This window comes from Eumetopias jubatus, unplaced genomic scaffold, assembly GCF_037043125.1.
Source record: "Eumetopias jubatus isolate StellerSeaLion01/CBP00866 unplaced genomic scaffold, mEumJub1_p1.0 scaffold_13, whole genome shotgun sequence".
Classification (NCBI taxonomy): domain Eukaryota; kingdom Metazoa; phylum Chordata; class Mammalia; order Carnivora; family Otariidae; genus Eumetopias; species Eumetopias jubatus.
Window position 1 is genome coordinate 373,914 of NW_028274819.1, and position 271,207 is coordinate 645,120.

Below are 271,207 nucleotides of genomic sequence, written 5' to 3' on the forward strand. Positions count from 1 at the left end.
CACAAATCCACCCCAAGGTGGAGTTGCGTGCTTACCGACTGAGCCAGCCAGGCACCCCGACCCCCTAGCCTTAGAACATTCTCGTCACCCTGAAAGGCGTCCTGTTCATTTGCACCCCCTGCCCCCTGACTACTCTCACTGGACTTTCTGGCTATTTCGTGTAAATGGACTCACACACACACACCCTTGAGGTCTGGCTTCTTTGCAGGATGTGGTCAAGGTTCAGTCTGTGCAATGTTACCAGGACTTTATTCTTTTCCCTGGCCAAGTCACCTTCTACCACGCGGATATTAGCATTGTCTGGTAAACACTCAGGGAAACTACGACTTGCTTAAAGTGTTTGTTACCGTGGATGATGCCGCGACACTCGGGGGTCACTCCTGCAGGGCTGTTGGTTATTTCTGGTGGGCGGACGGCACGTGGGGACATCCCAGAGCGGCAGCCAGCCTGCAGTGTCCGCACCCTCTCTAAGCCTGAAGGCTGCCCCAGCCCTGTGCCCCGCGCCTGGCAAAGCCAGGAGCGAGCCGCCACGGCCACCCAGGGCGCCCGCCCTGCCCCCTGATGTGGAACCCCGGAGTAGTCCGGCCGATCTTGGCAAGTGTTATTAGGTCTTCGCAGATCACACAGATGGAGCCCAGAAGGCGTGATCTGTAAAAAAGCTTTTGTCCAGAGACATCGATCACCCTGTGGCGGTACCTGAGGCAGGGAGTAGGGCCCAGGCCTCGGTGGAGCCGGCCAGCCTGGCCATGGCGTCAGGAGTTCCTGATACGGTCCCCCCCCGAAAACATCCAACCGAGAGGGTGGGAGCATCTCTGCGCGCTCTATGGTGCTGGCAGCAGCCAGGGACTCGGGGGGCGCCTCGCCGCCTCCCTCCTCTGTTCTGAGGGGCTGGACACAGCAGAGCCAGACAGGCCAAGTCGGGGTGGGGAACAGGCAAAAGCGGGGCCCATAAGAGGAGCTGCCCAGCTTCCGGAGGCCCCATCCAAGGCCCAGGCTGGTCCCCGGGACCAGAGGGTGATCCAGCCATGCCAGGAAGGAGCAGCCCCAGCACAGGCCTGTGGAGGCCTGGGTGGGGGGGACCGACCGGCACCCCACATGTAGACCCAGGGTGGCTGCTCCCCAGGCCTCTTGCCCAGTAGGGCCCGTGCTTTGGTCACGTCTACCTCGAAAGCCCTGGAGCAGCTACAAACCCACAGGCCACGCGGGCAGGGCTATGGGTGAGCAGCGCGGCTTCCTGAAGACCCGGTTAAACGTGTTTCTCTCGACGTCAGAACCGATGACCTCACGTGGTGTCACCATGAAACCATACACCAGACAAGGATTAAAACTAGGGCAGCTCCTTCAGCACTGGGAGATCTGGGGCTGGTCTGGGGGCCGGGAGCTTGCGTCCAACACAAGCCCCCCCGCCCCCCAGCCTTGGGAAGTGGAAAGTGCTGAGCCAGCTCCAGCGGCCAGACCGCAGCTCCCCCGACACCCAGAGGAATGGGGGGCAGCACAGAGGCCTGGGCAGTCCTCACCGCACAAAACGGGATCCTGGTGCCACCAGAGAGGCTCAGCCTGGGTGGCCAGGGACAGGCAGAGGGGAGGGGCCGGCCGGCAGTGCGCAGGAAGACCACAGGGGCCAAGACCCACACCAGGACCCCCACGGCCGACTCACTTGGACCAGCTCTCCGTGCTAAGCTCACATGAAATTCTCAGTGAGTACCTGATGGCCCTGAGCTCCCCCGCTCCGTCCCAAGGAAAGCAAATGGCCTGGGGGCTGGGAGGTCGACCCCTCCCCCAGAGCTGACACTCTGCAGGGCTGATTCTCGGGGGCCTCCAACAATCCCACTGGGTCAGGTTGGGGTGTCTGAAAGTCACTCTCCAGGGCTGTCACAGAGGCGGGGTCCCTGGAGGCCTGAGGAATCCAGCCATCTCCAAGGACACCTGGGCGGTCTAGAGGCGGCGGCGTCCACTGGCGGGCGGGAAGCCATCTCACTTCCTGTAGGACAGGTCAGGTCAAGGCTCAGGTTCCAGCAAAGGGCTGGTCAGCAGCCAGTATCCCGCCCGCCACCCTGTCCACGGCTCCTCACCGGCTGCCACAGAGAAAGAGCAGGTTGTGCATGGCTGGGACAGTGGAGCCGGCATTCTGGCCCGTGACGAGGTGGCGGTCCAGCACCACGTGCACGGCATCAGGCTCACTGGCTGCAGGAAGTCCCAAGGGCGCGGGCCTCAGACAGGGTCACAGGCCAGGCACGCCCTGACAACCAGCCCCCATTCCCTCCCAGGGGCCCCCAGAGCTCCAGGCAGCCTGCCCAGGTCTGAGCCGCAGCCCCTGGCCAGTGTCCCCCACCCCCGGCTCACCACTGAAGCTGGCGCCCGCGTCCTTCACAAAGTCCTCCACGATGAGGGGCAGGCGGGCAAAGCCAGGCGCCCTGACGAGCTCATACACGGAGGGCTGTGGGGGATAGGGGTTCCCGCCCCCACGTAAGGGCACCATGGCCTCCACGGTCGCCCCTCCCCTAGCATCAGGGCTAGTAAGCGAGCCTGGCAGGTGGCCTCAGGGCCGAGGCCCCCAGTGGGCAATGGGCAGAACAGCAGGGCACAGAGCCCCAGGAGGGGGGTGGTGTGGCTACAGCTGCCCCATGGTGCCCCTGCAGCTCTCCTCCCCCCGCCGGCCTGCCCCCTGCACCACCCGCCAGGCTGGCCCCATGCAGCCCACGTCCTCGCAGTTTAGACCCTCCCTCTGGCCCCCTGTCCAGCTAGGTCTTTCTCCCTAACTCCAGGCCCTGCACCCAAACTTCCTGGCCCCGAAGGGTGTCGTGCACATGACATGCACAAAAGTCACGTCTCAACCCGACCCCAGCTCCTTCCCAGTTACCCCAAAGTTGCCTCCTACCCTATCAAGAGCCCCAGCTGTGCTTCCCTCCCCACATCCAGAGCACGGGCCGTGCCTTGGGGCCATCCTGGATATCAGCAGGGGAGGGGAGGGGAGAGCACAACTGTCAGCCTGGTGCCAGCATTCTCCGTGATCCCGGTCTGGGCAAGTGACCGTCACCCTGCCAGAGGGGACAGTCCCTGAGCTTTCAAGCACGTATGCAGGTCTCTGACGCCTGTCTACAGCCTGGGACCCTCCCTTGCACGGCACTCACCCCTGTGACGCTGTAGCCTTGGAAGACCCAGGATCGGTCCTCGTTGGTAGCACAGCACAGGGCTGCGACGCCGTGGCCAACCGCACAGATGGGCTCTGAAAGCACGGGCAGGGCTGAGGCCCTGGACACCACCGGGGCCGCTGCCCCTCTCCCGACACCTCCCGCCTCAGAGCTCCCTCCCCATACAGTCGGCTCCAGGACTAGGCTTGCTTCACAGCCGTTGCAAATCTTTGGTGGCCGAAACACAGACACAAGCAGTCGTGAGGGTGTGGCAGGCCCAGCGGCCAAGCCCTGGAGCGCACCACACCCACAGACCCTGGCGTGACCTGCAGTGTTGCCAACGTCCCAGCACACAGCCTGCACCGCACGCGGGCAGCCCGTCCGTGAACACCCTCCCGTCGCTCCTCCTGTCCTTCCACTGCCCCTGCGGTGCCCCGGCCCTACCATTCCCACGGTGGCGGCGGCGGCCGGGAACAATGACTCTCTGTCCAGACCGTGCTGGGAACGGAGGCCCTGTTCCCACTAACAAAGGACACTGTGTGGAGCCCCTGGGTTTCTGTCCATTGGTCCCTAATGAGCATCTTGTCCCCGTCCCGCCAACATGCCCGGCACAGCCCTAAGTCAGGCCCAGGCAGCACGCCACATCTCCACAGCCCCTGCTGGCCTCAAACCCTGAAGCCCACGAAGAACAAGCCAGCATGTTGCCCACCCACCTCAGAGGGAGTTGGGGGGTGGGCAGCCACCAGCCCCCACGGGAGGCAGGCAGAGCGCACCCGGGGGCAGCGACCTGAGGGGCGCCCCACCTCGAATGTGTGCACCCGTGCCCTCCAGGTCCCAAATCAGAGGCTCTTCATATCTGCCCTGTCTGGGCCCTGAAACATCCCCTCTGGCCTCTCCTGGCTGCTGGTTGAGCCCCATTTCTCATGAACCTACAAAGCCCCTATCCACACCCCAGTCCCACAGGTCACTTACTGCTCTCTGAGCGGAAATGCTGGAGAATGCGGGCCAGGGAGCCACTGCTGGCCAGGTCGGCCAGCGCCCCGGGACAGCTGGGAATCAGGAGGGCGTGGTACCTGGCACCTGCAGGGAGATCACAGGCAGGTCAGTTAGAGAGAGCAAGGTTGCTGGCTGGGACCAGCCCCCCACGAAGACCAGCCAGTTGCCATCATTTGTCATTTCTCCCCACACGGGCTAAGGCTCCCGAGACCCACAAGCCAACCCTGCCTTTTCTGTGTCTCCCTGTGCAGCCACCTCTCTCCCCTAGACAGAGAACTCTGGGCCCAGGATTTGGGACTGGACGCTGCCCTGGACGGTCACAGCACTTCGTGGCAAGCCCTGAGTGCATCAGAAGCAGAAGGGAACGCTCTGGAGACCACAAACCCACCTGGAACCCCCACAACCCAAAGCCCCAAGGTCTCAGCACCCTGGGCCCCTCACCATCAATGGACTCCAGCTTGGCAGGGCTGGCATATGCCTTGAGGCGGAAATCCTGCACCCAGCGAGCATTGCTCTCATTCACGTCCACGAAGTCCATGGTCTTCCCCTGTAAGAGCACCAGAGGCTGCAGGCCAGGGGCGGACACCCCACTGTTGGCTCACGGGGGCCTGAAATGCTGACAAGAGCTTGGGCACAGCCCAGCCCCCTCACCTAGCCGTGCCACAACCCACCCCCAGCTGCCCCCTGCGGGCCTCTGTCTCCCACCTATAAAGTGGAGCTACTGTCCCCTTGGGGAATGACAACACAAGCAAAGTGACCAACATGTAACCCATCGCTGCCATGACCTCCAGGTGCCACGCCAGAGAACTCCTGGTGGAAGGTCTGTGCCACCCTTGCTCCTATATGCAGGTGCTGACCCATGATGAAAGGTCTCCCTTGCCACAAGTGGGGCCAGAGCCCAGGAAACAGGGACCTGAGCTTGATGATGCCACCAGGGACCTAACCCTCAGCCCTGCCACCTCTCTTGGGGTCACACCAGCCTCAGGCTCCCTGCTCCTCCCAGGGAGTGACAGCACTCTTCCAAGCCTCGCCCCCAAAAACATACAGACCCCATGAGTCTGGCTGACTCACCCCAGGGGTGGCCACCTGCAGGTTGAAGGTGGCGCTGGCCAGCGAGAAACAGTGGAGGAAGGACTGGGCAGACACACCTGCAACATGAACACAGCTCTAAAAAGGCCACTGCTGGGCTCTGTGGGCAGGAAGGGGGGCTGCAGGGCACAACTGTCCTCGTTCCAGCCTGGAGTCTGCCCTCACCCAAGGCCCACCTCACCGTCCCGGGGCAGCAGCCCCAGCCCACAGGCCCCACCCCCCGCAGGACGGGCTCTCTCCCCAGGCTGGCCACTACAAGCCTCTCCAGAAGGCAAACCCAAGTGCAAGGTCCCCCCACTCACTCACTGAACCACCAGTGACCAAGCCCACTCCCACCCCCAGCATTCAGCCAGGGAGAGGCCACAGTGAGCAAGGTCTGTGTCCTCAGATGTGGGGCTACGGAAAGTGTCAGCAAGAACATGGGTGCATCCCGCCCCGCCCCCCATCCCCACCAGCGGGCCCCACCCTCATCCCCGCTTTAGGACACTTGGCCTCTGCTCACAAGGCTCCTGGACCCTGCCCCCATCCCCAGTGCTGCTCACAGCCCTCTTCTGCCCATTTCCAGTCCAAAAGATTCCTAGTTGTTGGGGGCTGTGGCCCCACCAAGGATATCTGCTTCTAAACAGGCTCGGTGTGCATCCCTCCACTTTTATGTTAATCCTGGACCCAATTCCTAAACCTCATCTTCATCTTTATTCACCCTCACGTGTTAATGGGTATTGCACAGACTGCATGCATTGAGCAAAGACAGCACACCCACAAATCATCCCCCAGACTTTGCCTGATTCTGCCCTCAGTTCCTTCAACACGGCTTCACCCCTCCTCAAAGGTCTCTGGAGGGCCCCCTCTTGCCTACAGTGCCCTAGTGGCCTTTTCAGAGCTGTGTCCCCTCCCCAGGGCACAGCCACGTCAGTCGACCCCTCTTCATCCTTACCCCACTCCAACCAGCCACCTCTGGTAACCCCAGCCCGCCTCTCCAGGACTGAGCCCCACTCCTGATGGCTCCTTCCACCCACACTGGGCACAGCGCTTAGGGCCCCCGGGGCTCAGCACACAGTGACTCCTCGACCTGCAATCCTCCCTCCCTTGTCCACTTGGGAGGCTAGAGTTCAAGGAGACCAGGCTCCAGAACCAGACCCCAGGTCCCAGCCCTGGGTTCTCCACTATGTGACCCTGGGCTCATCACTTCCCTCAGACAAAAGAAAGCACAGGAGAGGACCTGGAAAGTGCTCAGGGCAGTCAGGTGCCTTCCAGCTCGTCGTTCATCCCCTCCCCGCTGGCCCTGAGCGAGAATCTGCGCCAGTAAGGCAGACCCCACCACCAGCCGTGCTGCCCTGCCGCAGCCCCACGCCAAGCTCTCCCGGGACACACCTCACACGGCAGGACTGAGGGGTTCTCTGCCACTGCACATCTCCGCCCCCAGAACAGTCCCTTCTCCAACCCCTCAGCCCCCTGGCCACAGGCTCACGGCCCACCTGCTCGGCAAGGCCCATGGTCCCACCCGCTGGCCGCCTAACCCCCAGGCGCGCCGGAACCCAGGCCGTCCCCCGCAGCTCCTCGGACAGCCCGCCGCCCCTCACCACACCCTAGCCTGCCCGCCCTGAACAGCAAGCCCCGGCACGTGACGCACGGAGGCCCCCAAACTCCAGCACCTCATGCCCCCGAGGCGGCACCCGGGGGCGCCAGCCCGGGACCCGCTCTCCTCCCACAGAAACGCCGGGCTCCGGGTCCCCCCTGCAGTAGGCCAGGGCCCCCGCGCTCCGGTGTGGCCTGGGGACCCGGGCCAGGCCAGGGGCACCGGCAGCGCTCCCTTCCCAAGGAGGGGCTTCCACCTGCTTCCCTGAAGCGGCGCAAGAGCGAACCGCTCGGGGTCGGCGGGCCTGCCCGCCGGCGCCGCTGGACGCCAGCCGGTCCTCGCGAGCCTCACCCTCTGCGGCGCCGCTGGCCACGAGGAGGCAGGCAGGCCGGCTCGAGAGTCGCTCGGACGCCATGGGCTCCACCAAACCGGCGCGTCCTGCGCGTGCGCGAAGTATGGTGCGTGTGTGCGCGCGGGGGGCGGGGCCAGGAAACGCTGGTCACGTGCCGCGACGTCTGGAGGCGGGGCCGCGAGCGGGGCCGCCCGTAAGCGCGGTCTCTTCCCCTGCCCTGCCCCCGGCCCGGCCAGCTCGGTGGGCGGTGCCGGGGGACGGCGCCGGGGGGCGGGGGGTCGTGCAGGCGGGGCTCGGAGCTTGGCCCCGGGGCCGCGGGAGGGAGCGCGGGCCGGCTTCCTCAGCCTGACGCCTCAGCATCCCTGAGCAGACCCCCGGCCCGGCCCCTGGTCGCAGTCAGGAACACGGTGCCTTCCCCTTTCCCTCGTCCCTTGGGACAGGAGCGTGAACCAGGAGAGAGGACTCCTGCCCGTGGACGTGGGTCCCTCCCTGTGGATGGAGGTCCCTCCCTGTAGTTAAGGGCCTCCTCCCAGCGGGCAAGGGTCCCTTCCCGTGGATGATGGTCCCTGCCTCGTGGACTTGGACATTTAACCCTCGATCACTGAGTCCCCCCTGCCCAGTGGGACTCATGTCCTGGGGGTGGGGGCTCCGAACATGGATGCATAGAAGGTGCCAGCAGTTTGTTAGTGAGTGAGAAGAATGGGCCACCTAACAGGGAGAGGAGGTGGGGGGGTGAGAGCTCAGAGGGGAAATGGGGGAACACATCTAAGGAGGAAAAGACTTTAAGGAGGACACTCCCCTGGGGCAGAAAGGGCGGGCCTGCAGCGGTTGGTCCTTGTGCCTGCAGGGGTGGGAGTCCAGAGACCAGGGAGGGGTCTGCAGGTGTCTGCACCATGCGGGGGCAGGAGGGATGGGTTCTGCCTCACCAGGATGATTGCGGGGAGACAGAGGCATCCAGGGTCACGGGGGCTCAGCTGAGTCCCTGGAAGAATATGGGTGTCACTTCCTGAGGTGATTCTGGGTGCTGTTGGGCCGAGCTGCATTTGGAGCAGTTTCCATTGATTGTGTGGGAGGCAGTCAGGTGGATAGACATGTGGGTCACAGACTGTCAGGTGCCCTCTAAGGCCTGGGCAAGAGAGAAGGGAGGCTGGGAGAGGGCCTTGGGCACAAGCTGGTGGTGAAGAGGGATAGCCCCTGCCCTTGGCCCCCACAGGCCACCTTCCAGGACCCCCTGCTTCCAGGGAGGAAGGGCAAGCAGTAGGGTTCCCTCAAAGTCCTGCCAGCCTCTGGTCTGACTAGGGAAACCTGTGTCATGGATAAGAAACGCCAAAGTGGGGCGCCTGGGTGGCTCAGTCGGTTGAGCGGCTGCCTTCGGCTCAGGTCGTGGTCCCAGGGTCCTGGGATCGAGCCCCGCATTGGGCTCCCTGCTCGGCGGGGAGCTTGCTTCTCCCTCTCCCTCTGCCTGCCTCTCTGCCTACTTGTTCTCTCTCTGTATCTCTCTGCCAAATAAATAAATAAAATCTTTCAAAAAAAAAAAAAAAAAGAAATGCCAAAGTGGTCGGAGTGAGGCCAAGGTGCCTCTCCTGGGCATGCCTGCCTCCACAACCACTGTCTCTGTCCTCTGCCAACGAGGCCCCATGCTCCCACCGCTCCTGACTACCTGCATGCGACCCTCAACCTCGGCAGGGCCCTCCCGTCATGAGTGAAGCAGGAGCTAGGGGCTCCTGGCATGGGCAGGGCCTCAGGACAGGGGACAGGAGCTGTGTGGATGGGTGGGGGACTTTGGATGGAGGCCCACAGGCCCAAGGTCAGACCATAGGCTAGGCCTCGCCACAGGAAGAGCTTTCTGGGTGTAGGGCGGGCCCCCCACATGCATATTTGTGGGACCAGGGGCTGGAGATGCCAGACCACAGCGAGGGCCATGAGATCCTCCTGCTGGACCAGTGCCCCCTACACCACCCCAGGGCAGCCCTAACACTTACCTCCTCCTGCATCACAGATGTCATTAAGCCACGCTGGTCTTCTCTGTCACTAAGAGGATAGACGAGGTAGCCTGGCTGTGGCACTGTGCATCGAGGCTGATGCGTTTGTGCACGTGCATGTGGGAGCGTGTGTGCACAAGTGTGCCCCTGTGCCCACAGGTGGTGTGCACCCCACTGTACACTTGGGTCCTTGCAGGACGCCTGCCGGATGAAACCACCTGCCTGAGCAGAAGCAGACCCTCTAGCCCAGGTCCCCTGTGTGCACATAATCCTGCACGTGTCCAGGCCAGTATGTGTGGGCGTGTCAGTGGCTCCCAGCACAGGCAAGCCTGTAAGGATCCCTCATGGCATTTGGAGTTGGGGGGGCAGCCTGCATGGGGGCAGGTGTGGTGATATGAGGCCTTAGTCTGGGTCTGGCAGTGGCCTGCGTCTCTGTGTGTGCCCCTGTGGACAGTGAAGACTTGGACAAGATGATGCTGGAGGCCCTGCCATGGTGACTGGGGTTAGCCCTCAGTGGGGGTACCCCCAGGTGAGATTGTGGTCCTTTGCCCTCTACACCCACACAGTCATGCTGGATCATCGACCCCCTTCCTGAATGGGTTCCCATTCCCGTGGGTCAGCCCCTTGCCCCTTATACTCCCTCACGCCCAACAGGTGAGAAGGGGGATGCTACTCAGGCCCTGCCTTGGGCATGACCGGGGCTGCTGCAGGGGATCAACTGGCAGCTAGCTCTTCCTCCCAGGGCAGAGCACAGGAGAGTCTCAGGGGACAGAGGGTCTGCAGCCAGTGGCCCATGTCTGATGACTGTCTCCTGGGAAGGATCCAGGCCTGGGGGAGAAGGGTCTCCCACTTTGAGCCCTGTGGTGGGAGCAACGCCCCCTCCATCCCCAGGCCCTCCCTAGGCCCTTGCCAGAGTCACAGGTGAGGTCCTGAGATGTGGGGCTCATGGGCGTGGAGTTCTAGGGCATCATCTACAAGCTGTTCAGGTGCGCATCATCCAATAGTGACTGCTTGGGTGGGGGAGGGAGGATTGGGGGAGGGGGCTTGGGGACCGGGCACAGGGGCTCTGCTGCCATGGAGTGATGGCCTTGAACCTGGGGTTTTGCCTTTGTTCAGGGACCCTGAAACACAAGGTGCAGGGGGTCCCATGACATGTTGTCATGCACCAATCAGAAGGTTTCACTGTTTCATTCCTGTGTCTGAAAATTGCTCCAGATGGAGCAAGGATGGATGGCGGGGGGGGGGTGTTCCTGGGGGCCTTTGCAGCAGGCGGGCCCACCAAAGCCTCAGGACCCCCAGGCTCCCATGCTTCCTTCCTTTCCAGAGTGTGCCTGAGCTGTTCCCTGGCTTGCTACTCCTCCACCTGCTACTCTTCCCTCTGAAATGCTGGAGCTCTTCTTTGTCTGGCAAACTCCTAACTGTCCTTCAAAGCCATGGGCACCAGAGGTACCAGAGGCACAATTTGCCCTCAGAAAGGCACTCCCTTTCTGAGAACCCCCTAAACTCACAGAGCTGCCGTGAGTGTCCCCCCCCCCCGATTAGGGCAGCCTGATCACTGCGTGGACCTCAGACAGGAGACTTGGGACTGGGCTCTCTCTCAGGACCGCCGGCCAGGTGACCCATGTCCTGGGCCCCAGATGCATCCCTCCTCCCAGCAGGGCTCAGGGTTCAGGCTCTTCTTTGTCTGAGGCCGGGCTGGGTGGGATCTGGAGACTTAGACACCAAGCACTTGTGAGTCATGCAGACCCTGAACCGGACGGCAGAGAGTGGCCGCCCCTAAGGGCATGGGCTGCTGAGGCCAGGGCAGTGGGCTGGGAGCACAGGGTCCCTTCGCCTTCATCACGTGGGACACTGGCAGTAGTTGAGAGGGTGGGAGCTGCTGCTTCCATGTCCCTCCCAGGCTGGCAGGGTGTGAGCCGAAGATGTCAGCCAAGCGGGCAGGCAGTTTGGTGGCCTGGAGTGGGGTTTTGCGACTGGGGGCGGGCTGCACCCTGCCCAGGATGTGAGGACCGGGTTGCATGGGTAGATGGGAGGATCCAGAGGAGTGTCTGAAGGGGGTTCCCCTCAAACACACCTCCGGGTACCACTGTGCTGGGTGGGGGGCGACAGCCTTTCTTCCCTATGGCAGGGATGGGTCCCAGCGATGCCAGCATGACACCCTCTGCAACAGCACAGGGGGTGAGCTGCTCTCCTGCCAGGACAGTTGTCCCCTGTGCTGAGGCTGGCAGGTGGTGGACATTCTGTCCACCAACCCTCTGACAGCCCTCAGCAGCCCTCCCTGCACCGGAGACACTGGACAGAGAGGTCCGGGCACGCCAGGACAGCCACCGGGACACAGGGAGCCTCTGTCTGTCCGGCCCGGGGACCAGGTGTGAGGTCAGGGAGCCACAGGGCCGGGGCTGTGGGGGGCTGAAGACCAGCAGTCAGAGAGGACTGACCCACAGCAGCTGGGTTAAGGCTCGGGAGCAGAGTTGCCTGTCACGCATGCCTTCTGTGGGGTATTGATCACTCTGCCCCAGTGGAGGAAGAAAGGTTCCAGAGGACCCCACTTAGCCCCATGCCCATCTCTGGGGAGAAGGACAGGGTCTGGAGACAGTGGCCAGCTCCACTCCCTGGTCACACCAAGAATGCATTCCAGGACGGGAGTCCCCAAAGAAGAGTTTCCCACTCTTGGGGGAGGGAAGGAGTGCTAGAGAGAAAAACAAAGTGGGCCCCCCCACGCACACATCTTCCGCATCCTTATAACCTGGCCACCCGGGCCCTACGAAGCCCACCTGTGGCACAATGTGGTGTGGGCTGGTGATAGGAAGACCTCAGGTGCTGGCACAAAGGCTGAGAGCCCAGGTCTCTGGGGAGTCCCTGTGGTGCCCTGGGGCGGCAGGGTCTCCCTCTGACAGTGCCCCGCCGGTGGACACAACTGTCCCAAGAGATGATGCTCCCACCTGCGTTTTCCTGTTTTCCTGGTGGCCTGGGAAGTTGGATTTAGATTTATAGTATGTACTTTTTTCATTTTTTTAATTTATTTTTTTTTAAAGATTTTATTTATTTATTAGAGAGAGAGAATGAGAGATAGAGAGCACAAGAGGGAAGAGGGTCAGAGGGAGAAGCAGACTCCCCGCCGAGCAGGGAGCCCGATGTGGGACTCGATCCCGGGACTCCAGGATCATGACCTGAGCCGAAGGCAGTCGCCTAACCAACTGAGCCACCCAGGCGCCCTATAGTATGTACTTTTTTTAAAAAAGATTTTTTAAGTAATCTCTACACCCAACACGGGGCTTGAACTTACAACCCCAAGATCAAGTCATGTGCTCTACCAGCTGAGCCAACCAGGCACCCCTGTTGTATGTACATTTATACACTGAATACTTTATATAGCTGGTATTTTTTAAGACCTTAAAAGTAGTTCTGTAATAACAATAATTTAAACCAGCCCCGGGGGACGTTTGGGTGGCTCAGTCCGTGAAGCGTCTGCCTTCGGCTCGGGTCATGATCCCGGGGTCCTGGGATTGAGGCCCGTGTTGGGCTCCCTGCTCAACGGGAGGCCTGCTTCTCCCTCTGCCTCTACCCCTGCTCCTCCCTGCTCGTGCTCGCTCATCTCCCTCGTGCTCCCTGTCACTATCTTTGACTCTCTGTCTCAAAACAAAACAAAACAAAAAAACAGCCCTGGACATCCCTAAGAGTTTGCTTCATTTTGGAAAGGTCCCTGCATTACTCAAGTTTAGGGACACAATGAGACAGAAGCTGAGCGTCAGAACCCCACATGGGGCCCAGGGACCTCAGCTACCCTAGTCCTACAGTCTAGGGAGGGGATTCCAGGAACTGAGTATCTGTGCGAAATTAGAAATAAAGAAACAGGAGCTCATCACCAAGGGCTACCGCAAAGCTACACGGACAGGCAGTGGTGTTAGCCGACCCAGGCTCAGAACAGGCCTGGCTGGGCTGAGAAGTGAGAGGCAAGGCAGCAGCCTCAGGCTGGCAGGAACCATCCTCCTGTGCTCCATCGGATCTTCTGGTGGAAAAGAAGTCACATTGGATCTCCAGCTCACTCCACGCTCAAAACCTAAGGTCCACAGATAGATTGAAACATGCCCTTTACTAAACATGAGCAAATGCCAAGAGTATTAGCCTGGAGTAAGGAAGAGTACCCTTCCTCCTAACCGAGATCCCAAGGCGTATATGGTAAGGGGAACAGGAGTTACGTGTGATAAACTCGGACTTTAGAACTTCTGTGCTCAGGAGACAGAGAAAAAGGGAAGCCAGCCACTGAGCAAAGATGTTTGCAGTTCGGCAAAGGCTCGGTAGGCAAAACATGTAGAGAAGTCCTCCAAATAAATGAGAAGAAGGCATTCTGTCCAACAGAAAAACAGACAAATAGCACCAACAGGAAAAATCACAGAAGGCAAGACCCAAATGGCCAAGAACTTTGTGAAAAGAAGTACATTAGATCCGTGCAAAGAGAAACAACCAGAAGAGGCCAGTTTGCCTCAGTTGGACGAGCAAAATCTAGTGTTTCACCCTGCCCTGTGTCACCATGGTGAGGGGAGCAGGGCCCTCACGGCCAACCCCCAGGCTCCAGCCGGAGCAGCTGGGTTTAAGATGCACCCACCGCGCGGCCTAGCAATCCAGCTGCCGGAGTGTACCCAAGAGAAGGGGCTGCAGGGGCTTGAGGAGACACGAGCGCATCCCCGCTCACAGCAGTGTTAACTCACAGCAGCGGAAAGGTGGAAGCAGCCCAAGCGTCATCGACGGGCGAGCGGATAAACGTGGTCCGTCCACACACCGGACCGTCACTCAGCCTGAACACGGGGGGACACGCTGACACCTGCCACAGTGTGGGTGGACCTGGGGGACGTGATGCTGAGTGAGACAGGCCAGACGCAGAGGGACAAATACTGCAGGATTGCCCCCACATGAGGTCCTTAGAGTCTCCAGATTCACAGGGAACAGAGAGTGGACGGTGGGCGCCGGGGGAGGGATGGGGGTCAGTGACTCGGGGGGACAGAGAGTGGACGGTGGGCGTGGGGGGAGGGAAGGGGGTCGGTGACTCGGGGACAGAGAGTGGACGGTGGGCGCCGGGGGAGGGATGGGGGTCGGTGACTCGGGGACAGAGAGTGGACGGTGGGCACCGGGGCCGGGGGAGGGATGGGGGTCGGTGTCTCACAGGGACGGTTTCCATTTGGGAAGTTGTAAAGTCCTGGAGACCGTTGGTAAGGGCGGCTGCACAAATGAATGTGCTTAGTGGTCCTGAACTGTGCATTCGATATAGCTAAGGTGGTAAATTTTATGTTACGTGTATTTTACCACAATAAAACAAAAGAAAGATATGCATGCCGTATACACACATCCCACCCCAGAGACACCAGGCACCAGGCGCGTTACAAGGATTTTCATCACTGCTCTATTTGGAAACAAGATCAGCATCCTATGAATTGATGAACATGAGGGGCAATTTCGGGTGGGGTATCCACGTCGAGGGGCCAAGCCCTGGACTTCTGGTTGAAGATGACAGAGCTCGTGCTCACGGTGCAAGCCACAGAATGGGGAAAGGGGAGAGGGACCCCGCACAGCCAGAGGGCAGCAGCCCTGGCCCCTGTGCGGCAGGGGGCTGGAGGCTGGACCTCTGGGCCGTGTCTGCCCTGCTCCACAGCCCCCCACCCTGTGTGGCCGGCTCTGGCCAGGTGGCTCAAGGACTCTGAGGAGCCGGGTGTGTGTTTGGGGGCGGGGGAGTCAGGAGGCAGTTCCAGGACTCTGAGGACGGGCGTGCCTGGGCGAGGATGTCAGGTCTGTTTTGGATGTTTTCACTCCAAGGAAGTTCTCCGGACTTGCCTAGGCCTGATATGCGGGTACAGGGACCGGGTGTGCCACTCTGGGAGGGTGGGTACCAGGAAAAGAAGGGAAGGGCATGCCCCCCAACAGGTCAGCTCCAAGAGGCTGGGGGCAGGAGGGGCCCAGGGTGACAAAGCCCCCAGGAGTGTTTCTGGGTCCAGCAGGGCCTTGCTCCTCCAGACCCTGCCCCTACAGCCTTGCCCACAGCTGGGGGCGCAGGCAGGCCCGACCATTTGGGTCATCTGGCCAGAGTGGGCTCAGGGAGCTGTGGGCAGTGGGGTGGCAAGAGGAGGAGAGCCCATCTTCCCAGTCTCCTCTGTGCCCTGCACAGATGGGGAGCTCGTTGCAGACAGTGGTGGAGAAAGACACCCCCTGGTCTCAGACGTCAGAGCGAGGTCCCCCATCCCCCTCCCATGCCCTTACCACTCCAGTCCCAGCCCTGCCCTGAGCACTGTGGCTGGCAGCCCAGGCCTAGGGGTGGGAGTCCATTGAGGGCCAGGGCCGGCAGCAAGGCCTGAGTGTGGCTGTCTGGGATGGGGCAGGGCCCAGGATCAAAGGCATGGGGGTGACAGGAGGTGGGGGACCAGTGGCATCTGAAGCTCCCTATTCCTCCCTGGAAAGCCTGGTGGTGTGGCTACATGACCATCCCCCACAACCCGGTGGGAAGCCCTTGCCTTTCCCACTCCAGGTAGGTGAGGACACCAGCCCAGCCATTAGACAAGAGTTTATTTCAGACTCAACCTCAGCTCAGGCCCAGGGTTCCAGGCAAGGTTGGGTCAGTGCCCACAGTGTCCACGGCCACCCTCCAGAGCCTGCGCACCGCCACCGTGCCATGGGCCAAGCTGGGATCTGATGTGCCGATGGGGGGCTGCACACACAGGCTCCCTGCAAGTACAACGGGGCAGTGGATGTAGGTGATGGTTACCCACCAAGCAGCTCTACTCTGTTATTGCATTTATAGGCTTGTTAGAATCAAAGGACGCTGGGTGAGGTGGGAGGGGCTGTCTCCGGGGGCGGGGCAAGCACAGCCACTGGGCAGATCCTCAAGGTCACCCCCAACCCGGGCCTCCCTGCCAGGCTCTCACATGCCCCAAGGACAGTTGCTGCAAGACGAGGAGGAGTCAGGGCAGGAAGTGAGGTGGCCCCAGCCTCAGAGGCTCCCCTGGGGCAAAGTTAGAGGGTGAATGGTGGGAGCCCCGCCCCAGACCGGCCTTTGGGCTGTCTGTCCACCCAGCCAGGGTGCAGGTGGTGGGCAAAGGTGGCACGGAAGCTGAGGTGCCACCGTGAGGGCTTGGTTCGGGTCAGCCCACCGCCCAGCCCTACCCAGATGGGCCCCCCAACCCTGCCCAGCTACAAACAAAGAGCAGAAATGGGGAGAGTGAAACAGCCATACCCTTTAATGTCCCTACAAGGGCTGGGCCCTTGTGGGAGCCCATCCCGGACCCCTACCCAGCCCTGGGGACTCGTCCAGACTCTGCTGCCAGGAAGTGCTTGGGGCCACTGGGGCCTCTCGGGACCGGCTGGCACACGTCCACCTGCTTGTAGGCAGGTGGGCCACACTCAAGGTCCACTCCTCCCACTGCCCCATGCTGGAGCCTGGGAGGGGTAAGTGCTGGGGGCCAGCGAGCGGGCTTGGTTTCCATGGCTGGGGGGCCTGTCCGCGTCTGTCCTTCTGCGTGTACGGGGGTATACGTGTCTATGTGGTACGCACACAGGGGTATACGTGTCTATGTGGTACGCACGTATGGATGTATAGACGGCTGTATGTGAGCTCGGCATGCACTAGGCTCCTGAGACCTGTACAGGAAGTGGCTGTGCCCCCACCTGGGCACAAGCCATCATTTTTTCCGGGCCAGGAAGGCCACACCAAGAATTAGGGCTACGGCTGCCATGGCCACACCCCCAGCCACCAGCAGGGGGGTCAAGTTCTCAAAGGGGCAAGGGCCTCGGCCCCCTGGACCCCCGCTGGGGGCTTCATCCTCCTCAGCCCCATCCCCAGGGCCCTTGGGCTCAGGGGTGGCCTCGGGGCTGCTGGGGGCTGCGGGGGCCGGCTTCAGGTTGCTGTGGTTATTGAGAAGGGTAGGGTCTGCTTTGGCCGCGGTCTTCTTGGCAGCTGGGGTGGGGGTCGCTGAGGACTCTTGCTTCTCTGCTTGGGCCTCCTTCTTCCCAGGCTTAGCTGAGGGGGCTTTCCCATCCGCAGTCGGCGGGGCTCTGGCCTCAGCAGCCGCCTGCGGAGCCTTCGAGTCGGGCTTGGGGCTGCTGGTCGCCTTCCCCCTGGACTCCATGGTGGGTGGTGCTGGCAGGCTACCTGGGGTGTGCGTGGACAGACAGGCAGTTGGAACTCAGCAGCTCAGGACAGCTCACCCCTGGGCATTATCTAGGCCTGGAGAGAGACACAGTGAGGCTGTGGCAAGAGACTCAGCCCTCCTGTTCAGCCCCTACCATCTTGTCCCCATAGAGATCCTGCCTAGTTCTCTGGACCATCCCCCCGGCCCCGAGACTCCACTCAGGATGTTTTCTTCCAGGGCTTGCTCTCCAGCTGCTCCCCCCCCCACTCCCTGAGAAGCCCCTCCAACCACACAGGCAGAGCGTGTTGGCCCTGAACAAACTGGGGGTGCAGGATGAGACAAGCCATCTGCACAATGGTCCTGCCCATACATGTGCTATCTCCATCGGGCCAGGGTAGGGAGGCCCTGATGGGGAAGTGAGAGCCCACCCAGTCCCGAGGAGGATATATGGTCAATGGAGAGTGTGCCAGCTATGGTGTGCCTGGGCAGAACCAACTATGTACCTTCTTGGGAGGACTGGGTCCAAGTGGGAGAGGGGGGCAGGGCAGGAACCCAGAGTCTGGGCTCTCTGGTGTCAGTGGGGTGGGAATGGGCCCAAGGCTGCCAGAACTGGGGTACAGCACACCTGAGGCGTTTCCCCGTGGGGCTGGAGAAGCCAGTCGGGCAGGCAGTGACAGGCCCTGTGCCTCCTGGCAAGCCATCTGCCCCTCCCCAGCTCCTGGTACCCACCCCCAAGACCAGCTTCCCCTGCTCCAGTTCAAGGACAGGGAGTCCTTCCTGAGTCTGGAGCTGTGTCTGCCTCTGGGGCAAGGGCAGTGTGTGTATGTGTGTTTGTGTGTGGGGGGGGTCCCTGGTGTGAGCCTGGGGTGGACACACGCCATGTCCTCAACCTCAGCATCCTCAAACCTGGACCAGGGCAGAAGATGGGGGCTCCAGACTAGAGGAAAAGCTTGGCCCAGATCCTCAATGTTTGAGTTGTTGGGTACTGGGGTTACTGGGCTGGGCATGAGCCATCTCTCCCCGAAGACCTAGATACCCCGTCTGCCTCTTCTCCAAGAGGATTAGAAACACCCCCCTCAGTGGGAGGGAGTCCATGTGGGAAGCAGCGGCCCAGGTTTTCCACCTAGGCCAGGCACACGAGCCACACCTGAAGGTCACCTGTAGGTCACAGAATAATGGGGGTGTCCCAGTGAGCAGCCCAGCTGCTGCCCCCCTTCCCGGGGAGTCCCAGCAGCCCCTCAACCCCTGGTGTTCTGGATGGGCACCCAGCCCCTGGGCGTCAAGTTTGCAAAGGGCAGGTGGTCTCCTCCCCCCCAATACCCCGTTATTTTTGGTTCATACTGACGTCAGCCAGCGCCCCCTCCCCCTCCCAGGAGCCGCAGGGCTGGAGAGAGCCAGGGGCCCGGCCTGCGCCCCCAGTGACCTTCAAGGCGAGAGCCGCCCACTCGCCCCGCGGGGCCGCCCCGTCACCCCCCGGGCCCCAGGCCCCGGAGCCCCCGCTGTCTTACGCTGCTGCTCCCGGCGCTCCCACCTCGGCGCTGCGCGCTGTCCGCGGGACCAGGGCGGGCGGCGACGGCGGCGGCGGCGGCGGCAGCGGCGGCGGCGGCGGCGGCGGGGACTGGGAGTTTCCCACAATGCACTGTTCTCGGCGCCGCAAGCCGAGGAGGCGGGGCCACATCACCGCCGGCTCCGCCCCCTGTCGGCCACCCCGGCTCCCCTGGCTGGCGGGGCGCTCTGGGGACCCCAAGGGCGGCTTGCCGTCAGGGAAGAAAGGGGGCTGCCCTTCCCGCACCTCCAGTCCAGCCAGCGCGGGGTCGGGAGGCCCGCAGCCCAGGCCCTCCTCCCAGTTCCTGTGCCGACCGGCGGGTGGGTGGACGGAGGTAGGTCTGCGCCGGTTCCAAAAAGAGAGGCTCCCTTCCCCCTCCCGCAACTCTAACAGATTTCAGAGAGAAGGTATCTACTTAGAATATTTATTCATCTTCTCACAAGACAAGACACAGAAAGTTACAACTTCTTAAAACTCTTGAAAAGAAAAAATATAATTCTGTAAGCAGCAGCAGCTTCCAAGGTACAGATGTGGTGGGAGAGGGCAGCTCCCGGGGACAGCCGTGACCTGGGGGTCCCCCCGGCCTGAGCCCCAGGTAGTGTCACCGGGAGGGGCCTCGGAGGAGGGAGCTCAGGTGGGGGTACACAGCACCAGCACATCAGGATCAATCACCAACACAATCACGTGGCCTGGGGCAGGGCAGGGCAGGGCAGGGCAGGGCAGGGCAGGGCAGGGCAGGGCAGGGCGGTTCTGGCCTGCCTCAATTCACAACATCAATATAGGAGGGCGGTCCCGGGAGGGCAGAGCTTATGGACTGTGGTCAGAGGCCTAATGCAGACGCCCAGAGAGTAGGGTGGGCCCTGGGAGGGCTGAGGGAGCAGGTCCTGCCCCTGGAAATAGAGCAAGTACCCCCAGGCTCCATACTGGTCCTCATGCCTGCCCTCCCCACTGGCCAATACTGGACCCGAGGTGGGGGGGGGTCTCAGAAGAGGGGTCTGTTGAGGTGCAGCAAGAACCACACTGGGAAAATAAATTCCTGAATGGGGTCAGAGGGGAGCCTAGGGCGTACACAGACACACATACATTACCTGGCCATGTGGGTGAGGCCAGCAACCCCCCACCCCAACCGCCCCCAGCCCCGTCTCTGAGGGGCAGGCCAGTGGAGGGCTGGTGGACACAACCTGCTCCCCAGAACATCTGCACATGCACACAGACCTCACACGCTGCAGGCCCCAGCCTGGAGTGGGGGTAGAGGCCTACCAGGAGGGATGCTGGGTCCCACAGTGGAGTGGGGGGAGGGGCTTGCCCTGGGAGTCAGAACTCAGTGTGACCCCCTGCCTGGGACTCCTGGCTCAACATGGGGCGCAGGAGACCCCAATCCTCCTGCAAGGCTGGCTGGGGGGCAAAGTGGAGTCCTGACCAAGGCAAGAAGGGCAGTGGCAGGACAGGCTGAACGGATGGACACAGGGATGGACAGAGCACTTGTGCTCGGCAAGTTAATAAATAGGTTTGTGCAGGGTCCCCTTTGTAGACTAGGGGCCAAGCCTTGGGGACAAGAGCTGGTAGACTGGAGGGTAGGGTCCCGCTTGCCCAGCCCAGGCCTGGGGGCCCCAGCCCAGAGACCAGCTCTGCCCTGGGGGTATTCAGGCCGGGGCGGAGCTGTGGCGGGGGGCTGGCTCCAGGAATGTAAAGATTTCTGCGTTTTCTACATAAATAAGACATTGATCCCAGTGGTCGTGCAGGCAGGACCCCGAAGGGGCCCCTGTGTGCACCACCCATGTGGACCCTTCATCCCTTCCTCTGCTTCCTCCCACCCCTGTGGGAAGGGTGGGGAGAGACTTTCTCTTGCTCAGTCCTGGGCGGGCCACCTGGCTCCGGCCCCACTCTGGTCCCACTCGGTTGGAGGGCGCAGGTGGCCGCCGGGCTCAGTGCTGGGGTCGCTGCAGCAGCTCCAGCAGGGTCTCAGCGATGCCCAGGAAGTAGACCACTTGAGCGATGCCGAACAGCGGGGCGATGACCAGGGCACGGCAGTAGGCACCCTTCAGGAAGGCCGCGGGGCCCTCGTGCTTCAGGATCTTCCTGTGGGGAGAGGGTGGTCAGGGCCGCTGCTGGCCTGCCCCCCCACCCCCATGGGCCTTCCCACCTGGCAGAGTCCAGGAACCCCGTGTAGGGTGGTCAGGGCCGCTGCTGGCCCGCCCCCCACCCCACCCCCGTGGGGCCATCCCACCTGGCACAGTCCAGGAACCCCGTGTAGGTGTCCTCGTTGACGCCACGCTGCAGCGACTGAAGTCTTGTCTTCACCACTGCAGAGGGCGTGCAGGTCAGCACGGGGCCCAGCCCACCTACACCTGCACCCACACCCCACCCACGCCGACTCAGTCCCAGGCACTGACCATCACAAGGGTTGACGGCCACGGCGGCCGCACTTCCAGCCACACAGCCAGCCAGAAACGACACATAGAAAGGAGACTTCTCCCCGGATGAGGGACAGCCCAGCTGGTTCAGGTTGGCAAAGAGGGGAAAGTACACAACGGAGAAGGGGACATCCCTGTGGGGGGAGGGAGGGACGCTGGTGACCCAGAGGTGTGTGCTGCGCAGGCCTCCCTCCTCCCCTCCCACCCTCACCATCGCTCCCACCTGAGCAGTGTGGCCCCCAGTCCCTTGTAGAGGCCGGCGATGCCCCGGCTCCGAAGCAGGTCCCGGGTCAGCTGGGTAGCTGTGGGCCGGGGGGCAGCCGGAGCCTCCATGGAGGGCTGGGCGCCCCCCTGGGCCGACAGCTGGGCCTGGGCATCCAGTAACTTCTTCTGGGCAGCTGGTGAGAGAAGGGATGGGCCTGTTGGCTCTCTCTCCTAGTGCCTCCCACCTGGGCAGGGGCTAGGGCTCACCCTCCGTGCCCCCCACGCCCTCACCAATTCGGCCTGCGTCCTGAAGCTGGATCTTCAGCATCTCCATGGGAGTGGTCACAATCACCTGGCAGGTGCCGGCCCCGCAGCCGGCCTGCATCTCCTGAAGCAGGGTCAGCTTCTGCCTGGAGAGAAGAGGTAAGGGCCGTGGTGTGACGCAGAAGCCTCCGCGGCCCTAGGGGCTGCCATGGCCCTGGGCGTGTGGGGGCTGGGGGGGGGGGCAGTGGCTGAGGCAGATGCAGCCCTGGAGGAGTACAGCACCCGCCAGCCTCAGATACCCCTTCAGGCCCTCCAGCAACGGGCACCGAGCCCAACAGCCATATGGCCTCACGAGCAGGGCCGGGAAGGTGGAAGGGCCATTCTCAAGCAAAGAGCAGTAGAGACGCTGAGGTCAAGCTTCTCAGCCCCACCCTCAGGTGACAAGGGGAAGCTAGTCAGTGCCCCCGCAGATCCCACCCTACAGGGGGTGGTGCACACAGGCTGGGGGGGCCAAAGCACAGCTGACTCAGCATCTGCGTCCCTCCCTGTGCAGGAGGCAGGGAGGAGCAGAGGGAGGAGGTGAGGGGCAGGGCTTCTGTCCTTTGTCGGGAGGCACAGACCCCTCCCCCTCACAGCCTTGGCCCGCAGCCCCTCACCACCTCACCCGTCCTTGGAGAGCTGATATCGGAAGAAGTCATTAGCAGCCAGCTTGATGGCCTTCTCTGGGGTGACAAGGGTCAGGTTCACAGCGGCTCCTTTGGGGCACAGGGGGGAGCACAGGCAGGTCAGGGGCCTGGGCTGGGGAGGCTCTCAGCCAGCACTGGCCTCCCAGCTGGCAGAGCCCCACCCCAGCCACTCCTTGGCTCCTCCTCCTGCCCTCTCACCCACATTGGTGCCAGGTGGGGCAGGACCAGGCAGGGACAGGGCAGGGCCTCCTCCAGGCACCCTGCTCACCCTCCCTGCATGATCTACCCATTCTGGCCTCCCTGAGGAACACCTCCCCTGGAGGACAGAAGATGCTCCCACTGAGGCGGGGGGGGGGGGGGGGGGGCGGGGAACTGGGTGGAGGACACAGGCCCAGGGTGAGCGAGAGTGGGGGGGGCGGGTCCCGCTGCACAGTGTCTGGGCAAAGCCAGGCTTGGGGATTGTCCCCTAAGCGGCTTTGCGGTAGTGCCCCACGCCCTCCCGCCTCCCAGCACAGATGGAGTCCCACCTGCGCTGGAAGGCAGGGGAGAAGGCTGCAACCTGCACCGTAAAGACGCAGCCTGCCGGCCGGCACTGGCAACAACCGGGGGATGGGGCTGATGCCCTGGGAGGGCCGCTGAGAACGGCCCCTCCCCGGAGAGAGCCCACCTGTGCCATTCACCCAACCCCCGGGCCCCACAGGCCACGTCCACACATACACACCAGGCCCCGGCAGACCGCCCTGCTTGGCTTTGCCACCTGCCTCCCAGCCGTGACAGCAGGACCCCTCTGAGACTGCAGGAGGGTGCCACCCACACCGGCCCCATCCCCAGCCTCACCGCGGTACATGCCAAAGTAGCCCTCTGAGCGGATGGTCTTGATGAGGCAGTCAGACCTGCAGCCAAGAGGTGGGGAAGGGTGAGCCCAGGGCCAGCAATGGCTCCGGCCCTAACCCAGACGGGAGCTTCCCCAGACCAGCCCTGACCTCAGTTTCCCCTCTTGTCAGTCAGGGTGGGGGATGCAGGAGCAGGGCTTGAGTCTGAGCCTTAACCTGCCCCCCCCGCCACGGGGCTCCAGGCCCACGGCCCCCACCGGGCATGCTCACATGCTGGTGTACATGCGCTGGCCATTCTGCTGGTTCTGCAGCCTCGTCTTGGCCAGGTCTATGGGGAACACGCAGGTGACCCCAATCAGCCCAGCGATGCCGCCATTGATGAGCTTGGCTGGCAGACTGTGGGAGCAGAGGGAGTGTCAGGAGTGGCCTCCTCGGCCACAGGTCAGGACCACACACGGGGTGGGGTGGGGCCAAGAGCAAAGGCAGGGTTGCATTCTGACCTGATCTGCTTATCAGCCATTTAACTGAGTGCACCCAGGTGGGAGCCGGAGAGGTGGATGCCAGCCCAGCCAGTGGAGGACAGAGAGGCAGCGCAGCGTGGGTGGGACAGAGGGGGAAGGGGCGGTCCTCCACCTTCCGGGGAATGGGGAATTTCAAACCACGGGCTTCTGTTCTAGAAGAGGGTACAGGAATCAGGGGAGGGAGGGACAGACCACTCAGAGGCACAGCAGAGAAATAAGCTTCCCCCAAAACACCCCCTCCCCAGGTCTCACGCAAGAGCACCAAGCCCCTCACCCATCCCTAGGGCCACCCGGTCTCCCCTCAAGGCGCCTCCGCCCCCGCACCAGTGCGTCCTCCCAGCTGGCCTCGCTCACGCTCACACACACTCACGTGCACACTGAACGCGCCCAGGAGTGCACTCTGCTTTTAAAGGGCCAGGCGCCTCTGGGGCAGTGAGTTTGCCAGCCAGGCATCTCAACCCCGGACTGCGGTGACCCCCTCATCCTCGGGCAGCCACAGCTGGCGCCTGCCCCCCTTCAGGATGGAGGCTGGAGGGGCTGAGGAGCACCCCCCAACCTGGGCTCAGCTCACAGCTACCCAGGTAAATACTGCCACGCCAGGTGCAGCCCCCCCATGGACCCCAGACAGCCCGTCCCCCTGGAGAAGCTCCATGCTCACCCACACCCAGCCCTGCACTCACCCTCCCATCCACCCTTTCCAGGAATCACACCACACACACACACACACACACACACACACACACACACACACACCAGGTCCTCTGGAAGCTTCGGAGGAGTTCGGGGCATGGGGTGGGGGGCAGCTGGGAAGGGGACAGCTGACTGAGGCTCCCTGGGATGGTTCACCTATCCACTCTGGAGGTTGGGGGAGACGGGGCCCCTCTCACTAGAGACAGGGCAAAGCCGGCCTCCGGAGCCTCCTGTCGGGGGCCCCCCAGAGCCCTGGAGCCTTCCCCCGCCTCTTGCCTGGGCCCCCTCGAGGCCAGCTGTCGCGGGCTCTCACCCACAGCACTGCCACCCAGGGTCACAAGGCTGGCTCACACCCCTGGTCCCTCTGAGGACTGGTGACCTTCACCTCAGCTTGCCCGGGCCATCTGCCCCTGTGTCCCCTGCCCCTCCAGCCCCACCACCTGCGCAGCCCACAGTCCCGCTCACCCTGAGGTGCACCTCCAGGACTACAACCCGCAAGGCTCACCGAGGAGATCCAGGGGCTGAGGGAGGTGCCCACTGCGGGGATTGGCCGCCAGGCGGGGCGGGGCCAGCTTGGGGGGGGGCGACTTTCTCTTTCACTTTGGGCAAGTTGGCTCTTAGCGCTGTGGGATGGGAGGGGGCGTGACAGCTTCTGAGAGGCAGGGCCCAGTCTCGGACACTTGATCAGCACACAGGGCAGTGGGCCTGACTCAGGCTGACCCAGCCAAGCCCGACCAGCCATCCACAGGAACCCCAGCCCGTGGCTACCACGACCCCGGCTGCCCCGTGGGTTCCTGCCTGCAGCCTGCAGGCTGGATCTGTCTAGGGCTCTGGGACCCAGAGGATGGGGCGCTCTCTGTGCCCAGGCCCCCTGTGGGCCTCTGTGTGGACAATCTGGTCCCGTGGGAGTGGAGATGGGTCTGTGCCTACTCCTATTCGTGAGACCTGTGTGTCTATTGGATGAAGACACATTTCATGGGAACCTCACCCTAGGCCAGGACTGGGGCGCCTGGGGGGCTCAGTGGTTAAGCGTCTGCCTTCGACTCAGGTCATGATCCCAGGGGTCCTGGGATCGAGCGCATCCGGCTCCCTGCTCAGCGCATCCGGCTCCCTGCTCAGCGGGGAGTCTGCTTCTCCCTCTGCCCCTCCCCCTGCTCGTGCTCTCTCTCTCTCTCTCTCTCTCTCAAATAAATAAAATCTTTTAAAAGGGGGGGGCAGGGAAGCGTTGGCTAGGTCTCAAGAGGCCTCTGGCTGCCACCCACAGGACTGCTCACCTGGTAGGTCCAAAGGGCAAGGGAACGGGCACTCCCAGAGCCCTCTGCCCGGCCAAGGGGGTCCCCGACACACACGCCCTGGGCCTCTGTCCCCAGCACCTGCTTCCCCATGCCCTAGCCTGCAGATAAAAGTCTGATCTCTGAACTTCAACCTGAGTTTTCCCTCCCCACCCCCACCCCACCCACCTCCAGGTGTAGACCGGCTACAGCCAGCTCTCTGCTGCCCCAGGGGCAGGGTCTATAGTCTCACTGCAGTCTCCCTGTGGCCTACTCCTGCCCTCTGGGGGACTGAGTAAACTCAGCCTCCTTGAGCATCACCAGACCCCACCTCCCGTCCAGGATTAAGGGACACTGGGTGATGGGGGTCCCGGGAGTCAGAGTGTCTAAGGTGAGGAGGGGAGCAGTTGTGCCAGGAAGAGAGGCAGGTTCAGGGATGCCACGCCTGAGGGAGACAGTGAGTCTAGGGTCTCACAGTACATGCTTCAGGCTGCAGGTTGGAGCAGGGAAGAGGGTCCCGGCCTGACAGCAATGAGAATGAAGGGGCTCTGCCTGGGAGACTGGCAAGGGGTCCACTGGACCCAGAACCCCCCTTTGTTGGTCCTGACTCTGTGGTTCTCACCCCTGCTTAGGAGACATCTGTGGAAGGACCTCCCCGGGCACCTTGTGTTGCCACAGAAACCCAGCAACCCTGGCCAGGCCTGAGGCCTGGGGCTGTCAGCCCTCACCGTCCCCGTCTCCACGTCTGCAGCCAGGTAAACTAAGGAGGAACGCAGGCAGTGGACAGCGCTGCCCACAGACGTCAGCCACAGGCTGCTGCTGCTACTTCCAGACCCTCCCAGGAGTAAAATCTCCCACAAATGAAGCCGCTGAGCTCCCCCTCCCCCACCCCCCACGGAAGGCGATGTGGGTGAAGATCGGAGTCTGGCACTGGCCGCTGGCTGCCCATTCAATCTCCCCGCGTCCCTTCCCCATGGGGCGGGGGACGCTTTCTATCCTGTCGGAGGGGCCCCAACCCGCGAACAAAGGAGGCCTGGGGTGGGGGCTGCGGGCTCCAGCTCGGAGGCCGGCTCAGGCCCCTTGTCCCTCTGGAGGAGGTCCGGACGGGACCCAGACGGTCACGCCGCCCCCGCCAGGCGATGGCGACTCCAGCCACGCATGTGTCCACACAAGTCCGGCAGGGTCCCACGTGTGCGCCCCCCGCAGCCCGGCCTCCGCTTCTGGGGCTCTGGCCCCAGCTTCCCACCCCGTGGGGACACGTGTGCGCGGGGAGCGCGCCCGGCACCGCCCGGGGTCGAGCACGGCCTCCCACACCCGGGCGGCAGCCGGTCGGAGCATCCGCCGGCCCGGGCCCCCCCCCCCCAGCCCCCGGAGCCGTCTCGTCGGGGTAGCCGTCACCTCCCCCGGCCGCCTCGGCGCCCCTGGGCCCCGCAGTCGGGCCGCAGTCGGGTGGGCGCAGCGGAAGGGAGAGGCCGGGCAGGCACTCACCGCGCGCTGCGCTGCCGCCGCCGCCGCCGCCGCCGCCGCGCTCGCCTCCCCGCCGTGCCGCGCGCCCGGCTGCTCTTAGGCGCGGAGGCGCGTCCGCTCGGCGCGGCGCGCGCTCCGCCCCCTGCCCCCGGCCCTCGGCAAGCGGGCTCCGGCTCCCCCTCCCGGCCGCCGCGGCCACTGCGCCCGCGTGGCCACAGCCGCGGGTCCCCAAATGGCCCTTCTTTGGTCTCTGGGCCTCCCGGCCCTACATGGGCCATGGACCCAGGGATTAGCCCCGGCGGGCCGACGGGTGGCAGGGAATGCTGGGAAGAGGGTGTCCCAGGGCAGGAGCGGTCCGTGGCCGCGCAGTGGGCTCTGGGAGGGGACTGATCTGGCCAAGCACCTGCCCACCAACTTGGGGGATGCACAATCCAGCACACAGGTGACTTTGTATCCATTGGTGCTGCACAGTTACTTTGTAGCTGGAGCTCCTCTCCCTCCTGGGCACATGGGAGGAAGCAGGAGCGAGGGGGGTGTCGACGGGGGGGGGGGGGGGGGAAGATAGTGAAGTCTTTACACAAGGTCCCCTCCCAGCAGCGCCGGGGCCTCTGATCTCAGGCCAACCCTTGCCTTCCACCCCCTCCTCCACGCAACAAATAAACTGAGCTCTGAGAAGCAGCCAGCACAATAACAGTACATATTTGTTACACGTGGGAGGTCACTGTCCCCATACATAGGAAAAGCTTGAAAATGGGGGCCTCTGACCATTGGTCAGGGTACATCAGGGACCAGCCCAAAGTCAGTGGGGTCTAGGCCTGGGCAGACTCTGGGGACTGTGATGCTGAAGGCTCAGGTGGGGCAAGGTCCCTGGGGGCCAGGCTTGCGCGCTGGATGCTGTCCTTGTACTTTTGGCGGCCGAGCTCCAAGACAGCCCTCACCTCTTCAGCAACATCCAGTCGGTCGCTCTGCTCCAAGGCCTGTACTAGGAGCCCCACAGCCCCTGGCTGCCCGGCCTGGCGCTCAGCCCAGGCGAAGAGCATATGACGGATCTGGCCATCCAGGTCGTCCCTGGGTGGGGGTGGAAGGGGAAGGAGAATGGTGACTGAGAGGCCCAGCCATCACACCCAAGGTTCTGCTCACCCTCCTCGGGTGGATTCCCTGCTCCCTGGGTGAGGTGTGGCCAGACCCTCCCTTTCCTGCCTGTTTGCCCTCTCCCCACTCACCCTGGACGGAACTTCACCCAGCTTCATGAAAAGCTCTCCTGGCAGCCAGGACCCAGGCCTGAGGCTGATCTAGAGCCAGCCTCAGGATGCCTAAAGGAACTCACCGGAACTCATGTCGGATGCGCTGCAGCTCATGGTAAGGCATGCCCAGGTGCAGGGCCACGGCTGGCCAGTCAGGGCCCAGGCGACCAGCCACATTCTGCAGGTTGCTCTGGGTCAGGAAGCCAGTCTCGGCATTACCCAGGGTCAGAGGAGCCAGGGAGAGGCTGGTCCCCCGTCCCTGCTCCGGCCCCTGGGATCCCCGCAGTCTCTGTGAGGAGGAAGGAGTGCAGTGAACCCTGCCCTCTGCCCCCCCCCGACCAGCCCTGGGCTTCCGTGCCGCCCCTGCCCCCTTCACACATGCTGTCCCCCACCCCAGCCACACCGGCAGCTTGATGGGCAGAGTGGCCATCCAGAGGGAGTCTGTGCCCTTCCTCCGCCGGGCAGCCTCTGCCTCCTCAGGCACCTCCGCGGGCACTGCTCCCCGGTAGAAGGACACCTAGTGTTGGGATGAGATAGGGCTCAGTGTTCTGGCCTCTGCCCGGGCAGCCTGGGGCACCCGACCCCGCTGACCCACCTGGCCCCTCACAGCCTGAGCCTGCCGGTCCAGGGCGGTGGTCACATACACCTCCTTCATGTTCTTCAAGTGTGAGTAAAACACAAAGCAGATCCTGCCCTCCACGCAGTCTGGGCGGTCTGGGGGCGGGATGGGCTCAGAAGGGAGCCTGGGGAATGGACCCCAGCGTCCTGTCTCTAGGGGCGGGGGGAGCGTACCAGCATCCACGTCAATACCCCTCTCAAAGGCAGCAAAAAATTTTTCGCCCTCGAACATCTCCACCGTGTCAGAAGGCTCAGGGCCTCGGTACCGGTCCAGCAGCCGCCGCAGGGTGGCATCCACCTGGGCGGGGGGGGGGGGACGGGACACCCACTGGCTCCAAGCTCAACGCCCTGCACCCCCATGCAGGCCCTCTGCCCTCCCGACGCGGCCCTTCCAGAACTCTGGAGTGTGCACCCACCTTTTTGCCAGGCAGGCACTGGAGCAGAACCTGCTCGGGGTCCCGGCGCCTCTGCAGGGCAATGAGGTTCACCCTGTGCAGTCGCAGGCGCTCCCAGGCCTTCCGAGCCAGGCCCTCCACGCAGGTCTTGGTGGTGTACCAGAGCCAGTACCTGGGAGGGCCTGGGGGTGAGGGGGGGCTGCACAGACAGGCTCGCTGAGGGGAGGGGACTGAGGAAGCTGGGGCTGGGGGCACTGACCAAGAGAAGTGTGTGACCTGGAAGCGAGCATACAGGTGGGTGATCTCCAGTGCCACCTGAGCTGTGATGTCATCCCAGGCTGCTTCAGGAGGGGTCCAGTACAGCAGGTGAAGACAAGTGCGATCCAGACTCAGGCCTGGGGACGTGAGCAGGCCGCAGGCTGAGGCATCCCTGGCAGGGGCTCCCCTGCTGAGAGCACGGCACCCTCCACCCAGTAGCCATGAATTCAGCTAGGCCACCTGGCCACCTCTCACCTGTGACACCAGGGGGCAGAGGCAGCTGCACAGTAACAGGCCGGAGGAAGCTGGGGGGGCCGCTCTGGGAGAGGCACAGCAGGGGGCTGGCCGCCGCCTCGGGCTCCTCCAGCAGGGCTCGAAGCTCTCTGCTGCCCATGTGCACCACCTGGGGCAAACGGGTGCCTGGAACACTCACCTTTCCACCGAGGCACCACCCACCACTCACGGCTGCCCTGCCCGCACCTGCATGCAGACATGACGAGGCTCGTCGGTGGCCCCAGGGGGGAATGTGACCTTGACCCCAGGATCTCCCGAGGAGTACAGCAACGTCCCCTGCGGTGGCACCAGGCAGGTGTTTGACACAGGACGTGAAACCACGAGGAACCACGAGAAGTGGGGCACCTGGCAGTGAGCCCAGAGCCGCTGGGCATGGGGGGTGGGGTCAGAGGGGAGTCAGTGTCAGGTCAGAGCCACCAGGCAGGGCTGACCGGGGGCTGGGGGGAGCCCCTCCCTAGTGCTCCTTCCCAGGAAGGCCTACGGGGCTCTCACCTTGGGTGCCTCTTCTTCCAGGTGAGTCTCCAGGTCACTCCAGCTGTCATCACTCAGGGTCCTGACCACCACCTCACGGCAACGCCGGGTCCGGGGGGGCACAAAGAGTAGCCACAGGCCCACCTCCTGCCAGGCAAGGGTGCTGTGAGCACTGGGGCCCATGCCTGGGCCCTCCTCCCCTGCCCCCCACCCTGACTCGCCCTGGCCGTGCCTGCCGGAAGGCCACCCCGTGGGGCTGCAGCTCCAGGACCCCACTGAGCAGGGAGTCATGGGGACCCAAGGGGACGAGGCGTGGCTCCGGCAGCCAGAGTCGATACTGGATGTTGACAGGGCTAGAGGTGGCCCCAGCAGGGAACTGCAGGCGGACCCCACAGGCCAGGGTCACTGAGCAGCCTTGGGGAGTCACAGGGAAGCTGCAGGAGAGGGTGGGCATCAGGTCAGACAATAGAAGGGGTGTGGCTGGATCAGGGACCCCCAGGAAACTCCAGAACACCCCTGGGGCATGAACACGGTGTTCATCATGGACAGAGCCACAGGGTAGTGACATGCATCTTCAGCCCCATCTCCCTCCCCACACACACCTGTCCAAATCTGAGTTCAGGAACAGTCTGGGCATTTCGGGGGTCACAGGTGTCTCTGCGGCAGGACAGGCAAGCTGTTAGGACACCTATGGAACCTGCATCCTGGCCTGTCTGTGGCCTGACTCTTCCTAGCAACAAGCCTACCTCGGGGACTGTGGGAGGCAGGCAGAGCCTCGCCCAGGGGGTTCCCCCGAAGGCGCACAAAGGGGGCGTCCAGTAGCTCAGGCGGCACGTCCCGGAGCTGGTTGTCCCTCAGATCCAGTCGGGCAAGCAGCGGGAGGTGGGCTAGGCCGGCGGGCACTGAGGTCAGGAGGTTGCTGTGCAAAACAAGGAACCGCAAGGACCGTAGCCCCACTGCGGACAGGTGCCAGCTTAGGGCCAGCAGAGGACCACTCAGGGCCACACCCAGCCCTGGCCAGCACAGGATACCCATGCTAGGGCCAAGCAGATGGCCAGACTCGGGGAGCTTGAAAAATCTGTGCAGGGAGCCTTGAAAGCCAGGGAAGGAAAGGCAAACAAGGGCCACCCAGGAGGAGTGAAGGCTCCAAGATGGGCCAAGCCTGTGTGTGCAGGGCCCCCCGTGGAGGACAAGACAGCAGAAACCAGGCAGCGGCTGAAGGGCACTCCCCGTCAGGCCCAGGGAGCCATGAGGGGCACGACTCCTACTCACCAAGGGAGGTCGGGAGGCCCTGCAGCCGGTTGGAAGCCAGATTCAGCTCGGTGAGCCTGCTCAGGCCTCCAATCTCAGGGGGCAGGGTGTCCAGAAGGTTCTCTGAGAGATCAAGTCGCTGCAGGGTGGACAGGGATCCCAGCGCTGTGGGCAGCGTCTGCAAGCCGTTGTGGGTCACAGAGAGGAAGGTGAGGGAGGGAAGGGCTCCGAGGGCCTCAGGCAGCTCTGAGAGGCTGTTGTAAGACAGCAGGAGGGTGCTCAGGCCACGCATCTGTGGGATGCAGGCCGGCAGTGTCTCCAGGCTGTTGAAGCTCAGATCTAGGTGGGCCAAGCAGGCCAGGCCACTCAGGCCAGCCGGCAGTGTGGTCAGAGAGCCCCGGGAGCAGGCACCCAGCACGTCCCGGTGTTGTCCACCTAGAAAGGGGGAAAGCAGATGTAGCCCTCAGAGCCAGAATCCCAGGGCCCAGCTCAGTGTGGAGGCACAGACCGCTACCCCAACCCCACCCAGAGAGGGACAGATGGAGACACCAGCAGATGCATGGGGGACAGGGACAGACACTGCAGGCTCATCTCAGCTGATAGCCATCACCCATGACCTGCCCCAGGAAGAATACCTACACTAGGGTCTGCTGGGAGACCCCAGTGGGCAGCTGCAGCATCCAGGAGCCAGGGCTCAGCCAGCTTCACCTTGTGGGGGGCGGGGTTGGGACAGGGCTGGAACCAGGTGGGGCTCACCTTTGATGACCAGGGAGCGAAGGTGCTGCAGGCTGCCCGGCACCTGGGCCAGGGTGGCCTCCAGCAGCCGAGGGTCCTCGTGGCCACTCAGCCGCAAGAACTCCACTTGCAGCAGCTGAGGGGGCCGCTGGGCACACAGATTCAGCAGCCGGTGGCAGCCCCGAGGGTACAGGTCCAGGTTCAACCGGTTCCCAACCAGGAGAGGGGGGTCCCCAGGCTCCGCATCCACAGCATCCGTAGCATCTCCTGCAGCATCTTCTGTAGCAGCTGCCTCGGGCTCCAGCCCCTCCACCTCTGCAGCCACCGCCCACCGGCTGTCCTCGGGGGCCAGACATGTCCCAGCCTGCCAAACAGGCCTGCTCAGGCAGGGCCCGGGGAGGCTGCAGAGTCAGGGGGAGGAGTGGGAGGGAGTGGGGATGGGCCCTCCTACTCAGGGCAATGGGGATTCTGGCTTGGGGGCAGTTCTTGAGCCAGGCCAGCTGATCCACAGAGCCCAGAGCCGCAGCTGAACAGATCAGAGTTGAAATAGGGCTGGGGAACGAGAACCCTGGGACTGGAAAGGCAGCAAGCAGGGAGACCTGTGTGCAGAGGAGCCTGGGGAACTTGATGGGGGGCGGGGGGAGGAGGGAGAAATGAGGCTTCCCATCCCACTTGTGGAAATTTGAACAAGAGACTCCTAGAGCTGTCAGGTCATCCTGGCTGCCCACTCCCCCTCCCTGCCCCCTCTGGGTATAAGACTTTCAGGTCCAGCCCCATCACCAACCTTCACACCCACCAGCTTTGACCAGAGGCCGAGGACTCTTATCTACCACGTGGGGGCAGTGGCCCAGGCAAGGAAAGGGGTGATTGTGCCCGTATGTGTCAGATAAGTGACTGGTTGGGGGGGCAGGGAGAGCTGGAGTGTGAGCCACTGGGCGGCCTGGGGTCCTGGAGATGGGACCCCACTTCCTGACCACTGGAGGAGGGTTCGCTCCGCTTCCTATTCGCACCTGGGTCGGCTGATGAGGGCAGTGGTCTGCACATTCCGGGCTCCGACGGCTTAGGGGCTGGTCCTGGCCGGGAGAGCGCCCCCTCCCCGCCCCCGACCTCGCCGTCCCCACCGCCCGCCCGCGCCCTGCGCGTACCTGCGCTCGAGGGTGGGCGCCGTCCGCCGGCGCGTTCCCGAGCGGGCCGGGCCTCGGGTCCCGCCCAGTCAGGACGCCCCCTGCTCGGGGCTGGGACCGCAGGCGAAGGCCTCCGGGTCCCTCCCCTCTCCGCAGCCCTGGCGATGCGGCCGCGGACCCCAACCGGCAGCCGCCAGCCGCCAGCCCAGCTGCACTCGGCTTCCTGTGAGTCGGCCTCAGTCCGGCCTCTCCCGCTGGGAAGGCCCGCGTCGCGCGCTGCAAAACCCGCCCTTTCAGAGATTCCTGGCCCTCGGGCCCGCCCTGCTCTGGAGCTGTGCGTTCTGGCCCCCTTAAAGTGAGCTGGTGCAATCTCGGGACGGAGGAGGGCTTTGGGGGCTGATCGCAACTGCTGCCTCACGTCCACCTCTTGCCAGAAGCCAGAGCACGAAATGTGCCATTCCCCGGCCAGCCTCAAGGGCCTCCTTCTCCCGGAAGCCTTCCTGGGCCTCCTCTGGAAACCTGGTCCCAGCTCCTGTGATCTTGCTTTACCGGCAATCACTTTGGCCCAAGAGCCCCAGCAGTGGGCTTCCCCACACGTTGCCTCCTTCAATCTTTGTCTGCATCTCACAGGGAAGGAAAAGGAGGCTCTGTCAGATCAGTTTGCCCGAGGTCACATAACTACTGGTAAGTGCCAAAGCCAAGAACCTCAAACTAGGTCTGACTCTTAAGAGAGCCTACCCCATCTGTGCTCATTCACCTGGTCTGCCCCAAATCAATTCATGTACACGCTCTTCTTCCAGCTCCCCTGCCACCACCAGCCCTCCCACCAGGATGGGCAGTTTGGCCAGGCTCCATTTTCCCCAACTCCTGTCCCACCTCCCGTTTCTAAGTAGCTGCCAGGACTTAAAAAAAATCACAAGAATATTACTCAGCTTTATTGACTTTTATTTAAAAGATTTTATTTATTTATTTGACAGAGAGAGACACAGTGAAAGAGGGAACACAAGCAGGGGGAGTGGGAGAGGGAGAAGCAGGCTTCCCGCCAAGCAGGGAGCCTGAGGTGGGGCTCGATCCCAGGACCCTGGGATCATGACCTGAGCCGAAGGCGGACGCTTAAGGACTGAGCCACCCAGGCACCCCGAATATTACTCAGCTTTTAAAAGGGAACGAAATTCTGACACACGCCCCAATGTGAATGAAACTTGAGAACATTATGTTAAATAAGTCAGATGCTAAAGGATAAATACTGTATGCTTCCACAGTGAGGCCCCTAGAGTAGTCAAACTCCATTGAGACAAAAATTAAAAAATGGTCGGTGCCAGGGTTTGGAGGAGGGAATAGGGAGTTATTTAACGGGCATGGAATCCAACTTCGGAAGATGGAAAGCAGTCGAGATAGAGGCTGGTGGTGGCTGTGTCATGAGAGGGCACCCAATGCCACTGAATTGTACGGGTTGAACGGTAAATCTCATGTATTATATTAACTCTAAAACAATCATCACAACATGCCACTTCCCTGTGTATTGTAATTACATCCCACCCTTGCCAGGAGGGTTTCCACTTTACCCCAAGTGTGAGACCTTGAACAAGAAAACCTCTGCGCCCCACCTCCTCTATAAAGTGGGGGTATTGACAGCGACGACACCCCCAGGAACGGTGTGGTTTGCACGAACACACTAGTGCTTGATGAACTATACTTGGTAGTGACAGCCCAGTCGGCTTCTGGACCGATCTCCAGCCACCGCGGGGCCTCTGCGTCCGACCCTTCTGCCTGGTGCTCGCCCCAGATCTTAGGGCCGGCTCATCCCTTCGGGTGTGCGTCGGCCCGGGACTGCCTCGTTTATTTACTTCCGTGTGTCCTCGTTCTAAAACCTATGTTGCGGAGAAGCAGGGCCGGGCCGGCTCCTTCTCTGCGCGCCGACCTGCGGCAGGCTCCCGGGCACCGAGCATGAAGGCGTGGCACGTGCTGACGTCTGCGTGGGCGCGGAGGTCAGTTCGGAGCCCACGCGGCCCCGCAGGGGAGGAGCCACCAAGCCCGAGCCGCTCGGCCCTGCACCTCAGCGCGGCCCACGGTCCCTGAGGCCGGAAACCCCCCCCGCCCCGAGCAGCCAGCGAGGAGGGCCGGCCACGTGCACCCGCGCGGGCGGCGCGCCCGCACTTCCGGCAGCAGTGCCTCCTGGGACTTGGAGTTCGCCGCAGGCCTGCGGCCGCAGGACACCACGCCGCGAAGGCTCTCGTCTCCGCGGCCCGGGCGCCGCATGACGTCACTCGGAGGCGCCCGCACGGCCCGGCGCGCGGGTCCCGGGGACTTCTGGGTAGCGGATTACCCCCGCCCCCCCACGCCGCCGCCTTCCTTTCCGTCCCTGACGCCGCCGAGGTCGCACGCGTGAGGCTTCTCCGCCGCCGAGTGAGTGGGCGGCGGGACCGGGGTGCGGGCCGGCCTGCGGTGCCGTGGGGGGCTGTGGGGGGCCGCGGGAGGCGCGCGGGCGCCTGCCGGGGCTTGGCGGGAGGCGCCGGGCCGGAGCACGCTTGGCCGGGGCGGGAGGCCTCTGGGTAAGGCCGCCTGTGCTCTCGTCCCGCCTCAGGATGCGCTACGTCGCCTCCTACCTGCTGGCCGCCCTCGGGGGCAATGCCTCCCCCAGCGCCAAGGACATCAAGAAGATCCTGGACAGCGTGGGCATCGAGGCGGATGACGACCGGCTCAACAAGGTGGCGCCCCGCTGGGCTCCGGCGCCGTCGGCGCGGGCCTCCGGGGAGAGTGTAGCTGGCTGTGCCCGCGCGGGTGCTGGGGTCCCGGTGCAGCCCCAAGGCGGGTGGGCGTGAGGCGGAGTCCCAGCCTGCCTCGGGGCAAGGGACGGGAAAGTCAGGGCGCCGCCACCGCAGACTTCCCAGGGACCGTTTCCAGAGAAGCGCACCTCCTTTAGTGACATTTTTCCGCGCGGTGGGACTTACACCGAAATACTTGGCTGTCTTGTCTCGGGGAGTCTTAGGAGTGCCCTGGTTCCCCCTTGGAGCGAGTCTTCGGGGAAGCCACGTGTAGGTGGTAACTGCTGGGCTGGACAGCTGGGCCTGGAGGCTTTGGGGGTCTTCTCCCGGCTCGCTCCTGCGGCCCGCCCTGCCCCGGTTGGAGAAGTTAAGGCCAGGGGAGCGTTAGTGAATCTTTGGTAATTGCTGCTTCTGGTTATTCTAGGTCATCAGTGAGCTGAACGGAAAAAACATCGAAGACGTCATTGCCCAGGGTGAGATTGTGTGCAGGGATTTTCATTCTCGGGGTCCATCCTAATGCCTGCTGGTCAGCCTGTGGCCTGCCAGGTTTCGCTTGTGGACCAGAGCACTCTAGAAGCCTCACCCAGAGAAGCGGGCAGGCTTCAGTGGGCTTGTGCCAGGGATGCTTCTAGACAGGCCGGGGTGGGGGGGTGGGGGGGGTGGAGCTCTCAGAGGGGAACCCGGGCTTTGTAAACACTGCTCACCATGTGCTCTCGGTGAGGCGCTTGGGAGCACAGACTGGACTGCCCAGGATGACCGCAGGTCCCTGCCTCCTTTACTGGTGGTTTTCTGATGACGAGGCTGGAGCTGATGGGAAGTGTCTGGAAATTGTACCATTGGGACGCCTATTCTGTGCCTGTGGGGCTCAGTGAGGCAAAGCCAGCTCAGCAAACAGCCCTGTCTGAGCTCTCACTGATGAGGACCTGGACTCAGCAAGCAGACTCAGCGCTTGCCGGGTTGGAAACATGATGGGGTGCTGTGGCTCAGTTTCTTGGGGAGGGACTCCTAGAAGCCAAGTTTCCAGATAGGGAACTTGAAGAAGACTGGGTGTGTGTATGTGGCACAGGCAGAGCTGCCTATCAGAGAACGGAGGAGCTGGTGACTCTGGCCCTTGGCTGTGGGCCTCCATACGTTGGGCAGACTGTCTCTGAGGTAGCCTTCAGGCTGAGCACCTTCTCTGGTCTCATTTTCCCTGATTTCCGTAGGTATTGGCAAGCTGGCCAGCGTGCCTGCTGGTGGGGCTGTCGCCGTGTCTGCTGCCCCAGGGTCTGCAGCTCCTGCTGCTGGCGCTGCCCCAGCCGCTGGTAAGTGGAGGCTGGGGCGGGGTCTCCGCTGGGAGTCTGGCTTGCACTGCGGGTCTTGCTCACTGCTCCCTTTCTCTCTACAGCAGAGGAAAAGAAAGACGAGAAGAAGGAGGAGTCGGAGGAGTCAGACGACGACATGGGATTCGGCTTGTTCGATTAGGTTCCTGCTCACCCCCCCCGGCCCCCCGCTGGCAAATAAAACCCTTTTTATGTATCTATGAAGTGGCTTGTGAGCGTTTTGTAAGAGTGTGGCCTTGGCACAGGGCAGGTGTGGGTCCCCACCCCACGGTGGGTGGGTAGGCCTTCATTCCAGGAGAAACCAGAGCCCTTCCTGGTGAGGTGGAGTTCCCAGGCAGGAGAAAATCCCTGAAAAGCTGGGGATCTGGTGCGGAAATAGGTACCTGGGAGGGGGGACATTTGTGGATCTTGGGTGTGGTCAAGCCTTGAGTAGGCTCAGGAGGGGACGTTAGGCTTCTTGGGTACAGTCCTGGCTTCTGACAACTGCTGGGGCCTTCCCAGAGTGAAGCTTTCAGGGGGACACACAAGAAAACTTAAAAAGCAGCAGCGGGTGGTCTCTGTCGCCCTGAGACTGGTAGTATTCTTAAGTTACACAAAAGGAGAGAGGGGTGGGGGTGCCTGGTGCATGTGGGATCCCGAGTTTCCCTGCAGAGTTGGGTTCAGTTCACCTTCAGGCTCTGCCATAATCTTCGAGCTACTCCGTCCCAATAGGTCCTTTGAAGATTTTTTATTTATTTGACAGAGAGAGAGAGGGAACACAAGCAGGGGGAGTGGCGGAGGGAGAAGTAGACTCTCCGCGGAGCAGGGAGCCTGATGCAGGGCTCCATCCCAGGACCCTGGGACCACGACCTGAGCTGAAGGCAGACGCTTAAGGACTGAGCCACCCAGGTACCCCCCCCCCCGTAGGTCCTTTGAGTTAGTGCAGCTACTCATGGCCTGGGCAGGTGTGGGAGTGGCTTGTAGGTAGTGATGTTGGGTCATGTGACCACGACGTCCCTTTGGGGCGGGCCTGCCTGTGCCTCTCCTGCCAAGCTCTGGCTGGGGTGGGGGGCAAGAGGCAGAGTTCCTCCCACTGCCATCCTGGGCCTTGGGTCCTCTGCCCACCAATGCCAGCCCACTTACCAGATGCTCTGCTTGCCCTGAGGAAGGCTCTGGGTCAGCAACAGGCTGTGGTGTGTGCAGCTATTGTGTGCCAGGCTACAGCTCTAAAGGATCTGCCATCCATGGGCTGTAGTTCTGCAGGGAAAGAGCACAGAATGAATGTAATAAGGGACAGCTGGGGGGGAGGGCCTTCCTCAGGTAGGGAGTCAAGACCTGGAGAAGGGGGTCTGCAGGGTAGGAGTGTGCATGGGAAAGAAGGCCTAAGACCTGTCCGGTTACCCTCTGGCAGGTGGAACATGGGCCCGGAGGAAGAAGTGAGCATCATTGCAAGGTTCCCAGCAGCATGTGCTGCAAGGGGCAAGTGTGAGTGGGGGTTGGGAGAGGCGGATTGTGGACGCCCAAGGACACAGGTGGTAAGGAGACACGTGGCTCCAGGTTCAGCTAGAGGGCTCCCCAGAGGAGAGGACCCAGATCCCATGGGCAGACCTTGGACCCTGAAGTGAAGGACTCCGTGTAGTCAGAGGACACCATGGGAGCATGACACCCGCCAGAATGATTACACAGCAAACACCAGGGCTTCTCGTCCACGCTGGCTGGGTGGAGGGGGAGGCCCACCTTCCACCCCGAGCCAGGGTTCCTGGAAGTGCTGTTGTGTTCCTGGCTCCAGAGCAGACATTCCCAGGGGCATGGAGGGAGTGATATGTACCCAAAACAGCTCACCCCTGGTGTGGAAATGGGGGCAGAGGTCTCCCTGCACTGGGGCAGTGCCACCCTTCAAGGCCCCCGTCCCTCAGAACCAGGAAGGGCCTGGACCTTGGCTTCTCGGAGCAGGTCAGGGGAGGACCTTCTTAAGTCCCTGGCTCAGCCTGCACCGCCCAGCTCCCCTCTTGCTGGTCACCCTGGTGAACCCCTGGACTTTGCAGGCCAGCCTTGAGAGTGCTTCATTCCCACGGTACCACACCTGCCCCCTGCTGCTTCTGGCAGCATCCCCAGGGGCTCAGTCAGTAGGGGCCCTGATCATCCTGATGGGGCCGTACTCTCTGCTCTATACATCCATCCAAAGCACTTGGGGGATAAGATCCCCATGTACAACAGAAGGTCAAGTTTGTCTAGGTCAAATTTATTTATCTTTCTAGTTGTTTATGAAATTTCAGGGGTTTGGGTGCCTGGGTGGCTCAGTTGCTAGGCGTCTGCCTTCGGCTCAGGTCATGATCCCAGGTCCTGGCATCGAGCCCCACATCGGGCTCCCTCCCTGGAGGGAAGCCTGCTTCTCCCTCTCCCACTCCCGCTGCTTGTGTGCCTGCTCTTGCTGTCTCTGTCTCTGTCAAATAAATAAATAAATAAATCTTAAAAAAAAAAAGAAATTTTAGGGTTTTTTTTAGACTTAATTATTTTTATTTTGTTTCTGTTTTTTAAATTTTATTTAAATTCAATCCAATTAATTAAGGGCGACTGGGTGGCTCAGTCGGTGAAGCATCTGCCTTCGGCTCAGGTCATGATCCCAGGGTCCTGGGATCGAGCCCTGCCCTCCGGCTCCCTGCTCCGCGGGAAGCCTGCTTCTCCCTCTGCCTCTGCCCCTCCCCACCACTCACGCTCTCTCTCCTTCACACTCTCTCTCTGTCTCAAATAAAATCTTTTTAAAAAAATAAATTTCAATTAATTAACATAGCACGTTGTTAGTCTCAGAGGTAGAGTTCAGTGATTCATCAGCTGCATATAACACCCAGTGCTCATTACGTCACTTGCCCTCCTTAATTTCACAGTTATTCCATCGCCCCATCTTTCCCTACAACAACCCTCCGTTTGTTTCCTAGAGTTAAGAGTCTCTTATGGGGGGGGCCTGGGTGCCTCCGTCGCTAAGCGTCTGCCTCTGGCTCGGGTCATGGTCCCGGGGTCCCGGGATCGAGCCCCACATCGGGCTCCTGCTCGGCGGGAAGCCTGCTGCTCCCTCTCCCACTCCCCCTGCTTGTGTTCCCTCTCGCTGTGTCTCTCTGCCAAATAAATAAATAAAATCTTCAAAAAAAAGTCTCACGGTTGTCTCCCTCTGATTTCACCTTGTTCTGTTTTTCCCTTCCTTCCCTTATGCTCCTTTGTTTCGTTTCTTAAATTCCACAGATGAGTGAGATAATATGATCACTGTATTTCCCTGATTGAATTCTTTGGCTTAGCATAATACACTCTACTTCCATCCATGTTGTTGCAAATGGGAAGATTTCTTTTTTTCTTTTTTCTTTTTTTTTGCTGGCTGAGTAGTATTCGATCGTGTATATATGAAACACGTCTTTTTTTTTTTAAAGATTTATTTATTTATTTGAGAGAGCGAGAATGAGAGAGAGAGCACGAGAGGGAAGAGGGTCAGAGGGAGAAGCAGACTTCCCGCCGAGCAGGGAGCCCGATGCGGGACTCGATCCCGGGACTCCAGGATCATGACCTGAGCCGAAGGCAGTCACTTAACCAACTGAGCCACCCAGGCGCCCTGAACCACGTCTTCTTTACCCATTCATCTGTCCGTGGACATCTGGGCTCTTTCCATAGTTTGGCTCTTGTGGACATTGCTGCTGTAGGCATCAGCTGCATTTCTATACACCAACAATGAGACAGAAGAGAGATTGAGGAATCAATCCCATTTACAATTGTACCAAAACCCATGAGATACCTAGGAATAAACCTAACCAAAGAGGCAACAGATTTGTACTCTCAAACTACAGAACACTTATGTGTACATTAAATTTAGTTAGATACCCCCCGCTTTCCTCTTTCCCAGTACCCAGGCCTGGGCTCCCCTCCCCGCCAGCGCCTTTGTGCATGGCACAGCCTGGGCAGCCCTCTGTCCTTCCTGGGTTAACTGCCCACACACTCCATCCTCTCTCAGTCCTCATTTTGAGCTTATATAAACAATGTCTCCCCACCTCTACCTCCCAATTAGGGCTCGGTCTGGGTTGACCTTGCTCAACTGCTCTATCTTGTGCTGGCCCCTCTGCCAGGCACACCCTCAGTGCCAAGTATGGGTGGCTGACGGCACAGAGGCTGAGGGATGGACATCATGACCCAGATGGCCCTGTCCCTGTCCCGAAGAGGTAGCCCTTCTCTGGCTTCTCAGCCTGGGCCTGGGTGGTGGGCGATCCCAAGCCACAGCCCAGACCTCCAGTCCTGGTACCAGCTGGGTCTTGAGCTGAGCTCCTGCCTGGGGAGTGGGTGTTCCTGGGGAGACAGAGGCATCCCACCACCCCAGCACAGACCAGCTCCTTATTTGGGAGGTGGGGTGAGGCTCAGGGCTGGCTCCTGGAAGCAAGCCAGCCAACGCCTGCCCTACAGTCCTGGAGAAAAATGCGGAAAAGGGGCGGGAGGGTGACATCACTGCAGTGCTCCACCTGCTGGGGCAATTAGCGGGGGCAGGGCGGGCCGGAGTCATACCCAAGAAGACCCCACAGCCCGAAGAGCCGAAGGTCGGACGAAGTAAACCCAGGTTAGTGCCCAGCTATGGAGGGGCCGCGGCGGCGGGCAGCTGGGGCCTGAGGTCAGGTTGGGGTCTACGGCAGCAGTGTTAGCTCTGCAGGGCGAGTGTGATTTGCATCCGCCGCTAGATATTTATGGGTCAGTCTGTGGGTGACTCAGTGGGTCCTGGGGGGGGGTGTCCCTGCCCTGGAGCGAGCTCCTCAGTGTCCAGAGTGGGTGTTGGAGGCAGACCCCGGAGGGACGGGGTGGTGACTGCCCAGACACCAGTGGCCCTCCCCTCGCAAGTATCCAGATTGGTACGAGGCTCTCAGGGCCCCAGACTCCGTTCGTCCCAGGCCTGAGCTGGTCCCTCCCCATCCCCCTGGGCTACCGTGTGTTCCCTCGCGCTCCCCCCGGAGGCCCGGCCTTGGGGCTCGGGGCCGGGGGCGGGGCTCCAGGGCCCCCGGAGGGCGCGGCCGTTCCCCGCGCGCTCCGATTGGGCCGCGCGTGTCGGCCCCGCCCCTGCCCACCCCCACTAAAAACACCGCCGCCGCAGCCGCGGTCTAGCGCAGCGTCTCCGCCTCTGCCGGCGGAGACCTAGAGCTGGAGCGACCGCGGGGCCGACCTCGGCCCCAGAGCGAGAGTGAGCGCCCGGTGCGCAGCGAGCCCCGGAGCCCGGCGGGCCGCAGCGATGTTCCCCAAGGAGGCGACGTGGAACATCTCGTTCGCGGGCTGCGGCTTCCTCGGCGTCTACCACATCGGCGTGGCCTCCTGCCTCCGCGAGCACGCGCCCTTCCTGGTGGCCAACGCCACGCACATCTACGGCGCCTCGGCCGGGGCGCTCACGGCCACGGCGCTGGTCACCGGAGCCTGCCTGGGTGAGCGGGGTTGGGCGGGGGTCCGGCAGGGGTACTGCCTGGGCAAGCGGAGGCCGGACGCGGGGGGGGGGGCACCCTGCCTCGGTGAACCGAGGCCGGGCGGATGCTCTTCGGGAGCGTAGAGCGGCCCCCCCCCCCGCCGTCCCTCCGCAAGGGGAAGCTGGCCGGGCCGCCGTGCGGTGGGGAGGGGTCTCTGCCCGCGCCCAGGACCCGCACCGAAGCTCCGATCCCAGGAGCAGGCCCCGGGGCGGGGCCTGGTTTGTTTTGCTCCGAGGCGCCCCGGGATTGGGGTGCGGCCATGCGCACCTCTGGCGCCGAGGCTCAGGGTGCAAAGGTTGGAGGGTCTGGCAGGTGCCGCCGACGTATTTCACTGGGAAGAGAAAGTAACTCGTGGGCGGGACCGTGAGAGTTGGGGGAGGGGCCTCACCACCCCCGTAGCCTGGCAGTGGACTGGATGCCAGCGGTCACCGTGTCCTGGGGCTGCGCTGTTCCAGGCTGCCGTGTCCCCGGGGCCCTGTATGAGGGTGGCCTCTTAAGAGCATTTGGGCACTGTGGCCTGGTGCCTACCAGGGCATCTGGAAGCTCAGGCCCGGGCATGGCAAGCCCTCCCCTTCCCCCCCTTTCCCCCCAGCACATCACCCACTGTGGGCGTGATTTGCATCCGCCCCTAGATATTTATGGGTCAGTCTGTGGATGGGTCCCCAGTTGTGACCAACGTTTTTTTGCCCACTCCCTGGGGTGGGAGGTGCTTCTGAACCCTCCAGCCCCGTGGGCGCCATTGCAGTTTGTGTGTATTGGGATGGGCTTCTCCACTCACACACGCTTCCGGCAGGGCACTTACAAGTGCTGTTTACGGCACACTGAGTACTTAGGGAGTCCTGGTATTGGTGCCCAGCCCCCAGCCTACTAGGGCAGCCAAGGTGACAGAAGGGTCATCAGTTCTCAAATGCCAAGCCCAGCAGAGGCCTGTCCAGGGTTCTTCCCTGCCCCCTTCCCATGAACTTTGCCCTGAGGGAGGTGGGGTGGAAGGAGCACAGCTCTCCATCCTTGGGACCTGGGGGTTCGCCTCTGTGGCCCTGCCCCTCCCTCCCTTGGAAGCCTTCAGGCCATTGTGTCTCTCAGACTTGCCTGCTGGCCTCAGGACACACCTGGCTCTCACAGGACCTCCTCTTCCCACCCCCACGAAGCCTCTTTTCAGGAGTGGTCTTGGGCAACTGCAGTCCCCACAGCACGGCAGGTTCTGACCCCACTTCTGACTAGGACTGCCTGATCTGCAGCTCCTCCCAAAGGCCCTCCCACTCTGTGACCACTCCAGGACCCCTACTTCTGTTTTTGTGTGAGGCCAGCAGCCATGGGTTCCCGGGAAGAGTCTTGCTTGGCAGGAGCTTGGTCTTGGCTGCAGTGGGTCACGATCGTGCTTTTTCAGGGGTGGTGGGACCCCACTCTTTCCAGCCTCATGCCCACAGGCCTGTGCTGGGCTCCCTGGATCTGGATCTGGCCAAGTGGGTGAAGGCTAAGACTGGTCAGGATTGAACCTCTGCCTTCCCCTCTTCCCAGGCTGGGGGCCACGCCAGGCCAGGCCTGATGACGCATGGATCCGGCCAAGCAGTTGGGAAATACCGGGCAGAGGGCAGGCCTTGGCCGCAGCTGTCAGCCCTCCCCGGGTGGTGGCCTGCCTCTGTCTCTCCAGGGGCAGGTAGCAGAAGTCGCAGTTGTGGGCCAGGCCCCGTGCTGGATACTGGGAATTTCCAGGGTAGATGGAGATGCCACAAGTCTGTGTGCTGTGGGACTCTGCGTGTGGAACCATGGGGGGTGTGCTAAGCCAGGAGTGCTGGCCCCTGACCCTTGGCCCTTCTGACCTAGGCGAGGCAGGTGCCAACATCATCGAGGTGTCTAAGGAAGCCCGGAAGCGGTTCCTGGGTCCACTGCACCCCTCCTTCAACCTGGTAAAGACTATCCGTGGTTGCCTGCTGAAGACCCTGCCTGCTGACAGCCACGAGCGTGCCAGTGGGCGCCTGGGCATCTCCCTGACCCGTGTCTCTGATGGCGAGAACGTCATTATATCCCACTTCAACTCCAAGGATGAGCTCATCCAGGTGGGCCCTGGTGGGGCCGCACTGGGGGTGTACCACGAACTCCAGGCCTCTGCTCACCACCCACCCCTGTCCCTGCCCCACAGGCCAATGTCTGCAGCACCTTCATCCCTGTGTACTGTGGCCTCATCCCTCCCTCCCTCCAGGGCGTAGTAAGTATCCCCTGGCACATTTCCTGGGTGATAGGAGCTGGCCAGTGTGTGAGCAGTGGGACGCGGCAGTGCGGAAGAGGAAGGCCGTCGGTGCCCGCCCCCCATTTACCCCTTGCACTACCTGTTGCCTCACTTCCCCCCCCCCGTTGCTCAACAGCAGGCAGCCCCCTGGAGACACCATACTTCCTGTGGCTGTCTCCACCCCGCCCCCATGGTCTAGCCATCTGCCCAGCGGCCAGGCAGGCCTGTGGCCAGTGCCCAGTGCCCAGTGGGTGAAAGGCACAAAGGAAGTAGCCACTGGGTGGGGCCCAAGGTGGCCCAGTGGGCCAGTCAGCTGGGTCCTCAGGCCCCTCCCTGTGTAACCATGTGTCCTGGCCGCAGCGCTATGTTGATGGTGGCATCTCAGACAACCTGCCACTCTATGAGCTCAAGAACACTATCACCGTGTCCCCCTTCTCGGGGGAGAGTGACATCTGCCCACAGGACAGCTCCACCAACATCCATGAGCTCCGGGTCACCAACACCAGCATCCAGTTCAACCTGCGCAATTTGTACCGCTTGTCCAAGGCCTTGTTCCCGCCCGAGCCCACAGTGAGTCCGCTGGAGCCCCCCGGTGAGCCCTGTGCCGGGGAGGTGGGGGCCTGCAGGGCCTCTCCACTGGGGCCACCTGTCCAGCCTGGATCCAAGTTAGCTTGGTGGAGGGGAGGGGTAGCAGGGACGCCAGGGCCTCTAGGGGGCAGGACAGGGCTCATGTGGCCGCCTGCTCTAATTTACCACCCCCCTGCCTCAGGTGCTGCGAGAGATGTGCAAGCAGGGCTATAGGGATGGCCTGCGTTTTCTGAGGCGCAACGGTGCGTGGGTGCCCCCTGGAGCGGCTGTGGGCGGGGTGGGATGGTGGCTCTGCACTGTTGTCCGGGCTGTAGTGCTGATCACCCGTCTGGGGTCCCCACCCAGGCCTCCTGAACCGGCCCAACCCTCTGCTGGCGCTGCCCCCTGCACACCCCCCTCCCCCCAAGGACGAGGATATGGAGGATGCTCAGGCGGCCACAGAGAGGGCCCCAGTGGACAGCCACTTGCAGCCACCCCTGGAGGATCACATCCTAGAGCATCTGCCTTCACGGCTCAATGAGGGTGTGTGGAGGCGGGGGCTCCTGGCTGGGCGGGGGCCCAGGGTGCCTGGCTGGGGGGGTGGGGAATGAGGGTCGGGAGGCGCAGGCCCTGGCTGGGGGGGCGGAAATGAGGGTGGAGGTGGGGTGGGGGGTGAGGGCTCCTGGCTGGGGGGGAATGAGGGTGGAGGCGGGGTGGGGGGCGGGGGCTTCTGGCTGGGGGGGAATGAGGGTGGAGGCGGGGTGGGGGGCGGGGGCTTCTGGCTGCGGGGGGGAAATGAGGGTGAAGGCGGGGTGGGGGGGCGGGGGCTTCTGGCTGCGGGGGGAAATGAGGGTGAAGGCGGGGTGGGGGCTGGGGGCTCCTGGCTGGGGGGGGAATGAGGGTGTGTGGAGGCAAGGTGGGGGGGCAGGGGCTCCTGGGGGGGGAAGCCAAGGAGCAGAGAGGTCCTGGCCTCCCCAGCTGGCGGTCAGCTTCCCTCCTGCGTCCCACCCCCAGCCCTGCTGGAGGCCTGCATAGAGCCCAAGGACCTGCTGACCACCTTCTCCAACATGTTGCCTGTGCGTCTGGCCACAGCCATGATGGTGCCCTACACTCTGCCACTGGAAAGCGCGGTGTCCTTCACCATCCGGTGAGGGGAGTAGGGGGTTTGGGGCAGGGAGCACGGGGGACCGAACTTTGGGGTCATCCATGAGTGCTGGACGCCCTAGAGGGAAAAGGCCACTGGTTGGGGGAGGCTGCAGAGATGCCGTGTCAAGTCTTCCAGAAGCTGGGGCACAGGTGGGGGTAGAGCGGGCATGGTGTGAGGGCCGAGCTGTAGACCCTGAGGCCATGCCTCCCATCCCCCCCAGCTTGCTGGAGTGGCTGCCTGACGTCCCTGAGGACATCCGGTGGATGAAGGAGCAGACGGGTAGCATCTGCCAGTACCTGGTGATGCGAGCCAAGAGGAAGCTGGGCAGCCACCTGCCCGCCAGGTGAGCCCCCCCTCCCTGTTGTGTCTGCCCAGGGTCCGAAGCCTCAGTGGCGTCCACGGAAGCCCTCTGGCCCTCCATCCCTCCCCCTGCAGGCTGTCAGAGCAGATGGAGCTACGCCGCACGCAGTCGCTGCCCTCTGTGTCGCTGTCCTGTACGGCCTACAGTGAGGCGCTGCCCGGCTGGATGCGCAACAGCCTGTCGCTAGGGGACGCGCTGGCCAAGTGGGAGGAACGCCAGCGCCAGCTGCTCCTGGGCCTTCTCTGCACCAACGTGGCCTTCCCGCCGGACGCCCTGCGCATGCGTGCTCCCGCTAGCCCTGCCCCCACGCCCCCACAGCTCCCACCCGCCGTGCCCCCTTGCTGAGCGCCCTTGCTCCACCCTTCCCCAGCCCCCTGGGGCCCCGGTGCTGAGGGCTGGGCCCCCCAGCTTCCCTGCCCTGTGAGGTGGGGCCCTGGGGTGGGCTGAGGACCCCCCCCACTCCCGGGCCTCTCTCCATTACCCCTGCAGCAGTAAGGAGATGGGGTCCCTCACAGCTGCTAGAAGGGCACTTGCTATCAACCCCCTCCACCAACCACTCACGGGCTGCACCTGTGCCTTAGTCTCCCCCTCAGGCCCCACCCCAGAACTGGGGAGGAGGGTGGGGCTGCACTTCCTGGGGCCCCCAAGTCAGTGCAGTATTACCCCAGAGAACTTTGCACCTGCTCCTCCCTCCTCATTTGTCATGTTTTGCTGAAGAACGTATGTGAAGAATTATTTATTTTCGCCAAAGCATATGTAATAAATGACATGGCTCAGCCCCGCCTCCTTCACTCGTGTGTGACTCCCTGGCCAATGTCTCTACTTCGGGTCAGGCTTTCAGGGGTCCTGTGCTCCTTGAGCCTGGCATTCGGTCCTGCCAGCCAGGCCTGAGGCCTTCCCCTAAAGGCCCTCGTGGGCCTCCTGGGTTCTAGTGCACTTCTCTGGCTGGGGCCCGTACGTTTGCCCCACTTTGTCCTGAGGTCTGCTGGCGGGCCCTTGGGCACAGCTTTCCAAGGGCCAGCAGAAATATTGGGACCAAGATCCCTGCTAAATAAAAACTAAGAAATGTTTACAAAAGGTGGTGTCTTCATTTCCACTCAATGGTGACGCAGGTGGTGTGGGGCTGATCTCAGGGTTGGGTGGCTATGGAGGGTGGGGTTCCCCAGCTGAGCACCGAGGACCTGGGAGGCATGGGACCTGTTCCACTTCGGGCATTTGGCGCAAGGCGCTGGGCCTTCCCCCTTGGCAAACCTCACTGGCCAGTGTACACACCTTCTCGATCCCCTGCCCCCTTCCCACCACACGAGGTACCCAGTCTCCTGCCAATATATAGGAGGAGTATGGAATGTCGGGTTGGGTGAGGTCTGACCTCGAGGAGGCTGGACCTTGATCCGTGGGAGACATAGTTTCCTGAAAGCATCCTCTGATCTGGACAGTCTGAGGGGATGCAGCCCTTTTTGGTGACCAAAATGGCCCATGGTTGAGGGGCACTGGAGCAGAGCTGGGTGGCTGGCTGGCTGTCCAGAGCTCTGAGTCCTGACCAAGGTATCAGGCAGCTATGGCGGTGGTGGCAGCCCCCAGCCAACAATAACGGTGGGACCCTGCAGGACTTGGAGAGCCGGCTGGGCAGGTCCCCACGTGCCTGTGCCAGGAGCCGTCCCCCCTGGCTCTCAAGGTCCCGTCCTGCAGGCCCAACCTGTTCTAGCTCAGCAGGATCCCAGGCCCCTGGAGAAGCAGAGGTTTCCGGACCCCCAACCACCCTCCAGGTGGGTACAGGGGCTGGGTTGGGGCTAGGGAGGGGGACCTTTGGCAAGAGAATGGGTTTTCTCCCCGCAGCAGGAAGTTCCCATGCCAGCCCCACCCGGCACCTTCTCCCAGTGCTCCTTCAAAGGGAACCCAAGCCAGGGCTGTGCCCCAAAAGGAGAGCTTGGGGGCAGGCTGCAGAGGAGAGGGCCTCCTTCTGCTCCCACCCCAACTCACTCGCTCCCACACTTGCACAGCTATCATGCGGCTAATTTAAATACCATTTTGTAAGATATTACGAGCTAATTGTTTAACCACGGGAAAGACGAAAACTGGGAAAGCATAGGCAAGCAAGTAAAGTGCCCCCCACTCCGAGATTACCATTGAAGATATTTTGGTCTGTCTCCTGCCTGGCTTGGTCCTGCACACACTTTTTGGCGCCTTAAATCCGGATCCTCAGGACAGCCCCACCCTCCTCGCCTTAGCCCAGCTCGGGAAGTGTCCCCAGGCCAGCGGGGGCATCTCCGCCCGGCCGTGAACTCCGCGCAGTCGGGACAGACGGCGGGGGCGCCGGGGGCCGGGGACCGGGCGTGGTGTGGGGCGAGAGCCGGGCCTCCAGGGCAGCGCCGAGAGGCGGAGACACTGGGACGGTAGCGGCGGCGGCTCCGCCCGGGCCCGGCCCACGCCGGGGTCTCAGTTCCTGCAGGGCAGCGGGAGCAGCTCCGGGCCCGCGCCCCCCGCGCGCCGCCGCCTTTCCAGAGGAGCTGCGGGCCGCGCGACGGGTGCGGCGGGCGGCTCGCAGGTAAGCGCCTCGGGGGTCCCGCCGCCGCGCCCCCGCCCCGGTGGCCGCGGGGCGCGCCGACCCTCGCGTCTGGCCGGCGGGGACGTCGGGGCTCTGGGGAGCGGAGCGGCGGTGGGCGCAGCGGCTCGCGGGCCGGCCTTCTTCCCCGCTTTCCCCCGGCCCGCGCCGCACAGCTTCCGGCTGGGATGGACCTCCAGTCCCCGGAGCCCACGGGCCGCGGGGGCTGGGGTGGGGGCGCCCGCCGGGGCGAGGCGACGGCGCGAGGCGGGAGACGGTCCTGAGGCCCCCAGTTCCCTCCTCCCGCCTTTCCTCAGACCTGCACTCTTTGGAGATTGCGCCCCGACACCCCTCCGCCCGAGGAATATAATATGGGCGGGAGAGAAAATCAAGGTCCCGGACTGAGAGGAGAGGACCCCAGAATCCCCCAGGCTGGGGGAAATGTCGCCACACTGGGGGTTAGCTTTGGGAAATCCGGGACCAGGGCGTTGTGGGAACGACAGGTGGCTCTGATTAGGGGGCGGGGCGCCCCGCGGGGAGGGAGGCCCCGCGAAGTTTCCACGAACTGGAGGGGGTTGAGTCTGGCGGACCACAAGTGCCTAGTGCTTGGGGGAAGGGCCATCAGGCCTAGAATCTGGCGTGTTCTTGACAAGGGCCATGGAAGGCATGGGCATACCAGGCTGAAACCCTGCATCTGCAACCCTTGGGGCCAGGGGCCCGGTGGGAGGGGCTGCGGCCGAAGGGGAGGAGCTTAAGTCGTCGGTTAGCCGGCTGGAGGCCAGGACGTCTGAGGCCCAGACTCAGGGGCTAAAGACTTAGCCAGGATTGGCTGAACGCTCCCGCTGGCCCAGCCCGGTCAGCCAGGTCTCCAGGTGTCCAGCTTTAGGACCTGTTCAGCTCCTCCCCTCCGCTGGCCAGTCCCTCACCCAAGCTCTCTCCCCTCAGCTGCCAGGAGCCCCCACCTCCTTATTTTCCATCACAAGGTCTTCTGTAGCTGCCTCCCCCCACCCCAGGTTGCCCTCCCCCAGCTCCTCTCCTCCTGCACTGGCTGCCCCCTGAGCCACAGCCTCTAGCTCCCTGGGCAGCCCCCACAGCCCACAGGCCTGGAGCCTGCTTCACTCCCACCCATGACACCCCTTGCCTGCAGCACTACCCCCAAGTGACTGTCCTGCTCCCAGCTACACTGCTCTCTGGACCTCTGCCATGCCTTCTCCCGGCTTCCCACCTGGTGCAGGGAGGCCCCTCTGCTCACTCACGGCTCCCTACAAGCCCAGCTTAGCCCCCACCCACGGCCACTCCACCTTCCCTTCTCTCCCACTCTCATCTCTCTTGAGCTTTGCTTCGGCCCTGACTGTTCCCTGACTTCACAGCGCATGATGGCAGAGACCCCCACTCCCATGGCCAGGCCTGGGAAGCCCGGTGCCGGGGAGGCCCAGGATGAGAAGGAAGTGGAAGAGGGGAGCGCCGGGAGGCCAAGGGCAGAGGTGCTAGAGCAGGCCCAGGAATTGTTTCTGCTCTGTGACAAGGACGCCAAGGGCTTCATCACTCGGCATGACCTGCAGGTGAATCCCCAGTCCCAGGAGGCTGCCCCAGCCAGGGGCCGACCTTGGCTGCTCAGCCCTGCCATCCTTGCCTGGCTAGGGTCTACAGAGTGACCTGCCCCTCACGCCTGAACAGCTAGAGGCTGTGTTCGAAAGCCTGGACCAGGCCCACACAGGCTTCCTCACCGCCTGGGAGTTCTGCCTCGGCCTGGGTGAGATGAGCCCCCGAGGCCCCCCTCCCCCCCACCCCACTGCGCAGAGACCCTCCACTGGCACATGTGGGGCCCACACCCAACACACATGGCTGCCTGTGCCTCGCCATGGCCTTCCTACGGAGCACAGACTGGTATCAACACACACAGGCACCAGATGTCACCAGAGGTGTGCAGCTGACCCTCCTGCTCCATGACCCCCTCCCTTCCGTGCCAAACCCCAGTGGGGCTGGAGCCAGGCTTGCTCCACTCTGGCCCGGGTGGGTGTTATCTCCCATTCCTAAACCAAGAATCAGGCCAGAATAAGGAAGAAAAACAGGAAACTGGGCTCGGAATAAGGACAGGATGTGTGTGGGGGGGGCGGGGGGGCGAGTGGTGGCTGAGCGGGGTGCCAACCCACAGCCTTGGTAATCTCACCTTCCCATGCCCACAGGGAAGTTTGTGGGGGTGGAGTCAGCCCAGGGTGCACTGCCCTCCCGGGCTCCCGAGGAAACCTTTGAGTCGGGCTGGTCAGATGTGCAAGGCACTGAGGGCTCTCTGGAGGAAGAGGAGGAGGAGAGATTCTGCGAAGTGCTGGAGCAGCTGGGGGTGGCCCCAGCCCTGGGCGAGTGAGTTGGTGCCGAGGCGGCTCCCAGTTCCCTCTTCTGTCTCCCCCGTGCACGCTGCCTGTCCTCGTCGCTCGTGTCTGTTCCAGTTCAGGGTCCCTACGCTGGGACTGGCCCAGTCGGTCTCTGTCAGCTGTGACACCTGGGAGGGGCTGAGTGTGATCTCCCGCAGAATTTGCATATCAGGGGGCAGCCGACAAGGCTGTGGGAAGAAGGGCAGGCGCTGCGCACAGCTGTGTGTGTATACAAAGAACCTTGCTGCCCTACAAGCCCCGTACACACCGACCTCAGGCAGGGGCAGAAGCACCCACGAGAGGGTACCCCACATGCAGCAAACGCAGCTGGTCTATCCAGGGCTGCAAGTCTCCAGAAGGCTTACCCTTCAGGATGGGATCGGTGAGCCCCCGTTTCAATTTCAGCCCCTGCCCTCCCCCTGCAGGCAGCGAGCGGTGAGGACGCTCTGGACCCGGCTGCAGCGCGAGCGACCCGAGCTGCTGGGCTCCTTCGAGGACGTTCTGATGCGCGCGTCGGCCTGCCTGGAGGAGGCGGCCCGAGAGCGGGACAGCCTGGAGCAGGCGCTGCGGCGGTGAGGGCTGGGACCAGGGCGGGGCCTGGGGCCCAGGTGTCTGGACTTCGGGAGGCAGTAGAAGCGGGGCTGGGGGGTGTAGTGCGGGTCGGCTCAAAGCAGCTGCCTCATCCCCTGCCCCCCGAAGGCGGGAGAGCGAGCACGAGAGGGAGGTGCGGTGTCTGTACGAGGAGATGGAGCAGCGGCTTCGCGAGCAGCGCCAGCGTCTGCGGAGTCAGGTGGGCCTGACGCCCCAGCCCAGCCCCGCGCAGCCCGATCCCAGACGCACGTGTCTCCCTGACTCCGTTCCACCCCCCTCCACACACACCCGTCCCTGCCCCTCCACCGCCCGCTGAGGCTCAGGAGCTCCCCGCGAATCCCAGGACCTCCCCCGGGAGGAGCGCAGAGGCCTCCTGGAGCTGGAGCTGCAGAGCCGCGAGCAGGAACTGGAGCGCGCGGGCCTGCGACAGCGGGAGGTGAGTGGCCGCCCGCCCCTGCCGGGGAAGGGTGGGACCCGCGGAGCCCAGGGCCCTGTCCCCACCGTCACCCGCGCACGGTGTGCTTGAGGTTCCCTGGGCCTCAGTGCCCCCGGCCCTGGAACCGCTGGGAGTCAGGGGCAAACGCAGCAACGCGAAGAAGCGGTGGAGGGGTCCTCCCCAGCTTCGATCCCCCCCTCACTCCCCAGTTGGAACAGCAGCTGCAGACCCGGGCCAGGGAGCAGCGAGAGGCGCAGGCGCAGAGCGCGCAGCTGTGGCTAGCCAACGAGGCGCTGAGAACTCAGCTGGAGGGGGCGCAGGAGCAGCTCCGGAGACTGGAGGGCGATGTGCAGGGCCGCCGGGAGCAAACCCTACGGTGCCTGGGGGAGCAGGGAGGAGGCCAACCCTCAGGGGCGGGCCCGGGGAGGGGGTGGGGCCGGGGGGCGAGGCGGGACCGGATCGCTTTTGGGGCTCAGGTCTGGGCCACTTCCACCCCCATCCCATGTCCCAGCCCCGCCCTCAGGGTCTGCGTAGGCTAGGGTCCTGGGACGTCCCGACGAGCCTCCCTGCATCCCGGTCACCTCCTCCCTCCTGCAGAGAGGTGGTCGCAGTCTCGAGGAACATGCAAAAAGAGAAGCTCAGCCTCCTGCGACAACTGGAGCTCCTCAGGTGCGGTCTGGCTCAGGCCCCGCGAGGGAAGGGGCTTGTCACAGCTCGGGAGCTCCTAGCTCCCGACATTCCTGACCACTGCCTCATCCACTTGGAGGAAACCCTTGTGTCTCTCCTCCATCCCTCATGCGGCAGCCCCAGCCAGACACCCCTCTTCTGGTCTGAGGGAGAGCAGAGCCCATATTCCCCATCCAGGAATGCTGCCTCTTGAGACCTCTTAGGGCCCGTGGACTCCCCTTTCCTAGGGAGCTGAACACGCGGCTACGGGACCAGAGGGACGCCTGTGAGGCCAAGCGGCTGGGCAGTGGTCGAAGGAAAGCTCTGGCTGTGGCCCGCTTGCCGGGGCCTACCTGTTGCTGCTGCTGCAGCTGGGCTCGCCCTCCGAGACGTGGCTCTGGCCACCTTCCCAGTGCCCGCTGACCATCCCCAAGAGACTCCCTGGGCGTTACTTGGAGAAGCTGCCCCTTGAAGGTGGTGCGTCGTGGCTGGGGGCTGCCCATTCAGGATGTGGGCTCTATTTAGTTGACTGTCTGGCCTGCCCGCATGCAGACATGAAGGAACGAACCTAGGAGTGGTCAGAGTCTCCTGTGCCTCTCTGCTGGCCCTCATCCTGTCCCCATCCCACCCAACCCATCTCTGACCAGCAGAAAAACGCCCTCCTCCTAATAAAGTCCATGACTACACTGTGACCTCCTTAGCCTATGTGGGCGGGAGCCACAGCACGTGTGTGCTACACACACGGGGTGTCCATGGTACACTCAAGGCAAGTGGGATGTGTGTGGCACAGGTGAAGGGCCCTGTGGTGCTGGGGCTGCGGATGTCCCCGCATGTCTCTGGTCACGCCTTCCAGACCTCGCTGTCCATTAAAGCTGAAGTCCCATGGGGCCCCTCTGTGGGAACAGGGACTGAGGCCCATTGTCTCCTCCCGGCCTCAGTTGACCACCCCATCCCCAAACCAGCCCGCCCTGAGTGGCACCTCCAAAGGGGTAGGTCTGCAGCCACTTCTCACGCCCCTCCCTCCACCCTCCTTGGGAAGCTGGGAGCTGCTGGCCAGAATCATGAACCCTGGGAAAGGAGCTGGGGACGAGTGCTGCCCACTGTCCATGGAGAAGTATTCCAAATGACTGCAGATTCTCACCGACCCCGCCTGGGGTCTGGGAATGAGCCTGGTGGGTTGGGAGTCCCCTCCCCATCCTTACTCCCACTGTCGGTTTCCCAGTCTCTCAGGTCAGCAGGCTCTGCCCTGTTTCCCTCACCCCTTTCCACCCCTCCCAGGACCGATGCCTTCCAGACTGAACTGTCTCTGGCAGGGACCCCAGGCCTCCGCTCCAGGCTGTCCTCCATACTGCACCCAGAGAGACCCCACTCTTGCATCTGATCACACCTCCAGATCATTCCCCAACGCCAGCATCTGTTCTGCCGACCCTGCAGCCTCCGGGTGGTCCCTGGGTTTCGAGGAGAGAACCAGAACCGGGGCTGGGCCTGGAGAAGGGCCGGGTCTTGGACACAGTCCAGAGCCCTGGCCGGGCTGGCCGCCGCCTCCACCGCCCCCACCGCCCCCACCGCCCCAGCCTAGCTCCTTCGTCTCGCGAGGGTGTAAGTCCTTGGCTGGGCTATGGGCGCCCGCGGGTGGCAGCACGCCCGCCTCCACAGTCCCGGGCGGCCCCCCAGCCCTAGCGCCGGCGCCGGCACCGGCTGAAGTGCCCGCCGCACCGCCCTTCGCAGCGGCACACTGTTGGGACCTGCCCCGCGCCCGCCGCCGTGGGCGGGGCCTGCGCGTCGTGGGCGGGGCGCGTCGCACTCGCAGGGCCCGAACCGGCTTGCAGTCTCCGCGCTCCGAGCCGCCTCCTCCCCCGCCGCCCCTCGCAACCCCGCCCCCGCCCCCGTCGCCGCCCGGCGGGACTCGGACGCGTGGCCGGTGAGTCTGCCGCCTGGCCAGGCGGGCCGGGAGGGGCCCGGTGTCCCGGGGCCGTGGGCGGTCTGGACCGCGAGGCCCGGCTGCAGGCGCCAGGAGGGAGGGCCGGGAGGGCTGGGAGGCCCGGTCCGCCGACCCGGCAGCAGCGCGCACCGGCCCTTTCCGGAGGGAGCCGGACACCGGGGAGCCGGGTGGGCGGAGGCGCACCCGGGCCGGGGGGCGAGGCGCCTCCTGGGTCTTCGCACAGGCCTAGCGGCCCCTTCGGCCCCATCTGAGCACCTTGGTCATTGTCTCTGGACATCGGTGCCCTTCCCTCCGCCTGGGTGCAAGTGGGCGCGCCGTCGGCTCGCCCGGGCAGGGGCGGCGGCTTCACCGCGGTGACGCGCGGCTGCCTCCCCGGGCCTGGCTGGCGCGGAGTGCGGGGCTCCTGGCCTTGCCCCGGCCGCCGACGGCCCCGCTGAGTTGCAGGGGCTGGGGTGGGGCAGCTCTGTCCCAGGCCGGAGGAACTATTTCTGGCCGGCGCTTTCCCAGGGGGCTCACATCCGCCAGGCGCTCCCGGAAAGAGGGGCCCCTCCTCCGCCGGTCGTCCGCGCGCGGGCGGCGGGGGCTGGGACCTCTCCACGGGCCCAGGGCCAGCCTGCGGGCGCGTGGGGCTTCCATACACCCAGCTCCGTGGTACGGGGCTGCAGGTACTGCTGCTTGGTGGGGTAAGGGGAAGGGGCGGGTCTGGCAGGAAGGCCCAGGGTGGGGTGCCTGGAGAAGGGAGTGATCCCTCCCCTCCCAGGATCACACTGTCCAGAAATGTTTTCTGCCCTACCCACCCAAGCCCAGACCAAAATACCGGGCCTGACCTCTCCCCTCCCTGCCGCTGGGAGTGGACGCTGCCTACTCTGGAAGCCCAGCTGCTCTGATCCACCGCCAGGAGCGGCCACAAGGAAGGGTGACAGGATCCTGCCTATCCAGCGTGGGCCAGACCTGTGACCTCCCCTGCCCTTCTAGCGGAGCCTCCTAGGGAACTTCCGGACACCTGTCTGACAGAGGAACCTGCCCCCCAGCAGCCAGGTGGGTCCTGGGTGGGGCAGGTGAAAGTTCAGCTCTGGGTGGTGCTGGGCCTGTCTGGAAACGTGGCCTGGGGCGTCCAGCCCTCTCCCACCCTCCCCAGTGCAGACACCCCACAGCAGAGCAGGCAGGGTGTCCCCGGGTGCCACTGGGGAGGAGCACAGCCTGTAGCTTCTTGTCTTGCTGGGGTTGGGGGGGGCTGTCCCCGTTCCATTAATGAGGACCAATCGAGGAAGTACCCCCCAGGTCTGGGGAATGTGTTTCTGCTCTATTCTTCCTACCCTGGTGAAGAGGAAGGCAGGCCTTCCCTTTAACAAAAACCTGAGGGGCTTCCCTGAGGCCACATCACTAGTGGGTCTTCGCACAGGCCTAGCGGAGTGGCCTCTTCCCCTCCAGCCGCCGGTAGGCTCCTGCCAGCCTGCGGGCCTGCCAGCCTGTGACGTGGAGCCCCGGGAATGTTGTGTGTGTGGGGAGGGTGGGGGGTGGGGCCTGCATGAGCTCACCCGGAGGTGCCTGCTGGGGCTTCCTACCCTGGCTGCCAGCAGGGGTGAGTCAGCCGGTAATGGTTGGGGTCCTTCATGTCTCCCTGTGCCCTGGTCAAGGAAGCCAGGCCCTTCAGCCCTCCAGGGCCTGGCCTTCAGCTTGGCTGTGGGCAGTAAACATCCACCCTGGCAGCGTGGGGTGGGTTTTGGGGGCTGGGGGGGTGGGGCTCCTGAATTGCTCTCCCAGGAAGTGTCCTGGTTCTCATGGACACCTTCCTGGGCCCTTCATTCGGGGCAGACGGTTGGCTGGGCTTCAGCCAGGGGCCGGCCGGGGCATCTGTGTCCCCTCCTACTGTCCTCACTGGTGTCTGGCTGGCCTCCCAGTCAGGTCCTGGTGTTGGGGGCTCTCTGACGTCCCCTCGCTTCTCAGCTCCAGGATGGGGGAGTTCAATGAGAAGGCGACATGCGGAACCGTCTGCCTCAAGTACCTGCTCTTCACCTTCAACTGCTGCTTCTGGGTGAGGAGCGGGCGCCCCCTCCCCTTGCCTCCACCGGCTGTCGTCTTCTCCCTCCCTTCCCTGGTCCCTGAAGGAGCCTTGGCCTGGGAGCTCAGGCCCATCTCAGGCCTGGGGCCGGAGGTGGTGACCAGTGTGCACTGCCCACAGCTGGCTGGTCTGGCCGTTATGGCAGTGGGTATCTGGACGCTCGCCCTCAAGAGTGACTACATCAGCTTGCTGGCCTCAGGCACCTACCTGGCCACAGCCTACATCCTGGTGGTGGCCGGCGTCGTTGTCATGGTGACCGGTGTCCTGGGCTGCTGTGCCACCTTCAAGGAACGGCGGAAACTGCTGCGCTTGGTTAGCGGGGCGTGGCCGGCACTGGGGTGGTGGGTGGGGGTGGGGGTGTACCTGAAGGGGGGCTCCCCACCAGGCTGCTGGGAGGGCCCTGATGAGAAAGAAGGGAATGTTGGAGGTCACGTGTGATACCGCAGCGTCTGCTGTGCTCACTGTGGTGGGGGGGTCCCAGCCCACTTGTCCAGCCCCGAGGCCCCGCATCCCGGCTGGGCGCGCTGAGGGAAGACAGCAGCTCCGAGGGGAAGCATCAGGGACTACCGGCATGCACCTGCTGCCTGGAGCCCTCTGTGGCCCCTTGGGGTCTGAGGCTGGGGGCTCTGCTCTGTTGTGCCTGGACACTAGGAGTCCTCACGGGACAGGGAGGTCTGTGTCCAGCCCCACCTAACTGGGTCCCTGCCCACCCCCAGTACTTCATCCTGCTCCTCATCATCTTTCTGCTGGAGATTATCGCTGGCATCCTGGCTTACATCTACTACCAGCAGGTGAGGGGCCTGGACGGACAGCAACACGGAGGGACACACATGCAGTAAGATGCAGTGTGCATGTGGGGATGCGCAGGTCCATGCACGCAGGGACACACACACACAGATGTGCCATGTAAGAAGACAGGGATACACGGACACACGCACAGACACAACCCCCCCATGCTCCAGAGCCGACCACTGGGCCATCAGGCCCCGGGGGGTAGGACTGGGTCACTGTGGGGACGGAAAGTGTCTATGGGATCTGGAGCGCCCTCCCTGTCCCCAAGCCAGTCCACGGCCACCTGGTGACTCCCCCAGCCCAGCCCCCTCTCCCCAGCCAGCATCGAGCCCTAGTGCTGCTTGGTGGCCTCCCTGAACCTCTTCCCCATCCGCATCTGCCTCCACCTGTCCCACCCCCGGGGGGGGGGGTGTCTGAGACTGTGCAGCTGGAGCTGTCACCACCTCACCCCCAGCTGAACACCGAGCTCAAGGAGAACCTGAAGGACACCATGACCAAGCGGTACCACCAGCCGGGCCACGAGGGCGTGACCAGTGCTGTGGATAAGCTGCAACAGGAGGTGGGTGGTGGTGCGGTGGGGGCGTGTGCACACTCCTGCAGGCCTTCCCGGACCTCTCGGGGGGTCCCTGCCACGCAGGCTCAGCCGGGCCGTGTTCCCACCGCAGTTCCACTGCTGTGGCAGCAACAACTCCCAAGACTGGCGGGACAGTGAGTGGGTCCGCTCGGGCCAGGCCGGTGGCCGCGTGGTACCCGACAGCTGCTGCAAGACCCTGGTGCCTGGCTGTGGGCAGCGGGACCACGCCTCCAACATCTACAAGGTGGAGGTAGGCCAGCAGGTGCCTGGGCTCCCCGGGGTGGGGCTGAGGAGCCAGGGGCCCAGGATGCCCTGGGGGTGGGGGGGCTGGTGTGGTCACACCCCAGTGGGGTTGGACTTGCCCACTTTCAGTGTCCCTACCCCTACCCTGCCAGGGCGGCTGCATCACCAAGCTGGAGACCTTCATCCAGGAGCACCTGAGGGTCATCGGGGCCGTGGGCGTTGGCATTGGCTGCGTGCAGGTTCGGGGCTGGGGCGGGACAGGCCCTGGTGGGTGCAGGGGACGCCATGGGGCTGGCGCTGTGCTGTGCTCACCCTGGCCCTGTGCCCCAGGTCTTCGGCATGATCTTCACGTGCTGCTTGTACAGGAGCCTGAAGCTGGAGCACTACTGAGCATGCCGGGCGCCGCCCGCGTGGGCCGCAGCTTTGCGCCACCTGACTACGAGCTGACACTACTGAGGGCCAGGGAGCTGGGGTCCCAGGACGCTGCTCCCTCCCCACTCTGCCAGGGAGGGGCTGTTCTCAAGCCCCTGTGCACCCCCCATGCCATCACGTGACCTCTGGGGCCCCTACCCTCAGAGGGAGCTGCAAGTGCCTTTCTCTGCAGACCAAAGGCCTGAGATGCCTCCCCCCCCCCCCGCCCACAGCGGTGAAGGGGCTGTACTTCTGCCTGTGGGGGGGGTGGTCTCGGGGTGTTCCCTGCGCTCAGCCAGAGGGGCTGGCCCACCCTCGGGTGCTCCCAGACCCCCAGACACACCCCCGCATGGTGGTCAGGGCAAGCCTGAGCGGCGGCACTGCTGGGTGGGACAGAGCCGGGGAATATGCCTGCCCTTGGGCCAAAGACCCCAGCCCATTCCTGGGAAAACCAGGCCAGCCCTGCCCTGCGGTCCTGTGCCTCTGCCCTCCCCGGCCCCGCTGCCCTGGGACTTCCCCACCACTCTCCCCACTGAAAGGCCACAATTCACTTGCTCCTGTCCTGTCCCCTTCGCAGAAGCAGGGGGTTTGTGGGTTTTATTCACTGCTGTATCACAAATGCCTAGAACTGCTTGTGCCACGTAATAGGCGTTCAATAAATGTTTGTGGAACGGACGCGTGAGCTTACTGTGTCAGTGACAGACAGGGTCCTGGTCCTCAGGGCCTTCCCCCCGAGCAGTGTGGACAGAACCACCCACCTAGTGCCAGGACAGGAGGCCGGGGGGGCACACCCTGGGGCTCCAGGGCAGCCACGTGTGAGCCAAGGATGGACGCAAGTCCAAGGAGAGGACGCCAGTCACAGGGACACTGAGGCGGGCTGAGAAGCAAAAAAACCTTGCAGAAAAGTGGTGGCAGGGCCAGAGCCTCCTGGAGGCAATGGAGACCTCAAACGGCCTGGACCTGCTTGTTTCCAAATGCCCTCTGGCCCGTGTAGCCATTAGGGGAGGGGGCAGAGTCTCTGGGACCCAACATGAGAGGCCCAAGCTCTGTAGGACCCATACCCTGGGCAGACCCTACCTCCCCCTGCCCCCACAGCAGGTTTGTTCACTGGCCCTCAGAGGACCCCATGTCCCATGTCCGGACAGCAGTGTTTGCTCTGAAAAAGGTGCCAAAGAAAGTTTCCTCCCTCTCCTAACCACACACTCCTGCCTACTGCCCGCTGGAGGGCACCAGGGCTTGCCAGACTCCCGTCCAGGGTGATGGCTGCTGGCTCGAAGCCTTAGCCTGAGCTGCAAGAGGACAGAAGCCCCTGGCAGATAGCTCTTTGGGTAGGCCCAAGGGATTCAATGCTAGTGCCCAGGGCACTGGGAGCTTGGCAAACCCTGACACCCAGCAGAGCCTCCTCAGGGCTGCCCTCAACTCACTGTGAGGGCCTCAGGGCTGGCTGTGGAGGCTGGGCACTGCCTCTCCCCCTCCAAAGTGACTTGGCCAAGGGAAGGGGCCTGCTGAGCTTGGAGCCTCAAAGCTTCTGGCAGTAAGACCCTCAGGATGGGTAGCCGAGACCACAGCAGGCATTCTATTCAGGGCCCAGAAAATCTGGTTCTTGATATCCTGGGAGAGAATGTGAGGATCTCTGTGCTTGGCCTAAAGAGCACCCAGGACCTGGGGGTGGGCATGCCAGTGTCCCTGAGCCCCCAATCCAAGTGCTCTTGTCTGTCTGTACCTGTGAGAGCCCACACTCCAGGAGAACCCCCCGCCCACCCCTGAACAGCTGCCACTTGGATGGCTCTCCCTCCCCCTGGGCAGCGAGAGCCACGTACACCCCAAGCAGCTTCAGGCACGAGGCAGGACACACAAACACCAGCAGGCAGGGAGTCACCCAAAGCCAGGCCGACTGTCAGGATCTCCTCATGGTTCTACAGAGACCTTTACTGGACAGTTTCTTCCAGAGCAGAGACACACCCACAGGCGGTGGGCAGGATGCAGTGGGGCAAGGCACCGACCGCCCTGTGTGAGCACGGCGGGCGGTGGGCACCACACGTCACTTCTCCAGAGGCGCGTAGTTGAGCAGCTTCTCGATCAGGTCCACGTGTGCTAGCAACATGCGGCGGCAGCAGTACCGCTTCAGGCCAAGCGCATCCAGGGCATCCCTGTGGTGAGAGGAGCAGACCACACCCTGTTCATCCAGGCAGTCCTGTGGGGACAGAGGGCCCTGCGTGGGATGCCCGTGCCACACGTCAGGGAGGGAAGTCTCTCCAGGAAGCCATCTCTCTCTTGTTTCTCAAGCCAATTAGAGTTGTCAATGTCCCTGGGACCCAGCCCAGTCTCCCTAAAGGCTTCCAGAAAATTCCCACAGCACCGCTCGGTTGTGCAGAGATGGCAAAGTTGGGACAGAGGAGGCCAGGTTGGTTGGTTCCTGCCCAGGGCATCTCGCACGGAAGGGGGGGTGTCCTGTGCAGGCTTCCAGTTGTTCACTCACACTTGGTCACTCTAACAGACTCATCAAGACCTGTCATGAGCACTCAGCGCAGCCCTGGCCTCCCGCCCATTCATCCCCAAACACCCCAGGCCCAGGGTTCAAATGTGATCAGGACAAGGGCCTGTCCACACAGGGGCCCAGAGTCCGCCTGCACGAGAGAACAGAGATTCAGACAAACCTGGTGGTGACTGCAGTGCTGAGGGGCAGGGACAGGAAAGAAGCCCCCAGAACAACCCGCTACTCACGGCTCGGTGGCCAGGAAGCTTGTTCTACCTCCCACAGGACAAGAGGGTCTGGGGGACAGGGGGTGGGTCTAACAGCCGAGAGAGGTTAGGGAGCAGGTGGCCAGGGAGGAGGCAGAGCACTTAACTGCGGGATACCTACAAGTGCCAAGATACCGGTGGCTTGATGCCCAACTCCCCTCCTCTCCCTAAACTACAAGGCGGGGGTGAAGTGGCGGCAACGCTCTCCTGAGAGCAGGTCAGCAGAGGAGCGTTGGGAGAGAGCCTGGGGGGCGGGGGAAAGCCTCTGCAGGGTCACCTGGAATCTGGTACGAGCGCCCGCCGCCTGGCCAGGGCCCCGGGACCCCGGCCCGCCGTTCCCTCGCCCCCGCGCCCAGCAGGAGCCCACCTGCACACCGCGGCCCCCGACCTCGCCCTCTGCCCCTGCGCCCACGCCCCGCAGATCGCGGCCCCTCTACCCCGGACCCCCACCGCCGCCACTGAGTCCCGCAGGCCCTCAATCCCTGACTCGCGAACGAGACGTCGCCCCGCGCCCCCGCAGGCGAGGAGCCCTCGACCCCGGTTCCCTACCCCCGCCCGGTCCGGCGCCTCACCCCTCGGTGTACTCGGCTTGCAGCAGCCCCAGGTAGGCTTCCCACTTGTTGCCGACGATCTTGCCGCAGGTAAAGCAGCGCACCGGGATGATCATGGCGGCAGCAGCGCAGCGCCCTCACTGCCCGATCCGGCTGAGCTTCCGCCGCGGACGGCCCCGCCTAGGGCGCGTCCATGGCGCGGGGGGAGGGGGAGTCCCGTCCCGCCCGCGGCCGCCCCCAGCCCGCCCCGCCGGCCCCGGTGCCGCCGCCGCCCGCTCCCCGCCGGGTCGAGTTCCTTCTGCGCGGAACGGGGGCCCCGGGGCCCGCGCGGCCGCGGCCGGAGCAGGCGGCGCTCCCCCCGCCCGCCGCTTTGGTATGTCCCGGCCTACGGCGTCCTAACGGGACCGAAAGGGCCCGACGGCAGCGGTTCGCCTTCCTCGTGTCCGCATGACTGACAGCCGCGCGGCGGGCGGACGGCGCGCAGGTACCGCGCCCGCCGGTGGGGATGCGGCCAGGGTCCCGCTCCCCGCAGCCGCCGAGCCGAGCCCCGGAGCCGGGCTGGGGCCGGGCCCGAGCCGAGCCGACCCGGCGCGGAGTTGGAGCCCCGAGCGCCGAGCCCCGAGCCGAGCCGCCGCAACAAGTGGCGGGGCCGGGGCCAGGGCCGGGGGCGCGGCGACCCGCGGCGGCGATTACAGAGGGGCTGGCCGGCGGCCAGCGGGGGCCAGCGGGGGCGCGCGGCCACGGACGGGCCTTCCCGCCGCCCCTCCTGGCCCGGCCGGGGAGAAGGCTCTCCCCGCCTGGAGCCCCTGCCCTCGCGCGCCCGGGGCGGGGTCTCTGGGGCTGAGTTTGGCGGTCCGGTTCTCAGGCGTGGCCCGGCCCGCTCGCTCGCACGGTGTCGGTCCCGGCCGGGCAGTTACCTGCAGCCCCGACGGCGGGAGGGCGCGGCGGGCTCAGCGGCAGCTCCTCCCCCGCAGCGCCCCAGCGATCCGCTTGGGATCGCGTCCCTCCTCCCTTCTTCCGCAGGAAGGGTCTGGGAGGGGGTGCGGGCTGGGTCTGCATCCAGCCCGGGCCAGGCTGTGCTGGGTACCCGTGATCTGGGGGCGTCGGGCCTCTGAGGACTCAGAAAGGGGCGGAGGCTGGACAGGGTGGTCAGGGAGGGCGTCATGCAAGAGGTGCCTTTTGAATTGAACCTTGAAGAGCACGATTTTACCCGGAGTGAGCCTGAGTGTGTGTAAAGGAGTGGACTGATCCTGGCAAAGGGAACGCCTGGATGGAGGCCTGGAGGCCACACCTGCGGGGCAGGTCCAGGCCACAAGTTTGTGCCAGGGCCGGAGCAGGTGGTAGGGCTAGAGGTGATGGGGCAAGAGCCACCGAGGACTTAAAGGAAGGTGAGGCTGTGTCTCTGGAAATGGGGTAAGATGAGCTACTTGATCCCGAGGCTGGAGGCTGGGGGGGAGATCAGTGTGCAGTGAGAGGCAGGGAAGGCTCCCTGGAGGAGGTAAATTTCTGGGCTGTGCGGGGGATGTGGCACCTGTGACTTAGGCACGGGTGTTGGTGGGAGGGGCCTGGTCAGGTTCCCTGGCCTGGGGCCTCTGGATCTCTGCTGGGGGTGTGTGGGGCCTGTGCTGAGTCCCAGGCATCAGCTACCCGCCCTCTCAGGTGGATGATGGGTTCTGGCTTTAGCTGAGGGGGAGGGAGCCAGAGGGTTCCCTGGGGCCTGGGTGCGGCTGACCAGAGCTGCCCCCTGCCTGGAGTTTGTGCCCCCACCTTTGCCTGGGTCCCGGACAGCCTGCCTAGTGCATTTGTCATCCCCCACGCTGCCACGTGCAGAGCCACGAGTGAGGCTACTTCCCTTCCCAGCTGCCCCCCCCCCCCACCCACTGGACGCACATCCTGTCCCCGGACAGAGGGACACGGGTTAGGGGGCCTCGAGTCACAGCGGCCTGGGGTCAGACCCAGGCTCAGCGGCAGAGGCTGCTGGCAACCGTGGAGGTGAGGGACACAGTGGAGGGGATCCAGGCTCTCAGCGGGTGGGCCTTAGGGACCTGGGGGTGGTGGTGGAAGGCTTCCCGGAGGAGGGGCCCAGGGCCTGCCCCACCCATGCTCCTGCCCTGAGCAGTTGTTTACTCCGAAAGAGTGAGGGGAATGAGCCTCCCTCCCTGATCCTGGCCAGAGCCAAGTTGACATTCCTGGAATTCTGTGAGCTGTGTGTAGATTTGGGGGTGGTGGTGGCCTCCTCTTCCCGGGCTCCTCCCTCTGCTCCCTGATTTCCAGGGAGAGGGCATGGGGAGCAACACGGCTGCCCGCCCGCAGCCTGCTTGCATGCTCTCCACACAGGTGTGCACCGAGGCCCCTGGGGGTGTTTGGTCCTCTTCTCTGTCTGTACTCTGTCTTGGCCCAGCCCCGGCGGGGGGACACTGGGAGCCTCAGAGGTCAGCCCTGCCCCCTGCCTCTGCCCTGGGTGGCCGTGTCCCTCTGTGTGTGTTGTGGGGGAGTAGCTGGGCCCTGGGCCTGGCTCTTCTCAGGGTGGGCAGGAGGGAGACATGGGCCCCAGGGCCCTGGTGGGGAGTAGGGATGGGGGGGCCTTGCCTGCCTGTAGGGAAAAGGGGGGGGCCCTTGCTTCCCCTTTCTGTGTGCAGTGTCAGCACAGATGTGGCCCAGGCCTCCGGGGAGGGAGAGTGCCAGTTTTTCGAGAATGGGGTATCCTGCCCCCAGTGGCGGGAGGCTTAGGGAGGGAGGGAGGGCTGAGCTCACATGTGGTTGGGAACCCGTGAGCCGCGTTTCCTGCCAGAAGAGGGTCACTGCAGGGCAGGCAGGGATCAAGGCGAGCTCAGCGGTTGAAGATTTTGCTGCTGAGACGCTCTGGCCCGGAGCATTGCCCTGTATACAGGGCGTCAGCTGACCCTGCCCACGGGTCCTGGCATCAGTTTCTCCATCTGTAACGTGTGGGTAGAACCAGAAGCTGCCCAGCTGGAGGGTCCCGATCCTGGCTGTGCACGCTTGGCCCCTAGCCCGTCTTGCTTTGGATAGATGTGCAGGGTGGGGTGGGGTCCCAGAACACACGTGTTCAGACGCCTCCCCAGGGTCAGACGGCGTTCCTTGCCTGCGGTACCCGTACTAGCCCTGGCCTGGTGGGGTTTGCAGGCGTACTTGAGGCTGACTGGCCCTTACCTGACCACCCTCTGGACAAGCCTGGGCTGAGGGCATTTGGGAACAGCCCTGCCTGCCGGCCCTGCTGCCTGGGCCCCGTGTGGCACTGCTCCGTAGGGGTCTTGGTGGCCTGGGGGCGGGCGGGCACACACTGTGGGTGCCTGAGGCAGGATGCGCCCAGGGCCTGTGGTGGGTGGAAAGGCGGCCCTCCTCGGGGTCCTGATGGTGTCCTCCCCACTGCCACCTCCAGCAGAGAAATACCTGAGGGGGAGGGCAGGGGGAGCAGGGATGTGGGGGGAAGACCCTGAGGTGGGGGTTGGCCTTGCTGGGCCCAGGAGAAACTGGGGGGCCCCTCCCCCGGAGTGGGTGTCTCCCAGCCCTGGAGGCTCCAGTTTGGCTGTGGGGAGATGGCCTTGCCTGGGCTCTGTGGGGGAGGGGTGTGTGCGCCCCTCCCCCACGGTGGGGGCCTGGGTGGGCCTTGGGCCTGCGGGGCTGGATCAGCAGCAGGAAGGCCGACACCACAGGACTGTTTGCGTTGGCAGGGCCTCCCTGGCTCCTCAGAGCTGCCTCAGAGCCCGCTCTGCCTGGGGGCCCCCCGGGTAGGTGGCTGTGTTCTCCTCTACGCACTGATCTGCCCCCGCTGGGGTGTGTGCCCCCAGGCCGGGCCCCTGCTGCCTCTTAGCTGCTGGGGCGCACAGTATGCCACGCCACTGGCAACCTCCCATCTTTGTTTCGGATTTTGGGGTGGTTCCTCCTGGAGTGGGACCTTGGTCTGGCCAGGTGGGTGCCCATGGCCTTCTCATGGCTTCTGCTCCCTTGGGGTCCCGCAGCTGCTCGCCACCCCAGAGCCCTGGAGAGTCAGGAAGACCCAGCCCAGGACTGTAGGTGTGTTTGTCTTGGGGCTCTCCCTCAGCTCTGTCCTTGTTGCCTGCTGCAGGTACCATTCCAGGGGATGCAGGCTTGTCAGACCCTGCCTTCAAAGGAAGCCCAGAACAGGGAATGGGGAGGGAGGCTTCCTGGAGGAGGAGGCTGGGCCTGGGTGAGAGATGGAGCCAGCTGTGGTCCTGTCTGGTCCCTGCATCCTGCCCCGACTGCAGGGTTGTGTCTGGGCTGCCCTAGATGGGAGTGGGAGGCTCTGGACTCACGGAGGAGCATTGTGGGGGCCGGGAGGGCTAGAGGTCATTCATGGAGGGTCCACGGGCTGCCTTGGGGGCGAGGGCTGCAAGTGTGGCTGGGCAGTGGTCTCCTCCAGCCTCGGCTTGGTGTTGGCCATGGGACTTCTTCATTTTGGGGGGCCCAGGGGGGTTGGGGGGTTGCTGGTAGATCTGCCCTTTAGGCCCTGCCTGGGAGGCCCATCCCCCCTGATGCCCAGGTCTTGGGGTGTAGGGGCATGGTGGGGTATGATGCATGGTTTTTAGCTTCTAGAATGTTGCTGTGGGCTTTGGGCTCCATAGCTCCTGGAGAGGGGGCTTATCAAGGAAAGTGGATGAGGTGTGTTCCTTTGCCGGCTGCCCCCCTCCTCCCCCCCACTGCCCTTGCTACTTTCTGGGCCTGAAACCCCTCCTTGGATGCTTCATCCCTGGGCACAGGGACCCCCAGGTGCATCCTCTCCTCACTGAGGTTCTGGGGAGGACACGTATGAGGTCACCTGCAGACGTCCGTCTGCTCACTGGCCTCTCGCCAGCCTCGAACGTAGGTCGGGGTGGACCGGCAGCAGTGAGCACCCATGAGAGGATGAGTGTGGGGGGTGGACATCCGCCATGGCGATGGTTGGAACCTCTGCAGTCCCCTCCTGCCCTTGAGCTGCTGAGAAGACTGCCTGCCCCACCCCCGGGCCGCAAGGAGCACCTGGTCTGAGGAGTGAGATGTGGGGGGCCTGACTGGGATGCCTTCAGACACCCCCCTGCCCCGTGAGCTTGGAGTCCCCTCCTCAAAGGCCCTGGCTGGTGGGGGAGGGCAGAATCGTCCCATGAATGCCGATGGCAGGGGAACAGGCCTGGTGAGTCATCACCAGCTGGCTCGGTGGGGAGAGAGTGAGGTTGATGGCTCAGGGCATATATCTGCTTGGATCCCAGGAATGGTTGGGCTGCAGGGCATCTTGGGGGAAATGGACACCGAAGGCTGGACCTCTGGGGACCGTGCCATGACCGCCACATGCCCTGAACACGTATATTCTCTGTACGCACGGACCCCACGTGTGCTGTCTCTGTGTCTGTGTGCAAACCTGCCTCCTCCCTCCCTGGGCATCTCTGGATGAGTGACCCAAGGTTGGGAGCAGAGCCCTATTTGAACCCCCCTGTTCTGGTCCCCTGAGTCTGGCAGTGCACCCCTACCAGTCCCTCAGCTGCTGTCTCCAGCCCTTGTAGGTACCTGGTCCTGAGTGGAGGGCTGCTCCTCATCCCTGAGGTGCCTGCCCAGCCTCTGGGAGCCCCGCAGAGGGTACGGTGTGGGCTCCACTGTGCTCATCTTTCCTCCCACAGGGCTCCAGCCTGTCTTGGCTGCACTGACCATTGGTCCACCTGCTGGCTCACCTTCAAGGGAACCAAGCACCGCCTGGCTTCTTTCCCGTGGCAAACCCAGGTATGTCACCGTCTGGTGGGGCAGCAGTGGGGCTGAGCTGCGCTGCCTCGTGGGCTCTTCCACTTCCGGCCCAGGGGCCTTGCCAGCTGGATGCTCACCTGGTCCTGGCACAGACTGTCCGAGCCAGCCGGATGCCATCTCCTGGGCCCCCACCGGCTGGACGAAGGGGACTCCTGTGTGGGAGAGGTTGGACTTGGGGGACTGACGCTGACAGGGCCCTCACCTGGCCTCAGCTTTGATGCACCTGTGTCCTCATTCCAGCTGGCCCCAGGGCCCTTGGATGATTTTTCCAATTTCATTTCAGATCAGACTCTCCCGCTCACCTGTGGGTGGCTGCAGGGTTTTGTAGATGGGATGATTTGGGGGGTGTTGGGATGGTGACAGCTGAATGAGACAGAGCTGAGAGTACCCTGGGTGTTGGGGCCTAGGGTGGGAACCCAGGCCAACTCCCCTTCTGTCCCCCTCCCTGCCCCACTCCAGTATGATGAAGGGGTGGAGAGGTGAGCCCAGGGCTCCATGGGGAGTCCTGCCCATCTCTGCTCTCCTGCCAGCCTTGGCCAACCCGCTTCCTCATCCCCAGAGGCCCTGCCCTGGGAGCCAGGCCAAAGGGAGATAGCCTCCTGCTCCTCAGGCCCCCTTCCCCACTCACCTCTGCCCACCCCACCCCACCCCACCCCTTTGAGGAGGACAAAGCTGATGAGCTGGTAGCAGGTTCATTTATGTCCCTGGAGGCCCAGCGGTGCCTCCCTGAGTGTGTCTGACCCCGGCCTGTAGGGGTGCCGCATGGGGGGTGGTATCTGGTGGGGCATAGGGGTGAGGTGGGGTGAGGCCCGCTCAGCCTGGATCCTCCCTTGGCCCACGTGTGCCACAGGTTGCACTCTGAGCCCACACTCTCACAGGTGCACATCCCTGAGTGTCCCCCCTCGGCCTGGCTGTGGAGCTGGCTGATTTGGGCCAAGGGGGCGCTGGGGTCTCGAGGGTGCCACTTGTTCCCTGAGCAGAGCTGTGGGCAGAGGTTTCTGCAGGGCCTGGGTGGGGGCCCTCGGCTGCCTGCTTCTCCACGGGGCCACTGTTGTGTCCCTTTCCTGGAGCCCAGACACACCGGAGCACACTTGGGGGAGGAAAGGGTAGGGGGGCCATGGGAAACCCCAGGCTGGCCAGCCGTGCGACACGGGCAAGGCCTCTGGGACTCTCCTGTCCCCACTCCCTGCCAGGGCCAGCTCTGCTCTGGGGGGGACCGCATTCAGACACTGCCCTGAGGACTTGAGCTGCGGGTCTAGGAATGGGCTGCAGGGGGCGGCAGAGGGCTGATGCTAGTGGTCCTCAGGGCCCAGTAGGGGCTGCCAGACCTCACTGGGCCCCCAGCCCTCCAGACCGTTCTGTTCAGCCTGCTGCACAAACCCCCCCCCCCCCCCCCGCCTGCTGCCTCCCGCACCACTCAGTCTCTCAATTTGTCACCTTGCCAGTATCCTTTCCTCTGCACCCCTGCCTCCCCCTCCGCCTTACCCCTTCCTTCCCATCCCCCTCTTCCTCTCCCTCCCAGCTCTCTCCCCCTCTGCACGTGAGTGTGGCTGGATGTGCCTGGGAGGTAAAGGGTCTGAATTCTAGCACAGGCTGGTGCATAAGGAAATGGGAGGCCCCCTCAAAACTTATCGGTAATTCCAAGAGCATTAAACCAGTGAGGGGTTCTGTGTGGCTGCGCGTGTCACATGCTGGGGAAACGGGCCCTTCTCCCCACCCGGAGAAGCAGGACCAGGGGAGGGCCAGCGCGCCCTGGCCCAGGGAACAAGCCGGCTGCAGTGGGAGTGGAGGTCTGGGCCTGCTTTCAGGCGCCTAGTGATCACCCCTGCCCTCTTGTGTGTTCCGGCCCCTCCCTGTAAGTCTGAAAGCCTCCCCGTTTCTTGCAGTGACCGACCCTCCTAGGCACCCTCCCCACTTGCCCTTCCCTGCCCCAGCCCCTCTCGGGCAGCCCCTCTCCTCCAACAGCAAGGTTTCTCCACCCCGCCCCCGCCCTCCTCCCAGGGTGGGTAAACCTAGGCTGATTCCTGTCCCGACAGAGGCCTTTTCCCATCCAAGCTGTGAGCTGCGGGGGCTCTGGGGTCCCAGAGGGCGTCGCCCGCCCAGGCTGGAGGTGGGAGAAGCTGCTGGAGAGTGCGCACCCCAGGGAGTGTTCTGGGCTACGTTGCTGTCTAGCTCCGGGCAGGGAACCCAAGTCGAAGCCGCCCCAGGTCATCACCAGAAAGCAACTGGGTCACCCCTTCATTTGCATAGCGCTCTGCATCTCGAGTGCGGTCGGAGGTCTCCTGGCCTGGCGGGGGACAGTGGGGCCGCGAGGCCGCGGCGGAAGGCTGCGGGGCGGGGGGGGGTCCTCGTTCCGGGAGCTGAGAGCTGCCTGGGCCTTGGCCCTCGGCGCCAGGCCCCCGGCCCCGTCCGACGCTTCCCCTGCCCTTCGAGGGCATCTTCCTCCCGGGTCTGGGGAAGGCGAGAGCGAGGGGCGCTAGCGCGGGCGGAGCTGCCGGGGGGCAAGGCGGGGTCGGGTCGTCGCCCCGGGGCCGCGATTGGCCGGCGCCCGCGGAGCAGTCGGATTTGCTGGGCTGCGCGGCTGGGAGGGGAGGGCAGGGGTGGGGTCCGCAGGGCGGTGCGGCGAGGTGGGAAAGGGTGCGCGGGTGAGGCGGGCGCGGATTGGCGGGGTGTAGGGGAACGGGGTGGGGGTGGGGGGCGCGGGGCGGGACAGCGAGGAGGGGCGGGGTCCTCGGGGGGCGGGGCCGGCGCGGATTGGCGGGCGGGCGGGCGCGGGGCGGGGGCCGGGGCTGCGGCGCGGGGACCGGGCAGGTGTCCGGGGCCGCCGCCGGGGCGGAGCGGAGCGGAGCGGCGCGCCCGGCTGCCACCGCGGGGCCGGGACCGGGGCGGGATGCGGCGTTCCGGGGGGGTGGGCGCGGGGCGCTGAGCCCGGCGGCGGCCCTGGCGCGATGCGCCGCTCGAGCACGGACGAGTCCACGTACCGGCGCAGCCCGTCGCCGGAGGGCAAGGAGCCGGGCTTCGCGCGCGGCGGCCCCTTCCGGCGCTACAGCAGCCTTCACGGGCGCGCGGGCGCCGGGGACGGCGGGGACGGGGGCCCCTTCTTCGGCCTGCACGCCAGTCCCGGCCCCAAGGCGGCCCAGGGGCGCTACACGTCGCCCAAGGGCAACAAGTACGTGGTCTTCTACCTGGACCTCTCTTTCATCTTCCTCCTAGAGCTGAAGCGCTGCAGCATGGCGCGCGGCTGCCTCCAGGGCGTCAAGTTCCTCATGTTCGCCTTCAACCTGCTCTTCTGGGTGAGTGGCGGCGGGGCCGGGGGACGGGGGGGCGAACCTAGAGTCGCTGCTCCAGCAGGGATGGGGCGCGAGACAGCAGGACGTAGACGGGCGGGGGGTGTGTGTGCCCAGGGTCGCTGCCCCAGCTGCGGGCCAGGGTGGCCCGGCCCGTGGGGCGGGTTTTCGGTACCGCGAGGCTCTGGCCGAGGCTCTGCCCTCGGGGCCGCTGCCCCGCGTCCTCATCCCTCTCCCCCTGAGACCGGCCGTGTCCCGCACCTGCGCGCCCGACAGGGCGGCTAGGCACTGCGCCCGCCTGCGCCGGGGTTCGAATGCTGGTGGTGGCCGGCAGTGCGCTGAAACTCTGGTGCTCCGCCTCCATCCCCTCCCCTCCCTCCGCGCAGCCGGCTCCTTTCTTCGACGCCCCCCCCCCCCCCCCCCCGCCAAGTGGACTGACCTATAGGCCCAAGGACCGTGGTTCTCAAGGGGCTGTTGGGGGCCAGGTGGTCCCCGCCAGTCTCTGGAGGCGCTGTGGAAAGGGAGGGGGGGTGTGTGCACCGGTGAGTTCTCTGGCTGGGCCTGACACTGAGCAGGATGTTGGGCCACCAGGTGTGCTGGGGAGGTGTCTGGTCGCCCTGCTGGCTCTTCTTCCTACATGGTGCGAATGTGTGTGCGGCATGTGTGTGTCGGGGTGCGGGGCGCCCATAACTTTTGCTGAGGTGGGTTGAGTTTGCTCAGACAGGATGTGTGTGTCCAGGGTCAGAGGTGGCCCCTTCGTCCTCCAGACGAGGGTGGGTGGGTCGGGAGGATGATGGAGATGACAGAATTGCCACCCAGCCCCGGCCCCAGACCTGCAAGGAGCGTGGCAGGTCCCAGCGGTGGCTGCTGTCCCACTGGAGCAGGTCGGAACAAGCTGGGGTTCCACTGGCTGGGCTAGGGGAGGCTAGGTGGAGAGAGGATGCCAAGGTCGCTCCCTGCTCCACCGTTAATTCTCGAGCCAATCCTTCCACAGCTAGGAGTGAGGGGGTGTGGCCTGGGCTCTGGACCCCACAAGGAGGCTGTGCTTTTCATGCTCATTTGCATGCAGTTCAGTTAAGGCCAGATGCCCAGAATCCTGCGCCTCCCTTCCTTCTTAGGCTGTACTTTTCTCTTCCCAGCTTGTGGTGGGGGTAGTCAGGGGGCCCCGGGAGGGGCAGCTAGCCTGGGCTGCCTGAGGGGTGTGATCCCAGGGGGCTCCTGCCAGGGGCGGTCACCCCAAGAGTTTGTTCTCTACAAGAAACTCCTGGCAGGGATGAGGCCCAGGCCCAGAGCGAAGCACCGTGAGGCCAGGAGCCAGAGCAGGGGCGGGGGGCAGCTGGAGCCTGTGCCCAGCACACGAAGGGGTGAGCATCTTCTCTTGGTGGGGGATGTTGAGCAGCTGCAGTGGGCTGACCAGACCTGACTGGTGGAGGTGCAGGTGGCCGAGCGCCTGGGGTGGCGGGGGGCAGTGGGGGTCAGGTCCCAGGAGGTGGGCAATACTTGCTTCTCCCTTTATCTGCCCTCCTCAGTGATCTGGGCAGCTGCCTGCAGGCAGAAGGAGAGGGGACACCCCTCAAGGGTCCCCAGGCTGAGCTGTCTTTGCCCTGTGAAGCCTGAAGGAGCGTCCCTACCAGCTGCAGGACAGACACGCTCTGCCAGTCCCTGCGGTGGATCAGAAACCCCTTTGGGACCTCCTCCTGGGCTGCACAACCCATTTCCCTTTTATTCCACAATTCTTCCCAGAGAAGCCAGCTGGCCCCCTCCTGCTGACCTGGGCCCGTCCCTGCCCCAGCGTGGTGCCCAGCTGGGGTCTGAGACCCGGAGGGCAGAGAGGGGCACCCGGGCCTGCCCACAGCCCACGGGAAGCACTCGCGAGGCGTGGTGGGAATGGTCGGGAGGCTGAGTCCTGGTTGGAGGTGCCAACTAGGCTGCAGGTGGCTGGGGCAGAGGCTAGAGCACCCTTCCCCAGGGCCCCGGCTCCTTTGCTAGCTGGGGGTGCTGGCCCCCCACTCCATTTCCCACTGTCACTGGGAGACCCCTGAGTGTCATGCCTTAGTCTCCCCACTGGAGCTAACTGTAAGGGTCAGGACTGAGGTTGTGGGAGGGGAGTCCCAGAGGCCTGGACCTCAAGACACTCCCCTGCGACAGTCCCTCCGACCCCACCCTACAGGGCCAGGCCGGGTCAGGTGCTGGGCCAGCGTTCGCCCTGGCAAGTGGGGAGGTCGTCATCTGCAGCTGGGGTGGGATGGGGGGCGTTGTGTCTGGTGAGGCAGCCATGTCCCGGGTGTGGCTCCCAGAGGGCGGGGATGCCGGGGGTCCTGGCAGTGGCGGGGGGCAGGAGTCCAGGCTGCAGGTGCAGGTGGGGGAGGGGCGCAGGGAGGTGAGGGGTCCCGAGGGCACCAGCCCTCACACCTGCTTAGAGGTCAAGGTGCGGTGACTTCTCCAACTTCATCCCACCCCTGTCCCGTCCTCCGAGCCCTGCCTGGCCCCCCTTTACCTCCAGGCTTCAACTCTGCTGGAGGCAGACCCCCTCAGGGCCCTCACATTGACCCCTTGCTCCTTCAGCAATGCCGTCCCCACTGCACCCACTGCCCTGGCACTAGGGTGCCTCTGGCCAAGACCAGAGTTCCTGACTGGCCTGGGGCGGCAGGGAGTGGGGAGGGCAGGCTCAGCAGGTAATTGACTCTTACTTATGTGCTCCGTTTGATGGGTTTTCCTTGGGGGCTCCTGCTTGGGTCTGGGAAGGCAGGGCTGAGGCCTCTAGCCGTGGGTCCTCGTGGGGCAGGAAAGAGTCATCACCTGTCTGTCCTGGTGTCGATCTGCCCGGTCCTGTGTGGACGGGCTGGGTCCCTGGCTTGTCTCAGTGAAGGAAACAGGCCCACGTGTTGTCACCAGGGCTCGGAGCTGGGGTGACCTGAGGCGGGGAGCTGGGAAGGCACAGGCCACCACCCAGAGGAGGAGAGGGACACAGGTGCTGGTGGCAGGGGCCCCTCAGAGTTCAGAGCCAACGGACCCTCAAACCCTCTCCTGCCTTCCCACAGCAGCTGGGGCCTTTGTTGGGGACAGACAGCTCCGGCAGGGACACGGTGGCCCTCTTCTGAGGCCTGCACAGGTGCTGGGCAGTGTAGGGCCAGGGTCCCCACGATGGGGCTGGGGGTGTCTCCCGGGAGCCCAATCCATGTTCAGTACCCAGGAACAGGTGGGGTGTACTGTGTGATGCCAGGTGCGGGGTGACGGTTTGGGGCTGTTCAGGCCCCTACGGTGACAGAGATGGAGGCCCCAGGGTCCGGGGGGAGGAAGGAGGTGCTCTTCCTGCCCTTCCCCTGCTCTGGGGCAGAGGGCTCAGGGCTCCCCCCGGGGCAGTCTTGGTGGCCCGGGGGTGGCCTCGGGGGGGCGGCTGGGAGGAGGCGGGGCTGAGCCTGGCAAGGTCAGGGTGCTTCTGTGTCTCCCCCTTGGCCAGCTGCCCGACTCTTCCCAGATTCCGATCAGCCAAGCTGAGGGCCCCTCTCCTGCTGCTCCCCTGGCAGGTGTCCCTCCCTGCCCCCCTTCCTGCCCTAGGGCTGCGCACGTCTCTGCCTCTCCCTGCGGTTGTGGTCAGGGTCCCTCTGCATGGCTGGGGTGGGGGTTGGAGCCCTGCCTGCCTTTTCCTGCTGCCCAGGCCACCATAGGACTTTGGGTAAGTCCTGCCCTCCTTGGGGTCTCCTGGAGTCTCCCTTGCCCCAGCTGCACCCCAGGGGGGCCTGGATTTTCCCCTTTGATGAACTGCAGATGATGTCCGAGTGGGTGGCCTGAGTGGGTGGCTGTCACTGGCCCTTGGGCAAGGCTGAGACTGGTGGAGGAGAGGACACATGGTGGCAAAGGGCCCCGTAGTGCTGGGGGCCATGACCCCCCCCGCAGTCCTCCCTGCAGCTAGGAGGTCACAAGGCAGGGCCAGCGAGCGTCCCAGACCCTGTGGCTCCTCTCGGCCATGGCCTCCTGATGGTGCTGGGTGCGTCCCCATGTCCGGGCTCATTTCTTTCTGCGGTAGGGTAAGGCAGGGGTGGCCTGCTGCCTGCAAGTAGGGGTGGGCGGGCAGCCTTGCAATGGGCGGAGGGAGGGCAGGCAGATTCTGTGATGGGATTGGGTCTGGAGGGCACCAGGGAGCTGGGGGTGGGGGTGCTTGGCTGCCCTGGTCAAGGGTCAGGACACGCTCCTCCTTGGGGCCAGCAGCTGGTTGACAGGACAGATGGGGATTCGGGGCCCGGGGATGTTGGTCTGCTCTGTGGTGGCAGTATGGGTCTCCGGGTCCAGCTCGGCGACAGAGCCCTCCCTCCCACGGCGGGGGCGGCAGGCAGAGGTGCTGATGCTGGAACCAGGTGTATGTGTGGCTGAGCGGGTGGCTCCCCAATAGGTTGGGGGTGGCAGCGGTCAGTTAGGGGGCCCCAGTGAGGCTCCCCAAGAGTCTCATGGTCCACCGGCTGAGCCAGCAGGTGCCCCTGCTGCTGTGGTTCTTATCTGTCCCCTGGATGACCCTTTGTGGTCCAGTGAGCTCCTCCTCGCCCTCGAGGGTGGACTTGGACCTTCCTGAAGCTGCCGGCCAGGGCTGTTCTGTTCCCTGCCCAACCCCTTCTCCGTGGACACTGGCTTCAGGGGGTCCTGTCCGTGGGGCTGTCTCCCTGATGGGCTGGGGCTGGTGTCCTTGTGTCCGAGCCTTGGGGGTCAGTGAATTGGGCTGATGGTGGTGCAGGGGCTTGCTGGCGTTTAAGAACATGAACGGCAGGCAGTTGCGTAGATTTTCAGCGAACGGCCAGGTGACACCATCCGGGCAAGGAAGGGAACATTTCTGTCAGCCCGGAAGGTCGCTGAAGCCCCTTTGCTCAGTCTCCCTGACTCCTGCCTTGGGGCCTGGCAGACACATTTTGCCCTTCCTGAACGTGTACAGATGGGGTCCCCTTGTGGCTGTTCTCGGCTGGGAGGGGTGAAACACCTTGCCATGCCCAGCCCCCACCCCAAGGCTGTGCTGGCTGCCAGGCAAGGGGCTTCTGGGCACAGGCTTGGCCCCTGCAGGCACCCAGCCCTCCACTGTGTTCTGAGGACGTGGCCAGCTGTCCCGCCATCTGCTGGCCGGAGGGGCAGTGGCAGAGGGCCACCTGATACCTGCCCCTTCATGGGCCTGGGGGCACGGGTGGCATCTCAGACCATGTGGTCCCTATACCCCCAGCCCTAGGCCAAATCGAAAAATGCACAGACAAGAAAAAAGGACAGCAGGGATGGGGGGCCACAAGCTAGGCACTGGGCTGGGGCTGGTGACAGGTGAGGACAGAAGGTAAGGCGTGTGCTCGAGGTGCACGGGAGGGGCTCAGGGAGGCCACAGATGAAGGCAGGGCAGGGATGGGGGTCCCCAACGGGAGGGCTGGGCCTGTCTCTCAGGCGGTCAGGGGGTCTGCTCCTGGGACCCAGCTGGGCTTTTGTGTGGCTGGGAGGAGAGTCCAGCCAGTGCCCCAGGCAGTGGGAGAGTGGGGCTGGACAGCCGTGGGGTTGGGGTGGCGTCCCGGCCTCCCAGGAACTTCAGCCCCACTTAACCTGTGTTTGATGTTCTGTGTCTGAGTCTAACGGGCCTTGTTTTTTTCCTGCACTTGGAAGCTGTAATTTTCCTGCCAAAATGTTTTAAAAGCTGCATATGCAGAAACATTTTCAAAATTACAGGTAATTTTATTAACTGTGTGCATGCATCCTGTTACTGTGTGTGTGTCTGAGTTTATGGTGACTGGTCTGTGCAAACAAGCTTGAACACAGAGGGCCTTGGGGCTTGTGGGCAGGGCAGGCCATAGGGCAGCATGTCTGTGACATGAGCCCGTGCGACACGGTGCCGGCGAGGGGTGCCCGTGGCGGCGGGGCGTGTGTGTGTCCCAGCGCGGGTCTCTCCTGACATCTCAGGGTGGAGGTGGGGCGTCGTGTACAGAGTTAATTAAGGAAACCCGTTTCCACCAGTGCCGGGGGTGAGGAGCCCCTTCCCCGTCCCCTGGAACCCGGACTGGTCCCCACCTGCACAGCCGCTCTGCTCCCCGTGTCCTCCCCATGCCCTTCCATGTGTCCCCGTGGGATGAGGGAGCTCAGACGGGCTCATTTTCCTGCTGACAGGAGCTGTCCGCCGAAGTCCTTCGGGCAGGCAGTCTGGGTGTAAAGAACGAGTCATTGTCTGCTCTGCTCAGGGACCTGCCGCAGGAGACGGCCCCACCCACCGCGGCCCCATCCTGGGGGCTCCGCTCGGAGCCGTGACTGGCTCAGAGTGGGGGCTGCGTGAATCAGTGGGGGACAGGCCGGCGTGAGGCCTGGGCGTGGCAGCCGGTCACTGTGTCCTTCCACACAGGGAGGTGGCGCACCCTCACGCCCTCCCTGACCCGGGTCCCTCCCTGGTCCTCGGCCACGGTGTCCCTTCTGTGTGCAGCACCCCACTGGGCAGCCCCAGCTTCAACCTTCCGCTGGGGCTTTGGCGAGCCCAGAGGCAGTGGGCACACTGTGGGGACGCGGTGTCCCTACAGGCATGGGGGGGCGCATAGCTCCAGAAAACCCCCCGGCTCCCAGTTTCTCACCTGCAGGTTGGAGGATCGAACGAGCCCGAGCCTGTCCCAGCCTCTTCTGTGCCCCAGGATGTTGAGTGGTGCCCCCCACAGGTGGGCGTGGGGTGCCCAGAGGCGCTGCGTGTCCCCCGGGCCACCCTGCCTGGCGTCAGCACCTCGGACAGTGCCCGCGCCTTTGGTGGAGGGCCTGCCTCCATCCCGCAGGTGGGGCTGCACACACATCTCCATAACTGCCCCGGGGCTGTGCCCAAGCCCAGCTCTGCAGTGAAGACCTCACCTGTCTGTGTCCCCCCCCGCCCCCCCCCCCCCCGCTGGGCAGCTGGCTCCTCACACTGGGTGCACACCCAGGGCCCAGAGGCGATCCAAGCCACTCCTCCGGGTGGGTGCCCCTGCTGGCCTCCCACCTCTGAGCCTCGTCTGGGCAGCCTCCCCTGGCCCCCTGGCCCCTGGTGTCTCGTCATGGCCCTGGGTTTGGTCACTGCATGGAGATGGCCTCACAGGAGGCCATAGGCAGAGGCTTTTGTCACCGTCCACGGTGGGCCCTCTGGGAACTTCCAGGGCCATGTGGTCAGTGCCCTGCACCAGGGTCCCCCTAACCTGGTACCCTGCCCCTTGCCTGAGCTGCAGACCCCCACCCTACTCTGGGGAGGGGCTCAAGCAAGCAGGACGACCCCAGCTTCCTGGACCCTGCCCTGAGCCAGCGGCATTCGAAAGAGGTGTTGTTTATAACTTTTAGACCTCAGTTTTTGTTTCTGTGGAAGGTGCAAAGAGGGGCAGGGGGGCCAGAAAGGGCCCGCATGTTCACCCTGGGCTGACTGGACCCCCGCTGGATGGTGGTAGGCATTTCCGCTGGGGACTCTCCTGCCCTTGGCAAGGCCCAGAGGGATCCCAGATGCTGGTAGGCCTGGGCCGGAGCCCCTGGTGTCCGCCCACACCCCGGGAGCCATAGCCCCTAATGCCCTTGGGCTGGGAGCTGCATCCGCCCCACCCCCATAATTGCAGTCTCCTGCCAGCCTGGCTTAATGCATGGTGTGCACACTCCCCAGCGGGTTAGGGAGAAACGAGTGGTGGCCCTACCCCCACCCCAGGGCCAGGTTGCCTGGCCCGTGGGGGGAGGGGCGAGCATGTGCATATGGGAAGGTGTGGCCTCCTTGGGCACGGGTCTCAGAGCCTGTGGGGCCTGGTGAGTCATGGGGTCCCTGCCAGGCTTGGGGAGCCAGGCCAGTTGTTGGGGAGGCATTGTGTGTGGATGGCCCTGGCTCCCTTTGGCTCGACTGACTGGGCGGGAGGCTCATTTCCCAGCCTCGGTTTACTGGTCTGGGAAATGGGGTGGGAGTCTGGCCATCTAGGCTCAGGAAGCTTTTGTGGGTGATGCAGGGCTGGATGCGGTATGCCCTGGAGTCTGTGACCTAGCCTGTCCTGGGCACGAAGGGTGATCACTCCAAGGGCTGGGTGTCGTGCCCAGGAGAGCCCTTGGGGGCTGAGGCCATGGGGGCCGGGCCAGAGGGGGAGGAGTGGGGAGGGTTCCCCAAAGCGACCTAGCTTTCCCCAGAGCCCAGCAGGTGTTGGTCACCAAGTGGTCTCATTGAAGCCCAGGTTTTGGGGGACCAGGTCGGCGTTTGTGGGGCTTGCTGCCCCCAGCCCGCACCTGTTTATTCCTGAGACCACCCAGAGCCCTGGCCCACCCCTGCTCCCCCAAGGCCGGGTGTCCCTGTCACCAGGCGAGGCTGAGGGCCCGCACTTGGGTTCTTCACCACTTTGCCTTCTCGCCCTTCTTCCTCTCATTTTAATTGTGTTTGTAATAAGGAACGACTATGAAATACGGTAAAGGTTCCGGTGGTTGAGAGGGAGGGGCAGCAAGGGCCAGGGCTGAGGTTCTTTGTCTGCCCTGTGCTGGCGTCCGTGCCAGGGCATGGTGGGCGCCCCGCGGCTTGTGTTTAGACGGGGACGGCTGGGGACACCAGGGGGGCCCATGGGGATTGTGGTCACCCACTGGAAGGTGGTTTTAGGAAGAGGGGAGCGTGTGGTCCAGCAGGGTCTCCAGGGGCCATCTCCCTGACTCTCAGGTCCAGAGAGGCTGTGGGGTAGGTGCAGGCCAGGCTCCGGGGGAGAAGGGGGTGCTCCCTGAAGGGTTGGTGTTTGGGGGCGCCCTAGGCCCCCTGCCCAGGCTGCCTCACCATGTCACTGGGACAGGGGCAGGCACCCCATTCGTGACCCGAGTGAAGGGTGTCCTCAGACCACATCCTCCTCACGGCCATAGGTGTGGGCCTTGGGGTCCCCATTACTGTGGCTGTGGGGGAACCGCTGGGGGCTAGACAAGAATGGGGGGGGTGACTGGCCGTGGAGGTTGGCAGGGTGGGCGAGGGCGCACGGGCCGTGGGACGCCCCTCTGGGTGGCCGCAGGGGTCTGCTCTGGGGTGGTCTGGGGTGCGTGGATGGTGGCCTCACTGCCCTCTCTCCGCACCCCGGCGGTCCCAGCTGGGAGGCTGCGGCATCCTGGGTGTTGGCATCTGGCTGGCTGCCACCCAGGGGAACTTCGCCACCCTGTCATCCTCCTTCCCGTCCCTGTCGGCCGCCAACCTGCTTATCGTTACCGGCACCTTCGTCATGGCCATTGGCTTCGTGGGCTGCATCGGGGCCATCAAAGAGAACAAGTGCCTCTTGCTCACCGTGAGTGCCCCCCCCGCACGTGGGCTTCACCTCTGCGGCCTCTGCTCCCTAGCTGCGCTGACCCCGCGGGGCCAGCAGGTCATGGCCTGTGGCAGCCCCGGGGGGCCTTGCTGGGGCCTTGCAGACCAGGCTGGGGCTGTGGTGGGTCGGGGGGGAGGGCTGCTCGCCCAGAGCTTAGTGGAGGCCTCCCTTGACAGGACACATGTCCTGTCACCCCCGACACGAGTGCCAGGCGGGACCCCTCCAGCCAGTCCTGGGCCTGTTTGCTCTGCAACCACCCTTCCTGGGAACCCCTCCCCAGCTCCTGTCCCAGGACCCTCTGTTGAGAGGCTCACAGTCCCCACCTCTGCCTTGGAGACAGATTAACAGGCAGGATGTGTTCCCATCTTTAGGAACGTTAATCACAGATAATTGAGAAGGGGAAGGATGCCCGGGGTCAGGCTCTTCACCTATTAATATGTCTGGCAAAGGCCTCCAGCAGCGTCAAGTCCTAAAGCACCCCTTCAAATGGATCCTGAGGAGCCCTTGCCCAGGGTGGGGCCTCGGAGGGCATGTCCCCCAGTCCGTGCAGCTTCCCCAGGTGTTCAGCACGTTCCCAGATGCTCCCATCAGGGCCTGGGGCTCCCATCCCTTGGAGCAGCAGGTGGGGGTGTGGCTGGGTCCCCAGCTGCCCCGGGGAAGGAAGCTGTAGTGTGTGTGGGGGGGCCCAGCCCCAGCCTTCCCCACAGGGAGACTCGGGAGTCAGAGCCTGGGGCCTGCTGGGGGCATCCCGGGCCTGCGCTGAGGGAAGGACAGATCGGGGGCCCCAGGAGAGGCCAGGGCGCGCTCCCTCTGCCCGGGCCCCATGCCTGTCTGCAGGAAGGGCGGGGTGGACGCAGGCCGTCTCTGCTGCTCCACTGGCCTAGGACGTCTGTGGCAGGGTCGGGGCTGTGCCTTTGGGGGTGCTCGAGTGGGAGGCTGTCACCCAGCAGGCAAGGTTTGTGCAGTTGGGTGGGGCTTCTCAGGCTCCTGGTGGCTATCCCCTCACCGTGGTCTTTCCCGAGTGGCTGTGCTCTGGTGGCTGTGACCCCCAGGGCTCAGGGTCATCACAGGCTGACCTCCTCCCCGCCCACCACAGGGACACAGGCACAAAGCACATGTGTGCCGGCCGGTGTGAGGCTTGTGCTCTGTGGTCAGTCGAGCAAGAGCCCCTCCGGGGGCTCTTCTGAGGGAGGTGGGGCAGCGTGAGGGTGGTACGCTCCTCTCTGGGGGACGGAGACCTGGTGTGTGTCCCGGCAGCACTGGGGCATCTGCCTGCGGTTCGCGGGGGGCTGGGGGGCGGCTGGGGGGCGGGGCGGCCAAGTCACTGAGGCTGGGTCTCCTCTGCAGTTCTTCGTGGCGCTGCTCTTGGTGCTCCTGCTGGAGGCCACCGTCACCACCCTGTTCTTCGCCTGCACTGACCAGGTTCGGCCACCCCGCCCTCCCCGGCTTCGGGTGTGGGGGCTCTGATCTCACCACCCGGCTGGGGGCCACTGCGCTGTGGTGACAAGGGTGCAAGGCGGGGCTGGGAATGGCGGTCACAGGCCCCATGTGCGGTGCGGGTGGACAGCGGCCCCTGCCATCCACTCACTGGAAGACCCGGCTTTAACCACAGCCCCCAGGGGCCGGGCCCGGAGGGGGACACCAGGGGCCTGGAGGTTCGGGGAGGTTTCTGGCCCTCTGAGAAGTGGGGGTGCAGGGGCACGGTGCTGTGCTCTGGCTGAGCTCCTTACTGTCCTGGACTGCGTGTCTCCTGGGCAGGGAAAATCCCGTCCCCATTTACTTACTAACATGACTGATGGCTTGTTTACATGTGTTTTACACCCTGGGTTGTACCCTAGACCTGTGTTCCTTATCTTGCTCACATTTTTGCACCTCTGCCCGTTGGGAGCTCTTGCTTGGCTCCTGGGCCCCTTTGGCATCCTCCCCTCGGTGTGCATTTTGGCGCTAGACGGCCCCCAGACCCAGCTGGGCATCTCCTGCCCCAGCCCTGGAACCAGCCTTTTCCCCAGGAGCCCTGGTTCCTTCACTGGAGGACGGTCTGGGGAACCAAGTTCCGGGGGCCGGCGTGCTCCTCGCCACTGGGGCGTCGTAGCTTCTGGGCCCCTCAGCGGACAGACGGAGCCGTGTACTCACAACCCGCATGTACAGACCGGCTCGGGGTTTCTGTCTGTGTCTGTCCGTCTCTGTACCTGAAGCTGAGGGGGCGGACTCACGTGCCAGCCGGTGTTCAGCACCACAGAGGGCCCAGGGGTGGGAACAGGCAGGGGCAAAGTCCTGGGCCTGGGCACAGGGACAGGGGCTTCTGGGAGGAGGGGGCTCCAAGGGGGGGGACCGTGGGCACAGGGTGCCTGGGGGGTCTGGGTGAGGGAGGTGGGGCTGGCCGTGGGGGTGGCCCGGCTGACCCCGCTACGCTTGCAGATCGACAGGTATGCCCAGAGGGACCTAAAGAAGGGTCTGCACCTGTACGGCACCCCAGGCAACGTGGGCCTCACCAACGCCTGGAGCATCATCCAGACCGATGTGAGTCTGTGTGTGCGTGTGGAGGCAGAGGGGTCGCGGGTGTGCCAGGTAGGGGCAGGGCCCACCCGCCTGCTCCCCAGCCATCCCAGCCCTTGCGCCTGTCTGTAGTTTCGCTGCTGTGGGGTCTCCAACTACACCGACTGGTTCGAGGTCTATAACGCCACTCGCGTGCCGGACTCCTGCTGCCTGGAGTTCAGTGAGGGCTGTGGCCTTCACGCACCTGGCACCTGGTGGAAGGCGGTGAGCACCTACCCTCCCCATGCATCTGGGACCCAGGGGTGGAGGGGGTGGCCTCATGGCCCCTGTGACGTGTGCCCTTCCTCCAGCCATGTTACGAGACCGTGAAGATGTGGCTCCAGGAGAACCTTCTGGCTGTGGGCATCTTTGGGCTGTGCACGGCGCTGGTACAGGTACGCTGGGTGGGGCCTGCCTCAGGAGCCACCTGGACCCACCCCAGCCCCCCACCTAGCCGCCTAGCTCACCAGCACCCGGGTGGAAGCGCCTTGAGCCCACGTGGCTGAGAGGTGGGGTTTGAGGGATGGTCCAGGGCTACTCCACGGGGAGGTGACCTTTGACAGGTCAGGGACAGGCAGGCCAGCCTTGTTCCTGCGGCCCAAGCCTGGCAGCTGTGGTGGGTGGTGGTCACGGGATGGCTCGGTGCAGAGTGAGGGTGGGCAGCCCAGGCCCTGGTGCCCCTGGCCCTGGCTTCCCAGCCCCCATGGAGTCCTGCATGTCAGCACCCTGGGGGAGCTCGAGGCCAGTGTGTCAGTAAACTCGACGTCAGGGCAGCCCCGCTCCTGGGCTACAGAGGTAGATGGGGGTCACAGCCAGAGCACACAGACACTGTCAGAGGCTATCACAGTTGGATGACAGGCAGGTAGGGAGGGGCATGGAGCCCATGGGCCCTGAAGCCACCAGCAGAACCACAGTGGCCACGCTGAAAGGCAGGTCTGGGGGCCAAGCCCTAGGAGGCCCCAGGGTGCCCCCTGTGCCAAGGCTCAGGGGGATGTGGCTGGGCTGGACCTGAACTGCCAGTCGGGGGAGGCCTCCCGAGAAGTGGGGTACAGGCCGTCCAGGGAGGAAGCTGTGGGGTGGGGGCCGTGGGCAGGACCCCTCTGTGCTCGTGGTCTCCTGGAGCAGTCCTGCCCAGCCCCCTTGTGTCCCCACAGATTTTGGGTCTGACCTTCGCTATGACCATGTACTGCCAGGTGGTGAAGGCGGATACCTACTGTGCGTAGGCTGCCCACTGCCTGCCACCTCTGCCTCACAGCCCATGGGGGAGGTGACCATGTCCCCACCTGCCTCTCCTGCTCAGGACTCAGCACCAACCCTGGACGCCCCCGCCCCCGGACCCTCAGCCAGCCCTGCGAACACCGAACACCGTGCTGGAGGAGGTCGCCAAGTGCTAGCAATGTGGGCAGGGCTGGGGGTGGGAGGAGCTTTTCATCCCCATGTATTCTCCAGAGCAGCGCTGCCCCCGGCTGGGGTCATTCACCGGTGGGGGTGGGGGTGAAGGGCTGACCGCTGGTCCTGGTGCTCAAGGTGGGGCTGTAGCCCCACCGTCCACATTCCACAGCCGAGCCCGTGCAGGCTCTGGGTGCATCTTAATAAAGTGCGTGGGCAACAGCCCCCACCCCAGTGTCTGTTGCTGCCCTGAGCCTCTGGGGGGGTGGTGCCCAGACAAACCGTGTGTGGCCGTGGGCCCCCCCACCGTATGCCCAGTGCCTGCAGTGGGGCTCCTGCACATGCGTGGGGCCAGCCACCAAACCTCCGTGAAACCAGACACAGGAAGTGGTGCAGAGGTGCCTCAGGACGGCCCTGCGCCTCTGACCCCCCTCCACGTAGCCCCAGGGCGTTGCCTGCCCCCAGGGGTCCCTGTTCCTGTTACCTTGGCCCCCGAATTGTTCATCTGTATGGATTCTACAAATAAAATGGGCTGTCAGGAGTGGAGCAGGTACCTCTGGTGCATAAACACTGGGGTCTCCTGAGATAGGACTGACGGGATGAGGAAGCCGTGGGTCTGGAGCTTCGGGTTGGAGGATGGGCCCCTCCCAGGAGACTCACTAGCCCCCAGCCTCAATTTCCAGCCCTCCTTCCTGCCGGCTCCAAGGCGTTGCCCTCCCTCCGGCCCACCTGGGGATGCCCAGCCAAGCACTGACCATGGCCACAGACACAACCCAGACCGCCAGTGTGCACCCAAGCCCACCACCACCACCTGTCTTCACTCCATGGAAACTACCAGATCACTGCAGTTAGTGATCTCAGGGCACATGGTTAACGCCCCCAGACCAAACTGTTCCTCACCTACCAGCAGCAAACTGGAAAACCGGCAGCAACGGTCGCACGTCCAGCAGAGCAGTCCCCATGTAACGCCCACCAGCGTCCATAGAGCCCGCCTGCTAGGACCTGGGCCCCCCACTTCGTGCTTTTCTCCAAGCATGTGTGACCAAAGACAGACCTGCCCCAGGCTTGGTCGCTCCTATGTACCCGACGTGCAAGCTCTCACTGGACCCATGGGAACGGCTTGCAGACCTGGGACCCTTTCTGCCCACAGCCTCCTATGTGACCCCTCAGAGTCCAGCCCTGACTCAACTTCCACCATGGCCCTCGAGCGGCTTTTGTGCCCTGGTCCACCAGGGTCCCTGCCCTTCAGTACAGACCCCCACCTGTTGCCTCTGCTTGCTTCCCAGGCTCACTGTTCTCAGTGTGGGTGCCCCCGGGCGTCTGGCCACCCTCCCAGCCCCCACCCCCTTTTGCTGGTCCCACCTTCCCATGCACACCCAGCATCTGTCACCTGCTCGGCTCCCCATCTAACACCGACTCATACTGTGAGCACCCCAACTCCTAAACAGACTTCCAGACGCACTAGAGCCCAGCACCCCAGCCCTGGTGCTAGGGCTCCTGGCTCCCTTCCTGCCCCAGCCTCTGAAGCTGGGACAAGAGGCGTGCTGGCCTGTGCCTACAGCTCCATCCTCCGCTCCTGCCCACTGCCAGGGTGGCCGGTGTGGGGCTGGGGGAACCCCATGCTGTGGCCCCACGTGCCAACCCACAAGCCAAGAGGCATACACACAAACACGTGCACACACGTGCTGAGCAGTGGCTGCGCACTCGGACTTCTTGTGACGGCTCTGCTTCACCCCCACACCCCCTCTCCGTCCTTCTATTCAGGCCCAGACTCCTCACCCACGCCAGCAGGCCGTCCCGCCCACCCACCCCCAAGAGCAAGTCTGCGGCTTTGGGAGAGGGGGTGGCTGGCAGGGCCTGTCCCCCTCAGAACAGCGGGGTTCTTCCGTGGGGCCGCTCCAACAGGGCACTAGCGGGCCCTGCCCCTCAGAGCCCTTCCCGCTTCATGTCCCACAGCAGGAGAGCAGGGAGCATGGCCTCCACCCCAGGACTTGCAGCGTGGAAGCTCAAGTGCTTTGGGCAGGGCCCCAAGCTCACACACAGGAGCTGAGCAGTCATTTGGGGCTGGCTCCGCGGACAGCACCAGGCCCTGGACTGGCGTGCTTACCGAGGGGGCTCTGCTGCTCACAGCCTGCAGGCCCATGGAGCTCAGTGGCTGGGAGTGGGGGCCGGCAGCCCTTCTGGCCAAAAGCCTGGGGGGAGGGGGCCAGCTGTCTTTGGCTACTCATTCATTAAGATGCACCAGAGTCTCTCCTGATGTTTTATCCCGGGAGCCTGGCTATGCCCGTGGGCAGAACCCGACCGCCCAGCCCACTGGCACCCACGGGCTCGCAGGGTTCCTTCTGCGGGACAGGAACAGCTTCTCTGAGTCGGGCTTCGCACAGTGGCCCCCACCCCCTCGCTGGGCAGGCCGGGCCAGTATGGGCAGTGAGAGGCCGAGGCCCCTCGGCACAGCCCCAGGGTCCACAGGGGAGGGGAGAGAGCCCGGTCCTGCCACTACCCCGCCAGGCAGCAGGGGCCTGCGTCGTCTGGGCAACCGGGCCAGGACGGCCCCACCCCACATCACTGGTGAGGAGGCCTGGCTCCCAGGACCCCTTGGCCACCTCGAGGACCGCAGCAGAAACTGAACGGAAAACAGAGAAGAGTCTGTATTTCACACGTGAACTGGTCACTCCATCGCTCAGGAAAGCACACATCCGCTCGCAGCCAGGCCTAGAGCAGGTCGTAGAAGTAATCCAGGCCCTGGCCCAGCTCCCACATGGACACTCCGACGCCCAGCTCCCGGGCCAGCTCCAGCCGCACCTGCACAGACTGCGGGCCCACGGGCAGGCGTTAGCCCCACCTCTCACCCCTGGGGCAGCCCCAGTGCCGACACTGCTCACCAGGGCCTCACTGAGGACAAGGGTCCTTGTGGGGAGGGGTTGTACCCGCTGCCCCCACCCCCAGCATCAAGGCTGGCCCACACATACCTTCAGAGTTGGGTAGAAGACCATGTGCCTCCCACCGCGGCTTCTGCAAAACATGATGAGGCCTTCTGCCTCCTCCCAGCCTCTGCTTCTCCCGGCCCCCCCCCCACAAATGGAAGGGCGTGCCGGCCCCGCCTCCCCTTCCAGCAGAGGGTCTCCGTCCTGTTGGGAAGGGCCCTCCATGGGTCCCACTCCTTGGGCTGGCCCAGCCCTCAGGGGCGGTGCTTGAGCTGGTGGCCCGGGGGGCCCTTGGCCAGCCTGGGCAGGCACACCCCTCACCTAGGGCTTCCTCCTGGACACTCACTTCTTGTACTCGAAGAAATGCTCTGCTGCCTGGCTGTCCCACACGATCCGGGGCCTGTGGTCCTTCAGCATCTGGATGTACCTGCGGGAGGCCGGGCATGGGTATAGGATTCCCGAGGCCGCCCGAACACCTGGAGGGGTACGGCACCTGAGGCTGTCACAGGCAGGGCAGCGGGACTCGGGGGGCCACCCCCCCCCCGGTGTAGGCAGTGCCCGCAGCACGCCCGGCTGTGGGAGGGTCACGTGTGCACCCTGGACAGGGGAGCATAGCACGGGGCCTGGGACCCTCAGCCCTGGGCCCATGTGGGCTGAGGGCTCGTGTCCTCCCTCAGGGGTAGGGGAAGGACAGACGCTGACAGATGGCCCCTGAGACTGGGGCAGTGGCCCCGGCGGCACCTGTGGACTGTGCAGCTGAGTGTGGGACGGCACCAAGGCTGGGTGTCCCGACCAGGCCTCCTGCTGTGTCCTCTCTGCCCCACGAGTGTCCACGTGGACGGAGTGAGGGCACGTGCATTCGGAGGCAGAGCAGGTGCTCATGGGGACTGCTGAGTGTCACAGGAGGAGCAAACTCAGAGCATGTGGCTCAGCGGTCACTGGTCACCCGGGGAGGTGGGGGCTGCCAAGAGGGTCCAGGGTTTCTTTTTGGGTGAGGAAAATGTGGAATTTGAGGTGCTGGCTGCACAACTGAATGCACAGAACGCCCTGCATGGCAGGCTTGGCCACGCTGAGTTTGTGGGGTGTGAAGGATGCCTCCCCCAAAAGTGACAAGGCCTCAGATTGGAGGGTTCCGGGAAGGCCAGACACAATCAGGGTACGTGTGTGCAGGACCCACCACAGCCAGGCAGGGAGGACCCCAAGGAGGGCGGGAGGAGCGCAGGGGCCCCCCTACTCCAAAGGAAACTAGCCTGTGGCTTCTCACCTTCCGTGGCGGGGCCTGAGGTCTCCCTGCACGCCACGCCGGGACCCCCACCCCGAGACCAGAGACACGCAAGGGGCTGGGTCGAGTCTAAGCCACCCATGCTGGACTGCTGCCGAGCTGCCCCAACCTCGGGAGGGGTCCCTGCCAGCCCACACCCCTGACCTCCCACTGGCAAGGGGGCCTGGGGCCTGACAAACACAAAGGGTGGGACCACATGCCCAGTGGCCTCTCCTTGTTGCTGTTCCGGCTGCAGCCAGAGCCACCGTGCCCCACCCCCTGCCAACCGATAGCCCCCTCGGAGCGGCCCCCTGACCCGGCTTCCCCGATGGCCCCGCGACAGTCTTCTCGGGCTGGGGGTGGGCAGAGCAGGGTCTCTCTGATGTAGGCCCCCGCTCTGAGTCCAGCAGGTGCTGGGCCAGTTGCTTCTCGGGTGACATGAGGACCCTGGCCTGCAGGCAGCGGGCCCCCCCCCCCGGGCTACCTTTCATGGGCAGGACACAACCACCACAGCAGAAGGCACCCGGAGAGCCGAGCCGTGACCAAGGGTGCCCTGAAGCCAAGCAAGGCACACACCCAGCAAAAGAAGGACGAAGACCGAGGCGCAGAGCTGGACAGGAAGTCGGCCCCGAGAAGCAGCCCAGGAAGGCCTCCCAGGGCCTGCTGGAGTGAGACGGGGCACAGCACAGCGACGCTGGCAGGAAAGGCCTCGCAGGGTGGGGGCTGCAGGCCCCAAAGGTTCAGAAGAACAGGTGCCCACCTGGGTTGGTGCTGGGGATATTGTGGGGCCAGGCCAGGCCCTGGGGAACATCCTGGCTTGCCAGCGAAGCAGGACTTTGAAGGCACGGGGCCCTACAGATCAGCACCTAGACCCACACCACCTCCTGGGGGTTTCATAGCTGCCCAGAATCCCCAGAGTTGGAGACTGACCAGGCCACACAGAGGAGCCCGGCCACAGTCATGACAGGTCCATGTGTTGTCCAGGGATGGCCAACAGAGACTAGTAAGTTGGGAGGGAAACTCAGGCACTGCAGAGCACGGCCCCCTCCAGGCCCCCTTGGCAGCCACAGAACCCAGGCCTGGCCGGCAGAGGCCGGGAAACCACGTGCCAGGCCTGAGGGAGCTGGCCTCCTGCCCCCGCCACGGGCTCCTGGCTCTGTCTGGGGCCGAGCAGATGGTGAGGTGGCTGATCCCACACTCCCTGGAAGGGGGGACCAGGGACACCTGCCACAAAGGGCCCAGGGCTCATCGTCGGAGAGGCCAAGACAGGCACGGCAGACGGCCCTGAAACAGGCTGCTCGGGCTTCTGTCGGTGTGAAAGCTGGCGAGCCTGAGTGACTGTGGGGCTCCCCAGCACCCCACGCTTAGCCCATCGTCAGCTGCATGGGGAACAGGGTCCACCACCGCAGGTTCCTTGGGGGGCTGGCGAGGGTGTGCATCCCGGTGAACTGTGTTTCTAGGGTGCTGGACTGGAGCCCACCCCCCAAACAAAGGCATCAATCTACAGCCTTGCTGAGCTCCTCCGTCTGGCTCACGGATCAAAGAGATGTGGCCCTGAGAGGGGCACACATGTCAGGCCTCCTCTGCAGGCCAGGAGGTCTGCCTGGAAGAATCAGGCCGGAGGTGGAGTGAGACCTCTCAGGGCCTGAGGGGTGCCTCCCAGTTGGTGTTACAGGGGTGGGGAGGCACTCTGGTGTGGGAGGGCTCATGCCAGGTGGGGGAGGATGCTCAGGCCACACTGGGGGGTCATGCTGGCACACAGCCCAGCGCCCATCACCCCACTCTGTGTGTGTCCTTTGTTCTCATCAGGAAAGACAGCAGCTCGCACCCCAGGACCGTGGGGGGGGATGCGACCCCCTTCCTAGGCTCGACTGCCCTCTCGTGGAGGGAGGAGACGTCCCTCCTGATCCCCATCAGCCCTGTGGGCCCCTCCACGGGGCTAGCTCACTGTGATGCGAACGCCAGGGAAGGTGCTGTGCCGGGAACCGTGCTCTGCTTGAGACCCTACTTTGGCAAAGGTCCCCTAAATGTGAATCCGACTCTACGTGGGGGCCTGTGGGGAGTGACCACACCGAGGGCCGCGTGTCTGCCCCTCCACAACTCGTCTGGGGCTTGAGGCTCAAGGGTCCCTCGTTGGAACGGCAGCCTGCCACTGGGCCAGTCAGAAGCCCTTCCTGGGGCTCCTCACAGGGCTCCGAAGCCAGCCCCCCAGGTGCCCCAGCCCTGGACAGTGGGCACCCACACACCACGGCCAGGAGCATGGCCTCTTCTGCCCACCGAGGAGGGTGTGGCCCCCAGCCTACCAGGATCCGGAGGGGGACCGCCAAGGGAGGGGAAAGCCAGGCAGGAGGCGGGCACCTGCTCCTTTCCTCAAGCATCCCTGGGGGCCAAGGGCACCCTCACCCACCCGATCCCACGGCCCAGGCACACAAAGCAAGACGGCGGAGTCTGTGCCGTCAGTCCCTTTGGTCCCACAGCCCGCGATCGCCCGGGGAACGTGGGGGAATGTGGGGGAACGTGGGGGGACGCGGGGGGACGAGGAGCATGCCGGGGGCCACCATCAGGACCAGAGTCTCTGGCCTGGCCCCATTCTACAGCGAGGCGGGAGGAGGCCTGGGGTGGGGGCGACTCTGGGGCAGCCCTACACCACAGCCCTCCCCAGAAGCAGATGGGACCCCTCGCCTGCCTCAAAATCCTCAGGCCGGTCAGCACCTGGTGCCTCTAGGCTGTAGTACTGACCCTGCCTGCCCGCCGCAGCCCTGCCACCCCTGCCCAAGGCCCTCGGCCCCTCTGCAGGACACACCCACCAGGCGGGCCTCCACATGCCCTTGAGGTGCGTGAGCCGCAGCACTGTGACCGCCCTGACCCACGGGAGGCCCCGCTGAGCTGTCACCTGCTCCCGCCAGGGTCAGGCAGAGGACCGGGCAGGGTGGCAAGCGCTCCTCCCTGACACACAGCCATACCCCCTGGGCCCACAGACCACTCTCCAACCAACCCCTGCCCTCAGGCAGGCCGCAGCCGTGCTGCCCCCCTCCTCGGCCTCCCGCCCGCAGCTATCAGCAGGGCGCGGCTGGCGGGGAGGCGGAGGCCAGCAGCCTGGCGGGGGGGACACCTCAGAAGAAGGTGGGGAGCAGGGTGGGGGGACAGCCAGAAGCCCCCGCGTCTGAGGACAGGTGGCATGCGGGGGCACGCATACCCACACACACCATCATAATCGCGGCTGTGTCTCCCCGCCTCCAACAGTCAGGGGCCAGATGCTGGCGGCCAGTGAAGGCCGTGTGGTGCCTTCCATCGTGTGACCTGGGCTGGTCGCGTGCGGGGTGCACTGCCAGGCTGGGGCTAACAAGCCTGAGAACGCACTCCACGTGCTGCTGTGGGCCCACATGGAGCGTATGAACAGTAACTCTCCACCCTTGAAGTGGTGGCAGAGATGAACTGTGTCCCCCAGATTCCTATGCTGGAGTCCTGGCCCCCAGCACCCCAGGGTGTGGCCGCATCTGGAGATGGGGCCTTCACAGAGGGGCTGGAGGTAACACGGGGTCACTGGCATGGGCCCTGATCCCGTGTGACCGGGGTCCATACAGGAAGACGGAATCAGGACACAGACCCGCATGGAGGGACGACCCCATGAGGACCCAGGGAGAGCAGGGCTGTCCACACACGAGGAGAGAGGTCTCAGGGGACCCCGCTCTGTCCACGCCTGCATCCTGGGCTTCCAGTCTCTGGGACCGGCGGACGGTGAGCATCTGCGGTGTCTGTAAGGAGTGCAGGCTGCCTGAGCACCACAGGGCTAACATCTCCTGGCCCCCACAGGTCCAGGCCAGCAGAGCCTGAGGCTGGAGTACAGGCAGGTGGGTAGGGGGCACTGGGGCCCTCTGACCTTACACAAGTATGCTCCTACTCCCAGCTGACTGGTCAGCAGACACATGGCAAGGCTCCCTAAAGGCCTGGGGCTGGTGCTGGGAGCCCAAGCTCTGGACGCGGCTCTGCCCACTGTTTCCTTGAGCCGGGCACCTGGTCAGGGACAGGGGCAGAACAGGGGCACCAACAATACTTCCAGAACTTTCTCAGCAATCCCGTCAGAGAGGGGCTGCGGTGGGGAAGGGGCAGCGTGCGAGGAGCACAGAACAGCCCTGGCCAGAAGGACAGGGAAACAGGAAGGGGGAGCTCTCGGGGATGGGGCGGCCAGGTGCCGAGAACCCCAGTCTGCTGCAGGGAGACGGGGCAGCGCCCCAGCAACCGACCAGGCACCATCTCAACCCCCCAGGAGCTGGGGAGCCACTCCTTGGCCTCCCTGCCCCAGCTCCTGCTGTCTATGCCACGTCCACGCCACTTCCCAGCAGAGAGGGGCAGGCCCTGGTTCAGAGACACAGAGTGTGCCCAGTGCCAGGGGCCAGGCGAGGGGTGCCTGCAGCAGACCCCAGCATCGGCTGTGCAGACATGGGATGTGGTCCTGGAGGGGCCACCACCTGCCCATCCCCACCTCAGAGCACGGCAGATCCTGATGTCCCACCCACGGAGGGGCCCAACCCAAGGACAGCCGACGTGAGAGGTGGTCGTGGCCCCTCATGGGCATTCTCCCTTGTCCTGGTGGCCCAGCCCTCGGAGCAGGAGGGGCCTGGAGGAAACAAGGAAGCCCCCCACCCCTCTGGGTAGGTGGCTGGTAGCAGCCCCTCAGAACCCTCGAGTCCAGCCAAGGGCCAACCAAGCAGCTTCTGTCCCCCCACCATGGCACAGCTGGAGGGGCTCACCACGGATGACAGGTACGGACAGGCCTGGCGGCAGCAGGCACTCAACACCCACCCCCCTGCCTAGGCTGACACAGTGTCCCTGGCAGAGGCAGGCCTGCGGGTCACCCGCAGACACCACCCCTGCAAGGACGGCAGGCTGCAACAGGCGCGCACCCAGGTCACAGCATCTGAACCCAATCTCCACCGACAGGACAGGTCTCTAGAAGAGCGGCTGGCTCACACGGTTTCCAGACACCCCAACCGAAGGTTGAGAAGATTCAGGATTGCCAAAACACCCAGCGCCCAATAAGGCAAAATTCACAACATCTGGCGTCCAACCAGATGTCTCCTCCCTCCACGAGAGGACAGTCAAGCCTAGGAAGGGGGTCACATCCCCCCCTGCTCAGTCCCGGGGTGCGAGCTGCTGTCCAGGGAAGGCCAGCAGCTCCTGATGAGAACAAAGGACACACACAGCTCTGCAGAGCTGCAGCCAGACAGAAGCACCGGAGGAGAGCCGCCGGCTGACCAGACCCAGGACGGGCCTGACTCAGGGCGCAGCTGTCGCAGCCGAGCCCCCACGTGCGAAGAGCAGGCGACGCGGAGGACACCCGACACAAACTTCTGGACGAGAGCCCAACACGTGAGCAGGGAAGGTGGGGCGGGGACAGCACGCGAGGCACGGGCAAAGAAGCCAATGAAAACCGAGCGAGAGAGAAAATGACACGAGTATCAGGGGGCGGGGACAAGTCCACCGACCCGACACATGTGTCTGAGGGCCTGAAGGAAAAGAGAAAGAAAGGGGCAGAAAAGACGTTTAAAGAAACTGGCCAAAATTGTTCCAAATTTCATGAAAAGTATAAACACACGGGTCCCAAAAGCTCAATGAAAACCAAGTGCAAAACACATACAGAAAACCACATGAAGGGATGCCTGAGCCAACACTGCGCTGGGCACTGTCCCGACGGACAGGTCACAGCAGAAAGATGGACACAGGAAAACCCAGGATCACACACTCAGCAAAAATATCTTTCAAAAAATCAACGCCAAACGAGGCTTCCGTGCCACTCGTGCTGGGAAGGCGGTCTGCGCGCCTGTGGACGGGGCGGAACTTCAAGGGGTGTCCCGCCCCCCGACCTGAGAGGCTCAGCCCTGCCCAGCCCCTCCCCAGCTCTCAGCCACCACCTCCAGGAGACTCGCAGACCCCTGGCAACGAGGGCCTGGGATGCAGGACAGCACGGGGGGCCGCGCTGCATGGTGGGGAGCCCTGGGCTCACCTGGCCCCAATGACGGGCTCACGCGCATCCCTGGAGGCTGCATAGTCCATGCCGTAGAGGTTGAGGCCCAGGAGGATCTTGCTGCGCCACTTGGACTTGGGGTCCAGGACCTGGACGCAGGCTCGAACCCAGGACAATGGTGCATTGGGGCCAGGCCTGCGGGGGGGAGGGAGGAGTGGGTTTCAGCAGTAGGCAGAGGCCTCAGGCCACGCACTCTGGGCACCTCAGGCTGTGGCGGGGGGAAGGGAGGGCAGCAGACACAGGCCTCCCACGTGCCTTCTAGCTGGACCCAGGCCTCTGCGGTGGACAGAGGCAGCAGTGAGTGGTGCTGCGACCCCGCCCACAGGGGCACCTTCTCGTTGGCAACACGGCAGGCCCAGTGTCAGCGGCCACTATGCTGGCAGGGATGGACACCCCAGGACGGTGTTCCCACGAGGGCTGTCCTCTGCCCTCCGTCAACCGCCCCGGAAATGTGAAGGCTGCCCAATGCAGGGGCAATTGTGGGCCAGGCCCCCCATGTCCCTGGAACCAAGTGCTGACAGCAGTGTGGCCCCAAGCATGCTGGTGGCAAACCAGGCCTTGCCCCTCTGCCTGTCCGGTGTCCGGGCCCCAGAGGAGGCAAGCATCTCTGTGCCAGGTCGTGGAACCCGCTAGGCCCTTGGCGCCCACACTCACTGCTGTGCTGTGGGGTAGTCGTAGGTCATGAGGCTGAAGCCGTCCAGCACGGGGGCCAGCTGCTCAAACTCCTTGTGTGTGAACATGCCCAGCTGGTCCGTCCTGCAACAAGATACACATGTCCACCACTACGCGTCTCGCACAGCCCAGCCAGCCCCGTCCCCAGCTGGCACCCGAGTCCACCTGAGGACCCAGCAAGCTGGCTGTGGGGGCACCCAGACCATGCCCCTCCCTCCCTCCGCTCTGGGAGGGCTGCAGGTCACTTTCCCTGGAAAGTAACTGGTCACTCGGTTACAGGGCACAGCCTGCGGCTAAGTCAGGGCCACATTCCAAGAGCAGGGATGGGCTGAGAAGGCCAGCAGATCGAGCCCAATGTTGGCGGTCAAGCAAAGGCTCATTTCTCTCTGTGTCCCAGCCCTCCCCACCATGCATCCGAGGGCGAGAGCAGCCTAGCTCCGGGATGGCCTCATTCCCCCAGGTGGTCTGTCTGCTAGCCTGTCTGCTCTGCCTGCAGCAGCCCCTAAGACTGCCAGATCCCCAGGGGGACTCTCCACATCGTGAGTAGAGACAGGACCCCTCTTCTTAGCCTGCACCCCGGAAACCCTGGGCAAGTGTGTCCCACTGCAGGGACCTCAGAGACGGTCATCCATTCCATGGGACCCAGGTGACCCTGAGATACTCTGTGTCAGGGCAGCCCCACTCAAGCCCAGAGCAGAGCCTCTCCAGCTGCCTTTGGGGGGAGCAGGCAGGATGCCAGGCCCAGGCCCCGCAGAGACACGGGCACCCACAAGACCTGAAGATAAGCAGTGCCAGCAGACAATGGCCTCAATGAGGAGCATCAGACACAATGGGGTGCTCAGGGACACATCTGGGGGCAGATGTTTTGCTGGGCCAGGACAGCCATACTCCCTGATGGGGACAACCCCCCGGAGTGGGCCGGAAGATGCCAGGCCCCAGTAGAAAGAAGATGGGCCACAGGTGGCTTGTGGGTACACGTCTCGTACCCTCCAGGCCTCAGCCCTGGGGAAGCACAAGAACAGTGGGTACGTGGGTTCTGGGAAAATGCTTCCCATTTCAAAGGCTCACCCATCTCCAGGTGGGACATTCGCTTAAGAACCCAGACACCTAGGCCTGCCATTGCCGGACTCAGTGGCTCAGGAGGGGAGGCAGGGTGTGGGCGGCAGTGAGGCAGTCTAGTGGGGGGGGGGCGCACCCCTTAGTCCCATGTCTTGGTCCCTGCAGTGCCCGGTGGTTTCCGCAGAGCATTTGGTGCCAGAAACCTTCCCTGCTCAACTGGGAGAGGGGACCCCAGCCAGGGTCCTGGAGGGGCCAGGACCAGGTGTGAAGGAAAGGCCAGCTGGGGGCAGGACTCCGGCAGGCATGGGGCAGCAGGAAATGAGCTGGGGGGAGGTCCCCAGGAGGCCCACTAGCAAACCCACTCCATGAGGCAGAAGGCCTGCCTTCTCCAGGCCCGCTGGTGCTCAGAGCAGACACTCCTGACGAGGGCCATGGGGGTCGGGGAGGCGCTTCTCTCGTTAATACCCTGCCCTGAGAAGTCCCAGTTTAGGGAGGGCTGCTGGAGAAGTCTGGACCAGGCTCACGTCAGGCACGACTCCCTGAGCCTCTCCTCCTTTGCGAACTTCAGGGGCTGCCCTGTCAGAGGCGGTTTCCGCTTTGTGGAGCCTATGCTACAATCCCACCCTCCCCTGTGCCCACCACACCCTTCCTGGGGCATCCAGCTCTTCTGGGCCCATCCTCCACACGGGCACCAGCCTCCTGCAACAAGCCGGGCTCCCACACCCCTCCTGCTGGGATGGCCCTGGTCTGCCGGATGCTTCTGGCTGAGTCACCTTCTCTCCAGCCGCGGGCATCCCTCCTTTCTAGAAGGCTGGCAGCCACGCAGGCCCCTCTACTCTGAGAACCCACTGCTGCCAGCCTGCGTGCCTCCAGGGCCTCTGCCCTCCCCAGGACTCCCAAACCTCCATCCTCAGCCCCTCCTGCTTCACCCCCACATGGTGGACGCCTCCCTCGTCCATCACCCTGACCGGCTGCCATGTCTGGGGCTGAGCCCCACTGCCGGTCACCCCACCTGCTGGGGACCCCACCTCTCATGGTGCCGACTGGTCTCTTCCCCAGAGAGGGTCCTGTCCCATCTCCCTAGTTCCGTGGCCACATGCTTGTAGCTTGACGCTGCACCCCTCTATCTTCCCCCAGACACCAAGACCGGCCACCTATTGGTGGTAAACCCCAAGTCCTACCCCTGACCAGCCCTCTTGTGGCCAACCCCCGTGGGGTCAGTGCAGGCTCTGTGCGTGGCCACTGGCCCCTGCCACCAGCCACAGGGCGGCCCCCAGTGTGTGCAAGGCAGGTGTCACTGACCGTACTCTATCAGGGCACCCACGTCTGCTCCCCACAGGCCTGGTGGCCCAAGCCCCTGACAGCCTCTGGAGCCCCAGACACAGGCCCACAGCAGGAAAAGGCATCGCATGCATGCTATCGTCCTGCGTGCCACAGCCGTGCTGAGGTGAGCAAAGAGCCCGACTGCGCCCTGCTGCAGAAAATGCCAAGAGGCATTTACGGGCTTGTCTGCTGGGGAGCTGTTAGCAAGAGTGTGTGTGTGTGTGGGGGGTCAATGTCGTCAGTAAACTGAGCTCCTGTGGGGCACCACCAGCCAGAGCCTCGGGGGAAACACTGGGCGGGCGGACAGCTGGGACAGCCCAGCCCAGGCCCACATCCTGGTCGCCAGGAGGGGCTGGCCCGGCCGTGCCCACAGCCCATCACACCCAGAGCCCCCACCCTCAGCCCTGACCACACTGGCCACGGTCCCCCCGCCTCTGGACATCCACCTCAGCTGCCTTACGAGGGTGCATCCTCCCTTGGTGGCTGCAGGGTGAGGGGCGGGCCGTCTACTTCCTGCCTAGGTGCCAGGAGCTCGGGGTAAGAACCCCTGGGCACAGATGCACCCCACCGCAGTCCACTTGCCCTTCCAGGCCAGGCCCAGGGGTGGACCTGAGGGGCGTCCAGCCCCCGCACCCTCCCACACTCTCCAGCATATCCTCTGCACCCCCGCCCTATGCATGTGCCGAAGCTGCTAGGTTCTGTGCAGAGGGCTGCAGGTGGGCGCCCCGGCCCTGCCTCTGGCCGTGGGACTGCGCAGCACCAGCCCTCAGCCTGAGGAGATGCCCCCAGCCTCTGAGGATATTACCTCCACTTAGGGCACCTCCTATACCCATCCCACAAACGGATACTGACCAGAAAGGATGACAGGGTCTCAACCCGGCCAAGCATCCCCGGTCCCCAAGCCACCCACAAAAACTGGGAGGAAATGGGCACCAAGCACCATGGCCAAACCCACAGGCTCTAGAGGGTCCACGCCTTGGCCTTCCCAGAGGAAAAGCTCCTCTTCCAGTCCCAGTCCCAGCCCCAACCTCAGGCAGCCACGAGAGGCCCCGCCCTGGGAGCAGCACAGCTCCCCACCGGAGCCAGCCCCAGGACACATGCGCACCCCACACACATTCACCAGTGTTCACAAATACATCCGTATGTGTGGGATGAAGGACGACAGACAGGTGGCACTCCGGGTGGGCTCCCTCCCGGGTTGAGCAGCACCTGCCCTGCTCCAGGAGGGAGGTGTTGGCCTGTGGGACCCTCCCCACCCACAGTGGACTGAGGACCTTGAGAGTGTGGAGAGAAAACTCAGATAGCAGGCTGATGCCCAGGTAATGCAAAGGGCATGGGGAAGCACAGTCCACGGCCTCTGGTGGCACACAGCGGGGACTGTGGGGCATGAAGGCCAGGCAGGCACTGTCCCCAGGGAACTTCTGTCATAACTGCTGGAGCGCCCCGCAGGCTCCGTGGGCCAACTGGTGCTTCTGTGAGCCCGTCAGCCTGGGAACCACAGCTGGACATCACAGCCCCAGAGGCCCACCCATCCTGCTGCCACTTGACAGGGTGGGCCAGCTGCTTCGTCCCAGGGCAGCAGGTGGGAGGGAGCCCAGTGTGCACCTGTGGGCCATGGGGCTGGGCTGGCAAAGGCCAAGCAGAGCCCTCAGTTGGTCCCACCCAGACCTCTGTGGCCGCCTCCCCAACAAAGCCCTGCCATCTGACCTTGGGTCTGCCCCTGGTCCCCACAACAGATCTGGAGCATCCATGGTGCCCAGCACTGGGTGACACCCTGGGCAGAGGGGACATGGCTCCAACAACTAGGGCCTGGGCTGCTTGTCCTCCCTGTGCCCTGGGTTCCAGAAGGGCTGCCTCACTGGGCTGGGGAGGGTGAGCAGCCAGGCCAGGGAAGAAGGTGGTGTGACCACACAGCCCGGAACTCCCAAGGATGCGGCAGGTGTGGATTCCCTAAAGCTCTGTGTTGTGGTGAAGCTCCAGGGCTATACCTGAGAGTGAGTAGAAGTGTCTAAAAGACGCAACCCCTCAAACTGAGGAACTCCTAACATCTTCCAACACTTGGCTGGAAGGGCGTAGCCTTCTGCTGCTGATGTGCGAGGAAATGCCACCGTGGCTGACATGGATGCCCAGCCCCAGCTCCCACGGCATCTACCCACCCAGGGCTGCTACTGACTGGGACAGAGCTGCCCGCCCCCAGCAAGCAAGGCACTTACCCAGGAGTGACAGCCGGTGGGATGACCAGGATGGCCAGCAGCCGGGCCTGATGCAGGGCCTCAGCCAGGTGGGTGAGCATGTGGATGAGGCCCCTGCAAAGAACCAGATCAAGAACAGGAAGTCGAGGGGCCCGACCCAGACCCGCTACAGGGCAGGCGCCCCTTCACGGGCACTTTGTGCCCTGGAGGGCTCCAGTGTGGCCCTGCACCGTGCAAACGCTTGAGCACCAGGGCAGCCCAGCAGGTCCTGCAGGGGTCACCCTCCACCCAAACTGGGCCTGCTCAGAACTTGGCTGGTCCCTGTCCTTCCTCGCTCAGGGTCACCGAGAATGGCATGGGGAACAAAGGGACATCTGGGCAGCACCCCATCACCTCTGGACTCTCCCAGACACACAGCCTGCCCAGGGGGTGGAGAAGGACCTACATGTGCCCAACATGCTGACCTGCTGGTGGCTGGGTCAGCCCAGGCCACGAAACACCACCTGACCTATTGGGTGCCACACAGCACCTGAGAGATGCCCCAGGACCAGAACAGTGAGGACAGCTCCACCAACCAGGCCTTGTGCTGTGGGGGGAGTCCTAGCCTAGTACCCAAAGCACTGGCCTCAACTACCCAGCCCCCTCCTGTGGCCACTCCCAGTCTGGGAGACACCCAGACACAGCCGTCTGTCTCAGTCCTAGGCAGGGGGGCATCTTCAGCCCTAGGACACAGAAGGAACACCTGTAGGTGGGCATCAGGTGTGACTCTCCACTTGTGCATGGGCATGTCTCAACAGGAAGCGGGCCACCAGGTGGGGGACTGAGAAGCTGGAGTCATGGACTCCTCTGGCCCTAGAGACGTGGCAGGTATGCCCAGTGGAATGGAGACTAACCCGGCTCCAGGCACCACCTGGGAGCACCTGTCAGGCACCCCTATCCCCCTCATGCCATGTAGCAAGGACCACCAAGTGACAGGTGCCCAGGAGCCCTGCAGGTGGCTAAGCTGCGCTCTGTGTTCAGTCTGGCCTGGGCCCAGTCTGCAGAGCCCAGTGAGTCCACCCCTCACGCACAGCGCAGATCAGAGGGGCTAAGGCACGGGGATTCTCACCAGCACGGACGGTAGGGCTGTCCTGGCTACCCCTGCACGGCCAGGGCATGGGGCCCAGTGCCCACCTCCAGGCCCCACCCCACACAAATGTGCAAAAGAAGGGTGCGGCCCCGGCTGTCCTGACGAGGGTGGGCCGGGTACTGACTGCTGGAGCGCGGCTCAGGAGTGAGCCCTGGCGCGCGGAGCCTCTCCGGCAAGGAGGCGGCCTGGGCTCCAGTCAAGTTCTTGGGGAGCACACGCCCCTATCCACTCTGCAGCACCCCCCGGCACTGGCTGTCCTGGCTTTCTGGACGGCCCCAGGGCTGTGTCTTTGTGAGAAGGGAAGGGTGGTCTTGTGCCTCTGGGGCAGCACCCACCAGCTGGGGACCTGGGGTCACCTGTGTGCCCTGGGCATGTGTGGAGGGGACCGGGCCACTCACTAGAGCTGGGCACCATCCCTGCGTGCTGCAACTGCTCAGACCACCTGCTCCTCCGCAGTGCACCTCTGTGGGAGGGAGGCCCGGGGGACCCGTGTCCAGGGCGTCAAGGCGATGCTGTGCCACCGTGCCCACCACACCACGCAGGCCATGTGCCCCACAGCAACTGCCGACAATGGCCTTACCAGGCTGACCTCTGGAGAAGGAACGGTGCCCTCGGACACCTCGTCAGACACCCCAATGAGAGTGACAGGTGGGGACGGCCTCCTGAAATGTTTCCATCATGCCTCGCTGCTGCCAGGCCCATTCCGTCCTGGGAACTGGCTCCCAGGTAGCGATGTGCCCAGAGCCACCTGTCATCCTGGCTGCTCTCTGCCCCGCTCCACCTGGCCCCTGACTGCCCTGCTGGCCGCCCCCTCATCACGGGCCTGCTACATCCTGGCTGCGGCTCAGGTAGGCGCCCACCCTCTGCAGCGAGCCGGGGCAGAATGAAGCTGCCTGGTGAGAAGCTGCAGGGGAAGGTCTCCAGCTCCGCCTCCAGAAGGTGCTGGAAGGCCACCTTGTCAGGTATGTTGCCTGGGAGGAGAAGTGAGGAAGGTCTCTTGGCCGAGAGCCAGGACCCCAGGCACACTGGCCCTGTGCCAGCTCCCGATAAACACAGGAAGCCTCTCCACTGGGCTCGCACTCTCTACCCATCCTCCCCGCCGAAACTGGGCTAATGGCCCTCCTAGGGCTAGGGGCTTGGGCCCAAGTGCAGTGGGAACCACAGCTGCCCACACAGGCCTGTCCCTCCAACCTGGGCAAGGAGCCCCCGGGCGTGCCTGGCTCCAGGCACAGACGAGAGCCAACAGCATGCCTTCCACCTGTACTCGGGCACTGCCTCTGAGTGGGCAGAGAGTGGCCTGCAGTTGCAGGACAGAAGGGGGGCCGCCCTGGGGGCAGCCCTAGCCCAGTGCTCCCTGCTGGGGCAGGCGGGCGCGGAGAAGCGGGGGCGCGGGGCGAGGACGGAGGGACTCAGGCTTTGAGCTGGGACTCCTTCAGGCAGAAAAGGGAGGGGATGTTCCAGAGCCAATGGTAGTTGGCTGACAGCTCCTGCCGTCCCTGGCATTGTGCGGGCTACACCAGCACTCTGCCACGCGAACACCCGAGACACTCTGCGCAGTACAGCTCGGGACTCCCTCGGCCCTTCGTGGAGCTGACCCCCATGTCCCTGATGGAAGTGGGTGGTGGTTGCTGCAGGCAACACGTGACCACTCCCGCCCGGCCTGGTCACTCTGGCCACAGACAGGGTGGGTGCCACCGTGAGGGGAGCACGCAGAGCCTGCGGGCCTGGGCAGCTGACTCTTGCCCTAGACGACTCGGTGGCCAGAGTCAGCGGATCTCTTCTCAGCAGAGGGGCTCCTGCTCATGTCCAAGCCTGACCCTGCCGTCACCACCTGGGCCAGTCTCCCCCAGCGCACTCCTGGGGGATGCTTATCACATTCCCTTCACCATCCACGCAGGCGTCCAGGCGGGCAAAGCAACAGTGCAGCCAGAGCCGGACGCTGGCCCTCGGCTGCTTCCAGGGCCATCCCTGCCCCTGGGTGTAGACCGTGGGAAGAAGGCCCTCCCCGCGATGGGCCTCCCTCAGTCCTTCCTCTACCCCCTCCAGGACGCCGGGGGGACAGGAAGAGCACAGAACCCACTCACAGGTGCTTCTGGCTCAGCAGCTGGCTCCAGACCTCCACCACGAAGCCGTCCAAGTGCTGGCTCTGAAAGGCACAGGGCAGATGGGGAGGGTCCAGTGAGCCCGGAGTGGGGGGTGGGAAGGTACAGAGAGCCAGCCACTGCCACCCACACAGTGAGGTCATGGCAGGCCCCGAAGCCCCTCTTTGAAGGGTGCAGTGTGGAGGTCCCCAGAGCAGCCAGGAGCAGAGGGGCTTGGCCTTGTGTGTCCCGTCCACTTGTGTGCCTCTCCAACCCCATCCCCTGGGGGCCTGAAGGGCCAGGAGGGCAGTGGGCAGCCGGATATCGCCCAAGGGCAGCCTCCCAGCCCAGAGGACCTCTGTGGTCAAGAGGAAGCCTAGGGCAGCCTGTGCTGAGCCCATGCAGTGCCAGGCCTCACCTTGGCCACCTGGACCACAGTCTTGCCAAGCTCTTCTATCTCGTCCTCGCTGTCTAAGACATTCCGGAAGTCCTCATGAGTCCAGTCCTCAAACAGGAGTCGGGGCACTTGGGGAATAGACCCACACAGGGATTGTGACCCCTCTGTACTTGGCCCCGCCCTCAGGGCAGCCCTTGGCCACCACAGCAGAGTGACCACATAGCTGAGCGCCCACATGGCCTGCCAAGGGAGGGGCGTTGGGTAATGCCGACCTCTTTCCCCCTCACACACTAAGTTTCTGGGTGCCCGCTCCTCACGCCTGGCTCCTGCCGGAACGACTTCCACTCTGATTGGTCCCTAGCTGGCCCCACCCCCCAGGGCTCCTCCGGTTCGGCCATCACCTGTCCCCTTGCTCCAATCCCCAGCCCCTGCTAAGCCCACTGTACTTTGGGAGCACCCGTGCCAGCTGTGAGCTCCAGGACTGGGCAGGTAGGGCCGGCATCACTCTCAGCCCGGTCCTGCCAGGGCCTCTACCTCACAGTATGTGGCTTAAGGGCTGGGTGCCCTGACAGCCCAGCCCCAGTGGACTTACCAACACGTAAGCCCTTGGCCTGCTTCCTGACTGCCCGCATCCACCCTGTGGGACAAGGAGAGCCCAGTCAATGCGGGGACACATGAAGACCCAGCCCACCCCAAGGAAGAAAACGCCGGGGCCCCTGCAATGGATGTGCAGAGGGGAGGCAGCAGGAGAGAATCTGTGGGTCCAGCCCCCTCCTCCTCTTCCTCCCCCTGCAGAGCAGCCAGGGCAGGTCAGACCTCTAGGTCACTGGGGAGAAAGTGGTGGCATCGGCCACATCTAGAGAAAAGTAGCCTCCAAGGCGGCTAGGACTGTTTCTTGGAGCTAAAGGGTGCCTGAGGGCCAGGTCCCAGGGCTGCCCAGCCTGTGTCTTCCGACACTGCCCTCCCAGCATCGAGGGGTGACTTCAGGTCTCAGAACACCACAACTAGCTCACGCGCCCTCTCTTCAAACCCCAAAGGAGGACGGCTATGTGAACTTGAATGCATGCTCACAGAGGCGGCTGCCAAGATAGCCGGGCCCTCCTGGACACCTCCTCCCTGGACCCTGTGTGCAAACTGCCACAGGGACAGGCTTTGGGCCAATGCCAGACGGTCGCACCTCGTGCACACACACTCAGCTACACACACACTCCCAGACATACAGGGCCCCACCCTCACACTCACACACATGCACTCACACCCTCTGGGCCCTCAGGACGAGCACAGATGGGCAGCAACGTGAGAACCTTGGTCCACATCGTGAAGGCCGGTGACCTCAAACATCTCCCGACCCCGCCGCTTCAGCTGCAGCCACACGGGCGAGATGTGCGTGAACTTGCTCCCGAAGACCTTCGCAACATTGTAGCCATGGCTGTTCCACTGGCAGAAAATGGAGAACAGGTGAGTGCACTTGCAGCTGGGGACAGAGGGCCCTAGAGACACCAGAGGACCACCTGTGCCATGTGGGACAAGTCCCCAGAAAACCCTTGGGATGGCTGTCAATTCTTCCAGAGGCCTCTCTCCCCATGTACCTGCATGGCAGCAACCCCGGGAGGCGAGGACCCCAGTGGCCACCTTGCCCTTGGGACCTCCCTATCTGCCCCAGGGCCTGGCTTACTGGAGTGACGTAGCCCAGGACGTCCCCAGCAAAGTGCCTCTCCCGGGCCTTTGCTGAGCAGTAGCTACGATGCTCCAGAACCACATCCTCAGCCCTAAGGTCGGTCACCACCAGACCCCGGTCTTGGACAGGCTTCTCTGAAAACTGTGTCTGAAATAAAAGCAACAGGACAAAGTGGTCAAGGCCTGCTGTCCACAGGCAGGACACGGGACCCCGAAGAACAGCAACGGTGCTCTGATCAGCCAGGCACTGTGTCCTGGGATCAACACAGTGCCGCTGACCGGAGACCACAGGGAAAGGCCTACCCTCGAGGAGCTGACAGTCCCTGAGGACTCACTCTCCCATCCCAGAAAAATGGTGCAGAGGCATGGCATGTCTCTTGTTTGATCCACTCGACCACCGCTAATATCATAGAACTCCACAAGGCAGGACAAGAGTATGGCCATGGGAAGAAGCAGAGGCAGGGTGAGGGCCGAAATCTGGGCCAGTGGGAGCAGGCACACCCTCAGCCCCTTCGCCAGAAGCTGCTCCCTCTCAGGCCATTGGCCAGAGCCCCGGGCAACACTGGCCAGCTGCCTGAGGAGGCCCCAGCCTCCCGGCTTACAGAGCACTGCATCACAGGCCTCGGCACATGACTCCAGGGGGCAGGAAGAGGTCAACCCCCAGAACACCCCTACCTTCTCCAGCAGCGTCTTCGAGGCAGCCTTTTTGGCATCTGACTTTGACAGAGTAGTATGAACAGAGCTGCAGGCCAGAGCAAGCCAGAGCGTGCTGAGCAGTGTCCTCATGGTGGGAGTATCACAGTGCAGTCCAACCTCGGGGGCCAGGGGGCTGTAGAGAGAGCAGGGCACACATGACCACCAGCAGTGTAGGGTGTCCCCTCTGCCAAATGGAGCACCTCATAGGGCTTGGGTTCTCGTGGCACTGGCCTGGGCACTGGCCCCAGACAGAGCCCTACCCTGGGCCAGCCCTAGTGGCCTGACTAGCCTCTGGCACTGCTGGGCCCCTTGTTCCTCAGATGTCCAGAAAGGGGCCTCCCTGCTGCTGGTCAGAAAGCCTTCCCCCACTGCCTCAGGGCTGCCCTGACCACGGGTGCCATCCAGGAAAACGGTGGCTGCCCCCCACCAACCCAAAGAAATCCAGGCTACTGGAGGCTTAAGTGTAAAACAGCAGCGCCATGGAAAGACCTAGAAGAAAATATGGGTGCCCGCTTCTGTAAACTCAGGGCGGAGAAGGCCCTTCCAAGTACGTCAGCAGTGTGGAAGTTAGGGAAGAACAGGCCAACGGAATTCATTATATAGAAATGTGACAGGGGCGCCTGGGTGGCTCAGTTGTTAAGTGTCTGCCTTCGGCTCAGGTCATGATCCCAGGGTCCTGGGATCAAGTCCCACATCCGGCTCCCTGCTCAGCGGGGGAGTCTGCTTCTCCCTCTCCCACTCCCCCTGTTTGTGTTCCCTCTCTCTCTGTGTCTCTCTCTGTCAAATAAATAACATCTTTAAAAAAAAAAGAAATGTGACACTTTCATTTAGGAAAAAAGCAAATTTAAAGAAATAATAAACCAGAAAAAAATTAGAACGTACTTCACAAAGCATTCCTACCCATTATCTATCCATAATGAGCAAAGAACTTTTACAAATCAAGAATAAGAGGCTCCAATAAAAAATGCCCCACTATAAAAATATAGGAAAACGAAGAAGTGTAGTCATATCTCTTAGTACACAAAACCCCAAACTCCCTAACACACAGCTGCCCCATACAGACATGCTATCACAGGTACCCTGTAAAGCCAGGCATACCCCATAATAGAGATACCCCATAATAGATATACTGTGTAATAAAGACTCATTGTAACATAGAGATATCCCACAATGCAGAAGTACCCCACGTTATACACGCCCAAGATGCAGAGATGCCTGTAATACACAGAGATGCCCTGGGGTACACAGAGACACCCTGAAATACACAGAGATCCCCCCGGGATACACAGAGATCGCCTGGGACATGCAGAGACGCCCTGGAATATGCAGAGATCCCCTGGAATACTCAGAGTTCCCCTGGAATAGGCAGAGATCCCCTGGAATATGCAGAGGTGCCCTGGAATACATAGAGATCCCCTGGAATACACAGAGATCCTCTGGAATAGGCAGAAACACCCTGGAATACACAGAGACGCCCTGGAATATGCAGAGGCACCCTGGAATACACAGAGATCCCCTGGAATACATAGAGATCCCCTGGAATACGCAGAGATCTCCTGGAATACACAGAGATCCCGTAGAATACACAGAGATCCTCTGGAATACACAGAGACGTCCTGGAACACGCAGAGGCGCCCTGGAATATGCACAGATCCCCTGGAATACAAAGAGATACTCTGGAATATGCAGAGATCACCTGGAATATACAGAGATGCCCTGGAATAGGCAGAGATCCCCTGGAATACTCAGAGATGCCCCGGCATATGCAGAGACACCCTGGAATGCGCAGAGATCCCCTGGAACAGGCAGAGATGCCTTGGAATACGCAGAGATCCCCTGGAATATGCAGAGATCCCCTGGAATATGCAGAGACACCTTGGAATGCGCAGAGATCCCCTGGAATAGGCAGAGACGCCTTGGAATACACACAGATCCCCTGGAATACGCAGAGGCACCCTGGAATACACAGAGATCCCGTGGAATACACAGAGATCCCCTGGAATACGCAGAGACACCCTGGAATACACAGCGATCCCCTGGAATAGGCAGAGATGCCCTGGAATACACAGAGATCCCCTGGAATACACAGAGACACCCTGGAATACACAGAGATCCCCCGGAATACACAGCGATTGCCTGGAATAGGCATAGACGCCCTGGAATATGCAGAAATCTTCTGGAATACTCAGACATACCCTGGAAGATGCAGAGATCCCCTGGAATACACAGAGACACCCTCAAATACACAGAGATCCCCTGGAATATACAGAGGCGCCCTGGAATACACAGAGACCCTCTGGAATATACAGAAATGCCCTGGAATATGCAGAGATCTCCTGGAATAGGCAGAGATGCCCTGGAATATACAGAGATCCCCTGGAATACACAGAGGCGCCCTGGAATACACGGAGATCCTCTGGAATACACAGAGATGCCTTCAGCCCCAGAAACAGCACCTCGGCTTCACTGGCAATTAAAGGAGTAGACATGCAGTGTTGGTGAGGACTACAGGGTATGATGCTAACGGTGTGGACTTGGGGCAGCAACAATTCTCGCAAGCTGTTCCTGGGAATTCAATTTGCGAAAATCTTTTGCATGACAATCTAGTCATAAGTATACTTTCCAACACGTGTTTCCTTTCACAAATTACACTTTGGGGGACTTCTGCACTTATGTGGAGAACCCATGAGGAGGTTCATCACAGTACTGTTGAAAGAGAATAACACACATTTCCATATGCTGGAGTATGGACAGGCACTATGATGCTCACAGTGCACTGGTCGGTGCAAATGTGACAAAGTGCACACATGCAAAAGGATCTCAGCTTTATTTAAGAATTCCTATGTGTATACACACCTACAGAGAAAGATACAGAAAGGGTGATGCTAAAAAGTAAATGAGGAGGCTATCTGGACTGCTGATCATTCTGTATCTTTTTGGCTTTAGCTGTATTTTCTGGCTTTCCTGCACTGGACTTTTATGAGCTTGCAGTTCTCTTTTAGGTTCTGCCCCCACCCCTCCCCCCGCCCAGCAATGCTGACTCCTTGTTTTTCACTCTCAGGGCAGCTGAGTAACAAGCAGGCCCAGGCTGGCTGTAGTCCTGAACGAGGCTCTAAGGTGTGCAAATGTGTTGGTCCACAGACTCACGGCCCCGGTGGACTGCCCCCTCCAGACCAGCTAAGGAACCACTTGCTGGCAGAGCCAGAGGAGACCCTACAGGCCCTGGGGAGCCAGCCTAGCCTCCTGCCCAGCAGGCAGGCATGTGGCCTTTCCTCAGGCTTTGGGGTCACCAGAGCCCCAGCCAGGCAGGGTACGCCGTCAGGTGCCGATGGAGTCCGGCCTTCCGCAGCACTCACCCCTCCATCCCCTCCACCCTGTTGACCTCCTGGCCAGGAGCTGGTTTGATCTCCTCCAAAACCCTCCTCTCCAGCTGCTGCTCTGCACACTGAGGCACCGGATACTCCCACAGCACACCTGTGTGGGGCCATGGGAGAATAAAGCCCGGGTGGGGAGCCCTGGAGGTCGCTCCCCATGAGGCAGGGAGGTACAAAAGCCTGGCCCAAGGGCTTCACGGGAGGACAGAAGGGACACAGCGGCAAGGGCAACTCTGAAGGGGCTGTGGGGAGGGATACAAAGACCCAGGCCCAGAGTGCCAGCTTCTGCCCCCTGCCCTCCCCAGCAGCCCCTCTCCTGACACTTCCTGGCAGGAGGATCATCAAGGAAAACAGCCCCTGCCTCCTCCCACCTTGTGACCACAGCTCTGACTTGGGGTCTCTCAGCCACAGCAGAGGGCGGGTGGCACAGAACCCACACGGGCAGGCTGAGATCGCAGCTGCCAAGCTATGAGGGGCTAACTCTAGGAAGCCGAGCCACCAGGAGGCCAGAGAGGCACCTGAACAGACATGGGCTGCAGAGCCAAGAGGACAGCTGTGCAGGGACAACCCCACCTGCTGGCAGGAGCCACATGGAGTGGGACAGAGGGCCCACTCGGCCAGGCACCCCCACCTTTGACCCCAGCCCCTCTGGGTCCACTCCATGACCTCGGTCTCCTCCTCAGCTGCAGGGTGGAGGTCTGGGTCACAGAGGATGGAAGGTATGAGAAACCAAGCAGGTGGGAGGTCCTCAAGCAATCCACAGGGGCCTGGGGTGTGCCCCAATAGCCTTCTCGCCCTCTGTCCATGGCCTGTTGCCCCACCTGCTGCCCACCCACCCAGAGACCCCTCTGCCTACGGCTCACCCGCCCCTTGACCTATGATTTCACACTATGGGGAAGGAAGAGGAAAGGGTAGAGATGGGGCTCATCTGGGGGAAGGGAGATGGACCCTGCCAGGCTCTGTACACAGTGCAGGGAGCAACCAAGAGAGCCAGACTGAGCTCAAGGCCTGGACTGGCACTGCCGCTGACTGACTGTGCCCAGCGGCCAGCCCTGGGATGAGGCACGATGGTATGAGAGGGTTGCTCATGAGTGCTGGGCTACCCCCTGACTGGCCATGAACTTTCCAGACCGAATGCCTGACATGTGGTGGTGAGGACACAGTGTGTGAGCTGCTATGACATGTGGGGTGCTTGAGCAGCAGCAAGGCCCTTGTCTGCACCTCCCATGGCTCCCTGATATGCACCGTGGGCCTGGACATCCTACCAGAGGCCTGAGGGCAAATTCTCCCATCGTGCTCTCTGCAGAGCCCCTGCTCTCATGTCCATTTTTTCCACACACACCAACGACCTCCTTTAGGCAGCACAGCCCCCGCACAGTGTGGTGTGTGGAGAGCACTTCATGTCTGTGGTCACCGAGAGGGACCTGGGGAGGCAGGGGTCTCCGATCTGCTCTAATAACCGAGAGCCCCACTATTCCGGGGGCTCCAAGCTCCTGGGAGGATTGTTTCAGCAGTGTGTTGACCAAAGGACAGCAAGTCACAGCAGTAACTTTCAAATGTTTTTTGAGACCCACAGTTAGAGTGTATCATAGCCCATTACATGTGTGTATGCGCCACGTGTGCATATGCACTGTATATGTCGAGGGAGAGCCACTAACCAGAGCTAACCATGCTCTGTGATATACTGACAATTTTCCTATTTCATTTTTAAGAAACTGATTTTTAGGGGCGCCTGGGTGGCTTGGTGGGTTGAGCACCCGACTCCTGCTTTCGGCTCAGGTCATGAGATAGAGGCTTCGCGCTCAGGGAGGAGTCTCTTTCCCTCTGCCCTCCTCCCATGTGTGCTCCTTTGCTCACTCTCTAAATGGATAAATCTTAATTAAAAAAAAAAGGAAATTGATTTTTACCCATCAAATTGGTCTCACTATTCAGTAATATGCCGTTTGAGAAATGCTAGCAGATGTGCCCTGAGTGTGTCACCAACATGCTGCTGGACCAAGAGCCAACTTTCTGGTTAACAGAGTTCAGCTGCTCCCGCACAAAGTGTAACGGCCAGTCACAGGCATTCTCGCCTTTGAGCACAAATCCTGGAACCAGCTGTACTCCTGGGTGAGGAGTGAGTGCGCTCTGGGAAGGAAAGGCAGCGTGAGAGGCAGGACAAGCACAGCCCTGGTGACATTTATTGACCGTGTGCTACACATCAGGCCCTGGGACACAGGCAGTGGAGTAAATCCTGCTCAGAGGCGAAGAAGCTGCAGTGTGTGGCCACTGTGCTACACTAACTCAACTGAGTGATGGACACGGGATGCCACAGATGGCTCAAGGCCCAGTTTTGCCACCAACCCACTGTCCCCTAGCTCTGTGGGAAGCACGGGCTGACAAGTTACCCTCCATCATGGGAGGTCTATAGCTTTCAAGGCACATGGCCGAATGAAGAGGGATCCACCCTAGCGCACCCCAACAAGCATGGGGCCGCCTGCCGCACAATCTGGCTTGGCCTCTGGGGACAGGGTGGCCACCACTCTCTGTCTCACCCACATTCTCACACCAGCCCCACACGCTCACACCCACCTCAGTCACACTAAGCATGTTGGTCACACTCACTGTCTTCACTCAGGTCCTTACTCCCACACCGTCTTGGACAAACTGGCTCTCACACCTCCACTCTCACACCCGCACTCTGCGGGCCCCCCACGCTCTCACCCGCACTCACACCCGCACTCTGCGGGCCCCCCACGCTCTCACCCGCACTCACACCCGCTCCCTCGCGGCCCCCCACGCTCTCACCCGCACTCACACCCGCACTCTGCGGGCCCCCCACGCTCTCACCCGCACTCACACCCGCTCCCTCGCGGCCCCCCACGCTCTCACCCGCACTCACACCCGCACTCTGCGGGCCCCCCACGCTCTCACCCGCACTCACACCCGCACTCTGCGGGCCCCCCACGCTCTCACCCGCACTCACACCCGCACTCTGCGGGCCCCCCACGCTCTCACCCGCACTCACACCCGCACTCTGCGGGCCCCCCACGCTCTCACCCGCACTCTCACCCGCACTCACACCCGCACTCTGCGGGCCCCACGCTCTCACCCGCACTCACACCCGCACTCTGCGGCCCCCACGCTCTCACCCGCACTCTCACCCGCTCCCTCGCGGACCCCACGCTCTCACCCGCACTCACACCCGCACTCTGCGGGCCCCCCACGCTCTCACCCGCACTCACACCCGCACTCTGCGGGCCCCCCACGCTCTCACCCGCACTCACACCCGCACTCTGCGGCCCCCACGCTCTCACCCGCACTCTCACCCGCTCCCTCGCGGACCCCACGCTCTCACCCGCACTCACACCCGCACTCTGCGGGCCCCCCACGCTCTCACCCGCACTCACACCCGCACTCTGCGGGCCCCCCACGCTCTCACCCGCACTCACACCCGCACTCTGCGGCCCCCACGCTCTCACCCGCACTCTCACCCGCTCCCTCGCGGACCCCACGCTCTCACCCGCACTCACACCCGCACTCTGCGGGCCCCCCACGCTCTCACCCGCACTCTCACCCGCTCTCACACCCGCACTCTGCGGGCCCCACGCTCTCACCCGCACTCTCACCCGCACTCTGCGGGCCCCCCACGCTCTCACCCGCACTCACACCCGCACTCTGCGGGCCCCCCACGCTCTCACCCGCACTCACACCCGCACTCTGCGGGCCCCCCACGCTCTCACCCGCACTCACACCCGCACTCTGCGGGCCTCCCACGCTCTCACCCGCACTCTGCGGGCCCCCCACGCTCTCACCCGCACTCACACCCGCACTCTGCCGCCCCCCACGCTCTCACCCGCACTCACACCCGCACTCTGCGGCCCCCCACGCTCTCACCCGCACTCACACCCGCACTCTGCGGGCCCCCCACGCTCTCACCCGCACTCACACCCGCACTCTGCGGGCCCCCCACGCTCTCACCCGCACTCACACCCGCACTCTGCGGGCCCCCCACGCTCTCACCCGCACTCTGCGGGCCCCCCACGCTCTCACCCGCACTCACACCCGCACTCTGCGGGCCCCACGCTCTCACCCGCACTCACACCCGCACTCTGCGGCCCCCACGCTCTCACCCGCACTCTCACCCGCACTCTGCGGGCCCCCCACGCTCTCACCCGCACTCACACCCGCACTCTGCGGGCCCCCCACGCTCTCACCCGCACTCACACCCGCACTCTGCGGGCCCCCCACGCTGACACCCGCACTCACACCCGCACTCTGCGGGCCCCCCACGCTCTCACCCGCACTCACACCCGCACTCTGCGGCCCCCACGCTCTCACCCGCACTCTCACCCGCACTCTGCGGGCCCCCCACGCTCTCACCCGCACTCACACCCGCACTCTGCGGGCCCCCCACGCTCTCACCCGCACTCACACCCGCACTCTGCGGGCCCCCCACGCTGACACCCGCACTCACACCCGCACTCTGCGGGCCCCCCACGCTCTCACCCGCACTCACACCCGCACTCTGCGGGCCCCCCACGCTCTCACCCGCACTCACACCCGCACTCTGCGGGCCCCCCACGCTCTCACCCGCACTCTGCGGGCCCCCCACGCTCTCACCCGCACTCACACCCGCACTCTGCGGGCCCCCCACGCTCTCACCCGCACTCTGCGGGCCCCCCACGCTCTCACCCGCACTCACACCCGCACTCTGCGGCCCCCCACGCTCTCACCCGCACTCACACCCGCACTCTGCGGGCCCCCCACGCTCTCACCCGCACTCACACCCGCACTCTGCGGGCCCCCCACGCTGACACCCGCACTCACACCCGCACTCTGCGGGCCCCCCACGCTCTCACCCGCACTCACACCCGCACTCTGCGGGCCCCCCACGCTCTCACCCGCACTCACACCCGCACTCTGCGGGCCCCCCACGCTCTCACCCGCACTCACACCCGCACTCTGCGGGCCCCCCACGCTCTCACCCGCACTCACACCCGCTCCCTCGCGGACCCCACGCTCTCACCCGCACTCACACCCGCACTCTGCGGGCCCCCACGCTCTCACCCGCACTCACACCCGCACTCTGCGGGCCCCCCACGCTCTCACCCGCACTCACACCCGCTCCCTCGCGGACCCCACGCTCTCACCCGCACTCACACCCGCACTCTGCGGGCCCCCCACGCTCTCACCCGCACTCACACCCGCACTCTGCGGGCCCCCCACGCTCTCACCCGCACTCACACCCGCACTCTGCGGGCCCCCCACGCTCTCACCCGCTCTCACACCCGCACTCTGCGGGCCCCACGCTCTCACCCGCACTCTCACCCGCACTCTGCGGGCCCCCCACGCTCTCACCCGCACTCACACCCGCACTCTGCGGGCCCCCCACGCTCTCACCCGCACTCACACCCGCACTCTGCGGGCCCCCCACGCTCTCACCCGCACTCTGCGGGCCCCCCACGCTCTCACCCGCACTCACACCCGCACTCTGCGGGCCCCACGCTCTCACCCGCACTCACACCCGCACTCTGCGGCCCCCACGCTCTCACCCGCACTCTCACCCGCACTCTGCGGGCCCCCCACGCTCTCACCCGCACTCACACCCGCACTCTGCGGGCCCCCCACGCTCTCACCCGCACTCACACCCGCACTCTGCGGGCCCCCCACGCTCTCACCCGCACTCTGCGGGCCCCCCACGCTCTCACCCGCACTCACACCCGCACTCTGCGGGCCCCCCACGCTCTCACCCGCACTCACACCCGCACTCTGCGGGCCCCACGCTCTCACCCGCACTCACACCCGCACTCTGCGGCCCCCACGCTCTCACCCGCACTCTCACCCGCACTCTGCGGGCCCCCCACGCTCTCACCCGCACTCACACCCGCACTCTGCGGGCCCCCCACGCTCTCACCCGCACTCACACCCGCACTCTGCGGGCCCCCCACGCTGACACCCGCACTCACACCCGCACTCTGCGGGCCCCCCACGCTCTCACCCGCACTCACACCCGCACTCTGCGGGCCCCACACGCTCTCACCCGCACTCACACCCGCTCCCTCGCGGACCCCACGCTCTCACCCGCACTCACACCCGCACTCTGCGGGCCCCCACGCTCTCACCCGCACTCACACCCGCACTCTGCGGGCCCCCCACGCTCTCACCCGCACTCACACCCGCTCCCTCGCGGACCCCACGCTCTCACCCGCACTCACACCCGCACTCTGCGGGCCCCCCACGCTCTCACCCGCACTCACACCCGCACTCTGCGGGCCCCCCACGCTGACACCCGCACTCACACCCGCACTCTGCGGGCCCCCCACGCTCTCACCCGCACTCACACCCGCACTCTGCGGGCCCCCCACGCTCTCACCCGCACTCTCACCCGCTCCCTCGCGGACCCCACGCTCTCACCCGCACTCTCACCCGCACTCTGCGGGCCCCCCACGCTCTCACCCGCACTCACACCCGCTCCCTCGCGGACCCCACGCTCTCACCCGCACTCACACCCGCACTCTGCGGGCCCCCACGCTCTCACCCGCACTCACACCCGCACTCTGCGGGCGCCCCACGCTCTCACCCGCACTCACACCCGCTCCCTCGCGGACCCCACGCTCTCACCCGCACTCACACCCGCACTCTGCGGGCCCCCACGCTCTCACCCGCACTCACACCCGCACTCTGCGGGCGCCCCACGCTCTCACCCGCACTCACACCCGCACTCTGCGGGCGCCCCACGCTCTCACCCGCACTCTCACCCGCACTCTGCGGGCCCCCCACGCTCTCACCCGCACTCACACCCGCACTCTGCGGGCCCCCCACGCTCTCACCCGCACTCACACCCGCACTCTGCGGGCCCCCCACGCTGACACCCGCACTCACACCCGCACTCTGCGGGCCCCCCACGCTCTCACCCGCACTCACACCCGCACTCTGCGGGCCCCACACGCTCTCACCCGCACTCACACCCGCTCCCTCGCGGACCCCACGCTCTCACCCGCACTCACACCCGCACTCTGCGGGCCCCCACGCTCTCACCCGCACTCACACCCGCACTCTGCGGGCCCCCCACGCTCTCACCCGCACTCACACCCGCTCCCTCGCGGACCCCACGCTCTCACCCGCACTCACACCCGCACTCTGCGGGCCCCCCACGCTCTCACCCGCACTCACACCCGCACTCTGCGGGCCCCCCACGCTGACACCCGCACTCACACCCGCACTCTGCGGGCCCCCCACGCTCTCACCCGCACTCACACCCGCACTCTGCGGGCCCCCCACGCTCTCACCCGCACTCTCACCCGCTCCCTCGCGGACCCCACGCTCTCACCCGCACTCTCACCCGCACTTTGCGGGCCCCCCACGCTCTCACCCGCACTCACACCCGCTCCCTCGCGGACCCCACGCTCTCACCCGCACTCACACCCGCACTCTGCGGGCCCCCCACGCTCTCACCCGCACTCACACCCGCACTCTGCGGGCGCCCCACGCTCTCACCCGCACTCACACCCGCACTCTGCGGGCGCCCCACGCTCTCACCCGCACTCTCACCCGCTCCCTCGCGGACCCCACGCTCTCACCCGCACTCACACCACTCCATCTCTCACACCCGCGCTCCCTCTCGCCGCGCCTCCTGCTCTCACACGCGTCCCCCGCGAGCCCACTTCGCCGCGCGGAACTGAGGCCGTGCGAAGAGGAGGAGGAGCAGGAGTCGAGACGCCGGGCGCGGACACCACCCCGGCCGGCCACCGCGGGGCTCACCTTCATGTCACAGAGGCCGGCCGGACCACCCTCGCGCGCGGCCGGAAGACGCTAGCGGGCGCCGCCGGAAGTCCCGCCCCAGAACGCTGGCTCGCCGCCGCCGCGCACGGCACGCTGGGGTAGGGGCGGGGCCGAAGCCTGGGGCGGGGCCGAAGCCTGGGGCGGGGCAGGACAGGGGCCGGCTCTAGTGCCCGACTCGGGGCAGGGGACAGAGGGCAGGGGGCCCGGGACAGGGCCAGGGCAGGGGCCGGAGGGCGGGGCAGGACAGGGGCAGGGGCCGGTGTGAGGCGGGGCTGGGGGCGGGGTCAGGGGGCAGGCTCCGTGCCGGACGGGGGACAGAGGGCGGGGGCCGGGGGCGAGGCCCCGGTAGGGGCAAGGGGCGGGGCCGGGGGAAGGGACCGCGGTAGAGGCAGGAGCTGGTGCAGGGCAGAGAGCGGGGCGTATCTCTCCCTGGGAGGCTGGCGCCTCAGCCATGCCGCGAGGTGACCACACGGGGACCATCGGGAGCCGCCTCTCCCGGCCCCCTTCTTCCCCTCTGGTGGCCACCCTCCACCCTGGCCCTCCCCGACATCCTCCACAGTACCGAGTAAGCGCGGTTCAGTCCTCCGCCTCAGGCAGCGTCCGTGTGGCCCCTGGACATCGAAAACCTCTGCGCGTAGCCGAGACCCTGGGCTCTGTCCTGCCTCCAGGATCCGTGGCACCAAATTACAGCTCTCACAAGCTGGAGCCCCCCCCCAGAGGCAAACAGAACCCCTCCATCTCAGCGCAGGCAAGAGGACTGGGCACCGCTGGGACAGAACACAACGTGGCCAGCGATTTTCATCGCAAGGCATTTTACACTGGATACAAGCTGACAGACACCCCCCGCCCATCCCTATCTGTTCCCAGCAGTTTCCTGCAGAAAACCACACAACCGTCCCCACCCCAGCTCTGCCCCTCCAGCCCCAGGACGCCCTGCCCGTCTTGTTTCCCCATTTCTGCTGATTGAGACGCTTCTTTCTGAACTGACCTTCGTTCTCTCTCCTCCTAGTCATGTTTCCTTCTTTCTCTTCCCCATATTTCCTTTTTTTTTTTTTTTAAAGATTTTATTTATTTATTTGACAGAGTGAGAGAGGGAACACAAGCAGGGGGAGTGGGAGAGGGAGAAGCAGGCTTCCCACTGAGCAGGGCGCCTGATGTAGGGCTCCGTCCCAGGACCCTGGGATCATGACCTGAGCCGAAGGCAGACACTTAGCGACTGAGCCACCCAGGTGCCCCAACTTCCCCATATTTCCTGCCAGCTGACCCTCCACAGTCTTCCCAGAGAGGGCTGGAGCCTGCTGTGTGTGCTGAGGCACATTATGTGCCAACTGTCAGTGGCAGCTCTGTGTTCCTGGCACCCCGCCCCAAGTGTACTTGGTCAGCCTCGCATCCCTAACCTGAGGCTGCCCCTCTGGGACAACTTCAAAAGTGTCCCTCAGTAAGGCGCTTGGCTGACTCAGTTGGCAGAGCATGTGACTCTTGCTCTCAGGGTCATGAGTTCAAGCCCCATGTCGGGCGTAGAAATCACTTAAAAATCAATACTCTGGGGTAGTGACCCTAGATCAGGCAGAGCTCTGGAGAGGATCCCAATCAGCTCTGCTAGGGGCCCAGGTAGCTGCTCAGTCCTAGGAATGCTAAGGAGACCCCAGCAGTATCAAAGGTCTAGTGAGAAAGTCTTTCAGTCATCATTCAGTGACTAAATGAACTGTTGAGTTCAGAGGTCTTCAGAGCTGAAGAACGGCAAAGTCCACTTGGGATTCACTCTGAGCCAGCATTGCCCGAAACCCAAAAGCAGGCAGGAAGGAGGGACAGTGCAAGACCTCCACTGGGCAGGGTTCTGGGGTGTCAGGCTCCCTGCTGGTGGATGCCAAGAGGCCCTAGAACCTGGATAGAAAACTGACTTCTTCAAATGGGTACACAACTTTCAGCCACAGTAAGGTTTAGAGTGACGCATAGAATAGTCTAAGAGAATCAAAACCAGAGTGTTAGCACCTACATAATAAGTGAATCCTGAACACATTTGGCCTTTCATGTTTCAGGAACATTTGAGACAACTTGGCGTTCACCACATTCAAAATTTTAACCTATCGAATATATGAATCCTTTTTTTAAAAGTATTTATTTATTTGACAGAGAGAGAGAGAGAGAGAGAGAGAGAGCCCAAGTAGGCAGAGAGGCAGGCAGAGGGAGAGGGAGAAGCAGGCACCCCACTGAGCAGCAAGCCTGATGGGGGCTCGATCCCAGGACCCTGGGATCATGACCTGAGCCAAAGGCAGATGCTTTACTGACTGAGACACCCAGGAGCCCCGAATACATAAATTCTTGAAGCACCCAAAATTTAGTTGTCAATTCAGACAAGCCAAACCACTTAAAAAGGAAGTGAGAGAATTGAATTTATAAATTCAGTTTGAAATGTTGAAAATGCTTAATGCACTGAGTTTGTAGATAGGACCAAATATTTTGAGAGGTCCCTGAAAAATAACTATAAATCTGCTAGGATTATAAAGGGAATAACAAAGTTCATGAAATTGAACTTAACAGGTTAAAAAGTTAAGTTTTGAATTTGTAACTTCAATAAATCAAATCCTAATTATTTAAATTTAATGTTAATTGGAGTATAACCCCCTTGCCCAGTCCCTAAACCCAGTATCCAGGCCCCATTCCTGGCCCTCTTGCCTTTGAGGCAGCCCACCCTACCTGGGCTGGGTGTGGGGTACCCAGGCAGAAGTTCAGGCTCTGAATTTCAAGCCCAGGTCTGGCTCTCACACTGTCCTCCTACTTGTCTGCAGTGGGCACGGGAAGACAGAAGAGGGCAGGTATGCGCCCACGTGTAGCAAGGGGGGCTGCTGGGACAAGCCCTCCTGCTGCCAACTGAACGACCCCCCATGCTCTGGGGACACCCTCAGAGCCAGAGCACCCCGCCCCAAGTGTACTTGGTCAGCCTCGCATCCCTAACCTGAGGCTGCCCCTCTGGGACAACTTCAAAAGTGTCCCTCAGTAAGGCGCTTGGCTGACTCAGTTGGCAGAGCATGTGACTCTTGCTCTCAGGGTCATGAGTTCAAGCCCCATGTTGGGTGTAGAAATCACTTAAAAAAAAAGTGTCTCCAAGTAACTATGGGGAACTCATTACACATCCCAAGAGCACTTGCACCTGGTAGCTGGAGGTGCCTGGTGGCTGTTGGACTTCTGGGGGCTAGACTTGTATGTTCCTGGGATGTGGTGAGGGTGGGGTGAGGGTGGGGTGAGGGTGGGGTGTCCTCATCTTGCAAGTGGCCCCGGGCCTCTCCTTGTTGGCTAAGTCAGCACAAGACAAGGCCCTTCCCAGCAGGGGCAACCCGTGACTCGTCCTATTTAAACTGGGGGAGGCCTCAGCCAGCGGTTGCACCAAGGGCAGGGCCCAGGCCACTATCACTGACTGTGTAATGCCCCTCCTGAACCTCAAAACATTCCAGTTATGAGGCCGGAAGCCCAGGAAGAGGGACACACGTCAGGATTTCCTGCTGCTGAGCCCTCCCCTGCTCACGGATGGAGACATCCTCCCTGGGTGCTGGAATAAGCAAAGTCCAGAGCAAGAAGGAAGGAGTGGGGCATACTCACGTGCAGTGGAAGCTTTCAGATTTAGCTCCAGAGCCAGCGCAGCAGATTTTCTGTCTGTGTCTCACGTGTAAGCCCCTGCCAGCCCATCTGGCATTGGCCGGGGTGAAGGCTGTGACCTGGGTATCATGTGCCATCTGGTGTGTAGGTGTGCAGTGAGAGGCCCCAAGGCAGGTGTCTGCGGTGGGCAGGTGGCCCTGCATAGGGCTGTGTGCTTCGTGGTATCAGTGCTTCTCATCATCCCACAGCCAACCTTAAAATACCCCTGTACCAAAGGAAGAGGCAGGATGTGTGTGATGAGACCCAATGGGCAGAATTTCTTGGTGGTGTAGTGGGGCAAATGGTGGACCCCAGAAGGTTGTCCATGTCCCAAAGCCCAGCACCTGTGAAGGTGACCTTGTTTGGAAATAGGGTCTCTGCAGATGTGATTAAGGATCTTGGGATGAGATCATCTTGGATTTAGGGTGAGCCCCAAATCCAATGATGGGAATGCTCATAAAAGGAAAGAGGGAGATTTGAGACACACAGACACAGGGGAGGAGACCTCAAGATGACAGAGGCACAGAATGGGGTTACAGAGCCCTGAGCCAAGGATGCTGGCAGCCACCAACATCTAGAAGAGAGGCAAGGACAGAATCTCCCCCAGACCATCCTGGGAAACCCTCTGCTGACCCCTTCATCTTCAACTTCTGGCTTCTACAACTGGGAGAGAATCGATTTTTCCTGTTTTTAAGCCTCCGGTTTGTGGTCACGTGTTACGACTGCCCCAGGACCGTGATGCGGTAGTGCAGGGAGGCCTGAACTGATGTTGGGGGGCGTGTTTTCTTTCCTGACACCGTTTTTCCCAGGCCGATCTTAACATGGACATATATTCCATCAGCTCATACTTGCTGGGTGAATATTGGTCTGGATGGACGCCCTTGCCACACAACACCCAATGCCATGAGGTGATGGACTGCTGGCTGGCTGCTGGCATGGTTGGTCTGGCCTTTAAAGTCACAGGGTGGGGACGCCTGGGTGGCTCAGTTGGTTGGGCATCCAACTCTTGGTTTCAGCTCAGGTCATGATCTCAGGGTCGTGAGATCGAGCCTCGTGTCAGGCTCTGCGCTCAACGGGGTGGGGGGGGCTGCTTGAAATTCTCTCTCCCTCTCCCTGCCCCTCCTGCTTGTGCATGCTCTCTCTCTCTCTCTAAAATAAAGGCACCTTGACATGCCTCAGGCCCCCATAGCCCCAGAAACTTCAAGGACACCAAGCCCTCAGGTGTGAGAAGAGGTGTTAACTAGGATCTTGATCGGGCGGAATGCAACAGAGCCCCCAGTCTCAGTAGCTGTAGTGTAAACACGGGAGGTTTGCAGGCTGGTGCAGTGGTGAGTGGAGGGACTATTGCCACCGTCTGAGATGGAGCTCCAGCGATCAAAACCATGTTCTAAGTAGCCAGGATAGAGAAGGGGGCACAGACTCAAAATCCTGTCCCCACATGTGCTCACATTACCAATGTTGTGGGGTGTACCATGTCTCCTAAAAGTTCATACGTTGGAGTCCCTCAGAATGTGACCTTGGGTCACTGCAGATGTAATTAATTGAGTTCATACTGGTGTAGGGCAGACCCTTTATCCAGTGTGACTGGTGTCCTTATGAAAAGGGGAAATTTGGACAGAGAGAGAGAGAGAGAGGAGCACAGAGGGAAGGCCTCGTGAGGAGCCACAGGGAGAAGACAGCCACCTCCGAGCTGAGAGGGGCCTGGGCCTGATCCTCATCCATAGCCTCAGGAGGCACCAGCCCTGCTCACACCTTGACTTCTAGCTTCTAGAACTGGGAGAGAAGAAATCTCTGAATTCCTTTCTCTGCATCATATCCTGGAATTTCTGGCATCTCAACCCTGTTTTAACATGGGCCCCAGGAGTCCAGCTTTCAGACTGTTGGTTGTTCACGCTGGCTCAGCTGACCCAGATAGCTGGGTGCCCCGTGGGACAGGTCCACTCTCTCAGAATTCATCCCACACACGTTCAGAGTTCTGCTGGCATAAACCTAACTTCCTGTGGGTCTCCATTCTCCTGGTGGCTAAGCCTTCCCCATTGCAGTGCAGCTTTATGTTGGGGACCCGACTCTCCCAGGTTTCAGGGGTGGGGCTGGGCCAGGGGGCTTTGAGGGAAACAGACTTTTCTCTTACAAAGTAACTCCTTCAAGGGATGTCATTACAGCATCTTCAAGGGCGGGGACAACTTCATCCAATGTGGGGAGAGGGGCCATGGAGGCTGGCAGAGGGGCTTTTGGCAAGGAGGGGAAGGGGTCCCCAGCTTATGCCGTTTACTCCGGTCCAGTTCTCTGGATCCTACACGTGCCACCCCAGCACTCCAGCGTTCCCACAAATTTGGGGAGGTTGTAGATTCAACTTCTTTGGTTGTTTTGCCACAACCCAAATCCAGCCATGTGGTTTTGGGCTCAGTCTGATGGCTATAAAAAACGAGCTCCCTGGTCACAGGCAGCTTCCTGCCGCCCCAAGAAGAGCAGTCAGGAGTTTGAGTCCATTACTTCCCTTCTCTAGTTGGTCTGTTTCATTCAAAACACCAGTCCCTCCAGAGTTCTTGAATTCCTCATGCTCAGCTGTTGTCCATGGCAGGGGACATGCTTGCTTCTAAGAGCCTGGCCTTCCCCAAGCATGTCATTCCTGTGACCAGGTGCCCAGGAGTGCCACATCCCTGTCCCTGCACCCTGCTCAGGGCCTCTAGCCACATCTGGACCAGGCCACCAACCCCAATTTTCTCTAAGGGTCATTGTCTGCAACCCACTCCAGGGATTATGGGAAGCATCACTTGCAAAAGTGACCGGAGGGCTGGGCAGGCTCAGGTGTGGGAATAGCCAGCTAATGGTGCAGGATGCCCCCAGACACCGTGGCCATGCTGCAGACTCTGGGCTCCCCAGCTCTTTCCCAGTAGCCACGGATGCTGGAAAGAGACTTTCAGCTCCACCCTTGCCCCTAGAAACACAGTTGTGGCAAGTGGTTAAAATGTGACAGATGTCCAATTCACACAACCTAAGAAATGAAACTGTTTCCAAGTCACTTCATACTCATAAAATGTCCCTTGCTGAGGAGTGACCGTGGTTAGGGAGGGCTGAGTGGACTCAGGCCTTGCTGAGGAGTGACCGTGGTTAGGGAGGGCTGAGTGGACTCAGGCCCGAGGTCTGATCATAATAATGACCTGAGGGCTTGTGTGTCTGGCAAGGTGTGGGAGCTGGGAGGAAGTGTGGGGTCTTTCTCATGGCTGCCTGTGTGTCTCATCAGGCTCTCGGACCCCCTCCCTAAACACACATATACTTTGGGAAATGCCAGGAGGCTTGGGAGGCCCAGAATCAGCACTGAAAGGGGGTGGGATGTCTGTCCAGCTCCAAGCCCCTCCTCAGAGAAGCCCTCCACTTCGGCTGAGCTGCCACTCTGTCTGTGCCCCACATGGGCCCTGCAGCCTTTGGGCATTGTCCTGTTCTGTGAGTGGCTGCTGGGGGCGGGTCAGGGTCTGCTTGGTCCGAGTTCCCTGGCTTGGCCGTGGGAGGGTTATCTCCAGGTGTGGGGATGTGTTCTCTGGGGATCTCCCCTTCTCCAGGAAGCCCTCTGCTGGCCCAGCTCTTCGGAGGGTCTGGGAAGATGGTGAAATTGCTGCCTTATAGGGATTCCAGTCTCCCTAGCTCCGGTTTCCCCCAGGAGGTCTTGGAGGCCCGGAGCCTGGGTGGGGTGCCTGGCCTGTGGGAGGGGCCCGCCCCTTCCTCCTCCTGGCCAGGGTCCAGCCTGGTCTGACCTCTCACTGGGACCTGAGGAAGTGAGCCAGGGTGGGACAGAGGTCTCTTTTGTGGGTCTGGGCTAGTACCTGGAGGCGGGGCGGGGGGGCGGGCGGGGGAAGATAACCCCCATCTCCCCATAAGGAGGAAGCTTCCTTTTCAAAGCCATCTGGCTCCACAAAGGCGAGCTCAGCAGGGCCACCTGCTCTCAGAACAGACTCCCTGGGGTGGGGAGAGGCCTCTGCTGTGCACCGTGGAGGCTGACCCATAGGGGCATTCCTGCCCTTTCACCGCTGGGGAGGATGCAGAGGTGGGTGGGGGCAGAACGGCAAAGGGCCCTGGTTGGGCATTGAGGGATCCAAGTGTAGACTGGGCCCTGTAGTCAGCCGGTGGGGTCATGAGGTGGGGGTGACAGTCCTTGCTCTTCACGCCTCAGTGCCCCCTTTTGTTAAGGAAGGGGCTTGGTGGCTCTGGAAGGCGGGTGATGTGCAGCAGGCCCTCAGGGGCCCCTACGGTGGGCAGCAAGCTACCCCAGAACCTGGGCTGGGTCAAAGCCGTGGAGGGCGCGGCTGCGCAGCGTCGTGCGGGGGTCGTCTGGGGAGTCCGGAGACACGAACCCAGGGCTCGCAGAGCGGCCGTGCACGCGCGTCGGCCTGCCGGGGGCGTTCCCGCGTCTGCTTTTATGCCCACGCGCTCGACGTGCTCGTCCCCGCGCCGCCCGCCGGCCGCAGCGCGAGCGAGCGTGCGCGTGCACGCGACAGCGAGCGTGTGTGCGTGCGCGCGCGCGGCGGCGGCCCTGAGAGCGGCGCTCTGAGCCTGAGGCGGCTCCGGCTGAGGCGGCTCCAGAGGCGGCAGCGACCCGCTCCCCGCTCCCCGCTCCCCGCTCCTCCTCCGGGCCCGCCAGCCCAGCCGCTCCCTGGGGCACGAAGATGCCAGCTGTGTCGAAGGGGGACGGGATGCGGGGTCTGGCGGTCTTCATCTCCGACATCCGCAACTGTGAGTGGCCGCGGCGCGGGACCCGGCCTGCGAGGGGCGGCGGTGCGCGGCGGGGGTCCGGGGGCGCGGGGCGGAGCGGGGTCCCGGGTGCGGCCCGGAGGGCGGGGGTCCGGGGGCGCGGGGCGGAGCGGGGTCCCGGGTGCGGACCCGGAGGGCGGGGGTCCGGGGCGCGGGGCGGAGCGGGGTCCCGGGTGCGGACCCGGAGGGCGGGGGTCCGGGGCGCGGGGCGGAGCGGGGTCCCGGGTGCGGACCCGGAGGGCGGGGGTCCGGGGTGCGGGGCGGAGCGGGGTCCGGGTGCGGCCCGGAGGGCGGGGGTCCGGGGGCGCGGGGCGGAGCGGGGTCCCGGGTGCGGACCCGGAGGGCGGGGGTCCGGGGGCGCGGGGCGGAGCGGGGTCCGGGTGCGGCCCGGAGGGCGGGGGTCCGGGGGCGCGGGGCGGAGCGGGGTCCCGGGTGCGGACCCGGAGGGCGGGGGTCCGGGGGCGCGGGGCGGAGCGGGGTCCCGGGTGCGGACCCGGAGGGCGGGGGTCCGGGGGCGCGGGGCGGAGCGGGGTCCCGGGTGCGGACCCGGAGGGCGGGGGTCCGGGGGCGCGGGGCGGAGCGGGGTCCGGGTGCGGCCCGGAGGGCGGGGGTCCGGGGGCGCGGTGCGCGGCAGGGGTCCGGGTGCGGACCCGGAGGGCGGGGGTCCGGGGGCGCGGGCCCGCGGTGCGCGGGTGCGGGGCGGGGTCCCGGGTGCAGACCCGGAGGGCGGGGGTCCGGGGGCGCGGGTGCGGGGCGGGGTCCGGGTGCGGACCCGGAGGGCGGGGGTTCAGGCGCGAGGCAGGGGCTGCGAGGGTCCCGGTTGGGGACCTAGAGGGCGGGGGTCCGGGGGCGTAGCTTTGGGGTGCGGGGGTGCGGGGCGGGGGTCTGGGTGCGGACCCAGAGGGCAGGGGTCAGGGGGCGCAGGTCGGGGGTGCGAGGGACCTCCAGGGCGGGGGAGGAGGGCGCAGGCTTCTGGGAGGCAGGGTCGGGGGCTCTGACTGGGGCCTGCGGGTCAGGGAGCGGTGGGACAGGGGTCGCGGGGTGCAGGGTGCAGGGCGGGCGGTGTTCTCCACCCGCGTAGGGGGCTGTGGCATCGTCGACCGGGTTCCGGCGAAGACCCCCCCCAGCATGATGTCATCGCGAGCACATTGCTCGTCTTTCTAGTAATGGAGCATTTAACCCAGCGTTTTCCAAAATAGCATGGATCTTCACTTTGGGAGTGGGAAGAGCTCTGCCCGGGTTCTGGCGGCTTATTACGCCCTGATTAAAATGACTCATTTCCCGAGGGAATCCAGACACTGGGGCGGTGGAGGGTGGGATGGCTTTGGGGTGACTGCTCTGTGCGTTCTCAGGGACACGCGTGTCTCCTCACAGTGGAAAAAATCCACACCAGAAGGGAATCAGGCCAGGAGGCTGGTGGGGGCAGCGAGGGTCCACCAATAAATCTGGCTTGGTCTGTAGAGAAACTACAGTGTTCAGAGAACGTCCTTTTTATTTTATTGAAGAAATTGAACATAAAACCAGTTTCCCCTCTGGTGCGTTTTATTTATTTTTTGTTATCCACCAGGTAGCTGACTGATTTTTGTTACCTTAGGTTTAATGTATATTTTGAAGAATGTAACTTCACCTGCTGGTAGATGCTCTTGTGTTGAGCCTCCCCCTGAGCCCCTCACCTCCTTAGACTGGAGGACCCGGATGCCAGCCTGGCTCCCCCCCAGACTGTGGAAGCTTAGATCTTCTGTCCCTCTCCTTCCTGTGCGAGAAACCCAGAGATCCATGTGGTAACACTCTCTCATATCGGAGCTTTTACAAGTAGGCAGTATTCTTTTTCTTTTCCTTCCTTTGCTGTTTAATGTGATCTCCAAGTCAGTAGCGCTCATAATCAGAATGCATCTTGTAATGCTAAGTGTTTGTGTGCTAGTACTGCAGGGGAGCCCTTGGCCAAAGGGTTAGCAGCCTTAAATTAGGAGTGATGTCAGTCCTTCCTTTTTGGAAGAAAAAAATGCGGTGGGCAAGAAAGACACCGAGATCGAAACCCATTTTCTTGGACAGCCAGTCACCTGCATATTAGACATGTGTCCTGTGCTAGGTCTGCATTCGAGTGGAAGGTAGGTGCCTGCCACATACTGAGGACTCGGCAGATACTTGTTGACTGACTGTAGAGCAGGCTTTCTCCACCCCCACACTGTTGAGAGTGGGGCCAACCATTTGTTGTGCAGAGCTGTCCAGTGGTGGTGGATAGCAGCATCCCTGGCCTCTGCAACGAGATGCCTCCGTTGTGACAACCAAAAAATATGTCCAGACATTGCCCTATGGGGCAAAGTTTTCTCTGGTTGAGGGCCACTGGTATAGACCAACGAAAAAGACCGGTCTCCTTCCCGAAGGAGCTTAAGGAGGAAGGGGTGCCTCGTCCTTCTTGGGCGCAGGTCTCTGTTTATTATGGCCCCTTCCTCAGAAACACCTTTCTGACCTCGCTGTGCCCTTACCTTTGTCAGTCATCATGCTGCGCTTTTCCTGCAGAGCAGTGTCGCTGGTGTGTGGCGCTGTGCCCTCACTGCACTGTAAGCCCTGTGAGGTGGGCACCACAACTGTTCTGTTTGTCATGTCACTCGTCCACTGCTTGCACAGCATCTGGCATGAGACATGTGCCCAGTAAATGAGTAGATGAGTGAGCTAGAGAGGACTTGATAGAAGATGATTTTGTCTAAAGGGCACTGCAGGTAGGGAGCCAAGATGTGCATGGAGCAGCAGGGAATCAATGTTCTAAGCACGCGTGGGCCGGTGGCTGCAGATGGGGTTGGAAAGCTAACCCTGGCCAGAGCCGGTCTGATCTTAACCCCTGTGGGGCAGGGAGAGGGGTCTCTGCGTCCCCTTTTCGCTGCCGACTTCTGATTCTGTGTGCTTAGTTTCTTGTTGTGAGTGTGGCGGATGTAGCTAGGCTCTGTGCAGAGAGGGCACCAAGCTGGCAAGGGCCCGGACCCTGACTACCTCTCACCTGCTTCACGACCCAAAGCCAGTGGCCACTGAGCTTCAGGTTTCTCAGCTGATGGAGAGTGGTGGGTTTCGAACTAGACTATCACTAAAGTCTGTTTCAACTCTAAAATTACAGCTCTCTTTTACCTTTTGAACTAGTTTTTTAAATTTCCCTCTTTAAGGCCTTCAGGAGTGGGCTCTGCATCTCTTTGCACCTCATGTAAGTTGTTCACTTCAGATGCCTGGCTGGGAACATTGCTCCTCTTAGCATAGGCAACAGTGAATATGCTCCAGGATTTGAAAAGGTGCTCCTGACATGCGGTCTTCCCCAAGCCTGTAGCTTTTGTGGCTCAGGTAGCAAACTAATTCAGTGCCTCATAAAATTAACTTGATCCTTTTTGATTAACTTCAACCCAGGGCCACTGAATTTGGCTAATGTGAGTTCAGTGTGTGGGAGCTAATGAACTGTTTCTTTATTTTTTTAAATTGGTATTTAAAAAAATCCTAATCCTTTTATTTAGTCCCAATTTTTAAATAATCTTTGTTTTGATATGTAGATTCGTAAGAAGTTGCAGAGAAATGGACAGGGAGGTCCCAGCACCCTTCACCACATCTCTTCAAAGGGGGATTTCTTGCATAACAGTACAGTTTCAACACCAGGAAACTGACGTTGGTACATTCCACAGGGCGTATTCACATTTTATCAGTTTTACCTAACACTGGTGTGTGTGCGTGTGTGCAGGTCTTTGTACTTCTATCACATGTAGCTTCGTGTAACCCCCACATTAATCAAGATATAAAGCTGTTCCATCGTCACAAAGCCCCCTTGTGTTACCCCATATAGCCCACCTTCCCACCCCCAGTTACTAGTCTGTCCTCTGTCTCTACATAACATCTCAAGGGTGTTGTGTGAATGCGATTGTACAGTATGTTGAGATTGTCGTTTCTCACTCGGCACAATCCCCTTGAGGTCCATCCAGGCTGTTGCATTGATGGTTATCATATCCAAGTGATGGATTTTTTTTTTAAAGATTTATTTATTTGAGAGAGAGAGCATGCACACGTGCTTGTGTGCATGCGCGCGCACACACAAGCAGGAAGGGCGGAGGGGAGAGGGAGAGAGAGAATCTCAAGCAGGCTCCACACCCCGCGCCGTGCCCCAACATGGGGCTCGTTCTCACGACCCTGAGATCATGACCTGAGCCGAAACCAAGAGTCTGGCCCTCAACCGACTGAGGCACCCAGGCGCCCCTCAAGTGATGAGTTTAAGGAAAATGAAAGAACTGCTGAAATTGGGAAAATAATAGTATTTGCTGTTCAGTTATTTTGGAACTTTTGTTTACTTTTACACGTGTGCTTTATTGGCAGACAGTCATATATAACTTAATTAATGCACGTCTTTATTCATTGCCATTGACATGTCAACACTACAAAAGTGTTGAGAATATAAAACACTGGTGAAAATGTCAGACTCGGAATTGACTGCAAAATAATCAAGACTGCTATGAAAGAGAAGTGATAGGTCTTCATTCTTGAGAGACCAGTCATGTTGCCAATGGGCAGGAAATTGCCATTTATTCCTCCGTGCACGAGGTGGCAGGGGCTGGGGCTGTGCAGATGGGTTAGGACACTTCCATCATGCTTGGAGGCATTTTATTTAATCCTTCCAGGCACTCACTTAAATGTAGGGAAACAAGTGGGGAGATGTAATTAGCTATTTGGCAAAAACCAAATTTCCCATGTTCTTGGAGAAAGCATTCAGTTTTGCTGCAGGTGCGGTGATAAACTAGTAGAGTAAGTATCAGTGCTCTCTTCATTGTGTTGGTCACAAAACTTTGTCCTTTCTGTTTTGTTAACTTTGTTGAAATTGGGCATCCCTTTGAATTATATTTTAGCATGACTAAAGTTTAAAACACTTATTTGTTCATAAAATTCCATTTGTTATGAGTCATAAATTGGATGTGGAGAACCAACATAAAATTTTAATTCAGCTTAAGCATCAGCGTAGGAAATTAAACATAAAGTTGGTACTTGATTTTCCTGAGTGATAAGATCAGAATCAGAGTTTGTCAGTCTGCTTTTTAACTTTTAAAGTTCTTAAAAAAATTAAGGTTCATTTTAGTCTTGCCTGGACATTTAAAAAATGCTGACTCTTTGAAAAAGAATGCTCTTCTTGCATATTTTCTTTTGCACTCTTCTGCATAATTTATATTCTTTAGAAGCGGATTTAGGAAGTGTGTGACAGAGAGTATAAGGAGGGACGAACCGCCATGCTGGAGAAGGAAGGAAGTCTTTGATCCAGGTTGAATTTTTCTGCCAAGGTTGGTGATTACTGCTTCGAGGAAATCCTTATGTATTCTTCCCTGTTTCCCTTCTGGCTCCTCTGAAGAGGGGGGGTATCCCTCTGTTTCTTTTATGACAAGTTGAAATGTCCTGGTGATAAGTATATTCTCATGCCAGATACTTAGCATTACTTCTCTTTACTCTTAAAATGATTTTTACTCTGTTGTTTTGGCAACATATGTGTCAGGATTTTGTAGTTGCAGAATTATTGGAAAGGCTGTCTTTGTGAGATTAAATAGCATTATCTTGGCTTTTAGAAAATCGAATAGAATCAGAGCAGAGGGGAGGATTCCAGTGTGATGGTGCCCCCAGAGAAGGTGGCTCTCTGGTGTGAGCTCCTGAGTGGGCGGGGCTCTGAGCACCTTGGAATTTCTCAGGCCTGAGACTATCTTCCCTTAGCTCAAATTTCAAAGCTTATAAGACTCCCAAAACGAAGTCTTTTTTGTAAGTCTTCGGTGAACTCATTTGGCAAAAGCACAGCCTCGAAGCTCTGTGTGGTCTCCCTCCTTCGTGAGTGTTCGCAAGTGTGTGCTTCCAGGACACAATGACCGTGTGCTGTGCTGCATCCTGAAGTCTTGAGCAGTTCTGGATTCTGGGACACATTGGGCCTCAGGTTTTAGGTAAGGGATGGCATCTGCGCCTGTTATGTGAAATTTGTGGGGTTCACAGAAATAGAACGTGTGGTCCCTGTCCCCCTGAAGAGTTTGCAGACAAATGGGGGGATGAGTTCTCACCAGTGCATTTATCTTTATTGAGCACCACCTGTATTCAGGACTCTTGAATGCAGAATAAGGGGAATAAGCAGTTGTCAGGTGGACAAGATGAGTCCTTGCCCTGAAAGCAAGGTAGGGAGGTCCTAGAGGGCAGACGGAATACTAGAGGAACACCAGGTGCTCAGGCATCTACAAAAGGTAGTTCTAAGTCAGACTTTGGAATGTTTCATATTTACCCTTGACCTTACTGAATATTCTTTTTTTGTTAAGGTGTGTCTGGTCCATTCCCTCCCTGGATCCAGTGTGATGAAATGAATGTTGGATAGATACATAGGAATGGCACCCCTGCTGTCCTCTTTCATTTTGGTCAGCACAGGGGTTTGATATTGACACCACAGGTTTGATGGGACGCCTGGGTGGCTCAGTCGGTTGAGCCTCTGCCTTTGGCTGAGGTCATGATCTCAGGGTCCTGGGATTGAGTCCCACGTTGGGCTCCTAGCTCAGCGGGGAGTCTGCTTCTCCCTCTCCCTCTGCTGCTCCCCCTGCTTGCGTGATCTCTCTCTCTTACAAATAAATAAATAAATAAAATCTTAAAAAAAAAAAAACACAAGTTTGAGAGTTAGAAAGTTGATGGTTTCTGTCATTTTCCAGAGCAGTATAAAGTAGATTAAATAATTTTGCCTTCACCTTAACAAAATGAAAGGTACTTTTTTTTTTTTTTTAAAGATTTTATTTATTTAGTTGACAGACAGCGAGAGAGGGAACACAAGCAGGGGGAGTGGGAGAGGGAGAAGCAGGCTTCCTATGGAGCAGGGAGCCCGATGCGGGACTCGATCCCAGGACCCTGGGACCATGACCTGAGCCGAAGGCAGACGCTTAACGACTGAGCCACCCAGGCATCCATGAATGATGCTCTTAAGCAAATAGAGATGAACAGTTTTCACTAGGTCTTGTGATGTCTAAGATTTAGATTATAAAACTGCATTTACTGATTCTGGCAGTGTCCTTTTTCAAAATAACTGACTTTTGTTGACATGGTTAAAATTTCATGAAAAGTTGTATGTGCCATTTGCTTAGAAGTTCAGGGCAGATAGGTTCAAGTGGGAGTTACCACAGAGAGGTGGGAGCTGAGGCTGAGCGATAAGATTAGCTCTTGCACTCTGTGGTGGAGAGGCCCAAAAGGGTTTAACCACGGTGCATGGGATAAATAGCAGGCAAGGAGGAAGTGGCCTTGTTTTTAGAATAGTGCCCTGGTGACTGAGTTGGGAAGGAGACCAAGAAGAGTGTGGGGACGGTGAGATGCATGGGTACCCAGTGCCAGAAAGGGAGACGAGAGTCCTAGCCTTGCCCAAAGGGTTGTGACTGCTCGTAGGATGCAGTTTAAATCTGTGGTGACATTCTGGCTCCTGCCTGCCTTCACACATCACTTCCTGCCAGCTCTTCATTCTTTTTCCTTCACTGTTACTGGCAAAGAGGGTTAGGACTGTGGCCCACAATCGTCTAATAACGAGAGTGTGGGAAGCGGAGTTAGGAAAATTCTGTGGGGGGTGGGAGCCCCCAGGTGGGCAGGTGGGAGGCACATCAGGCGGGGGGATGGGGCCTGTGGGCTGGCCCTTGGAGTTTGTATCTCTGTTAGTGGGGGTGCAACAGGTTGGAGAGGGCAGTCACGTGCCCCACAAGGAGAGGAAGGTCTTTGCAGTGAGGCTGAGACCCACTCCCTTTGCCAGGTTCTGGCCCTGAATAGCTCCCTCAGCTTCCTGCTGCCTCAGGAAACGGGGCCTTGAGTGAATGACTCTGCTGGATATGTTCATTTAGGGAAACAAACATTTCTGCCTGGTGGTTTGGGTCAGATCCTGATCCTGTTTCCTTTTCTTTCTCACCTTTGCAAATTGTGGCTCTGTAGAGTCTGGAGTCTTCCTTTTGTAAAATTTTATTTTATTTATTTATTTTTAAAGATTTTATTTATTTATTTATTTATTATTATTATTTATTATTTTTTATTTTTTAAAGGTTTTATTTATTTATTTGAGAGAGAGAGAGAGCACATGAGGCGGGGAGGGTCAGAGGAGAAGCAGACTCCCCACCGAGCAGGGAGCCCGATGCGGGACTCGATCCCGGGACTCCAGGATCATGACCCGAGCCGAAGGCAGTTGCTTAACCGACTGAGCCACCCAGGTGCCCTTATTTATTTATTTGACAGAGAGACAGCGAGAGAAGGAACACAAGCAGGGGGAGTGGGAGAGGGAGAAGCAGGCTTCCCTCTGAGGAGGGAGCCCGATGTGGGGCTCGATCGCAGGACCCCGGGATCATGACCTGAGCCGAAGGCAGATGCTTAATTGACTGAGCCACCCAGGCACCCTGGAGTCTTCCTTTTTGCCCCAAATTTGAACCCACTGAAAGCTGTGGTGCTTTTGTATATCCCTTGTATTCGGGATGTTTCCCGTTTACCTTATCATGTGCCCCAGGATTTGTTGTCTGTACAGCTAAAAGTGTGGATATCAGCATCCAAGTTGTGTTGCCTGGTTTTTGTTGTGCATCCTAAGGTGTTTTCCTTGCCTTTTTTTTTTTTAAAGATTTTATTTATTTATTCATGAGAGACAGAGAGAGAGGCAGAGGGAGAAGCAGGCTCCCAAGGAGCAGGGATCCTGACGCGGGACCCGATCCCAGGAGTCTGGGATCATGACCTGAGCCGAAGGCAGATGCTTAACCATCTGAGCCACCCAGGCACCCGTTTTCCTTGCCTTTAAAATCCCTTCTGGTGGCAACTCAGGAGTGTAATGAGGAGTAGTTATTTCGTGTACCTAAAGCACTTGGAGCTCCTTAGGGCAGGCAGTGCTGTATTGGGATTTGCATTTTGCTTTTTTTGTGGCCAGCCTGCCTTCATGTGATGTGTTCGAGAGAGCAATTACATGTTTCTAATACAGTTTAAAAAGTATTGAGAAAGGATACTCAACTGATGCTGTTTTAGAAGACTATTCAACTGATAGAAAAAATATAGCAGGAAAATGAGTATTTTGGAACACTTTTTTTTTTAAGATTTTACTCATTTATTTGACAGAAAGATTGAGTGCGAGCACAAGCAGGGGGAGCAGCAGGCAGAGGGAGAAGCAGGCTCCCCACTGAGCAGAGAGTCCGATGTGGGGCTCAATCCCAGGACCCTGAGATCACGATCTGAGCCAAAGGCAGATGCTTAACCAACTGAGCCACCCAGGCGCCCCAGTTTTGGATTGCATTTATTGCTACTGAAAAATACAGTTCTGTGCTTTTTTTTTTTTTAAGATTTTATTTATTCGAGAGGGAGAGTGAATGAGAGAGAGAGCGAGCGCACACACGAGCAGGGGGAGGAGCAGAAGGAGAGGGAGAAACAGGGCTAGACCCCGGGACTCCAGGATCATGACCTGAGCCGAAGGCAGACGCTTCACCGACTGAGCCACCCAGGCGCCCTCCCCCCCCCTTTTTTTTAATGTCACGTACAACACAACCAGGTCAGAACCTGAGTTTGAACCTTGTTGTGCCTATGAGAATCAGAGTCCTCTGTGATTGAGTTCATGCTGGACTGTGCCGGGGGATGTGGTGGAAACATGCCTCCATCCATAAGTCTTCAGTAGGCCTTTCTTCCATAGGACACATTCCTCACAATCTCAGTTATTTCTTTTAATTGGCTTGTAGCTTCTGTTCATGTAATTATCTTTTTAAAACTCTTGTTGCCTTATTATTTAACCACAATTAGAGTTGTCCTTCCATAACGTAGTACATCTAGCTTTCCCAAATGCTGAGAATGTGGAGGAAGAGGGAGGTGGGAAGGTGATTGTCTGAGGGTCTGTTTGTGCCAAGTTCAGTTCCTGAGGCCTGGCCTTTTTGAGATTGTCATCCACGGGATGGAGGTGTGGGCCCCTTGCACAGATGCTGGTCATAGAGGGACAGGAGATGCTCTTCTGTTGGGTGCTGATGTCTGATGGATATTCTCTAGTGCAGCATTTGCTATAGATGTAATTTAAATCTGTTTAAGTAGTCAAGAAAACGAAGTTCTTCATACAGTGTTCTTATTGTTTTGCCATACTTTTGGTGCAACCGCAAGAGTGAAGTGTATTTTGAAGGTATATATTTCAAAATTTATTTAATTTTCTGGATTCTGTTTCCCTTTTTTTAAAAGATTTTTATTTATTTATTTATTTAAAGATTTTATTTATTTATTTGACAGAGAGAGACACAGCGAGAGAGGGAACACAAGCAGGGGGAGTGGGAGAGGGAGAAGCAGGCTCCTTGCTGGGCTCGATCCCAGGACCCTGGGATCATGACCTGAGCCGAAGGCATTCGCTTAACGACTGAGCCACCCAGGCACCCCTGGATTCTGTTTTCTGATGTAATTGTACAATTCATTTGTTCGTTCATTTGAGAAATCTATTGAGGGCCTGCTATGTGCCAGGCATTTTTCTGTTCTAGGCACTGGGGATTCAGTGGTTAACCAAATGGACAAAATTCCTGTACTTTCAGAACTTAAATTCTTGGGACACCTAGGTGGCTCAGTTGTTAAGCGTCTGCCTTCGGCTCAGGTCATGATCCCGGGGTCCTGGGATCAAGCCCCGCATCGGGCTCGCTGCTCCGCTGGGAAGCCTGCTTCTCCCTCTCCCACTCCCCCTGCTTGTGTTCCCTCTCTCACTGTGTCTCTCTCTGTCAAATAAATAAAATCTTAAAAAGAAAAAAAAAGAACTTAAATTCTTGTGAGAGTAGGCAGACAAAATAAATGAGAAAAACATGTATCTATCTCCATCCATTCATCTTTTTGTTGATCTGTTGTGGACAAAAAGTAGGGAAGAGGAACAGAGTAGGGAGGGTTCTCAATGTCAAAGGATGTGGTCATGTCAGGTAGCCTGGAGAAGGTGTATTTTTTTTAAAGATTTATTTATTGGGGCACCTGGGTGGCTCAGTCGGTTAAGCGTCTGCCTTGGGCTCAGGTCATGATCCCGGGGTCCTGGGATCGAATCCCGTGTCGGACTCCCTGCTCAGTGGGGAGCCTGCTTCTCCCTCTCCCTCTATCCTTCCCCCTGCTTGTGCTCTCTCTCTGTCAAAATCTAAATTTTGAGAGCGTGTGAGTGGGGAGGGGCAGAGGGAGAGGGAGAGAGAATCCTAAGCAGAATGCCTGCTGAGCCTGCAGTCCGATGCGGGGTTCCATCTCCATGCGGGGTTCCATCTCGAGATGCTGAGATCATGACCTGAGCCGAAACCAAGATTCAGTTGCTTAACTGACTGCGCCACCCAGGCGCCCTGCATATCTGTAATTTTTTACTGGATGCCGGACATCGTGAATTTCACCTTGTCAGTCCTGATTATTGTTGTGTTTCTTTAAATATCCTTGAACTTTTTTCTTGATGAAGCTGAGCTACCTGGAAACCGTTTGATTCTAAAAGGAGGACCCAGAGCAGCCTTTAGTCTGGTGCTGATTTCACCCTACTCTTGAGGGGTAGTGCTCCTTCTCAGAACTCTGCTCCATGCCCTGTGTTTTATGAGGTTTCCCTCTGGCTTGCTGGCCCTGTGCTACCTTCCATGGTTTACCCTCTGGCTTCTTTCCAGTGGCTCTTTCACAGCCTCAGCAGCTTCCTGTCTTGCTTGGGCAGATCAGTAATGAGAGCAAGACGCCAGGACCCCTCTGCAGCACTCTGGCACTCTGCTCTCCCTGCCGCAGGCTCTATTCCAGGGTTCTTTTTTTTTTTTTTTTTAAAGATTTTATTTATTTATTTGAGAGAGAGAGAATGAGAGATAGAGAGCACGAGAGGGAGGAGGGTCAGAGGGAGAAGCAGACTCCCTGCTGAGCAAGGAGCCCGATGTGGGACTCGATCCCGGGACTCCAGGATCATGACCTGAGCCGAAGGCAATCGCTTAACCAACTGAGCCACCCAGGCGCCCTCTATTCTAGGGTTCTGCCCCGCGCATTCTAGCCTCCTTAGTCTGTCTCCTCACTTCAGGGAGACCTTAGGGCTCTGTGTGGGGTCCCCTCCCCAAGCAGTAAGCTGGAGCAGTGGTAAGACTCATCTTGTTTATTTTCTCTCAGTGAGCACTCTTGTCCATAGTCTGTTATCCAGTTTCTGAAAACTGTTGTTTTGTCTAGGTTTTTAGTTGCCTGAGGTGGGAATGTAAATCATGTCCCTGTTTATCACCATTAGGTTTTGGGGAGAGACGTTGAATCTGCAGTTGGATATCCGAGACTGGAATTCAGAGAAGAGGTCTGAGCTAGAGGTAAAAATACAGGGGCATTCGTTGTAGGTTTTGTTTAAAGCTGTGAGACTGGGAGCGCACCGAGGGAGTGAGTGGAAATCATCAGAACATAGCTCTTACTCCTGTAGCTCTACTGTGTGCTTGCCGTGCTTCCAAGCCCGCTGCCTTCATTTACATGTCTGATTGTCAGGATAATCCTTTACAGTAGGTACTCTGGTCCTCCCTGTTTCAGAGATGAGGAACCTGAGGCCCTGAGCCTAAGGCCACGTGACTGCTTATGAAGTAGGAAAACGGGGATTCAGACTCAGGCTACCTGGCTCCAGGTCTTCTCCCCCAAGCACAGTGCTGGCCCAGCTCTCTAGGAAGATGGCTGGAGCTCCAGGCATGCAGACCTGAAGCAGTCAGGGAGAGACATGTCCAGGTGGGAAGAGCACAGGGCAGTGTGGGGGAGGTAGTCTGGTGGGTCACTTGAGTGGGCTGAGCAGAAGTGAACCTTGTGGTAGTTTAAGGGAGACTAATTGGGAAACGTGAGTATCAACCCTCAAGGACTTTACCCTCTGTAAAGAGGAGGGAAAGGAGAGTGTGACTGCAGGATGCAGAGAGCATGTTAGCTTTCTCTTGCTGCTGTGACAAGTTAACACAGGTTTAGCAGCCTAGACCGGCACTCCTGCGCTCTCTCGTTTGTAGACAGAAGCCATGCAACGGCCTGGCTCAGCAGGGTCCTCTGCCTAGAGTCTCACAGGGTTGAAATCAAGGTGTCCCTTCTGGAGACTCTGGTGGTGACGCTGCTTCCAATCAGTGCTTGTAGCGTGGGGCTGAGGTCCCCTTTCTTTGTTGGCTCACCTCCTAGAGCCTGCCCACATTCCTCCTCAAGCCTCCCATGAGGCCCCTCCAGTGAATCCCTCTCAAAATACGAATCCCTCTCAAAATATGGATCCCTCTCAGAATAGGATCTCTCCGACTTCTTAGCTCATCTCTTGCCTCTAGGCAGAAAGAGTTCTCTGCTTTTAAGGGCTCATGTGATTAGATTGGGCCCATCTGCATGATCCAGGATATATCCCCTATCTTAATTACATCTGCAGGGTTCCTTTTGCCATGGAAGATATCCTACAAGGTCCTAGTATTAGGGTGTGGGCATCTTTGCACGATGGAGTGGTGGGGTAGAGGTGGTATTCTGCTTACCACAGTGGGGTCAAAAAAGATTTTTTTTAAGTTTAATTCATTTTTTTTTTTAAGATTTTTATTTATTTGAGAGAGCGAGAATGAGAGAGAGAGAGAGAGAGAGAGAGCACATGAGAGGGGGGAGGGTCAGAGGGAGAAGCAGACTCCCCGCCGAGCAGGGAGCCCAATGCGGGACTCGATCCCGGGACTCCAGGATCATGACCTGAGCCGAAGGCAGTCGCTTAACCGACTGAGCCACCCAGGCGCCCCTAATTCATTTTTTTTTAAAGATTTTATTTATTTATTTGAAAGAGAGAGACAGTGAGAGAGGGAACACAAGCAGGGTGAGTGGGAGAGGGAGAAGCAGGCTTCCCATGGTTTAATTCATTTGTTCATCAGTTCACTCAGTGCCAATTTTGCACAGTGAGCAAAATAGACAAGAATATCCTCATGTGGCTTACATTCTAGTGAGGTAGACATAAGTCTAATATAGAGTGCGTTGCATACTACATCAAGGGGAAACAAAGCAGGAATAGGGAATTGCGGTTTCGATAGTGCAGCTGGGGGTCAGGCATACCCTGCAGTGCTCGTGGACAGGGTGGCTGGACTAAGAATTGGGGAGAGAGCCGGGACATGGAGTTGGGTGCAAGGTGCAAGGGAGATGATGGGAATCCTGTAGGCTCTTCCGAGAGCTCTGCCTTTCACCCCGAGCGATGGGTGGAGCCAGTGCGGGGGTGGGGGGGGTTGGTGGTGAGCAGAGAAGGGGCTTGCTCCACGTGCAAGGCCAGCCCAGTGATTGGGTGTGTGGTTTCACCAGGCACACTCAGCTCTCCAGGCTGTGTGTGGTGCCGGTTGGCCAAGAATTGGATTCAGCAGGGAGGGCTTTTGCCAGGCAAGGGCACAGACGGAGAAGCAGGTTCAGGACTTAGTGATGGGATTAAAGCTGGCTGAGAGGAGCTGAGGATGGGCCAGGGGGACAGAGAGAGGGAAAGAGAAAGAAATCATAGGTCCTGGGGTCAGGGTGGCTCCTGGGTGTCAGAAGAGTTGGCTTACCTGATCGGGCTGAAAGGTTGGGGCTGGTAGGACGCCTGCAGTGGAGCGTGCATAGGAGGGTGACTGTTGGAGGGGTGGCTGTGGTGGGGACCAGATCATGCGAGGAGCTGAGGTCAAGGCCAGAGGGTTGTGTGGGGGTCATGTGCACGGACATTCATCACCAACGGTGGTGATCCTAGCATGGCAGGGAAAGAGGTAGTGTCATAGGAAGTAATTGGGCAAGTCTTCCTAGTTGTGTGCACTTTTGGTATTTTCTTGTCTAATCTTGTCCTAAATGTTTTACAAAGTTACAAAAAAGTTAAAATCAAGAATGTAGTTTAAGAAGTTAATTATAAAATACTTGACGTCTGCCTCATCTCCCCATTCCTAAACCTCAATTATTTTCATTTTACAGCCATTTTTTCTAATACTTGTTTTTAAAATAAAAAGTAATTACTAAATCACATGTTATACCATTTATGGGTGATTAGTTATGATTTATTGACTTCTTACTGTGGAAGATGAGGATTTAATTTACCTGAGCTTTCCTTCTCTCATTCTCTAATGTGCCATGATATTTTATTTAATTAATGTATAGCATTAATTAATATAATTATAATTATGTAATTAACATATAAATATAATTAATATAATTAATTATAATTAATGATTAAATATTTGAAAGAATATCTGAAAATATTCCCAGGTGAGAATAATAGTTCTTTTTAAAAAATAGCTTTTTACGGGGGCGCCTGGGTGGCTCAGTTGGTTAAACGACTGCCTTCGGCTCAGGTCATGATCCTGGAGTCCCGGGATCGAGTCCCACATCGGGCTCCCTGCTCAGCGGGGAGTCTGCTTCTCCCTCTGACACTCTTCCCTCTCGTGCTCTCTATCTCTCATTCTCTCTCTCTAATAAATAAATAAAATCTTTAAAAAAAAAAAGTTTTTTAAAAAAAGATTTTATTTATTTATTAGAGAGAGAGTGTGAGCATGAGCAGGAGGGGAGCAGCAGAGGGAGAGGGAGAACCAGGTTCCCCACTGAGCAGGGAGCCCGACATGGGGCTCAATTCCAGGACCCTGAGATCATGACCTGAGCTGAAGGCAGATGCTTCACTGACGGAGCCACCCAGGCACCTCAGTAGTTCTTTGGTGTTAATGATTGCCTTTGTACTTTTGTACTTTTACTTTTTTTAAAAGGTTTTATTTTTAAGTAGTCTCTACACCCCATGTGGGGCTTGAACTCACGACCCCGAGATCAGGAGTCACGTGCTCCACCGACTGAGCTGGCCCAGCACCCTGTACTTCTGAACTTTTTAATGCACCTTTTGCCTTTCAGCCCTAAGCTTCTGGACATGACTGTAAATCCCCCTTCAGGTGGTTGGACACAGCAGGTGTCTCTCAGCCCCTTCTTTCCATATTGGGCATGTCCTTCGTGGAGTGATCAGTTCTGCTGGCGTCTGGACAGGTTATTTTTGCTCATGCTGCCCTCCTGGGACTTCCCTTCACCATAGTCCTGAGGGTCTTGTCTCTGGCTGGACCTCTGTTCTTTGGAGTCCTCGCTCTGGGCTTGTGCTCACTTGTGCTCGATAAGAGTGTATAGCAAGTAAAATTCTTTTGTATTTTTTACCTTTGTACTTAATTGAGAATTTGGCTCTGGTAGAATTCCAGCTGAAACTAACTTTTCCTCAATTTTGAAGGCATGGCTGTATTCTTAGTTTCTAGTGGTCTGCAATTTTAAGATGCTGTGCCAGGGGTGTGGCCTGTGGTGACCTTTTTCAATCTGGAAACTCATGTCCTTTCGGTTTGGGGAAGTGTTCTTGTTTTATTTCTTTGATAATTTCCTTTCACTTTCTCCTTTTTGAATGGTCCTCTAATAGGTGAAATTTGGACCTCTTGGCTTACGTTTTCTTATCTTTTTATCTCTCATCTTCCATTTCTTTATCATTGTGGTGTTTTATTTTCTGAGACTTTCAACTTTGTCCTTTAGTCCTTTTTTTGGACCTTTTTAAAAATTTCTGCTAGTACTTTTATTTTTATTATTTTTATTTTTTATTTTTTTTAAAGATTTTATTTATTTATTTGACTGAGAGAGATACAGTGAGAGAGGGAACACAAGCAGGGGGAGTGGGAGAGGGAGAAGCAGGCTTCCTGCGGAGCAGGGAGCCCGACGTGGGGCTCGATCCCAGGACCCCGGGATCATGACCTGAGCCGAAGGCAGACGCTTAGCGATTGAGCCACCCAGGCGCCCCTCTGCTAGTACTTTTATAATTTGAGGGCTTTCTTATTGTCTGAGTGCTCCTTTTTTGGTGGTATGTGGTTCTTAAAGCTGTATTTTCTCTATGTAAGAATATGCATTGCTTTGGAGTTTCCTCTTCTTTATAGCCTCTTTGCTCTGATTTCCTTTTCTGTAGGTTTATTTTGGTTTCTGGCTCATGCTGTGAGACCTTCCCAGATGCCTGGTGGTTGGAGTCTCTCCACTCACATGTACCAGCGTTGGCCAGCATGGTCAGAGCTTCGGTGGGAGGCCTCCCTGCATGGTGATGGATGAGGGGTCTCTGTCATTGGGGGAACCTATGTGTCAGTTGTCTCTTCCAGAATGACCCTTCAGTCTCATCTCTTGCTTGGTGAAGTAGGTGGGTATTGTAAGCCCATCTGCCATTATTCTGGGAGGCGGTGTTTCACCATCAGTCTGTCACTCAGTTGTGCTTTTCCTAGTGTGGCACCTTAATCCAGTATTCTTGGTGTCACCAGGGCTAGAGCTTCTGTGTTCCTGCTTTTCCAGGGAGGAAACCTCTAGTTTTCTGCTGGGATTGGGGGGGTGGGTTGCCAGGCTGCAGGGTCTGCTGGAGACTTAGCCCTCCTCCTGATGTCCACCTCCTGAGTTTTCCAATTCCTAAGCCTTTTCAGGTTCTCTGGGAAGGTTTGTTTTTTACTAGTTCTCCCTCTTGCAGGCAGCTGGGTTCCAACTTGCTCTGTTAGCCTGGGTATTTACCACTTGATCATCTCTTTCCAGCATCCAAAATTGTGGTGACTGCTCTTATCATACAGTCTGTTTCTTTTAAGTAAGTTTTGGACTAATTTTATATATATCTCTGTGTGTGTGTGTGTGTATGTGGGTGGGTGGGTGTATATTATTTTTTTTAAGTAGGCTTCATGCCCAGTGTGGAGCCCAACATGGGGCTTGAACTCACGACTCTGAGATCGAGACCTGAGCTGAGATCAAGAGTTGAATGCTTAACTGACTGAGCCAACCAGGCACCCCCTAATTCTATATATTATACACATGGACCTTCATGACCTTTATGGCTGTTTTTTTATACTTTGGATTAACCACACCTTGGGAAATAATAATTTGACTTTAGTATATTTACTTTCTAATTCTCAAATGAAGTATAATACCTTTTATTATTAAATCTAATTTTAGGGGCGCCTGGGTGGCTCAGTCAGCTAAGGGTCTGCCTTTGGCTCGGGTCGTGATCCCAGGGTCCTGGGGTCGAGTCCCGCATCAGGCTTTCTGCTCAGTGGGGAGCCTGCTTCTCCTCTTCCTCTGCCTGCTGCTCCCCCTGCTTGTGCTCGCTCTCTCGTTCTCTCTATCAAATAAATAAAAAGTCTTAAAAAAACCTAATTTTAGAAGATAGTTCTTACTGTAAAGCTTGTTTGGCATGTCCTTTTTTTTTTTTTAAAGATTTTATTTATTTGAGAGAGAGCAAGAGTGGGAGAGCACAAGCAGTGGGAGCAGCAGAGGGAGGGGGGAAGCAGGCTCCCTGCTGAGCAGGGAGCCCGATGGGGGGCTCAGTCCCAGGACCCTGGGATGATGACCTGAGCCCAAGGCAGACACTTAACCCACTGAGCCATCCAGGCGTCCGTGGCATGTGTTTCTAAGTGGAATTTATTTATTTATTTATAAGATTTTTATTGATTTATTTGAGAGCGAGCAAGTGAGAAAGAACACAAACAGGCAGAGGGAGAAGCCGACTACCCTGCTGAGTGGGGAGCCTGATCCCAGAACTCTAGGATCATGGCCTGAGCTGAAGGCAGATGCTTAACAGACTGAGCCACCTAGGCGCCCCTCTAAGTGGAATTTAAAGAGACTGTGTGATTCTGTGGCATTTTTCTAGTTCTTACCTGAAGCAGGCAAGCAGGGAGGATCTTGTTCTCCATTAAACAGAATGATACAGTATATGCAGTTTAGTTTGTGGTGCTCTGAGACCCAGAAATCAAAGCAAGGGAGACAGGCATCTAATAGGATTTTGTTCCATAGACATGATCTGTGTTAATGAGGCAGTTTCTTCCTGGTAATGGAATATAGTAAATGGAAATTTCTCTTTGTGGTGAAGTCAGTAGATTATCTTATTGGTAGTGATGACTCAATCCAGAGGAGTTTGGATACTTAAATTTTCCAAAGAGTTACTTTAAACTCTGAACTCAAACTTTAAAAATAGAAATAGTTTTTAGAGTATACTTCATCATGGTGGAGCCTAAGAGAGAGAATACTTAGGTAGAGTGTTCTAGAAGGTCTCTCTGAAGAAGCAACATGTGAGTTGGGTCCTGAAATTGACCTGGGACCAGCCTCCTGAGGGCAGAAGGGCTGCTTCAGGACCTGAAAGACCAGTGCATCTAGAGTATAGTGAATGAGAGGCAGAATAGCAGAAATGAAAGCAGACTGCTCTGTGGAGGCCAGAACATACTGGGCTTTGAAGGCCCCGGCACTGAGTTTGAGTTTCTCTTAGGTATGTCAGAAGCTGCTGAAGAAAATCACGTAAATAACTAGGCTAATTATATTTAAAAGAGTACCCTGACTCGTGTGTGGAAAATAGGTTGGAGGAGGCTAGGAGAGGAAGGTGAAAGTTGTGAGAGTCCAGACAAGATGGTGGCAATGGAGAGAGTAAGAATAGAACATTTCCTTTGGAGGAGAAATGGAGAAGACTTGCTGATAGGATGGAGGTGAGGGAGGACCTGGAAGGAGAGTTTTCTTTTGGAGACAAAAACATCACCTGTGTTGGTGGCAATCTTAGTCCTTAATCAGTGTTCGTTCTTTTTTTCTTTCTTTCTTTCTTTCTTTCTTTCTTTCTTTCTTTCTTTCTTTCTTTCTTTCTTTCTTTCTTTCTTTCTTTCTTTCTTTCTTTCTTTCCTTCCTTCCTTCCTTCCTTCCTTCCTTCCTTCCTTCCTTTCTCTCTCTCTCTTTCTTTCTTCTTTCTTTCTTTCTTTCTTTCTCTCTCTCTCTCTCTCCCTCTTTCTTTCTTTCTTTCTTTCTTTCTTTCTTTCTTTCTTTCTTTCTTTCTTTCCTTCCTTCCTTCCTTCCTTCCTTCCGTCCTTCCTTCCTTCTCTCTCTCTCTCTTTCTTTCTTTCTTTCTTTCTTTCTTTCTTTTTCCTTCCTTCCTTCCTTCCTTTCTTTCTTTTTTTCATTTTATCTATATCTATATATTTATTTATTTTAGAGAGTGAGAGAGACAGAATGTGAGTGAGCGAGAGGGGCAGAGGGAGAGGGAGAGAGAATCTCAAGCAGACTCCCTTCTGAGCTCATGACCCTGAGATCCTGACCTGAAACCAAGAGTCGGGTGCTTTTTTTTTTTTTTAAAGATTTATTTATTTATTTGAGAGAGCGAGAATGAGAGAGAGAGAGTACACGAGAGGGGGGAGGGTTAGAGGGAGAAGCAGGCTCCCCGCTGAGCAGGGAGCCTGATGTGGGACTCCAGGATCATGACCTGAGCTGAAGGCAGTCGCTTAACCAACTGAGCCACCCAGGCGCCCCCAAGAGCCGGATGCTTAACCGATTCTGCCACCCAGGCACCCCCAATGTTAGTTGTTTCTTAGCTCAGTTGCGTAAAAGCCCTTGGGACAGTTTAGCACATTATAAGTACTCAGATGTATGCTGTTATTAACACATACTATATGCTAGGCATTCTTTCCTCACTGAACATCTACTGAGTGCTTACTAAATTCCAAGGACTGTCCTGGGTTCTGAGGCTATACCAGTGAATAAAACATACAACACTGCCTGCTCACATGGAGCTTACTTACATTCTGGTAGATGGAGATGGAAAATAAAAAGAAAATTATATCTTATGTTGGAAGACAATAAGTACAATAGAAATTAAGGAGAGAAGGTGGTGGGGAATATGGGGCTGTGGGTTTTCAACTCCAAATAGGGTGACCAGGATTGGTCTTGCTATGAAGGTAACAGGTGAACAAGACCTAAAGGCACTGGGCCATATAGAAATTAGTGGGGAGAACATGTTGGACAGAGGGAACAACAAGTACAAAGGCTTTCATGGGGGGAAGATGACCAGTGTATGGAAGAAACAGGAGGCCTATGTGGCTGCAATAGAGCAAGCCAAGAGGAAGGGAGAGGAGGTTAGGTCAGAGTGGTAATGGAGGTGGGGAGACAGGTGACCTTTGTAGAGCATTATAAAGACTGTGGCTTTTGTTGTTGTTGTTGTTTGTTTTTACATACTAAACACTGGGAATAATAAGACATGGTCTCTGTCCTCACAGTTGCTCAAGCCCTTTGAATGCATAGAGTTAAGTGGTGTGAGATGGATAGTGAAAATGAGTGATGATAGCTTAGGAGAGAGTGATCAGGCATGGTAATACAGAGGTAATACTTGGGTCAGGTCTTGCTAAGCTCATGGTGTAAGAAGATGATCCAGGAAAGTGGGGAACACCATGCATCACACTGAAGAGAGGCATGAGTGGCAGCAGGACACACAGAGTTGTCTGTGTATGAGTAGTGTCTAGCGGGTGGTGGGGTTGTGGCAGTAGAACAAGGTAGGAGAGACAGTCCGAAACCAGATCATGGGGAACCTCCTCGGTAAGATGTGATCCACTGATGTATTTTAAGAAGGAAAATGACACCATGCAACTTATTTTTTATTAGTGGAACAGTAATTTTGAGTACAGAGGATGGATTTTAGACTAGACTTAGAGACAGGAAAGTCAGGGAAAGATTAATTGCTTTGGTCTAGGAGATAGTGAGGGCCTGAATCAAGGGAGTAGGAATGGAAAGGGGTGGATTTTGGAGATATTGAAATCAGAATTGACGGGACATGAATAGTAAAGTATTCTTTTATCTGTAGTGGCTTTGAATCTATAGCAGAATTGCCATTTACTCAGAGGGGTGGAATGAGAACCTCCATAAATCCACCCCTCCATACAAGCACTGGAAACAGTGGTAAAAATGGTCAAAATCAACTTTGTCAGAGCTCTGGGAATTAACTAAAGGTTAAAACAATCTCAGGAGGATTTGCTCAACAAAACTGTTGAACCTCCAACTTGACCTGCTCCCATTCTCCTCTCCCATGATTTGTAGTGGCATTGAAAATAATCAGCTTCACAACCATGTAGCTGCGAAAGCCAGCAGCCTTGTAGCCACTGGAGAGGACAGATCAGGTTTGGAGCCCCTCAAAAAGTCCTGTTCTTAGAGCACTGTTGCTGTTTGGCCAGTCTTGCAGCTTTCTGGAAAAGCCCCGTTTGCAGAACTTAACATTATTTGACTTTGTTCAGTGGGAAAGCCCTGTCCCAGTGTGTTGTGGAAAATAGTGACAATTGTTTAATGTCATAGTTGGGGGCAAACAGGAGTCTGGCCAAAATCTTAAAAGGAAGACGTGAAGAAGGACGTGCATCAGGGGGCTTTGAAGAGCTCTGACAGATTGCTGTGGATCTGGAAGGCTGCACGAGGGCAGGACTGTATGTATGCCTAGGAAAGACCTGAGAAGGCCCCAGTCCCTCACCTCTGGCTAATCTTGAGTCCCTGTGCAAATAGGAAGTGAAGGCAAAGGCAGAGTTATAACCTGCCCCAGTATTGAAAGGCTTCAACACAGAGTTCCTTGGCAATATCTGGGACACTTATTCAAGGCACTTAAGGAAATCCCTGACCAATCATGAACTGACCGCTGAGTTAACTGAGCAAAGACTTTAGTAGCTGTAAACTATAAGGAATTACAGACTTTACAGAACTAGTTCAGGAAAGTCACTAAAGACACAAATGCAACAACAACAATAACAGCAAACAGTAACAACAGTCCCTGGGGAGGGGGGCATTTTGATTTCCAGAGTTGCCACATTGTATTACCTAAAATGCCCAGTTTTCAATAAAAAATTATGAGATGTACAAAGAGAAAGGAAAATATAATCTATACACAGGAAAAAAAGTAGTCAGTAGAAGCTATCCTTGAAAGGATCCAGATGTTGAACTTATTAGACAAGAACTTTAAATCTGCTATTATAAATCTGTTCCAAGAACTTAAACTGTGTCTAAAGAATTAAAGGAAAACACGAAAATGATGTCTCACCAAATAGAGCATATCAAAGAAGGGGTAGAAATTATTAAAACAAACAAACAAACCAAATAGAAACTCTGGAGTTGAAAATATAATAACTAAATTGAGAAATTTACTAGAGGGGTTTAGCAGCAGATTTGAGCTGGCAGAAGAAAGAATCAGTGAATTTGAGAATAGGTTTGTTAAGATAATTTAGATCGATATCAAGGTAAGTATAGATCCAATCTGAGGAACAGGAAGGAAAAAAGAATAAAGAAAAATGAACAGGGGTGCCTGTGTGGCTCAGTCTGTTAAGCGTCTGCCTTCGGCTCAGGTCATGATACTGGGGTCCTGGGATCAAGCCGCGCATCGGGCTCCCTGTTCAGCAGTGGAGTCTGCTTCTCCTTCTCCCTCGGCCCCTCCCCGCTCTGTTCTCTCTCGCTCACTCTCTCTCAAATAAATAAATAAAATCTTAAAAAAAATAAAAATGAACAGAGCCTTGGAGATCTGTGGGACATCATCTAGCATACTGATATATATATAATTAGAGTCCCATAAAGAGAGGAATAGAAGAAGGGTACACAAAGATTATTTGAAGACATAAACTCCCTGAATTTGGTGACAAACATTAATCTGCATATCCAAGATGACCTCCAAATAGGATAAACCTAAGGAGATCAATATCTAGACAAATCATAGTCAAACTGTTGAAAGACAAAGACGTAGGGATACTCTTGAAAGCAGTGATGAAAGTGACATCATTTTTGAGAGATCCTCAAGATTAACAGATCACTTCTCATCTAAAACCATGGAGCTCAGAAGGCAGTGGGCTGACATCTACAAAATGCTGAAAGAAAAAGATTCTCAACCAAGAATTGTGTATACAGCAAAAGCATCCTTCAAAAATGGAGAAATTAAGATATTATTAAATAAACAAGAGAGAGGGAATTTGTTGTTTGCAGACCTGCCCTACAATAAATACTAAAGGGAGTGCTTCAGGCTGAAATGAGAGGCATTAAATTATAGAATATGTGAAGAAATAAAGAGCGATGGTAAAGACAACTGTGTAGCTAATATAAAAGCATAGTATTTTTTAAAAAATAACTTTTTGTCTTTTATCTGGGTTAAAAGACAACTGCATAAGACAATCTTAATTTAAATACAGTTTAAATAAAACTGTACTGATGGGCTTATAATGTATAAAGATGTAATTTGTATGACAATAGTACAAAGAAGGGGAAGAGAACAGACGACATATATTGGAGTACAATTTCTCTATACTGTTACATTTAAGTTCATATTAACCCAGACTGGATTGTTTTAAGTTAAGGTGTTAATTATAATCTCTAGGCAACTACTAACTAGCTAAAAAAAGTATAGCAAAAGAAACAAGGGAATTAAAGTGGTGCACTAAAAAATATCTAACACAAAAGAAGACAGTAATGGAAGACTATAGAAACAGAGGTACAAGATATACTGAAAATATAGCAAAATGGCAGATAGGAATCCTACCTTGTCGGTAATTATTTAGATGTAAACAGATTAAACACTTGAATTAAAAGGCAGAGATTGGGGGTACCTGGGTTGGTTGAGTGTCTCTCTTTTTTTAAAGATTTTATTTATTTATTTGACAGAGAGAGAGACAGCAAGAGAGGGAGCACAAGCAGAGGGAGTGGGGGGGGGGAGAAGCAGGCTTCCCGCTGAGCAGGGAGCCCGATGCGGGGCTCGATCCCAGAACCCTGGGACCATGACCTGAGCCGAAGGCAGACGCTTAACAACTGAGCCACCCAGGCGCCCCTGAGTATCAGACTCTTGATCTCGTCTCAGGTCTTGATCTCAGGGTTGTGAGTTCAAACCCTGTGTTAAGCCTACTTAAAACAAAACAAAACAAAATAAAAAAAACAGAGATTGGCAGAATGGATTTTTAAAAAATCCCACTATACACTGTCTTGAAAAGACACTATAGATTAAAAGATAACAAGTAAAAGGAAGAAAAATAATGTGCCTTGCAAGTAGTAACCAGAAGAGAGCTGAAGGAGATATACTAAGATCAGACAAAGTAGACGTTAAGACAAAAATTTAGAGACCTAGGAGAAATTTTATAATGATAAAGAGTGAATTTCTCAAGATACATCAAATATAAATATAGCTACACCTGATAACAGAGCCCCAAAATACATAGAACAAAATATATGATGAACTGAAGGGGAGAAATAGACAATTATAATAGTTGGAGACTTCAGTACACTGCTTTCAGTAATAGATATACAATTAGACGTGATTAGCAATGAATAGGAGACCCAACACTATAAACCAACCAGACCTAACAGACATTTATAGACTGTTTCCACCCAATAAGAACAGAATATACATATTCTTCTCCATTGTACATGGAACATTCTTCAGAATAGAGTGTATATTAGGTCAAAAAAAAAGCCTCAATAAATTTAAAGGGATTGAAATCATACAAAGTATGTTCTCTAACCACAATGGGATGAAATTAGAAATCAGTAACAGGGGCGCCTAGGTGGCTCAGTCATTAAGCGTCTGTCTTCGGCTCAGGTCACGATCCCGGGGTCCTGAGATCAAGCCCTGCATCAGGTTCCCCGCTCTGTGGGAAGCCTGCTTCTCCCTCTCCCACTCCCCCTGCTTGTGTTCCCTCTCTCGCTCTCTCTGTCAAATAAATAAATAAAATCTGAAAAAGAAAGAAAAATCAGTAACAAGGAAATTTGGAAAATTCACAAATATGTGAAAATTAAACACCCTTCTAAATAACCACTGGGTCAAAGAAGAAAACACAGGGTGTTGGTTTGTAAGCTCCTTGGGAGCTTCCTGGGTGTAGTCTGAAACTAGGCCGTGTATTTGGAGGACAGGGAGAGACCGACTGAAGAGTCAGGCCACTCCAGATTGGTAGGTGGTAGGTTTAATAAGCAAAACTTACATATGAGGTTTGGCTTGAGTGGCTGCAAGACTAATAGATCTTTGTGTCTGCTCACTAAGTCTTCTTTTTTTTTTTTTAAGATTTTATTTATTTATTTGACAGAGACACAGAGAGGGGACACAAGTAGGGGGAGTGGTAGAGGGAGAAGGAGGCTTCCTGTGGAGCAGAGAACCAGATGTGGGGCTCGATCCCAGGACCCTGGGATCATGACCTGAGCCAGAGGCAGACGCTTAATGACTGAGCCACCCAGGTGCCCCCCTGCTCACCAAGTCTTTAAAAGTTTATATAGAGGCCTTAACTGGATTCAATCACATGTACCATCCAGATGGTCTCAGTACCACATTGCTCTCTCAAGGCTGTGTACTTGTACTCGGGGCAGCTTTTGGGAGAGAAGGCAAGTGGAACCCATATTCCAAGGACAGGATGGGGTGAGGATCTGCCGATTGCCTGCGTCTAGTTCACGGCTTAAGTGGGGATCACATCTTCTTGATGACCTCCCTCAACAAAGGGAGATTAAAAAAAGTACTTTAAGATAATGAAAATAACCCAATATACTAAAACCTAAGGGATGCAATAAAAGCAGTACTTGGGGGGAAATTTACAGCTGTAAATACCTATTTAAGAAAGAAGATCTCAAATCATTAACCTAATATTTCACTTTAAGAATCTAGAAAAAAAGCAAACAAAACTCCAAGCAAGCAGAAAAGAAAATAACAAAGATTAGATCAAAGATTGGTTCTTTGAAAAGATCAACAAAAGTGATAAACCTTTAGCCAGACTGACCAAGAAAAAAAGAAAAGACTCAAAATTACTAAAATCAAGAGTGAAAGAAGGGACATTACTACTGACTTTACAGAAATAAAAAGTATTACAATGGAATGCTATGAATAATTGTATACCAAAAATTAGGTAAATAAGATGGAGAAATTCGTAGGAAGATACAAATAACTGAAATTGACTCAAGAAGTAACAAAAAATCTGCATAGATTTATAACAAGTAAAGAGATTGCATTAGTAATTTAAACATTTCCACAAGAACAAATCCTGGCCCAGATGGCTTCACTGGTGAATTCTACCAAAAACTCAAGCAAACAGTTCTCATCCTTTACAGACTCTTTGAAAAGAAATAGAAGGGGCACCTGAGCGCTCAGTCAGTTAAGTGTCTGCCTTTATCTTGGGTCATGATCCCACAGTCCTCGGATCAAGTCCCATGTTGGGCTCCCTCCTCAGCTGGGAGTCTGCTTCTCCCTCTCCCTCTGCTGCTCCTCCTGCTTGTGCTCTATCTCAAATAAATCAGTTAAAAAAAAATCTTAAAAAAAAAAAAGAAATAGAAGAGGAAGGAATATTCTCCAACTCATTCTGAGCTAATTACTACTCTGATAACAAAACCAGACAAACACATTATAGGAGAGAAAACTACAGTATATCCATTGTGAATATAGAGGCTAAAATATTTTTTTTAAGTTTATTTATTTATTTTTTTAACCCTGGGATCATGACCTGGGCCGAAGGCAGATGCTTAATTGACTGAGCCACCCAGGTGTCCCCCCAATACACTTTTATGATTAAAATACTCAACAAACTAGAAATATGAGGGAACTTCTTGATTTGTTAAAGGGTATCTATGAAAAGTCCACAGCTAAGGTCTAATTTAATGGTAAGAGACTGAATGTTTCCCTCTAAGATTAAGAACATGACAAGGATGTTTGCTCTTTCTGTTTAATACTGCAGATTGTAGCCTGGGCAGTGACAAAAGAGAAAAGAATAAAAGGCATCCAGGTTGGAAAGAAATAGAATGATCCCTATGTATAGCTGACATCATTTTGTATATAGAAAATACTAAGGAATCCACTAGAAAACTGTTACAATTATAAATGGGTTGAGCAAGGTTGTAGTATATAAAATCAATATAGAAAAATCAGTTGTATTTCTCTACACTAACAATGAAGAAAACTATTCTATTTATAATAGCATCAAAAAGAATAAAATACAGGGACACCTGACTGGCTTAGTTGGTAGAGCATGTGACTCTTGATCTCGGGGTTGTGAGATTGAGTCCTGAAATAAAATACATAGGAATAAGTTCTAACGAAGTATAAGCCTTGTACACATAACTACAAACAATTTTTGAAAGGGAGTAAAGGAGTCCTAAATAAATGGAAGGACATCCCATATTTATGGTTTGGAAGACAATATTGTTAAGATATCAGTAATTCCCAATTAACCTTTGGATTTAATGTGATAAAAAAAAATCCTGGGTGCCTTTTTTTTCCCCCTTGAGATAAGCTGATTCTAAAATTGACATAGAAATTCAAGGGACTCATAGTAGTCAAATCAGTCTTGGAAAAGATGAGCAAAGTTGGTGGATTCACTTTCCTATTCCAAAACTTAATACAAAGTAATCAAGACAGTGTTGTTATAGTATAAGGATAGGTATATAGATTAATGGAATAATATTGAGAATGCAGAAATAAACCTTTACATTTTTGGTCGTTTGACTTTTGACAAGAATGCCAAGACAGTTCAGTGGGGGAAAAGAATAGTCTTTTAAACAAATGGTGCTGGGAGAACTGGACATCCACAGGTAAAAAAAATGAAATTAACCCCTGCCTCACACCATACACAAAAATTAACTCAAAATGGATCATAAACCTAAATGCTAAAGCTGTAGAACTCTTAACAAGAAAACATAGGAGTAAATTTTTTGACCTTGGGAAATGGTTTCTCAGATAACATTGGCAGAAGTATAAGTGACAAAAAAATTAGACTTACTCAAAATTAAGAACTTTCATGCTTCAAAATGCTATCAGGAAAGTGAAAAGACAGGGGCGTCTGGCTGGCTCAGTCAGTGGAGCATAAGACTCTTAATCTTGAGGTCGTGTGTTTGAGGCCCATGTTGGGTACAGAGATGACTTAAATAAAACTTTAGGGGCACCTGGGTGGCCCGGTCTGTTGAGCGTAAGCCTTCGGCTTGGGTCATGATCCCGGGATTGGGTCCCACGTTGGACTCCCTGCTCGGCCGGGAGCCTGCTTCTCCCTCTCCCTCTGCCTGCTGCTCCCCCTGCTCGTGCTCTCTCTCTCTCTCAAATAAATAAATAAAGTACTAAAAAAAAAACTTTAACCAAAAAAAAAAAGTGAAAAGACAACCAAAGAATGAGAGAAAATATTTGAAACTCATATATTTGATAAAAGGCTTGTATCCAGAATACATAAAGAGCTGAGTAGAAGACAAGTCAATTAAAAATGGATAAAGTATTTGAATGTACATTTTCCAGAGAGGTCATATGAATGTCCAATAAGCACATTAAGAGCCGTCAGGCAAATGCAAAAACCACAGTGAGGTATCACTTCACACTCATTAAGATGGGTTATAATAAAAATAGGGGGAAAAACGGTGGGCCATAGCAAGTGTTGGCAAAGTTATGGAGGAATTGGAACCCTCATTCTTTTCTAGTGGGGATATAAAATGATGCTGCCCTTTGGGAGAATATCTTGTTAGTTCCTCAAAATGTTAAACATAGAACTTTCATATGATCTAGCAATTCTCCTAGGTGTCCACTCGAGAAATGAAAACATATTCACACAAAAACTTCTACACCAGTGTTCATAGCAACATTATTCATAGTAGCCAAAAGTAGAAACAACCCAAAAATCCATCAAGTGATAAAGAGATAGCAAAATATGGTATATCCATATACAGTTGATCTTTGCACAACATGGTGTTGGGGGCACTGACTCTGTGCATTCAAAAAGCTGCATGTAACTTTTGCTCCCCCCACCAAGAAAAAAAACTTACTAACAGCCTACTGTTGACTGGAAACCTTACCAGTAACATCAACAGTCAATACGTATTTTGTGTGTTGTTTGTACTATATACTATATGCTTTTTTTTTTTAAGATTATTTATTTTAGAGTGCATGCATGTGTGTGAGCAGGTGGAGGGGCAGGGGGGAAGAGAATCCTCAAGCAGACCCCCTGCTGAGTGAGGAGCCTGCCGTGGGGCTCCATCTTATCACCTGTAGATCATGACCTGAGCCGAAATCAATAGTTGGATGCTTAGCTGACTGAGCTACCCAGGCACCACTATATACAATAGTCTTATGATAAAGTAAGCTAGAGAAAAAAATGTGTTATTCAGAAAGTCATAAGGAAAATATATTTACAGTACTATACTGTATTTATTGAAAAAATTCACTTATAAGTGGACCTGCACAGTTTAAACCCATGTTTTTCAAGGATCAACTGTATTGCAATATTATTCAGCAATAAAAAGAGATGGAATACTGATTCATGCTATCTTGAAAACATACTAAGCAAAAGAAGCCCATCACAAAAGATCACATAAAGATTTTATTTCTCTGAAATGTTTAGAGGAGGGAAATGTATAGAGGTAGTAGATTAATGATTGCCAGGGGCTGGAGGAGGGAGGCATTGGTGAGTGACTGCTAAAGGGCATAGGGTTTCTTTTTGGAGAGATGAAAATTTTCTAAAATTAGATTGTGATTAATATACAACTCTGTGAATATATTAAAAGCCATTGAATTATCTACTTTAAATGAGTGAATTATACAATATATGAATTATGTCACAGTAAAGTCGTAAGATATACCATGGCCAACAGACACATGAAAAGATGCTCAACCTCACTCATCATCAGGGAAATACAAATCAAAGCCACAATGAGATACCACCTCACACCTGTCAGAATGGCTACTATCAAAAAGATGAGAAATCACAGGTGTTGGTGAGGATGTGGAGAAAAGGGAACCCTCGTGCACGGTTGGTAGGAATGAAAGTTGGTGTAACCACTATGGAAATAGTGTGGTGGTTCCTCAAAAAATTAAAATCCTGGGGTGCCTGAGTGGCACAGTCAATTGGCATCTGACTCTTGGTTTTGGCTTGGGTTGTGATGTCCAGGTCTTGAGATTGAGCCCTGTGTCGGGATCCATGCTCAGCGCAGGGTCTTCTTAAGACTCTCTGCCTCTGCCTCTGCGCCTTTCCCTGCTCATGCGCATGCACTCTCTCTCTCTAAAATAAATAGGTGAATCTTTTAAAAAAAATTAATATATCATAGGATTCTGTAGTTCCACTTGTGGGTATTTATCTGGAGAAAACAAAAATATAACTCAGATCCCTGCACCCCTGTGTTCATTGCAGCATTGTTGACAATAGCTAAGACATGGAAGCAACTTAAGTGTCTTTTGATGGATGAATGGGTAAAGAAGATATGGCTGACACGTACTTGTCATGTACATATACATACAATGAATGTCCAATAAGCACAGTAAAAGCCATCAGGCAACACATACAGGAATATTATTCAACTATAAAAAAGAATGAGGGGCAGTTAAACATCTGACTTGATTTTGGTTTGGGTCATGACCTCAGGATCCTGAGATTGAGCCCCACGTTGGGCTCTGCACTCAGTGGGGAGTCTGCCTGAGATTCTCTCTCTCCTTCTCTAAAAAAAAAAAATGTAATCGTACCATCTTCATCAACATGGATGGACCTAGAGAGTATTATGCTAAGTGAAATAAGTCCGAGAAAAACAAATACCATATGATTTCACTTAAATGTGGAATCTAAAAAACCAGGCAAATGAACAAACAAGACAAAACAGAAACAGACTCAAAGATACAGGAACACGCTGGTGGGGCACCTGGTTTGCTCAGTTAGTTGAGCGTCTGACTCTTGATTTCAGCTCAGGTCATGATCTCAGGGTCTAAGATTGAGCCCGAGTTGGGCTCTGCTCTCAGCATGGAGTCTGCTTGGGATTCTCTCTCTCCCTTTCCCTCTGCCCTTCCTCCCTGGTCACATGCACGCTTTCTCTCTTGCTCCCAAATAAATCTTAAAAAAGAAAAATACCAGGAACATAATGATGCCAGGGAGGGGGTTGGGGCTTGATCAAAAAAGGGGAAGGGGATTAAAAGGTACAGACTAGCAGTTATAAAATAAATAAGACATGGGGATGTAGTGCATAGTTAATAATATGTAACCACTTTGTATGATGACAGGTGGCAGCTAGATTTATAGATTTAAAAAAAAATCTTTTTTTTAAATGATTTACAGAGAGAAAGAGCACATGAGGGTGGGAGGTGCAGAGGGAGAGAATCTCAAGCAGACTCCCCGCAGAGTGTGGAGCCTGATGTGGGGCTCGATCTCACCACCTATATACATTTGAATGTATATAAATGTTGAATCACTGTGTTGTATACCTGAAACTAACATAATATTGTATGTCAACTAGACGTCAATAAAAAAAAGATAATCCAGTTGACATTTGTCAGAGTTAAGAGTGGCTTTATCTTCTATGGCATAACGACTTTTGATCTTTGACATCTTTTCTTCTAATTTGTTGTTTTTGAGGGTTTCTGTTCTGAGACCCATCCTTCCAATGTATTAGTAAAGAGAAAATGTAGAGAATATCCCTGATGATGGTCCTTATAGCCTTCTGTGGCCATACTGCTTTGTGTGCACATTTTACTTGTTATCTTGTGTGGTCCTCATCACAGCCCTTTGATGGATGGTATTCCCATTTAATGAAGGAGAAACTGAGGCACAGAGAGGTTAAGTTGATGGCCTCAGGTCACATAGCTATTGAGACATGGAACAGCATTCCAGTCCAGGCTTGATTGCAGACTTTGTGGACGAGTGTGCTGACACCTTCAGTGTAATTTTAGCAACAATATCTTCCTTCAAAAATGGGCTTTTGGGGATGCCTGCCTGGTTCAGTCAGAAGACCATGTAACTCTTTTTTAAAAAAGATTTTATTTATTTATTTGACAGGGACAGACACAGCGAGAGAGGGAACACAAGCAGTGGGAGTGGGAGAGGGAGAGCAGGCTTCCCGCTGAGCAGGGAGCCCGATGCGGGGCTCGATCCCAGGACCCTGGGACCATGACCCGAGCCGAAGGCAGACGCTTCACGACTGAGCCACCCAGGCGCCTTGAAGAGCATGTAACTTTTGATCTCGGGGTTGTGAGTTCAAGCCCCACATTGGCTGTAGAGATTACTTAAAAATAAATGAACTTTAAAAAAATAGGTTTTTGTTTGGTAAATTTTGGGCTTTAGGTTTACTTAGTGAAATCATTTTATACACAGACTAAAATTCCTTATTTAGACCAAATTTTATTGTAAATTTCGTACTTACTACCTACAGATTTTAGTGGTTTGGTATCTTATAATAAGTTGTGATAGGCTCCTGTACTGTTTGTTTCCAAATTTAGGGTCACAGAACACTAATACTGTCAGTTGATTAGTTCAGCATGCAAACAAGAAGAAATCATTAACCAGCATGTTATTCCGGAAGAATGACCAGGGGCGGTAATTCTAAAAATCCAAGAGCTTTTATCAAAGCCTATCCGCACAGAGTGCATTCTTTGCTACTTACTGGGCACAAATTGTAGCTTGTTTTTGAGCGATGGTTTTCGGCTAGTCCAGGTTATTCATTAGCTAGCAGAGCTCCTAAGTCCACTGTGGGGATTGCCTATTATAAGCTCAGTGTCCTCAGTGGCTGACTGGCCTTCTGCAATTTAGAGACAACACAAGGCGGCAAAGACCAGGACCTCTTCCCTGTGGAACAAAGATCAAGCCCGGTGAGGCTTATCACTCTAGTCCAGTTACTCTTGTTGACAAATTTTCCCTTTCAAAATTAGTTTCTGAAGTCAGGGTGGGCAGTAAACCTCTCCCTGTCCTGAAAGCTAATGCTTCATATAAGAAGATAAGATTTTTGCTAAATTTGCTCCCAGCAGTGTGGGGTGGCTTGGTTGCTGTTGGGGTCCTCTGCCTGGAGAGAAGTATATTATGAGTGAGCATGAACTAGCCTTTGCCAGGAAAGCCCTTGACAGACCCTGGTGGACAGGTTGCTCTGCGTTGTCCTCACCTCATGGAGAATGGTGAATTGATGGCGCACCGTGGGAAGAGGCCTCCTACCAGGGCATTTTGGTAAATTTAGGTTTGAATGTGTTAATCTGCATATGGATTATCAGTGCAGCAGGTGGAATTCCCCTTCGGCATTTTCAGGGTGAATGCTGAGGGATAGCCTTGTTCAGTAGAGTCAAAGCAGCGAATCAAATTAAGGGCTCCAGCTGTGGGCTTAGGTTGTAGGGGCAGGCGCTCCTTGGCCCCCATGGTGGCATCTCTGCCATGAGATGGGGGCCCTGGGGCCGTAGTCCAGTTTGTGACTCGGGCAGTCCAGCCTAAACCTAAGCCCAGGTAGGCTCCCACAGCAGGCCTTCCACTGAGGTGTGTCTGCTCACTGTCTCGTGAGTTCCCCTCTTGCTAGGAGTTCCTGCGTGGCCTAACCGGCCCCTCCCCTTGGGAGGGAGCCCCACTCATCCTGTCCAGCCCCCTTCGTCTGTGTTTGTCGCCAGGCAGCCCTGTGGTGGGGGTGCCTGTGTCCTGTCCCCTTCACCTCCCCCAAACCTACTGCCATCGTTGGGCTCCTTTGCGTCCTTTACAGGTTTCTCCCCCAAGGACACATCCTGAATGCTGTGGTTTGGTCTTGCCCATTTCTAAACACTTCCTGTGCTTTAATCAGTGTTCCTTTCTTTTCATCACAACAGTCTGTTGAAGACCCAGGACACGTAAGGGACATTAAGTTGTGGAAGTCCTAGTGCGTTCCACCGTGTTCTTGGCTGTCTGGCAGCTGGGGATGGAGGCCAGGCCAGATCCCATATAGCTGACACCTTGCTGTTCCCTGGGGGCTTGTGATGCTAACAGCTGTCGCCTCCCTGCTCGGTTCCAGTCAGTCCTTCAGGAGGACGCCAAATGGTGATGTTCTCATTCCTTTTCATTGCTGTGTTGGAATGCTTTTACCAAGAGACCCTTCCCTTCCTGTGTGATTACTCAGGGGGTTGCTTCATGTGGAAGAGGCAGGAGAGCTGCTGGTTCTTTCCTTTTACTTCCCAGTTTTCAGCTTAACTTGTTCCTTAATATCCTCTCAAGGTGACTAATTAGGTGCTTTTTTTTTTTAAATATAATTTTGAACTCATGGATTTAAATGTTTTTGTGATTTTTGACCACTGCACTTTTTATCCTTTTTGAAGCTCAGGCTGTCCCCCCTTTGGCTAATGGACTCTCTTCATTTGGGTGCTGAGTGTTCCTGACATGGCCCTGGTTGTATGTGGTCTTCAGTGGTCCTTGTGAAGTCCAGGCTTGTCGTGGGCCTCGCCCAGTCGTGGAGCCAGCAGTTTTACCAGGAAGCCTTGTTTCTTGTAGTGGGAAATGGTGCTCCCAGAGCACGATCTGGGGGTGGGAGTGCTCATGGCTACCAGACGCCATTGTTCTAAGCCTCCTCAGAGGACAGCTCTAGGAGATACACATGTAAAATGTCTCACGAGGTCATTGTGGACTCCAGCTCAGTTCGGGACAGCCAGGGTTTTCTGTTGAACCTCCCCCACACCAGGAATCTCAAGGGTGCTGGGGGTGACTGGGTAGGCTACCTCCCGATCACTTGTGACCTTTACCCTGTTGCACCCATGACAGGCTCTGAGCCTGCCACTGTCAGTGTGGTGAGTGGGGACACCTGGCCCAGCCTCCTCTCCTGCCCCGCAGCTGTGCTTTATCTGTGTGTGTGCGCCAATACCCGCATGCTCTCCTTCTTCACCCGCACTTGGGTGCTGTTCCTTTGATGTCCCCAGAAACTTCGGCTGTCCACTCATTCACATGGAGTGCCACAGGCGGCCTAGGGCACGCTTATGGTGCTCTGGGTTCTCACGTTGATCACGTTTGTGCTGGGCACACGAGGGGCTGATTGTGCTGGATGGAAAGTCCTGGTCTCACGTTTCCTTTCGGCACAGAGCTCAGATGTCACACCCTTTTCTTCTGTTGTGAAGCAACGCCGGAATCTGAGGGTATCTTCTGATTCTCCTTCTCATATAAGCTGCTTGCTCTTTCTTCTTAGATGTTCAAAGGATTTTTTTTTCCCTTTAAAGTCCAGTATTTTTATTAGAATAGGTGTTGGTTTGTGTTATTTGGGGTCAATATTCCCAGGTACAAGTGTGGTAATTTCAGGAAATGTCTTTTCAAATGACGCATTGCAGTTTGTTCTGCTGCTTAGTTGGCGGTCTTCCTCCTGCTGGCCATATGTTGTGTCTTTGTCTCTTTTCAATATTTGCTACTTTTTCTTGAATCCTTTATTTCATTCTTCATTTCTGTTTGATTTAAATGATGTTCCTCCTTGTATCTTCCACCTCTGTCAAGGCCTTTGTTGTGTTTATTTGTTCTTGGATTCCTTCTAGGTTATTCTTCATTTCTGGAATGATTTTTTTAAATTTTTAATTTACTTGACTTCTGTTACCTAATATCTGAATTTTTCTAGTTGAATTTTAGATGTCTTCTGTATTTTTCTTAATGTCTCTCCACTTATTTTGAGAGAGAGGGCTCTGAGTTTGCTCCCTTCTGTTGGGGCGTCTTCCTGAGGCACTTTCTTTGTTCGTGGGGATAGTGTTCTCCCTCTCTTTCCCTTTGTTCTTATCGTCTCCTTGTGCGGGATTTGACCTCAGTCCTTGCCTGTTACTTATTTTTATGTGAAGTTGGTTTTCTGAGCTGTTGGTGGAGGCTCGGTCCAGGGTGGCTTTCCTGCCGCACAGCGCTCCCCTCCCTCTGCTGTCTTTACCTGGTGGCTGCTCCCAGAGTTTCCCAGGCCCTGTCCCACCTCTGTGGGCCTTCCCTGTCCCACTGGCCCCTCCTGCTCGGTGTGACTCAGAGCAGGCCCCTGGGCTGTGCTTGGTGGGAGACTGCTCCAGCCCCCAGGTCTTCACACTCAGCTTTCTGAGTTCACCTAGGTCTGCTTTGGGCTCTCCTGCCCTCCCGTCTAGCCGATGTACCACTTTCCTCTCTCCCTTCTCTCATGCCGATGAATTGCACGAAGTCCCATGGCTTTTGGTGGTTTTCCTTTTGAAGGAGTGTGCTCAGAGATGAAAAGTGACTTCCCCTTAGTTGCAGAGGTCACAGGGGCTGCTCTGGGATTCCAGCCTCACGTGCCCGGCTCTAAAGCCTGCTCCTGGCACATGCTCGTGCCTCGGCTCCAGGAGAATCCTCACCTGCCCTGACTGAAAAAAAAAATAAGTCTTTGTGTGTTTGTTGTAAATTGGCCTCTTTAAGAAAACTTTGGGTACAAGGCCGCAGCTTCTTGCCTCACCCTTGGTCGTGTTCCACGGATGGAGCGTGGTTCCAGCATTTGTTTCTGTTTCTCCTGGTGGTTACCCCTATAACTTTATGTGCTTTTACTTTTATTTAGTGATTTTCCAATCTTGGGTAATATCTGCGGGTTTTATGAAAGCTCATTTAGCTCATTTAGCACTACTGCTTCTTTCCACTGCTTCCCAGTCTTTTCCTTATCTCTGCTGTAGATCTGACCCCTTTTGACTACACAGCGTCGGTTTCTGCCACTCAGGGTCTCTTTTCCTGTAAGGTTTGAGTAGGTGGAGTCGAGTGCCCACAGCAGAGAAGCAGCACAGAAATGGATTCCTGCGCACCTTGTGAGAGGCACACATGTCCACACATGGAGTCACAGGCGTGCACATACACGCAGATGCTCACACACGCATACACGGGAGCACACTTACACCCAGGCACACATCCATGCTCGCACAAACACAGGCACACACGGGCACATGCACACTCAGATGCACACACGTGTGCGGTGCTTTGTCTTCTACACTCAGTCCAGGCTGTGTTGTGAAGCTGCCTGCAGTCTTTGTGGGTGTGAAGCAGAAGGCTACCGAGATATCATTTGCATGGCCACTTGAGCCAGGTCCAAAAAGCCTACTTGAGGAAAGGTAACACTTTTTAAGAATGATTTAAGAAACAGTTTGCCCTTGACCTGCCACCCTGGGCCATTAAAACCCACTGCACTACCTGGTGCCCCCTTTCCCTCCCCTTCCCTCCCCTTCAGGGAGCCTCTGGCTGCTCCTTACCTTAGCTACTGTGACTGGCTCTGGCCTGCATGACGTCAGGGCTGGTGAGGGTGCTTGGATGCTCCCTCCCAGCCTGCCTGCACCCCTTGTTCCCCACAGCTGACTGTGCTGTGCTTGTGGTGTTAAAGGTCTCCAGCCCCCCGCCCCCCCCCCCCCCCCGCCTGGAACGGTGACTCCCTAAGGGCAGGAAGTGTTGTTTTAACCTACGTCTTGGCACCTTAAATGGTGCCTGGTGAGTGAGCCTGCCATGTGGCCCTGTCCTCACCCCAGCTGCTCTGTCGGGGGCTTTCTAGGGCCCTATTTTTTAGCAAGTTAGTAGTAAAAGATAAATGATGTTCTGGGGGAGTCCTGGAGAGAGGGAGGTTGCTTTGCTGGAGGAGGAGGCGAAGGAGGGCTGAGCATGTGGGCAGCATTTCTGGAGGAGGACATAGGTGCGCCCTGTGTCTGGGCATCTGTTCTGGGGGGGCCTTTCCTCCCACTGCAAATACTGTCACTAATGCAAGGGCTCGCCTGGAGAGGGCACTTGAGAGTAAACTTGGTTCCTGCTTTCACAAAGTGGTGGGAATTTACAGAGATGTGTTTTCATATACAACTCACCATGCCCTGTGTGATGAATCATTTCTTATATTTTTACTGCACTTGTCAAGGTGTGTAGCCCTTAGAAAGTCTCCCACGCTCTCTAGGCCTTCGTTTCCACACTTGGCCAAGGTGGAGAAAAACTGAACATGGTTCGATCCCCATTCCACGTCTGACATGCTCCATGCACACAAATATTTGTTGGATTAAGTCCAACTTAGCAATCTAGCATGTGGTGAAAGTTTGACTGTCATGTATATAATGTACCTTCCATCTCTTTTACGTGTAAAGGAGAAAACTTCCTAGACCTCATCACATATGGTAAAGATGGATTTATCAGATTTTGTAGGTCGGTGATTTCATAGAGAAAGATTAGAAGCCTATTGTAGTTAAAACTTTATACTTTTAAAAAAATTATCCATGGCAGTAACAATCAATTTTAGGAGTAAACTATTAGTTGATAACGATTTATTGTGGAAAGTGTTTAGCAGGTATTTTGAGTGCTTTTAGTTCCAGAACTGTGGCAAAAGGTAGGATTAAATATGGCATTGTAGACCCCTCCCTTTCTAAGAGTGGCTGCTTTTCTGTGTGGTGCTTACAGACTTGCCCTGTTTTGACCTGGGGGGGCCTGTGTGAGGGCCCAGCTTCTGTCCCAGCCACCTCCCTACTGGTTTTGGCTGCTGGCAGATTGCTTCTTTCCTCGCCTCCTAAAAGCAGTGGTTCTGCCTTTGAGTCTGATGTGTTGGTCTTGTCAGGGGACAGGCGTTTGCTCAGAAATCAGTTAAAGTAAGAATGCATTTGTGTTCTCCCTTTTTAGGCAAAAGTAAAGAAGCGGAAATAAAGAGAATAAACAAAGAACTGGCAAACATTAGATCAAAATTTAAAGGTAAGTGTGTTCAATCTTTTTCATGAAATGGGCTTTTGTAAATTTTATACAGTGGGGACTAGTCTTCTGATGCCATTTTAATTCTTTCCACTTCAAACCAAAGTTCTGAGCACAATTACTCTCAGGCTCTGTTAGAATTAAAATGTGTTTAAAGATTTTATTTATTTATGAGAGAGAGAGAGAGAGCGCGCAAGTATGAGGGGCAGAGGGAGAGGGAGAGAGAGAGAATCTCCAGCAGACTCCCTGCTGAGTGCGGAGCCTGACGCAGGGCTCAGTCCCACGACCCTGAGAGCATGACCTGAGCCGAAATCAAGAGTCAGACGGTCAACTTACTGTGCCACCCAGGTGTTCCTAGAACTAAAACGTGTTTAAAGTCAAGCCATTGGTTGCTTTTGACTTTGACAACTCGTGTAGAATTAACCAGGTAGGGTGGCCCCTTCCTGGACCCGGCCTTTTCCCTGAGCTGGTTCAAAGTATGAATCTCAAAGAAATGCTCTGCCTGAGGTTGCTCGTTATTTGTTTCAGGTATCACAAAGTAATTAAGCACTTCCCGTAATGAAGTGTGTTTGGCTTTGTGAATGAATGTACCACATGACCTAATCCACTCCGGTAGACTGCCTCAGGTAGACCACCACTTTCCTTGACCACCCCCATTTTGAAGAACTGTCAAGTGTAGGTTTTCAGTCTTGAGCCTTTGTTTTTAAGCCTCTACTTTTTCCAGGTTTGAGATCTGGTTCAAGCCTCTGCACAGCCCGAGTGTGGCTCAAGTTGCCTGGAATCAGTGAATGGAGAGAGAGCTAGGACTGAATCCAGGGAGCTTGTAGGGATGGGTGGAGGGCAGAATTTCTAGGAATGGATGGTTTTTCAGGACTTGAGAATGGATATCCTATGTTATCAAGTGATGCAAAAACTAGTGGAATTTGGGTATTTCTCTTTTGAGCCCTAGGGAAAGTATTATGTTTTCATATTTTTAACTGGACCTAAGGATCTTTCAGAAGGTCTGTGAAACTTCTGAAATTGTATGTGAAAAGGTTTGTCTTTTCATATATATATACAAAGACACATATGAATATATGTATATGTATATATATATTTTTTTTGTGGGGGGTCTATAACTTTCATTGCTTAGATTTTTTTTATTTATTTGTTTTTGTTATGATTTTATTTTTTAGAGCAGTTTTTGGTTCACAGGAAAATTGAGAAGACACAGAAATTTCCCATATACCCCTGCCTCCACACATTCACAGACTCCTCATTATTGACATCCCCAGCAGGGTGGTACATTTGTTACAGTTGATGAACCTACATGGACACATCGTTTTCTTTTTTTTTAGATTTTATTTATTTATTTGACAGAGCGCAAGCAGAAGCAGGGTGAGCTGCAGAGGGAGAGGGAGAAGCAGACTCTCCACTGAGGAGGAAGCCCGATCCCGGGACTCTGGGGTCATGACCTGAGCCACCCAGGCGCCCCTAGACATGTCTTTATCACTCAAAGCCCCCAGTTGACATTAGGGGTCACTCTTGGTGGTGTGCATTCTGTGATTTTGGACAAATGTGTGATGATATGTATCCACTGTCATAATACCATGCAGAGTAGTTTCACTGCCCTAAAAATCTTTTGTGCTCTGCCTGTTCATCCGTTCCTTCTCCCCAAACCCTGGCCGCCACTCATCTTTTTACTGTCTCTGTAGTTTTGCCTTTTCCAGAAGGTCACAGAGTTGGAATCCTATAGGATGCAGCCTTTCAGACCGACTTCCTCCACTCAGTCAGATGCCTTTAAAGTTCCTCCCCGTCTTTCCATGACTTCATGGCTCCTTTCTCTTTCGTCACAGATGCATAGGCCAGGGTTTGGATGGGCCACAGTGTGTTTATCCGTCCACCTACTGAAGGACATCTTGGCCGCTTCCAAGTTGCATCAGTTACGAGTGTCGTGGCTAGAGCTATAAATAAAGCTGCTGTGAACATCCTGGGGGTAGGTTTTGGGTGGACATAAGCTTTCAGCCCCTTTGGTAAAGACCAGGGAGCGTGACTGCTGGATCGTGTGGTGACAGTGCCCCCCGTGCATCCCCTTCAGCCACAAAAATGAGCGTTCCTGTGGCTCCATGTGCTCGCCAGCATCTGGTGCTGCCGGTGTTCTGGATTTGGGCCGTTCCAAATGGCTAAAGTGGTTCAAAGATTTTATTTATTTAGAGGAGGGGGATCTTACTGTTGTTTTAATGTGCATTTCCCTGGTGACATGTGATGTGGAGCATCTTTTCGTGGCTCGTTTGCCATCTGTGTATCTTCTCATCTTCTCCGGTGAGGGGTTTATAATTTTCATTGTTTCTTAAAGGGAACATCCCGTGGTGGTTATGATACGGTCCTGACGACCTGCAGACGCGTCCCTGCTCCGATGCTTACTACCTGTGCTACGTCGTCAGCTTACTTACTCTGGGTCTTTGCTCAGCCACGAAGTGGGGTGCTGGTGATCATCTTGGGCTGGGTTCTCTGTGAAGCAGACCCTGAGATGGGCTTAGAGAACAGAGGATTTAGGAGAGAGGAGCACCAGTGAGAAGTGAAGGGAGGGAGAGGGCTAGAGGCAGGCAGAGGAGGCGCCACATGGAAGCTGGTCCGTAGGGAGCTTTGGGGTGAAGATTGCCTGCTAGAGGCATCTGGCATTGGGTGGGAATGGCTGGGCCCTTGTATCACCCCTTGCTCACCTGTGGCTCGAAACCAAGGAAGGCAGTCCCTGACAAACCTAACCCTGCCAGCTAACCACACTCTCGGCAGCTCCAGTCCTTAATTGAAGGGAGGGTTCGTGTCTGCTACACTATATCTATGTATGGAAATACGTATAAATTGCTTCATAGAAAATGAGTGCCTAATATATGTTAATTGTGTTGTTATTAAAAAAGAGTTCATAGCAAATAATCCTAAAATTTGTATGGAACCAGAAAAGACCCTGAATATCCAGAGGAATGTTGCAAAAGCAAAGCAAAGCTGGTGGCATCACAATTCTGGACTTCCAGCTCTATTACAAAGCTGTCATCATCAAGACAGCATGGTACTGGCACAAAAACAGTACATAGATCAATGGAACAGAATAGAGAGCCCAGAGATGGACCTTCAACTCTATGGTCAACTAATCTTCCACAAAGCAGGAAAGAATGTCCAATGGAAAAAAGACAGTCTCTTCAATAAATGGTGTTGGGAAAATTGGACAGCCACATGCAGAAGAATGAAACTGGACCATTTCCTTACACGACACACAAAAATAGACTCCAAATGGTTGAAAGACCTAAATGTGAGACAGGAGTCCATCAGAATCCTTGGGGAGAACACAGGCAGCAACCTCTTCGACCTTGGCCGCAGCAACTTCTTCCTAGAGACATCGCCAAAGGCAAGGGAAGCAAGGGCAAAAATGAACTATGGGGACTCCATCAAGATAAAAAGCTTTTGCACAGCAAAGGAAACAGTCAAAACCAAAAGACAACTGACAGAATGGGAGAAGATATTTGCAAATGACATATCAGATAAAGGGCTAGTATCCAACATCTATAAAGAACTTATCAAACTCAACACCCGAAGAACAAATAATCCAATCAAGAAATGGGCAGAAGGCATGAAAAGATATTTCTCCAGGGAAGACATACAAATGACTACCAGACTCATGAAAACATGCTCTGGGCATCAGGGAAATCCAAATCAAAAGCTCAGTGAGATGCTGCCTCACACCAGTCAGAATGGCTAGAATTAACAAGTCAGGAAACGACAGATGTTGGCGGGGATGCGGAGAAAGGGGAACCCTCCTACGCTGTTGGTGGGAATGCAAGCTGGTGCAGCCACTCTGGAAAACAGTATGGAGGTTCCTCAAACAGTTGAAAATAGAGCTACCATACGATCCAGCAATTGCACTACTGGGTATTTGCCACAAAGATACAAATGAAGGGATCCGAAGGGGTACGTGCACCCCAATGTTCATAGCAACAGTGTCCGCAATAGCCAAACTGTGGAAAGAGCCAAGATGTCCGTCGACAGATAAATGGATAAAGAAGATGTGGTGTGTGTATATGTATGTGTGTGTATATATATATACTCACACACACACACACACACAATTGAATATTATGCAGCCATCAAGAAACATGGAATCTTGCCATTTGCAACGACATGGATGGAACTCTAGAGGGTATTATGCTGAGCGAAATAAGTCAATCAGAGAAAGACATGTATCATATGATCTCACTGATGTGAGGAATTCTTAATCTCAGGAAACAAACAGGGTTGCTGGAGTGGTGGGGGGTGGGAGGGATGGGGTGGCTGGGTGATGGACATTGGGGAGGGTATGTGCCATGGTGAGTGCTGTGAATTGTGTAAGACTGTTGAATCACAGACCTGTACCTCTGAGACAAATAATACATTATATGTTAAAAAAAAAAAGTAGGAAGGGAAAAATGAAGGGGGGGGAATCGGAGGGGGAGACGAACCGTGAGAGACGATGGACTCTGAGACACAAACTGAGGGTTCTAGAGGGGAGGGGGTGGGGGGATGGGTTAGCCTTGTGATGGGTATTAAGGAGGGCACGTATTGAATGGAGCACTGGGTGTTATATGCAAACAATGAATCATGGAACACTACATCAAAAACTAATGGGGATGCCTGGGTGGCTCAGTCGTTAAGTGTCTGCCTTCGGCTCAGGTCATGATCCAGGGTCCTGGGATCGAGCCCTGAGTCCTGGATTGAGCCCTGCATCCAGCTCCCTGCTCCACGGGAAGCCTGCTTCTCCCTCTCCCACTCCTGCTGCTTGTGTTCCCTCTCTCGCTGTGTCTCTCTCTGTCAAATCAATAAATAAAATCTTAAAAAACAAAACAAAACAAAAACTAATGATGTAATGTATGGTGATTAACATAATAAAATAAAAAAATAATAAATTAAAAAAAAAGTTCATAGCCCTCCAGATGGTAAATCTTCAGATTCTCTGAAGTTTTTTAGGGCAAATGTTTTAGGGCAAAAGACTTCTCTTGTTTCTTTTGTCTTTGTGCCTGCCTAAGCTAAGCTGTCCTGGATAGGGAAAGAGGTTCCCTCTTCTCTGTTAACCAGTTGGCATTATTGAGTGTGTATATGCCCTGGCTAGTAACAGAGAAGAGAAGACCTATCCTTTGTCCTCAGAAACGTGCACCCTGGGGCTACTGCTTCAGTTACGGCAGATTAGATAGTGTAGGTCTGTGTCATCCAGGAGAGAGAAATGTGAGTCACTAATGCAGACATGCGTATAATTCTAAATTTTCCAGTAGCCACATTTAAAAAAAGGAAAAAGCAGATGAAACTAATTTTAGGGGCACCTGGCTGGCTTAGTCACCAAGAGCATGTGACTCTCTTGATCTTGGGGTTGTGTTTGAGCCCCATGCTGGGTATAGAGATTACTAAAAAAAAACCCCCAAAACTTTAAAAAACCTATTTTTATTTAATCTAGTATGCTGCAACATGTAGTCAGTAGAAAAAGAGATCTCTTTCTATAAAGAGATACCTTAACATCTTTTTCATGCAAGTCTTTGAAATCTGGTTGTACGCTTAGAGCACACTTGGTTCAGATTGGCCACACTTCAGGTGCTTAGCAGCCATGTGTGTCTAGAAGCTGCCATGTTGGACTGTGCAGATGTCAGCCACACCTTCTACCGAAAGCAGAAAGAGACACAATATTAAAAAAGTCTTGAAAGTCTCATAGAGTGACAAGAAAAAAGGGTTCCTGAGACTCCTCTAGGAGGAGGTACGTGTCCACATAAGCAAGTACAGCACTGGGCTGTTTGTGCCTCGAGAGCATCTGCTAATCCCAAAGAAGGGGCTGTGAAACATGGACAATTTGGTCTCCATGAGAGTCAAGAGGGGTGGTTACCTGTCAGTGTGATTTTGTCTTCCAGGGGACATTGGCCACATCTGGAGACCATGCTCTGTGTCACAGCCAGGAGCGTGTGCACTGCCGCCATCTAGTGGGTGGAGGTCAGGGAGGCTACTAACTGTCCTACCATGCACAGGGCGGATGTCAAAGTGCCAGGGGTGGGAACCCTGGTCTAGGAGAAAGATCAAAGCCCAGAGCCCACCAGAAGTGGAGACCCTTCCACGTTACACTGAGACTTTCAAAGGCAGGGCCCTCAGGGCAGGAGTGAACTGTCACAGATGTGCAGCGGGGCTTTGGACACCTGGGTGCCCCCCAGAAGCCCCACTTGGCTTCAGGTAAGAGAACAGCCCTCCGGAGGCGGGCACTGTCACTGGAGGTGCACATGATTCCTACGACTGATTTCTCACACTCAGCGTCTGGCATACAGTCACAGTGACCATGCACGTCAGGACAGCATGAGCAAGACCAGCAGAGACAATTATGGAGAGTCTGAGGCTAGATTCAGGTCATAGTAAAGAAGTAAGTCTACCATTTTTAAAGAAAAGGCATGCTTGAAATTTTGAGCAGGAGACTTGTGGTGTAAAAGGTGACATGGCAGATCGTGAGATAGGACCAAATGGACATTCCAGAACCGAGACCTGCAGTAACCAGAATGCAGGACTCTGGGTTTCAGATAGCACATGTAATTGCGGAGGGATTAGCGCTCTGAATGATAGCTAAGAACCAAACCCGTCCTGGACACAGCACGGACGGGGGGCAAGTAAAGGACACAGCAGTGGGTGAGACAGAGGGGTGCAGTGAAAAAGTCTGAAAGGTGTAATCGGTGTCCCAGAGGAAAGGAGGGAGGATGTGACAGCTTGAAGACCGCATGAAATCGTGTGTGTGGAAGGAGAGAAGGTCCGTGCTCCCCTTGACAAGGATGGAAGAGGCCCTCGGGCCTGACAGCATGCACACGGGTGAGGCATTGCCACCTACTTTGTGGCATCTAACCGTCGTTTTTTTTTTTTTCCTAAATCCTTTGAAATCTAATTTGTAATTCTACCTTTCTAGATTTTATATATTGAGAATTTATTTTTCTGACCTCAGTAAATTGTTACATATTTTCAAAATTTTAATAAATTTGTGTATCCTAAAAAAAAATGTATGAAACTTACTGAACTGCAGTGAAACGTGCATAGACATGTTACCATGGAAACACAGAAGTCCAGAGACAGGCGGTCCTGGGAGTAGCCAGGTGAGGGGTGTGCTGTGTTGCTGGCTGGCAGGGCACACAGCGGACTGCAGGATGGCAGCGTGCTGAGCAGCCAGCTGGAGACTGTGCCCAGCAAGACTATCTTCTAAGAATGAAGCTGAAATGGAACTTTTTCCGACAAAAATGGAGTTTCCTACAAGTTTCCCACGAAATTCTGAAGAATGTACTTCAGGCCAGAAACAAATAATCCCAGAGGAGAGGTCAGAGGTGCGGAAGAAAAGGGAAGGAATGGTAAATATGTAGAGAACTGTGCACGATCGTTGTGCAGGAAACCGACTTGGGGAGTTATAAATACACGTGGAAGTAAAATACTTGACACCAAACAGACAAGAGGTGATAAAATGTTACAGTCCTAGGAACATTAGGAAGTTGCGTCTATAATCCCAGACCTTGCCTTCAAGAGAGCTGGAGGTGAATGGCTTCACTGGTGAGCTCTGTCGTTGGAGGAAAGGTGTGGGGCTTGGTCATGTGACGTGGCCTGTGGGATGTAGACAGTGTCTGCACACACTTTCAAACCTAGCTCGTTTCCACTCGCCCCTTGGGGGTCTTCCCATCACCTCCATAAGAACATGCTTTGGGTGCTGCTGTGCAGAGAGAAGGAGAGGCACCCTGCGCAGGCCTTGATCCCGCTCCTGGCTGGAGGCCACCCTTGCCGAGACTCATTAGCAAGATGTCGGTACTTGTCATGTAAGCCACTGAGTTTTGGGTGGAATGGGGTAGTTTTTATGACATTAACCGCACACTCTGTCTTGAAACTGTTGGAAAACAGCTGCTGTGTTAGAGTTTACAAGGACACGATGATTGCTTATCTCTGCTTGTCTGCAGTTTACCAGACGGTATACGCTAACTTGAATGACCGCTGGGTGTCCCCTAAGTTCTAGGGGTGCACACGTGAACAAAGAAGTTCCCATGAAGAACTTAGGTTATTGTAGGTGTAGAAAGACTTAACCCACAGCTTTTTATGGGGCAACTGTGAAAGCCCACTGTGAGGGGTGCACCATGTGCTGGCTCCCGACAGGGCCGGCTACACCAGTGCCCTGTGCTTTGCCAGTGCTGTCATCTTCTGTGCTTTTCTTCCTGGTGTATTTGACGGTGATGTTTTAAAAAATGGGCTGAGATATTTACTCACAGTAAAATTTGCTCATCTCAAGTGTGTACTTTGAATTTTGGCAGATGTGTGTATTTTTGCAGCCGTCAGCACAGACGGAACAGAACATTTCCAGCACCACGAATGTTCTCTTGTGTCCCTTGGCTCTCAGCCACCTTCCTCAGTCCCCAGCAGCCACAGGCTTTCTGTCACTGTAGCTTTGCTGTTTCTGGAGAAGTCACGTGAAAGGAACCGGGTATGAGGTCTTTCACGGCTGCGGTCTCCACTTGAGCCAGGGGGCACTCGCGAGGCCTGTGCTGGCGCCTCCGGGCGTGCTTCCCGCACAGCATGTGTACTTGCCCGGGGCACAGACGTTGTGAGTAAAGCTTGCCGACATTGGGCCAGCTGCGTCTCCTCTGTCCCTAAAGAGGACTTATCTTAGACGAATTTTGGCCATCACCACTGTTGAAAGAGACAGGATGGATGGGCCTTGAGAAGCATGAGTGACTGAGTGCGTGTTACCAGGTTAATCGCTGCTGGGGTGTGGCAGGAGGGGCAAGTGCCAGGGAGCAGTGAGTCCACAGGCTGACCTGGCTCTGTCCCCGATGGCAGGCGACTCTCAGGGGCACCTGCCTCCTTCCCTCCAGCCCCAGCACTTGAGAAAGAGGGAGCTTGTTTGTCCATGCACCTGGATGCAGTGGTGACTGACTCACTCTCCAGTCTTGTCTTATTGCTTAATACATTGTTACAGAAATACCAGGTTTTAGTCATTCTGATACAGAGCTTTTTTCACAGTTCTTGTTCTGAAATCAGCATGTGTCTTAAGAGCCATTGATACATGGTCCTCATAAACCTCTGTTGTGCTCTCACTTTGTCTCAGGCGCTGCTCAGCCCTGGGTGTGGTGTCCTGCTTTATTTCCGTATCAGCCCACTGAGGAGGGGCCCATAGAGAAGTTTGGGGGCCCCAGGGGTGCAGACTGGATCCCGATCCTCAGTCAGGATGTGGTGTGTGTGGCCTGCTTTCCTGCCTCCTCTCTACTCTGATCTTCACAGCCTGGGAGGGACACGAGCCACCCCCTTTCAGGCAGGAGAGGTGTGATTTCACATTTTGAAATTACTGGAATGAAAACACAATTCTAGCCCATGCTGAAATCAACATTTTGAGGACCATCTCAGTCCAGTCTGGTCAGGAGAGTGGAACCACATGTGTTAGAGGGACGGTCACTGTGGAGGACTCCTGAGCTCTGCTAAGGGTGACTACAAGGCCCAAGGAGGTAGTGTGGCCCCTTGGGGTGAAGGCGAGCCCCGAGGAGGACTGATTTGGAGGCCCCCTCCTTGGAACAAGGGGCTAGCTCAACTCCCTGGGGAGCAGAGAGGGTAGCTGGTTTGGCCCGGCCAAGGCACAGGCTATAGGGAGTCCAGAGGGTGGTGACTCTCCTCATGCAGGCGAGTAGCCTGGGGCTGCAGAGGGAATCTGGATGCTGGCGTGGGCACCGGGGCCATACTGAGAGTGCTGTGTGCAGGTTATGGGCAGGGTGGGGCCTAGAGGTTGTTGTGGGTCCTCACCCCAAACTGCAGGAGGGCCCCTTTGGTGGCCGTGTCCCTCTGATGGTTTTCTACCGAGATAGCCGTGAGGGAGAGGTATGCAGAGGGGTTCTGCCCGGGGCCATTCATGGAAGAGCCATTGGAACTGACCAGTGGCACGAGGACACTGTGTTCCACCAGAGAGTTCTGTACTTGGGAGAAGAACGAGGAGCCGGGCCCAGCAGTGCCCTGTGGAGGGCCGTCAGGATGCGAGGCTCCTCACACACACGGAGGGGGTTTCTGGTACACTCCGTGCTTGGGTCTGTGCTTTGGTCTGACTTGTGAGGGGGCCGCGTGAATGCACACGGAGCCAGCAAGCACACTTTGTTGACAGAAACAAGCATCTGGGCTGTGGAACAAGCAGAGCTTTTTGTTTTTGAGGCCTCTCACTGAGGCCAAAGTGCAGGTTCCTACACTTGGGCCCCTGGCATCTCCCTCCTACCCCAGGTCAAATGAGGCAGGGGGTGCTCTAATGTCACTCTTGAGCCCAGAGGTGACCTGGTCCCACAGTCTGCAGCCCTTGTAGCTGGCTGCTGCTGGGAAGGCTGGTGGCTTGAAACTTGCCAGAGAAAGCAGTGGAGTCACCGTGAACCCCACAGGCCTAACCCCAGACCATGTGAAGCTCCGCAGGAACCCCCCCAGCCAGACTCCAGCACACATCTTGGAAGTGACAGTGCTTCCCGTGGCAGCCAGGCTTGGGGAAGCCTGCCAAACCTACACGGGTTCCCCATGGCAGGCCCCAAGGCTGGGGCAATCAATGAAAGGCTTCCCCACAGGTCACTCTTGAGCAGGTGAGGAGCCCCTAGGAGCAGGTGGGGCCGCACGAGGAAGGTACCTGGGGGAGGCGTGTAGACAGTGTGGGCCCCGTATCCTCTGGGCTGACATTTCTTTCCCAATTGCACTGAGCTGTTGGCACAAATAGGCAAGTCTCCCTGCTGGTGCCCTTCGGGGGCGCAGGTTCCCTCTGCTATCCTCTCACTCGAGATGTAGCCCCTTTGGGTGTTCTGGCTTCTGGCAGGGTGGCCTGTTGACTCCCCTCTGGGCTGGGACCTGGGTTAGTCTGCAGCCCTCTGCAGTACCTTGTGAGCCCTCCAAACCGCATTCTGGGTATTGGCAATCACTGTCTCTCACAGCCGCCTCCGGGCTGAGAGATGCCTGATTGTTCTTGCCTTAGTGATGGCCCTTACTCTCTTGTAGGCTCAGCCTTGAAGTGTGTGCCTGCTTGAAGTCTCCCAGCATCACGGACGGCTGGCAGAGGGACCCAGTGTCCTGGGTCCTGCAGGAGCAGAAACCAGTTAGGCTGCTTTAGGGAAAGAGCCCCCAGGTGCTTCCGTGGCTGTCTCCACAGAGCTCAGTCTGACTGAGCTGTTAGTGCTCCCTTTTCCGACACTGCTGTGTTTTCCTTTAAGATGTGCTCTGAGTAGCAGGGACCAGTCCCCAGGAGGTGAGAGGAGGCCGGGTGGTATTTCAGGCTTGGTTGTCAAAGGAGGCTTCCGGAAGGCGATGGAGTCCAGGCTGGTTCTTGAAGGACAACTGAGTGGGGAGGAGATGGAGAGCATTGCTGTTTGCCCTGGGCTGCGTGCCCCATGCCTACATACGCTCTCCCACGCAGATGGGATGTGTCACCACCCAGGAAGTGACAGAGCAGATGAGTGAGTGGGGGGTGGTGGGGAGGGAACCAGGCCTTGCCTCCTTTTATACTGTTTGGTCATTAAATTATATGTCATATGTCAGTTTGTTGGTGAAAAGGAGGGAGGGTTTCTCAGAACTTCTCCAGGCGAGGTGACCAGCTGGTTGGCTGACATTGGATTATCATCCTAGGAAATCTTGGGCGGGGATCTTTCTTTTAGACCACCTTTGGGGTCAGCCAATGCTCATCCAGGGAGTACAAGTCTCCCGACTCCTTGCCAGTGATGACCACTGCTGTCCTTACCTTCCCATTTCCCCTGAGTCCGGTTCAGCCCACCTGTGACCCATGTGGGGCAGCAGAGTGTCACTGGAAGACCCAGTGCAATAAGATGACCAGTCTTTCTGGTTGTTACCTCTGTAGTCTGCTAGTGGTTGACTCGAAGGAATATTGTACCCTTGTCAGGTGAGGTAAGAACTTCTACTTAGGTGGTGCAGGGTGGTCCTTTTTAAAATAGCATTTTGTATTCTGCCGGTGATGTGTCTTGAACCCACCTTGTCACAATCTCTAGTGAGGGGCTCAGTCGTGCTGTGATTAGGTTGAAGACATGGGCCCCTCTGGTCTTTTTTTTTTTTTTTAAGATTTTATTTGTTTTAGAGAGAGAGAAAGAGCGAGCATGGGCGTTGGGGGGAGCAGCAGAGGGAGAGGAACAGGCAGACTGTGCTGAGTGCAGAGCCCGACATGAGGCTCGATCCCACGACCCTGCCATCACAAGCTCCTGAGTTCACGACCTGAGCCGAAACCAACAGTCAGACGCTCAACTGACTGAGCCACCCAAGCGCCCTGCTCCGGTCTTCTTGTGTGTGATTTCTGTGGGTGGCGGTGATTTGTCCTAAAATTGAAGTGAAAGGGGGATCATTTAGAGCACACTTGCCTGCCTTTGTTAATAAACTTATTTAAAAGACTGACTCTGGGGGGCACTGGGGGGCTCAGTCCGTGGGCATCTGCCTTCGGCTCAGGTCATGATCCCAGGGTCCTGGGATCGAGCCCTGCATTGGGCTCCCTGCTCCGTGGGAAGTCTGCCTCTCCCTCTCCCGCTCCCCCTGCTTGTGTTCCCTCTCTCACTGTCTCTCTCTCTGTCAAATAATAAAATAAAATCTTAAAAAAAAAAAAAAAAAAAAGACTGACTTGCTGGTGTAAGTTGGGGCTGGCTCCAGGGCCCTGGCAGGGCGGTCTTGGGAGGGCAGAACCCTTGCTGCCAGGGATTCTGGTTTCTGTTTTTTAAGGGAAGCCAAACCTTTGGATTCTGATGTGCACCACCTGGTCTAGAAACATCACTTGCACTCAGCACAGCTGTGCCATGTGTCTGGTGGGCGGCTGCTCCTCTGTGGCAGGCCAGCCCACGCTTTCTGTTGTCTGGCTCCTGCTGATGACTTCTCTGCTCTCCCCGCCTCACCCACCTTTTCTGTAGGTGACAAGGCTCTTGATGGCTATAGTAAAAAAAAATACGTCTGCAAGTTGCTCTTCATCTTTCTCCTGGGTCATGACATTGACTTTGGGCACATGGAGGCCGTGAACCTGCTGAGCTCCAACAGATACACGGAGAAGCAGATCGTGAGTGTCGCCGAGGGGGTCAAGGGCTCAGGGTGGGGCTGGCATTGAAGACAACGAGGTGGCCTCAGGGCCTCCCTCTCCTCCGGGAAGTAGTCCTGCGAAGGGGCTCTTTTCCTGTGCAAGGTTCTTCTGATAAGGTGGCTATTTCTTTTCTTGCTCTTTCTTTACAACTTCCCCGCAGCTGGGAATTTGCTGTGGGTCTAGCCAGACGCTGCACGAAGTCTGGGTTGGATGTGATGGGTGTCTTGGACATGCCTGTTTCCTTCCCTGCAGGAAGGCTGATGCACCGGCACAGATCCCTCCCCTTGGTGGCCTCTGGTACAACTTTCTGTTTCTGACAAGGACACCGCAGCCGCATGGTTTACGAGCTGCAGCTGCAGATGGGTGTGCCCGTGCCTTGCTGTCAGCTTCTGGAGCCTTCCTGGATGGTGCTAGTACTGGGCACCTGAAGCCCTCTCAAGCTTTGTAACTTGAGCCCTGTAATCTCCTGGGAGTAATGATACTTTTATGTTTTCTGCAGTGTTGCAAAGTAACAGTTTTCTCTGTCCAAAAATTTAACTTTCAGCAAGTAAAAAAAAAAGACAACCAAAAACTCTAGATCCCCCAGGAATTTTGTAAAGTATTGGTATTTACCCAATAAGAATTTGGGTGTCTGCCATGGACCAAGCAGTGCGCTGGGAGGCCCCTGGGGACATAGTGACCAGAAGCAGACGTGGGCCCTGCTCTTTTCTAGTGAGGAGATGGAATCATCCGCCCCACAGAGAATTATAGCTGCGGCTGGTGCCCAGGGAAGGAGGTGTGTGGCGCCCTCTGGGACCCAGTGAAGGCTGTGGCCAGTAGAGAAGGTCCCCTGGGGAGGGCATCCTCTGAGTGGGCACAGAACGAGGAGGAGTTAACTGGGGGAATGAGGGCAGACAGAGAGCAGGTAGCACCCCGCCAGGGGCATGTGCAGGGAGTGCAGAGCTGAAGGGGCAGCAGTGTCTGGAATGGAGGCGAGGATGTGGGTGTGCGGTAGGGCCTTTCTCCCAAGACCAACAGGAAGCTGCATAGGAGTTCACCTGCGTGGTCAGGGATCAGATGAGTCTCAGGAAGGCCACTGTGTCCCCCTGCCTGGGGAGGGTGCAGACAGGGGGTGACATAGGGCTGCAGTTTAGCCAGTGGTGAGGGGGAGCTGAGGGCACAGAGGCAGATGGAGAGAGGGGTAAAGCTGCAGTCCGCAGGGTTTCTGGAACTCACTGCACTTTCTGAGGACCTTCCAGTCAGGGTTGACCCTGTTCAGGACAGCAGTGAGTCCAGCATGCTCACACATGGTACCACGGATAGGTGGGTGGGACGGGCGGCAGGAGTGGGGACCAGGGGCCATCTGGCTAAGTGCCTCTCAGGTGAGTCCCACAGGGCTGTTTCACGGCAGAGCCGGAAGCAGACACTTTGCTTCTTTCACGGAACTGGTGTTTTCATCAGAGTGGCCTGACTCCTCCTGCAGGACACAGGCAGACCGGAGGCCTCAGGAGGCTCCCTAAGGCTGGACGTGTGTGCATTGCTGTCCCGTGTTGGTTCCAGTGGTCATGAGCTCTCTGTCCTGTTCTCTCTCTGGAACCCAGGGCTACCTCTTCATCTCTGTGCTGGTGAACTCCAACAGCGAGCTGATCCGGCTCATCAACAACGCCATCAAGAATGACCTGGCCAGTCGGAACCCCACCTTCATGGGTCTGGCCCTGCATTGCATTGCCAATGTGGGCAGCCGCGAGATGGCCGAGGCCTTCGCCGGGGAGATTCCAAAAATCCTCGTAGCTGGGTATGTCTCTTGTGTGAAGTAAGTCGAATATGTAATTGCGTAAAGAATTTATCGGATGAGTTCATCTGCCTGTCTTAGGTGGTGGGAGACCCGTATGTTTAGGTGCCTGGGGACGTCCACTCATACCGTTGCTCCCCCAGTAACACCGGGGTTTAAAGTAGTTGAAAGAAGAACGCTGCCAACCACAACCAACCAAGAAGGGCCGTGGAAGAAGGGACACAGTCATCCTGTGGTGTGGCATAGGGCCCCTTCTTGCCCTTTCTCAGGAGCATTACTGAGGAAAAGGTCGAACACCCAAATCTTGAGGATTCTTAGAGACCCACCTCCATCCCCTTGAATTTGGAGAGAGGCTACACAGGGCTGAGCAGGCAGCTGTGGAGGAGTTTGAAACCACCCTGGGCTGTCCAGTGCCATGGGGTGTGGCAGAGGCAGGGCCCTGCTTTGTGTTCTGGGACTCTGCTAAGTTGAGAAACTAACCCAGGGCCCACACCTTGGTGACATGTCTGGCTCAACAAGGGCTCCAGTCCCAGGCACTTTGTCAGGACTTGGGGGACCAGCTCCTCCAGGATGACTGGCAGTGAGCAGACCGAGGCCACAGTGTTCTGAGTGTGGATGCCAGGGATGCTGCTCCACATCCTGCAGTGCATGGGACGCCCCGCCCCAAGGATCGGCTGTGCCTTGGGGGCAGGCCCTGATCTAGATGAGTGATGAGAAGGGCTGTGGCCTCACAAGCTCTGGAGGAGTGTCTGAGGTGTGTGCCGTCAGAGGCAAACAGGCCAGGCTGGAGGCGAGGCCCTAGAGGACTGTGAGTGGGGAAGGCTGACAGACGGCGCGCCAGGAGCAGGTTGTGCACTGGAAGGGGCTGCAGAGCTGAGGAACCAAGTGGGGGGCCGAGATGATGCCATTCCATGTCTGCCGATGGGGCCTGCAGGGCACGGCGGGCACCCTGAGAACAAAGTCACCAAGATGGAAGAGGCTTCGGGTCCGTCCGGAAGATGGCTGGGGAGGGTGTGGGCTCAGGGCCTGATGGCACTCTCTTCCTCCTCTGTTAGTGCTGCTTCAGGTCTGGCAAGGCCTTCCCTGGTCCTCTTTGCTCCCTCTGGCCGCTGCATGGCCCCTTCCCCGTTGCTGGTGCACACCAGTGAACATGTCTGTGTACTGCCTGCCTCTGCCCTCAGAAGGCAAGCTCCCTGGGGGCTGAGGTTTTTGTCTACTGTGGTTGTTGCTTTATTTCCAGCATTTTGAACCATACTTGGTATATGGTACGTGCATTATAAATACCTGTTGGATGAATGAGGTGCAGAACAGAGGTAATCTCTGGCAAGTATTCAGATGATAATTCAAGAACCTTCTCCTGAAATAAAGGATGGGCAGCATTTGCAGATTGAAAGGACACAGAGGGTGCACAGTGTGGCCCAGCCTAGATGAGCACTGAAGCGGACGGGTGAGAAGAAGGGCCTCTGCTGCAAGAAGACAGAGCCGTGTCTGCGAGTTACGAGGCCTGGGGGCCCCCATGGGGCCACGCCCAGCTGAAGTGTCTGTCAGAGTCAGGGTCACAGAGTATAAAGTCACTGCGCCAAAATTGGCACATTGGGGATGGAGTGGTAGGGCTCAGTTGGCACTCAGAAAGAGAAGCTGCCCAGGTCCTGGGCTCTGGGCCCTGGGCCTGAGACAGAGCGGGAACAAAGTGGGCAACTTTCTCGCTGGCCTCCTCAGGGATGCTGGACGTTGGTCTCCTCTCTCCTTGAATGTTCTTCCCATGTGGGCGTTGGAGGCCTGTGGGAACAAGCGGGGTGGGAAGGCTCCCCCGGGCCTAGTTGGGATGCGCCGTTGCAAGCATGGAAACACACTGGCTAGTTGAAGCCCTCGTGGTTGTGCCAGGAGGCCTGCAGGGCGTGCTGCCAGAGAGAGGGGCACATTATCTGTTGCTACCCAGGGGTATTAGCATCCAACAGAATTTTTTACTAAGGTAATTTCTCTTTGGAGTGGCTTGGGGATTTCTCGTGTTGGGTGGACTCATTTAGAAATACGAAAGCTACCAGGGAGGTAGATGGGAAAGCTAGTCCCCAAACTCTTCTCTTCCCTCTGCGTGGAACAAGAGCCCCTTGCTGCTCTGACTAGAGCTTTAAGAACGCCGACTTGTTCTTTTTCAGATAGCCTGCACCGGCCTACTCCTTGGTGGGCCTGTTGCTTTCCCGGTTGCTCCGCAGAGCTCAGCTGGGGTTGGGGCAGGAGGGATAAACAGAGCATTGGGAACATTGTCTGCCCTCAAGCCTGAACAGGAAACCCTTCAAATGCCCCTCTCCTCGGGTGTCTGCAATTGTTCTGACCTAGCTTCTCATCGTTCCCTGCGTTCCTGGGGTGCTGGGCTCCACAGTGCAGGAGCCCTGCTTTTCCTAATCAGCCATGCTTCAGGGGCGGGAGGGAATCACCAGGGGAGCTCTGTGGTAGTGCAAGGCTCTGACACCGTCTGTTTTGACTATGGTTATTAAGTGAATTATAAGAAAAAAAAATCACTGTAATCCAAACAGAGAGGAACATTGGTTGACTATGCTCCATCTTGCATAGCCAAGGTCATGTTCAGCAGAACTGACACTTCTGGAGGTGAGAGGCTTCCCAGCAGGACTCTGTGCTGTCGATTGTCTTTGAGGTGGAGTCCGAAGCAAGTCTTTAGAGCAGCCAGCCGTCAGTGTCCAGACATGGTCCACACCAAGACCTCTCACAGGAGGTGGGCATGCCACCTGGTCTCCAGGTTACTCTGGGGTAGTCTCTGTGAGGCCCGGGGCCATGCTCAGCCTGTTGGGGCCACGTGGGGTGCCGGCTGTGTTCTTGCGTGACCACCAATGTCTGTCTTTCAGAGACACCATGGACAGTGTGAAGCAGAGTGCCGCCCTGTGTTTGCTGCGTTTGTACAGAACGTCTCCTGATCTTGTCCCCATGGGTGACTGGACGTCCCGAGTGGTGCACCTTCTCAACGACCAGCATTTGGTAAATGCCTTTAGATTAGCGTCCCCCCTCGCCACACCAAGTAACCGTTTTCTGGAATCGCCATTGTGAAAGCAGCTCAGTGTGGCTTCTTAGGCTGTGGGGAGACTTCCACAGCTCAGCCCATTGAGCGTGTGAGCACTTGGGGGCCTCTGTGGCTGGGGGAAGAGCTCCCCCCTTCCTGGGGACGGGACAACAGACGTGGCCTCTGGCCCACTGCAGAACTTGTCATCGGAAGGGCCTTCTGCATGCTAGCGCTGTGCAGATAAACAAGACAGAGACCAGTGTCTTCTGGAAATACCCTGTCCAGGGAGGGCACTCCACGTGATATGCTTGTCTGTCTGGGGTGTTGAGGAGGGCATCCTGTGACCCTGACCTAAGCTCTGGCATGGCCACTGCACAGGCCAGGCCTGACTGTCCTCCCTGTGTCCTAGAAAAGGACAGGGAGGTGTAGGGCGACTTGGTGGTAGTGGTTAGACCTGGGACACAGGTGCTGTCCACACCGGAAGGGGCATGCAGGGACGTGACACCAGGAGGTGGGGTCAAGTAGGAGCAGATGTTGGGCACGGTGGCTTTGGGTTGCGTGAATTCTATTGTATAAATGAGAGAATTGAAATTCAACACAGATTTTACCTGCTCAATAGATCGGTATGAGTATGTTAGCTGGTTACTGTGTTTTTTTCCCAGAAAGGAATGTACCTTAAAAATTAAATTGAAAATAGGGGTGCCTTCAGCTGGTTGAGCGTCCAACTCTTGATTTTGGCTCCGGTTATGATCTCAGGGTTGTGGGGTTGAGCCCTGCAGCGGGCTTCATGCTCAGTGGGGAGCCTGCTTGAGATTCTCTCCCTCTGTCCCTCATTCCTTCTCCTTCTCCAAAAAAACAATTAATTAAAAATAAATGATCGTGGCACGCAGATTCAGAGGAGAGAGCTGGTGGCTGTGTCGGCACGCTTGCTGTGCCGTGGCAGCCCCTGGGCTGTTCCCACATTGTCATGGCCCACGCTTCCTGGGATGTCTGTGTCCAAGTAGGGCAGCCCTTCCTCAGAATGGAGCCCGGTCTGTGCAGCCATGTTGTAGGGAGAGGAGGACGCACCTGGGTGGCGGTGTTGGGAGTGCACGCCGAGTCACTCGGGTCCTGCTCAGTGCAACCCAGACTCTGCTGGGGCAGTTGGGAAGCCATGCGGGAGGCTGTGAGGCTTGAGGCCACGAGTTGCCCACCAGGCAGACCCTGAGAGGCAGGGGGCCTCTTTCCAGTTTTGCGCCTATGGAAACCAGGGCTCAGAGGGACTCAGTGGCTTCTCGGAGACCCAGACTTGAGCCAGGAGGTGCTGAAGGCTCAGAGCTGGGGCAGCCAAGGGGGCCTGAGCTGCATGGCTGACAGATGTTCACAGTCAGCACTTCTCAGAGTGGTGGTGCGAGGGCGCCTCTCCTCTGACACCGAGGGTTTCTGTAGGCCGGTGTGCGGTTCACTTTTACAGTTGAATGTGCATGACTGTGCCTCGCCAGCCGCACTACCTGGCACCTGCTTGGCTGCAGAGGCCGCTGCAGCAGCTTGGAGGGGAGGAGGGGGAGGGGCTGGCCCAGGCGGACTGCAGGAAGGCCAGGCCCGTCACCCTGTCTTTTTCCATCTCTCCTCTTCTTGGTGCGTGTTCTCTGTTCTCTTGACGGCTGTCCTTTATGTGGTTATGGCTTCTGTGTCTTACACTTCCTGGCTTTGTCACTGAAGACGGCCTGAGATTTGGCTTTCTTTGTCTCAGGTTTAGGAATGCCCAGGAGGAGTGTCAGCTGGCCATGAAGAGCAAGCAAGCCCTTGTTTGCACTGTGTTCTGAGAGCAGGGGAGGAGTCTGGGGGTCTGCGTGGGGCAGGGAAGTAAGCTGTGGCCAGAGGGACAGCACCGGGGCCATTTGGGCTCCCCCGTGGTTTTCTCACACTGCCCCTTCCTACAAAGGCTCCTGCAGGGATGCAGAGGATGGGAGAAGCTGTGCTCAGGAGCCAGCGAGAGTCCCAGCCGGCTCGTCAGAATATGGAGGCTTGTTCTATCCTCCCGGTGGGCCAGGACGAGCCCCAAACACTTAGGGTGGGCCAGGACGAGCCCCAAACACTTAGGGTGGGCCAGGACGAGCCCCAAACGCTTAGGAGCCTTGCTGAATGACTCTACCCAGGTGGAATTTGCGTGTTTATAAATACTGAGTGTGTTAGAGCTCTCTTGGGAGGGAAACAGTTGGTGCTTGTTTTGTTCACCGAGAGGTGGACATCAAGGCCAGTTAGATCCATTTCTTGAAGGCAGCTTTCAGGTTGTCGTTAGAAATCTGAAGGAGCTGCTTAGTTGTGGCTGGGAGCTCGCTCTCATCGCACCTTTGCAGCTGCAGAAACTGTCACCCCTCTCCCATCCGCTCGGGAGCGAGGTGGAGGAGGACCAGAGGGGTTAAACAATGATCCAAGTCGCTTCCTGAGTTTTGTTTGCATCTTCATTGTCAGTAAATATCGTTCCTTTGTTTTATCTATTTCATATTTATGAGAGAACTTCTTTACTTAAGCAGTATCTTCCTTCAAGAGGCAGGAATTGGTGGGAGTGACTCCTAGTTGTCCTGGGACAACAGCAAAGATGTCCCTATGCTGCATGGGGTGTCCCTGTGCACCGAGGCCAGGCGCTGCGTGGGGGGTACTCTGCAGGGAAGGGGTGTCACCAGGGCCTGGGGTACTTTAGGGACCAGCGTGGCAGAGATACAGCTTGGACCTTTTCTCAAGAAGGGGAAGAATGAGCTCTTTCAGTTGCTGTTTTCCACGGTCCCACTTTTGGATTGTAAAGATTCAAATGAGTCCAAAGGTAATGTCTCCCTCCCCGCTCCATACAGAATTTTTTTTTTTTTTTAAAGATTTTATTTTTAAGTAATGTCTATACCCAACATGGGACGCAGACTCACAACTCTGAGATCAAGAGGTGCTTTACTGGCTGAGCCAGCTGGGTACCCCTACATGGAGTGATTTAAATTAGGGGCCACGGGGACTGCAGCTGACCCTGGGGTCAGACAGGGGGCCAGACCCAGAGGAAGGCAGTAGGGCAGGTAGGGACTCGGCCAGAGCTGCTGCCTACCCACCCGCAGGCCTCCACAGAGGCAGAGTCTGGGGTGCCAGCATTGGTTCTCAGAGAGAAGGTTCTCAGAGAGAAGCTCCAAAGAGAAATCGACAGATGTGTGCTGTCTCAACTCTTAAAGACGCTATGGGCCTGTCACAGCAGTTCTGAATCTGGCCCAGGGGCTCCAGGTTGTTGCTTTCAGTTTAGAATTTTATCTGGAAAATGATTTCGCAGTGAGAAGTCAGCACCAGCTTTGTCCCGTAGTCACAGTGTGCATTGTGTGTTTGCTTCAGGGCGTGGTGACCGCCGCCACCAGCCTCATCACCACCTTGGCACAGAAGAACCCTGAGGAGTTCAAGACCTCCGTCTCTCTGGCTGTCTCCAGGTTAAGCAGGGTAAGTCTTTTGGTGGGGAATGGGTCTCAGGGTGCGTTTTCGTCTTAATTATTTCATTTAATTAATATATTAGCTAACTGTTTAGAATGCAAGATATTTGGCTCAGTTTGTAAATTCAGGAGTGAGAACTTGTCTTGGTTAGGAATTCGTTGGGTTTTCCTTCAACCGTTTTGCCCGTTGAGAAACGTCCTGTTTGTGTGGGAAAGTGCCCAGAGTAAAGCAGCCCAGCCCAGGTCGTGTCGCCTAAGTGCCGCTCAGCCACTGCACCAGGTGGGGAACGGGGGTGCCGGCGGTGCCCCCCACTGCAGGGAGCCCTGTCCTCATTTGGGTGGCCTCACTCCTCACTTGCCTTTGCTGCTTGAGCCTGTGTCCTTCACTGGAATGGCTAGCTCTGATTGCGTCCTGTGTCGTGCACAGGCACACCATGCGGACGGCATATATTCTTTTGTGTTTGACTGGTAGAGCTCAACATTGCCGAGTTGGCGGATTTGTTTTGTGTGCCATTCCTTCGTGTTTGACGCTGTGTAGAGCTTATATGAATACACTACAACATACTTCCCCCTAGCCTTGTCCAACACTGGGGCGGTGAACAGCTTGGCTGTCTGTTGGCTTGTGCGTGGGCGTGCGTGGGCGTGCGCGTGGCGGGGGGGCCTGTCCCTGGAGGCGGTGTCACTGGGTCGTGGGGTGGCAGTGGTTCACCTTGAGGGGACAGTGCAGAGCCGCTTCCAGGCAGCTGAGCCGACTGACCTTCCCTCCAGCATGTGCAGTCCCTGCTGCTCTGCATCTTGGCCTTTTATTTTTTATTGTTTTTAAAGATTTTATTTATTTATTTGACAGAGATAGCAAGAGGGAACACAGGCAGGGGGAGTGGGAGAGGGAGAAGCAGGCTCCCCGTCAAGCAGGGAGCCGATGCGGGAGCCCGATGTGGGGCTCAATCCCAGGACCCTGGGATCATGACCTGAGCTGAAGGCAGATGCTTAACGGCTGCTTGACGACAGAGCCACCCAGGCACCCTGCATTTTGGCCTTTTAGATGTTAACCATTCTGGGGGCATGGTAGTGTCTCATTGTGATTTAAATCTGCATTTTCTTGATTATCATCCAGGTTGAGCAGCTTTGCATGTTTGTGGCTTTTTTGAATGTCTTTTGTGAAGTGCCTGTTAAGTCTTTTGCTCATTTTTCTTTGGTTACCTTTTTGTTGTTTTGTAGAAGAAATTCTTTATATTATATTATTTTATTTTTTTTATTTTTAAAGATTTTATTTATTTATTTGACAGAGAGTTAGCGAGAGCAGGAACACAAGCAGGGGGAGTGGGAGAGGGAGAAGCAGGCTTCCCACGGAGCAGGGAGCCCGATGTGGGGCTCCATCCCAGGACCCGGGGATCGTGACCTGAGCCGAAGGCAGACGCTTCACCGACTGAGCCACCCAGGCGCCTCTTTTATATATTTTAGATATGAGCAATTTGTTGGTTATGGTAGGATGAACCAAACTGTCCACATTTAACCATTATTGGTCTTCAAAAATGGCATCTTTGTATGCTTCAGTCTGCTCTGTTTAAAAAAATCTTGTCCTCCTCTGAAATTTGCCATTTCACTCTCTTTGTGAAGTCTTCTGTGATCACAAATTCCCCATTTTAGTGCCCTAAACCTTTCCTTTATGGCTAGAGCTTTTTGTGCCCTGTGTGTGGAGTCTTTTCCTATTCTGTGGTTTCACATTTAGGTTGACAAGCCGCCCTGGGACTGGTTTCTATGTATACCAGTTATTCCAGTGTCAATGCTAAAAAGCCTCCCTGCCCGCCCCCCCCCTGCCCCAGCAGTGCCGCCTTGGCCATAAACCTTTGAGCTGTGTCTGTGTCCCCCCTCCCTCGCTGTTGCTGTTCATCTTGCACCGTGGCATGCTGTCTTAGTTACTGGAACTTGAAATTCAGTGGAGCATGCCCTCAATCTTGTACCCCCACCCCCAAAATCCTGTTGGGACTGTAGGTTAGTTTTGAGAGAATTAAAATCTTGACAGTATTGAGTCTTTGAATCCATGACCATGGTATCCCTCTCCATTTTTTTGGAGAGTTACTTTAATTTTTCTCACTCATGTTTTGGAACTTTTTGAGTAGAGGTTCCTTTATTTGTTGTTAGGTTTATCTTTATAGTTTATTTTTAAAATGCTGTTCTCAATTATATCTTTTTTAAAAAAGATTTTATTTATTTATTTGAGAGAGAGAGAGCAAACATGAGTAGGGGGAAGGGTAGAGGGAGACAGAGAAGCATGCTCCTCGCGGAGCAGGGAGCCTAATGCGGGGCTCCATCCCAGGACCCTGAAATCATGACCTGAGCCAAAGGTAGATACTTAACCGACTGAGCCACCCAGGCATCCCATCAGTGATGTCTTAAAATGTATTTTATAACTGCTATGTATTGGTTTGTGCAAGTGATTTTTGTACATTGATCTTGGAGTTGGCAACTCTGCCAAACTGACTTACTAATAATATTTTTTTAAAGATTTTATTTATTTGTCGGAGAGAGCAGGGGGAGCGGCAGAGGGAGAAGCAGGCTTCCCGCAGAGCAGAGACCCGATGCGGGACTTGACCCCAGGACCCTGGGATCATGACCTGAGCTGAAGGCAGACGCTTCACTGACTGAGCCCCCCAGGCGCCCCTCACTTAACTAGTCTTAGTAATTTATGTGTAGATTGTGTTAGATCTTCTTTGTACTCCATCATGTCTGTGGACAATGAGTTTTCTTTCCCAGCCCATATTTGTCTTTGTTTCCTGCTTTCTGGCTCCCACTCGGACCTCCACTCATTGTGGACTAAGAGAGGGTTTTCTTCCTCGTCCCAGAGGGGAGTCTTCAGTGTCTCACCATGACAAGTAGAGTTTGCTGGTTTTGTTGCCATTGGTTTGCTTTGTCACATGAAGGAAATTCCTTTTTGTATCTTGGCCAACATTTTTATCATGAATTAACTGGTGAAACGATTTGAAGGTAGGGTTTCTTTGTGGAACAGTTTCTTATTTTGGGTTCAACTTATTTAATAAGTTATGGGTCTTTATATTTTCTGTCCTTTCATCAGTTTTGGTTAAGTTGCATTTTCCTGACGTTTGCTAATTTGAATGTTCACAAATCTCTGTGTGTGGGGGTGCGGGGGTGTAGGCGTGCGGGGGTGCGGGCTATAGGGCTGCCCCCTTTTCGGTCTTGCCGTGGGGTGTTTGTGCCTTTTCACCTTCCTGATGAGCCTGTCAAGCATGATAACTTCTGACTTGGTGGCTCTCTCTGTTGTGTTTTTTCTTCTTGGCTGCTTTCTGTTCCTATCCTTGTTTTATTTCCTTTACTTTCTTGGGTTAATTTGCTAGTTCCTTTGTAAATCTTTGGGGTGGGGGCGCCTGGGTGGCTCAGTCGGTTAAGCGACTGCCTTCAGCTCAGGTCATGGTCCTGGAGTCCCCGGATCGAGTCCCACATCAGGCTCCCTGCTCAGCGGGGAGTCTGCTTCTCCCTCTGACCCCTCCCCCTCTCATGTGCTCTCTCTCTCTCTCTTTCTCATTCTCGCTCTCTCAAATAAATAAATAAAATCCTAAAAAAAAAAATCTTTGGGGTGAATTCTTCATTGCTTTTATTTTTGTATTTGTTTTAGATGTGTGCAGTTTTTTAGTTGTAAGTTTCTGAGCGTGGCTTTAGCTGCATGCAACAGCCTGCATTGGCGCCTTCTGCCCCCGAGTGCTCCCTGGCTTCCTCCTCCGTGTGCCTGTAGGCTCTGTTTGCTCTGCTCATCCTGCCCATGCCTTCCCCAGCGCGGAGCTCACCTTCCTGCAGGAGGGGTCACGTCCTGGGTCCGGGCTGTTGTCTTGCAGCTGAGGGCGGGGGTCAGGGTGAAACCTTCCCAAACATGCTTACATATGACCTAAAGTGTCATACCTGTAAGCTTTGTAGGGTGGTGTTCCTCTGACTTCCCTGACAGGGGGTGAGGAAGGCACTGGTCTGTGTGTTAGTGGAAATGTCTTAGGGGAAGTCATGTATTCGGAAGGTGGAGGGAGGGTCTGCCCTGCCAAGGACCCTGACGGCCAAGGAGATGGAACCATGAATGAAGGAAGCTTGCTTTCTGGCCTCGGCAAGCTCATGGCAGGGCTTGGCACTGGAGGGCTGTGGGGGTACGGGGCTGGGTTCTTCTAGAACACCAGCTTTTCCCTTCTGAGGGGACTAGAGTTCTCACCCTTTCGTGTTTTATTTGCGTCCTGGTCCACTAAGGAAAGACTGGGTTCCCAGTGCAGGTGCTGTTGAATTCCATAGCGATTTCAGGTCAGTGGTATCGGCTGGTTTGTGCCTGCAGGATGGGGTGGCCATTGCAGAGCAAGAGCATGTGGGGCCACTCCCGACAGTGACAGTGGGCGGCTGCTTGCCCTGTGAGCGTGGTGTCACTGTGCTCCTTTACCTCTAGAACAGAGAGAAGCGTGTTAAATATCCTTAGCTCATCGAACAGAACCATTTCTTAGTGTGTGATCTGACGACCACACTGAGGACCTCTCTTCGTGACACCTGCCTGCACCTGTGTTGTCTTACAGATTGTGACGTCTGCGTCCACAGACCTTCAGGATTATACCTACTATTTTGTCCCGGCTCCCTGGCTGTCTGTAAAACTTCTGAGGCTGCTACAGTGCTACCCACCCCCAGGTACAGCTGCGCAGTGGAGACCTCTCTGAGCGGGTTACTTAAGTGTCTTAGGGTTAAGTTGTTTGTTATCTTTGTAAGTCCTTTCCTGGAGCTGGTTCTTGTTCTGTGGATCCTTTATGATGCTGCCACACATCTTGGCTTTCCCAGAGCAGCTGGTACAGAACTCACAGTTTTGTTAAAAGTTGGGGTTATCTCTGCTTTTATATAGTATCAGATCTATGCAGGTTTTTGAAACGATCTTTTTCAGGAAAACTTGAAACATTTATAAACTTTGTATCATAAGTTGTTAATAATTTATATAACAGTGTACACCTTGGGGATATTTTTCTGTTTATGTTTTATTGCAAAATGTTACATTTGACTAATATGGTAAGTATCTCCAGATAGAACTTGTCAGTTGAAGAATGTAGATGAAATTTTTTTTAAAGGTTTTATTTATTTATTAGAGAGAGAGAGAGTGAGAGATAGAGCACGAGCAGCTGGGAGAGGGAGCAGCAGGCTTCCTGCCAAGCAGGGAGCCCGACACGGGGCTTGATCCCAGGACCCTGAGATCATGACATGAGCCAAAGGCAGAAGCTTAACGACTGAGCCACCCAGGTGCCCTGTAGATGAAGATTTTTATAGATAACTTCCAAACTGCCCTTTGCAAAGATTGCTTGTTGGTGTAGCCTTTACATTTTAATCTAACTGGGGTTTTTGTACAAGATATTTCTTTGTTTGGTTCAAGTAATTTTCTCTTACTAAATATCTTTCATACCAAAGTATGAACTGCACACCTGTGGCAGACCCTTCCCTTGAGCTGGAGTGGCCTAGCCTCCCTGATGGCCCCGCTCCTTACTGCCTCACCCCTGCTGCCCCTTGGCTGCCTGGCCTTGCCTGGCAGCCATCCCACTTCTTCACTCTGAGGTCGCCTGTGGGTGTGAGTTTCCTCATCTGACCCTCCTTTCAGGCCATAGGCTCCAGTTTTCTTGTGGCCGGCCCCTCACCTTGGGCCTCTGTGCTCAAGCCCTGGGTGGCTGCTCCTCGGGGGCCCTGCTGGTACCCCTCTCGAACTTGTCCGCAAGGTTCTGCTCCTCTCTCCAATGGCCAGGTTTGCAACGCCCCAGAGGTGCTGGGGGTTTTGGTGGATAAGTTCTTTATGATATTCTGATATTTTTACTGCTTTCTTATTCCTTTTTTGTCTGTTATTTCTTTTTTCTGGTTTGATTAGAACTTTAAAAATTTCCTTCTCTTTTTATTGGTTTTGGTAACATTTTCTGTATTTGTTGGGAATGAAGGTGGAGAAAAAGATCTTTTGCCCCGTTTTTCAAACTTTTATGTTTTTTGTCTGTGTCTCTGAGATTTTATTTTCTCTTGATTTGTGTAATCTGTAATGCAGCAAAAGTGTTGTGCATCTTATTTGCATTAAAATGTATGGGTAGTTACCCTAGCTATTAAATCCTCTCATTTTAAGTAGCTCCACGGTTAGACCAGGAACCCTGATTGTGAGGCGGTATGGCTGGGAGGGGCAGCTGGGTGTGGGGAGCCTGGCCTGACAGTGGTCTGTCTTGCCCAGAAGACCCTGCAGTGCGAGGTCGCCTGACCGAGTGCCTGGAGACCATTCTGAACAAAGCCCAGGAACCACCAAAGTCAAAAAAAGTGCAGCATTCCAACGCCAAGAACGCCGTGCTCTTTGAGGCAATCAGCCTGATCATTCACCATGATAGGTGGGTCGGCAGTGGGTCAGCTCTCCTTCCCTTGACCTTCCCTCAGGGAAGACGTGCCCCTCTTAAACCTGTGTGTGTGCCCGTTCTTGTTGAGGTGAGGCCTGCTGGGTGTCGTTGAGTGCTTACCTGTTTCCCGATGCTGACACGTTGCCTCTGCCCTCCTCAGATGGCTGTGGGCTCCTTGTGTGGTCCCTTTTCTGGGCTCCCCTCCAGCACTTCATGCTCTCTCTGGCCTCAGAACTTGGTCACTGTGGTCCTACCTTTCCCTGAGGGGCCTCTCCTGTTCCTCCTGGGCACCCCAATCCTGCCTGGCTTCTCCCATAACCTTACAGGAAGGACGAGGGTGGGTGCCTGTTAGCTTTCCTGCGACACAAAGCCACACTCAGTGTTGGTCTGAGGCCTTTATGGGGAGTTCAGCACAGGGAGATGGTGGACAGCAGAATGGTTTGCTTCCTTGCCTTTTCTCCTCAGCTTCTGTAGTTTTGACTTCCTGCCTGTGGCCTTGCAGGTGGTGCCTTGCTTTTAGAGTTCCCATTAGCATGATGGTGTGGCTCCCAGGCAGGGCTGTGGGAGATGCCACCTGGGTCCCCATGACTGCAGACTGCTGCACGCCATGCAAGGTGCTGTGGGGGCTCAGGAGGTGTGGCAGACCCTCTCCCAGCCATCTTCCACCTCAGTGTTTCTGGACAAATGTAGTTTCTTGGGACAGAAAGTCCTACTGAGAGTTCTATGTTAGCGGGGTTGGAACTGTTAAAAACAAAAGTTTTGATGTTAGAGGAAGCCCTTTGGTCTTTATGGAAGATATTTAAAGAGCAGCAGCATCATGAGGGCAAAGTCAAGAGTAGTAGCAGAGTAGCCAGAACTCTCCGGGAAGTGGTACTTTGGGACTCACTGACCTTGTACCTCTGTGTCCGTGCGCATGGCTCTCAGGAGTCTTCTTGTGGGCAAGGCCTCTGTTCAGCCATTCACCAAGGCTTGCTGCCTCTGGCTGAGCCTCTCTGGCCCCTTGGCGAGAGTCCTGCGTGTTCCCTCTATGAGCTTGGCACAGAGGCTCAGGAGACACTCCATTCGGGGTGGTGCCTCTGTTGTTACCAGCTCTTTGGAGTTGGTGGAATTCTGCATATGAGGTGGCAACGAGCAGAGCAAATGCAAAACTGGCCTCAGGGTTTAGGTTCAAGGCTTTTGTTGTGGGGGCCCCCAAGGTCTCCCTTCAGTAGTGTGCTGGCTGTGAACGCCACCTGCCATGCTGACCTGTGAGTGGCCCTGTCTGTGAGGTACGTGCTGAGGAACCCCCACCTACCCTGCTTCTCCTGTCGGTGCAGTGAGCCAAACCTCCTCGTCCGCGCCTGTAACCAGCTGGGCCAGTTCCTGCAGCACCGGGAGACCAACCTGCGCTATCTGGCCCTGGAGAGCATGTGCACACTGGCCAGCTCCGAGTTCTCCCACGAGGCAGTCAAGACGCACATTGAGACAGTCATCAACGCTCTGAAGGCAAGTGCTCTGTCCTCTGGGGCTTGCACCCCCCGGGCGACTGTTTTCTCTCTGCCTCTGAGGTCAGCTTAGAGCATGCAATGTTGAGCATCCTGTTTTGCACAGAGCAGAGTCACGGTAGATGTTTGAATCAATGCAAACAGTTCTTTTTGGTACAAAGGTAAAATATTTTGTCCTTGTCTCTGAGAAAACTCACCCTTTGCAAAAGAAAATACACCTTTCTTAAGGAATTAAAGCTTCAGAGTTGCAAGAGCCAAGTTGAGGTTACCTGCTCCCATTACCTGCCTTTGTGAGTCTCCAGAACAGGTTCTGCGGGCTGGTTGCCCACAGTGGGACACCACGGTATCCCCCGTGTTACTGGTTGCTAGATGAAGTGCTCTAGAGAACGGAAGGCAGGTGGGGACGCTACAGAGCCCTCTGATCTGCTCAGGCTTACAGTTAAGAACAGGTCTGACTCTGTCCTTTTGTACAAGTTTTAGCATTTTTGGCGTGTGTTTTGAATAAGAGGCTACACAAGGGCTGGCAGTTTAGTTTTTTGGTGTTCTGGATTCTCCTGGCCCTGGTTTTGGTGTTTGTTATCAGTTATTGCCAGAAGTCAGAAAGACTTGCCCTTGCCTTTGTCCGTTGCATGGTGGTTCGGCTGTGCCTCCCAGGCTGTCCTATGTCGAGGAGCAGCTGGGGTCTTATTGCATTGCAGAAGCTGACGGAGCAGGTCTGGGGTGGGGCCTGAGAGCAGCACTGTGATAAGCTCCCAGGTGAGGCAGAAGGTGCCAGTCCGTGACCACACAGTAGAGAGGCCTCTGACTTACCCCAGGGACTCACCTTGATTCTGGGTGGTCCAGAGCTGCTGGGCCCAAGTGTAGGAGTGAGGGGCTCTGCATGAGCAGAGTGTGTCAAGGGTCCCTGGATCAAAGATGGGGAGTGGGGAGAGCTCGCAGTGAGCGTTGGGATGGAGTAGGGGGCCTGAGCCGCAGGGCCCTGTCCACCCTGCCCACGGTCTGCTTGAATGGCTTTTCACGCTGTTCCTTGCGCCCCCAGACTGAGCGGGACGTGAGCGTGCGGCAGCGGGCCGTGGACCTCCTCTATGCCATGTGTGACCGCAGCAATGCCCAGCAGATTGTGGCCGAGATGCTGAGCTACCTGGAGACGGCCGACTACTCCATCCGAGAAGAGATTGTAAGTCTGATGGCCACCGTGCCGCCAGCACAGTCTTCCTTTCCTTTGTGTGTGTGGTTCTTTCCAGTGCTTTCCTGGGAATCTGCTTGGTTCTGGGTGAGAGATTCCTTCACCTTAGTTTCCCATCAGTGGAGCCTTTCAGTCTTTCGGGAATAACTTTGAACAGCCTGTGTGAATAGGGACCCTCGCAGTGAGATACTTTTGCAACTCAGGTGAGCGCGAGTTCAGATTCCTGTGGGCAAAAGTCTGCAAGTTTGAACCTTGGAATTACTGCTTATGTGCTGGGCACGCGCTCCTTCCTCTCTGATAACGTTGAGCGTAGCCACCGTTTCCCATCTGGCAGCCCTCACGTTAGGTCATCAGCAAAGTGGGTGCACACACCAAACACCTTGTCAGAGTCCTGCACATACTGACCTGGGAAAAGGCTGATCGTGATGCAGAATTGGGGTGCACCAGGTTCCAGGTAGCCTGAGGCCAGCACATAGGGGGCCCCGAGTGTGTGTTGTGATTCACAGAGGGCTCAGTGTGAGTCTGTGTGGAGAGGTCAGTTGCCAAGGTCAGCGACCCTGCAGCCTCTCCCTCCTATGAAAAAGTGTTTCTTATTTGTTGTTCTGGGGAGCAAAGTGCGGCTGAGGCCTCCTGGGGAGCTCTGGGGAGCAGGTGTCCAGCATCAGAGCTCACCATGAGTGACTCTCAGGATTGCTCCTAGGCTGCTGTTCGGTTTGGAAATGACAGGCTTGGAGTTTCTGGGTATAGGTGGCTCTGCATAGTTGGACACTCAGGTTTATAGAGGATCATTTATTCAATGGCTGTGGCCCGCGTGGCTGGGCTGGGACAGGTGCTGGCTCTTCAGTGCTAAGTGGCATGGCTTAATTACTGTGTGGTCATGCTTTAGTGAGGAGCAGGGCTCCCCTGAAGAAGAAGGTCAAGGAAGGCTTCTGGAGCTGAACTGATGCCCAGCCAGGAAAGAGGGCTCAGGTGCATCCGGGGAGCCAGGAGGGACAGGGAGGAAGATCCAAGAACAGACGTGCAGGGGAGTGTGGGGTGGAGATCTGAGAACAGATGTGCAGGGGAGTGTGGGGTGGAGATCTGAGAACAGATGTGCAGGGGAGCGTCGGGAGGAAGATCCAAGAACAGACGTGCACGGGAGCCTGGGGTGGGTGGGGGTCATGATTGGAGCGTGGTCAGGCGGCAGGGCTAGGGCTTGGTGCCTGTGCCGGTGGGCCTGGGTTGCTCTGGGGACCGTAGTCACCAGGGCATGGTTCTCATCACTGCCGGGTGCGTTCTGAGCAGAGAGGGAAGGGGCGTGTTCAGGCTTTTAAGGTCTTGAATGTTAGCCAGCTCCATGTTGGCTCTTACCCCTTTGGAAATGACGAGTGACGTTCCTCAGTCAGCTTTAGTTGAATGAGGAGTAAGACTGACCGATGTGAGTTTACAGGTCAGTGCTCTTGTCTGTCCGTCTGTGCAGTGTGGCATGTCCGAGGATTTACCCTGGGGTCGTGCTAGCTGCCTGGCATCCACACCTGGATGTGCTGGGTACCCTGCTCACAGGGGGCCTTTCTGTCCACAGGGAAGGCAGGTCCTAGGCAGGATGGCAGACTTGCTTGTAGTGTGGCTGAGGATTGGTGGAGGCAGAGCTCCGGACCCTGGCGGGGGCTGGGGGCAGCTTGGGAAGTGTTGTCATGGGGTACAGGGGGACGGGTTAGCATGGTGGGAGCAGGGCATATGTGGCAGGGGCAGTGAAGATGCTGACCTGTGTCATGCTGGTGGGAGGCCCTGAGTGCTCAGCTTTGGGGCAAGCTCTGGGCTCAAAGAGTTTTAGGCCAAGGGCAGTGACATTGAGTTTTGGAATGACGCTCTGGGATCACTATGGAGAGTCGATGTGGATGCCGGAGGGTGGGCAGAGCAGATGGATGGTGGTCCAGGCTACAGCAGGGGCTCTGGGGGCACAGTCAGGAGGGTGAAGGAGTGGGAAGGTGGGCTGTGAGGATGGGCAGCTGCATAAAGAACAGGGTCTAGTGTTGATAGCTGATGCTGTTCAGGGGGCTCAGTGCCCCAAGAAGGTGACTAGGGGAGGGAGCAGGGGTCTGCTTTTGGACAGCCCAGTGCTCTTGCCCCTGAGCAGTGTGTGTGGTCCACAGAGCCCTCTGGAATGCATGGGGGTAAATGAGTGGGTGGGGTTTCCCATGAAGAGTAGAGGGGAGAGTGTTGAGAAAGGCTGGCCAGAGCAGGAGGAGACCCAGGGAGCCCTGCCGCTCTGAGGATGGGGCTGCTGGGAGGAGGACCCATGCCAGGGCTGCCTAGGCCGAGGTCGGACGGCAGCTGTGCCCACCTGCAGCCATGACCTGGCCCTCCGGTGTGTTTTCCTAGACTGTGTCCCTCTGAGTCTATTCCTGGAGGGCGGTACTTTCTGGGCTCCATTGAGAATTTGGTGGAAGCTTCTTGCACACCCAAGCTTTGGCATGTGTGGAGGTCCTTCTGACGCCCTGGAGTTGATGCAGGGCAGCACATGGTGCTGCTGCTGGTGCTGTGGGGCCTGGAGCGCCTGCCCTGAGCATCCACCCCTGCAGGTGCTGAAGGTTGCCATCTTGGCGGAGAAGTATGCTGTGGACTACACGTGGTACGTGGACACCATCCTGAACCTGATCCGGATTGCCGGTGACTATGTGAGCGAAGAGGTGTGGTACCGTGTCATTCAGATTGTCATCAACCGGGACGATGTGCAGGGCTATGCTGCCAAAACGGTGTTCGAGGTATGGTCCAGATGCCCCTCTCTGGATAAAGCGTGGGGTTTTGATGGGTACTGCTGGCCTCCCTTGTGTCTCCCACTTGCTGGTCTGGGAGGTCCCAGCTCACACTGTGGAGCCTAATCTCCAGTATGTGCAGGGTCTCCATAGTGTGGTTCTTGGGCTCCGTTGGCGAGGGTCATGTGTGCCCAGGAGGATGCTGATGTGCACCTGCCCCCACCTGGAGCCTGAGTAGAGCACAGCTCTCATTGCAGGGCTGGGATTGGCCACATCCCTGCCTCTCGGGTTCCCCTACAACTGACATACCTGCAGAAGTGGCAGGAAGGGCATGAAGGGGTGGATTCGAAAGCCAGGACGGTCTCTTGGAAGCTGCTGGAAGCTCACAGGAGCGCTTCCTGAGTGGTGCTTGGTTTTGGCACATCACCACGATGTAGCGACTTTACCCTGATGACAGATGCGTCTCAGCTCTTTGACCCGCGCTGGGGGCGCCTGTGCATCGGGCTCATCGTGCTTACTGTCTTACAGGCTCTTCAGGCCCCAGCGTGCCATGAGAACCTGGTCAAAGTGGGTGGCTACATCCTGGGGGAGTTTGGAAACTTGATAGCCGGGGACCCAAGATCCAGGTGAGAGAGCCCATATGGGAGTCGGGTGAGCGCTGTGCTGTGGTGCTGGCTCTGGGTCTCCCGCTTCTCAGCTGTTGGCGGAGTGTAGGGTGGCAGGTGTCCTCACAGCTTGTTGGGATGGCCAGAGCAGGAGCACTTCTACTCTGGGTCACTATTTTTATTTTCCTTCAAGCTGTACAAGAACAGGGGTTCTAGCTGACTGGAGGGGAGGTTTGCGCTCAGTCCAGAGATGGAGGTGCGTGCCTGACGGCACAACTCTTCTGCTTTACAGGAGTGGTTGTGGCTTAGTGTGGGTCTTTTTCCCAGAGCCGCCCCTCGCTCACCCCGCCGGTGAGAGGCATAGGTGGCTGGTGGCACGCACAGGGCGTCGGGGACGAGGGGTGATGTGCCTCCACCTTGTCTGCGCCCTGTCTGTGCCCTGCAGCCCCCTGATCCAGTGCCCTGTCTGTGCCCTGCAGCCCCCTGATCCGGTGCCCTGTCTGTGCCCTGCAGCCCCCTGATCCGGTGCCCTGTCTGTGCCCTGCAGCCCCCTGATCCGGTGCCCTGTCTGTGCCCTGCAGCCCCCTGATCCGGTGCCCTGTCTGTGCCCTGCAGCCCCCTGATCCGGTGCCCTGTCTGTGCCCTGCAGCCCCCTGATCCGGTGCCCTGTCTGTGCCCTGCAGCCCCCTGATCCATGGCCCTGTCTGTGCCCTGCAGCCCCCTGATCCATGGCCCTGTCTGTGCCCTGCAGCCCCCTGATCCAGTGCCCTGTCTGTGCCCTGCAGCCTGATCCATGGCCCTGTCTGTGCCCTGCAGCCCCCTGATCCAGTGCCCTGTCTGTGCCCTGCAGCCCCCTGATCCATGGCCCTGTCTGTGCCCTGCAGCCCCCTGATCCAGTGCCCTGTCTGTGCCCTGCAGCCCCCTGATCCAGTTCAACCTGTTGCACTCCAAGTTCCACCTGTGCAGCGTCCCCACCAGGGCGCTGCTCTTGTCCACCTACATCAAGTTTGTGAACCTCTTTCCGGAGGTGAAGACCACCATTCAGGACGTGCTGCGCAGCGACAGCCAGCTGAAGAATGCGGACGTAGAGCTGCAGCAGCGGGCCGTGGAGTACCTGAGGCTCAGCACAGTGGCCAGCACTGACATCCTGGTAGGCCCTGGCTGCTCTGTCCCCCTGCTGTGCTGTCACATGTCTTGGGGTTGGAAGCCACAGGGCTTTGAGCTGTGGTGACCCAGGGCCTCTTTCTCTAGGCAACTGTCCTGGAGGAGATGCCGCCGTTTCCAGAGCGTGAGTCTTCCATCCTGGCCAAGCTCAAGAAGAAGAAGGGCCCAAACACAGTGACAGACCTGGAGGAGGCCAAGCGAGAGAGGAGCGCCGATGTCAACGGGGGCCCTGAGCCTGCCCCAGCCAGCGCCGCGGTGGGTCCCTTCCTGATGGCAGTGTGCTGCATAAGCTCCTGGGTTGCCTGGTCTCTGAGATTTGGGGCCAGCAGAGCATTTGTCTGTTCGGGAGAGTTGTGTTAAGTATGACAGTGTGTGCCAGGAACGTAGCAGTGGGACCCAGCCCAGGTCTTCACGTCTCTTTTGCCTATGACCTCCAGAAGCTGTTTTCAGACGCCTGGGCCCCGTCTTCTAGAAAGTCCTGCAGATCGCTGTCTCGGGTCCAGAGTGTGCTCCCAGTTCCTCTCTGTCCTGACTGGGTCAGACGACACGGTCACTCACTTCATTTGCGGGACTGCCTTGTGTAGGAGGTCTGTCCAGCTATTCCTTGTTGGTTTAGAGTAGACTGACGTACCTCATGCTGTTCTTAGAGGTTTTCAGTAGTGATTTGGTTCAGAATCAATTTCCCATTTTTGTATGAAATGGTGAGAACATTCACATATAAATGAAAACATGTCCTTTGATGTTTATCAGGTGGGAGATGTTGTTCTGAGAGCTGTGTTTGTTTCTTGTCTCTTCCTGACTGGAGTAGGAGTTTCGTGAGAGCATGCACACCAGCCCTGCCGCATAGCTGCCACCTGGGTGCTGGGACTGGCTCCCCAGAACTGTGGGCTTTCAGCTTGTCCATTATGGGAGGGATCCTGGAGAGCTTTCTTTCCTCTCTGGGGTCTTGGTCCAGTGACGTGAATAATACCTACTAGCAATACCAGGTGGCCTTTGTGAGGAGGAGTGTCAGAGCAGATGTGTGCCCCTGTGCAGAGAGACCAGGGCCTTTGCTTGTCAAGAGTGTGCTTTTGTCTGAGACCTGTTGCTCCTTGGCGGGATCTGCTTGTGTCTCCCCATTGACTGTGTGTCCGGCCCTTGAACCAAGGATGCCGGGCCTACCATGAGCCCTATATTCAGGCCTCCCCAGGCCCCTGACTAGCGGTCCCCACTGTGATGGGTGTCACCTGAGTCCTGATGCTTTCTTTTTGGAGGTGCCTTCTTTAGTCTGGACCTTCTGGCATGTTTCCTTGTGATGCCTGCTCCATGGTTTTTGGCAGCTAAATTTCATGAATTGGTTTTGCAGTGAATGATAAATACATGCTTTTTCTCCAGGTGGTCATCATCCCTTTGTCCCTGAGTAATTTAGCAGGGCTGGCTTTTCAAGCTCCGTGTCTCTGCACCTATCCCCTGGGCACAGAGTGGACCTGAGTCTTGAAGGCAGTGACTGGCTCGCCCCACCCCAGGAGCACGGACACTTGTTGGTGAAGAGGTCCCGAAGGTCATCTTAGTGCCAGGGTTCTGTTGATTGGATTTGTGAAGTGGCCTGGTTCCTGGAGGTAGTGGGCCTACAGGCTTGTGCGTGAACTGGTTTTCGTGCTACACCAGGTTCTTCCCATGGTGCTGGGGGCAGTGGCTCATCTGCCTTTGGCATCGTCTGGACTCAGACTCAGGTGACGCAGCGGGGGGCTGTCTGCCAGGAGAAACTGGGATGGCTTGTCTGTGCCTCGGGGGGCAGCCCCTGCCGAGTGCCCTGACGTGAGCAGTGGAAATGGGCTTTAGTGTCTTTGCTGATGGTTGTCACTGGTCTTTCCTTATTTGGTTCTTGACTTTTCTTGAGAAGCGTACATGTACCAGGCCTTGGGCCACATCTGGTTTGCCCAGCCACATCTAGGCTGTGGTGCTTGGGAATCCGTTGGCCCCTTTCTGACGCCGGTTGTGAGCAGTGAGCCCCACTTTGAGAAGGCAGGTGTGATAAGATTTAACGAGTTGTTGATAAAGCACGTTCTCAGGGCCGGGGAGCAGTGAGGCTCTCTTCCAGGTCAACTCGGCAAATATTTTAACTTCAGGCTCTGAGTTTTCTGCTTGACTAAGTGGTGCCTGGCGAGTAGTTGTTTGTGAGCAGATGGCCCTTCTGAGCTGAGAACTAGCAGTGCTGCCGAGAGCATCATGATCACGTGAGTGGTGATTTGCTCTCAGTGCTCAGACGGCCGGGGGTCTGATCAGAGACCCCCTCCAACGGGGGCAGGAGAAGCAGGGCAGAAAAGTGGGGGAGGGGTCCCTCCAGGCTGAGTCTCCTCTAGTCTTCCTTCCCACCTCGGAGGGGAGGCCCTGCCTCAGAATGGCATTGAGATGTCTGGATTTTACATGGAAAACAGCAGTGTGTTTTACTGTGGTGTGCTTTCGGTCAGAAGGCCTTACTCAGGGTCACAGACAATGCTGGAAGAATGTTTTCTTTGTAACAGGCTGCTCTCCTTGGGTCCACCTTCCGTGGGCCTGGGGCCTCGGCCCCTGTGCCTCCTGGTTGCTTATCTGTGCATGGTGAACGTGCATGGTGAGCATCTCTTGTGGCGCCAGGGCCATCTTTGGTGGGTGTTTGGAGACATCCCGGTGCTCCTGGGGCTTTCGGGCTGGTAGTGGAGCTTGGAGCCAACATGCACTCTGTAGGCATGCGGGACTGTTCTCGCTGTTCTCCTTCCTGCTGTCGTTGCTGTCAAGGTGAGGAGAAAGAACTTGTCTGATGGCTGTTGGGCAGACTCCCCGGGGATGGTCTCCCTGAGTCCTGAAAGGAAGGGGAGTCAGCGGAGAGGCAGTGGGTCTGGGGACCTGCCCCACGGATCTGGGGAGGGAGCAGTTGTCCAGGTGGGTTCTCCCAGCAGAACAGCCTTGCTTCTGTCTGTTGTAATTTTGGGGGTGCATATTTGACCTAATTGGAGAAAAAGTTTTCTTTTTAAAAAATTTTTTTGAGAGAGAGCGAGAGCTTGTGCCTTCACATGCTTGGTGGGGGGTGGGGCAGAGGGAGAGAGAGAATCGTAATCAGGCTCCTCGTCCAGCAGAGAGCCTGATGTGGGGCTCCATCTCACAACCCTGAGATCATGACCTGAGCCAAAATGAACAGTCAGACACTTAACCGACTGAGCCACCCAGGCATCCCTGGACAAAAGATTTTCTTTAAGAAACATTTGGGGGCGCCTGGGTGGCTCAGTCAGTTAAGTGTCTGCCTTCAGCTCAGGTCATGATGTCAGGGTCCTGGGATCGAGCCCTGTGTCAGTCGGGCTCCCTGCTCGGTGGGGAGTCTGCTTCTCCCTCTGCCACTGCCCCACCTTGTGCTCTCTCTCTCTCTCTCTCTCTCTCAAATAGTAAAATCTTAAAAAACAAAAACTTTTGAATTGGGGCATCTGGGTGGCTCAGTTGGTTAAGTGTCTGACTTGGTTTTGGCTCAGGTCATGATCTCAGGGTCCTGGGATTGAGCTCCATGTCAGGCTCTGTCGTTGGCGTGGAGTCTGCCTGGCACTCTCTCTCGCTATTCCTCTCAGTCTTTCAAATAAATAAAGAAATCTTCAAACAAACAAACAAACATTTGAACCATTATTCAGGAGCCAGTGGTAAAGATCTTGCAATAGGTGGCAGTGGGGCGATAATCCCCATTTAGGCCGTAGGTGTGTCAGCTACAGCAGGTGCCTTGCTTGCCTGATTCCATGCTCCTCAGATGGTGAGACTCCTGCAGTGACTGGGAAGCAGTGTTGCGAGGAGTTGTGCTCCCAGGAGCCCTGTCCCGTGCAGCGAGGGCCAGGAGCCACCTTGAGAGGTCACATCCACGTCCTTGCTCATGTTGCAGGAATTTCTGGTACTCCTTCTCTTGACAGCTCCTCTGTGATCCCCATCCCTTTTCTGGGGGCCCTGCAGGGTTGGTCTCCATGTGCTGCATACCACCGCCCCCACCAGCCTTGAGGAAGGAGGGGCCATCAGCAGAGCAGGGTTCTTGGCCCCGTCAGACCCACACCCTCTTGCAGAGCACATATTTTGTGATGCCTCCTTTATCATAGAATGGAATTCCTCTGGCAGTCAGAGGCCTCGCCAGTGGTGTGACTGGCCAGTGCCCAGGGTGGATGCCCACGTGCTGGGGGAAGAAAGTACTTGGCCTCCTTTAGCTCACAGGGTAGTTGTGTTCCTGAAAAGATGAGTGTATGTTAAAACCCAGCAAAATATAGCAATGTAAAATGGCATCAGGATGTAGTCTCAGATAATTCCAGGCTGACTTGTACCTTCACGAATGTTCAGTGGGACACTCAAAGTCATTCAAGACCAGCCTCAAGGCTGAGCGGCTCATCTCTGGCCTTGTTGCGACACCGCCCCAGGGGAAACCAGAGCCCGCTCGCCTCCCAAGGTGCAGGGCCAGAGTGTGCATGTCGGCTGGGTGTGTGCTTTGTGGGGGGAGTGGTCCCCCCGTGGCTTTATTCTTTGTCTTTTGCCTAGGATCAAAAAATCATTTAAATAAAAGATGTCTCTTCTGTAGGTTTTTTATGTTTTTTCCTCTTTGACTCAGTAAGGCTTACACACGGTTAAACCAAGAGTGCGCCCTGAGTTGTTAGCTGACTTCACCTCTCATGCTCACTCCCGCTTCGGAAGATTGACCGTGGCGTGTGTGGTCTCACTTTCTTTTGGCCTCCTTTGTGGCAAAAGTGTTTTCAGAACTTTTTTTTCCCGTTAAGATAATCTTCATGAAGAAAGGTTAACTCTTTTTCTAGTCATGTGAGATTGTGCCTGATCCTCCAGCTGTGGGCTTCAGGCTTGACCCTGGGGTGCAGTCCCCCTCATGTGCTGGACGCTTGCCTGGCGCAGCCTGGCAGGAGCTGTTGGGGGGGTGGTACAGGTGCTTGTACTTGCTTGGCCTTGGCGTGCCTGAAGGTTCCCCGCTGACCCTCTCCTTCCCTGTTTTCCAGTCCACGCCTTCTCCATCGGCAGACCTCTTGGGTCTGGGGGCTGCACCCCCTGCCCCCGCGGGCCCCCCACCCTCCTCCGGCGGGCTGCTCGTGGATGTGTTCTCAGACTCACCCTCCGCGGTTGCACCACTGGCTCCCGGCTCTGAAGACAACTTTGCCAGGTAGTCGGTCTCTCGTGTCCTCAGGACAGGGACTCTCTCGGCATCATCCCCTCTCTGCATGTTCCTGGCAGGTGCCCAGCCTGCCTTTTTTATTGAGACACATTCCTCAATTGCACCCTCCTGCTTTATCCTGGTCCGTCCCGAGGCGCGGGCCATTCTCCCCTCCCCCAGCCCCATCTTCCCTGCTCTCTGTGTCACCTCATCAAGACCGTCCCCCCCCCCCCATGCGTGGAGCCCTGCCCCCCTGGCCCCCTCCCCGTCTCCAGGGCACGGACGTCACCCCGCGCTTCCCAGCATGCTTTCTTTTCTCCTCTCTTTGCTGTGCTGTTCCGTACCTTTTTTCTGTCTGCTCTCTGTCCCTTGTGTCTCTGTTGGTCTTAAATCCGGCCGGGAGGTGTGGGAGGGCTTGGCCTGGGTGTGGGGGCAGGCCGGCCAGACGGAGAGGAGCATCTTCAGAAAGCGGCCCCTTGTCCTTGAGTGTTGTGACGACAGCAGCAGGATTCTTGTGGTTTTGCAGTTTTCCTGTCTCTTGGTGTTTGTACTGTGTGTGAATTCTTGCTTCCTGTGGCTTGTTGAAGGTGACGAGGCAGGTTTGGATGGGTGCGAGTTACAGTCTGTGGCTTCTAGAAATGCTGAGTTGGACATGGAAAAGCACCACACACTCAGGTGTGTTGTGGAAGAAGGTTGTGCATGCTGAATGGGCTGCATTTTGCCTTCTGAGGCTTCGTGTGCAGCGTGAGCAGCTTGAACTGGGCAGAGCGCCTGTTGTGTTGAGATGGGGGTGCTGGATGAGGCTGGAGGGCAGCCGTGGGGACCGAGAGGAGCACGGCTCCGTGGAATGGGCCCCATGGTGGACCAGGCCCAGCCATCTGTGGATGAACCGTGCTTCCTGCTGTGTCTGCCGCTGCTTCTTCCACGTGAGGGTGGCTGGTGGTCATGCACACATGTCAGCAGCACCTGAACCTCTGTGGGGTGCCCACAGGCACCTTTGTACGAAACAGGGTGAGGGCAGGGAGTGCTGGCTCTGAGCTTCTCTAGGCCAGCAGCACACCTGGACTCGGAGATTTTGGGGTATAGGGGCTGCTGCCAGGGAGCGTCTATCTCTCGCTGCCCCCTGGATGTCATGGAGAGCTCCACGTGGCAGTGCCCCTCCTGCCTGCCTGCCCCGCTGCCCACTCTGGACTGTGCCTCCTCCTCCATGTGCAGATGGGGAGCCCCCAGAGCAGGCGGCCAGCGAGCAGGGCTGGCTCTTGTTGCCTCGCTGACTGCGCTGCACCTGCCCTGCCCCTCGCTCCTTCTTTTGGTCCCAGTTTACTGCATAATTGTGGTTTGTGGTAGAGGAGGACAGGACACTTAGCTCCTCAGAGATGAGTACAAGCAAAACTGAACACACATTTCATTTTCTTCTGATTCTGTGTAGTGTGGATACCATGTAGTGAGCAACATCATGGGCCCCCGTGGGGTGCAGATACTAACCCTGCATGAGGGGTGGGCATCGCCTGCAGCAGCCTGGCTGCCATGCTGCTGGTCACCCCCGGAGCTGCGGCCAGCGCCCTGCGTCAGGTCTGGCCTGAGAGCATGTGTGGGCCCTGGTGTGTGCATGTTTGAGTCGTGGATCAGTGCTTTTGTGGAGGGCCGAGCACTGTCCTGCTCTGTCCTGTGTGGTCACACCCTGGGTCTCTAGTGGGCACCTTTTACTGATGTTTCTACAGTACTTTTCTACCTTAACCTTACTTTAAGTCCCTTAGAGGTTTTTCTGGACTTTTTGTTTGTTAGATTCTTTTTCAAAGTAAATCTTTATATTTTCATTGGGTGGCTGAGGGACTCACATGCTGTCCCTTCCCCCTAGGTTCGTCTGTAAAAATAATGGTGTGCTGTTTGAAAACCAGCTGCTTCAAATTGGACTGAAGTCTGAATTCCGGCAGAATTTGGGTATGTGCTTTAATTACTTAACGGAAACCATCACTTAGAAACTACGGGCAGAAAATATTTGCAAGTCACGCATCTGGTAAGGGCTTAGTTTCCAGAACATACAGAGAAGTCCTAAATCTCAACAATAAAACAACAGTCTGATTCAAAGATGGGCGCAGGACTGGAGCCGACGTCTGTCCAGGGAAGACCTACAACTGGCCAGCCAGCAGGGGAGATTCCCACGTCCCTGCTCGTCAGGGACACGCACATCAGAGCTACGGCGAGGACCCGCTTGCGGCCCTCAAGACGGCTGTTGTCCACTGACAGCAGAAACCCCGCGAGTGGGAGCACGTGCAGGGTGGACCCTCCCGCACACGCGGCGGGAATGGAAGCCGGTGCAGCAGCCGTGGAAAACGGCGTGGCGGTTCCTCAAACAACTGAAAATGGAATGACCGTGTGTTCCAGCGATTCCCCTTCAAGGTATTGACCCAGAGAGCCAAAAGCAGGGACGCGAGTGGATGCCTGAACACCCACATTCACAGCCGCTGACACAGGGAAGCAGCCCAAGCGTCATCGACGGACAAGCGGATAAATGTGGTCCATCCACACACCGGACCGTCACTCAGCCTGAACACGGAGGGACACGCTGACACCTGCCACAGTGTGGGTGGACCTGGGGGACGTGATGCTGAGTGAGACAGGCCAGACACAGAGGGACAAATACTGCAGGATTGCCCCCACATGAGGTCCTTAGAGTCTCCAGATTCACAGGGAACAGAGAGTGGACGGTGGGCGCCGGGGGAGGGATGGGGGTCGGTGACTCAGGGGAATGGAGAGTGGATGGTGGGCGCGGGGGGAGGGATGGGGGTCAGTGTCTCAGGGGGACAGAGAGTGGACGGTGGGCGCGGGGGGAGGGAAGGGGGTCGGTGACTCAGGGGGACAGAGAGTGGACAGTGGGCTCCGGGGCGGGGGGAGGTATGGGGGTCGGTGACTTGGGACAGAGAGTGAACGATGCGTGCCGGGGGAGGGATGGGGTCGGTATCAGGGGGACAGTTTCCCTTTGGGATGGTGGAAACTTCTGGAGACGGATGGTGGGGATGGCCGCACAACAGTGTGAATGTACTTAGTGTCCCTGAGCTGTGGGCTTAGAGACCGTGAAGATGGTACTTTTTATGTTCTGTGTATTTTACCATGACTTTTAGAAAATGCTTTTAAGTCTCTCCCCAAAGAAAACCGTCCACTGGCAATTGGGGTGCTGCTGGGGTGCTGGTGGATGGACGACTGCCAACCTCCCTCTTGGGTGTCATCTCTGAGCCTTGTGAGGACTGAGTTTTTTGTGTGGGAACAAGTGCACGTGTGGACAGCCAGAGAGAAATAGCGCATCGGCCCTCCAGGGATGTTTTAGGGATGTTGTGAGAATTAACAGAAACCTTCTTTAGGGGACTCTGTACTGAGAGCGGGTGGTGCAGCATCCCTTGTCCACTGGGCCGTGACTGCCCCCCCACATTCAGGGGTGGGTGGGGTGGTGGTGCAGTTTGTCCTCATCAGAGTATTTGAAATTCACTTTCCATTCGGAGTTCAGAGGGAATAAAAATGTTCAGAAAGAGATTTCTTTTGTGATGTTAAGTGATGACATTGGGCGTCCTTGCCTCCAGCGTCCAGCTCATGATCCTCTGTGGTACCGGCTGGGGCATCGCTGTGGGTGAGGAAGGTCTGGCCAGGCCCCCCTGGAGGTGGTGGCCAGGTCCTTGGTCCCAGGTCTCAGGCAGGGCGCTGTCCCAAGAAAGGCTGCGCCTTAGATGGAGAGCTGGAGCTCCCCCAGTAGGGGGAGCCATGACCCCATGTCCGCCCGCGGCCAGAGTTTCCGCCCTGGCCCTTCTCTGGAGTTCAGCTGGTGACAGGGACTCTTGTGTTTTTCACTGTTAACGTTCAGGTTCAGGATGTGTATGAAACAAATTGTGTTTTCCCTTCTAGGTCGGATGTTTATATTTTATGGAAATAAGACGTCCACGCAGTTCTTAAATTTCACTCCAACACTGATCTGTTCAGATGACCTTCAGACGAATATCCTTGGTCTCGTGTCTTCTGCGTCCCCAGCAGACAGGCATTTGGGGTTTAGAGGAGGGTTTTGAGGAAGTTGTTCTTTATCATAAGACCCAGATGCTCCACGTGCTGTGGCGCCCTCGAGTCGCTGTCTAGCATCTAGAGGGAGCTTCTGGTGGCGTGTGGGAGATTGGCACGCAGGCATCCGCTGCTGAGCCGTTTGGTTCCTTGGACTCCCTTTTGTTTGCTCTTGTTTTGTTCTGTCACATGATGTTTAAGCCCCTCTGAGCTCTGGTCTTCTCTGGGAGTCTCCCTGAGCGAGCAGCTGCTGACAGAGCGAGCATGGGCTTGGGCCGCACACTTGGGCCGCACTGTGCTTGTCTCCAGCGGCTGTGTCCACACTGGAGCCTGGTCCTTAATAAGTGCCAGGAACGTGGTTAGAATGTGACCAGCCGGTGCCAGCTCTGGTGTCCAGATCTCTTCCTCCCAAGGATGGGCCAGCCAAACAAAGTGAGGCTTGGGAATGCCCCAGTGCATCTGACAAGGATGCTGCCTCTCCTAAAGGAGGCATGCAAAGCAGCAACCTGCTTGCCACAGGCCAGGCCTGTTTTTATTTTAAGGTAAATGTTGAACATAGATTGTTAAAGGCAAGCGTTTCTAATCAATCATTAAAAATAACATGTATGTAGGATCAACTGTATTAGAGGTTTCTTCCAAGATCAGCAGCATGAGCTCTGACTCACAGACCCCATTCTAGAACGTTCCAGGGCTTGCTTGGCTTGGGCACAGTTCCCCAGTGTTGACATGGCCTCCTTGACACGTGCACATCTGAGCTTGCAGACCAAGCCCGTGGATCCGACCGTGGACGGTGGTGCACAGGTGCAACAGATTGTGAACATAGAATGTGTGTGTGACTTCACGGAGGCGCCAGTCCTCAACATCCAGTTCAGGTGAGGAGCTCATGGGACGGTGGGCTGAATGACCAGCCTGCTCTTGCCTGGGGCTTGGGGCTGTGGGGTTGTGCCTGCACTTAGCCGTGTCCCTGGGAGGCCTTTGTTCTCGATGAGCTTCCGCTCCTTCCTTCGGAGGCTGTTGTGAGGGCTGAGGGGGTGTCCCAGGTGAGTGGCGGCACCCACTGGGTGCACTGCAGTGTTAGGTGCATGGCGTTCGGGAAATGAGGGAGAGGCAGTGTGCGCAGGGTTGCGGGAGGCCCTGCGAGCCCGCACTGTGTTGCTCAGGTCCTGTGCTCTCTAGCTGAGGGATGGGAACTGGGGGGCCCGCACTGTGGGGCTGGGACCGGCTGGGTCCTGTGTGCCCCTGTGCGGGCTGTTGTGTGGATGGTACCCTAGGCCCTCCCATCCGGGGGTGAATTGTTGCCCAGTGTCCCCCGAGCGTACATGCTGCTTGGTCATTATCCTTTTTAAGACTAATTTATTTTAGAGAGAGAGGGAGAGTGGGGGGAGGGGCAGAGAGAGAATCTCAAGCAGACTCCACGCTGAGCCAGAGCCCGACGTGGGGTTCTATCGCAGGAGCCTGAGGTCAGGACCTGAGTGAAATCAAGAGTTGGACTCTTAACCCCCTGAGCCACCCGGGCGCCCCGCATCTTATTTCTTATTTTTATTTTTATTTTTTTAAAGATTTTATTTATTTATTTGGCAGAGAGACACAGCGAGAGAGGGAACACAAGCAGGGGGAGCGGGAGAGGGAGAAGCAGGCTTCCCGCCGAGCAGGGAGCCCGATGCGGGGCTCGATCCCAGGACCCTGGGATCACGACCTGAGCCGAAGGCAGATGCTCAACCCACTGAGCCACCTGGGCCCCCCAACTTGATTATTTTTTAAAAAAAGCTATGTTTTGTGTTGCTATTGGGTTCCTGACTGTCCTTTTTCAGTGAGTGGGAGAGAGTGTATGTGAACAACTGGCTTCTGTAGGGTGTTTGTAGGTTAAAGTTTTGGAAAAGCGTGTTTTCAAACATTAAAAACACAGAGAACTGAAACTGTGTACTTTGTAGAATAGGGAAATAGGCAAATTTTTGTTGCATTCTGTAGGCAAACACTTGTTTTAGTCTCTTTTCATAGAAAAAAGAAAAATCCCATACAATTTAAACCAACTTAGAGTTGTAGGAAATGGGCTATGGGGGAAAGTGAGGAGATGTAGAAGCCCGAGGTTGGTCTGACAGGCCCAAAAGTGCCTGGCTGGAGCTGCGCCCCCCCAGACGCACACACAGAGACTGGTGCAGTGCCCGGCTCGTTGGTCCTCGTCTGCCACCCTTCCAGAACATTCTGTTCCCCACGCCCCTCCCACCCTCCGCAGCAGCAGGCATTCCCTGTGCCCCGTTGATTTGCAAACTAGGAATTTGGTTCTGTAGTTGAGATTCAGAATTTTCGGCGGCTCATGCGCTCTGTTCACTGTGTCTCTGTTGCTCGTAGGTATGGGGGAACCTTTCAGAATGTGTCTGTTAAGCTGCCTATCACACTCAACAAATTTTTCCAGCCCACAGAAATGGCTTCTCAGGATTTCTTTCAGCGTTGGAAGCAGCTGAGCAGGTGAGTGACGGGACGTGGAGTGGGGGCAGGGCCGGGTCCTCCCACGCTGACCTGGCTCAGTGTGGTGACTGTTGGTTTTACCTCCCAGTCCCCAACAGGAAGTGCAGAACATTTTCAAAGCAAAGCATCCAATGGACACAGAAATCACCAAAGCCAAGGTAAGGCCTGTTGATGGGTGTTCCCAGGGTTGGGACGTTGCCCGGGGCTCTGGAGGGAGGCCGATTGTGTTGCTCTCCTTCCATCATCCCCGGTTGCACTGCCCTCTGCACCTGTCTCTCTGTGACACAGATCATTGGGTTTGGTTCTGCGCTCCTTGAAGACGTTGATCCTAATCCTGCAAATTTCGTGGGGGCTGGCATCATACACACTAAAACCACCCAGATTGGATGCTTACTGCGTTTGGAGCCAAATCTACAAGCCCAGGTCAGACTTCTTGAGGAAATAGCTATATACGCCCGAGCTGTGTTCCGGTTGTGGTGTGATGTAGGTCCTAAGTGGAGTCGTCTGAGGAGTTCTGATAGATGTGTCCCCCTGTGTAACCTCCACTATCCTGCTGATACATAGAACATTTCTGTCACTCCAGAAAGTTCCCTGGGGTCCACTCTCCCTCCGTCTGTCTTGACCTCCTGTAGAGACCACTACCACGGGGCTGCCGTCCGGCTGGCCTGACCCTGTGCTCCAGCCCTCACCCTTGTGGTTGTGCGTGTGCACTCTTGGCTTACCTAGTCCTGTGGATGCACACCTGGGCCCGACCAGTTTGGGGCTGTGCTGTTGAGTGGAGCCACCGCGCACCTTTGTGCGGCCGTCTGTCTTCCCTTCACTTGGGAACCATCCGGGTTGGAAGTACAGGCTCCTGGGCTCTGCGCCCTGCTCATGCTGCTGAGTGGCCCCCAGCTCTGTGCTCTGCCCGCGGCACGTGAGGGTTCCAGTGGCTCCACTCACGGGCTGCCACTGGTTACTGTCAAATTTTCTGTATTTTCGCTGCTTGAGAGTGTGTTTGCATAAGTCTTTGTGAAATGCTGGGGCTGGGTGCCTCCAGGGAAGCACTGAGCAGGAGAGCTCGAGGGGCCATCGACTGAGGGCGCCCGAGCCTGTGTGCGGCCACTGACCTGCCGTGTTCTGTTGCAGATGTACCGACTCACGCTGCGCACAAGTAAAGAGACCGTCTCTCAGAGGTTGTGTGAATTGCTGTCAGAACAGTTTTGATCAACGAGGATGGAGGATCAGGCTCCTGTGTGTTGCATTTTTCTTCATCTCTGTCATTTGTCTTCATTGCTGCAAATAAACAGCCCTGTCTACAGGCGTCTCTCAGCCTTGCTTCTCCAAACCGGATCGCTTTTGGGTCGGGATGGGGATACCAGTGTGTGTTGAAGAATGAGAGGCTGAGCCTGCACTGCAGTCGGGTCAGAAGAAGGGAGTGTGGGCCCCGGGTCAGTGTTCACAGAGGTCAGGACAGTTCTGTGCGTGATCTCCCAAGTAAAGGGAAATGACAAGTTTGATTGAAAAGGCAGATTTTTTGAAATGGTACCAAAACGCTTCTGCTCTGTTGCTGATAGTTCATCTCTGATTCTCTGAGAGAAGCAGGAGCAGCTTGTCTGTAGTGGGTGAGATCTTCACTAGGCCATTTGGCTCCTGTGGTGGGTGACGCTAGGTGCAGGAGATGTGTGACAAGGCCCACGGGCTGGTGCAGTGTGTCTGTGTGCGGCCCGGGTGCTATCCGCAGGGCCCTGGGTGCAGGAGCACCGTGCACGTTGGCTTGCTGCAGCGTCCACTGGAGGAGTCTTGGGGGCACGGTTTGAAATTCAGAAGTTGGAAATGTTGTTTTTCATGACTACCAGAAAGACCGTGTATATTGACTGGGTTGAATTCTGTATTCCTTTCCCCTGCACTGTGGTGTTAACGGGATATAGGTAGTGCTGAGCGTCTGAGTATCTGAGGCCTTGGGTTTATGGCACGGCGGCGGGGGGTTGGTGCTGGCTCTCGAGGCTGGGTGGCCAGTCTCACTCATCTTTGGGCTTCGAAGAAGTGCACCATAACCATAGTCACCTTGGACTGGTTCCTGTTTTTGACGAGAGGGTTAAGTGTGGGCGGCAAAGCAGATTCTGGAAGAGGGGTGTAGGACCCTGTGTGGGTGGAGGACAGGCTCTGTGTGTGGTCAGGGAGCCGAGAGCCATGCCGAAGGTGAGCTGGAGCCCAGCCTCCGCGTGCTATTCTTGGCCTCGGCTCTCATGTGCCGTCACTGTGAGCTGCTTGCCAGGCAGCCCGTCTGCACCCTGAGGTGGCCAGGGCAGGAGCAGAGCTGAGCCAGGGCCTCTGTTCTGTCGGTGGGTGGCCCCAGAGAGAGCCAGGGTCCACTCTAGGTTCCCCTGGCTTATCAGCAGGAATTGGGCTCCTCAGAGGCATGCCATGGGGGAGCCCTGTGGGGTGGCCAGGGGCACAGGCAGCCCTTTGCTGCAGTGTGGATCTCGGGGAGGTAACTGGAGGGAGTCACAGTCTGGATGCTGGTGCCACTGCAGAGGCCCACACTCAGGGTCCTGTACCTATCACTCTGTGGGTGTGGGTTTGGGGGCTCACAAATGCCCCAGGCGTGTGGGAGACAACACAGGCAGAGTTCACGGGCCAGCCTCTGCGTTGAGCAATGCTGGTTTATTTGTTATCTGTACCCAGTGGGTTTGTCGTGCGTGGCACATGTGATGCTCCTCCCCAGGGTGAGCTTGGTTGGTGGGCAGGTGCTGATGCTGGCTGGCACCTGCGTCCCCCCTCCCTCCCTTCTCCAGCTGTGGGGTCCTCTCCTTGCTGCTCTCCTTGCTGCTGCCCTGTACCTCTTCCCCACCCGTCCCTGCTTAGGTGTCCTGCACCTCATGGGACCTGTATCCCCTTTTCTCAGGCCTCCCTCTAGAGTGGCCTTTCTCAACTGCCCCTACTGAGGTACCTGCTGCTCAGGCTGTTTCTGGGGCCCAGTTCTGGGAGGGATGGGCGGCCACCTTCAAAGTTTGGGAGGCTACGTGGACAGGTATGCCCTGTATGGTATGGTAAGGGGGCCACCAGTTTGTTCCAGCCTGCTGGGCTTGGTCAGGGTCTGCATTCCCTGCCTGGCAACCCCCTTTCCTTCAGGTGCCCTGGTAAGCCACGTGCAAGGGCTCTTTGAGGCTGTGCCTTGTGGAAGGAGAGGGGCTGCCAGGCACACAGCAAGCCAGTGTTGGGAGGATGGTGGGGGTACTGCTGGGAACGGTGCTTTGTCCTCACACCTGGGGGGCTGTGTCCCCTAGTCCCCACAGCGCTGTGGGCTGCATGCACAGCTGCTGAACATCTGTAGCGTGAGCACCAGCTGCTGGCCCTGCGCTTCGGGGTCTGAGCAGGGCAGCACAAACTGCTTCTGGTAGGAGCCGAGGGGGTGGCAGCAGCTGCAGTGGGTGTCCACCTGATTCGTGTGGATGTTGAAGCTGCAAAGAAGCCAGAGCCAGGAGCGTGGGTCAGGGCCACCGCCCAGGAGTGCTCCTGTGTCTCCTGGACCACTCCAGAGCGAAGGGTGGGTACTGAGTCCCAGGCGGGCCCTCGGGTGTGCCCAACCCCTCCCGGCCCTTACTGACCTCCCCGGCTCTCAGGCAGTCAGCCGAGGGTCTGCCTTTGCCTTAGGCAGGCGTGATGGAGGTGGGGTGCTGGCTAAGGCTACCTGACTGGGTAGGATGCTGCCTGGGGCCAGGAACCTGCTCTTGGATGGGGCAGGCTCCAAGCTCCGGGCCCAGCCCTGTTTAGAGGCTGCTTGGGACCAACACTCACCTGGCCGAGGAGGCACAGAAGCCCTCACAGTGGGTTACTGTCACATTGGCAGTGCACCCTCGGTATGTGACCTCCTCCTCAAGCTCCTTCACGTCGCAGACCCCTGGGAGACGAGAGGGGTGTGGTCAGATGCCAGCTCCAGGGCACGGTTGGAGGGCTGACAACGTACCTGACCCTGGGGACAGGACACGGGAAGTGGGGATGAATGCAGCTCAGTGGAGTAAGGGGGGCAGGTTGCAAGCTGCACAGTTGCTTCTATGAGACAAGTATCCCTTCCTGGCCGTGATGGGGTCTCCCCTGGGCTCCCACCCCTGCACTTGGGCCCCGGCCCCACTGACCTCGGACCTCACAGCTCTGCATGGGAACAAAGGCTGATGGGCTCTCATTTTGGGTGTTCTTCCTGAGAGCTGGATACCCTGGGAGTCCCCCCAGGTCAAGGGTATTCTGAGCCCTGGTGGGCCACTCTCAGGCCCCTCCTGCAGTGGGCATGGGCGTCTCTGGACTGCTGAGACCAGAACCTGCCAGAGGGATGGGGGAAGGTCTACACATCCCTGGAGGAGACGGATGGCACCTCAGGAGCTCCCTGCAGGGGTCTGTGCTCTTGGACGGGCAGGGTGTGGACCCAGCCATAGATGCTGGCCTGCTGGCAAGCTGCCTCGGGTGCCCTGGCAACAGGCAGAGCGGCACTGGCCTTAGGACCCGCTCATGTGGAGCTTAAATGAAAAAGCTAAGATGTTCCTGAGCAGATACTGCCCAGTCTGCCCTTTCTGCCCTGCCTGCCCTATGTGTCTGGGGCTCCCATTGCCCTCAGCTGTCCTCCGACCCCATCTCCTGCTTCTGCTCCCTCACCCCTCATCCCCTCCTCATGGACAGCCTGCACCCAGTCCCTGTCTCACAGGAGGAAATCCATTACTGTGGACAGGCCTGCCTGGGGGACGGCAGGGGACATGTGAGGGGAACCCACAGTACCCCGGGGGTACTGTGCAGGAAACACCTGGAAGGGAGGGGAGGGGTGTGTCTGGAGGACAGGGGGGCCCTTGGCTGCCAGTCCTGCCTGCCACCGGTGGTCTCCTGGAGTGAGGCATGTACCTCTTGGCCTTTCGTTTTCCTCTGTTTCCTCAGGGAGGGTGGGAATACTTGAGTCCCAGGACCCCTGCCTCTCCTGAACTCCTGTGATCTCATGAAGGGGCAGCCGTGGAGGGCTTCTAAGGGAGTTGCCTCCATAGGAGGCCGGAACCATAGCAGGGGATGTAAGGTGGGGGTAGGGCATGAGTGAGTCAGGTACAGGGCAGGCATGCAGGCCCACATGAGGGAAAGGGGACCTCCTAGGGGAGGCCAGGCACCCCTTTTGGCCAGACTGGAGTGTATTAGAGAGGTGTCTAGAGAGGAGTGGGGAGAGGGGCTGGAGGCAGCTCAAGGAAGGCTGAGAGAACTATCCTAAGGACTTGGGGTACACACAGAAGAGGGGGGCATGACTCAGTCCCTGCCTGCTGGTGGGAATGTGGGCTTTCTCAGATGCCAGAAGGACGTGGGGTTGATCGGAGGGATGGGTGTGGCCTCAAGTCTGAGCTCAGCATGCTGCGCTGTCCGCTGACCTCAGGAGAAGTGAAGGCTTTACGGGCACAAAAGCAGATCGCACTGCATGACAACCAGTGAGCCCCTGTCAGCTGTGTGCGCAGTGGGCCGGGAGGGCGGCAGAGCGGGGAACGCACTGAGAGGCAGGAGCACAGCCCGAAGTCACTGGGCAGTGAGAGGGCAGGGAAAGGCCGGGGCTCTGCGGTCGCAGGCTGCGGGGCTCTCCAGGGGGATGAGGCACAGCTGAAGGATGCTGTGCACGAAGGTGGCAAGGTGGGCTACAGAGATCTATCCCTTACCTGGAGAGCTGGACGAAGGTGTCACCAGAGAGGAGACGGATGGTGCCCCAGTAGACAAGGACCCTGTGGCATGAAGGGATGAGCTTCCATGGACAGAGGTCGAGCTGGCCAGGATCATGGTGGTTGACACTCCAGTGGTGGTAGATTGTCCGGTGGTGAGGTTAGTAACTGGAGAAGTCAGAATGGCTGTCACCCCCACAGTGGAGGAAAAGAGACTGGATGGAGGGTTTCGGGTGGTGAGAGTCGTAGACTGTGAGGTGGTAGAGTGGGAAGAGAGAGTGTGGGACACGGGAGTGCTGGGTGTGGTCCTGGGCAAAGAAGGAAGAATGCTGGTGCTGGCCAGGGAGACAGGAGTCCCAGGAAGAGGAGGCTTGGTGGGCAAATTAGAGGGAGGAAAGTTGTGGGTGGGCAGAGAAGAGGCTGAGGACAAGGTGGAGGTGGAGGTGCCTGGGAAGGAAACAAAGGAAGAAATGGAGGCTGTGCTTGATGTACTTGGGAAGCCAAGGGAGGTCAGGGTGTGAACGCCAGAACTTGAGCTTGTGACCTGTGGAGGCGGAGAGAAGATGCCCGTGTGCCTGGCAGTGGAGGGGGAAGGAGGGGTCTCCGGGTGTGTTGGGGTGATGACACGGTGGGTACTGGGAGTCACAGAGGACGTGGTAGAGGGGACAACATGCGTGGAGAGGGTGGTGTCTGGGCGCGATGGAGGGGGCGCGGAGCGAGAGGTGAGCGGCGTCTGTTGCTCGCTGTTGGTGGCCGTGGCCGTGGCTGTGGCGGTGTGCGTCATGGAGGTCAGGGTCCTCGTGGGAGGTGGCTGGTGGGAGACAGAGGGTTTGGGAGTGGTTGAGGTTTCGTGGTGGATGGGTACAGAAGGGTAAGATTCTCTGGAGGTGGAGGTTTTGGTTGTGCTGAGCGAGCTGGGGGTGTGTGTGGTCCGAGTGAGTGGTGGGGTCGTGTGCCTGGAAGTGGAGGGGGAGGAAGGGGTCTCTGGGTGTGTTGGGGTGATGACGCTGTGGGTAGTGGGAGTCACTGAGGACGTGGTGGAGGGGGCAGCATGCATGGAGAGGGTGGTGTCTGGGCGCGATGGGGTGGGCACAGCAGTGGTCGTCCGGAAGGAAGTCCCCGTGGGGGGACCTGTCGTATGGGCCGTGGTGGAGACAGGTGGCGTGGGCGCGGAGCGAGAGGTGAGCGGCGAGTGTCGCTCGCTGCTGGTGGCTGTCACCGTGGCGGTGTGCGTCACGGAGGTCAGAGTCCACGTGGGAGGTGGCTGTTGGGAGACAGAGGGTTTGGGAGTGGTTGAGGTTTTGTGGTGGATGGGTACAGAAGAGTAAGGTTCTTTGGAGGTGGAGGTTTTGGTTGTGCTGAGCGAGCTGGGGGTGTGCGTGGTCCGAGTGAGTGGTGGGGTCGTGTGCTTGGAAGTGGAGGGGGAAGAAGGGGTCTCAGGGTGTGTTGGGGTGATGATGCGGTGGGTAGTGGGAGTCACGGAGGACGTGGTAGAGGGAGCAACGTCCGTGGAGAGGGTGGTGTCGGGGCGTGATGGGGTGGGCAAGGCAGTGGTAGTCTGGAAGGAAGTCCCTGTGGGGGGACCTGTCGTATGGGCCGTGGTGGAGAGAGGTGGCGTGGGCGCGGAGCGAGAGGTGAGCGGCGTCTGTTGCTCGCTGTTGGTGGCCGTGGCCGTGGCTGTGGCGGTGTGCGTCATGGAGGTCAGGGTCTCCGTGGGAGGTGGGTGGTGGGAGACAGAGGGTTTGGGAGTGGTTGAGGTTTCGTGGTGGATGGGTACAGAAGAGTAAGAATCCTTGGAGGTGGAGGTTTTGGTTGTGCTGAGCGAGCTGGGGGTGTGCGTGGTCTGAGTGAGTTGCAGGGTAGTGGGCTTGGCAGTGGAGGGGGAGGAAGGGGTCTCTGGGTGTGTTGGGGTGATGACGCTGTGGGTAGTGGGAGTCACGGAGGATGTGGTAGAGGAGGCAATGTGCGTGGAGAGGGTGGTGTCGAGTGGCGATGGGGTGGGCAGGACAGTGGTTGTCCGGGAGGAAGTCCCCATGGGGGGGCCTGTCGTATGGGCGGTGGTTGAGACAGGTGGCGTGGGCGCGGAGCGAGAGGTGAGCGGCGTCTGACGCACGCTGCCGGTGGCCGTGGCCGTGGCGGTGTGCGTCACGGAGGTCTGAGTTCCCGTGGGATGTGGCTGTTGGGAGACAGAGGATTTGGGAATGGTTGAGGTTTCGTGGTGGATGGGTACAGAAGGGTAAGATTCCTTGGAGGTGGAGGTTTTGGTTGTGCTGAGCGAGCTGGGGGTGTGCGTGGTCCGAGTGAGTGGCGGGGTCGTGGGCTTGGCAGTGTAGGGGGAGGAAGGGGTCTCTGCGTGTGTTGGGGTGATGACGCGGTGGGTAGTGGGAGTCACCAAGGACGTGGTAGAAGGGGCAGCGTGCGTGGAGAGGGTGGTGTCCGGGCGCGATGGGGTGGGCACAGCGGTGGTCGTCCGGAAGGAGGTCCCCGTGGGGGGACCTGTCATATGGTCGGTGGTGGAGACAGGTGGCGTGGGCGCGGAGCGAGAGGTGAGCGGCGAGTGTCGCTCGCTGCTGGTGGCTGTCGCCGTGGCGGTGTGCGTCACGGAGGTCAGAGTCCATGTGGGAGGTGGCTGATGGGAGACAGAGGGTTTGGGAGTGGTTGAGGTTTCGTGGTGGATGGGTACAGAAGAGTAAGTTTCCTTGGAGGTGGAGGTTTTGGTTGTGCTGAGCGAGCTGGGGATGTGCATGGTCCGAGTGAGTGGTGGGGTCGTGTGCCTGGACGTGGAGGGGGAAGAAGGGGTCTCAGGGTGTGTTGGGGTGATGACGCTGTGGGTAGTGGGAGTCACTGAGGACGTGGTGGAGGGGGCAGCATGCATGGAGAGGGTGGTGTCTGGGTGCGATGGGGTGGGCACAGCAGTGGTCGTCCGGAAGGAAGTCCCCGTGGGGGGACCTGTCGTATGGGCCGTGGTGGAGACAGGTGGCGTGGGCGCGGAGCGAGAGGTGAGCGGCGAGTGTCGCTCACTGCTGGTGGCTGTCACCGTGGCGGTGTGTGTCACGGAGGTCAGAGTCCACGTAGGAGGTGGCTGTTGGGAGACAGAGGGTTTGGGAGTGGTTGAGGTTTCGTGGTGGATGGGTACAGAAGAGTAAGGTTCTTTGGAGGTGGAGGTTTTGGTTGTGCTGAGCGAGCTGGGGGTGTGCGTGGTCCGAGTGAGTGGTGGGGTCGTGTGCTTGGAAGTGGAGGGGGAAGAAGGGGTCTCAGGGTGTGTTGGGGTGATGATGCGGTGGGTAGTGGGAGTCACGGAGGACGTGGTAGAGGGAGCAACGTCCGTGGAGAGGGTGGTGTCGGGGTGTGATGGGGTGGGCAAGGCAGTGGTAGTCTGGAAGGAAGTCCCTGTGGGGGGACCTGTCGTATGGGCCGTGGTGGAGAGAGGTGGCGTGGGCGCGGAGCGAGAGGTGAGTGGCGTCTGTTGCTCGCTGTTGGTGGCTGTGGCCGTGGCTGTGGCAGTGTGCGTCATGGAGGTCAGGGTCTCCGTGGGAGGTGGGTGGTGGGAGACAGAGGGTTTGGGAGTGGTTGAGGTTTCATGGTGGATGGGTACAGAAGAGTAAGAATCCTTGGAGTTGGAGGTTTTGGTTGTGCTGAGTGAGTTGGGGGTGTGCGTGGTCCGAGTGAGTTGCAGGGTCGTGGGCTTGGCAGTGGAGGGGGAGGAAGGGGTCTCTGGGTGTGTTGGGTTGATGACGCTGTGGGTAGTGGGAGTCACGGAGGATGTGGTAGAGGAGGCAATGTGCGTGGAGAGGGTGGTGTCAAGTGGCGATGGGGTGGGCAGGACAGTGGTTGTCCGGGAGGAAGTCCCCGTGGGGGGGCCTGTCGTATGGGCGGTGGTTGAGACAGGTGGCGTGGGCGCGGAGCGAGAGGTGAGCGGCGTCTGACGCACGCTGCCGGTGGCCGTGGCCGTGGCGGTGTGCGTCACGGAGGTCTGAGTTCCCGTGGGAGGTGGCTGTTGGGAGACAGAGGATTTGGGAGTGGTTGAGGTTTCGTGGTGGATGGGTACAGAAGAGTAAGATTCTCTGGAGGTGGAGGTTTTGGTTGTCCTGAGGGAATTGGGGATGTGTGTGGTCCGAGTGAGTGGCGGGGTCATGGGCTTGACAGTGGACGGGGAGGAAGGGGTCTCTAGGTGTGTTGGGTTAATGACGCGGTGGGTAGTGGGAGTCACAGAAGATGTGGTAGAGGAGGCAACGTGCGTGGAGACGGTGGTGTCGAGTGGCGATGGGGTGGGCAAGGCAGTGGTTGTCTGGGAGGAAGTGCCCGTGGGGGGACCTGTCGTATGGGCGGTGGTGGAGACAGGTGACGTGGGCGTGGAGTGAGATGTGAGTGACGTCTGACGCTCGCTGCTGGTGGCCGTGGCGGTGTGCGTCACGGAGGTCTGAGTTCCCGTGGGAGGTGGCTGTTGGGAGACAGAGGATTTGGGAGTGGTTGAGGTTTCGTGGTGGATGGGTACGGAAGAGTAAGGTTCCTTGGAGGTGGAGGTTTTGGTTGTGCTGAGCGAGCTGGGAGAGTGTGTGGTCCGAGTGAGTGGCAGGGTCGTGGGCTTGGCAGTGGAGGGGGAGGAAGGGGTCTCTGGGTGTGTTGGGGTGATGAAGATGTGGGTAGTTGGAGTCACGGAGGACGTGGTGGAGGGGGCAACGTGTGTGGAGACGGTGGTGTCGGGGCGCGATGGGGTGGGCAAGGCAGTGGTAGTCCGGAAGGAAGTCCTCGTAGGGGGACCTGTTGTATGGGCGGTGATGGAGACAGGTGGCGTGGACGCAGAGTGAGAGGTGAGCAGTGTCTGTCGCTCGCTGCTGGTGGCTGTGGCCATGGTGGTGTGCGTCACGGAGGTCAGAGTTCCCGTGGGATGTGGCTGTTGGGAGACAGAGGATTTGGGAATGGTTGAGGTTTCGTGGTGGATGGGTACAGAAGAGTATGATTCCTTGGAGGTGGAGGTTTTGGTTGTGCTGAGCGAGCTAGGGGTGTGTGTGGTCCGAGTGAGTGGCGGGGTCGTGGGCTTGGCAGTGTAGGGGGAGGAAGGGGTCTCTGGGTGTGTTGGGGTGATGACGCGGTGGGTAGTGGGAGTCACCAAGAACGTGGTAGAAGGGGCAGCGTGCGTGGAGAGGGTGGTGTACGGGCGCGATGGGGTGGGCACAGCGATGGTCGTCCGGAAGGAGGTCCCCTTGGGGGGACCTGTCGTATGGTCGGTGGTGGAGACAGGTGGCGTGGGCGCGGAGCGAGAGGTGAGCGGCGAGTGTCGCTCGCTGCTGGTGGCTGTCGCCGTGGCGGTGTGCGTCACGGAGGTCAGAGTCCACGTGGGAGGTGGCTGATGGGAGACAGAGGGTTTGGGAGTGGTTGAGGTTTCGTGGTGGATGGGTACAGAAGAGTAAGTTTCCTTGGAGGTGGAGGTTTTGGTTGTGCTGAGTGAGCTGGGGATGTGCGTGGTCCGAGTGAGTGGTGGGGTCGTGTGCCTGGACGTGGAGGGGGAGGAAGGGGTCTCTGGGTGTGTTGGGTTGATGACGCTGTGGGTAGTGGGAGTCACGGAGGATGTGGTAGAGGAGGCAATGTGCGTGGAGAGGGTGGTGTCGAGTGGCGATGGGGTGGGCAGGACAGTGGTTGTCCGGGAGGAAGTCCCCGTGGGGGGGCCTGTCGTATGGGCGGTGGTTGAGAAAGGTGGCGTGGGCGTGGAGCGAGAGGTGAGCGGCGTCTGACGCACGCTGCCGGTGGCCGTGGCCGTGGCGGTGTGCGTCACGGAGGTCTGAGTTCCCGTGGGAGGTGGCTGTTGGGAGACAGAGGATTTGGGAGTGGTTGGGGTTTCGTGGTGGATGGGTACAGAAGAGTAAGGTTCCTTGGAGGTGGAGGTTTTGGTTGTGCTGAGCGAGCTGGGGGTGTGCGTGGTCCGAGTGAGTGGTGGGGTCGTGTGCCTGGAAGTGGAGGGGGAGGAAGGGGTCTCTGGGTGTGTTGGGGTGATGAAGCTGTGGGTAGTTGGAGTCACGGAGGACGTGGTGGAGGGGGCAACGTGTGTGGAGACGGTGGTGTCGGGGCGCGATGGGGTGGGCAAGGCAGTGGTAGTCCGGAAGGAAGTCCTCGTAGGGGGACCTGTCGTATGGGCGGTGATGGAGACAGGTGGCGTGGACGCAGAGTGAGAGGTGAGCAGTGTCTGTCGCTCGCTGCTGGTGGCCGTGGCCATGGTGGTGTGCATCACAGAGGTCAGAGTTCCCGTGGGATGTGGCTGTTGGGAGACAGAGGATTTGGGAATGGTTGAGGTTTCGTGGTGGATGGGTACAGAAGAGTAAAATTCCTTGGAGGTGGAGGTTTTGGTTGTGCTGAGCGAGCTAGGGGTGTGTGTGGTCCGAGTGAGTGGCGGAGTCGTGGGCTTGGCAGTGTAGGGGGAGGAAGGGGTCTCTGGGTGTGTTGGGGTGATGACGCGGTGGGTAGTGGGAGTCACCAAGGACGTGGTAGAAGGGGCAGCGTGCGTGGAGAGGGTGGTGTACGGGCGCGATGGGGTGGGCACAGCGATGGTCGTCCAGAAGGAGGTCCCCTTGGGGGGACCTGTCGTATGGTCGGTGGTGGAGACAGGTGGCGTGGGCGCGGAGCGAGAGGTGAGCGGCGAGTGTCGCTCGCTGCTGGTGGCTGTCGCCGTGGCGGTGTGCGTCACGGAGGTCAGAGTCCACGTGGGAGGTGGCTGATGGGAGACAGAGGGTTTGGGAGTGGTTGAGGTTTCGTGGTGGATGGGTACAGAAGAGTAAGTTTCCTTGGAGGTGGAGGTTTTGGTTGTGCTGAGTGAGCTGGGGATGTGCGTGGTCCGAGTGAGTGGTGGGGTCGTGTGCCTGGACGTGGAGGGGGAGGAAGGGGTCTCTGGGTGTGTTGGGTTGATGACGCTGTGGGTAGTGGGAGTCACGGAGGATGTGGTAGAGGAGGCAATGTGCGTGGAGAGGGTGGTGTCGAGTGGCGATGGGGTGGGCAGGACAGTGGTTGTCTGGGAGGAAGTCCCTGTGGGGGGGCCTGTCATATGGGCGGTGGTTGAGACAGGTGGCGTGGGCGCGGAGCGAGAGGTGAGCGGCGTCTGACGCACGCTGCCGGTGGCCGTGGCTGTGGCGGTGTGCGTCATGGAGGTCTGAGTTCCCGTGGGAGGTGGCTGTTGGGAGACAGAGGATTTGGGAGTGGTTGAGGTTTCGTGGTGGATGGGTACAGAAGAGTAAGGTTCCTTGGAGGTGGAGGTTTTGGTTGTGCTGAGCGAGCTGGGGGTGTGCGTGGTCCGAGTGAGTGGTGGGGTCGTGTGCCTGGAAGTGGAGGGGGAGGAAGGGGTCTCTGGGTGTGTTGGGGTGATGAAGCTGTGGGTAGTTGGAGTCACGGAGGACGTGGTGGAGGGGGCAACGTGTGTGGAGACGGTGGTGTCGGGGCGCGATGGGGTGGGCAAGGCAGTGGTAGTCCGGAAGGAAGTCCTCGTAGGGGGACCTGTCGTATGGGCGGTGATGGAGAGAGGTGGCGTGGACGCAGAGTGAGAGGTGAGCAGTGTCTGTTGCTCGCTGCTGGTGGCCGTGGCCATGGTGGTGTGCGTCACAGAGGTCAGAGTTCCCGTGGGATGTGGCTGTTGGGAGACAGAGGATTTGGGAATGGTTGAGGTTTCGTGGTGGATGGGTACAGAAGAGTAAAATTCCTTGGAGGTGGAGGTTTTGGTTGTGCTGAGCGAGCTAGGGCTGTGTGTGGTCCGAGTGAGTGGCGGAGTCGTGGGCTTGGCAGTGTAGGGGGAGGAAGGGGTCTCTGGGTGTGTTGGGGTGATGACGCGGTGGGTAGTGGGAGTCACCAAGGACGTGGTAGAAGGGGCAGCGTGCGTGGAGAGGGTGGTGTACGGGCGCGATGGGGTGGGCACAGCGGTGGTCGTCCGGAAGGAGGTCCCCTTGGGGGGACCTGTCGTATGGTCGGTGGTGGAGACAGGTGGCGTGGGCGCGGAGCGAGAGGTGAGCGGCGAGTGTCGCTCGCTGCTGGTGGCTGTCGCCGTGGCGGTGTGCGTCACGGAGGTCAGAGTCCACGTGGGAGGTGGCTGATGGGAGACAGAGGGTTTGGGAGTGGTTGAGGTTTCGTGGTGGATGGGTACAGAAGAGTCAGTTTCCTTGGAGGTGGAGGTTTTGGTTGTGCTGAGCGAGCTGGGGATGTGCGTGGTCCGAGTGAGTGGTGGGGTCGTGTGCCTGGACGTGGAGGGGGAGGAAGGGGTCTCTGGGTGTGTTGGGTTGATGACGCTGTGGGTAGTGGGAGTCACGGAGGATGTGGTAGAGGAGGCAATGTGCGTGGAGAGGGTGGTGTCGAGTGGCGATGGGGTGGGCAGGACAGTGGTTGTCCGGGAGGAAGTCCCCGTGGGGGGGCCTGTCGTATGGGCGGTGGTTGAGACAGGTGGCGTGGGCGCGGAGCGAGAGGTGAGCGGCGTCTGACGCACACTGCCGGTGGCCGTGGCCGTGGCGGTGTGCGTCACGGAGGTCTGAGTTCCCGTGGGAGGTGGCTGTTGGGAGACAGAGGATTTGGGAGTGGTTGAGGATTCGTGGTGGATGGGTACAGAAGAGTAAGGTTCCTTGGAGGTGGAGGTTTTGGTTGTGCTGAGCGAGCTGGGGGTGTGCGTGGTCCGAGTGAGTGGCAGGGTCGTGGGCTTGGCAGTGGAGGGGGAGGAAGGGGTCTCTGGGTGTGTTAGGGTGATGACGTGGTGGGTAGTGGGAGTCACCAAGGACGTGGTAGAGGGGGCAGCGTGCGTGGAGAGGATGGTGTTTGGGCGCGATGGCGTGGGCACAGCGGTGGTCGTCCGGAAGTAAGTCCCCGTGGGGGGACCTGTCGTATGGGCCGTGGTGGAGAGAGGTGGCGTGGGCGCAGAGCGAGAGGTGAGCGGCGTCTGTTGCTCACTGTTGGTGGCCGTGGCCGTGGCTGTGGCAGTGTGCGTCATGGAGGTCAGAGTCCCCGTGGGAGGTGGGTGGTGGGACACAGAGGGTTTGGGAGTGGTTGACGTTTCATGGTGGATGGGTACAGAAGAGTAAGATACCTTGGAGGTGGAGGTTTTGGTTGTGCTGAGCGAGCTGCGGGTGTGCGTGGTCCGAGTGAGTGGCGGGGTCGTGGGCTTGGCAGTGGAGGGGGAGGAAGGGGTCTCTGGGTGTGTTGGGGTGATGACGCGGTGGGTAGTGGGTGTCGCGGAGGATGTGGTAGAGGAGGCAACGTGCGTGGAGTGGGTGGTGTCGAGTGGCGATGGGGTGGGCAGGACAGTGGTTGTCCGGGAGGAAGTCCCCGTGGGGGGACCTGTTGTATGAGCCGTGGTGGAGACAGGTGGCGTGGCCGCGGGGTGAGAGGTGAGCGGCGTCTGACGCTCGCTGCCGGTGGCCGTGGCCGTGGTGGTGTGCGTCACGGAGGTCTGAGTTCCCGTGGGAGGTGGCTGTTGGGAGACAGAGGGTTTGGGAGTGGTTGAGGTTTCGTTGTGGATGGGTACAGAAGAGTAAGGTTCTTTGGAGGTGGAGGTTTTGGTTGTGCTGAGCGAGCTGTGGGTGTGCGTGGTCCAAGTGAGTGGCGGGGTCGTGTGCCTGGACGTGGAGGGGGAAGAAGGGGTCTCAGGGTGTGTTGGGGTGATGACGCGGTGGGTAGTGGGAGTCACGGAGGACGTGGTAGAGGGAGCAACGTCCGTGGAGAGGGTGGTGTCGGGGCGTAATGGGGTGGGCAAGGCAGTGGTAGTCCGGAAGGAAGTCCCCGTGGGGGGACCTGTCGTATGGGCCGTGGTGGAGAGAGGTGGCGTGGGCGCGGAGCGAGAGGTGAGCGGCGTCTGTTGCTCGCTGTTGGTGGCTGTGGCCGTGGCTGTGGCGGTGTGCGTCATGGAGGTCAGGGTCCCTGTGGGAGGTGGCTGGTGGGAGACAGAGGGTTTGGGAGTGGTTGAGGTTTCGTGGTGGATGGGAACAGAAGGGTAAGATTCTCTGGAGGTGGAGGTTTTGGTTGTGCTGTGCGAGCTAGGGGTGTGCGTGGTCCGAGTGAGTGGTGGGGTCGTGTGCCTGGAAGTGGAGGGGGAGGAAGGAGTCTCTGGGTGTGTTGGGGTGATGACTCTGTGGGTAGTGGGAGTCACGGAGGACGTGGTAGTGGGAGCAACGTGCATGGAGACGGTGGTGTCGGGGCGCGATGGGGTGGGCAAGGCAGTGGTAGTCCAGAAGGAAGTCCTTGTAGTGGGACCTCTCGTATGGGCGGTGATGGAGACAGGTGGCGTGGATGCAGAGTGAGAGGTGAGCGGCGTCTGTCGCTCGCTGCTGGTGGCTGTGGCCATGGCGGTGTGCGTCACGGAGGTCAGAGTTCCCGTGGGAGGTGGCTGTTGGGATACAGAGGATTTGGGAATGGTTGAGGTTTCGTGGTGGATGGGTACAGAAGAATAAGAATTCTTGGAGGTGGAGGTTTTGGTTGTACTGAGCGAGCTGGGGGTGTGCGTGGTCCGAGTGAGTGGAGGAGTCGTGGGCTTGGCAGTGGAGGGGTAGGAAGGGGTCTCTGTGTTTGTTGGGTTGATGACGCGGTGGGTAGTGGGAGTCACCAAGGACGTGGTAGAGGGGGCAGCGTGCATGGAGAGGGTGGTGTCAGGGCGTGATGGGGTGGGCAAGGCAGGGGTAGTCCGGAAGGAAGTCCCCATGGGGGGACCTGTCGAATGGGCCGTGTTGGAGAGAGGTGGCGTGGGCGCGGAGCGAGAGGTGAGCGGTGTCTGTTGCTCGCTGTTGGTGGCCGTAGCCGTGGCTGTGGCGGTGTGCGTCATGGAGGTCAGGGTCCCTGTGGGAGGTGGCTGGTGGGAGACAGAGGGTTTGGGATTGGTTGAGGTTTCGTGGTGGATGGGAACAGAAGGGTAAGATTCTCTGGAGGTGGAGGTTTTGGTTGTGCTGTGCGAGCTGGGGGTGTGCGTGGTCCGAGTGTGTGGCGGGGTCGTGTGCCTGGAAGTGGAGGGGGAGGAAGGGGTCTCTGGGTGTGTTGGGGTGATGACGCGGTGGGTAGTGGGAGTCACCGAGGACGTGGTAGAGGGAGCAACGTCCGTGGAGAGGGTGGTGTCGGGGTGTGATGGGGTGGGCAAGGCAATGGTAGTCCGGAAGGATGTCCCTGTGGGGGGACCTGTCGTCTGGGCCGTGGTGGAGAGAGGTGGCGTGGGCGCGGAGTGAGAGGTGAGCGGCGTCTGTTGCTCGCTGTTGGTGGCCGTGGCCGTGGCTGTGGCGGTGTGCGTCATGGAGGTCAGGGTCCCCGTGGGAGGTGGCTGGTGGGAGACAGAGGGTTTGGGAGTGGTTGAGGTTTCGTGGTGGATGGGAACAGAAGGGTAAGATTCTCTGGAGGTGGAGGTTTTGGTTGTGCTGAGTGATCTGGGGGTGTGCGTGGTCCGAGTGAGTGGCGGGGTCGTGTGCCTGGAAGTGGAGGGGGAGGAAGGGGTCTCTGGGTGTGTTGGGGTGATGACTCTGTGGGTAGTGGGAGTCACGGAGGACGTGGTAGTGGGGGCAACGTGCGTGGAGACGGTGGTGTCGGGGCGCGATGGGGTGGGCAAGGCAGTGGTAGTCCAGAAGGAAGTCCTTGTAGGGGGACCTGTCGTATGGGCGGTGATGGAGACAGGTGGCGTGGACGCAGAGTGAGAGGTGAGCGGCGTCTGTCGCTCGCTGCTGGTGGCTGTGGCCGTGGCGGTGTGTTTCACGGAGGTCAGAGTTCCTGTGGGAGGTGGCTGTTGGGAAACAGAGGGTTTGGGAGTGGTTGAGGTTTCGTGGTGGATGGGTACAGAAGGGTAAGATTCTCTGGAGGTGGAGGTTTTGGTTGTGCTGTGCGAGCTGGGGGTGTGCGTGGTCCGAGTGAGTGGCGGGGTCGTGTGCCTGGAAGTGGAGGGGGAGGAAGGGGTCTCTGGGTGTGTTGGGGTTATGACGCTGTGGGTAGTGGGAGTCACGGAGGACGTGGTAGCGGGGGCAACGTGTGAGGAGATGGTGGTGTCGGGGTGCGATGGGGTGGGCAAGGCAGTGGTAGTCCGGAAAGAAGTCCTCGTAGGGGGACCTGTCGTATGGGCGGTGATGGAGACAGGTGGCGTGGACGCAGAGTGAGAGGTGAGCGGCGTCTGTCGCTCGCTGCTGGTGGCTGTGGCCGTGGCGGTGTGCGTCACGGAGGTCAGAGTTTCCGTGGGAGGTGGCTGTTGGGAGACAGAGGATTTGGGAGTGGTTGAGGTTTCGTGGTGGATGGGTACAGAAGGGTAAGAATCCTTGGAGGTGGAGGTTTTGGTTGTGCTGAGCGAGCTGGGGGTGTGCGTGGTCCGAGTGAGTGGAGGGTTCGTGGGCTTGGCAGTGGAGGGGGAGGAAGGGGTCTCTGTGTGTGTTGGGTTGATGACGCGGTGGGTAGTGGGAGTCACCAAGGCCGTGGTAGAGGGGGCAGCGTGCATGGAGAGGGTGGTGTCTGGGCGCGATGGGGCGGACACGGCGGTGGTAGTCTGGAAGGAAGTCACCTTGGGGGGACCTGTCGTATGGGCGGTGGTGGAATCAGGTGGCGTGGGCGCGGAGCGAGAGGTGAGCGGCGAGTGTCGCTCGCTGCTGGTTGGTGTCGCCGTGTCGGTGTGCGTCACGGAGGTCACAGTCCACGTGGGAGGTGGCTGATGGGAAACAGAGGGTTTGGGAGTGGTTGAGGTTTCGTGGTGGATGGGTACAGAACGGTAAGATACCTTGGAGGTGGAGGTTTTGGTTGTGCTGAGCGAGCTGGGGGTGTGCGTGGTCCAAGTGAGTGGTGGGGTCGTGTGCTTGGAAGTGGAGGGGGAAGAAGGGGTCTCTGGGTGTGTTGGGGTGATGACACGGTGGGTAGTGGGAGTCACGGAGGATGTGGTAGAGGGAGCAACGTCTGTGGAGAGGGTGGTGTCGGGGCGTGATGGGGTGGGCAAGGCAGTGGTAGTCCGGAAGGAAGTCCCCGTGGGGGGACCTGTCGTATGGGCCGTGGTGGAGAGAAGTGGCGTGGGCGCGGAGCGAGAGGTGAGCGGCGTCTGTTGCTCGCTGTTGGTGGCTGTGGCCGTGGCTGTGGCGGTGTGCGTCATGGAGGTCAGGGTCCCCGTGGGAGGTGGCTGGTGGGAGACAGAGGGTTTGGGAGTGGTTGAGGTTTCGTGGTGGATGGGGACAGAAGGGTAAGATTCTTTGGAGGTGGAGGTTTTGGTTGTGCTGAGTGATCTGGGGGTGTGCGTGGTCCGAGTGAGTGGCAGGGTCGTGGGCGTGGCAATGGAGGGGGAGGAAGGGGTCTCTGGGTGTGTTGGGGTGATGACGCTGTGGGTAGTGGGAGTCACGGAGGACGTGGTAGCGGGGGCAACGTGCGTGGAGACGGTGGTGTCGGGGCGCGATGGGGTGGTGAAGGCAGTGGTAGTCCGGGAGGAAGTCTTCGTAGGGGGACCTGTCGTATGGGCGGTGATGGAGACAGGTGGCGTGGACGCAGAGTGAGAGGTGAGCAGCGTCTGTCGCTCGCTGCTGGTGGCCGTGGCCGTGGCAGTGTACGTCACGGAGGTCTGAGTTCCCGTGGGATGTGGCTGTTGGGAGACAGAGGATTTGGGAGTGGTTGAGGTTTCGTGGTGGATGGGTACAGAAGAGTAAGGTTCCTTGGAGGTGGAGGTTTTGGTTGTGCTGAGCGAGCTGGGGGTGTGCGTGGTCCGAGTGAGTGGCGGGGTCATGGGCTTGGCCGTGGAGGGGAAGGAAGGGGTCTCTGGGTGTGTTGGGGTGATGACGTGGTGGGTAGTGGGAGTCACGGAGGACGTGGTAGAGGGGGCAGCGTGCATGGAGAGGGTGGTGTCTGGGCGTGGTGGGGTGGACATGGCGGTGGTCCTCCGGAAGGAAGTCCCCGTGGGGGGACCTGTCGTATCGGCCGTGGTGGAGACAGCTGGCGTGGTCGCGGAGCGAGAGGGTAGTTGCCCGTCTGAGTTGCTTGATGTCGGTGTTTCTTGTGCCGTCGTTTCCTCGGTAGTGTAGCCGACGTTGCCCTCAGGGGATGTAGGTGTCTCTGTGTGCTGTGTCTCTCTGGTCACATGGGTGTTGGGGGTCCTTTGATGAGTGGTCGGCCCTGTGGAAACAGCGTGTGCCATTCATTTTTCTTGTGAGTCACACCTCACTGAACCACCCATCTCGTCTGCTTTGTTGGTGAAATGTGCTCCCCCTCCATGGCTCCTTAGGGTCCCTGGTGGGGACTTCCCAGTATTTTGAGTGTCTTGTTTCTGCAGTCTTTTTTTGCCCCCCCCCCCCCCCCGTGTGTTTCCCATCTTAGCCCCGTGAAGTGGTTACTGGGGAATTTCCTGTGACTGTTTGTGGCTCCTTTCCCCTCCCCAGTGTCAGGTGTTTGCTCTGCGTTTGGGTGGGCATTTCCCTGTCACATCCTGCTTCTGGCCTCCTGACGTGTTTCTTCTGATTGCTCTGGGAAGAATGGGGACACGTTGCCTGCTCCGAGGGTGTGGGGACTGTACTGTAGGTGTATTTGTGAATGTTGCCGTGTCCTTGGGTCTGTGGTCACTTGGGGCGGGGGTGGTTGTGATGGGTGGGTGTTGTGCTAATGCCGTGGAGAAGTTGAGCGGAGCGTAGTTAGTGCGGTGTGCTTGGGGTTGGGTTTTGGGGGAGTCCCCCTGCCTTTTGCACCAACTGGGCCCGTGGAGCCCCACACGGACTTGTACAGCTTTGGTCGGGTTCCAGGCATATGTGCTTCTGCCCCTTTTTGGGGACAGTCACGTGTGGTGTGCTTACTTGGTGGGGTTCCTGTGTACATTTCTGAAGTTTCTGGGGTCCGTAGTAATGCTGTGGTGTGCTCTGTGGACTGAGCCATGGATTGTGCTGCTGAGCTGAGTGTGGATGCTGTGGACTTTGTTGTGGTCCGCATCACTGTGGGTCCTGTGGCCGTGGACTTGAGCGTGGCCGTTGGGGCTGGTGCCGAAGTGGCCCGTGTGGTGATGGCAGAGATGGTTCGGGGTGACTCTGCAGGGAGCAGTGCTCAGAACATTCCTCCAGAGCCCTCTGCAACTTTCCCGCTGAATCTGAGCTCCCTGCCCCCACTGTACCCCATGGGAGGGGTGTGCCTTCCCCCAGCTGACCCCCTGGCCTCCCTGGCTGGCCCTGGCTTGAGTGGCCACAGTGATGTTTTCAGGGACCCCATGCTTACTGGACCACTGCCTCTCCGTCCACCCACCCTTGCTAACAGGTTGGATGTCTTGTTCCCCCATGGTTTCCGGGAAGCTGGAAGGGGTTCTGCTGTGTGGGGCGGGGTGGGCTCCCAGGGATCCTTGAGGTGGCCCGTCCTACGTGTTTTCTATCACGAGTATCAGGCAGCAAAGAATGGTCACATTCTGTGACAGGTTATCCTCAGAAAAAGCCTTTCATGGAAACTGAGCTCCAGTCCCAAGGACAGGGGACTCTGCCTGCAAAGGAGGTCAGCAGAACATTCTCTCGGGGGAAGTGTGGGCCCCGGCCCCCACCCCTCACCCTGAGCTCCCTGTCAGCCCCACTGTTGTTCATGGCTGCCCGGGGCGGGGGCTGCTGTGGGCCTGCTGGGGCAGGGTCTGTGTGCCCCCTCCCCTCTGACTGCCGAGCGGCCCCAGGGGCAGCCCAGGCTCAGTCCCCGCCCCAGCCCACACCCGCTTCTGGAGACCCAGGGACAGCAGTGTCGGTGGCCAGGGCCCTGGGCGCCCAGGCACCCGACAGACACAGCCTGGGCTGGCCAGGGGCTGTCCTGCCAAGCCGGGCTAGAGCTGGCGGTGGGCCTGCTTCACCTTGGCACCTAGTGTGTATAGTCACCTGTGGTGGGCCTCGGCGTGGTGGGCGGTGACACTGTAAGGAGAAGGGCAGTCAGGAGCGCTGCCCCCACCCAGCTGAGGACCCAGGGGGACGGAGCCGCCACAGAGGAGCCTGAGCCCCTGCTCCTGGTCCCCGTCCCCATCTCTTCCCCTGTCCCGTGCCACCGTAGGCAGCGATCCAGGCGAGCTGGTGCTGAATCCCCAGTGGTTTGCTGCTCTCTACCCACACACCCCAGCAGGATGGCAGGGTCAGGTCTGCCCTGGGGCTGCTGATGATTGGGAAGGGGAAGAGAGGGGAGGCTGGTGCTTTTCCTGTTTCTGCTGCCCTGGCCCCGGTTGCCTGGGTCCCTGGGAGTCTCTGCACCCGAGGGCACGCCCTGCGGGGGGTCTGCCAGGTGGCTGGCCACAGGTCTGTGTGGGGGCTGGCCACTCCAGCCAGAGGCTGGTGGGTGTGGGGTGTGGGGCCTGGGCGGCATGCGGAGCTTACCGCAAGGAACACAGGTCCCCGTGCTGGGGTCGAAATACTCGTGCTGGGAGCAGTTGTAGCAGCCTGGAGAGGGGGTGGCACAGAGGGTGATGGGGAGGGCCCTCTCCCCTGTCTGTCCATGCCCAGTCCCCTGCCTCTGCCGGAAGCCTGGATGCAGGGCCCCCTCCCTCACATCCCCAGACTCCGACCCTGCCCTCCATCGCCCGTCTGCTGTCTGCGGGCCTCGCTCAGGCCACACTCTCTCCGCTGTACCTTCGATGTTGGTGTCTGGGAAGCTCTGCGGGTGCTTGGGGCAGAGGCACGGCTGGTAGTGCCACCTGCAGTTGGCCTCCTGGCCATATTGGTGTGCGCCGTCCCCCTGAGCGTGGGTGTTGTAGAAGTCACAGTAGACAGCTGGGAGAAGGGGCGTCTGTCAGGCTCTCAGCGCGCGGGTCAGGGGGCCCGAGCCTGCACCCGTGCCCGCCCCAGAGAGTGGGCCCGGGCGGGGCACTCACGGCAGAATTCCGGGGTCCTCCAGTCCACGCACACGCCCTTGTCCAGGCAGGCCTTGGCATAGGCGGCCACCGCATCACACAGGCACTCACAGTCCCCGCCAGTGTCACAGCCACACGTGTCTTGCACACAGGCCTCGTAGTAGGGCAGGCGGTACACCTGTGGGAATGGGCCCTCAGTGCCTGCCCCGTGGCCCAGGCTGTGCTAGGAGCCGGGTCGCGGGCCCTGAGGGCGGGCCCACCTGGCTGTGGCAGGCGGTGAAGGTGGGGCTGTTGATGATGCTGCACTTGCGCTCTGCCCAGCTGCGGCGGAATGTGTTGAGGCTGCAGGGGTCCAGCGCGAGGCTGGTGTCCCCGCACAGCGGGCTGTCCTTCCACGAGTTCACAAATTCTAGCTCACTGGATGCCACGTAGTTGCTGCGTGTCTCAAAGTCGTCCTTCATGTTCCCATTGTAGTTGCCACACAAGCCACACAGCGCATCCTGCAGGGGGGCTGGTGTCAGGCCGGGCGCTGCCCCTGCCCCGCGGACGGCCCTGGGCCTTGGGACAGCGCCAGTACCTGGGTGGTACGCGTAATCCTGATGAAGACAGTCATGTGCTTGTTCCAGACGAGGGTCATGTTGTACCTGTTGCCGATGGCGATGTCCAGCACCAGGTTCAGGGACCCGGTGTTGACCTGCAGACGCACATGGGGGTCCTCCCCGCGGACCGTGTAGTTCCTGTCCGCCAGCACGATGGACAGGCCCTGTGGGGCGGGGCTGTCACGCGGCTGCCTGTCTCCTGTCCTGGCAGCCGCTGAACATCTGCAGGCTCTGCATCCCCTGCCCAAGCTGCCTGTCTCCTGTCCTGGCAGCTGCTGAACATCTGCAGGCTCTGCGTCCCCTGCCCAAGCTGCCTGTCTCCTGTCCTGGCAGCCGCTGAACATCTGCAGGCTCTGCGTCCCCTGCCCAAGCTGCCTGTCTCCTGTCCTGGCAGCTGCTGAACATCTGCAGGCTCTGCGTCCCCTGCCCAAGCTGCCTGTCTCCTGTCCTGGCAGCTGCTGAATATCTGCAGGCTCTGCGTCCCCTGCCCAAGCTGCCTGTCTCCTGTCCTGGCAGCCGCTGAACATCTGCAGGCTCTGCGTCCCCTGCCCAAGCTGCCTGTCTCCTGTCCTGGCAGCCGCTGAACATCTGCAGGCTCTGCGTCCCCTGCCCAAGCTGCCTGTCTCCTGTCCTGGCAGCCGCTGAACATCTGCAGGCTCTGCGTCCCCTGCCCAAGCTGCCTGTCTCCTGTCCTGGCAGCCGCTGAACATCTGCAGGCTCTGCGTCCCCTGCCCAAGCTGTCTGAGGCAGGGAGGACCCCATCTGTTAAGGGAGCGTGTGGGCCTGTGCCTGCCCAGGGCTGGTTCTCTGCTGGGGGCCTGCCCTCTAGAAACTGCTGTTGGCAAAATGTTCCAGAACGTGGTGGAAACTGCACCGAGGGCTGAGGGTCAGGCTTCTGGGAGAAGCCCTTCCCTTCGCGTAGCTGTCCAACCCCAGGAGACACTGCTGCCCGCCATGCAGACGGGGGGCCCGGGGGCACCAAGAGGCCAGGACGTGGGGGTCTGGGGGCTGAGGTGTGGAGAGACCCCACCCAGCTCACTCACCCCCAGGAAGACCTTGATGGCCCGGGAGCAGGTGACGCCCGACTTCCCACACACAACGTTCTCCGTCAGGACCTTGAAGGTGGGCTGCGAGTTGTTGGCTCCGCAGCCATCCTGTGGGGATGCGGGCGCTGAGGAGGAGCCCACCTGCTGGCCCCTGGGGTCCCCACCCCCCATGGCCCAGAGCGGGGCCTTACCGTGGTCAGGATGTACCCACAGCTGCCGTCGAACGTGAAGCGCTGACCATCGAAGGTGACCACGTGGCCCTCCCCGTAGAGGGTGCAGGTGGATGAGCAGCGGGCACTCTGCCAGCACGCCCATTTCCCCCTGGCGCAGGTGCTGGGGAGGGAGGTGGGCCATTGTGGGGCTCCAGGGGTACCCGTGCCACACGTGTATTCCCACTGGACCCTGACCTTGGTGGAGTTGCTGGGGCACCCCAGGGACAGCCGCGGGCCACCGGGGGCTCTGGGCTCAGGCTGTGACTCACCATGTCTTACAGTCGGTGTGGAGCTCGGCGCCCCGGGGGTAGGAGACCCCCGCAAACTCGCATGGACATTCCTCGGGGGGTACGCACTGCCCGGCAGCGTTCTCGTAGAGCCCCTTGGCGCAGACACAGCCAGGCTCGCACTTGGTGGGTACCTGCAGGGAGAGGGTCAGTGGCCCCTGCGAGGGTGGCTTTGCCTACTGCTGCCGTTGCCCCGGGCCCTTCTGAGACCCCCGATATTCCTCCCCGTCCGTTGCCTGTGTCCACCCCTGTTCCAGGCCTCTCAGCGAAGCCACCAGGCAGGTTCTGGTGCTTCTGTGTCCCTCCTGAGCTTGTGCCCCCTCCCCAGGCAGTGGGGGACCAGACCCACAGTCCTCGGGGAGCCCCCCACACAGGCACCCCCACCCTCCAGCTGCCTGGTCACCAGAGCCACTGCTGAGCCTCTCAGCCCCCTTTGGGCACCAGCCACCCTCATCACGGGGTGACAGGGACAGACGGACTGCGTGGCCCTGCCCTCCCTGGGGATTTTGTGAAAACCCTCTCATGGTCCAGGGAGTGGCCCTGGGCGTGGCTCTCTGGTGGGGACTGCCCTCTGCGGAGTGCCCTTGCCCCTCGCTCGGCCCAAGCCTTACGCAAGGGGTGCCGGTGGCCAGCATCTGACATGTAGGGGCACAGGCCGCCCCAAATGTGTTCTCTGAAGACTCGCCACAGGCCTGGAAGATCTTGGGGGCTGAGCAGGTTGCTGCAGGGAAGGGGGCAGAGCTGGGGTGAGGCGGGCTTGGAGGGACCACCACACCTGGCAGCCCAGGCCTGCCGGCCTCAGCACAGCTACGTACCCAGGAGCATCTGTGGGCGCCCCGGGCAGCTCAGCCTGCCGTTGATGCAGTAGCTGCAAGAGGTAGGCTGTGTGAGTGCACTGGTTCCGGGCTGGGGGCTGCAGGCTAGGGTGGGCCGGCCCCCCTGGGGAGCCCCGCGCTTACCAGATGACGCCGTTGACCATGGCGGACTGGTCAGCCAGGATGTACTTGTTGCTGTCCAGGAGGCAGGGGCACTGGGCCTTACGCACGCACTGGGCCTTGTGGTTGAGGTAGGTGCCCTCGGGGCAGTTGCAGCCGTCCACGGGCACGGCACTCAGATGGCACTCGGTGGCGCGGTCAGACAATGATAGGCACGTGCGGCCGCAGGCCCGGATGTCATAGCCGAAAGTCTGGTTGCCCGTGCAGGGGGTGGCTGTGGGGGGACTGGGGTCAGGCCCTCAGGGGATGCTGGGTGCCCCTGCACCCCTCCCACCCCTGCCTGCGCCCGCCGGCACGCACTGCAATTGTCCACACTGCTCCTCCAGTCCCTCAGCAGGATGCCGTGTGTGGCACACATGCGGGCATAGTCACTCAGGGCGGCGCACACGTGTGGGAGGGTCTCCTCATAGTTGCAGGCCTGGTACACGCACCTCTACGCGTGGACACGGCTTGTTAGCTGGGCGTCCAGCCCCCCCCAACCCCCAGGGCCCGCCCCCTGGGGTTCCTGCTGGCCCTGCCCACCTTGTAGAAGGGCCTGGGGTTCACCGTGGCGTGGCACCTCTGGAACACTGTGCTGTCCCTCACCAGCACTGAGCAATGGGTCTCTGCACACACCTCTGGGGGGACAGGGGAGGCATGGGTCTCTCGCTCACCTGGTCTGGGCCTTGTGCCCACCCACAGACCTCCCAGGGCCCGGCACTCACTGTTGAGCTGGCTCATGGAGCAGGGGTCTGTCTCGCGCTCCAACGAGGCCGGGCAGTTCCCTGTCCGCCAGGAGTCCACGAAGAGCGAGGCGGTGCCCTCCACGATGCCCGTGCTGGCCATGAAGTCATCCGTCGTGTCCCCATTGAAGGTGCCACAGAGACCTGCACCAGCCGGGCCGTGAGGGGGCCAGCCTGTGCTCCCGCCCTGCCCTGTGCTCTGAAGCCCCTCTCCTCCCGTCACCATGTCTGGGGCACTAGGCTGTCACCGGCCCCAGGAAGGCCAGGCTGGGGTCGTGAGTGCTGGATATGCAGGGCTCTGTTTGGGCCCTTTCTCTGCTGTGGCCACACTGGGCAGGGATGGGGCCATCAGGCCGGCTCTGGGCAGGGACAGGGAGGGGCTCACCTCTGGTCTGTCCTCTGAACTGGGGCCCGACAGTGACATACACCTGGAACACGGGCTCTAGCTGGATCACAAGCTCCAGGCCAAAGGTGGTGGTCATCTGGAGGTGGGTGGACGTCTGCCTGAAGACTGTGATGTTGCCTGGGGGGAGAGGGGGCTCAGGAGGCAGCCTGCTTGGGGACTCTGGCCCAGTGAGGACCTAGGTGCTGGGCAGGGGCTGAGGACGTACGAGTCTTGTATGGTAGCCACTTGGTGTTCCTGTTGTTGGTGAGGACCTCGTCCCGAGAAATCACGATTTTGTCCTAGAGGGAGGGTGGCCTGAGTCACAGGGGTGCCAGGAACAGGGGGAGGCCTCCCCTCCTGCAGGCCTGGCGGGACATAGCGGGGTGGGTGCAGCGTCCGTGTGGCGGGGTGGCCTTACCTCTCTGGATATGTAGATGACAGCAGCTAGGGCCGTCTCCGAGTGAGAGTACCCAGACTTGTCGTACGAGGCCACGAGGGAGCCCCCATCGGGGAGCTGCGGGCTCTGGGAGGGGGGTGAAGCTTAGCCCAGGTGGCCGTGGGTGGTCCTTGTGACGCCCCCCCCCATGGTGACCCCTTGGGGCGGGCCCCCTGGTAGTGGCGTGTCCTACCTGGAGGAGGATGTAGGTGCAGGTGCCGTGGAAGCGGTAGGGCCGGGCGTCGAACGTGGTCACAAAGGAGCTGCCTTCTAGGGAGCAGCGCCGGGGGCAGGGCTGCTCTGTGCATGTCCAGTGGCCCATGGTGCAGTGGCTGCAGGTAGGAGGGCTTACCCAGACGGCACCCCCAGACGCTCTGGGCTAGCAACGCCGGCTGCTCCAGGCTGAGGCTGCCCCAGGACCCCTGTGTCCCCCCTCATCCCCATCCCCTTGCAAGCTGCCCTGCACTTACCAGGTCTGGCAGGCGGCTGTCACGACCTCCCCAGGGGCATAGACCACCCCGTTGAGCATACAGGGGCACTGGGTGACGGGCATGCAGGTGTGGTTTTTGGAGACGTCATCAAGAACCATCCCTGCGGGAGACAGGTTTCCTGGGCCCGTGGCTAGATGACCGCCCCCCCGCACTGGCAGCCCCCTGCGCCCACGTGCCCAGACCCACGTGCTGCTCCTGGTTGGATCAAAAACATCTTCCTAGCAATCTCTTGGACCCCAGCCACACCATCCCACTGCCCCCCTCCAACACAGGGTCTGTGGGGGGGGGGCAAGCCCTTCCCTTCCCTGGGGCAAGACGGGTCTGGCTCTATTGTGTTGGGAGTCAGGTAGGGGCCTACCCTCTGTCTCCGGGTGAGTTTCGAGGGGCCCCAGGGGAGCGGTTGCCCTCACCTTCGGGACAGAAGCAGCCAAAGGTGCAGAAGCTGGAACAGGTGTGCTGTGGGTTGGAGCAGGTCTTGATGCAGGCCTCGCCGCATTCCTGGTACACCTGGTTGGCCGGGCATGGGCCCACAGCTGCAGGCACATGCAGCCTCTGTGACAGGGGCCGGGGTGCTCGAGCACCCCCGCCACCTGCCCTGCCCCGGCCAAGGACTCAGCCCCACCCTCCTTCCCCCAGTCTCCTTCCAGCTCACAGACAAGGCGGAGTTGGTGCCTGAGACATCGGTGCCTGGGGCCCTGGCCCTCCCTGCCGCTCTTCCCAGCACTCACAGCAGAGGCCAGGGCCCCGCCACTTTCTGACAGCCTGGTCCGCCATGCGGCACTGGCGCGAGTACTCGGACAGCGTGGCGCAGCTGCAGTTCCGCTGGCCTGGCAGGACGCACTCGGCCATGTCCGCCTGGCAGCTCAGCACGAATGGCTCTCTGGGCACGTTGCACTCGGGGGCCACCTGGGTCAGCAGCTCAGTGCAAGTCTGGGCCTGGGCAGAGGACCATGAGGGGTCATGGGGGTCAGGGCCACCTCCCACACCGGTCTCAGAAGCCTGGGGGCGTTGTTGGCCTAGGAGACCCTGTCAGACCTTGGCCAGCCCCCGCCGTGTCTGAAGGGCTCCCAAGGCCCTTGGGGTCCCCGCCACCTCACGTACGTGCTCTGCCTGTGGGACCTGGGGGCTGGTGACGGGCATGTAGGTGCAGATCTCGCTGGGGTCATCCAGTGTCTGGAGGGCAGCGTACGTGTGCGGTTCCAGCAGTTTGCCTGGGGGTGTGGGGTGGGGTGGGGTGGGGTGAGCACCATGGGGGCCGGGCTGCAGGGGCTCTGGGCCCCAGCCCCCTCCTACCTTCCTCGCTCAGGAACTCGTCGGTCTGCTTGCCATTGAAGTCCCCACAGAGACCACACAGCTTGCCCATGTGCCGTTTCTCCACCAGCACCTGTGGGTGGGCAGGTGGGCACTGCCGTCAGGGCGCCCCAGGACCCTCGCCCACCAACAAAGCCCAGGCAAACTGCTGGATTTGGACCACCCAGCCCGCCACCGCTGCCAGCGTCCTCACCAGGAGGTGACTGCCCGGGCCCCACATGACCACCAGCTCCAGCTCTAGCTGCTTGGCCACCAGCTGCACGCTCTGGCCAAAGGGTGTGATCTGGAGCCCGTTGCTGGTGTAGGGCAGGCTGACGACCCTGCAGGAGCAGAGTGATCAGGGGCCGCCCCCTTGGCTCCCTAGCCTCCCACCCCAGCCATGTGGCCTACCCCACATCCTTCACGGAGATGACTGCCTTCTGCACGGTGACCACTGAGGCCCCCAGCTCCACAATGACCCGGGAGATGTTCCCGCTGGGCCCGCGCCGTAGCTGGATACTGAAGGTGGATGGTGCGTCCTTGCAGATGGCTGCAAAGATGTAGTTGCAGGTTCCCGGGAAGTCATACACATGGCCGTCGAAAGTGGAGAAGTGGCCGGCCCCCCATGTGGAGCACTGACCCTTGTCTGGAGCTGTGGAGATAGCGGGCAGAGTCTTGGAGCCCTGTGCCCGTCCTGGTTGGTGGGGCAGGCATGAGGGGTCCTGACCCCATGAGCTGGGCCCCCGGGGAGCCCATGCTGGCCTCCCAAGTTCCAGGTGCTTTGAGGTTGGGCAGGAAAGAGCCCCTGCCCCCACAGTGCCAGCCCCAATGAGGGCTGGGTCTGCCTCCCACCCCAACCCCTGTCTTGGCTGGGGTCTGTAGGACCTGCACGGGGCCCCCAGCCCTCCTGGCAGCCCGGGCTTGTTTCCCTTCCGGGCGAGGGGCTGGCTAAGTCTTTCCGTAGCTGGATCCCTCTCATGGAAACCCCAGGCCACGGCCACTCTGTGGTAGGGCCGTGGCGCAGGGGCTCTGGGTGACTCTGGAGGATGGGAGATTGCCTGTGGCCCTCACCTGCGGGTGGGGAGTCCTGCAGCCTCCAGAGGCCTGGGTGCACAGAGGAGGTTTCATTTAGACCTGTGTGGATGGGGATGGTGGTCAGTGATGGCACCGTCCGCCTTCCCCTGCGGTGGGCAGTGTGTCAGCCCGGAGAACGGTGCCGGCCGTCAGGCCTGGGCCTGGCTCTTCGTGCCCCTCTGACTAGCCCAGTTCAGCTGCTCATTCGGGCACTAGCTGGGCACGTCTGCACGGGATCCCTGCGCATGTGGAATGGCAGGGCGCAGGGCCTGAGGGCGAGGGGATGCCAGCCACCGATGCTGGATGGATGGAGCGGCCCCCAGGGCGGGGCGAGAGGTGTGCGGCCGTCTGCTGGTCCTCTGGGCAGAGTGGGGGCAGGGGTCTCTGGGCCTGCAGCACCCGCTGGTCTGCCTGCCAGGCTCCCGTCACTTGGTACCTGCTCATCCCCCACATGCTCCAGGCCCCTCTGGGGTTTGAAAAGGAGATCCCCCCGCCCCCGCAGGACAAACAGGCAGCCTTGACAGGCCAGGCTCCAGGCAGTGCTGGCTCCTGGGGGGCTCCTGTGGGTCTGTGGTTCGTGTGGACTGCAAGGGTGCTTGTTGTAGGTGGGGGACCCTGCGCTGGGAGGGGCCTGGTGGGCTTTGAGCAGGAGGCGGTGGGAGACCTGGGGAAGGGTGTGCAGCCACCTGACAGCGCAGGGCTGGGGTTGGCCTGCAGCCGTCCTGGCGGCACCCTATACCCCGTGCTCCCAGGGGTGAGGTCTGAGGCTCCCTAGCGGGCTTCTCCCTCTACCAGGCTCTGAAAGTGGTTGCTTTCCTGCTTCCTTCTTCCCAGACAGTCCTCCCGGCCCTGCCATGGTCGGTGCTCCCACCCTCCAGACCCTGTGGGGCCCTCAATTCTGCTGTGGCTCCCGCCTGGCTCAGCAGCCCATGTGGCTCTCGGGGTCCTGACCCTGCCCACTCCCCCACTCTGCTTGGCAGTGTTCGTGGGTCTCGGGGTGATGCCAGGGAACAGGGACAGCAGTCCGGCAGCCCAGGGGTCCCCAGATGGCTGTGTTGCTCCTGTTCCAGTGGGCCAGTGACACTTGGTTCTGGGCCTCCTGCCTCCGCAGTGTCTACCACGTGGGTCCCTGTCTCTGCCCCTCCTCAGCTCACCACCCGCCCCCAGGACGCTTCCAGTTGCCTCCAATGCCCACCCCCTCCCCCCTGCCCCTAGTGCGTCACTCCCCGTACGTCACTCCCTGGTCCCCACTTGCTGGGACTACTCCACCACTCTTGTCACCCAGCCTCATGGAGCCCTGGTGTGTGGGCTGTCCTCTGCTGTCTGAACAGAGCCGGCGCTCAGGGGCCAGCCAAGGGACGGTGTGTACTTCCCACTGGGAATCTCAGAGCAAGCACTGATGCCTTGGTCCCCCCTGGGCCTGCAGGGCAGGCCGGTTCCCCACCTCCAGCCTTTCTCAGCCCCTGGACCGGACGGAGAGCCTCCGGAGCACACGCTGTTCCTTCTGCACACTTGGCCACCCTGCCTGCCCCTTCCCGTCTGGCTCCACCCCAGCCTGGCTCAGGGGCCTCTGTCCCTCACCTGCCTCAAGTTCCAGGCACCCCAAGCCTCCTGTGTCTGACCTTGTGCTTTTTGAGCCTCTGGTTCAAGAGGCCAGAGCCCACCTCTTTCTCCTACACCATTACCAAATCGGTGCCCCGAGGGTGCTGGCAGAAATGTGGCCAGACCCTGTCCCTCCCCCTCGGCAGCACTCGGGAGGCAGAGCCTCCCACGGCTCAGCAGAGCTGCAGCCTCTCACCACCCCTGTGTCCCACCTCGGCTGGCTTCCAGGTGCCTCCCTTCTTGCCCTGGTTCTGGGTCCAGGTCTCAGAGGGGATGGGCCCAGGCGGGGCAGAAGTCCTGAGCACTCAGAGCCACAGGCTTCATGGGAGGGAAGGGGTGGGGAGGGCCCAGGGGAGACCTGCTCGGCTCAGGAGTTCATAGCCCACCCCCAGGGCTTGGGTCCAGGCTGTGGAGCAGGCTTGGGAGTCAAGGCTCTGGGAGGACTCTGTGGGGCCACCAAGGAGGGGGCAGTGGGCCAAGCATCACGGGGAGAGAAGAGGCACGTCCTGCTGGGCTCTCGGGCAGGTAGAGAAGATGCAGAGGGCTTGGTGCCTGCTGTCAGCAAGAAGGGGCTTCTCTCTGGGCCACCGTGGGACCCCTTGGGGCTGGCCCCTTCCCAGGCTTGGGGGCAGGGGCTGCCCTCAGCCTGTGGCATCATGGTGCCTGGGGTGGTTAGCAGAAGGGACCAGGGGGTTGGGGGTAAGGGGAGGACAGAGGGGGCCCCTGCTCCTTGGGCTTGGTGGGCAAGACCGGTGGGCTCTGGGGTGGGGTGGTCCCTTCCGAGCCTCTGCAAAATGGTGGTGGTCCTGGGCCCTAACATGTGTTCCCTTCGGCCCCCTTAGTTTAATCCGTGTGGTAGTCACATGAGTGGGAGATGTTTCCTCCACTGTCATAGATGGGGAAATGGAGACCCAGAGCCCCCGAGGCCCCTGCCCCGCTCCCCACACCCTACAGCCCTCCTAGGACCCAGGGCCCAGTGGTGAGAGCCCCCAGCACTGTCCTGCCCAGAGTGCCCATGTCCCACTGCACCCACTATCGTTGAGGAGACTGTATGTCCCTGAGGAACCCCTGCCGCATGCAGCCCAGCATCCTTCTTCCCTGGCCACTGTGCCCAGGGCCGGGGTGAGTGGCGGCCTGGGCACGGGCTGAACTGGGCTCTGAGCCGGCTCCCTGACGGGGACCCTGGCCTTGGCCAGTGTGGGATGTGGCTACAGGGTGGGGAGGGGCCTCTCACGCATCAGTGTCCTCGTGGCCAGTTGGTGACGCGAGAAGGGACCCTCGGAGGGCTTCTGCCCGCCCCTATGGTGCGGCCAGTGGGCCCCCACTCACCAGCGCCGAGCAGGGCCCCCCCACAGGATAGAAGCAGCAGCAGCCGAGGCCCGAGCATGACAGTGGAGAAGAGAGGTCGCTGCTGGACCCAGCCCCTTCTGCCTCGGGACCTGTGTCAGCTCTGCCAGCCAGAGTGGCCAGCCCTGGGCGCCTTATGTAGGGGCCGCAGGCCCTGCCCTGGCCACACCCACTGGGCACAGCGGTGGCCAGACAGGATCTTGGGCGCTGTTTTATCAGGACTTGGCCTTTGGAAAGCTCCTTGGTGGACGGTAGCCCCATTATCGCTGGCCTCCAGGCAGGGACCGGCACAGGCCCTCCAGAGCCCTGCAGACATGACTTGCGTGTGCTCTGGGCTGAGATGGCTGGGGCCATCCTGGGGGCGGTTCTGGGGGATCTGCAAGGGCACCATCAGCCACAGCTTGGGGCCGAGAGGCATTTGTCCTGGCATGTGGGGGAGACACCGGGCACCCTCTGCCCCTGTGGGGGGAGCCCAAAGTGCTAGGGGGGAAGGGGCAGCCCAAAGTGGTCATGCTGTACCCAGAAGGGCCCCCAGGACTGTTTTCTGACCCCCAGGGCTCCGAGCTGCTTGTAGGCGCAGGAGCGGGGGTGGAGTGGCCACGGGGGTCCTGTCTGGGAGGGCATCTCTGTGGAGGCTGTGTGCCAGCCTCAGGGTGCCAACCTCCCAGGTGGAGGAGCAGGGCCATGCCCACCAGCCCCGGGAGAAGGACATGGCTCCTGGGGGGCAGCATCTCAGAAAGCAGGGAGTGGGGCGGGACATATGCCAGTGTCATGGGGGGTCAGGGTGAGGCCCAGGATCAGGGCAAAGGTCGAGGTCATGGTCAAGGTGAGGTCAGGATGAGGGTCACGATTGGGGAAGGTCAGGGTCAGTGAGGTGTGAGTGTTTCGGATCCTGTAGGATCCTCTAGCATTTGGGGAGCAGGTGTGGGTCTGGTGACTCTCTAGGGCAGGCTGGTCCTAAGTGGGAGCCTGTGTGGGAGCCTGGGGCCCTGGTCTGGGGGCTCCCCCTTTCCTGAGGTTCTGGTTCCACAGAGACTTGCGTTGTAGGAACCCCACCTGCCCCTGAGGACCCCCTGGGGCTGGGGGGGGGCTGCACCCTGCCTCATAGACCCCCTCCCAACCTAGAGCCCCAGCTATAGAAGGTAGTAGATGCTCCGTGTTTACCTTGAATAAACTTCCATTGTTTTAACGGAGAACTGCACGCAGTGGGCAGCCGGCCTCGCCATGTAGACGGCAGGTCCCCGGGCGTGCTAGGCACTCCTCTTCCCTCCTTCACTCAGAAGCAGAGGTGGATGAGGAGGGGCTGGTTCCCAGACGCTCTCCTGGGTGCTCTGCGCTGGAACCTCCCCAGCTGGGGTCATTGCAGCGAGGATCCTGCGCACCCAGGTTGGGGTTTCTGTCCAGGCTCTGCCATGGGGCCACTGCAGGGTTCTCCCTGACCTCGGAGAGCTCATGCTCTCACTGGGGGCTTGTGAAGCTCTGAATAATGGGTGGGGGCCAGGGTCCCACAGGGGCCAGAGGTGGGCCCTCCTTGAACCTCAGTCCTGGCCATGGTGCTGGGTGGGTGAGGGCGCCCAGGCAGGGGGCAGCGGGGTGGTGATGCGTCAGGCCTCGGAACAAGCAGGGTGAGGAGAGAGGCCCAGGACCCTGCTGGAAAAATGTCCCTGGGCTGCCTGGGGTCCTCTCCCACCGACTAAAGCCACCTCCCGAGGTGGGCGGGTGAAGCTGTGCCCCTGGTGTCCCTGCGGCCAGGGCTGGGGGAGCCCCAGGCCTTGTTCTCCGCCCATACCCTTGCCGGGCCCCCAACTGCTTTGCTGGCCAGTGGTGTCCCACCCAGCCATAAGGCTGCCTGCTGCCCTCTCAGCAGACACCTGACCACAGGGCCTTGGCACGGGCTCCTCCTTGCCTCCCTGCAGACCGCCCCTCTTTCCACCTCTCCACTCAGCACCCTGCACATCGGGTGCTGTCCTGTCTCCCAACAGTGCCTCGACCCCTCCTGTCCTCCATGTGTCCATGTGTCCCGGGGCCTGGAGGGCGCCAGTGCTTCAGGACAGGCCAGGGGACAGGGACGGATGGACCCAAACCGTGGTCGTGTGCGCACTCCTGGGGAAGAGGCCAGGGCTTGTGGCAGATAAGGGGTCCCCATGTTGGGGTCCCCAGTGTCACCCCCAGCAGCTCGGGGGACTCCAGCATGGCCCCAGCAGGGGTTGGGTCACGGGGACAGCGACAGGGCTGTCCGCGCGGCCTGGAGTAGAGAGAAACCTGAGCACATGTGTACGTGTGCGACTCTGAGTTTCTTGGAAACTGTTGCTGAGCATTCCAGCGCCTGTCACCTCTGGGCTGTTCACGCCGCGTGTGCAGTTAGCCGACGGCCCTCGGCCTTGCAGCCTTGCCCGCGCCCGTGCCCGGCTCCTTCCTGGTGAGGCGGGGGCTCCTGGGCGGTGGGCCCTGTGTCCCTTTCTATACGCAGGTTTGGCGGCAAACCAGGGAGAATGCGTTTCTCTTCGCTGACCCAGGAGCGTTGCGTGTGCTGAGCAAACAGCAGGAGATAAGACTGTGTGTGTCGCCATTGTTCCTGGCCGTGTGGGCAACAAAGGCCCCTTCCGCTGGCTAGCCGTGGGAGGGGGAACCCGCGGGCCGGACAAATGGGTGATTGTCCAGCCTCAAGCCCGGCTCAGACCCCCTGCCCTCGCCCCCTGTCTGCATGGCCGGGCCGGGCTGGCCATGATGCAGGGAGCTCGGGCGGGCCCCGCCCCCGCCCCCGCCCCCGCCCCCAGCCCCAGTGTGTAAGCAACAGGGCCCGGCCCACCGCTCCAGCTTCACAGCTCAGCTGGAAGGGTGGGTGCTGGCCCCAGCAGCCTTGACCTGACCTTCGCTTGGGACCGAAAGCCTGCATGAGGACGTTGGCCTTTACTGCTGGCAGGTGCTTCCAGAAAGCTCCTGACTGGGCTCGTCCCAGGCGGGAAGCCCCCAAGACCCTGGGTTTGCTGGACTCCCGTGTACAGAGGCACCAGAGTGCACACGGGTCGGCCCACCCCTCTGGGCCCCGCCTGTCAGGCGTGACCTCCTTGGGGAAGGGCTGGTAGGCCTTCACACCCTGAGGCTTGGCCCCACTAATCCCTGTCAGATCAAAGCACTAAAAACGGTGGCTTTGGGGTGCGTCAGGGAAAGATTTCAATACGGGAGCCGGCATTTGCCTTTGGGGCAGCTGTGCCCGGCCTGGCAAGCCGCCACTACCCGTCGGAGCCGTCGGGGAGGCTGAGAGGGCTGCCTGCACTGGCGCGTGCGGCCCACATGGCATCCCACTGCCGGGTGCAGAGCGGACATTCTGGACCCCTGGCGTCAGGGGCAGGACCAAGGGGCTGGGGGCCTGGCCCAGCCCCTCCTGCGACTCCCTCAGAGGGTCAGGCCCAGCCCCTGGGTGCCCGCTGCTTGGGCAGATGGTGCAGACCAGGAGACCCTGGGCCTGGAGGGCCCCGCAGACGAGGACCTCAGGCCTGCCCTGAGAGCCACTGCCCACCCTGGCCCGGCCTTCTCCCCAAGATCCATGGGCAGCTGGGGTCCCAGCAGTCCGGCCACCGTCCGTCCCAGCAAGTGCCCCTCCTTCTCTCCTCGCCCAAGTGTTCTCGACACCGCCCCCCCCCCCGCCCGCAGGCCTGTTATGCCTCCAGATTCCCCACTCTCTCATCCCAACCTCCCTTACCCGCCCTTCTCTCTGGCCTCCTGCCCCCTCCTGAGCTGGTTCCTGCTTCTCGCTGGCCCTTCCAGACCCCAGAGCTGCTGGGGGCAACACCAGAGCCAGTGAGCCAGCACCACAGGCAAGGGGCCCCAGGGCCACCCCTCCAGACCCTGCCCCTCCTCCCCAAGCCCCCTCTCCTGTGGTCCCGGGGCCACCCTGCTGTCCTCCCCACAACTGATGCTGCTCCGTCTGCACTTTTAACCTCTGCCCACCCCTTGGCCCAGCTCTTCCTGCCCCTGGGCCTGGATTTGCGGTGAGTGTCGCCCAGCCCTGGCCTCCTGCAGGGCAGCCCCAGCACTGACCAATGCCCACGGCCCCGTTGTGTGGCCATCAGGTGGACAGATGTCGTGTCTGGGGCTGCAGGAGGGAGTCTTGGTGGCGCCTGGGCCTGGAGAGCAGGTCAGGGAGCCCCCAGCAGGGGAAGCTACAGCCCGAGCATCAGGCTGGTGGCCACAGGCCTGGTGGAACCGTGTTCCCAAACAGGATGGTGTGTTCACTGTGTGGCTTCTCCTGGTCTCCTGATGTTCTGTCCGTTTTCGGTGCCTGACCCCGTGCTGAGGCCTAGCGGGAGGAGCATGGCTGGCTCCAGGGCAGCTTGAGCCAAGGGGCCTGGGAGAGCAGGCCTGGGGCTGGACGCCCTGCAGGACAGGCCTGGCCAACCCTCCCCTTCCACTGGGGGGGGCTCAGCTGAGGCAGCAGGGGGGGCACCCACACTGGGCCTCTTGATGCCTCCCACCTGGGGCCAGGGCTTCTCTGAGCCCCAGAGTACCTCTGGCCAGCACCCCTCCCCTCTGTTGGGGGGCTCTGTGCTGCTTTCCCCGGTTGGTCACTGGCTTATTCCCCCGAGCCCCCCGGGAGGCAGGATCCACTGTCCCCCTAGCTGTGGGCCAGCCGGGAGTGGCTACGGTGATGTGCCACCAGCCCGTCTGGCCCCCAGTGGCGCCCCTGCCTTGGCTGAGTGCTGCCCTGCCCCTCCGTGCTGGGGCCCTGATTGGAGCGGATGCTGAGTGAAAAGCAAACAGATAAGGTTGGTGAGGCAGGATTCGGGGTTTGAGCTCCCGTGGCAGGCAGGATGAGGAACACACCACAAGCCGGGCTGGGCGTTATCTGGGCTGTCTCTGTCTTCCGAGTTGTGTTCGCTCTCCACCGCGGGTGGCCGGTGAGGGGCGTTTGCAGGGTGGGGAGACCCAGGCCGCCGTCCGTGGGACCCTGGGAGCAGGTGGCCAGGTGGCGGTGGCCCGTGGGGTCTCCCCCGGAGCCTGACGCTGGCGAAGGGGCACATGGGAGGTGAGCCCCTCAGGGGGTGGTCACTTGGGGGGATCCGGTTCTGGCTGCGTCCTGGACAGGGCAGCGCAGGGTGTGCTGAGAACCTTCCTGGCTGCAGCTGGGGCTTTCTTGCTGTGTGCTCACAGGGGGACAGGAAGGACTCCGGCGCTCTTCTTACAGGGGCCCGAATCCCATCCCGGGGGCCCCACCCTCACGACCCCCGAAGTCCCCACCTCCTAATTCCACTCCCTTTGGGTAAGAGCTTCAACATAGGAATTTGGCAGGGGGAGTCACAAACAGGTGGTTCCTAACAGGCAGTGTGGGAGGTAATCAGCTTGGGGGGTCTGGCAGGACCCCCAGAAGCCTGAGTCAGTCACTCTGGACTGGGGAGGGCCCTGAGCAGCACAGGAAGGCTTCCTGGAAGAGGTGGGCTAAGAGAGGGGCAGCCAGACCCTCAAGGCTGGGAGCTGGGGCCAGGGTAGGGAGAGGCCCCGCCAGGCCTGGGAATGCCTGTACCAGTGTGGGAACACTGGTGAGAGGGTGGGGGCCTGGCTCTAGAGTGAGCTGGGAGAAATGGGTAAACTGAGGACCAAGAATTGGGCGAAGGGGAGGGGCCGTGCACAAAGGGGTGACAGCAATCCAGGCACTGGCAGGCAGCAGGCGAGGGTGGGCAGGGCTGGGTCTGCAGGGTCCTGGGCAGGCTGGCACTGGCCAGCTGTGGCCTCCAGATAGACAAGGAGGTGGCCAGGGCTCCCTCAGCTCACAGTGGCCGGTTCTCTGTGGCTGCTCAAGGAGAACACAGAACACGCCCTATGGGACCGGGTGGGTTTCTGGGGCCACTCCCACCAGGGGCCGGCTCAGGGGAGCCTCAGGGCCTGGACCTGCTGCCCAGTGGCCATGATGTCATGCTGGCTCCCTGGGGGGGGTTGCTAAGCAGGTGCCTGTGGCTGGGGGTTAGAGGAGCGGGCCGCTCCTGGGCTTGAGGGGCCCCAGCCCTATCCCCCGACCTGAGCACAGGTAGAGGTGACAAGGGCGGTGTGGCCGACTCAGCCTCGGAGCCCGGTTCGGGGCATTAACACCAGCTGTGTGCGGGCAGTGGCCTCTGGGGCCTCACCTTGCAGAGTTTCCGACGGGGCACGAGGTGCAGGAGGGGCCGAGAGGGCCCTGGCTGCTGGTGGCTGGAGGCGAGCCGGAGGACACAAGCCACTTGCGTGGGCCCCACTCCCGGCCCTACGGCAGAGGCCTGACGCCCCTACCCCTCCTCGCTCTTCACCTTTTCCAGGCTCAGAGCCGGGTCCCAGTGTGTCCCTGCATCCTCAGAGTTTGGGAATCATTTCTGAAAGCGTGGGGGGCAGAGGCCCAGGATGGAGTCTTTCTTCTCCTCCTCCCAGTGGGTAAAAGCAGGATTTTTTGGGGGGTGTTATTTTTGGTTTTTTTGGCTTCTAGCAGCTCTATCAGGTGTAACTGATGCACAAAAATCCGCACATATTTGAAGAGTCCAGTTTAATGGGTTTCGACCCACACACATACCCCTGAAGCCATCACCACCATCGGGACAGCTGCCCCCAGAGGACCCCTCCTCTGCCCCCAGGGGCCTCGTGCGCTCTGGAGACCCATCCGCATTGCGGCACACAGACTGCCCTCGGTCACCGCAGACTTGTTTGCGTGTTCTAGACCTTCACATAAGTGGAATCACGCCATATAGACTGATTTGTCTGGCAAACTTCATTCAGCGTTTTGAGTGACGTTGGGGATTCATCCATGTTGCTGCCCGATCAACACTTTGTTCCGTCGCGTTGCCGAGCCGCGCTCCCTGGCAGGCCGTGGCCCGGCGGCCCGTGCGCTCCCCCGTGGCTAGGCCGGCCAGGATCCTGTGCGCACGGATCAGATCGCCGCGAGCGTGGGCTCCCCTTTCTCTGGGGAAGGTGCCCGGGCGTGGTGCGACTGGAGTGTATGGCTGGTGTCCGGCTGACTTTTTCGGGACCCGGCAGACTGTCCCCGCAGAGCGGCCGTGCCACTCTGCATCCCCACGTCCTCTGCTTCCTCCAGCGCTGGGCGCGAGTGGCAGGACCATCCTGACAGGCGTGTGGTGCCGTCTTGCACACATGTGCGTATCTACCAGCCTGTGTCTAGTGTCTGTTCAAACCTTTTGCGCATTTTAAAACCAGATGATTTGGTTGCGATTCACTTTTGAGAGTTCTTGGTCTGTTCTGGATACAGGTCCTTCACCAGACACAGGGTTCGCAAAGATCTTTCTTCGAGTGTGTGGCGCATCTTTATGTTCTCTCTCTCTCTCTTTTTAAAAAGATTTATTTGAGAGAGAAAGAGAGAGCACGAGTGGGGGGAGAAGGAGCGGGAGAGAGACTCTCAAGCCAACTCCGAGCTGCGCACAGAGCCTGACATGGGGCTCCCTCCCACGACCGCGAGATCATGACTTGAGCTGAAGCCAGGAGTGGACACTCCACCGACTGCCCTACCTGGGCACCCCGTGCCTTCGTGTTCCTGATCTCGACAATGTCCGATGTACCGGTTTTTCTCTGCGTCTTCAGTGCTATGGCCAGGAAATTGGACTTCATGCCCTGTGAGTGATGTTATTCATCCCTGGGGATATTCTGTGCTCCGAAACCTTCTTGGGTGTTCATGGCATCGTGCGGCCTTTCTTCCAAAGTGTTTGCACGCCTTTTTCTGTTTTACTGTGAACGACTCCCGTGCACCTTCCCGGTTGCCTTGTCCAGACGGCGGGCGGGGTGCTCGCCGTTCCATGCCGCTGAGGCCCTGTGCCTTCCCACTGGGGTTTCGGGCCGGTGGCCTTAGTGCAATCGCTGCCTTAGGCGCTCTTGGTCCTGAGGTTTTGGTGGTCGCCGTGGGGCGGAGGGTGTTTGTCTTCCCCATACCCCAGCCGCCCTCGGCAGGCACCGCCGCCCCGCAGGCAGCCTCCCTGCACACGCCCCACCCCGCGCCCTGCCCGCACCGCTCCGGGGTTGTTCGCTGTCGCTCGAAGACCTCCGTCCGTGTGTGCGGACGTCACCAGGTCGGGCGTCAGCTCCCCGGGGCCCGGCGGCCGTGTCTGAGAGCCCCTGACTCCTGCCCTTGTTTTTGGAGCTATTTCCCCAGGATGGCAGCTGCTTTTTCGTGGCTCACTTGCGTGGTTTCTGGCAAAATCGTTGGCCGCTGTGTCGTGCGTGTTCATCTTCAGACAACCCGTTCCCGCCCTGGCTTCTGTGCGGAATTTCCTTTTCTCCCTGCGTTTGAGCGATGGGACGATTCGTTGGGGCTTGGTCTCCTTCACGTGTCCTGTGCCCAGGGCTTCTGGCGTCCACAGACCCGGAGCGAAGCCTGTCCGCCGCTCCTGCAGCGTGTTGGCGGCCTGCCCCGTGCTCGCGGGCTCCTTCACGTGTGTCCTGGCCTCCCGGCGGAGTGGCCGGTGTCCTCGGCGGCCCCACCTGCCACTCATGCCCCGCACGCCGTCTCTGCAGCGGTAGTTTCTGTACTTTCTCACACCTTCCGTGTCCCTGCGCAGCACGGCCCATCCTTACGGCGCCTTTTTGTGCAGTGACAGTGACCGGGCCGACCCCCGGCGTGTTAACCCCTCCTCCTGCACGGCCACTGCCGCCATGCTGGCCTCCAGTGACTGACTTTTCTCCTGATCGCGGGTCGAACTGTCTGGCTCCTTTCCTGCCTGCCGCCCTCTGGCTGGATGTCTGAGGGGCCGGCGCCCATCTCGCCCTGTGGTGCCCTGGGTTTTTGTCTTCCTACAGATCTTGGGCTTGGAAGCAGGTTGGTCCTCTTGGGTCTTTCTTCTGGGACTGTTAGGCGGGATTGGAGTAGCTCAGCCCCAGCGGGACCCGGCAGAGCGCTCTACCCACTGTGCCGCCATCCTGAGGTTTTCCGGCATCGCCGGGGGGCAGGCGCCCCCCCACCTGCTGCCCCCCACCCCTGTGCGGCCCTTTCCTCACCGCAGGCCCTGCCCAGTGGGACTGAGGGACTTCCTGCTGTCCCCGGGCCCCGCCCTCCCTGACCCCGCGTCTGTTCTCAGCTTCGGGGTGGCAGCCAAGCTCCTCCCGGTCCCCTCCCTGCGTCTCTCCTCTCCTGGGACGGAGGTGGGAGTCCTTGATGAGACGGAATTTAAATAACAAAAAATTGTACCGTGATACACACTCAGTAAAATGTGGAAAAATGCAGCAAAGTCTCGAGAAGATAAACACACGAACCTTGTCCGAGGGTCGTGTTACTGCCCTGGGGTGGCCCTGGCACCAGCCCTGCCCGCCCGCTGGGCTCCGGGGGCAGGGTCCAGGTGTGGGCAGGGCTGCTTCCTACTGCGGCGCCCCTCCCCCAGCTGCTGGTGGTCCTGGCTTCTGGGGGCTTCTGGCTTCTAGCCGCACCCCTCACCTGCTCCCCCTGCCTCTCCCTGCGAGAGCCAGTCCGTAAGGACAGTCACATGGGATGAGGGGCCCCCCCTGATGACCTCACCTGCAAGGACCCTATCTATGCCCAAATCGGGCCCCATTCTGAGGTCCTGGGGGTCAGGACTTCCTCGCAGGAATTTGGGGGGCACGACTCAACACCAGACATCCATTTCTGTGCTCAGTGTCTTCTCATGGGGCACGGCAGGAATTCCTCTGCTCTTTGGAGACTCTGTTTTGGGGGCTATGTGGTGCGTCTTTTTCATCTTTCGGGGAGTGGGTGGGACGGGCCTCTGTGCTCGTCCTCCGTGTGGGCTGTTGTCACAGAAGGAGAAGCCCACTTCTGGAGGCGCTGTGGGCTGTTGCTGGTGGACCTGCAGGCCCCTGCCTTGCCCGGGAGGGGTCTGTGCCGTGGACAGCCCTGAGCCACACCTCTCTCCCTCAGGCCTCTCGAGCCTGCTGCTCACAGGCAGCCCTCCCACGGGACCACCCAGGGTATGAGTCCCTCTCCCCCGACCTCCTCCTGAGATGAATGTGGGACCCCCAGCTCTCGGGCCCCCGTGGCCTCACCGGGGCCCTCACGGCCTGCAGGACAAGGGTGGCCATGACCACTAACCACGGCAGACTGCACTTTCCGCCCTGTGCTGGGCTCTGCTCCCCGAGTGTCCGAGGCTGGTGTCCTCCGGCACCCCCTGAGCCCCACCCCCGGCGGCCGACCCCATGCCGCGTGCACAGGCAGGCCCCCACCAGCTGCTCCTTGAGAGCTTTCTGTTGACTTTCCCACCTGGCCAGATCTGTAATCTGCTGGTCAAAGGCCACATCCGCTTCCTTGAGGCCTGTGCACATGGCCACAGGCGGATGCCCCACCCCTGCTCCAGCCGGGCTGTGTCCCGGACCCTGGCCCCCGGCCCTGCTCTGGGTCCTGCTTCGTGGGGCCTCAGCCCCTCCTGGGGGTGGCCACCACTGGCCGGCTGCCCTCCCTGGCCACGGCTTCTCCTTCTTCAGGGAGATGGGGACGTCGGAAGCTCTCCCCGTGTGCCTCCCCCAGCCTGCGGACACCGGATGGGCCCTCCTCGGAAGGGGGAGGGAGGTACACACTCGAGCTGCTCATCTGCGTTGCCTGGGGGGTACTTTGTGGTGGCTCCAGGCAGCGTCCCATTTCCTCCCACCCTCAGAGCTGGGTGGTAATTCTGGGCACGCCCCAAGCTTCACGGGCCTTAGGACTTAGTGGTCATGCGTCCCCTGCCCCAGGGGCCCGCTGCCAGGATGGGCCCCTCTGTCTTCATCCTGGCTCCTGGCTTCCCTACGAGGGGCCCTGACCATCCCCTGGGGGGGGGCCTGCGCTGAGACCTGGGGCCTCTGGGTGGGGCTTGGGCCCCCCTCTTGAGGAGGGACACAGACTGGCGCTTCGGGCTGCTTATCAGGCTGAATCTCAGGAATTTCCTTGAGCCTCGCTCACTATGGCCGACCTGCCCAGGGCTCAGAGGTGGGTGGCCCTCCCTGTGCTCAAGTGACCATCACTGTGCATTTAGCAGAGGGAAAGATGGCCACTGTCGCAGGGACAGACCAGGCACAGAAAGGTGACATACCCACCCCGCATGCAGGTGGCAGACCTGCCTGTCCCCGTGGCTGTGCGGGTGCCGGGCCTGCAGGTGGCTGGAGCCGTGGAAGACGCTCCCCAGGGCCCACAGTGCACAAAGACAGAGGGAGTCAGGTCACAGAGGGATGTCCTCTGACCTGGGCTCCAGCGGCCGTGAGGCTGCTCACACTCATGTATCCAAGTGCTCGTGCACTCTGGCCTCGGTGTGCACACACTCAGTGCTCACACGCATGTGGGGCCCCCATGCCTGCTCGCTCACATGGTCTCTCTCACACACACACACACACACACACACACACACACACACACGCAGCCCCCTCCCCCCACAGTGCAGGAGCTGGGTGCCACCTGCTGGTGAATGTCAGCACCCTAGTGTGCCACCCTCCTCCAGAACCTTCCATGGGTGGCCATACTGGCTGGGCCTGGGTCTGGGATCTGGCTGGAGCCAGCTCGGCTCAGGGGGGGGCCGTGGCTGCAGCACTGCCCAGGACTTACCTGGGAGGGGCGGACAGGGGGCTAGGTCCCTGCACGTAAGGCTGTCGGAGCCCCCAAAGCCCAGAGCACAACCCAGGTGGACAGACAGCGAGGTGCACTGGGAGGGCAGGGGAGCACCGGATCCCGGGACCTCTGGGCCTGGCAGGGCCTGGGTGTGGCTCCGGGGGGTGGAGGCCCATGGCTGCACCTGACCTGAGGGGCTCGAAGCCCTCTCCTCCTGCGAAACGTTCAAGGCTCCAGACACAGGACAGCCGCTTCCCACCCCTGCTGCCCATGAGGACCCCAGTGACTTGCACACCCCTGGCCTGGGAGGTACGAGCAGTTTCCTGAAGGTCAAAGGGAAGGTCACCTAGCCTCCAGCCCCTTGGGGACAGGGGTCCCCAAGGACTCAGGGGTGGGGTCTTTCCCAGCATCTTTCTGCAAAGTTGGGCACCATCCGGCCCCCTTGACACACCTTCCCCATCACCATCCCAAACCAGTTCTGCTTTCCCTTCACCTCCAGAGGCTGTCCCTCCCCCTCTCCCTGGGGCCTTACCCCCCACCCCCAGATCTGATCATGCCCCTTGGAAAATGTCCACAAGCTTTGGTGCCCCCCAGGCCCACCGTCCTGTGCCCCCCACGAGAGAGCGCATGGGGGGCTGCCCTGCATTCCTGCTGGGACCCCACAGGCCGGACCCTTGGGGATCTGGGTTTCTGCAGAATGAGGTGTGGCCTGGTTCCTGGCTTGGGACTCTGCCTTGTTCACTGAGCACCTGGCAAGTCTGGGGGTGGTGGCTCAGCTGGGGGTGACACTGGGGGGCGGCACTTGCGGGGTGGAGCTGGTCTCTGCCTCCCCAGCCAGCCCTCCTGGCTTCTTGGGGGCTCCAGGTCACTACACACAGGCCCCAAATTCTGAGGTGCTGCCTGCTACCCCCAAAGCACCCTAGTGGTCAGTCTCTGTGCTGTCAGAGCCTAGGGCAAGGTCAGTGGTCTTGGTGGGCCCGTCAGCCCAATATGGTGGGCCCCTGACCCCAGGCCGTGGAGCCTGCTCCCCCCGGCCACCCCCAGCCCCAGGGAGAAGACTCTCCCCACAAGGCTTCTCAGGACGGGGACCCTCCCCACCCTGTGCCCCGACTTAGAACACCGGCAGGAGACCCTGCCCGGTCTTGGGAGACGTCCTGGTGGCCTGGCCAGCTCTGCCCCTGCTGGGGTCACGGCCACATCAGGGATGGGGGTGACATTAGGTCATGCCCATCAGGAGCCGGCCCGTGCTGGCCCCCTCAGGCCCAGTCATCTTGGTGGTCACTGTGGTTGGGGCTGGTGCTGGGGGCAGAGGCTGAAGACTGTGTCTGGCCCGAGGCCCCCAAACTCCCAGCCAGCCAGCCAAGCACCCGTTTCCCAGGTGGCCCCTCTGGGGCCCCCAAAGTCACTGCCTGTTTCCTCATGGGCAGGCCCCTCCACAGCGGCCCCCATAGGGTGATGGGACCCCCGCCCACTGCCAGGTCCTTAGCAGCCCAGCCTATGGGGGCCTGCACCTCATAGGACCCTGCTGTCCCCTGGCAGCTTGCCCTCCTGCCCCCCAAGACCTCTCGCTGACCACAGGGCAGAGATGGGGATAGGAAGTGGCAACACACACAGGGGCACAGGAACCGTCCTCCGCCATCAACAACTGTGAGCTTTTATTGAGCACCAGCTGTATGCAGAGCCTGCCGAGGGTGGAAGGCCCCAGAGCAAACAGCAGGCTGGCCCTGAAGAGGCCAGTGAGGGTCTGTGGCTCCAGACACCCCAGAAGCAGGCAGCCCCAACCCTGGATGCCTGGGCTCCACTCCTCCTCCTCTCCTGCCCCCTTCCAGCTACCCCAGCTGTTCAGTGTCCCCCTAGGGTGCCTGGTCGAGCTGCTGTGGGGGGTGGGGGCTGAGTGAGTGTGGCCACTGCCCCAGCCCGTGCTGGACTTGGGGGAAATGACCCTAGGGACCTTACCTGTGTCTGGAGAGATGAGTCCCAGCAGAGGGCAGCCTGGCCGCTCCCCCGGCTCTGCCTCTCAGGGCCCACCTGGGGCTGGGCAGGGCCACGCGGGGCCACCTGGGCCCTCAGAGAAGGAAGTGGTGGGCTAGGTGTGGCCAGTGTCCCCCCACCTGGGGGACAGATGCAGGGCCAGGGAAGGCCCTCCCCGGGCACTGTGTCCTGCCCTGTCTGGTGGCTGACACGGTGTTCTTGATGTGGTCCCGGGTCCCTGACCCTCACTCCCCTCCCTCATGCTGCACCCAGCCCAACTCTGCCCTAATTTCTCCCCAAGGCCCAGACCAAACCCTGTGCCCACAGACCCAGCCCTGTGCCCTAGCCTAACCTCTCTCCACACAGCCCCCTGACCCCTCTGGGCTGACCCCCCAGCTTTCCTGGCCCTCGTCCCAGCTGGCTGGATCCACGGGAGCTCAGGGGAGGCAGGTGGGTCCCCCCGAGGCTGCACCCCCAGTGTTAGTGTCAGACACGCAGGCTCTGAGCCCCAGCCTCTCTGGCCACATCAGGGATGCCCACAGCAAGTTCACCCTGGGCCAGAGGGCGGCCTGGACTCAGGGAGGTTTGCGCTGAGTGGGGGCTGGGGATGCTTCATCCTTGTCTACTACCCATGACACTGCCCGGTTCTGGGATCTGGACAAGGGGACAGTTGCCCATTTCCTCCGTGTCTGGGGCATGAGAAGCTCCTCTGGAGCCTCCTGGCTCCGGAGATCCCTGCTCCTTTCAGCGGAGGCTGGTTCCTGGAAGATGCGAGGAGGAAGAAGGGCGTTGGCGCTGGACCCGTGCCCACAACAGGACCTGGCCATAAACTGGGACAAGGTGGGGCCGTGGTGTGGACACCGGACCCTGGCGAGCTCTCTCCGCAGCCTGGCCCCCAGTGTCAGCTCTCTTCCTGGCCACTGGCACCTTGTTTGTCCTTGAAGGAGCGTGCCTGCCTGAGCCCTGGCAGGCTCTTCGCTGGGGCCCCGGGAGGCGGGCCGGTGGGAGGCCAGGCCCTCCCTGACCCCTGGCCCCGGGGGCTGCAGACACGGAGCCCACCTCTCCCAACAGCGGGGCATAGGCCTGCAGAGGCCACTGGTGACCAGGCAGGGAAACTGGGGCCCAGGAAAGACAGGGCATGTGTGGAGTCCCCTCAGCTACTGGCTTAGCCCTGAGCTGGGAGCTGGAGCCCGTGGCTCACCTTCTCTGTGGCCTGGCCTCGTCTTGGGTTGAGGAAGATGGTGGCCTATTGAGGCAGAGTTGACCACTGTGATTTATTTTGGGTTTGAGAGGGGCCCCTGGAGGGGCTGGGCCCCAGTGCTGTCCCCAGTCTACGTCCCGAACCAGGCGTCCAAATTCACCAGGGTGATTCTAATAATAGTCTCGTGATAAACTGTCTCGGCCACTCCCTAGCACGGCCCACGATTCCCTTAGGACCCCCAAGGCCCTTTGCGGGCCTGTGAGCTCTGGACACTCTTCATGACAAGACTTTTTCATCCAGCTCACATTGGTGCAGAAGCTGCCCTGTGGGGGGCGGGGGGCTTGGCCGAGGTCCCTTCCCCACCACACGCTCCGGGGGGCAGGCGCGGAAGTCCCCGTGAACAACCATCCCTAATCTCACTTCATCCAGCCTGGGCCCCGAGCGGAGGCCGGACCGGCCAGGCCGCCCCAGGAAGCGGTGTGAGCTGCCCTGGCCCCTCGGGGGCACCGCCGGCCGCAGGGCTGTGGGTGCTCAGGCCTGGGATCTTGGCAGCCCTTCTCCCCGAAATGAACGAGGGGCCCTGTTGCTTCAAGGAAAACAGGGGACCCGTCTTTGTTGCCATGGTGAGTCTGAGCCTCCAAGCTAGGAGTGTGGAGCCGGCCCTGCGAGGGGGACCGCTCCCCAGCCTGAAGGCCTTCCTGCTGGCCTCGGTGAAGGCGGGCAGCGTGAGAGTCCGTGCTGGGAATGCAGTGTCCTCACGCCGAAGGTCTGTGGGACTCTGTGGACCGGTGTCTTCCCAACGACCAATGCAGGCCATTCAGAGATCACAGCGGGCCAAGGATCCATTCACAGAGCAAGATGGACCGAGCGGCTTTGCCGTGACCCATGCGGAGTGTGCGCTGGTGTGGAACGTTCCCGTCCCAGATGGCAGCTCGCCTTCAGGAAGCTGTCACTTGGGGGCACCTGGGCGGGGGGCGCAGTTGGTTGAGCGACCGACTCTTGATTTCAGGTCAGGATCTCAGGGTCATGAGATCCAGCCCCTCGTCGGGCTCTGCACTCAGCTCGGAGTCCGCTTGGGATTCTCTCTCCCTCTGCTCCTCCCCCTGCTCATGCTCGCTTGTGTGTGCTCTCTCTCAAATGATGCAGCCTCAGGCCCCGAGCCAGAGCCCCCAGCGAGGCTACTCCCAGATTCTTCTTAGTTTTTAATCCTGGTAAAATGCAGAGAACATAAAATGTACTGTCTTCACCGTCTCTAACCCCCAGCTCAGGGGCACTAAGCACATTCACACTGTTGTGCGGCCATCCCCACCACCTGTCTCCAGAACTTTCCATCTTCCCAAACTGAGACTCTGTCCCCAGGAAACACTAACCTCCACCCCCTCCCCCCGCGCCCACCGTCCACCCTCTGTCCCCCCGAGTCACCGACCCCCATCCCTCCCCCCGCGCCCACCGTCCACCCTCTGTCCCCCTGAGTCACCGACCCCCGTCCCTCCCCCGGCGCCCACCGTCCACTCTCTGTTCCCTGTGAATCTGGAGACCCTAAGGACCTCATGTGGGGGCAATCCTGCAGTATTTGTCCCTCTGCGTCTGGCCTGTCTCACTCAGCGTCACGTCCCCCAGGTCCACCCACACTGTGGCAGGTGTCAGCGTGTCCCTCCGTGTTCAGGCTGAGTGACAGTCCGGTGTGTGGACGGACCACGTTTATGCACTTGTCTGTCGGCAACGCTTGGGCTGCTTCCCTGCGTCAGCGGCTGTGAACGTGGCTGTGCAAGCCTCCACTCGCGTCCCTGCTGCGCGCACTCGGAGTGAATACCCAGTGGTGGGATCCCACGGTAGCTCTGTGTTTTAATGTGCGAGGCACCCCCCCAGCCATGTTCCAGAGCAGCTTCCCCATTTTACTTGCCGCAGTGGAGGACGAGGGTTTAGTTTCCCCACATTGTTGCTAACACTTGTCATTTTCTGTTCTGTTTTGTTTTGGTAACGTGTAGCCTGGTGGGTGTGAGGTGCTGGTCTTCTGGCTTGAAGTCTATTCTTAGAGGCTGTGGGGCTTGGCCTGGATGCCGTGGAGCCGGAGGTGGGTTTCAGGCCACGCTTGGCTCCTGCACCCAAGCTTGCTGCCCTTCTCTTCCCTGGGGAGCCCCCACCCCTGGCTTCTGTCTGGCCAGAGGCAGAAGGGTCTGAGCCACGCACCTGGGGGCACTGACCCAGGGATTGGGGTACCCCACGGCCTCCTGCCCCTGGAAGGCTCAGGGTGTCCATGTGTCTTGAGGGGCAGAACTGAGGTCTGAACATCTGGCTGGGATGTGGGCCCAGGTCTCCCTGTCTGGCGGGAACCCGGGGCCCCGGCCCCACCCCAGTGGGCTGGACACCGGATGTGGGTCCTGGGGCTGACATTTGCGCCTTTATGGTCTTCTTTCGTTATTGTGCTGTTTAATTGTATTAAGGTAATGCCTGAGGTGGCCGGAAGCAGGAGTTTATGGCTTCGGGTGAGCCCAGAGCTGGCCTGCCTCTTTCCATGTTTGCTTTGTGAGTAGTGCCTACGTCAGCCCTGCCCTCTGCTGCCCGGTGAGGCGCTTGGAAGTCCCCGACACCCGTGGCAGGAGTTTGGAGAGGTGCCCATCACCGCCATCAGGGAAGCAGGGACACGTGGACAGAGGTCCTCCAGGCGGTGCTGCACAGCGTCTCCATTTGGGATGTTCTCAGGGATGATTTGTACCCGATTCTCTTTATTAAGCAACATTAACTTCTCTAAATATAAAGCATTCGTGTGTGCCAGAGGGACGTGACCAACGCAGAAATGTGAAGGATCCCCCACTGAGGTCCCATTGTCAGCAAGCTGGCGGCGGTTCCGTCCTGGCCCCACAGATGTGCCTTCGGGGGCACAGGAGTCCCAAGGCACAGGGCTCCCCGGCATCTGCCCTCAGAGGCCCCTGGGCTTGGGGAGAGCAGTGCCCACCCGCTTTCGCCCTTGCAGTGAGCCGACAAGTGACGTGAGGGGCAGGGCCAGAGGCTGGGAGGTTGGGGGTGAGCACCGGCCACCCAGGGGCACCGCACCCACGGGGGTGTCCTTGCTGAAGACCCCCGGGGCTCCTCAGAACCAGAGGTACACACTGACTGGGGGAGGCAGGCAAGGGTCTCCCTGCCCGGGGGGACCTGTCCTCCTGGACACAGAGATGCTCCTCCACGATGGGCTGGCTGTCATGCTGCCCTCACTGGGGTGCGGTGAGGCTGGAACCGACTTGTGAGTCCTCCTGCGCTGGCACTGGGGCACGTAGGCCCTCCTAACAGAGTTTAACATGAAACATTTGCTGAGAACATAATTTCTAATGGCCTTGAAATGTTTGATGGCTCAGCCTCACTGGCCTGCATTCAGCGAGGCCCCATGGGGGGCATGGCGGGAGGCAGGCAGCTCTGGCACTTGGGAAATTTGCGGGTGTCCTGATGGTGAACACAGAAACCCACCAGGCTACAGGGCATGCCTGTGTCTATGACCTGAGGCCCCCACGATGCTCAGCCCCCCACTAGCTGGAGCCATCACAGCCCTCGCCAGAAGGCTGGAAAGCTCGGGCACAGTCGCCCTGGTGAATGCTGCGGGTCTTTGGGGAAGGTGGGGAGATGGTGACCCCAGGCCCTGGGGTACTCCCTCCAAGAGAGGGTCTGGATCCGTGAACTGGCTCGAGCCTCGGAGTTGACCAGGGTCGGGGGGCCGTGTGTCTCTGTTGTCGGGGCTCGGGGGGATGTTTGCTCGCTTGACCCAGGATGTGTCTGCTCCTACAGATGGACTACGAATCCCGGGGCATCCCCCCGATTCCCTGCTAGGAATGCCGCCATCCACCAGCTGTCCCCGCGGGTCTCTGCGAGCTGGACTGGGCTGCCTACTGCCCGGACTCTGCCGTCCATCCGGGGACCACGTCCGCCTTGCGTTTGGTGGCCATGTGCCGCCGCTGGGCCCCCGCCCCCCGGGATCCAATTTCTTTCACGGAGTTTGGGCTCCCAGGGCAGAGGCTGCAGTTTCCCCAAGAGGTGCGCCTGCAGAGAAGAGTGACTGTGGAGCTCCATGAGTCTGCCTGGGGCCCCCCTCCGTCGCAGTGAGACGGGCGTGTCCGGGGCCCCTCGGGGTGGGCGAGAGGCTTCCCTGGAAGATCATGCTGGCATCAGTCTCCCTACGCCCAGCAGAAGGCAAGGTGGCTCTGGCATCTCTGTCTCCCTGGCCTGTGTTTCAGCCAACCTGCCACCCTGCGTACACGGTGGGGTGCAGAATCTCTGCTCAGTGGGGGTGAATTCACGCCCCTAAATCCGGCCTGAACCCCTGGATGCTCCCTCCTCCGCTGTCCCACTGCCCGAGTGCCCAGCGCAAGCGTCAGCTGGAGAGGCTCGCGGCATCTGGGAGCAGGGCACCCCTGCGCTCACAGCGTGGGCATTGAACCCAGGCCCCGGGTGTCAGCGGGGAGTCAGCCCAGGGACTTGTTTCTATCAGGGACGTTCATCACGGTCCCCTTCACTCTCCTGCTCAGAGAAGCGCTCGTCCCTAAAGATCAGCCCAATAATTGACGTGTTGTCTTCTTTTTATTTTTACCATATAAGCATTGCTCATGTTGTCAAAGATTCTTACTAAATATTATTTTAAAATTTAAAATTGTTTCCTTTATTTTTTTGAATAGACAGAGTGGTGCGTGGAAGCAGGTTTCCATGGACCACGGAGCTGAGAACAACAGAAAGTGACTCTCACAGTTCTGGGGCTCTGGGAGAACCCGTCCTGCCTCACCAGCTTCTGGTGGCCCTGGGCTTGTGGCCACATGGCTCCAGCCTCTGCCGCCGTGGTCCCGTGGCCTTCTTCCTTGTGTCTCTGTGTGTCTCTTCCTGTGTCTTGTAAGGATACCATCATTAGGCCCGCCCTAAATCCGGGATGGTCTGCTCTCACAGCCCTTCAGACCCTTGTTGCAAATAAGGTCACACTCGCGGTTTCCAGGTGGACATGTCTTTGGGGGGCATCGTGAACCACGGCAGGGCGTTAGGACAAGCGTAAGTAGCCCGCGTCTCCCTCACAGATCGGCAGCACCCTCCGGTTCTGTTTGGCGCCGGGCCGGCGAGATGGTGAGAAGCTTCTGGACTCCGATGTCTTCAGCAGTATCTGCTGGAACGAACACGCTAGAAGGTGACAGTCTGTACCGTGGCTGAGAGCCAAGGTGGCAGGAAGGGGACACTCCCTGTCCCCCTCTGCCCAGCTGATGCAGGCGGGCTGTAACTAGTGGTTGGTGCCCCCCGGGAGGTTGCAGAGGACAGAGGACGGTCCTGCTCACATCCCCATTCCCTTGGAGCGGAACCCCCATGGTGGCTCAGCCTCGCTCCAGGTCCCGAGGACAGGTGCCCTGCGCAGAGGATGCTCCTGATCCGGGTTCTCCTGTGCCTGCGGCAGGAGACACGACCGCTCTTCACCTGTGGCCTCAGCCTGTGCCTCCTGAGTTGAGCCAGGAAGCCACATTCCCAGGTCTGCGGCCGAGACTCTGGGATCAGACTCTGTGCTGGGTGTGGGGAAGGTGGACAGACCTGGGGCTGCGACCCCCCTTCCCCAAAGAGAGCTGTGTCTGGGCGACTGCCTTCTTCCTGCTGCTCAGCCCCCAGCCCCCGCTCTGCGCTCGCTCCGTGGGGCCCTCCGAGACCCGCTTCCAGCTTCTTCCCGGGGGGGGGGGGCGGGCATCGGCCGGGGCAGTGGGGGAAGGGCTGGGGCGGATGTGTTGGAGGACGTGGGGGGCACATCAGGGTGATGATGGGGGGCGTGTGGGAGAGCGTCAGTGGGGTGAAGGGCCAGCATGGAGGGAGGGGCGTGGGGGAGCGTGGGGGGCATTGCGGGGGTGGTGTGAGGGTCGTGGGCAGGGGCAGTGGGCCTCCTGCCCCTTCCAGCCCTGCACACACCAGCTCCAGTGGCCAAGAGCCCTGTGTGTCTGAGCGCCTGCATCCTGGTGACCTCACTCCCCCTTTCTGTTCTCAGGGCTCACAGCCTGCATTTACTAATAGCTGGGGTCCCTCTCGGTACTCACAGGCTTCCAGCACCGAGTAGCAATCCCCTGTGTGAACTTGCCTCCCTTTGAGACACCTATCAGGGTTCAGGTTTCTCTGACTTGGTAGAAGTTTCTGTGGCTGACAAGGATGTTCTAGTCAGCTTCTCCCAGCTCTGTGGGAGGGTCACAGCTTAGGGCCCTGGGTGTTTGGGGTGGGGGGGCCCAGGCATTTCTGCAGACCACTGCTCTGCTTTTGGAGAGCAGGTCCTGTCTCGCTCCCGGGCCCCGTGGGGCAGCCTTGGCACGGGACGGAGCCCTCCCGCCCTGCGAGTGGGGTCCGCGGCCCACCACGCTGAGGATAGGCTGCGGGGCCCCGTGGAGCTCTGTCAGGCCGAGGAGGAGAAGCGAGGGAGCAGCTCCTGGAGGCCTGGGGAAGACCGGCTCTGTCCACACTCATGGCCTGTTGGCAGAGGTCTGGGGCCTGGTTCACAGGAGTTGTGCGGGTGTGCGGGCTGGCCCCGGAGTGTTGGCTCCATCAGAAGTGTCCCCAGGAAGCTCGCTGCCAGAGAGCAGATTCTGAGACACAGAACTGAAGCCTCACTGTCTTTCAGGGATCAAACGGGGTGGGGGTGGGGGCGCAGTGCAGACGTGGTACTGAGCGGGTCGGCGGGGGGCGGGGAGGGTCCGCTCACCCTGGGGGCTGTCCCTACCGTTGCACCATTTCTTCATGGTCCACTGGTTTGGAGGGGAGGGGAGGATTTGCCCTCTGGTTACCCTCCCCCACGGGTCAGAACGTCACCCAGGGTGTGCCTGCGTGGGTGCCGACCGCTATGCTGGGGACGCTGGGGCAGCCCTGGGCGGGAGGGGAGGCTCTGTTGGGTGTGTCTGCGGGAAGCCACTGGAGGCCACCCAGAGCGACTGCCCAGTGGACCAGCAGGGGTGCATCGGGGCTGCTGACTCTGGGGGTGCTGGTCCCCGAGGACAGAGCTCTGGCCTGGGCCTTGCTTGGCTAGTTGGCGGGACTGCAACGTAGCCAGAGGTCTGGATCTGCACTGATTCCCGGAGTGGCTGAAGAGGACTTGGCTGAATGTCCCTGGGCCTAGAACACAGGGTCGTGAGGCTGGGGCCGAGAGGTCTGGGGAGGAGGGGCTGGACAGGCCTCTGCAAGGGGGCAGAGCCCTTGGTGTCCCGTGTGAGTGCCCGCCCAGGATGTCACGGCAGTCGGCAGAGGGATGGCCAGGTCACAGGGGGCCCAGCACCTCTTTCTTGGGTCTCCCGGGGCGCACTCAGTGGCCTGTGAACAAAGTGGTGCTCGTGGCAGGTTGGAGGCTCTGCACAGCTGAATGCGCGGTCTCCCTGCTGACCACAGTGCCGCTCCCCAGCAGCCAGGAGATAGGCTGGCCCCAGGTCCTCATCCATCACGGACGGCCAGCAGCTGGTCCCCACAGTTTTCCTGGGTGTGGGCTTGCTTTTCCTGCCCACAGAGCTGCCGTCATCACATCACCCGTAGACCCAGCAGCATCTCCTTCACTGCCAGGGGCCCCCACCCCCCACAACTTCCTGCTGATGCTTTCATCTTGGAGCAGTGAGTGTGGCTGGGCTTCAAGCCACACAGTGCCCATAAGCGCTGGTCTGATACCAAGGCAGGACGGCCCATGAAGATTCAGCTATGGTGTCTGCTGGGGGACTCGCTGGGGGGGGGGATGGGCGCCCTCCCAGCGGGGGCCCGTGTGCCGGACAGCCACATCCAGGGGTCCAGGGGTCATGCCCACTGTTATGCCTGGCCGCCTGCTCTTAGGATGTGGCTCTTCGTTCCAGCTTGGAGGTCTTGGTTCTGAAGGGCGGGCCGCTCCCACCCATGGACACGGGACTGGCTGTTCAAATCACGGGTTGGGAGTGGCCCTGTGGTCTCTCCTGCCTGGGAGCCACTAGGCGAGACGTGGAGCTGCCATCTCGGCTGGGGCAGCAGGTCCTCACTTCTGAGGGTCAGACTGTGGCCCTGAAGTGGGAGGAAATATATGGAATCCAGTGAGACCAGGACTGAGGCCAGATGACTGGGACCCTCAGCAATAATAAAGGCTTGTTTTCACAAACCTTATCTTTGAGTAATTTTTGGCTTGTAGAATAGTCCCCAAAATAGCACAGAGACGAAGCACGTGCCCTCCACCAGCTTCCCCTAATGGTACCGCCCTCAGCCCCATGCCTCACATTGGTTCTGCCGTGGACCACCCTCGGGCTGCGCCCTGACGTCTCTCGCTTCCCCGCTGTGCCCTTTTCCCGTCGTCTCTCCTCACTGGGCGGCAGCTCCTTGTTCCTTCCTTGTCTCCTCTGACTTTGACACTTGTGAACAACCCTGGTCAGGTATCTTGTAAAATGTCCCTCTCTTTCAGTCTGTTGGATGCTTTCTCATGACCGAGCGGAAGTTTTGCAGAAGCGAGGTGCCCCTCTTAGTGCACCATTGGAGGGTGCGGGTTGTGGCGATGCTGGATTCCTGGCAGGGCTAACCTCCCTCGCCTGGGTGAGGGGGTGTCTGCCAGGTCTCGCCACCACTTCTTCTACTTCTTGCCATTTTTCTTTCTCTCTTTTTTTAAAGAGTTTATTTATTTATTTATTTGAGAGAGACAGAAGGACACGAGCAGGCAGAGGGGCAGAGGGAGAGGGAGAAGCAGGCTTCCCGCTGAGCAGGGAGCCTGATGTAGGGCTCGGTCCCAGGACCCCGGGATCACGACCTGAGCCGAAGACAGCCGCTTAACTGACCGAGCCGCTCAGGTGCCCCTACAGCTTACCATTTTTCTACTCCTTAACTAATTTACCGTTTTTCTACTTTTTAAACTGATGAATATCTGCAGGAAGATACTTTGAGTCTACACACATAACTTGTTTCTCTTTGAACGTGGGCCCGCTGATTGCAGTATCTGTCAGTAGATAGAGCAATTCATCCCACAGTTCGTGGTGCTGACTTCTCCTTCCCTCTCTCCTTCTACGTTAATGAACTGGGATTCCTCTATAAAAATGAGCTGTTCCTTCTCATGTATTTACTTGTCCAATCATTTATATTACAATGGACTCGGTGATATTTGTTTTATTCTCTGGTTATAATCTCATTTTACAGCTACTAAGTTTTTTGCTTGAATTGCTCCAGCTCTCCGGCCTTTGGGTGTGGCCTCAGGTGGCCTCTTGTGCCCTTCTGACACGCCTCCCATCATTTTTTGAACACTTCCTTATTTTCTGCCACCACAAAACACTCCAGGCTTATCTCATAATTTCTTTGTCCAGAAGCTCAACTACTTCTCCAAGGAGCCCTGGTTCCTTTTATTGGAGAATGGTATTTAAAAACCAAGACCTGGGGGGTGCCTGGCCAGCTCAGTTGGAGGAACATGCAACTCTTGATCTCAGGGTCATGAGTTCAAGCCCCACATTGGGTGCAGAGCCTACTTAAAAAATAATAATAATAAAAACCAAGACCTGGACACTGGGTGTGGTCAACTGCTCCTGGGGTGTAGGTTCTCTCAGTAGGGCCACACTAGAAAAATACATGTATGTATATTAGCTACATACACACGTCCACCCATTTATCTATTTCTATTATCTATGTATCTCTACCTATTTGTCCATCTATCAATTATTTACCCAATGCGTATTGTTTTAAGCCACTGAGGTTGGGGTGTTCTGTTACGCAGCAATAGCTGACTGAGACACGTGGCTGGGACTTTGCAAACTATATTTCCAGGCTCCTTGGCCAGCTGGCTTCCTGGAGGTCACTGCTGAAAGGTGGGGAGGGGGGAATGGATTTCCTTCCCCTTGCCAGCTTCTTCAGAGCCCCTCCAGTCACAGAGGATGGCTCCTACTCATCTCAGCTCTCTTGGGCACTCCCACTACCAGCCGTGTCAAACCCCCCAGTGCCCCTTTTGGCTGCCCACGCCCCAGCCATGGGAGTGGAAGCTGTTCTCTGCTGCTCCTAATGTCAGTGCCTGAGTGCCTGCCCCCTTTTGATTTTCCAGCCTCCAGCAACCGAGTAACCAATTCTCTGGATTCTCTCTGTTTGAAATACCTAGTGTGGTTTCCTTTTTCTGCTGGGACAGTAATTGATACAGGATGGATTTTTAGCTCAGTCCATGGTCCAAGGGCTGGAGAGAGACTACAGAGCAGGTGAGGGGGCAAGTGGGTCCCCAGAGACAGAGCCTCAGGAAGGAGGGGCTTCACAACTTGTGGGGTGCCACGAAAGCAGGATTTGGGGATGCATAGCACTGAACAATTACAATAGAGAAGAAAGAAGGGTCTCGCATCAATGACCTCATCTTCCATCTTGAAAAATTAGAAAAGAAAAAGAAGAGCTAATTAAATCCAGAGTCAGAAAGGAATATCACAGATAAGATGAAGCAGAAAACAAAATGAAGCACCAGAGGAAAATCAATGAATTGGAAAGCTGGTTCTTTGAGATCAATAAAATTGATAAATTGAGAGGAAACAGAGAAGACACTAAGTATGAACACCAGGAATGAGAGGTGACATCACAACAGATCCCACAGATGTTAGAATTATAATAAAGGGAATATTATGAACAACTTTCTGCCAATAAATGTAGCAACTGAAATGAAATGGACAAATTTTTAAAAAGATTTTATTTTATTTATTTATTTGAGAGATAGAGAGAGAGTATGAGAGAGCACAAGAGAGGGTAGGGTCAGAGGGAGAAGCAGACTCCCCGCCGAGCAGGGAGCCCGATGTGGGACTCAATCCCAGTACTCTGGGATCATGACCCGAGCCGAAGGCAGTCGCCCAACCAACTGAGCTGCCCAGGTGCCCAGAAATGGACAGATTTCTTGAAAGATGTAATTTACCAAAGCTTGCTCAAGCAGAAGTAATTTGAAAGCTCTCTATATTAAAGAAAGAGAAAACAAAACCAAAAACCTTCCCACAAAGAAAGCTCTAGGCCCAAATGTCTTCACTAGTGAAATCCATCAAACATTTAAGGAAGGAATAACACCAATGCTGCACACACTCTTACAGAAAAATTGAAAAGGAAGAAATATTCCCCACCCTTTTCTCTGAGGCCATATTAATTACCCTGATGCCAAGACTACACAAAGACAAGAGAAGGAAACTATAGACCAACATCCCTCATGAACATAGATGCAAACATTCTAAACAAAATTCTGGTAAATCAAATCTAACAACATATGACAATCATGACTAATTGGGTTTTATTCTAGAAACGCGGGGTTGTTGAGCATTCAGAATCAATGTAATTCACCATATTATCAGACTAAAGAAGAAAAACCATATAATCCTCTCAATAGATGCAGGAAAAAAAAACCCTTTAGCAAAATTCAACACCTATTCCTATAAAAACTCTCGGCAAACTAAAAATAGAAAAGACTTTCCGGATAAAGGGCATTTATAAAAAGCCCACAGCTGACATCATACTTAATGATTGCATGCTTTTCACTGAAAGTGGGAACACGACCAGGACGCAGGCTCAGACCTCACCTCGGAAACCACAGCCAGTGCAGTCAGGAAGAGAGATAAATAAAAAACATCTAGACTGGCAAGAAAGAAGTAAAACTTATTCACAGGTGACATGATCTTCTATGTGGAAAATCTAGAATCTACAAAAAAGCTGCTATAAGTAATGGGTGAGTCTATCGAGGTTGTAGGTACCATAAGATCAATGTACAAAAATCAATTATATTTTTATAAACTGGCAACA

The 271,207-nt window shown here is 58.7% G+C and overlaps 12 protein-coding genes and 2 non-coding genes across 34 annotated transcripts; 8 read left to right on the forward strand and 6 right to left on the reverse strand.

The window, feature by feature from the left end:
* Positions 1 to 232: 232 nt before the first annotated feature.
* Positions 233 to 7,231, reverse strand: GATD1 (glutamine amidotransferase class 1 domain containing 1). Of its 2 annotated transcripts, XM_028094204.2 has the most exons (8): positions 7,144 to 7,231; positions 5,199 to 5,275; positions 4,569 to 4,674; positions 4,104 to 4,211; positions 3,132 to 3,226; positions 2,344 to 2,437; positions 2,073 to 2,184; positions 233 to 1,981 (listed from the first exon to the last, which is right to left on the reverse strand). In XM_028094204.2, the coding sequence occupies exons 1-8, from the start codon at positions 7,205 to 7,207 to the stop codon at positions 1,975 to 1,977; spliced, it is 663 nt and encodes a 220-aa protein (XP_027950005.1). In that variant the 5' UTR covers positions 7,208 to 7,231; the 3' UTR covers positions 233 to 1,974. The 2 variants fall into 2 exon arrangements, with proteins under 2 accessions (XP_027950005.1, XP_027950006.1); XM_028094205.2 differs by lacking the exon at positions 233 to 1,981 and having other exon boundaries at positions 2,069 to 2,184.
* Positions 7,232 to 16,326: 9,095 nt separating this feature from the next.
* Positions 16,327 to 18,831, reverse strand: CEND1 (cell cycle exit and neuronal differentiation 1). 2 transcript variants are annotated; one of them, XM_028094261.2, is made up of 2 exons: positions 18,749 to 18,831; positions 16,327 to 17,335 (listed from the first exon to the last, which is right to left on the reverse strand). In XM_028094261.2, exon 2 carries the CDS (start codon positions 17,235 to 17,237, stop codon positions 16,791 to 16,793), a length of 447 nt encoding a protein of 148 aa, XP_027950062.1. In that variant the 5' UTR covers positions 17,238 to 17,335; positions 18,749 to 18,831; the 3' UTR covers positions 16,327 to 16,790. The 2 variants fall into 2 exon arrangements, with proteins under 2 accessions (XP_027950062.1, XP_027950063.1); XM_028094262.2 differs by having other exon boundaries at positions 16,327 to 17,260; positions 18,749 to 18,829.
* Positions 18,832 to 19,221: 390 nt separating this feature from the next.
* On the reverse strand, positions 19,222 to 27,219 carry SLC25A22 (solute carrier family 25 member 22). Of its 4 annotated transcripts, none has more exons than XM_028094303.2 (10): positions 27,158 to 27,219; positions 23,688 to 23,855; positions 23,458 to 23,583; positions 23,192 to 23,247; positions 22,333 to 22,423; positions 21,696 to 21,814; positions 21,424 to 21,598; positions 21,180 to 21,334; positions 21,014 to 21,089; positions 19,222 to 20,865 (listed from the first exon to the last, which is right to left on the reverse strand). In XM_028094303.2, exons 2-10 carry the CDS (start codon positions 23,705 to 23,707, stop codon positions 20,712 to 20,714), a joined length of 972 nt encoding a protein of 323 aa, XP_027950104.2. In that variant the 5' UTR covers positions 23,708 to 23,855; positions 27,158 to 27,219; the 3' UTR covers positions 19,222 to 20,711. The 4 variants fall into 4 exon arrangements, with proteins under 4 accessions (XP_027950104.2, XP_027950101.2, XP_027950102.2 ...); XM_028094300.2 differs by having other exon boundaries at positions 23,688 to 23,860; positions 27,158 to 27,213; XM_028094301.2 differs by lacking the exon at positions 27,158 to 27,219 and adding an exon at positions 24,864 to 25,807 and having other exon boundaries at positions 23,688 to 23,860.
* Positions 27,220 to 27,809: 590 nt separating this feature from the next.
* On the reverse strand, positions 27,810 to 35,785 carry PIDD1 (p53-induced death domain protein 1). The gene is made up of 17 exons (XM_088017972.1): positions 35,661 to 35,785; positions 33,548 to 33,935; positions 32,424 to 32,766; positions 31,689 to 32,102; positions 31,163 to 31,372; positions 31,019 to 31,073; positions 30,649 to 30,850; positions 30,438 to 30,563; positions 30,132 to 30,311; positions 29,907 to 30,054; positions 29,653 to 29,788; positions 29,415 to 29,565; positions 29,173 to 29,296; positions 28,976 to 29,094; positions 28,784 to 28,897; positions 28,464 to 28,669; positions 27,810 to 28,204 (listed from the first exon to the last, which is right to left on the reverse strand). Exons 1-17 carry the CDS (start codon positions 35,783 to 35,785, stop codon positions 27,946 to 27,948), a joined length of 3,300 nt encoding a protein of 1,099 aa, XP_087874098.1. The 3' UTR covers positions 27,810 to 27,945.
* A 37-nt stretch (positions 35,786 to 35,822) lies between these two features.
* Positions 35,823 to 37,813, forward strand: RPLP2 (ribosomal protein lateral stalk subunit P2). The gene is made up of 5 exons (XM_028094304.2): positions 35,823 to 35,932; positions 36,111 to 36,234; positions 36,716 to 36,764; positions 37,497 to 37,595; positions 37,679 to 37,813. Exons 2-5 carry the CDS (start codon positions 36,112 to 36,114, stop codon positions 37,753 to 37,755), a joined length of 348 nt encoding a protein of 115 aa, XP_027950105.1. The 5' UTR covers positions 35,823 to 35,932; position 36,111; the 3' UTR covers positions 37,756 to 37,813.
* On the forward strand, positions 36,796 to 36,929 carry LOC114201573 (small nucleolar RNA SNORA52). The gene has a single exon (XR_003607663.1). It is a non-coding gene; the product is annotated as a small nucleolar RNA SNORA52 (small nucleolar RNA).
* A 4,911-nt stretch (positions 37,814 to 42,724) lies between the features above and the next one.
* Positions 42,725 to 48,445, forward strand: PNPLA2 (patatin like domain 2, triacylglycerol lipase). The gene is made up of 9 exons (XM_028094250.2): positions 42,725 to 43,027; positions 44,891 to 45,123; positions 45,207 to 45,272; positions 45,654 to 45,863; positions 46,063 to 46,123; positions 46,227 to 46,403; positions 46,875 to 47,007; positions 47,228 to 47,350; positions 47,443 to 48,445. Exons 1-9 carry the CDS (start codon positions 42,841 to 42,843, stop codon positions 47,711 to 47,713), a joined length of 1,461 nt encoding a protein of 486 aa, XP_027950051.2. The 5' UTR covers positions 42,725 to 42,840; the 3' UTR covers positions 47,714 to 48,445.
* Positions 48,446 to 49,786: 1,341 nt separating this feature from the next.
* CRACR2B (calcium release activated channel regulator 2B) lies at positions 49,787 to 54,661 on the forward strand. Of its 3 annotated transcripts, none has more exons than XM_028094240.2 (10): positions 49,787 to 49,913; positions 51,281 to 51,472; positions 51,552 to 51,663; positions 52,097 to 52,271; positions 52,708 to 52,854; positions 52,982 to 53,072; positions 53,217 to 53,309; positions 53,519 to 53,685; positions 53,907 to 53,978; positions 54,224 to 54,661. In XM_028094240.2, the coding sequence occupies exons 2-10, from the start codon at positions 51,284 to 51,286 to the stop codon at positions 54,396 to 54,398; spliced, it is 1,221 nt and encodes a 406-aa protein (XP_027950041.1). In that variant the 5' UTR covers positions 49,787 to 49,913; positions 51,281 to 51,283; the 3' UTR covers positions 54,399 to 54,661. The 3 variants fall into 3 exon arrangements, with proteins under 3 accessions (XP_027950041.1, XP_087874087.1, XP_087874088.1); XM_088017961.1 differs by having other exon boundaries at positions 49,831 to 49,913; positions 53,528 to 53,685; XM_088017962.1 differs by lacking the exons at positions 49,787 to 49,913; positions 51,281 to 51,472; positions 51,552 to 51,663 and adding an exon at positions 51,723 to 51,832.
* Positions 54,662 to 55,795: 1,134 nt separating this feature from the next.
* On the forward strand, positions 55,796 to 60,674 carry CD151 (CD151 molecule (Raph blood group)). Of its 3 annotated transcripts, none has more exons than XM_028094246.2 (9): positions 55,796 to 55,896; positions 56,720 to 56,955; positions 57,819 to 57,952; positions 58,100 to 58,291; positions 58,696 to 58,770; positions 59,226 to 59,330; positions 59,437 to 59,595; positions 59,741 to 59,827; positions 59,919 to 60,674. In XM_028094246.2, the coding sequence occupies exons 3-9, from the start codon at positions 57,872 to 57,874 to the stop codon at positions 59,976 to 59,978; spliced, it is 759 nt and encodes a 252-aa protein (XP_027950047.1). In that variant the 5' UTR covers positions 55,796 to 55,896; positions 56,720 to 56,955; positions 57,819 to 57,871; the 3' UTR covers positions 59,979 to 60,674. The 3 variants fall into 3 exon arrangements, with proteins under 3 accessions (XP_027950047.1, XP_027950044.1, XP_027950045.1); XM_028094243.2 differs by having other exon boundaries at positions 55,797 to 55,896; positions 57,865 to 57,952; XM_028094244.2 differs by lacking the exon at positions 55,796 to 55,896 and having other exon boundaries at positions 56,604 to 56,955; positions 57,865 to 57,952.
* A 1,233-nt stretch (positions 60,675 to 61,907) lies between these two features.
* Positions 61,908 to 63,462, reverse strand: POLR2L (RNA polymerase II, I and III subunit L). The gene is made up of 2 exons (XM_028094248.2): positions 63,314 to 63,462; positions 61,908 to 62,149 (listed from the first exon to the last, which is right to left on the reverse strand). Exons 1-2 carry the CDS (start codon positions 63,406 to 63,408, stop codon positions 62,041 to 62,043), a joined length of 204 nt encoding a protein of 67 aa, XP_027950049.1. The 5' UTR covers positions 63,409 to 63,462; the 3' UTR covers positions 61,908 to 62,040.
* Positions 63,463 to 63,679: 217 nt separating this feature from the next.
* On the forward strand, positions 63,680 to 85,739 carry TSPAN4 (tetraspanin 4). 9 transcript variants are annotated; one of them, XM_028094213.2, is made up of 9 exons: positions 63,680 to 63,776; positions 68,923 to 69,022; positions 72,257 to 72,336; positions 81,369 to 81,560; positions 82,929 to 83,003; positions 84,000 to 84,101; positions 84,210 to 84,341; positions 84,428 to 84,511; positions 85,417 to 85,739. In XM_028094213.2, exons 3-9 carry the CDS (start codon positions 72,274 to 72,276, stop codon positions 85,612 to 85,614), a joined length of 846 nt encoding a protein of 281 aa, XP_027950014.1. In that variant the 5' UTR covers positions 63,680 to 63,776; positions 68,923 to 69,022; positions 72,257 to 72,273; the 3' UTR covers positions 85,615 to 85,739. The 9 variants fall into 9 exon arrangements, with proteins under 9 accessions (XP_027950014.1, XP_027950010.1, XP_027950012.1 ...); XM_028094209.2 differs by lacking the exon at positions 63,680 to 63,776 and adding an exon at positions 65,174 to 65,284; XM_028094211.2 differs by lacking the exon at positions 63,680 to 63,776 and adding an exon at positions 65,347 to 65,498.
* Positions 85,740 to 88,138: 2,399 nt separating this feature from the next.
* Positions 88,139 to 118,142, reverse strand: CHID1 (chitinase domain containing 1). Of its 2 annotated transcripts, none has more exons than XM_028094264.2 (13): positions 118,059 to 118,142; positions 106,921 to 107,074; positions 106,244 to 106,393; positions 105,873 to 106,005; positions 105,161 to 105,205; positions 104,590 to 104,696; positions 104,175 to 104,236; positions 100,983 to 101,075; positions 96,370 to 96,471; positions 95,695 to 95,850; positions 88,776 to 88,856; positions 88,475 to 88,517; positions 88,139 to 88,316 (listed from the first exon to the last, which is right to left on the reverse strand). In XM_028094264.2, the coding sequence occupies exons 2-13, from the start codon at positions 107,029 to 107,031 to the stop codon at positions 88,218 to 88,220; spliced, it is 1,182 nt and encodes a 393-aa protein (XP_027950065.1). In that variant the 5' UTR covers positions 107,032 to 107,074; positions 118,059 to 118,142; the 3' UTR covers positions 88,139 to 88,217. The 2 variants fall into 2 exon arrangements, 1 of the variants encoding a protein (XP_027950065.1); XR_003607658.2 differs by having other exon boundaries at positions 88,274 to 88,316; positions 88,751 to 88,856.
* Positions 118,143 to 126,237: 8,095 nt separating this feature from the next.
* On the forward strand, positions 126,238 to 213,246 carry AP2A2 (adaptor related protein complex 2 subunit alpha 2). 3 transcript variants are annotated; one of them, XM_028094194.2, is made up of 22 exons: positions 126,238 to 126,440; positions 138,649 to 138,721; positions 165,407 to 165,475; positions 180,116 to 180,309; positions 183,168 to 183,297; positions 186,665 to 186,766; positions 191,313 to 191,421; positions 192,977 to 193,127; positions 194,450 to 194,618; positions 195,657 to 195,794; positions 198,365 to 198,547; positions 199,067 to 199,164; positions 200,062 to 200,293; positions 200,395 to 200,562; positions 205,290 to 205,450; positions 207,300 to 207,382; positions 209,336 to 209,425; positions 210,231 to 210,354; positions 211,832 to 211,948; positions 212,037 to 212,106; positions 212,237 to 212,371; positions 213,077 to 213,246. In XM_028094194.2, exons 4-22 carry the CDS (start codon positions 180,218 to 180,220, stop codon positions 213,152 to 213,154), a joined length of 2,430 nt encoding a protein of 809 aa, XP_027949995.1. In that variant the 5' UTR covers positions 126,238 to 126,440; positions 138,649 to 138,721; positions 165,407 to 165,475; positions 180,116 to 180,217; the 3' UTR covers positions 213,155 to 213,246. The 3 variants fall into 3 exon arrangements, with proteins under 3 accessions (XP_027949995.1, XP_027949991.1, XP_027949992.1); XM_028094190.2 differs by lacking the exon at positions 138,649 to 138,721 and adding an exon at positions 178,372 to 178,514; XM_028094191.2 differs by lacking the exon at positions 138,649 to 138,721 and adding an exon at positions 178,372 to 178,514 and having other exon boundaries at positions 192,980 to 193,127.
* LOC114201574 (U6atac minor spliceosomal RNA) lies at positions 172,227 to 172,351 on the forward strand. The gene has a single exon (XR_003607664.1). It is a non-coding gene; the product is annotated as a U6atac minor spliceosomal RNA (small nuclear RNA).
* Positions 213,247 to 271,207: the final 57,961 nt, after the last annotated feature.

Bases quoted from the DNA above. Each gene is read 5' to 3' on its own strand.
- GATD1 (XM_028094204.2), bottom strand. From the start codon at position 7,207: ATGGCGTCCGAGCGACTCTCGAGCCGGCCTGCCTGCCTCCTCGTGGCC. The intron at 5,276-7,143 runs GTGAGGCTCGCG...TTCATGTTGCAG, and splicing joins GGCCAGCGGCGCCGCAGAGG to GTGTGTCTGCCCAGTCCTTC. The intron at 2,438-3,131 runs GTGAGTGCCGTG...TATCCCCCACAG, and splicing joins AAGGCTACAGCGTCACAGGG to CCCTCCGTGTATGAGCTCGT.
- CEND1 (XM_028094261.2), bottom strand. From the start codon at position 17,237: ATGGAGTCCAGGGGGAAGGCGACCAGCAGCCCCAAGCCCGACTCGAAG.
- SLC25A22 (XM_028094303.2), bottom strand. From the start codon at position 23,707: ATGGCTGATAAGCAGATCAG. The intron at 21,335-21,423 runs GTGGGAGCGATG...CTCCCCCCACAG, and splicing joins CTGGGGGCCACACTGCTCAG to GGATGTCCCCTTCTCCGTTG. The intron at 20,866-21,013 runs GTGGGATGGCCC...CTCTCCCCACAG, and splicing joins GGGTTCCTGGACTGTGCCAG to GAAGATCCTGAAGCACGAGG.
- PIDD1 (XM_088017972.1), bottom strand. From the start codon at position 35,785: ATGCGGCGCCCGGGCCGCGGAGACGAGAGCCTTCGCGGCGTGGTGTCC. The intron at 30,564-30,648 runs GCACGGCCAGGG...CTTGCCTGGCAG, and splicing joins ACGGGGTGGCCTTCCGGCAG to GAGGTGGGCCTGTGGCTACT. The intron at 28,670-28,783 runs GTGTGGCTGGGG...TCCTCCTCACAG, and splicing joins CTCTGCCCATCAAGCTGCCG to AGACTGCGGGGATCCCAGGG.
- RPLP2 (XM_028094304.2), top strand. From the start codon at position 36,112: ATGCGCTACGTCGCCTCCTACCTGCTGGCCGCCCTCGGGGGCAATGCC. The intron at 36,765-37,496 runs GTGAGATTGTGT...TGATTTCCGTAG, and splicing joins CGAAGACGTCATTGCCCAGG to GTATTGGCAAGCTGGCCAGC. The intron at 37,596-37,678 runs GTAAGTGGAGGC...TTCTCTCTACAG, and splicing joins TGGCGCTGCCCCAGCCGCTG to CAGAGGAAAAGAAAGACGAG.
- PNPLA2 (XM_028094250.2), top strand. From the start codon at position 42,841: ATGTTCCCCAAGGAGGCGACGTGGAACATCTCGTTCGCGGGCTGCGGC. The intron at 43,028-44,890 runs GTGAGCGGGGTT...CTTCTGACCTAG, and splicing joins GGTCACCGGAGCCTGCCTGG to GCGAGGCAGGTGCCAACATC. The intron at 45,124-45,206 runs GTGGGCCCTGGT...CCTGCCCCACAG, and splicing joins CCAAGGATGAGCTCATCCAG to GCCAATGTCTGCAGCACCTT.
- CRACR2B (XM_028094240.2), top strand. From the start codon at position 51,284: ATGATGGCAGAGACCCCCACTCCCATGGCCAGGCCTGGGAAGCCCGGT. The intron at 52,855-52,981 runs GTGAGGGCTGGG...TGCCCCCCGAAG, and splicing joins CTGGAGCAGGCGCTGCGGCG to GCGGGAGAGCGAGCACGAGA. The intron at 53,686-53,906 runs GTGCCTGGGGGA...TCCCTCCTGCAG, and splicing joins CGCCGGGAGCAAACCCTACG to AGAGGTGGTCGCAGTCTCGA.
- CD151 (XM_028094246.2), top strand. From the start codon at position 57,872: ATGGGGGAGTTCAATGAGAAGGCGACATGCGGAACCGTCTGCCTCAAG. The intron at 58,292-58,695 runs GTTAGCGGGGCG...GCCCACCCCCAG, and splicing joins GGCGGAAACTGCTGCGCTTG to TACTTCATCCTGCTCCTCAT. The intron at 59,331-59,436 runs GTGGGTGGTGGT...TTCCCACCGCAG, and splicing joins TGGATAAGCTGCAACAGGAG to TTCCACTGCTGTGGCAGCAA.
- POLR2L (XM_028094248.2), bottom strand. From the start codon at position 63,408: ATGATCATCCCGGTGCGCTGCTTTACCTGCGGCAAGATCGTCGGCAAC. The intron at 62,150-63,313 runs GTGAGGCGCCGG...CTCTCACCACAG, and splicing joins CAAGCCGAGTACACCGAGGG to GGATGCCCTGGATGCGCTTG.
- TSPAN4 (XM_028094206.2), top strand. From the start codon at position 71,992: ATGCGCCGCTCGAGCACGGACGAGTCCACGTACCGGCGCAGCCCGTCG. The intron at 83,004-83,999 runs GTTCGGCCACCC...CTACGCTTGCAG, and splicing joins TCTTCGCCTGCACTGACCAG to ATCGACAGGTATGCCCAGAG. The intron at 84,342-84,427 runs GTGAGCACCTAC...CCCTTCCTCCAG, and splicing joins CTGGCACCTGGTGGAAGGCG to CCATGTTACGAGACCGTGAA.
- CHID1 (XM_028094264.2), bottom strand. From the start codon at position 107,031: ATGAGGACACTGCTCAGCACGCTCTGGCTTGCTCTGGCCTGCAGCTCT. The intron at 104,697-105,160 runs GTAAGTCCACTG...CTATTCCCCAAG, and splicing joins GGCCAAGGGCTTACGTGTTG to TGCCCCGACTCCTGTTTGAG. The intron at 101,076-104,174 runs GTGAGTGGGTTC...GGTTCTTTGCAG, and splicing joins CTGCTGAGCCAGAAGCACCT to GGGCCTCATCCACATGCTCA.
- AP2A2 (XM_028094190.2), top strand. From the start codon at position 126,374: ATGCCAGCTGTGTCGAAGGGGGACGGGATGCGGGGTCTGGCGGTCTTC. The intron at 186,767-191,312 runs GTAAGTCTTTTG...GTTGTCTTACAG, and splicing joins CTGTCTCCAGGTTAAGCAGG to ATTGTGACGTCTGCGTCCAC. The intron at 200,294-200,394 runs GTAGGCCCTGGC...CTCTTTCTCTAG, and splicing joins TGGCCAGCACTGACATCCTG to GCAACTGTCCTGGAGGAGAT.